A 239,480-nucleotide genomic window follows, 5' to 3' on the forward strand; every position below is an offset into this window, starting at 1 on the left:
AAGGATGAACAAGAGCAGATCAGTGGATGGCTCTTGCATGCTGAGTTGCTTCAGTCATGTCCAACTCCTTGCCACCCCATGGACTGTAGCCCGCCAGGCTCCTCTGTCCATAGGATTCTCCAGGCAAGAATACCGGAGTGGGTTGCCATTTCCTCCTCCAGGGGATCTTCCCAGGGATCGAACCTGTGTTTCTCATGTCTCCTGCATTGGCAGGTGGGTTCTTACCACTAGCGCCACCTGGGAAGCCCAGTGGATGGCTCAGTGGTAAAGAATCGGGCTGCCAATGCAGGAGACACAGGTTCAGTCCCTGGTCCAGGAAGATACCACATGCTTTGAAGCAACTAAGCCCATGTACCGCAACTACTGAGCCTGTGCCCTCGAGTCGGGGAACCGCAACTACTGAGCCCATGTGGCGCAAGTACTGAAGCCTGTGCACCCCAGAGCTCATGCTCTGCAAAAAAAGCCACCACAATGAGAAGCCTGCACTCTGCAACCAGAGAGTGGCCCCTGCTCCCAAAACTAGAGAAAAGCCCGCACAGTGACGAAGACCCAGCACAGCCTAAATAAATAAGTAAAAGAGTGACCAGGGGAGGAGGAAGATAACAGCATCCCAGGGAGGGTGGCAAGAGGAAAGAGGGCAAAGAAGCTGAGCACCTCTGTGACAGGATTGTGTCTGAAAAGGTGCCCTTGGAGCGGTGCCCTTGGAGCAGAGGCTGAAGAAAGCAAGGAAGCCATGAGGGAAGGGTGTTCCAGGCAAAGGGAGCACAAAGGCTCTGATGCAAATACCTGTCTGGCACCTTCTAGGAACAGCAAGAAAGGCAGTGTGCCCAGAGCAGAGGAAGCTGCTGAGAAACCTAGGAGATGAGATGGAGAGCTAGCTGGTGCACCTCACAGGGGCCTTCCAGGCCCTCAGACATTTTTTTATTTTTTAACACAGATTGAGATGAAGAGTCACGGAAGGGTTGGGAGAGAGTGCCTTGTTCAAGGCTCTCACAACGTGAACAGCAAGAGTGATATTCGCTCAGTCTTGTCCGACTCTTTGTGACCCCATGGACTGTAGGCCGCCAGGCTCCTCTGTCCATGGAATTCTCCAGGCAAGAATACTGGAGTGGGTAGCCATTCCCTCCACCAGAGCAAGAAGGCAGGGACTTTGTCTTGCTCCCTGCTAATGCCCAGCCCTGTAAGAGCACGAAGAGGGGGCAAGAATACACAGAAGAACTATACAAAAAAGATCTTCATGACCCAGATAACCACAATGGTGTGATCACTCACCTAGAGCCAGACATCCTGGAATGCGAAGTCAAGTGGGCCTTAGGAAGCATCACTACAAACAAAGCTAGTGGAGGCGATGGAATTCCAGTTGAGCTATTTCAAATCCTAAAAGACGATGCTGTGAAAGAGCTGCACTCAATATGCCAGCAAATTTGGAAAACTCAGCAGTGGCCACAGGACTGGAAAAGGTCAGTTTTCATTCCAATCCCAAAGAAAGGCAATGCCAAAGAATGCTCAAACTACCGCACAATCACACTCACCTCACACACTAGAAAAGTAATGCTCAAAACTGGCTTGGAGAATTTTCCAAGCCAGGCTTCAAGAATACATGGACTGTGAACTTCCAGATGTTCAAGCTGGATTTAGAAAAGGCAGAGGAATCAGAGATCAAATTGCCAACATCCACTGGATCATCAAAAAAGCAAGAAAGTTCCAGAAAAACATCTATTTCTGCTTTATTGACTATGCCAAAGCCTTTGACTGTGTGAATCACAACAAACTGTGGAAATTTCTTAAAGAAATGGGAATACCAGACCACCTGACCTGCCTCCTGAGAAATCTGTATGCAGGTCGAGAAGCAACAGTTAGAACTGGACATAGAATAACAGACTGGTTCCAAATCAGGAAAGGAGTACGTCAAGGCTGTATATTGTCACCCTGCTTATTCAACTTCTATGCAGAGTACATCATGTGAAATGCTGGGCTGGAGGAAGCACAAGCTGGAATCAAGATGGCCAGGAGAAATATCAATAACCTCAGATATGCAGATGACACCACCTTTTTGGCAGAAAGTGAAGAACTAAAGAGCCTCTTGATGAAAGTGAAAGAGGGAGAGTGAAAAAGTTGACTTAAAGCTCAACATTCAGAAAACGAAGATCATGGCATCTGGTCCCATCACTTCATGGAAAATAGATGAGGAAACAATGGAAACAGTGACAGACTTTATTCTTTGGGGCTCCAAAATCACTGCAGATGGTGAGTGCAGCCATGAAATTAAAAGACGCTTACTCCTTGGAAGAAAAGCTATGACCAACCTAGACAACTTATTAAAAAGCAGACACATTACTGTACCAACAAAGGTCCTTCTAGTCAAAGCTATGGTTTTTCCAGTAGTTATTCATGGATGTGAGAGTTGAACTATAAAAAAGCTGAGCGCTGAAAAATTGATGCTTTTGAACTGTGGTGTTGGAGAAGATTCTTGAGTACCTTGGACTGCAAGGAGAACAAACTAGTCAATCCTAAAGGAAATCAGTCCTGAATACTCATTGGAAGGACTGATGCTGAAGCTGAAATTCCAATCCTTTGGCCACCTGAGGTGAAGAATCCACTCATTGGAAAAGACTGAAGGCAGGAGGAGGCGAGGACGACAGAGGATGGGATGGTTGGATGGCATCACCATCCGGCATCACCATCCAACCATCCCATCGGTGATGGGATGGACATGAGCTTGAGTAGGATCCGGGAGTTGGTGATGGTCAGGGAAGCCTGGCGGGCTGCAGGTCCCTGGGGTCACAAAGAGTCGGACACGACTGAGCGACTGAACTGAACTGAACTGAACTGAAAGAGCACCAGGCCCTTGGTTCCATTCAGTTGAACAAGTGAATGAACGAAAGAATAAATTAATGAAATGAGGAAACGACTCAATGAATAATGTGAAACTGAATCCTCTGGGGATCTTTCATTCCACAGGTACACAGTGGAGGACCCGCCCGCCTCTCATCCTCCCTGCCCTCCCTTCCCCGCCGTTAGACTGAGGGTCCGGGCTGCGGCCGCCAGAGGGCGCAGAGAGGCGGCGTTTCCCGCACGGAAGGTTTTGCGTTAGGCACTGTATGGGGCGGGGCCTGCGGGCAGGCTCCACTCGGCTGGACCTGGTCAAGCGGAGGGCGGAACGCCGCGGCGGGGCTGAGGCTGTGCAGTGATACCCGGGGCAGTTTGGGCGGCGCACCGGGCGAAGATGGCGGCGGAGCGGCAGGACGCTCTGAGGGAGTTCGTGGCGGTGACGGGCGCCGAGGAGGATCGGGCCCGCTTCTTCCTGGAGTCGGCCGGCTGGGACCTGCAGGTAGCGCCGGGAGGGGGGCCGCGTCGGGCAGGTAGGATACTATGGGGAGCAGACACCTGGTGCCTCAAGCCTTCGGCGGCCGAAGCGCACAGTCATCCCGCCGGGCTGCGGCCCGACCCAGGCCTCAGCGTCCTGGGGCCGCTTGCCACGCGTCGCCAGCTCGTCCTGGGCGAGGGGAAACGCAGGCCAGCCCAGGCCCGGACTGACCTGGTCTGTCGGGCCTCGTTTTCCCTTTCTGCCTGGCTCTCGGGTAGGCGAGCCTTTGGGCACTGCCGCAGCCCGCGTGGAGACGGGGACCCTGGGGGCGTGGCTGCCGCGCCAAGTCTCAGCTGCAGCCCGGGCCGGACTGACCAGCTCCCGAGTGGAGCGGGGCGGCGGGGGCACGAGGTGCTCGTTCATTTCGATTTCCGCAGCCCCAGTCACACGCCCCCTCTGTACCTACATGCTGTGAGAAACTGGGTTGTGACGCAAAGTTGGATCCTATTCATCTTTATTGAGTAACTTCTCTGTAAAATGGGAGTCTTCTTGGAGCTTATCGTGTAATTCACTGGCAGGTATTAGCCATACATAAAATACTTACTGATTGAGAAGATTAAGATAAACTACACCAGGCAGGGATTTTGGTAAACTGTTGAATCCTCTGTGTCTAGAACAACACCTGACATGTAATAGGCACTCACTCAGTGATTAATTGTAGAAAGAATTGCATACATGTTTTTGGCCAACCTACATCTTCGATGGATGATGATGATTAATATTTATTGAGTGCCTAGCATGAGTTTTATGTATCTTAAGTTATTTGCAGTTCATGGGGTTGCAAAGAGTTGGACACGACTGAGCGACTGAACTGAACTGAACTGAACCATGAGCTTTATGTATCTTAAATTATTTAAGCATTGCACTTTGAAGCTGAGGTTTAGGGAAGTTAAGTAATTTGCTGAAAGCCTCACTAGCTACCAGGTGGAAGAAATGGCATTAGAACTCAGTTCTGTCTGATACCAGAGCCCAAGCTCTATTAAGCTCTGCCACCACGTGCCCTGGCACTTTACATACATGATTTGGTTTATCCTCGCCACACTGTGAAGTGAAGGAAACGTCTTCATTTGAGGAAATTGATGAATTGGAAGCTGAGAAGGCAAGTGATAGGCCCAAAGTCACACACCCAGGGATTAGGATGTGAACTGGGTCTGCTGACTTCACTATTTACATGCTTCACGAAAGCATAAAGTTAGGTAAAGCATCACAACTGCATAGACATACGGTGTAAAGCCCCTGTGCTGGGTGAAAATGCAAAGTGCAGCTTCTACTTGAAAGACCTAGAAGCTCCCAGTGTTACAGTTGGCAGGTCATCAGTCTCCGTCTCCTCATGCTGTTAGTGTGGGAGCATGCTCACGTATGTGACGTGACTTGCCCACGACTTGGACATAGACCCCCCTTGATACCAGTTCAGTGCATGTCACGTAGCACAGTGCATCCTGGCTGGCTTGCTGAAGTGTGTCCTGTAAAAGGCACGCTGCTTCCTACAGGCTGGTTGTGTCCCACAGCAGCTCCCTGTCTCCTGCAGTGTGGTGACCTTGAGGACAGGAGCCTTGTCTTGTCATCTCTGTAGACCTCATTGCGCTCTTACTTCATTGTGCAGCGTGTCAGTCGATAAGTTCTGTCTGACTCTGCGATCCCATGGACTGCAGCCGATAGCCCGCCAGGCTCCTCAGTCCATGAGATTCTCCAGGCAAGAATACTGGCGTGGATAGCCATTCCGTTCTCCAAGGGATCTTCCCTACCCAGGGATTGAACCCGGGTCTCCTGCAATGCAGGCAGATTCTTTATTGTCTGATCCACCAGGGAAGCAGTGATTAATAAATACCTATGCATTGAGTCCATGCATGAAACATCCAGTCACAAATGGCTAAAAGAGGTCCATATTCTTTCTGTATGTATAGAGCTAAGACATGACTGTGCATAAATGTTAATGGATCCTCTCATCCATTTTGCACAGTTGGTGAGATGGGTGTCCCCGTTGCACAGACTATGAAACAGCCTCAGAGAAAAAGTAAGAGTAGTCATCTGTAATGACCTCACAGTTTCCAACTCCTGGCTGTCACCTGAGAGCAGAGAGCAAGGGCCTGAGTGCCTGGGATCAGTCCTGGCTCCACTCTACCAACTGTGTAACCTCAGACAGTTTTCTTCCCACCACTTCTCTGTCAGCTACAAGATGAGATGACCATAGCACTAACTCCATAGGGTTCTGTAAGGATTAAATAAGTTAGCACAGATAGAGTTGCACGCAGAACAACGCAGCACATAAATAGTGTTCAGTAAATGTACACTGCTTCTACTAGATCACATTTCCTCATAAAGTGACATTGAGCAGTGTCTCCATCCCAGCTTTCCTTTTTGCCTTCTTTTTCCTTTAGTAGGTGGAATTTGTTTCAGGTGATATGAAAACAGTTGGGCCACTAATCTTTTGGTTTTATTTTCTATGGCTCACCAGATACAGACTGCCTTATAAGCGTGGGCCGTATTTTTGTGTCTTTGCTCCTTTGTGTTCAAAGGGAATATGTTAGAAGAAGGCCTGTTTAAGGATCCCATGTTACTGCCTGTCTGTTTCAGATCGCCCTAGCAAGCTTTTATGAGGATGGAGGGGATGAAGACATTGTGACCATTTCGCAGGCAACCCCCAGTTCAGTATCCAGAGGCACAGCCCCCAGGTAAGGGCCAACTTCAGTTACTGCTACATTGGTGTGCTTCCAGCAGTGGTGGACTTTCCTGATTTGACAGAGGGTTCAGGCCTGGGGACCTGGACTAGTGGGTTTGAGGGAGAAAGACTGACTGGTGGGTAGTAGTTTCTTGCAAGATATTCCTTTGGTGTGGAGGTGTGGGATTCTTAACTGAGTGTGCTTTATGATCCAGTCCTGGAGGAAACCACAGAACCAACTATTCAAATGTTTGGGGGGAGGTCTCTTATTTATGAAATGTGAGGAGTGGCTTCTCCATCTCTGAAAGTTTTTAAGTTGAAGCTGAAGTGCTTCCTTTCAGGGAGGCTGTAGACGTAAAAGATTAGGCCAGATGACTTTAAAAAGGCTCTTTAAATATTTCAGGATGCCTATTACCCTATTAAAAAGACTTAGAAAAACTAAACCTGTTAACCTGCTCTTTCCCAAATTGATTAGGGAGACCTTGTCTTATTTTGTGAAGCAGTGTTAACCTTTGTGATCTCATTTGCATCCCCTGTCCTGGCCGCCCTGACTCCAAGATCCTTAGAGCAGATCACTACTGTGATCTGCACATTGCAGTAATTATTGCAGGACTTCATGAGACAGGCTGGGCCTCTTCCTTTAAAGGTGTGTGAACCACATCTCCTTTCTCTGCTGAAGCCTTTTCTACTCTGGTGTATGTCCTCAATTAGTTTGAGTTTGCATTCAACTCCAGAACACATATATAGGGTTTCTTTGCTGGTGTGAAGTGATAAATTGTGTTTCTCTCTGAGGACATCTGAGATTTAAATTAGATTTCCCCTCTTTTAAGAAGGAACACTAATCCCAGCTGTCATTGTTTCCTTCACTTCTCTATTTCCAGAGGAGAGACATAGGCAGGACATCTTTCAGTTGTTCATAGATGCTAACCTGTGAGGTGTCATTGATGACACAGCAGGATGTTACTGTCTGGGACCTGGTTGGTAGGGTAAGGGCTCATCTGCAGCTGCTCATAGAGACAGCTGATTTCCTGCAGTGTCTTTCACAGGCACACCAGATTACTGTTGGGTGTTGGCACAGAAATAGAGAGGAGGAGAAATGGAAACCTAGCTTGTGATGTCAGTCACATGTTCATACCTGTCTTCTCTGGTAGACCCAAAGTCTAATCCAAACAGTGGTTTATTAGAGCCTGGGCTTGAAGCCTAACTGCCCACCTTCATACTAGAGCCTAGGCTAGGAGCCTGACCGTCCACCTTTATGTTAAAGCCTAGGCTGGGAGCCTGATCACCCACCTTCATGTTAGAGCCTGGGCTTGGAGCCTCACCACCCACATTCATGTTAGAGCCTAGGCCGGAAGCCTGACCGCCCACCTTCAAATCCCAGCTCACTGGAGAGCTTTGTGACCCTGAGCAGGTTACTCAACATCGCCAGTCCTTCAGTTTCATTACTTGTCAAATGGGAAGGATAGTAGTGCCTATTCACATGGGCAAATAAATGAGTTAATACAACATGGAACATGTTAACTGCTATTACTGTCATTTTAGTATTACCATTATTAGTATCCATTCTCACCTTCCCCATTCTTTTATTTGTTCCCTGTCTCATTCCACAAGTTCATATGTTAAGAAGAGTTAAAGAACCAAGGAAATAGAGTTTATTATTAAGACCAAGAGAAGTAAAAGACTTGCACACACATGCAGTTCTAAAGGTCTTACTTTGCTTTAGTTAAGCCTCAGACTTGGTACTGGGCTTAGGTGAAACCAAGGAAAAGGAAGAGGGCACGCACCATGTGTTACATCATTGTCCTTGTGCAGATGGTAAATGCTAATTGCATTCTCAGGAGAAGGTAGGCATGTGTTAGCACCCAAGAGGAACTCTGTATGGGGCCTGCCTTTCCCCTTTGACCTGACTGTTGCAGGACACTTAGCCTGATGCTGAGCTCTCCCCGCCCGCGACTGTCATCTTTTACTCTTTCACGTTGTCACTGCCTCCTTACACAGCACTCAGTTAGTAAGCTCCTAACATGGAGGCTAACCCCCTAGGAGGGATCTATGAAATGGATGTCAGAAGGTCCATAAATTACCTGAAATTGTACATAATAACTTGTATATATGTTGAACCTTTTCAGGCAAAAATATTCCTAGCTTTTTATCAGATACTCAGAGGGCTATGGGACATAAAAAGGTTAACCGTAGCTACAGGAGAAAGTCTGAACTCCTCAATAATAACAGTTATCATTTATTGAGCACTTACCAGCTGCCAGGCACTGGGTTAAGCTTTTACATCTACATCTTTTTAATGCTTTACTACAACCCTGTGAGGTGGCTACTGTTATTTTTCCCATTTCACAGATGAAAACACTGAAGCTGGGCTTCTTCCCAAGATCACACAGCTAGTCAAACAAGGATTTAAAAGCAGATCTGTTTCTGCTTCCAGCATTCAGCTCTCAGCCAGAATGATGTACTGCCTCTGCCTGTGGACATTCAGCATCCTCAGGAGTTTGCAGTGAACCTGCCATCCTCATCTTATCCCCCTTTTCCTCCTTTCTTAAATCTTTATTTCAACCAGCTGATTTGTTTGGTGTCTCAGTTCTGCCTTAGTTTTTGTGTCTTCTGCTTTTGTTTGAGCCTCTCATCTGACTCGACATGCCTAGTCTCTTGCTTCCTTTCCACCTGTGCAAATCCTTGGTGTCCTTTCATGTTTAGCTCCCTCCCCAGCTTCTCTACTAAGTATGTAATCCCCAAACCCAGAGGCAGCACAAACTCCATTCACAACCCATATCTGCATGCTACTCAATGACATCTCTCCTATGTTTTGAATTCTTCTGAGGATTACCAGAATATTTTCTCCCTGAGTAAATTGTAAGTTCCTAGAGGTGGAAGGGCTAGTATTTCAGAAGCACCCACCATCTGTCTGGCTCTGCCAGATACTCTTTCATACATTATCTTCTTTTACACCTCAGTAACCACTGTGGAAGTAGGCAGGGTGCTCACCATTTCACGGGTCTGGATGCTGAGTCTTAGTATGAGTAACACATTTGCCCTTACAGCAAATTCAAACCCAAACTCGTCTAAATCCAAAACTTCCGCTTCTGCTAACTACCTTCTTGTCCAGTATCTCCCACCCCTGTACCGAGCACAGGGTTGAGTAAGAGGAATGCTGTTATTTCTTCCTTTTTTTTCTTCTTTCATTCAATAAAACTGTACTTTCTTAAAATGCTAGGGACCACCGTTGTCTGATTCTCTAAAACTATAGTGTCTGATATGGTAGTCTCTAGCCTCAGGTAGCTGTTTAAATTAATTAAAATTAAATAAAATAAACATTCAGCTATTCATGCTCAGTTACTGAATTTTAAATGCTCAATAGCCCCATGTGACTAGTGGCTTCCATATTGGACAGTACAGATACAGCATTTCTGTCACTGCAGAAAATGTTACCTGACAGAGCACCTTTGTGCTGCTTCAGGGTGCCTGGAAGATAGAGTTCTGATCCTGAAAAGTTGAAATTTCTGAGACATTTTGCCAATTTGTGGAAGATACAAGACCCAGTATCCTTAAATTGGTGATGTCCCTAGGACATCTGTACTGTTAAGGTAACTCTCAGAACATTACTCCAGAACAGTGGTCCTCAGACTTGAGCGTGTGTCAGAATTACTTGGAGGACTCCTAAAACCAGATTACTAGATACTCCTTTTAGGGTTTCTGATTGAGGAGGTCTAGGGTAAGGGTGAAGGATTTGCATCTGTCTGAATTTCGAGGGTAAATGCTGATGCTCCTAGTTCAAGGACCAGCGGTTTGATAACTGCTGCTCAGGAGCAGCACTTGAAATGTGCCACACTGTCCACCAGCGCCCCAGCTGTTCACAGCAAGCCCGCCAAGTTGGTGCTGGTTGTTTCCATTTTCACATGAGAAAATGAAGACTTGGAGAATTTCAGTAGTATGCCCAAGATCCCAGAGTTGGAAGCTAAGCTGGGATCGAGAACTTTTGGGGAAAGAGGCCTATAGCCAGAGCAAGTGGTTTGCTCAAGCTGGTGGTGGTGGTGGTGTTCAGTCACCAAGTTGTGTCAACTCTTTGTGACCCCATGGACTGCAGCACACCTCTGTCCCTCACCTTCTTCCAGAGTTTGCCCAAGTTCGTGTCCCTTGAATCAGTGATGCCATCCAGCCATCTCATTCTCTGTCACCCTCTTCTCCTTCTACCTTCAGTCTTACCCAGCATCAGGGTCTTTTCCCTGTACACATGTGTATTTGAAGGTGTTTAACAATGGAGAGATAGAGAATTTTTATTTTTCCCATAGATGATAAGCTGAGCATCTGTAGAAAAATCCGTTGGGAAGAATAATGAGTGGAATTAGCTTTCCCAGGTGTTCAGTGATAGAGAATCCGCCTGCCAGTGCAGGAGGCCTGGGTTCGATCCCTCGATTGGGAAGATGCCCTGGAGAAGGAAATGGCAACCCACTTCAGTATTCTTTTCTGGGAAATCCCATGGACAGAGAAGCCTGGCAGGCTGTAGTCCAGGGGATGACAAAAGAGTCGGACACGACTTGGTGACTAAACAACAGGCCTTTAAGGCACTAGTACAGATCTTAATCACTTGCACCCTTTTAGGCCATATTGTGTAGAGCATGAAGGAATGCCCAGGAGGTTGCTCTCAGCTCACTCAGGCAGGAATGTATTTGCTACACAATTTGCTGTTTGTCCTCCTATGTCTGGTTGGTAGAGCCTCAGAAGGTATTCTGTCCTCTGATTGTCTCCCTGAAATAAATCTTTCTTCAAGACTGAATGGGAGTAAACAACTCGTTGGCCTCACTAAATTGCTATTACCCCCTTCCCCTTGTATTAAAGAGAAACAACTTTTTTCCCCATAAGAAATACAGAAAATGTTTTTATAAATTGTATGTCTCATGATCCTTGAAAAACTAAGATTGGTCCTTGAGGACAAATCTAAGCTAGGAAAAAAGTGGCAGTATAAGACAGCATCAGAGGAGGGGGTTAACCTTTCTCATAATGTGTTTAGTGGGCCCTCTCCACTGCACCCTGTACTCGACGAACCTACAGCAGAAGCAGACAGGGGCCTCTTCACGCACATATTTGTGTCATTTCTGTTGCTTGATTTGTCCTTTAATGTGTTGCTGTCTCTGGTTTCTGTGTGTGCCTGTACTGCTTTCCTATAATGCCCTGCTGGTCCCCTGTCCCCACCATCACCACCGTCCATCATCCAGGTGACTGATGGGCCTCTCGTTCATCAGCCCTAGGTCCAAATGCCGCATTTCTCTGCGAAGCTTTTCTTGATACCACCCCCAGCCCCACCTAGAACAGAAGACTGCTCTCACGTCCCATGTGCTTTCCTTTGTCACAGCCCCTATTGCACAGTATTTAATGGATGGTTTCCAGGCCAGAGTGCCACTAACCTGTCAGCAACTAAAGGGTAAGAACTGTGCCTGATAATTTTATAGACCTAGCGTCCAGTTCAGTGCCTTACACACAGGCATCCCCCCAATATTTAAAAATTATATGATGAAAATCACTATCCGGTAGTATGTTTTAAAGTAGTACAGTCCCTATCCGGTTCCTTCCTCTCCCCTAGGAGAGCTTAAATTGGATTCCACTTTACTTCTTGATATACTTCCTATTTATTCTTAGTTCTGGGTGACCTTGAATAAATAAATATCACATTGTTTAGCGTATAAACATGAGAGATAACCCTCTTCCACCTAGATCCTCTTCCTGCCCCACCGAAAAACCTAAACCTCAGTGTCTGCAACTTTTGGCAGTTGATGATGGGGGTTACCTTTTTTTAACTCCCCATGAAAATCACTGCAGATGGTGACTGCAGCCATGAAATTAAAAGACGCTTACTCCTTGGAAGAAAAGTTATGAGCAACCTAGATAGCATATTCAAAAGCAGAGACATTACTTTGCCGACTAAGGTCCGTCTAGTCAAGGCTATGGTTTTTCCAGTAGTCATGTATGGATGTGAGAGTTGGACTGTGAAGAAAGCTGAGCGCCAAAGAATTGATGCTTTTGAACTGTGGTGTTGGAGAAGACTCTTGAGAGTCCCTTGGACTGCAAGGAGATCCAACCAGTCTATTCTGAAGGAGATCAGCCCTGGGATTTCTTTGGAAGGAATGATGCTAAAGCTGAAACTCCAGTACTTTGGCCACCTCATGCGAAGACTTGACTCATTGGAAAAGACTGATGCTGGGAGGGATTGGGGGCAGGAGGAGAAGGGGACGACAGAGGATGAGATGGCTGGATGGCATCACTGACTCGATGGACGTGAGTCGGAGTGAACTCTGGGAGTTGGTGATGGACAGGGAGGCCTGGCGTGCTGCGATTCATGGGGTCGCAAAGAGCTGGACATGACTGAGTAACTGAACTGAACTGAACCGAGATCAATTTGCTCCTTTCTGTGTCTCCAGCGATAATAGGGTGACATCCTTCAGAGACCTCATTCATGACCAAGATGAAGACGAGGAGGAAGAGGAGGGTCAGAGGTGAGTCTTTGTTGGGGGCACAGTCCACAGGAAATTCTATGATAATTACCTTGAAGGGCTTAGAAGGATAAACCTGCTCTATTATCATTAACCATTAGTTGTGGGCTAGTCATACACATACTAGGAACAGTTTTCTACTCCCTGTAGCTTAGAAGTGATCCCTGTCTTCTTACCATTTTTTAATTTGAGGTTTGTTTTTTGTTGTTGTTTTTAATTTTTAAAATAATATGTATTTATTGAAGAATATTAGGGAAAAGGAAATAAATCTATAACGAAAAAAGCCATTCATAGTATCACAACCCGGAGGTAGCCAGGTATCAATACTTTTCAATACTTTTGGTGTATTTCCTTCCAGTTTTTCCTTAATTGAAAAAGTAATATAGTACATAATAAACAGGAAAATGGGCTTACAAATGTATATTCCCCTGTTATACAGAGTACTGTTTTTTGTTGGCTTGCTTTTAACCTTTAGGAATGTTATAATAAAACTGGTGTCCATTTTGGAAAATACAGCATAATGAAAAAAATATAACACTCACCCACCCTTTGGTTACTACAGTTAATATTTTGGCATATTTCTACTAAGTCTTGGTTCTGTGTATAAAGGTAGCCTGTTAATACTGTATTTTACATGATGAAGGTCAGATAAGTTTATTTCTTGCTTTTGTAGTATTAATGCTACACCTTGATATATAATGCTGCATATTTCTTTATGTCATTAAAATTCTTGATAAGTGTTTTCATTGACTATAATAATAGTCCATGATATGGAATGTTTGATGTTTAGATCATTTTCAGTTTTTTTAACACTGTAGATATCAATGCTGTGAACATCTCTGTGTATCAGGTTATATTAGTTTCTGGAAATGAAAATACCGGGTCAAGGCCATGAATATTTTTAAGGTATTTGATCATAGGTTCCTAGTTCATAAGCCAGGGCTTTGAGATCCCATAATAAGGACCTTATAGAACTTTACCTGGAATGAACAAGGATGAACTGGCTGCAGCCTCATTTTACAGGTTTTGGTTCTCCATGGAATCTGCCTGGGTCTGTCAAACATTCCTGAGGAACATTGTGTAATAACCATTATGGAAATGCAGTTACCTCATTGTGGTCAGTCTTTGGGAAGTGAGCTCAGAAATTGCATATGTTCTATTCTTTGTTTTCATCCGTGTAGTGACTTTTGCCTTACCTCAGCATTCTATTTAAATATACTCAAAGTTCAGGAATAAATGTTAATTTCAGTGTTTTAATGCCCCTTGGAAGACAGTGTCATCACATAAGTGAATGCCCAACTCTTAAATAACCTCTTCCTAGTTCTCCTGTCTGGTCACATCCTCCAGGTAGTGACCTTTTACTTCACATCTGGAGTTACCTCTTTGGTCCCTCAGCATTTCAGACCTAATGACACTGGTCCTCTTGTTCATGCCAAGGCCTAGGGTTTTGCCTCCATTCCCTGGGTAATGTCAAGACATAGAAGGCTGAGGCTAATTTTTATAGATTCTCGGTTCTCCCCACTGAGATGTGCTGTTGACTTAGCTGTGAATAGGAGTGAGAAGGAAGCAGCCAGCCAAAGCTATATGACTGCAGATTTTCAAACCCAGGTTAAAAAACTAAAGTGCTAACTTAATCTCAAGCTTTGCTTGGCCCATTACAAAGCAGATGTGGGTATCTTGGGGCTTATATTTGAGCTTTGCTGACCACCTCCAGTACCCGCTCTTATCATCCTCCTGGTGTGTGTCGCGAGAATTGGCAAGGCGAAGTGAGGCTTGGGTGAGCTCTCAGTGCGGTATCAAACCACCTTACATGTGTGCATTACTCTGTGCTTGTTCTTTTGCATACATCCGCTGATTTGAACCTCACGGCCCTGACTTAAGGAACAGGTAGGTAGGGCATGTGGTTCTTCCCTTCCATTTCAAAGAAGGAAAGTGAGGTATAGCTCAGTGCACTGGCTTGCCCAGATCACTCAGTGACAGAGCCAACAGTGGAACCTTATTGCTTGTACTAACCACGCCACTGCCACCATTAATCCGGAGCTGCTAGTGGTAGCTGCTTCTTACTGTGAACATAGTGATCATCTCCTGGAAAAGTGTTGGTGTTTAATTCCCAGAGCTAATATGCTGTTGTGCATGCCTGGAATGCCCTTTTCTGGTTTCTTTACCTGATAAACTCATCATCCTCAAGGTTTAGCCCAGAAAACACCCTTCTGGGAACCCTTGACTGTTCTCGATTCTGTATTCCCAGAGACCCCTTCCTTACCTTTTTTGTGGCTCACACTGCAGTATGCCTGCCTGCCTCTTTACATGTGTCTCCCCCTAGACAGTAAGTTCCATAAAAATGAGCATTGGTACCCTTTGCCTCATTGTGCCCAGCTCCTAGCCCAAAGCCTGACACATGCTCGGTTATGTTTTCTAAGCGTATTTGGTGTTAGATGTGTATTTTCTGTGCAGGTTTTATGCTGGGGGCTCAGAGAGAAGTGGACAGCAGATTGTTGGCCCTCCCAGGAAGAGAAGTCCCAACGAGCTGGTGGACGATCTCTTTAAAGGTGCCAAGGAGCATGGAGCTGTAGCTGTGGAACGAGTGACCAAGAGCCCTGGAGAGACCAGTAAACCAAGAGTGAGCATAGGGGGTTGATGTCTATGCCCATAGAACTGAGGTTCCAGAGCAGGGGGAAGGAGGCCTTCATCACCCAGTAGTTAGTGACTGAATTTGTTTTTGTTTTCCATTTGCTCACTTCCTCTTGTGCAGAAGAGCAGTGTAATTTCTCTTACCTTTTAACATGAAATCAAGATTTGGGGTAAAGTTTTCAAGCCTGTGGTCTAAATCAGGTTCTGCCAATTGTTTTGTTTGGCCTGATCAACTTGATTTAATGTCTCGCTTTATTTTTTAATTAAATCAGTAGCCATCTGTTTTACATAAAATCTGAATTTCTGCTTTCTTTGTGAAAATCAAAAAAGTATCTGGTGTTATCCTGCACTGAGATTCCAGCATGGTCGTGATTAACTAGATCTTAGTAGCAGCCATTCCCTTTAGCCAAGAAGCACTCTCTCCAGCCACACCTTCCCAGTTTTTACCCCAATCCTGACCCTGTAGCTCTGAGTTTGCTACTCAGAGAAGGCACACTTCCTAGTTAATAATCTTGAAATAACATTTTGTCTGAATAACCTGATCACTGTTGACCCACTACTTAGGTGTTTGTGAACTTGTCTTTTATAGCCATTTGCAGGCGGTGGCTACCGCCTTGGAGCGGCACCAGAGGAAGAGTCTGCCTACGTGGCAGGAGAAAGGAGGCGGCATTCTGGCCAAGATGTGAGTGTGCATCCATCTTCTTTTTTGTTTTGTTTTGTTTTGCATCCATCTTCTGTAGGGAAGCTCGTGGACTGTTTAATCACTTTGGGGGAGAAGTTAATCCCATGAATCAGCAGCCTCTGAAAGGGAAGAGGCAGCACATTTGCTGTGTCATCCATGAATGAAAAGGCTTACCTGAGAATCACAGACAGCTCTCATCTGGCTGGATGGTGGCAGGGGGAGCTGGATAAGTTGGGGTGGGCAGAGTGGATGGACAAATAAAGGAGTTTTCTGAGCGTTCCATGAGTCTCAGGCAGAGGGATAGTGATTCCAGGGTTCTCTGGTGGTGTGGACAAGGCTAAAGATCTTGGTCTTTAGACCCCCACCAGGGAGGCTTGAAACATACTTTTAAAACTTCTTCTTATTGTTATTCAGTCCTTTTTCCCCTGTGCATAGGAGGTCCCCCCTTCTCTACTAAGTGTAATAATGCTGTGAGTCAGTTTTGAAGTTTATGCCATGAACATTTTTATTTTATTGATTTACAGTGTTGTGTTAATTTCTTCTGAACAGCAAAGTGACTCAGCTATATATATTCTTTTTCAGTGCCATAATTGTTTTCATAAGACCTTGTGAACATTAGTCTCCATAATGCTTTTGTTTTTAATCATTTTGGGTTTTTTCCAAAACAAAGTCAAGCAAGAAGGAAATAAAAATTCTATCTACCAGCTGCTAATATGAGGCAGCAGCTGCTAATATGTTGTTCTTTAGCCCTCTAGACCCTTTTCTGTCGCTATGTACAGGGAGTTAACAAATTTTGTAGATATCATTTTTAATGACTGTAAAATAGTCCGTGTAAAATTTGCCATGCTAATGTAGTTGAGCACGAGCTGTGTGCCAAGCACGCTGGCAACCCTACAGATAAGGAAGCTACAGCTTCAATCAATTGAGTCATGTGCTCAGTGCCACTTAGTGAGTGAGTGGCAAGATCAAGACGCAGATCCTGGTCTGATTAAATCAAAGCCTATTCTCTTAACTCGTGCCATATCACCTTCTTACTTTACGTTAATACTTGTTTCATTGGTTGTTGATTGTTCTCCTTGTGCATGAGTATATATGTTTGTCTGTCTGTGTGTTTTAGTAATGACACAGTAAAATAGTAAAAAACTCACTAATTTGCAGGTTCACACTGGTGTGCTTGCCAGGTTCCTGACAATGTATGGACTGCTTACCTCCTGTTGTCATAGGTTCATGTAGTGTTGAAGCTCTGGAAGACTGGATTCAGCCTGGACAATGGTGAACTCAGAAGCTACCAAGACCCATCCAATGCCCAGTTTCTGGAGTCTATTCGCAGAGGGTGAGCAGAAAAACGCTTCTTCAGGTTCCATATCAGTGAGTGAGATGGCAGATGGGAAAGAAGAAACCAATTCAAATGTTTATTATTTAATAAATTTAAATTTTTAAGTAAATTTAGCACAATTGAGAAACAGATTCACAGATTTGCTTCTAAAACCCTGTGTATCTACTTTTCCACTTCGGGCCTAGGTCAGAGCCAAGTCACCAGATACGACTCTAGGCAGGCATGAGAGAAGGGGGCGGCCGACAGCCGCTAGAGCAGTCAGCTCCCCATGGAGGCCCATCAGTTGGAGATGAGAAGTTTCTCCTCCTTTTGTACCCATCACTGTCATTCCCATCCTGCTCTTTGTGGGCCCTAGCACTGCCTTTTCTCCCACAGAGAGGTGCCAGCAGAGCTGCGGAGGTTAGCTCACGGTGGGCAGGTGAACTTGGACATGGAGGACCATCGGGATGAGGACTTCGTGAAGCCCAAGGGAGCCTTCAAAGCCTTCACTGGCGAGGGTCAGAAACTGGGCAGGTAAGGAGCAGCACGGGTGGGGTGGAACTGTGTGGGTCACTCCTTTGGGGCCCAGCAGACCCTGTGCACAGCTCACTTGATGCAGCTCTTTACTGTTTATTGCAAAGTACTTCAGATTTTATCTTTATGGGAGGAAAAGTATGAGAACATAGGCTTTGGCGTTAACAAACCTAAGTCTAAATCTCTTCTTTGCTTTCTAGCCATATAACCTTAGACTGTACAGCCTCAGTTTTCTCAGCTTAAAGGGGCTAGTAAGGGTCCTTATCTCCTGACTATTGTTGGGAGGAGCACGTAGAGCATTGTCCCACAGTGATCAGTGAAGGTAACACGTCGCTGCTTGGACTCGATCATCTAGGATGCTCAGGGCAGAGAGCACCTCCTCAATGGCTCTAAGGCTGAAGCAGACACACGTATTCAGGTCACTTGAGGTGGGGATTCAGAGGGGTTAAGGAATCCTGCCAGCCTGCAGCAGCATCGTTCAGGATCCAGGGAAGCTCAAGGACATTGTTGCCCCTGTGCAGGCTGCTGCTCCAGTGTTAGGGGAGCTCTTATTTTTGTTTCTCTGCTAAACACTTCCTGACACTTACTTTGTCATTCCCTGTGACTCTTTTGCCTTGTGTCCTCTGCCATTATCTCTGTCTTGCATTCAAACCCCTCATATTAACAGGATCTGATTGATTGATAGTTCCTGTTACCTCTGATCAGCAGAGCTCATACCAGATCGTTGACGAACCCACAGACAGGCAGCCTTTTCTCAGGGACCCACTCAGCTTTGGCTGTGCATGGGGTCACTTGGTCAGTATTCTTCTGAGGGATCCGTGCACACAAGAGGCTTTCAGCGTGGTGACACACAGTACAGCCCGTCCTTTCCAGAGGGAAAGCTGAGGCTCCTGGACTCTAAGGGCTACCTTTAAGTGCTCCCTGCGGTACCACCAGGACTAGAGCCTGGTCTTCTGATTGGCACTCCTTCCTACACTTCTGCACAGCATGACCCTATTTCTGATCTAGCTCTGGCAGCTTTTGAGCTCGGTGCTGCCCTTGCTCACCTCACCATCATGTTCAGGAATCAGAGTGTGGTCTGCCAACAGCTGTGCTCTTTGCGATTCTGACTGGCCCTCTCCTCAAATCCTCTGCCTCCCTGCTGGCCATTCGTGCCTCGTCAGGAGCAAGGGTCATAGCTCTATTAGAGATAAGACTGCGGTTTACCAGGACCAAAATACTGAAGTCACCTTGCTCTCACCGCTTCATCTCCCACATTGGGGGCTGTGGGTTAGTCTGGGACAGCTGTTCTCAGAGTGATCCATCTGTGACTTCGCTGTCAGTTGTGGTAGACTTTGTGGAGCACCACTTAAATTTTTTTCCCATACATTATTGAAAATAAAGTGTGTTTATTTTTTAAAATAGAAAATACAGATAAAGAGTAAAAGCTATTCTTAAACCTAACAGCCAGATATATCCAGTTAGTATCTGACAGTGTGTGTGTACAAACAAATGGTTCTATGCTCTTCTGTTTTGCCTAGTCAGTGTAGTCTGGCTATTGTTCCAGATCAGTAAATGCCTTTCTACAATAGTTTTTTTAATGCTAACATAATTTTCTATCCTCTGTATGTGCCATAACTTAACTGGTGCCTGCTATTAAGTACTTATGTGATTATCAGTATTATGAACATTACAGTGGTTATCTAATAAAATCTTTATATACCCCTGATGTTGTACTGGAAGTAGTACAACAGGTAGCTCAAAAGATCTTCACATTGCCCTCCAAAACATGGTACCCTTCTTTCACCCACCAGTAGTTTTAAGGAAGGACTCAGAACACCTTGCAGTTTGGGTTTGTCTGGCTTCATGATATTAACCAAAAATGCTTCTGCTTTTGGAATGTCTTAACTGTATTGTGTGTACAGGACAATACGTCTCAAAAAATTAAGATATTTTAAGGAGACGTAGGATGAAGTGAAGTGTTAGTCACTCAGTCGTGTCTGATTCTTTGTGACCCCATAGACTGTAGCCTGCTAGGCTCCTCCATCCCTGGGATTTCCCAGGCAAGAATACTGGAGTGGGTAGCCACCCCCTTCTCCAGAGGATCTTCCCGATCCAGGGATGGAACCCTCGTCTCCGCGCACGTTGCAGGTGGATTCTTTACCGTCTAAGTCACGAGGGAAGCCCTGTTTTAAGATGGGACTACGTTGTTAGTGCAGACGATGAATCAACAGGGCTTGATAATCAGACATGATGCTTGTCAGCTAAATAAATGTTCATTGCCAGTTCCACTTTGATTTTCAGTTCTAGCTTTAGTTTTACCAATAAATTTTACTGTGCTTTCCATCGTTGTCTTACTAAATAAAATGATCAGGAAGCCAACTGTTTTAAGAAATTTTTCTCAAGTTTCCCTCAAAAATCGGTCAATCCTTGTTTTTTCTCCAATTACCTAGAAAAATAAAGTGAATAAATAGATTTTTCTCAGTTCAGAAATTTAAAAAAATCTTTCAGTTGCATGAATTTAGGTTTTGTTTTAGGTTTTGCATTTGTTTGTTTGGATGGGAACTATCTGAAGATTTGAGAAGCCTGCATTTGATTTCGAGTAGCAAACACCACGAGTGCACTTGGGATGGGGTGAGGGTGTCACTGCTGCTGGGTTGAGCTCGGCTGCTCACCGTGCTTGCTGCAGTGCTCATCTTTGTAAAACAGGTGACAGGGCCTCAAGACTCAGCATTGTGGCAGCAGAGCACCTTAGTGCCCAGTTTATTCCCACTACAAAGGAAATGAGCATTCATGTGGTTCAGCTTCTCTCTCGTTCAGGCCTTTCTGGCGGGCAGCAGCTTCAATGAGTACCTGTCGTACTTGGAACTGTTATAAACAGTTGAGGGCCAGGCTACTTAGAATCTAATTAGAGAGTTGACTTAATACTTTTAAAACTAATGAACAGAACAGAGTAGATCTTAAGCATTTACAGGTGCAACATTTAACTTTCTGTGATGGGTGTAATTTATCTGTGTGTCTCATCTTTTGAGTCCTACACGTTGTGAGGTCGATACATAGAAGAAGCTTTTCTCATAGCCAATAACTGTGGCCAGCGTTCTCTTCTGATCTCCACTCTATAATTCCAGATGTTTTATGTTCACAGAAAGTAAGTTCAGTTTTTAGTTCTTCCTTGCTGACTGTGTGCTCTGGGGCAACATTTCGTGGACTGTTCCATGAAATGATCTTCAGGAAGTTAACATGAAAAAAGAACATGGTGGTCAAATAAGTTTGCCTTCACTTCACAACCTCTCAAAGTGTTAGTCTTTCAATCATGTCTGACTCTTTGTGACCCCATGAACTGTAGCCTGCCAGGCTCCTCTGCCCATGGAATTCTCCAGGCAAGAATACTGGAGTGAGTTGCAGTTCCCTTCTCCAGGGGATCTTCTTGAACCAGGGATCGAACTCAGGTCTCCTGCATTGCAGGAGGTTTCTTTATGACCTCTTAAGACCTTTAATATGTTAGTGGCCTCTGACACTATTGGTATAATATGTGACATTTCCAGAACCTTCCTGTAGATAACTCAAGGGACTCAAGTCCCAGGGAACACACTTAGGAAAGCACTTTCAGTTGGATTTGCTAAGAAGACCCTTTTTAGGTTGTAAAGCTCAGAGGAAGAAGTGAGGTGGAGGAACTGATCAAATTAGAGGCTTTGGGGGAAGGCAAGAGGATTCTCATCTAATGGCCTCTATTCTCTGCAGAGGTCTAGGCCAGGACATCTGCTAAGAGAATAAGGATAACGCCTCCACACAGTTGTGGAGAATTGGGAATTTGTGTGCATTTTGTGTTTGTCCACCTCCCTGAGTATAACACCCCTTTAATTCTCACAATAGTCCTTGTTAAAGAATCTCGTTACTACTCTTGTTGAAACTCAAAGAGCATAAGTAACTAGCCCAATACCACCATAGCTAGGGGGTGAATTCAAACCCTGCTCCATCTCATTCTAAGATCTGAGCTCTCCACACTGCAGCAGGCACCATGTCCTGTTCATATTATATAATTAATCCCTGTCCCTGTAGTGCCAGGCACTTGGTTGGCTTTCCAGAAATCTGAACTGTCTCCAGATAGTTGACCAATGAGTACGAGATACCCACATGAGTGAGGCTGCGCTAGGGCAGGTAGGCCTGAGAATTCCATCAGAGGATAAGAATCTGGACTTGTCCTTGACATCCCAACAGTCACCTGCCAGGCTGTGTGACACCCACCTCAGTTGCAGACTTGGAGTACCCCCTTCCCATTCTGCCCTTAGCCTCTCACTGGGGCTAAAACTCATCCGCTTCTGTTGGGTCCTCCAGCGTCAGGTCCCAGTCTCTTCTAGCCCAGGCTTTCTTGCATACTGCTTTCTTCCCTTCAAGCTCTTGTTCAGTTGTGGACATCAGGGAAGAAGGGGGTTGGTAACTTGCCCAACTCCAGGAGTGAGGGAGCTGGCAGTAACCTGGGGGTTGAGGTGAATTCTGCTGGACCTCTAACTTCCATCAGAGCAGGGATTCTGTCTTGTCACTCCTTATGTCAGTAGCAGCAGACAGCACCAGACATAGCAAATGCTCAGTAAAAATCCTTGACAGGATTCCACTCCTGCCGGGGCTTTGTTTCTGTTCATGTCCTGATGCTATCTTCTCTCCTCAGCACTGCCCCCCAGGTATTGAATACCAGCTCTCCAGCACAGCAGGCAGAAAATGAAGCCAAAGCCAGCTCTTCCATCTCAATCGATGAGTCACAGCCTACCACAAACATCCAGATACGGCTTGCTGATGGTGGGAGGCTGGTGCAGAAGTTTAACCACAGCCACAGGTACCTTGCATTATGGGGCCTGGCTTATTCTAAGAGAGTCCCAGAAATTCCCACAGATAAGTGAGTAGAGGGAGCAGTTCTTCCCCCTAAACACCAGCAGACTCTCCAGGCTCTCTCCAGAGGAGGCAGTGGGGTAGGAAGCTGTGCACGTCTGAAGCCTTTGGTCCCCACTCTTCCATTAAGTGTAGCCAGTGACTGCTCCCTCTCCCTCGTGTGGGTCACAGATTCCTCAGATGGATTTGTTCTGAACTGTTTGTTCATAGAAAGTTTGATGCGAAAGCCCAAGAGTAGAACAGATGAAATCTGAACTGCTGTGGTTGATGGAGCGGGGAGGGGACAAAATGCGGCATCCCACTCATCCCACTGCTCAACCTCCCGACCCCCAGGAGGCCTCTGACAACCTCTAGGCTATGAAGGTCTCTGAAATCCGGACTTGGAGAATTCTAGAATACCTGTTCTATCTCAGCTCATCTGGGCCAGATCGAAACGAACTGCCTCCGCAACTTAAAGATGGGGAAGCCAAGGCACAGAGTGATGAAGGGATTAGCAGGAGAGGACTGTTGCCAGTAAAGATATTTGGCAAAACAACTCTTTTTTTCCCCTAGAATAGCAGTGTCTAAATTTCATCAGTCATAGGCCATATAAGTCAGGACCCACGTGGGGCCCAGGGAATGGCTTGCCTTGAGTGTTAACAGGCTTCATATGAGGTTAGTGTGGAGCAAGTGTATTGAGGATCATAGAAGAGGAATCAGGCAGAGAAGCCCCTGGGAGGAGGGACCAGATGTGAACAGAGAGCACAGCACGATGAAGAACTGAAGAGGGGACGTAGGAGAATGGGGGAAGGAGGCTGGTGTGTAATTAGGCGGGACTTGGGACTACAGTCAGGAGGTTGGTGTTTATAACAAGGAAGACAGGAGCAATTCTGAAGGATTTTAGAAGAGTGACATGAGCTCATGTGTTTCCAAATGAGCATTTTGGCCACTCTGTGGAGGATGGGGTGGAGGAAGGGACCTGGGGATGTGATGTGGCCTCCCTCTAGCCTGGGGGTGAGGGGTGGGAGTGGGCAGCAGGCAGCAGAGAACACCACTCACCCGCCTCCCTACTCCACCAGGATCAGCGACATCCGACTCTTCATCGTAGACGCCCGGCCGGCCATGGCTGCCACCAGCTTTGTCCTTATGACTACCTTCCCGAACAAAGAGCTGGCTGACGAGAACCAGACGCTGAAGGAAGCCAACCTGCTCAATGCCGTCATCGTGCAGCGGTTAACATAACTGCCAGGCCCAGCCAGCAGCCTCATCTCCCCCCGTGTCTCCCATGGCCAGCTGCCCTGTGGGGACCACCCTTCCACCCACTCCTGCACACCCTGCATCCAGTGCCACGTCTCCTCCGTAGCTCTGGGTTCTTAGATCTCAGTTGGACATTTGTTTTCTCCTTAGTTGCATTTCCTGGGTTTTTGTGATGATCAATGGACTTTAAAGAAAAAAATAAAAACAACCAAAAAAAAAAATTTGAAGGAGTATCACCAGCATGTTGTACAGTACGTTTCCCACTGAGGCAGGCTTTGATTACCATGAAATCGTATTTGTCTAGGGTGTGTGGAGGAGCCTTCCTTCCATCCTCTCTGTGTAAAAATTGCCTGTGGCACATAACACCCACCCAGAAGGTGTGACCCCTGCCACCCCTATGTAGGGAGGAAAGCGGGGAGACTTAAGAGAAAAAGGCTTTGTAGCACTCATTACATAAGAACAAATTTCTTGCCTGGATAAAACAAGAGTGCCCTGAAGTGTGAGGTCAGATTCAGAGGCACACAGTCCCTCTGCTCCTTTTACTCAAACCCTGGGAGGTGTATACTCCCCAGGCCTTGGCCAGTTGAGATTCTGACTACACCTCCTGCTTTGGCCCTTTCCTCCCTCATCATCCGGGCTGCCGTGTCATTGCTTTATTTCGTGGAGAGATCTGTCCCTCAGAGGTAGGGGAATCTTTTTACTGGGAAACAGCTTGTGCCAATTCAATGAGTTCAGAGTCAGGGTGTCTTGGCCTGAAAGAGAAACAATCAGCATATCACCGAGCTCCTGTTAATGTGTGGCAAAGCGCATGTTGAAGAGGTGGGTTCCCTATGCTTCAAGCTCCTTGTGCTGGCATTTGTAGGAGGCTCTTGCTGACTAAAGTTAGATGGCTTTGGTGTGCAGGCCCGAGTTCTGACTTGCACCAACTTAGGCAGTAGTCCCAGCCAGGCCAAGACCCTCCCCATATGAAGTGTGAGTCTGGGAGAGGAGGGCCACTGGGGTCTCGGATGGAAGCATTTCCACCCCGTTAAGTGAACTCCAGAATCAACACTGACTCAGAATCTCCTGGTTTCAAATCATAATGTGGCTCAGTCTGTTTCTAAGCAGTTATCACCAGTCACTTTCTCTTTTCTGCTTCACTCCCTGCAGTGAGCCAAGAGCTAACACTGCTGGTCCTCAGTGGTGGGGAGGCCCTGGGTTTCCAATCCAGACCTATCCTGAGAAAGAGCGTTGGTACTTCTGATCCCAGAGAGGCAGCTGGGGCAGGGCTGCAGGGTGTCCTGTAGGTGGAGAGAAAGGAAACCAAATGCTGGTCTGGCGAAACTGGAAATTATTGTTGCCTTGACCATTAAAAACCAAAATGAGGACTGGAGTTTTTGTACTTTCTAATGGGTTGCTCTGAAGAAGTATGACAGCAACCACAGTAAGTACTTCAGTGCCGCACAAGAATCCCATTATGCAGTGCCAAAACCTAAAGCCCAAGCCACACGGCTGGTAAGTGGTAAGGCCTGTCTGTCTGCAAGGCCTCTCTGCTCAAACACCATACTCCATACACATGTATTCCAGCCCTGTGTACATATATTCAACCCTCCCCTCTTCAGGGTTTCAGCTTATGTTAATTAGCACATGCCAGAACAGAGCATGAAAACAAAACCTGCATCGTCTAGAAGAGTCTACAAAGGCCCCTGGGTTTCCCCCCCGCCAGCCCTGGAATTGAGTGAGGCAGCTGACAGCTGTTGGCAGCCACCACAGTGCAGACCAGCTAGGTGTCTGGCCCTAGGTCAAAGGGACTGCCAACCACACAGCCGGGATCACACTAGTCCAGTTAAGGCCAGTAAGGAAGTTTTCAGCCCTAGTTGTTTGTTCCGGTGGCCCAGATGAAAAGGTTAATCCACCTGATAGACCTTCATGGGGAGATACTCAACAGCCATTGGTTCTGGGGTTTCTGAAGTCAGGGCAGTTGTTCTCAATTGAGGCATTTTGGATCATCCCCCAGATTGGCTGTTGAGTGGGGTATCCTCCTGGCATTAAATAGGTCTGTGTGCATGCTAAGTCACTTCAGTTGTGTCTGACTCTGTGACCCTGTGGACCATAGTCTGCCAGGTTCTGGGATTCTCTAGACAAGAACACTTGGGTGAGTTACCATGCCCTCGATCTTCCGGACCCAGGGATCGAACCTGCATCTCTAACATCTGCATTGGCAGGTGGGTTCTTTACCACTAGCACCACCTGTGAAGCCCTAAGTAGGTCTGGCCAAGGACATATTGCAACATACAGGATATGTCCTAATAGAAGGATATCCAAAGTTCATCACTGAGTGAAAAATGCAAGTTGTCATGATGATGCTGTAATGAGTGCATATTAAATTCATCTCTACTGTGGGACATGTGTGTTGTTCCTGTTTAATTTTGTGAACCACACTATGCTAAACAACCCTGCAAGTACAGTGTGGGGCACATCTGGTTGGCTCCCTCAGGAGATGGCTTTGAGTGGCGTTGAGAAAATGCCCTTCTGAGCTGCCCACAGAATAAAGTGTGCCCATCATTGGAAGGACTGAGGCTGAAGGTGAAGCTCCAATACTTTGGCCACCTGATGCAAAGAGCCAACTCATTGGAAAAAACCCTGATGCTGGGAAAGATTGAGGGCAAGAGGAGAAGGGGATGACATAGGATGAGATGGTTGGATGGCATCACTGACTCAATGGACATGAGTTTGAGCCAACTCCGGGAGATTGTGAAGGACAGGGAGGCCTGGTGTGCTGCAGTTCATGGGGTCACAGACTCAGACATGACTTAACGACTGAACAACAACAAATCCCAGCCAGGAACCCTTTAAAGTTGACTTTGAGTTCATTGGGGGAAGAAGTTGGTACAGAAATGTGAGTTCTTCTAACTGCATTTTAGGGGGGGACTGCTGCCAGAACTTCTCCCAGGGTCAAGTAAAAGGATACCTTCTTTCTTTAAAATGGACTTTGCTCCCTTGTTGAGGGCTGTGACCAAGTTCTCCCATCCCCCCATTCTACATCCACTCTCATCTCAGGCCAGGCCAAGGAAGCAGAGCAGCTAACACTGCGGACTTCTAGTGTCCAGCCTGGGTCCCAGTCTGAGCAAACTCCCATGCCATGTGCCTGCATCTCTCTCTCTCTCAGTGGCCTCATGCCTCACCTCACGTCCAGTCCCTAAGTAAGTCCTCCAGGTTCTACTGCAAATGCATCCCAAATCCAGCCACTTGTCTCCCTCCCCAGTGATCTCCAGGGCCCATTGTCCACCTCTCACATCAACAACTGCAGTGACTTCCTTTTGGTCACCGTGTTCTCCTTGCCCCTGACAGTCTGTTCACACAGTCTCCACATCCATTAAAGCCCACCACATCTTCCTTTAAAGCCCTCAGGAGCTCCCCACTACCCCTAGAAACTCATTACTAAAAGCCCGAAGAGCCCTATAGGACCTGGCCCCTACCTATCCTTCTGTCCTGCTTTATTCTTCTGACTTCTTCCGATGTGTCATATATTTTAATTCCCTTGTCTCTCCACTAGATTAAAAGCTCCCTGAAGCAGGGGGATTGTTTTCTTCACTCATGTATCCTGACAGCCTGATGGCACAGTGCGTGACACAGTAGATCCTCAACAAATAACTGGTTGGATGGACACGTGAAATGAAAATAAGACCTCCCAAGCAACTGCCTCCCAAAGCAGGTTGCTATTCAGCCACAGGGGGGCATCATTCTAAAGGGCAATCATAGCTTCAGGTTCTTTCAGTAAAGGCCATTAAGAGGGCAGAACAAAAAGCGCAGTGGGGTGGGGGGAGCATGGTGTGAAGGGAATGCCCCCAGCATTTCCCTGCCACCTGGGTTGGATTAGGAAGGTTATTAAGGGCCAATCACCTTCACAGTGAGCACCTGGGATCCTCAATGCCCAGCTTAGTTCTTTAGCTTCTACTGATGATACTAGCAGCCACCAGAATTTAAGCACTAATTTTGTGCCAGGTCTTATATGTACCTTACTTCATGTAGTTTGGTAACAACCTGAAGTTATCATAATTAGCCCATTTTGTGGAGGAAGGTTCTGAGGCCTAGCTCAGTGAAGGGATTTGGCTGCAGTCATATTCCAAGTAAAAGAACCAAGATTTGAATTCCCAGCCACCTGACTCCAAAGCTATGGCTCTGGACCATCAGGATCTACTGCTGTGAAAAATGCAGGCCCAGAGACAGCGAAGGGAGGAATGATGGACAGGCGGGGAGAGTGGCAGGGGAAATCAAGGAGGGCTCCTCAGAGGAGGGCACCCTTGAGCTGAGCTGTGAAGGATGACCAGGGGTTGGTTCACCAGCAAGGAGGTAAAGAGTTTTCCTCCTCTAGAGACAAACCCAAAGGATGTGTGAAGGTATGGGGCAGGTAGATCTGGTGTGACATTAGATGAGTTAACTAACCTCTGGGTTCTGGGAAGGAGCCAGTGCCAGAGACTGTATCTTGTCCCTTCTGAGGGACACTAAGTTCCCCTTTGGACCCATGGGCTGAGAGAAGGCTGAGGAAACCAAGAATGGACTCCAGAGCCCTGGGGCTAACCCCTTCCTCCTGATTCAACTCTCTCTCTGCTCTGCAGTCTTCCCATCTATAACATTGGCTCTCAGCAGAATTTCTGTATTGTAACAATTACTGTATTGCTAGGAACAAACCTGTGGACTCATGGGCCCCCAGATTAGCCAGTACTGTTGGTTTTGACAACAACTCTGCTTCCAGGGCAGGTTTGGGACACCTCAACTCCCCGAAGGTGATGGAGTTTATCCAAAGATTTCAAACTGATAAGATGGCAAGTCAGCTTGCAACCTCCCTCCCCAGGCCAGGGGTTTGTGCTTTTTTGGATGATTTTCAATCAGGAACTTGGTGGGCAAGGCCCCAGTCAGCAGAGACACCAAAGGTTCTTAGCAAGTGGGACCACTTGACCCCATGGAGATGGGACAGCTTTCCTTCCAGGCAGGCCAAACAGGTCCCCAAATCCCCAGTGGTGGTCATAATTCAAGAGAGATTCTGGCCCCATGTGAACATTCTCCGCTCACCAGCCAGATGACAGAGATCTAAAGTTGTAAGTGGTGGGGAAATTTGAGGTGAAGAGGGGTGAGAGTTATCCAAAGGCCAAAAAATTATCTAAACCAACCCCTGGAGCCCCAAGGGCACAGGTAGAAGTGAGCAAAAGACAAAGTACCAGTGTCCTGAGCTGGTCTTGGATTTGAATATTACCATGTTGGAGAAGGCTCTTGAGAGTCCCTTGGACTGCAAGGAGATCCAACCAGTCCATTCTGAAGATCAGCCCTGGGATTTCTTTGGAAGGAATGATGCTAAAGCTGAAGCTCCAGTACTTTGGCCACCTCATGCGAAGAGTTGACTCATTGGAAAAGACTCTGATGCTGGGAGGGATTGGGGGCAGGAGGAGAAGGGGACGACCGAGGATGAGGTGGCTGAATGGCATCACTGACTCGATGGATGTAAGTCTGAGTGAACTCCGGGAGTTGGTGGTGGACAGGGAGGCCTGGCGTGCTGTGATTCATGGGGTCGCAAAGAGTCTGACACGACTGAGCGACTGAACTGAACTGATACTCCTTACTGGCTCTATCCTCTCTCTGAGCCTTGATATCCTCATTGCTAACGGAAGACAATGATCACACCTGCCTCAGAAGGTTACTGTGAGAAATCAAATAACCTGTATGAAGCACACAGGCGTCAAGTGTTCGTTGTTACCTGAATCAGAGCAGAAACTAGATAAGCTGTGACCTCAGGCTTCCATTTGCTAACAGCACTCAGGTTCACAAGTGCTCCTGAGATCTTGAGCACAAGGAAATGGCATTTTCTAAAATTCAAGTCTCTTGCAGATTTAGGAGATTAAATAAGTGAGAGAAATCAAGCCCACGGTATCCATCAGTTAACAAGGGTTGGTAGGCACAGGCTCAGTGCCAGGCCCAAGGGTGCATGGTGGGGTTCCTTGAAGGTCACACCCCATGCACAGTCTTCAGGGGAGAGAGTCAGTCACTAAAGGACACAGAGGCAGGTGAGGGGCAAAGATGGACCCCAGGAGCTTGTCACAGGCAGACATGGCCTGTCAGGAAGCCAGAGAGCCTTTCTCGAGAGGACTTTGGAGCTGAGAGCTGGACGTTGTACAGTATTCATCCAAGTGGTAAGAGACCTGATGAAGAAAGTGCCAGGAAAAGGGAGCAGAAGGTGCAAAGGGCAGGAAGCCCCAAAGCATGTGGTTCATGCTAGGAGCCAAGTGAATCATGTACACTTGAATGAATGAATCTCTTTGAACCAGTCTTTGTACTATCAGATTCTAAATGAATTTTAACCAGATGGTTAAGTAAATTATGGCACATTCACACAGTGAATACAATGCAGTCATTTATAAGAAATGAATGCTTGTGCATGAAAATGGATGCTCTCCAAGATACCTGATAAGTGATTTCCAAGAATAGGGCTTACATGTGCCAGGCACTGTTCTTAGCACTGCACAAGTATTAACCCATGATCCTCACCCCAACCCCATTAGGGAGAGAAGAAAGGAAAACACGAAGTATAGGTTACAAAAAGCAGTTTATTAACGTTTACAGTGCACATCATGAAGGAGAAACTAAGTAAAAAGTAACTCAAAAATGGCAGGTTAGAATTCTAGTTTATATAGCGTCTTCAAAAAGGAACAATAAATCGGTAGAAAAACGACAGGAAAAAAGAAAGCTTTATAGCTTCCAAAGATGGCAGATTGTGGGAAGGTAAATACAGGGGGTTTGGAAACTAATAGAAGGTTTGTTTGTAGATTCCTCTGGTGTCATCTCTAGGTTGAAATGTCTGTCTCTAATAAAAGAATTTATATCCTGCCATTAGGGGTAGAAAAGTGGGAGGTTTTCTGGGTTTTCTGCTTCCTGTTTTCAGTATAAATAATTTTCATGTCAAAGAGGCACATTTTGGAATGACATACTGTGGTTTCCTTCACTTCCTCCCACATATAATAAATCTATATAAATATGTATTTGCTTGTATCTGTACAGACACCACAAATATGCTGGAAAGACACATCAAATGCTAACTGTGGTGGTCAGAAGGGTAAGAAGACTTGTATTATACTATCTGTTTTTTTTAACCTTAGAATTTTGAGCTGTGCACTTCCAGATGGACAAGCTGGATTTAGAAAAAGCAGAGGAACCAGAGATCAAATTGCCAACTTCCACTGGTTCATAGAAAAAGCAAAGGATTTAAAAAAAAAAACAACAACCCTGCTTCTTTGACTACACTGAAGACTTTGATTATGTGGATCACAACAAATTGGAAAATTCTGAAAGAGATGGAAATTCCAGACCATCTTACCTGTCTCCTGAGAAACTTGTATGCAGGACAAGGAGCAACAGTTAAAACTGGACATGGAACAACAGACTGGTTCCAAATTGGGAAAGGAGTACACCAAAGCTGTATACTGTCACCCTGCTTATTTAACTTCTATGCAGAGTACATCATGTGAAATGCAGGGCTGGATGAATCACAAGCTGGAATCAAGACTGCCAGGAGAAATATCAACAATCTCAGATATGCAGATGATATGACTTTAATGGAAGAAAGCAAAGAGGAACTAAAGAGCCTCTTGGTAAGGATGAAAGAGGGGAGTGAAGAAGTTGGCTTAAAATGGGATTCTCTGGTGGCTCAGATGGTAAAGAATCTGCCTGCAATGCAGGAGATCTGGCTTCTATTCCTGATTTGGGAAGAACCCTTGGAGAAAGGAATGGTTACCCACTTCAAGAGAATTCCATGGACAGAGGAGCCTAGTGGGCTATAGTCTGTGCAGCTGCAAAGAGTCGGACATGACTAAGGACTAGGAACTAAAGAGCTTCTTGATGAGGATGAAAGAGTTGGCCTAAAACTCAACATTAAAAAAAGCAAACATCATGGCATCTGGTCCCATCACTTCAAGGCAAATGAAGTGACAGATTTTATTTTCTCAGGCTCCCAAATCACTGCAGATGGTGATAGCAAGCACGAAATTAAAAGATGCTTGCTCCTAGAAAGAAAAGCTACAACAAACCTAAATAGTGTATTAAAAAGCAGAGACATCACTTTGCTAACGCAGGTCTGTGTAGTTAAAGTTATGGTTTTTCCAGTAGTCATGTACAGATGTGAGAGCTGAACTATAAAGAAGGTTGAGCACCAAAGAATTGATGCTTTTGAACAGTGGTGCTGGAGAAGACTCTAGAGAGTCCCTTGGACAGCAAGATCAAACCAGTCAATCCTAAAGGAAATCAACCCTGAATATATATTGGAGAACTGATGCTGAAGCTCCAATACTTTGGCCACCTAATGCAAAGAGCCGAGTCATTGAAAAAGACCCCGATGCTGGGAAAGACTGAAGTCAGGAGGACAAGGGCATGACAGAGGATGAGATGGTTGGATGGTATCACCATTTCAATGGACATGAGTTTGACCAAACTCTGGGAGATAGTGAAGAACAGGGAAGCCTGACGTGCTGCAGCCCATGGGGTGGCAAACAGTCGGACACAACTGAGTGACTGAACAACAACAGAGTCTTAACAGCACAGATCTCACAGAGATTACATTATGAATCTGCACTGTGAATTTCCCTTTGCCATACATTCAACAACTCTTATTTAAGCTTCTACTATGTGTCAGGCACTGTTCTGGAATCAAAGATCATTAAAGCCTTCCCAGCTGTTGGAGATCATCTAGACAAAGCCCTTGTCTTTACAGAAGCTCAGAGAGGGGGAAGAACTTACCCAAGTGACGCAGCAAGTCACTGGCAATGCCAAATCTAGAACCCAGGACTCCCTCCTCCCTGCCCACAGCTCTTCTCATGTCACCCTGGAAACTCTCATAGGGTTGTTGTGTTTCTTGTTCTCCGGGAAGGACTCTTTTTAGGGAAATGCTCTGTACTGGTGCCCTGACAACCTTGCACATATCCACCTAGACCATGTAGGCAAGGTTTGACTACAGCTGACCTAAGCCTTGGTGGAACTCCTGGGATCTGTGGGAACATGGGAAGTCAGGCAGTCTTGTGAGGAGCTGCCACAAGGTCAGTTCTGTCTTCAGGGGGACTGCTGTCATAGGGCATTTCTCATCTGCCACCCTGGTTTCAATGAGATGGGATTTCCATCCCCCTCTTTTTTATATATATTTATTTGGCTGTACCGGGTCTTAGTTGTGGCACACAGGATCTTCATTTTGTTGCAGCATGTGGGATCTAGTTCCCTCTCTAGGGATCAAATCCGGGCCCTCTGCGTTGGGAGTGTCGAGTCTTAGCCACTAGACCACCAGGAACGTCCCAAGACACCAACTTCTGCTTCATTTCAGCCTCTGTTAATTTGGTTTCTGTCACAGTTGAGTTCAGTTGCTCAGTCATGTCCGACTCTTTGCGACCCCATGCACGCCAGGCTTCCTTGTCCATCACCATCTCCTGGAACTTGCTCAAACTCATGTCCATTGAGTCAGTGATGCCATCCAACCATCTCATCCTCTGTTGTCCACTTCTCCTCCTGCTTTCAATCTTTCCTAGCATCAGGGTCTTTTTAATGAATCAGTTCTTTGGATCAGGTGGCCAAAGGATTGGAGCTTCAGCTTTAGCATCAGTCCTTCCAGGACTGACTTCCTTTAGGTTTCTGTCACAGACCATATCCTAAATAATGCAAAAATTGCCAAAGCAGTCACAGGCTCCCTGAGCTTCAAAGGAAAGGGGACATAGATGATAACAGTATTAAAGAACTTTGGGGTCATGTTTTTAACAGGAGCTGGTCAACCCCTTCAGAACTTGGCTAAACCTGGCTACCTCAGGGAAGCATGTCACCACAGTCCATGTTAAGTTACACATCTATGTCATATGTCCTTCAGAGGACAATGCCATGAGCCACCCTCTCAGTACTTAAGGATTTGAAACTTTACATTTATCTTTGTGGTTATTTGATTGGATCTCCCTCACGAGACCGTAAGTTCTCCGAGGTCAGGGACTGAGTCTGTCTCCTTTAACTACTGTTACCCCAGCATCTAACACAGCGCATGACATAGAGTAGGTGCTCAATAAGTATATGTATGTAAGTTATGAATGGATGAATGAATGAATGAATCCGGACAAGAGAGGGGCAGGTTTCCTGCAGCACAGTGTAAAGGCTGAAGACTCCTCCTCAACAGAAAAACAGAGCTCAGGATCGTGACCCACTGACTGGAATGCTAACATGAACGCACATCTGTGCGAACCTCTCACAACCATCCCTTTCACAGGATGAGTAGGTGTGGATTTAGTAGTCCCCCAGCTAGTAGCTGGCCGATCCCCAATTCTGACTCTCGCTTCTCATACGCGGAAACTGGATTAGCGATGCCTGCCCCGCTGGTAGCACGGAGAAAGGAACGGTGGGGGAAGCAGCCCGGCCCCTCTGAAAGACAGCATCCGGAGGCTTCGGGGCTTCCGGGTTTCCGGTTTCCCCGCCCCCCTCCCCCCACGGCCCCGCGGCCGGGGCTCCGGGGACGTGCGCGCCGTGTGGGGCGCGCACGCAGGGCGGGGCGTGCGGGGGCGCGCGCGTGCGCAGCCGTAGCGCGGAGGGTCGAGGCAGAGCCGCGGAATCGCCGCGAGATCCGGTCTCGGTCCACGCTGCCCGTCGCGCCGCCCGTCGGCCAACCCAGCGTCCGCCGCTACCGCAGCCATGGGAGTGCAGGTGGAGACCATCTCTCCCGGAGACGGTGAGTAGGCGCGCGCCCGGTACCCCCGGGCTGCCCCGGCCACCGCGCGCATCCGCTCACCTCGCGCGTCTGTCTGTCTCCTCAGGGCGCACCTTCCCGAAGCGTGGCCAGACCTGCGTGGTGCACTACACGGGTGAGTCGCAGGACCGGGGTAGGGGGCGCCTCGGGGGTCGGGGGGCAGCCGGCGCGGCCTGGGGGCAAAGGCCTGGGGCGTGGCGGCGGCAGGCCCGCGTGGCCCGAGGCCGAGGCCTGGATGGTGGCAGCGCCCCCGAGGGGGCAGCGTCGGGCCTGCCAAACCTCGGGCGGTCCGAGCCGGCGCGCGGGCCGGACTTTATTCCGCACTTCGAAAGCGGTTCTGTGTCAGAGATGCTGCCGTTCTGCCCACATCGCGGATGGGGAAACTGAGGCTTGGGGCGGCGAAGTCACTTGTCCAAGGTCACAAGCTCAGGATGGGCAGAGCTCTGGCCAGGGACCATCAGAGAGGATTTATAGCATTTCTGTGCCCGGTTTACACCCTATTCCCGCTTCCGCCCCACCCTTCGATGGAGATAAGAAGGGCGAGGTAATTCCTAGTCCGTGGGAACTCGGGCCGCGCTGTGGGTGGGGAGACATCCCGCTTTCTAAGTCTTTGCTCTGGCCCAGCCTGGCCTTGGAGAAATTAGATCTGCACCGTCCCTTTCCTTTTCTTAGTTTTGAGCCACTTTACAAATCCTGGCCTCAGTGGCGGTGATGGCCCGGGTTGACATATAATTTAGCCTCCCCAGTCCTTCTAAGAGTAGAGACTTAACCCCGTTCAAAAGATAAGGAAACTGAGGCCCAGTTAGGAAAACAAACAGTATTATAAGCCAAAGGAAGTATTAGACTCTCAACCAGAATTTTAACATGACAGTCATATTCCTTGAGACCATTTTTTACTCTATGCCCTTACAAGGTTCGCTTAGGTTGTACTTGGTAGGGAGGGGAGGGGGGAGGCTGAGCAGGCGGAGACTTAGCTGTAGTGGGTGCTGGTGATTGGTGTAGCCACAGTTGTTAATATGAACAACCTTCCCTCCCCTTCCTCCTTCCCTTTTTCCTCCTTCCCACCCTTTCCTCTGTTCCTCCTCCTCCTTCCTCTATGTCTCTCTGCTCCCCCACCCCCTCAAGTAGGCTGTAGGCAGTTCTGAACCTGCTGCTCGGGGATAAGCTCTTGCCTTTTCTCTCTCAGATCATGGGGGGAGCCCTCTGTGAGGGAAATGACTTTTCCTTGGGAAGGGAAAAAGGCAGCTAACATTCTCCTCTCTGGTGCCCTTTTATTTCTCTGGGTTTTTTATTCCTCTGGCCCTTCTCCCTGTGTAGAAAAGAGGGTGGGTGTATAGGGGGTTAGGGATAGAACTTTTAAAAAGGCTACCATAGGAGGAAGTATTGAAACCTATCTTGGTAGGGAACTATTTCATACCTACAAAAGAAACTGTAAAGTGGTTTTGATGTTTTAAATGGTTGTCTTTATAGACTGTGGTCAGCACCTGAGCCCGGGAGGTCTAGTGGAAGAGAACATGTCAGTTTGGTTGATTTTGATCTGTGAGATGAGAAGAGTAATAACCATTGCCTTTTACAGTGCTAGGTGAGTGGGCAGTTCATTCAGTTCCCACAGCCAACTGGGGCAGGGACTCAGAGAGGTGATGAGTTGCCTTCTCCCCCCTCTCCTCCCAGTTTCTAGTTACATTAGGTTAATTGGCTCCACCTGGCTCATTCCCAAGTCTGTGCCCCTTATCCTTGGCTCACCCATCTTCTGGTGCTGATGGCAGGACTGGACACCAGCATGTCAGCAGAACGAAGTTTCACTGTGCCTCTTGGTGAAGTGTCCCCACAACGCATGTCTGGAGGCTTTTCCTAAGAGAACAGATGGCTGTGGCACCCAGAACACCATCAGGGCTCCCAGTGCCTCTTCTCCAAGTCTGAGTTTTCCTTGAGGGTGGCACCCACCCACATGTTCCCAGAACAGCAGTGCGACCCTGGCATGCGTTAGGACAAAAGCTTTCTTTTTTATTTCAGTTTTGATAAGCCCTACAAAGACACCCTGGTGAGAAGCCAGCTCTGCCTCATGCTCACAGAATAGGCTGTTCTTGGGCAGGCTTCTTTGTTCCTGTGGGTCTTTGCCATCAGCCTCCCAGGAAGAACCTGTTTGAGACCTGTGGGGGCATGAGAGGAATGGGTAAGTGCTTTGAGATTTCATCTGTAGCAGTTGAGTGACTTAAAAGCCGCTTGGAACAGAATCCATCTTGAGGGAACATGGTGAAGAGTATCATAAAAATCTGAGGGTCCTCAAATACAAGAGAACCTCTCCTCACTGAACCTCGAGGAGAAGAAATTCTCATGATCCTCCTAGTTTTCATCTTGTTTTTCTCTACCCACCTATCAGTAGTCTCCTGTTAGGGCTGTTTCTCTGCTGCTCCCAAGTCATTGATGGTGGGCATCCCTGTGTGCCCACCTCCCACCCCTGCCCCCTGTTTCTCTGTCTTTTTTTGCATAGCTAGCTCAGACTACTTGGCTGTGTGGCTCCAGTGGTTACAGTTCCTAGGACGGAGAATCTGATTGACCCAGGTTCGGGTCATGTGAATTCTCTAGATCCAGTCTGCTCTGGCCAGGTAACTGCTGCTGCTGATTTAGGAGCAGCTTCAAAGGATCAGCGTTGGAAATAAGGAAGCCAAAATCTTCTCTTGGTCATCAGGAATATGATTAGCACAGGCTGGCTTTGACCACATGAATGTTCTAAATGCTCCTGGTGACTGCCAGTTGTATCCTGGATGCCACTCTCCAGGCTCCCTCTGGTAACTTCTATAGCCTCTAGCAGAGCACAGCATGAGCACGGCCTCAAAGAAAGGCCTATGCCACATCTACGTGATGTCAGAAGGGAAGGTGAAAACTGTACTGTCTTTAGCCAAGGCCCTCCTGGTAGCATGACAGGCAGGCATTGAGGTGAGAGGGAGGAAGTGGAAAGATAACCTAATAGGTACCTTGAGGATCAAGTGGATCCTCATGGCTCCCTCCTTGCCTCCAGTAGCTTCATCAACTTTATTATTGAGCTTGTCCTGACACATTGCTAAGCTTATGTCCCTTATACTCACATCAGCAGGCCACGTGCCTGCCATTGTTAGAGCAACCTCAAGTGGATTGAGGAATTCTTTTTTTATAGTTGACATCTTGTCCTTGGGATCAGATTTAACTTGTCTGTAGCCTGACTTCTGACTGAGAAAAACCAAGGATGCCTCGGCTTCATCACCTCAGGAGGTCCACTTGAAGGGACACTGCAGCTCCCCTCCCCACCTGCTGCTTTTCTTTAGCCTCTGTCTCCTCTCTCCTCCCTGCTTTATTCCACCCCCTCCCCTGCTGAGTGTTTCTTGGCTGGTGATCCGATGTCTGGAGGGTCTGGAGGAAGGCTCGCCCCCAGCAGAGACTGCTCAGATGGCTTCCCCCGATGTGTGCCGGCTTCAGGCAGGCAGACTGTAACTGTTTGGGCAGGGCCACAGCAGGACCCTTTTCCTTCCTACAGCCGATAATTATTGAGCAACAGAAACCAGCCAGGCACTGGGGACACAGCCAGTGAGCTGAACAAAGGCCTGGTCTGGTGGGGAAGCGACTAGCAGCATGAAGGTCTGACACATTGGGTGGTGAGGAGCTCTGTGGAGAGAGGTTAAAGCAGTGTGAGGGCCTGGGATGGAGCTTTACAGCTTGTAGTGAGGGTGGTTGGAAAAAACTTCTTACAAAATGACACTTAATATTGGTCCAAAGGAAGGTGGGAGTGACTGATGTGGCTGTCAAGAACAGTCTTCTAGGCAGAGAGAGGGGCTAGCACAGAGGCCCTGCGGCTGGAGCATGACTTGGTGTATTAGCTGGAGTGGATTGTGCGAGGGAGACGGTAGTAGATGAGGTAATGGTGGGGCTTGCTTTCTGAGATGGGAGTCACGAGCTGATCTGGATTTTAACAGAATCGCCTGCCTTCTAGCTACTGTGTGGACGCTGGAGTGTTGGTGGCAGTGCGGAAACAGGGCCCTCGTTGTGTCCTGGGTGTTTAGAGCGTGCCAAGGGCAGGTGTGCAGAAGTGGTACCACAAGGACAGTGATCCCCAAAGAAGATGTGGGTCCTTTACTGGGTTCAGATTTTAGCTTGGGCACGTGATCCACTTTTCTCAGCTTCCGTATGCCATCTATTAAAAATGGGAGAAACAGTGCCTGCTGTGAGGAGTTGCGGGGGGCAGTGCATCTGGGAGGGGCAGCAACAACAGTGATGCTGTAATTGCGCATTGTGTCACGAAAGGCCCCTGTGTCCCCAGCGCAAGGTGTCTTATCATCCCTCAGTTTAGTGTTGGCAGAGTGGCATAGGCTGAGACCCTTCCGTTTCACAGATGAGGAAATAAAAAAGATGAATCTGAGTGAAGGTTCATCTTAAAACAGGCCTCCGCATTGCCTGCAGAGTATTTTGCCTAAGAACACTGCAGCTCTTCTCTTTAATTTGGAGATGAAAGGAGTTTCAGTATTTGTTACTGATTCTTGGTGGGTGTAAGACGGTCAGGGTTGGGCTATACCAGCTCACTAGTGTGTGCCAGTTAAAGTGTCAGTCCTTTTACCTTCAAGTTTCCTTAGCATAATTGGATTGTAACATTTTGCAAATGGACCTTGCTATGGAAATGTTATTTTCCTTTTTCTGGGATTGTGATTACCAAAATACGGAATCACATGGATGCCAGCTTTCTTCTTCCACAGATGAGAACAGAAGAAGGCTCACTTGTCTTAAATAAACTAAAGATCTCATAGAATTATTGCATCTGTGTGCAACTGTTATTTGTAAAGTTGTCAGAATTAGAGAAAAATCAAAATAGAACAGTAATTACCCATGTGCCCACCACCTAGATTCCACGATGGCTGACATTTTGTCATGTTTGTCAGTTCGGTCTACTTACAGGTATATGTAAATAGATATAATCTATATTGAGTTTTTAGCTGAGCCATTAGAAGCTGCTGACATGATACTTTTTTTCTAAGTACTTGAGCATGCTATAAGAATGAGAGTATTCTCCCTATCCTAATTCTGGTCACATCTGAGAAAATTTTAAATGATTCAATAGTATCTAAAGCCAAATGCATATTGAAACGACCCCAGTTGTCTTCAGTGTTTTTCAACAGCGTAAAAAAAAAAAAAAGTTCAGTTGGAAATTATGTCTATAGTAAACATCCAGAAGAGTCTTCATATCTCACTGGTTTTCCAAAGAGAGCACTTATTGTTATAGAATACCCCCACATCTATCTCATTGTTTATTCCTGACTGTTGTATAACTCCTTCCACTATCTTGATTTCCTGTAAACTAGGAGTTGAAATGTCTAAACAGTTTCTGGTTAAAACATTTTAGTGTGAAGACTTCTAACATGATGCTGTGTACTTCATACTCGGCATACCATGGGGAACATCACTATTTGTGATCTTTTTTGTGATTATGCATTTTACCGTTTGAATTAACGGGGCCATTGTCAAAGGGCTTGGACATCCTGTGTGTGACCTGCTACTCACCAGCCTTTTACCTACTGATTTTTATATCAGTTGATGATTCTTACCTGAAAAAACTGTTCCATTGGCATTTAATTTACAAAATGGTAATTAAAAACTTTTTTTTCATATCTTCCACATTTATTAACTGCTCTTCGATAACCCAGGGTAAAGCTGAATTCTTTCCCTTTAATTATCAATTTTAAGATCAGGAATTGGTTTTACAGTCATCCTCCATGGCGACAAGTGACTCTCCCCATCTATTTATTTATTTATCTTTAGTATACTAGGGACTCATATTTTACTCGGGGCCTTAAAATCATTGCTATTCATTATTCTTTTTGATAACTCTTGTCCCAGATTTGGCCAGTAGGAGCCCCTTCAGGGGGGCTTCCTGGCTGGGTCAGCAGTAAAGAATCTGCCTGCAGTGCAGAAGACACAGGAGACGCGGGTTCGATCCCTGGGTCAAGAAGATCCCCTGGAGGAGGGCATGGAAACCCACTTCAGTATTCTTGTCACAAAAATCCCGTGAACGGTGGGCTGTAGCCCTTAGGGTCACAAAGGGTTGGACACGACTGAAGTGCCTGAGTGTGCATGCACACAGACCCTGCCTTTTTGACATGCTTCCACTGTTTTTAATCATTTCCTTGGTTTCACTGTTCTGTTCCTTGCATTAGTCGCCTCTCTCCCAAGAACTCTGGTTCCTTGCAATGGGTCTCAGACTTTTTTTATTGACAGCTTTATTGGATATAATTTATACAATAAAATTTTTAACTTGGACATGTTTGGTGATTTAAAACTGATTTTTGTAAAGTTCTGATTAGAGTATCCCCATGTCTGTCTCATTGTTTTCTCCTGGTTGTGTGTAACTCCTTCCACTACCTTGATTTTCTATAAAATAGTTGAAATGTTATAGATACAGTTCATTGTGTCTATAAACTAAGGCTCATTTGTCTGCCTTGGAATTTTCCCTAAAAACAGTATTGTCATCTACTGTTTTCCATGGAAAAGGCTGGAGGTGTTTTGAACAACTTAGGCATGTATTCCCTTGGGCCCCTTTAACTTTGGCCTGATAAATTCTAGTAGCACAAAGAGCAGGAGGAGGAAAGGGAAAGAAAAGGGGGGATAATCTGCTTCTGGCTGCTGCTGTCTCTGCTCTCTTTGTGTTTCCTTTTCCCTTCCCAGGAACTCAGGCCACCCTGGCCTGCATTCAGTTCCCCCAAACACATCAGCCTTTCCCCCGAGGAAGGCCTCTGGCCTGCCACACTGCCTCCATTTCTCGCCAGGGCAGGCTGCTCTTGCAGCTTAAATGACACCCCCTCGGTGGGCTCCCCTGACCCTTGGCTAAAGTGACACTTCAGATGTGTGCACACACTTAGGCCTCTATCTCTAACAAGGTGCCCATCAGGCAGTGTGTAGTTACATCTGCTCTTTCCCTAGGAGACTGCAGGCACCAGGAAGTCAGCCCCACAGGGCTGGTGGTCTCCAGGGTCTCTGCTTTGGTGCTTGGCATGGAGTAGGTACCCAGTGACTGTTTCAAGTGGTCAGTTAGGACTTGGCCTTAGACTTCAGCTGGAGTGTGGAAAGTCTGCATTCCTGTTCTGATTGGTATCATACTTCTATTAGGTCTTCTGCCCACTTTTTGATTGAGTTGTTTGTTCTGGTATTGAGCTGTATGAGCTCTTATATATTTTGGAGATTAATCCTGGAGTTTATCCCAGGGATGCAAAGATTCTTCATTATGCGCAAATCAATCAGTGTGATACACCAGATTAACAAAATTGAAAAATAAAAACCATATGATCATCTCAGTAGATGCAGAGAAAGCTATCAACAGAATTCCAACATTCATTTATGATAAAAAACAGAAAATCTGCATAGAAGGAACATACCTCGACATAGTAAAGGCCATATATGACAAACCCATAGCAAACATTATTCTCAATGGTAAGAAACTGAAAGCATTTCCTCTAAGATCAGGAGTAAGACAAGGGTGCCCACTCTAACCATTATTCAGTATAGTTTTGAAAGTCCTTGCCATGGCATTCAGAGAAGAAAAAGAAATAAAAGGAATCCAGATTGGAAAAGAAAAAGTAAAACTCACTATGTGCAGATGATGTGATACTATACATAGAAAACCCTAAAAATGCTACCAAAAAACCACTAGAGCTAATCATTGAATTTAGTAAAGTTGGACGATATAAAATTAATACACAGAAGTCCCTTACTTTTGTATATGGTAGCAATAAAAAATCAGAAATGAAGGAAACAATCCCATTCACCATTGCAACTAAATGAATAAAATACCTAGGAATAAACCTACCTAAAGAGACAACAGACCTGTATGCAGAAGACTGTAAGACACTGATGAAAGAAATCAAAGACTACAAACAAACAGATATGCCATGTTCTTGGATTGAATCAGTATTGTCAAAATGACTACACAGAGCAATCTACAAATTCAGTGCAGGCCCTATCAAATTACCAATTGTATTTTTCACAGAAGTATAAAAAATGCACAGTTTGTATGGAAACATAAAATACCCTGAATAACCAAAAGCAATCTTGAGAAAGAAAAATGGAACTAGAGGGATCAACCTTCCTGATTTCAGACTATACTACAAAACTACAGTTATCAAGACAGTATTGTACTTGCACAAAAACAGAAATGTAGACCAGTGGAACAAGATAGAAAGCCTGGGGATAAATCCCCACACCTATGGGCACCTTATTTTTGACAAAGGAGGCAAAAATATACAATAAAGAAAAAGCCTCTTCAATAAGCAGTGCTGGGAAAACTGGACAGCTGCATGTAAGAGAATGAAATTAGAACACTTCCTAACACCATACACAAAAATGAACTAAAAATGGATTAAAGACCTAAATGTAAGACCAGAAACTATATAAAACTCTTAGAGGAAAACATAGGCAAAACACACTGACATAAATCACAGCAAGATCCTCTATGACCCACCTCCTAGAGTAATGGAAATTTAAAAAAAAAAATGGACCTAATTAAACTTAAAAGCTTTTGCACAATGAAGGAAACTAATCAAGGTGAAAAGACAGCCATCAGAATGGGAGAAAATAGTAGTAAATGAAGCAACTGACAAAGGATTAATCTCTAAAATATACAAGCAGCTCAGGCAACTCAATACCAGGAAGACAAACCAACACTATCAAAAAGTGGGCAGAAGGCCTAAACAGATAGTTCTGCAAAGAAGACATACAGATGGCTAATAAACACATGAAAAGATGCTCAACATTGCTCATCATTAGAGAAATGCAAATCAAAACTACAGTGAGGTATCATCTCATACCTGTCAGAATGGCTATCATCGAAAAGTCTGTGAACAATAAATAGAGGATGTGGAGAAAAGGGAACCCTCTTGCACTGTTGGTGGGAATGTAAATTGATACTAGCTGTTTTGGAGAACAGTATGCAGATTCCTTAAAAAACTAATTGGTATTAAGTTGAAAGTAGAAGTTCTTTCTCCCTCTCGCAACTGTAAGTAGCAGGAACTTTATATAGTTTTGAAAGTTTGGGGTTTGGGATATTCTGTTTTGTTGTTTGGTTTAAGTTTTTTTTTTTATTGTTGGTTGGTGGTGTTCTAAAACTTTTCATATTTGGGGCCCTGCAAAATGTTTCTTGTGAAAACCACCTACAAAGATGCATCAGCTAATGAAAATCACATTGTGAATCATGAGCTTTTACTACAACATGTGGTGAGGCCATAGATTCATGCCTTCCTAAGTCATCTTCCCTTACCCAGTAGGGGGTATCTGGGAACTCTGCCTTCCATGAAGCAGAGTGCGCTAGAAGTGTTGTCTTTCCTGTTAAGTGAAATGACAACCCAAGGGTTCTCCAGAATCTGCAAATGCTAGCCCTGGGTCCTCCTCCCCCTTTTTTTTTTTTTTTAAGATTTTTATTTTCTTTTTAATGCATTATTTATGTATTTTTATTTTTTGGCTGCGTGCCATGCTGGATCTTTGCTGACTAGGGATTGAACCCAGGCCCTTGGCAGTGAGAGTCAGATCCTTAACCACTGGACCACCAGGGAATTCCCTGGCCTTGGGTCTTAACCACTGCTTCTGTGACATGGGCCAAGCGTCTGGAAACAGTCCAAGGGGCCTTTGCTTAGCAGCTGCTGCCCAGGTCTGCCTCTCCTGATTCCTTTTGAGCAAAAAATGAGCCCTCCATAACAGACAGGCAGCAGAAAGCCATGCTGTGAGCGGGATCCTGCCAGGAGAGGACCTGGAGACTTCCCCACTATCATGCATATGCTCTCTCTTTTTTTTAAAGCCCTCCTGTTCCCTCTCCAGGGATCTGAGTTTGATTCTTCCCCAAAGAACAGCTAAAACAGCTTGGGAGTAGACCCAGGTGAAGGTGATATCAACTGCATTGCAGCCAGGGGCCAATTTAACAGTCCCGCGCAGGCAGCCATGGCTTCCCTGGTGGCTCAGAGGTTAAAGCGTCTGCCTCCAATGCGGGAGACCTGGGTTCGATCCCTGGGTCGGGAAGATCCCCTGGAGAAGGAAATTGTCAACCCACTCCAGTATTCTTGTCTGGAGAATCCCATGGACTGAGGAGCCTGGTGGGCTGCAGTCCATGGGGTCACAAAGAGTCGGACACAACTAAGTGACTTGACTTGGCTTTACAAGCAGCCATAGCTTTTGCTCCTTCCGTGGCCTTGTGCTTTTAACTGGAGAGCCCGGAGTTTGCTGAGGAATTTAAAGGTGCTGAGTGTAAAAAACTGCCATTCTGGCTGGGATTACCCCTCAGATTGTTTTTATCACATAGGGAAGAGGTCCAAAGCCTTGTGGTTGTCCTGCTAGTTCTTAAAAATTGTGCAAATGAAGCAGATCCTAAAGTGCTCATGAGTGCCAGGGGTTGAGCTGAGTGCCTCAGGGACGTAGAACTGTTTGAGTCCAGGTCTGATCTCGAGCCATGTTCAGTTGGGAAAGACGAGAGCTAATTTTTGACGTCAAGAGTATGTAGCTATCCTAGACAATTTCTGGGTCGTGAGGTATAGATTTGTGTGTAATCAGAAATGGAATCAGTTCTTTAAATAGAAGGTTATGCTGGTGATCCAGGTTTTTGCTAAGAATGGCCTTCGGAGCTTAAAGAGTATCAGCTGTCGTGTCTGCACTGTAACCTCAGTTGCCTCCTCTCAGGAGAGAAATGTTTTCTCTAGGAAATTACAGCACTAACTTGGCAGGTGGCTTCGCTGTTCAAGGGCTCCTGGTTCTGGCACGGAGATGTCCAGAGTTAAAATGGGAGCAGCTGCTGAGGCTGACTTGCCTGCTTTACCTGCTGCTTCCCAAAACAGAGGAAGCACCTGCCATCCACTGCCTGGTTGGGTGTAGGAAGCAAGCATGTAGCATTTTAGTAAATCTCACTTTTTCCCCTTTCTCCTGTTTTTTAAAATAACAGTTTTATAGAGGCGTAATTGACATCCAGTAAATAAACTATTCATGTTTAATGTGTACAATTTCATAAGTTTCGATATGTTTCTTTGTTGCTCTTTGAAACCTCCCTCTTCTTCCCATCCCTGACAACCACTGCTAGGCAGCATAGGTTAGTCTGCCTTTTCTAAAGTTTTGTATAAATGGAATCATACCATGTGTACTGTTTTGTCTGGCTTTCGCTCAGCATAATTACTTTGAGGTTACATTGTTCCACGAGTCAGTAGTTCGTTCCTTTTTATTGCTGAATAATTTTCTATCATATGGATATATTTAATTACCTGTTTACCAGCTGGCAGATGTTTGGATTGTTCCAGTTATTGGTTATTACAAGTAGGTCTGCTATGAGCATTTGTGTATATGAGTATTTTTATATAGCCAAAAGCACCATTTCTCTTGGATAAACATCCAGGAGTAGAATGACCGGGTCAAATGGGCGGTGTGTGTTTCAACTGCCAGCTGTTTTCCAAAGTGGCTCTTCTGTTTTATATTCCCACCAGCAGCGTGTGGGGATTCCAGTTCCTCCGTATCCCTGCCAGTACATAATATGATGAGTCTTTTTAGTTGGATACATTCTAATCGATAGTAGTCATACCTCCTAGTGGTTTTAATTTGCGTTTTTTAATGATGACAGTGTTGAATATATTTTCATGTACTTATTTGCCATTTTTTATCCTTTTCAGTGAAGAATGGATTCATATTGTTTGCCCTTTTTTAACTGTTATTTTGCTGAGTTTTTTGAGGGTTCTTTTCATATTCTGGACACAAGTCTTTTATGAGAGATATGTCCCGTAAAGATTTTCTCCCAGTTTGTGGCTTGACTTTTCATTCTCTTAAAAGTATTCTTTAAAAGTGCAGAAGTTTTCATTTTTGATGAAGTTCATTTTGTCCTTTTATGGCGTGTGCTTTTTCACCTCATATCTAAGAAATTTTTGTGCGACTCACAGTCACAAAGATTATTTTCCTATGAGTTCATCTAGAAATTTTATAGGTTTAGTGTTTTTTTAGAGCTGATTTTTAGTTGACATTTGATTATGATGTGAAGTATAGGTCCAAGCTTTTACTTTTTGCCTTTGGATGTCCATTCAGTTCTTCTAAGCCCAGCATATTTTTCATTTCAGGCATTACGGTTTTCACCTCTGAAAGTTTGACTTCAGTCTTACCCTCCTCCTCTGCTCAGTCTAACCTCTGTGTCACTTCTGGGTTGTTTCAGTTGATTGACTAGTTGCATGTGGGTCATATTTTCCTGCGTCTTTGCATGCTTGGTAATCTTTGGATTGGTCATTGAAGAAGGCCATCTTGTCTCTCCTTGCTATTCTCTGGAACTCTGCATTCAGTTGGGTATACCTTTCCGTTTCTCCCTTGCTTTTTGCTTTTCTTCTTTCCTCAGCTATTTATAAAGCTGCCTTAGACAGCCACTTCAGTCCCATCACATCATGGCAGATAGAAGGGAAAAAGGTGGAAGCAGCGACAGATTTCCTCTTCTTGGGTTCAGATGGTGGCTGCAGCTGTGAAATTAGAAGACGATTGCTTCTTGGAAGAACTATGACCAACCTAAATAGTGTGTTAAAAAGCAAAGACATCACTTTGCCAGCAAAGGTTTTGTATAGTCAAGGCTACAGTAGCCTTGATGATCTTTTCAGTGGTTGCGTGTAGATGTGAGAGTTGAACCATAAAGAAGGCTGAATGCCGAAGAATTGATGCTTTTGAATTAGGCTGTTGGAGAAGACTCTTGAGAGTCCCTTGGACAGCAAGGAGATCAAACCAGTCAATCCTAAAGGAAACCAACCCTGAATATTCATTGGAAGGACTGATGCTGAAGCTCCAATCCTTTGGCCACCTGATGCAGTGAGCTGACTCACTGGAAAAGACTGCCTGATGCTGGGAAAGATTGAAGGCAGAAGGAGAAGAGAGCGACAGAGGATGAGATGGTTGGATGGCATCATCGAAGTAATGGACATGAACTTGGGCAAACTCCGGGAGATTGTGATGGACAGGGAGGCCTGGTGTGCTGCAGTCCATGGGGTTGCAAAGAGTTGAGCATGACTTGGCAACCGAACAACAACCATCTTTGAATGTTAGACATTGTAAATTTTACCTTTTGGGGTGCTGGATATTTTATTCCTAATAATCTTCTTGAGCTTTTTATGTGTAAACACTTGAGTTACTTGGAAGCAGTTTGATCCTCTGCAGTCTTGCTTTTATGATTTGTTAGGTGGGTCCTCCAGAGCAGCGCTCAGGTGGGGGCTGATTACTCCTCACTGCTGAGGCGGGATCTTCCCAGAGATCCTATGCCGTGCCTCATGAACCATGACGTTTTTCAGTTCAGCTGGTGGGAACCAGTACTGATCCCAGTCCTTTGTAGGCTCTGAGCACTGTTCCTTGTAAACCTTTTGGATGGGTTCTTTTCCAGGCCGTGAGTGGTGTCCTCAGGCCATGTGCATTGATTAGTACTGTGGTGAGTACTTATGGGGGACTCTGTAAATCTGGAGAGCTGCTTTTACAGTGCTTCCCCTCCCTGCTGTGTGTCCTGTAGACTCCGTTCTGTTCTCTTCCCTCGGAAACTCCCAAGGATATAAGCTGGGGGGACATCACAGCTCTCGCCTTGTTAGTTTTATTTCTCAGGGATCACAGGCTTTAATTGCAAAGTCCAGTGTCTTCATTGCTGTAACTGTAGTCTGGCCTCTTTTTGGTTTCATTCAGTTTCTTTTTCTTTTTTTCCTGTGGTTTGTCTGGTGTTGTTTTGTTTCAGTTTTTGGTTGATTAGATCGAAGGGTAAATCTGATCCTTTTCCTCCATCTTGGCCAAAACTATTAATAACTTTTGATAATCATAGTTTCTCTTATATTCTGCATTCAGTACTGACAAACCTAATTCCCACTCGAGAAAGCATCATATGCACATTCATTGCTGCTTCTTAATGGACATTGCTTCCTCTTTTGCATAACCTCCTTCAGCATCCTGCAAATTATAGCCTTGGAGTTGGTTTCCTCATTTGTTATAAGCAGTCTCTGGCAGATGGATGGAAAGGCTCCTGAAAAAGAGAAAGGATTCTGAGATGCCTAGCTTCTCGTTGCCTGCTCTCACCCTTGATGCTGAGTTCATTTAGGGTAGGATCAGTGGGTGAAGAGCTTAAAATGGGCTAGAGGGAACATCTATGGTGAGTATTATGGAGAGTGGAGATCTAGTTTTCTCCCAGTTTGTCATTTATAGAAAACTGTTTATTTATCATGTCTTTGATCAGATAGTGATTGTGTTCTGGTAAAGAGATGAGCTACATGTACACCCGAACTTGTTAGTTCTAGGGTGTTGAGTTCCTAGCTTTACAGTGTCTCAACAGGTCACTTTGTGTCCATCTTTGTGTCTCCCTTTCAGTCCTCAGCTCCCAGCTTCAGGCAGTATCATCACCCACTCTGCCCTAGGACATTTGTCCCTTCTCCTCCTCTGTTAGGACAGTAGTTCCTGTCCCCATGACTCCCCATTTTCCTATTTTGTCAAAATACAGAAAGTCTGGTGACTGTGATAAAGCTGGCAATTGATCTCTGCTTCCCCATTCCACCTACCAGTGTTGACACTGTTTTTTAGGTTGGAATTTCCCTCCACCTCTGAAAACATACAAATACAGCGGAATTCTGTGTTTTGCTGGGTCTTTAGAGGGTTGCTTAGAACCATAGTGGTTGCCCCGCCTCCACCTCCATATGAAATCAGTATTGTGTTAGTTATATGTCAACAACGGGCTGGACCCTTCCAGTCTGGGATGAAGGTGTGAGTGTTTTCAAGACCTCAGTGACAGCTATCACAATTGGCTGACACTGGCTTCTGGAGAAACCCATGTGCTGGTCTTTTGTGAGCAAGGAGTTGCAGGTATCTCTTGGTCTTTTGTCATGACACTCATCCCCTGGCATTTCCATCTCTGAAATGCCCCCTTTTAGTGGAAGTTTCCAGTATGGGTTGTCTGGCTTATGAGAAACTGGAATGGTAGAATGAAAATGGTTTTTGGATTTATAGCCTAGCTTTAATGCCTTACCACATTACTTCACTTCTCTCTGCCTCAGTTACTTCTTCTGTGAAGTGGGGACAGGAATCCTTTGCTGTGGGAAGGATTGAATAAGTTCATGTGTGTAAAGTACCTTGCCCAGTCTCTGACTCAGATTAGAAGCCCACAGTTCAACCAGAGTTTTTGGTGTCTTTTTCAATGCTCCTTCTCCAATACCAGCTAGTATCCTATAGTTCAGTTAAGTTCTGACACTACCCACTTTCTATAAGAGATGGGTGAATTGAAGGAGGAATATGGCTTGCACATAGAGTGACTGCGAGCTACTGTGTGTGCTTAAAGGGCCCACAGTTGCTCTCAGTCTGGGAGGAAATCCAGAGTGCTGGGAATTCCTGCCAGGAGTGTGTCTGCTTCCCCATTCTCCAGAACAAGGTAGATAGCCTGCCTCTGGTATCAACTTCCTGCTTTGAGTTGGGGAAGAACATTCACTAGCCTGGAATAGAGGGACTACCTCAGCTTCTCAGAGGCCCACTGAGGACACAGGAAATCCTAGGACACCCCGCCAGGTCTTCCAGTGCTGGCCTCTAGGACAGGCACTCTCCTGCTGGCTCTCACTTCCCTCATGTCATTCCTCCTCGTTACTCATGTTACAGCTGCCCTTTTCCACAGGGATGCTTGAAGATGGAAAGAAATTCGATTCCTCCCGGGACAGAAACAAGCCCTTCAAGTTTGTGCTGGGCAAGCAGGAGGTGATCCGAGGCTGGGAAGAAGGGGTTGCCCAGGTATGCTCTCTTTTGTTGTTGTTGTTGTTTTTTTAGTGTCTACTTCTTAAATTACGTTTATGCGTAGGAAAAATTTCATTGCTAGCTCCCTCACCCAAATAGCTCCTTTTATTAATGTTTTTTGTAGAATTTCTGTAAGTGCCCCCCTCACCCCTTCTTTTAGACACACACACACACACACACACACACACACACTGTTCTGCTCTTTTCTTTTGCACTTAATCAATCTCTGATACTTGATATACCAGGACATAAAAGAGAAGGAAGCTCTCCTCATAGAGCTTCATCGTGTAGGCAGATCTTGGAAGTATTGCAGGCTTGGTTTCAGGCCACCACAATAAAGCAAATCTTGCAGTAAAGTGAGTCACGTGGATGTTTTGGTTTCCCAGTGCATATTAAAATTATGTTTACACTATAGTTTATTAAGTGTGCAATAGCATTATGCCTAAAACACAATGGACAGATGTTCCTTGAGCAGTGCAGGGTAGGGACACCAAACCCCACCTCCCTGCCCCCTGAACAGTTAAAAATCCGTACATAACTTTCACAGCTGGTGCTCTGTGCCTGAAATTCCTCATCCAGGGACTCAGCCAACCATGGATCATGTAGTGTTCAGTGTTGAAAAACACTGACATGTAAGTGGACCCATGCAGTTCAAACCTATGTTGTTCAAGGATCAAATGTATGTGCCTTAATTAAAAAAATACTTTATTGCTAAAAAATGCTAACTAACATTTGAGCCTTCACCGAGTCATAATCTTTTTGTGGTAGCAAATCAAAGACCGCATATTGCTGTACAAATGTAGTGATGAAAAGGTTCAAAATACTGCATGAATTACCAAAACGTGACACACAGACATGAGGTGAGCAAATGCTGAGGGAAAAGGCACAGGTAAGCTTATTCCACCCAGGGTTGCCACAAACCTTCAATTTGTGAAAACATAGTGTCTGTGAAACACAGTAAAAGGAGCTTATGTCTGTATCCCCTTAGGTGAGTGTACTACAGTTTATTTGACCAGGACACTCTTGATGGCCATTTGGGTCATTCCCAGTATTTCAGTATTATAAACAACACTGCAGTGATTAATCTTGAATGGACTTTATTTTGCATTTGTGCAGGGGTTCCCACAGGCAGATTCTTGGAAGTAGACCAAGTGGTTCAGTAGCTGTGTGCACTGGATTTTGACATATTGCCATGTTGCCATCTGTAGGGATTACACTGAATTGCCACCAGTAGGCTATGAAGGTGCCTGCTCCTCCCAGCCCTTCCAGCACAGTGTGTTGTTAAAAACTTTTGGCTTCAGGACACAATGAGTGAAACCACTATCTTGGTGTGGTTCTAATTTGTATTTGTCTTATTATTGACCATGTTGTGTCAGACCACTTCTGAGAGGTCAGGCTCACGGAGAAAGTCATTTTGTTTGTCTTAAGTCTATTTCTTCACTTCTCCCCTCCCCATTTGTGTAAACAGCTTTTGTTCTGCCAACTCTATGAAATTCCCAGTAGACAATAAGGGATCCAGGGTTGCCAAATTTCAGTTGGATTTTATCCTTGCGCTAAGCCCAGGAATTTTTTTCTTGGCACTAACCAGGTAAAGGGATGTTTACTGTGGCCTACAACCCAGGGAGCTTTATAATCAGGCTCTGCCATGGTGGATAATTAGTCTATTTCCTCTCACCAAAGAGAAGTGGAGATTTAACCAATGTGGATAGAGGGATTTCTGTTTTTCTGTTTTTCAGAATACACTTTACATCCTCTATAAAATATCACTGATTTACCTCCAAATAAACTGCTTAAACTTTCAGAAACTGCTTTTCTTAGGTGTCTAGATCTTTGTTCCTTCCTGGCTGGGAGTCGGCAATAGAAAACGGAGAGGATCTTTGTGGCTTACTTCCTTTTGGAAACCTCTCCAACTGTACCTTTCTGTCCTGTCTCCCACCCCAGACGTCTGATAGGCTCTTGGCTCTGTAGCTCACCCCCATCTCCCATGCCAACCATTGTCCACCCCATGGCTCATCTTCTGTGGCTGTTCCAGCACTGGAACAATCATTGTGTTGTGTGTCCCAGGAGCCATCGCTGCCACTGAGCTGGTGTTATCAGCCTACTTCCCATCCCAGGCTAGGAAGGCCTGATGAAGTGTTAGGGGGATGCCCAGTCTCCCCCTGCAGCCAGGCTGCTTTGAGTCAGTCACAGTGGTGGTGCTTGTGGGAAGTCTGGGTGGTCTGAGACCTGCATAGAGCATGAACTCCTCCATATAATATTTCTTTAGGACATACATTAAAAGCACAGGAGGAAGGGTTGTCTTTCGCCCCTTCTCCTGTTCTTTTGATACTGTTCCAGTTTTCTGTGCTTATAGGTCTTCAGTCCTGGCACATGTACTATTTTGGCAACTTGCTTTTTTCATCTAACCATGTGTCCTGGACATCTTTCCATGTTAGTATAGTTAAGGCCACTGTTTTCTTTCTAGAGGCTAAGAAGAATGGTACAGCTGCACTGTGAAACCACACCCCTTGCAGTGGGCATTTGAGTTGCTAGCAGATTCTGGAAGTGGAATTGCTGGGTAAAAGGATATCATTGCTTTGAATTTTATTAGATTAAACCATATGCTTTCAACTGTCTTTGCCGCTTTGGTCCAGCATGTCCCAATTTCTGAAGGGTGCTGTAGGAAAGAAGCCTGTAGCTTTCTCTTGAGTCACCATCACTTGGACTGGGTCAGAGAGCCAGGCGTGCACACATGGAGAGGTACGCGTATAGTTGGAGAGGCATCCAAAGGAAAGGGAGCCACAGGGATCCTCTGTTTTGTACTGCCAACGTCTAGTCAGGCAGGAACAAAAATCTAGATCCTTGGGAAAGGCAGTTCCTGAAAGTTAAGCCGTTTGTTGCTGCTGCTGCTGCTAAGTCGCTTCAGTTGTGTCTGACTCTGCATGACCCCATAGACAGCAGCCCACCAGGCTCCCCCGTCCCTGGGAATCTCCAGGCAAGAACCCTGGAGTGGGTTGCCATTTCCTTCTCCAACACATGAAGGTGAAAAGTGAAAGTGAAGTCACTCAGTCGTGTCCAACTCTTAGTGAACCCATGGACTGTAGCCTACCAGGCTCCTCTGTCCATGGGATTTTCCAGGCAAGAGTACTGAAGTGGGTTGCCATTGCCTTCTCCGGTTAAGCCATTTATTTGGAGATAAATCAGTGATCTTTTACAAAGGATGTAGAGTAAAGCATATTCTGAAAAAGAGACAGAAATCCCTCTATCCACACTGGTTAAATCTCCAGTTCTATTTGGTGAGAGGAAATAGACATGGAGACTTAAAAGAGATAGGTAAAGAGTGGGGATAGAGCAGAGAACCTGCTCACTGTTCGGAAAATAGACATTTTGTATTTGATGAGAAAATGAAAAAGCTACAAATACGTTTTAAAAAGTGAAAATTTTCTTGCCATCCTCTGCTCTCCCCATAGAAAAATCTAGTGTTATTTGTGTTCTTCCAAAAATGTTTTCATGTTTATACAGGCAGGTACAACTATGTATAAATACTTTTCTTTTTTGTATAATTGGTAGCATGCTATTTTCATACAATTGGTACATGGTACTTGGTACCCCCAGAAAATCTTATTGCTTGTTTTACTTTTTCTACATTTCTGAGTATAAATATAGAGATTGCAGAAAAGTAGCCTGCCTTAAATATTACTTTCTGTGTGTTTTCTTCTAAAGTAAAGTTTTGTTCAAAGCACTCCTTTTGCAGTAGTATAGATGCTTCTAGTGACAAGCCACTGGAGGGCTTAGGTGGTGACATGTCTATAGTGTTGGCTGCCCAGAGTCGGATTAGTGGGACCAGGACAGAAGGATTGAGAGCCTGGTGATTCTGGGAGTCAAGAGGGATTTTTATCAGTTATCGAGTCCCTGGAGCCAGATGGAGGGCTCATCCAGCCTGTCTGCCTGCCTCCACGTCCTCACAAAGGGTGCCCAGTGCCCAGGCAGCCATGCAGTCACCAGAATGTCCTAGTCACACCATCCTGGCCAAGGAGCACCCAGTCAACAGCCCTGCTGCTTAAGGGAACAGCTGGGGAGTGCATCCAGCACTGCCATTCTTCCTTGTTCTTTTCACAGATGAGCGTGGGTCAGAGAGCCAAGCTGACTATCTCCCCAGACTATGCCTACGGTGCCACTGGGCACCCAGGCATCATCCCACCAAATGCCACTCTCATCTTTGACGTGGAACTTCTAAAACTGGAATGACAGGAGTGGCCTCCTCCCTGAGCTCCCCATTCTTGGGTAAGGAACTTAATACTAAAGAACCTTTCTCTAACTACCTTTGCTCCTCCCGAGTCATGCCCAGTGCTTGATGGGCATCAGAAAGAACCTTGATGCCTCGGGATGTTTTCCTTTATATTCTTCCTCCATCAACCATACTTTGAGTTTTGTTACAAGTTTATACCTTGGAAAGGGACGGCATGTGCTCTTGAAAGAACTCAGAGGGATGGAGCAGCTGATAGTAGCTGTTGAAGTGAAGTATTTTTATATGTAACTTATAAACTAAAACTGGGTTGGAAACTGGAAATACAGACCAAATTTTTAGTGCCAGCATTTCAGTTCTTTAGAAATAAGATTGGTGATGACTTTGCTTGCCCTGCTGAGTTTGTGCAGCTCCCTCATTCACACATCCTCTCACTGCCTGTTAGAAAGGTATGAATGGGACATTACCACCTGGGCCACCTGCCTCGGAGCAAGCCCAGGACACGCAAGGACAGTAGGCCAGCTTGTTATCAGTGGGTTTAAAGATGAGGCCCAGGATGCTTATGAAGTGTGAAGGATGTTCTCAGACAATCCCGGAGAGGATCTTAGGGACCTGAGTGAGCCTTTCTGTCCAACAAGTAAGGAGACTGGGGCCCAGAGAAAGAGGCCTTACTCAAGGTCACATCCAGACAGAGACAGATTAGGACAGAACCCTTTCCTGCTTCCCCTTCCTGGACTTGTTTTCCTTCCTCTTCCTTTATTTCTAGGTAAGCCAACTCAATATTCTAATAGCACTTACTTTTCATATGAGTAGTAGAATCATAAAACGTGTGAACACTGACATCTTTCCACATGACCTCATGCATGCATGCTAAGTCACTTCATTCGTGTCCAACTCTGCGACCCTATGGACCATAGCCCGCTAAGCTCCTCTGTCCGGGGGATTCTGTAGACAAGAATACTGGAGTGGGTTGCCGTGCCTTTCTCCTCCATGTGACCCCAGATCTCTGCATTTGCTCCCCTCGTGCTCCTGGAACCAGAAGGCCATAGCCAGGTGAAAACAGTAGTAAGTGGCTGCCAGCGTGTTATGGAGTACTTTGTCTTGAGGTAGAGGAGCTTTTTTTTTTTTTTTTTAAGCTATTTCCTCTCAGTGGTTTGATCCCTAAACACCTGGGTCATCCGTGCCTGGTCAGGTTTGAGGACTCCGGCTTTTTCACTTGTCATTCCTTCCAGGAGGAAACCCTGACACTTGATAGAGCTCGTCCCTGCCCTAGAATGCTGAGTCCTTTGAACATAAATGTATCAAAGGGAGCCCTGGCGTTATCCTGATTTGGGAATAGGCTTTCTGTAAATCTGGAAGGACAGGAAAGGGAAGGAGGGGAGAGAGGGCTGAATGGCTGTGATTCACCCTGGCCTCAACCTCCCCCCAAAACTGCCATAGAACAGTTCAGAGCTTCTTGCAAAGGTCTTGAGGGAAAGCTCAAGGGCAGACCCAAAAAGTCAGGTTCGAGTGAGTGAATGAAGACTAGATATTTTCTCAATCCGTTTGACACGAGGAAAAATCGGCTTAGGGCTGTGCATGTTAAAGTCTCTGGGAAGCTTTAAGACTCTTGATGCCCAGGCCACCCCCAGACCAGTTAACTGCTGTCACTGGATGTGGGGTCCAAGCCTTCAGGTGTTTTTAAAGCCCCCAGGTTGGAGACCCACTGATACTGGGGATCTGAATTGTCAGCCATATTGGTGGGCTCTGCCCCTCCTGCTGTCCTCAGCAACATAGATGTAACCTTAGGTTTAAAACCACCACTAAGGTGTACAGGAAGGAGGCTGCTCACCTGGGAACCTAGCCCGAGCCCAGCGGGTCCTTCCCAGCTGGAGCAGAGGGGTGAAGGCAGATCTGACCTCACAGCTGTTGGGGAAGGGACATGGTGTGGCAACAGCCTGTGGCGGTCCCTTCCCCACACAGAAAGCATTGAGCTGCTGGGACTTACGGGTTTTCTGTCCCCGACAGATGTGCCACAGAAGGATCTGGCGCCACCAGACGCACACAGCGAGTCCATGTGGAGCTCTTCCCGACGTTCCACTACACTCTTTGTATAAGCATCTTCCCAGACTGAATGTGTTCTGTCACCGGCTTTGCTCTTCCCCTTCTCCTCGTATGTGTGTTGACCTGAACTATATGCCATAAACCTCAAATTACTCAGTTTGTTTTTGTTTTGGGGTGAAGATTGAGTTTCAGTCCTTTGGATCTAGGTTTCCAATTAAGTATTAGTCAAGTATTAACAGCACAAGTAATGGGTTAACTTTAGACTAGGAATTGGTGTGGGGGGGGTGCAAGAATCTTTATTTTATTTTATTTTTTTGGATAAAAGTTTTATCTATTATATATTAAACGTTCTTGCTGCTGCGCTGCAAAGCCATAGCAGATTCGAGGCGCTTTTGAGGGCCGAATTACTCTCCAAGTTGAGAGATGTCCTCGGGTTGAATTGAAAGCCCTACCCAAAACTGCAGTGGGAAGAGGGAGAGCCTTTGCCTCCACTGCCCCACCCTCACCCTCCTCGTAGACCCTCTGCCTTTTGAAAGCAGATCGTTTTCACTGAGATGTTGGACATTGCAGATGTCTGTTCCCCAGGCCAGCAGGGACCTCTGAAACCTTCATGGCCTGGCCTTTTTTTTTTTCCATCCTGTGGTTTTTCTAATGGATATCCAGGATTTTTGTAATCGCATAGCTATCCAAGCTCTACTTCCTAAATTTTAAGAACTTTAATCGAAAGTTAAATTGAAGGTGCTGTTTGTAGACACTTAATACCCATGAAAGCCCAGCCATCATGACAAATCCTTGAGTGTTGTCTTAAGAAAATGATGCTGGTCATCACAGCTTCAGCATCTCCTGTTTTTTGATGCTCAGCTCCCCCTGCTGATCTCAGAGTTTCCTGGCTTCTCCTTGCCCCCTCTCACCCCTTTGCTGTCCTGTGTAGTGATTTGGTGAGAGAAATTGCTGCCTACTCCCCCAGCCTACCCCCACCCCCTGCACTACACATGAGTTTCAAGTTTTATTATTGCAATAAAAGTGCTTTATGCTGGCTTTTCTCAGCTCTGTGTGATGGTGATTACTTTCAGGCACCTTCCCCTGCCCTTTTATGCGAGAGAACGGGGTTGGGGGTATGACGGTGGGGGTGTAGTGTCGGAGGCTGTGTCTTAGCAGAACTGCAGCAGGAACATCCTGCCCCAGTGGTCTTTGGCGGGGGTGGGAGGGAGTGGGCAGTAGATTTGCATCTTCACCATGGAGTGAACTATGGAGGTGAGGCTGAGATGGTCAGGGAGCCTCCCCCTCGCCCATCATCAGACGTTCATTAAAAGTGAAGTCTAGGTAGAGCTCTGTGCTGGGTTTCCTGGGGTAGCCGAGAACTCAGGGATGTGCCAACAGGTGAGCTGAGCCACAACCCTTTTGGAGATGTGCTGCCAACAAATGGATGAAATGTTACAAAGGGGAGACTTGGGTTTTAAGCAGGTGTTCCTTGGTGAAGCCTGGTGTGGAGCTTTTTGTCAAGTTGCTTCCCTGGCCCTGCCTTATATATGCTAAGTAGTATTCCCCTCCTCCCCTATCATGGACATCAAAAATTATGGTGTCCCACTCCTTTCTAGACACCTTCCAAAACTTCCCTGGTTAAGAGCCTTTGATTTTAAATAGGTGGTTCAAGGACTTGCTTAATGATTTTTCAAATCCATCCAGCCATCCGTTTGTTTGCTAATCTGACCACACCACAGGGCTTACGGGAGTTTAGTTCCCCAACCAGGAATCAAACCTGGGCCCTTGGCAGAGAGAGAGCAGAGTCCTAAACACTGGCCTGCCAAAGAATTCCCACCCTTTATTAATTTAAATCACCAGAATATTATTTCAGGGTTATGTCTTCTATCCCCCATAGTTCTTTTATTTTTAAAAAAGCCAAACAACAAAAGGTTTTTATCGTGAACACCCATATACCCACCACCTAGATTCTACCATGAACATGTTACTGTACACCTATTTATCATTTATTTACTCACCTGTCCCTTTAGTCACGTTTCAGAATAAATGGCAAACATCACTGCAGTATCCCCTCGATATCATTAGGATTTAGTATTTGTTTACAAAATATAGAGTATCACTCAGAAAGTTCCCCTGTGCCCTTTCCTAGCCAGTCCCCATCCCACCCCCAGAGGCATCAATTGTTTAAATTTTTTCTACTAGAGTGTTGCCTGTTGCAGAGTTTAATTTCAGTATCATCTTAGGCTATATCTCCTTGTACTCAGACACATCGGGAAACTTTAGTTCTCATTGAACTTCAAGATGAAAGAAATCCTCTGGATCAGGGTCAGTTACCCGTGACAGGCAGAAAAACCATGGACGCCAAAGATGTCCACATTCTGATTCCCAGAGCTCATGAGTACCTTAAGTGGCAAAAGGGATTTTGCAGATGTGGTTACAGGAAGGACCTAGATGTGGGGAGATTGTCCTGTATTGTGTAGGAGAATTCAGTGTAATCACATGGGTCCTTAAATGAGTCAGAGATGTGAGAACAAAGACATCTGAAGATACTGCACTGCTGGCTTTGAAGATGTAGGCAGGGACCACAAGCTGAGAAATGGCCGTGGGCTCTAGGAGCTGGAAAAGGTGAGAAAATCCTCCCCAGGGCTTGAAGGAACCAACCCCACCAACAGTTGGTTTTAGTCCTGTGAGACCCATTTTGGACTTCTGACCTCTAGAGCAGTAAGATGATAAATCTGTGTTGTTATAAGCTAAATCTGTGTTATTTTAAGCCACTAAATTCGTGGCAGTTACAGTGGCAATTTGAGCATGAAAAAACTCACACAGGCTCTTTGTTTCTTTTAATGTATAGCAGAGAACAGAATAACAAGAAGTGAAGATTTTTTAAAAATCTCCCGAGATTCCACAGCTCTTAACAAATCAGGTTTCAGTTCTTTCCCCTCTGTTTCCCTAGGGAGTTGTCATTTTGAGTTTTAATTACAACCTAGCACAAATTTTGCATTCTGGTTTTTTTCCCTACTGAATGTTTTTGATCAGGAATATGTGTCCATGTTGCTACAAAGTCTTTGTAACTATTTTAAGAGGGCTGTAAATAAAATCAAATGACTATACTAAGTTTAACCACCTTGGAGTTTTTTTGTTTTTTTTATTTGGCCATGCCACACAGCTTGTGGGATCTTAGTTTCCCAGTTGACCAAGGATCAAACCTGGGCCCTTGTAGTGAAATTGCTGAGTTCTCATCACCAGTCTGCTGGGGAATTTCCCTTAACCATTTTGTTAAAGGATAAACTTTATTGGAAAGTAAAATCATGATTCAAGTATGAAATGAACATGTTAAAGATTGTAGTTGTTAATTAATTGGAGACTCAGTAAGATGTTTTAGTAATAAGCCAAGTAGGAATCCTGAAATGAATTTCTTTAATAGATACAAGACCGACAGAATTGGCCAGTATCCACAGAGCTAATTCACCATCAGTTAAATTCCACTGGATGAAATCTGCATTTCTCTGCACAAGAATCATCTTCACTGTCAATTTCCCTCAAGGTCAATCATTGTGAAGTGGCTTAAAGAGAATGGATGGTGGAGACAACCAAGAAAGGGATGGGGGTGGATGGGCAGATGGAACATCCAGTAACAAGAGGGAGGAAAGCTACTTCAAAGGCTTCCACCACGTTTCTTGACATCCTGTTGTTGGGTACTTCAGGTATTTCCAATGTTTTGCATTTATTAAAAAGTAATATGTCTTTTCAAACATGTAATTTTTTTCTTCCCTAAATACCTTGATTCTATAGGATAAAATAGTGGAAGGAGGGCCGTAGGGTCAAAAGAGATTATTATATGACATTCAGTTGGTGGGGTTAAGATGTATAAGCCTCCCACACACCAAAAACAGACCCCACCCATGTTGCACGGCAGAATGTGGGCTGTCACTTCCATGGTCTCCTTAAAACATGAGCACTTTCTTTTTCCAGACGCCCTCTCGCTCACCCTCTTTTCCCTCATGTTCCTTGGTTGGAAGTAGATCTGTGGAGAGTTGACCGGACTGGACCAGAGACGTATCACCCTTCCCCCAGTGCTGGCTCCCTCTGAGCCCCAGAACAGTATCCCGGATCTCTCACTAAACAAGCAAGACTTGGGTCTTGCCTGGTGGTCCAGTGGTTACGAATCCACCTTGCAATGCAGGGGATGCAGGTTCAATCCCTGGTCGGGGAGCCAAGATCCCACATGCCTCAGAGCAACTGAGCCCAGCACTCTGAAGCCCAGCCACCACAACTGGAGAGCTCAGTGCTCCTCAGTGAAGATCCATGTGCTGCCACGAAGACCCCATGCAGCCCAATAAAAACTGTCTATTAAAAATAATAAAGAAACACAAGCACCATAGGCCCAGCTGGAACTGGTTCATGTTGCCACTGACTTTCTTTTCCTTTTCCTTCCTTTTTGTTTTATTCTTGAGAAACGTGGTTATATTTACAGTCTTGAGATTCAGGAGAACTAATTCTGCTTCTGACCTTTGCCACAGGTTAGACACCGATCTACCCTGTTAATGAGTCTTTCCAATTGTTGAGTGGATTTGGGGTGGAATTTGGGGAGTGCATAGTAGGTCAGAGTGACCGAGTGAACTTTAAGATAACTTCTAACGCTAACAAAATTGTACTGATATAAAATTCGGTGATCACATGAGGAACTTCACAGTTTGTATGCGGCCTTGGCAGCCACACACCTCCTCTGCTCCCCAGTAAGCAGGATGACAGTGTGACTGCAAAAAAGAATTCCACCAGCCCCTACTTGTTCCAGGAAATGGCTGGCCACACACCCTCCACCCCTTCCTCTTTTGAAATGTCCCCAGAGTGCTTGCTTGGCCTGTTGCAGCTAACCAAGGATGGCCAAATGCATTGGAAGATCAGTTGCTCTCTCCTTCACGCCACAAACCTGCCCTATCAGAACGTTTTCCAATTGGAAACTACATTAGTATACATCTAGACAGCATATTAAAAGAGATCTTCACCGACAAAGATCAGTATAAAGATCTTTGTATAAATATAAAGATCAGAAAAAGATCAGCTGTGGTTTTTCCAGTAGTCGTGTATGTACGTGAGAGTTGGACCATGAAGAAGGCTGATCACTAAAGAACTGATGCTTTCCAACTGGTGCTGAGAGTTCCTTGGACAGCAAGGAGATCAAACCAGTCAATCCTGAAGGACAGCAACTGTGAATATTCATTGGAAGGACTGATGCTAAAGCTGCAGCTCCAATACTTGGGCCACCTGATGCTAAGAGCCAACTCATTGGAAAAGACTCTGATGCTGGGGAAGATTGAGGGCAGGAAGAGAAGCGGGCAACAGAGCCTGGAGATGGTTGGATGGCATCATCGACTCTGCACACGAGTTTGAGCAAACTCCGGGAGATAGTGAGGGATAGGGACGCCTGGTGTGCTGCAGTCCATGGGGTGGCAAAGAGTTGGACACGACTGAGCAACTGAACAACAGATCTCAGTTTTATGCAATAAAATGTACCCCCTGACACTTGAGCCCCTGCAGAAGCGAAGACGACGGCAGGAGTTCCCTTGCAGCAGGTTTCTAAATAAACAGGCTTTATTAAATTTGTCTTAAACTTAGATCTGTCTTTGACACATGTGGGATGTGTGTCTAAGAATTCTGCCCTCAGCATGCACCTGCTTCCTGGATAAATGTGGATTCACTTTGGTTGATACCCTTGGACTGAAGTGGGTTCTCAGGAACCACTGAGAAAGCAGAGTTTAGGGATTCCTGTTTAGCCCCCAATTAAATGCAATGAATTAATGAGGGACATCTGACACCAAAAATGCATTAAAATTAAAATGCCAAAGGCAGCACTCCCCTGGCTTCTGTCCAGAGTGGGTCTTACGAGTTTCCTGAGTTCCCCACGTGCATGGGACAGGTTGATTACGGACCATCAGGAGCTGGGCTTTGCAGCAGCTGCCCTGTACAGGAAAGCAGCTGTTGGCTTTTATTAGGAAGGTGGAACTATTTGCTATTGAGTGTGTAGTCCTTATTGGATCTGTCTGCCAGATACCACTGTAGTTTTTCCTAGAATTAATTTGAATTAATTTAGAATTAATTTGTGTATTTCTCAAAGTAGTGGATGCCCAAGATTTAGGGAAATGTTAGTTTAAAAGTGTTAGTTGCTCAGTTGTGTCCAGCTCTTTGTGATCCCATGGACTGTATCCCTGCTAGGCTCTTCTGTCCATGGGATTCTCCAGGCAAGAATACTGGAGTGGGTAGCCATTCCCTTCTCTAGGGGATCTTCCCGACCCAGAATTCGAACTTGGGTCTCCTGCATTGCAGGCAGATTCTTTACCATCTGAGCTGCCAGAAAAGCAAAATTCAGTTAACCACGGAGTAGAGTATGTTTATGGTATGTCATCGCTGTGGTCAGTGCTTTTCTAGGTGTTAGGAGTGAGTACAGGAGAAGGAAGAGAAAAGGTTCCACCTGCACCTCCACCTTGCATTCTACTGGAGACCCAAAACATGAACAAATCAACAGCATCAGGTGTCCAGAAGGTGACAGCAGTGAGGAGAGCAGCAGAGTAGCCAATTGAACGCTGGGAGGAAAACTGTTAGCATAATGGAACAGCAAGTACAAAGGCTCCGAGGCGTGGTGAATTAGGGATGCTGGGAAAACAGACCACATGGGGAGGGCAGAGGTGTGAGGGGCAGGGTATTAGCATTACATATAGCGAGCATGGTGATGGCATTGTAGATTTCAGCAGGGGAGTGATGTCTCTGGAAACTGGAAAATTGAAGGAGATCATGGTAGTTGGTCTCCCCAGATGACCCCCAGTGGTTCCTCTACTCCCCTTGAGTCTGGGCTGGCCTTGTGACTGTATCATTAGCAGGCAGTGGGATGGATATACTGAGACCAGAAACCCCAGGCCTTAAGAAGACTGCCATCTTCTACTGCCTTCCTCTTGGAAGCTCTGTGGAGGTGCCCTATTGGAGGAGAATTGAGCCCACAGTCACAGCTGGGGCACAGCCAACTGCCAGTCAGGTTGAGGAGCCACCTGGATGTTCATTCCATCCAGCTGAGCCCACAGATGCCCAGAGCCCCAGCAACATCACATACACTGAGGAACCACCTCACTCAGCTCAGGAAAACCAAAGAACTGTGAGATTTAATACACTGGTTTTGAAGTGGTTTATTTCACAGCAAAAGACAATTGAAATGGGGGTACGCAGGGAAGCATGCACCAAGGGGCTGGCTGTTGGGGTTAGGCCAGAGATGAGGCAAAGTGGGAAAGTGTTAGTCTCTCAGTCGTGTCTGACTTTTTGTGACTCCATGAACTGTAGCCCACCAGGCTCCTCTGTCCATGGAATTCTCCAGGCAAGAATATTGGAGTAATTCCCTTCTCCAGGGGATTTTCCCAATCCAGGGATCAAACCCAGGTCTCCTGCAGTGCAGGCAGATTCTTTACCATCTGAACCACCAGGGGTCTTGATCAGACTGGCAAAATGAGGATAGTAAGAAAGTGGTCAGGTCCAGGACATTGCACCAGCGTAGCTTTCAGGCAGAGCCGTGAGGGAGAGTCCCAGTAGAAAAGCAGCACTGTTCTGCCAGGCCCTCCTCACTCTAGCCCATGCATAGAGACAACTATTTCAAACTCCTAGCTCGCTCTTCTGCAGTTACCATCATGTTGCACCAGTCGATCCCATTGTTTTTTAGGGGATTTTTGTTTTCTTGCTTGTTTGTTTACAAAATAAGATTAAAGTAAATCTTTGGAAAGAACCTGCTTAATTAAGAAACAAAATCTCAAGAGATGTAAAGGAAATTAATAATAGATGTGAACACCTAAAAATGAAATAAAACTTCTGTATCATAATGCCATAAAGAAAAGAACCATAATGGAGAGAAATTCTTTGTACAAAATAGAAAAAAATCTTGTACTCTAAATATAGAAATAATTCTAAAGAAAAAAATTTAGTAGAAAATAACAAGCTACTCTTAAGAATTTTACATTACATTGCTATGCTTCAGCATGTCATTTTAGGATCTTAATCTTCTCATGTGGCCTCTTGTCCTCCAGCAGACACACCCAGGCTTCTTCACAGCAAATGGTCTCAGTTCCACCTTGCACTAAGGTGATCAGAGGGGACACCCCACCCTCCCCACCTCCCACTCCATGGCAGGGTGGAGGCCCTGTTGCTTTCCTTGCTCCGCATGAAGCCAAGGTAACAGAGGCAACACTCACCTCCTCACAGCCAGAGTGCTGGGGAGGGTTACGGAAAAGGAGGAGCTACAGCAAGAGATTCTTTTAATTTGTGTATGAAGTTGGCATACATTCAAGTGTCCTATGCATTAAACCCACTGAAATTAACATAGAAAAATCTCTGAGAACTGAACTATGATGTGGAATACTGCATGGCTTTAGATTGGCCTCTGGGTAGCACACTAGCAGGGCAGACCAAAATAGCACTGAATTTGGAACTAAATTGACATTCAAACACAAACCACAGAAGTGAGCCATAATGTGCATTCTGAACTGAAACAGGTTGAAGGCATACTAAAGTAGAAGGTTATTTTAAAGGAAACAGATTGTTGTAGCATAATACCCAAAAATCCAGGATAAAATCAAATATTACTAGATCTGAACTGGAATGAGAAAAGACAATCAACAGATCCCAATATCAAGATTTCATAGATGTTGAGATTATCTGACAAGGATTTTAAAGCAGTCATCATAAGAAAAAAAGGAAAGGGCAAAGGAAGGAAAGGATCAACAAGCAACCGTGAACACTCTTGAAATAGAGAAATAATTGATAAAATGTTTCAGCAAAGAAATAGAAAATATAAAGGAAAACCAAATGGAAATTTTAGAACTAAAGAATACAAAAATAAGAAACTCATTGGATGGACGCAGTGGCAGCATGGAGATGACAGAGGAAAGAGACAGTGAACTTGAAGTTGGGCCAATACAAACCGCGCAGCCCAAACAAGGAAACAGTAGGTGAGAAAAACAAACAACTCCAGGAGCCTATGGGACAGCACCAAGATACACTGATGTCCCTGGAGTCCCAGAAGGAGAGAAGAAGGAGTGCAGTGCAGAAAATACAGAGAAATAATAACTGGAAAATCCTCAAATTTGGTAAAAGGGCATAAATTTACTGACTTACGAAGCTGAGTGGACCCCAAACTAAGAAGACATAACAGTCCTAAGATAAGCTGAGTGAACCCCAAACTGAGAATACATAACAATCCTAAAATAGTATGCACTAAAAACCAAATTCTAGACAGTAAGATGGTGGACTATAAAGGAAGCCGAGTGCCAAGAATTGATGCTTTTGAACTGTGCTGTTGGAGAAAACTCTTGAGAGTTCCTTGGACTACAAAGAGATCCAACCAGTCCATCCTAAAGGAGATCAGTCCTGGGTGTTCACTGGAAGGTCTGATGTTGAAGCTGAAACTCCAGTAATTTGGCCACCTGATGTGAAGGGCTGACTCATTTGGAAAGACCCTGATGGTGGGAAAGATTGAGGGCAGGAGGAGAAGGGGACGATAGAGGATGAGATGGTTGGATGGCATCACCGACTCAATGGACATGAGTTTGGGTAGGCTCTGGGAGTTGGTTTTAGACAGGGAGGCCTGGGGTGCTGCAGCTCATGGGGTCACAAAGAGCCAGACACAACTGAGTGACTGAACTGAACTGAAGATGGTGGATTTCGGGGGCTGGGGCTCAGGATATTGGCAGATATTGGTCAAAGGGTACAAATATCCAGTTATAAGGTGAATAAGTTTGGGGATCTAAAGTATGGTGTTTAAGTTAACAATACTGTATTATGTTCTTGAAAATTGTTAAGAGAGTAGCTATTAAATGCTTTCATCACAAAAAAAGTGATGGTATGGAGATAACTAATGTAATAATTTTGCAATATGTAAGTGTATCAAATTAGCACGTTTTATACCTTAAACTTACCCAGTATGTCAACTCTATCTCAATAAACCTGGAAAAAATGCAAAGTGGAAAAAAACTAGAACAGAATAAGTACGAATTATGGCTTCCCTGGTGGCTCAGACGGTAAAGCATCTGCCTGCAATACGGGAGACCCAGGTTCGATTCCTGGGTTGGGAAGATCCCCTGGAGAAGGAAATGGCAATCCACTCCAGCACTCTTGCCTGGAAAATCCCATGGACGGAGGAGCCTGATAGGCTACAGTCCATGGGGTCGCAAAGAGTCGGACATGACTGAGCAACTTCACTTCACAAGGGACATTTAGGTGTGGGACATTTAGGTGTGGGACATTTGGCATACACATAATGAGAAAACCAGAAGAGAAAGAAGAGAGAAGAAATGACTTGTAAGGCATTGAAGTCATAATGACTTAAAAGTTTCCAAAATTAATGATAGACACCAAACCACAAATTCAAGAAGCTCAAGAAATACCAAGCCGGATAAATACCAAAAAATCAATGCCAAAGCATTTTATATTCAAACTGCAAGAAACCAAGGACAAAGAGAAAATCTTGAAAGAAGCCAAAGATGGGTATGGAGGGAAACACCTTACTTGTAGAGGAACAAGGATGAAAATTACATTGGGCTTTCTCATCAGAAACCAAGAAAGCAAGAAGAGAGTGGAGTGAGATATCCAAGTGTTGAAAGAAAATAACAACCAGCCTAAAATGTTGTATCCAGCAAAATTATCATTCAAAAATGAAGGAGAAATAAAGTCTTTCTCAGACAAACAAAAAACTGAAGGAGAAAGGAGCTAGAGATCAAATTACCAACATCCATTGGATCAAAGAAAAAGCAAGGGAATTCCAGAAAACCATCTATTTGCTTCATTGATTACGCTAAATCCTTTGTGTGGATCACAACGAACTGTGGAAATATTTTAAAGAGATGGGAATACCAGACCACCTTACCTGCCTCTTGAGAAACCTGTATCAGATCAAGCAGCAACAGAACAAGCAGAACGAGCAGTTAGAACTAGACATGGAACAATGAACTGGTTCCAAATTGGGAAGGGTACGTCAAGGCTGTATATTATCACATTGCTTATTTAACTTCTATGCAGAGTACATCATGCGAAATGCTGTGCTGGATAAAGCTCAAGCTGAAATCAAGATGGCTGGGAGAAATATCAATAACCTCAGATAGGCAGATGACCCCACCCTAATGGCAGAAAATAAAGAACTAAAGAGCCTCTTGATGAAGGTGAAAGAGGAGAGTGAAGATGCTGGCTTAATACTTATTACATTCAAAAAACGAAAATCATGGCGTCCAGTCTCATCACTTCATGGCAAATAGATGGGGGAAAAAAGGAAACAGTGACAGACTTTATTTTCCGGGGCTCCAGAATCACTGCAGATGGTGACTGCAGCTTGCTCCTTGGAAGGAAAGCTATGACCAACCTAGACAGCGTATTAAAAAGTAGAGACATCACTTTGCCAAAGGTCCATCTAGTCAAAGCTATGGTTTTTCCACTAGTCATGTACAGATGTGAGCGCTGGACCATAACGAAGACTGAGCACCAAAGAGCTGATGCTTTTGAACTATGGTGCTGGAGAAGACTCTTGAGAGTCCCTTGGACAGCAAGTTCAAGCCAGTCAATCCTAAAGGAAATCAATCCTGAATATTCATTGGAAGGACTGATACTGAAGCTGAAAACCCAATCCTCTGGCCACCTGATGTGAAGAGCTGACTCATTGGAAAAGACACATGCTGGGAAAGATTGAGGGCAGGAAGAAAGGGAGAGACTGGCATCAATGGACATGAGTTTGAACAAACTGCAGGAGATAGTGAAGGAAAGGGAAGCCTGGCTGCTGCAGTCCACAGGGTCACAAAGAGTTGGACATGACTGAGCGACTGAACAACAGACCTGCCTTGCAAGAAGTGTTAAAAGAAGTTCTTTAGAGAGAAGGTAAATAATATCAATTGGAAATTCAGATCAACATAAAGAAGGTATCTGAGAAGGAAGGAAGGTATCTGAGAAGGAAGAAATGAAGGTAAAATACACTCTTCATTGCTTGTATACCTACCTAATCTTAGAGATAATTCTTTGTCCAAAGTAATAATAGCAACAGTGAACAGGGTGATTCTAGCATATGAAAAGTGAATTGAATGGCAGCAATGTTATAAGGGATTGGAGGGAGGAATTGGGACCACTCCCAAAAGTGGACTTATAAACAAGTATCAAGTCATTAAGTTGTACACCTTCAGGTAATGTAATGTTATATCAATATGTCCATTGTCCGTCAATAAATAAAAATGTAAAAGAAAGCGGACTTGGGTTAGTTGTAGACATACTGCACACTCCAGAGCAGCAGTCCCCAACCTTTTTGGCACCTGGGACCGGTTTCATGGAAGACAGTTTTTCTGTGGACTGGGGTTGGTGGGGCAGTTTTGGGATGATTCAAGCGCATTGCATTTATTGTGCACTTTATTTCTATTATTACATCAATTCCACCTTAGATCCTGGAGGTCAGGGACCTCTGCTTTAGGGAAGCTGTTAACAACTTTTTAAAAGAAGCAATTGATATTCTGAGAAGAGAGAAGATGGAATCATGCAAAATTAAAACCAGTCACCGTCCACACTGTAGCATGTTCCAGGTCTACTGATAGCCAGGCAGCTGGAGCAGGGGAGGTAACAACGGGTGAGGCTGTGCCAACGTGGGTTTGACATCTAGAGAGATACCCAGGGATGCAGCAGGCACGCAGTGGCCACTTGCTTCTGCCGCCGGGCCTAGGCTCAGGTCCGGGAACACAGGGGAGGGATAACCCAGGCCCTGAAGCACAGAGAGGGGTGTGACACAAACAGGTTGTTATAATGAGTTAGGCCTGGGACTCACGGGCGATGGCTCCCTCCCTCCTTCCCTCATTCACCCCTCTCTGGGGATGCCCTGTGGTTAAATCTAGCAGTGATCATCAAAATGACACTTACCTGGAAATGAGTACAGAGAAGTGTCGAGGGTGGGCAGAGGGAGGCTTCCCAGTGTGGACTGTGAGAGGGGTATTTTCTGTAGAGAGTTGAGAAGCAGTAATGAAACCCCTGAAAGGCGCCTGCTTTTTATTATCACTCTGCGCTAGCCGTTCTAATCCAAGTCAGTGATTAACTCTCTCCTCCTGGTAAAAATCTTTTGCGAGTCTAGGTTCTAAATGGTCACTGTGGTTACTGTTAAGTTTTAATAACAGGCTATTAGCACAGTTTAAAACTACTTTTCCTGTAATAAACACCGTGTTCTACATGGAAGTTAATCCAGAGAACTTTATTATACACTTGGCTCCCCCCACACACCCAGACTCAACTACAGGCATTCGTTTCCAGTTTGGTAACAGTTTGTAACAGTTAAACTCAACTCCAGACACAGCTGGTGTGCCCTCCGGTGTTCCGCACACCCCTGAGTCCGAACAGCCAAGGTGACGAAGCAGTGACAGCGCTGCGCCCGGGAGAGGCAGCCACAGGGCCCGCCCGACCTCCAGCTGTCACTGCACGCGCAGATCACACTCCAGACTCACCGGGTTCACGCTTTGCTTATTTTTGCAAAAAGGAAAAAGACATTACTGTGACAGAAATATTACTTCATCACTTTTCCTCTTTTTGTACTGTAATACTATATTTGTTGGTTTGGTTTGTTGTTTTTCACTGCTACAATTACATATATGTGAAGTCCAATAAAGAAACTTTTCCCACTCTGAATTTCTTTTCTGGTCATTATTCTTATGATTTATTTCGTGATTATTAATGACAGTAATTATGCTGCAGAGGAGGGAGTAGTGAGAAAATCGCTAAGCGTAAGCCCTGGCTTTGCCCGAAACTTCACCTCGACTCCACAAGATGGGCTTCTGTAGCCCATTTTATAGATGAGGAAACTGAGGTTCAGAAAGGGAAGGGAAAAAGCCCAGGATTACATTAATAAGTGACAGGAAAGGGGTTCAAGTCCAAGGTTGGCCCAAGTCCAAAGTCCATGTCTGAAATGCCAGCAGGTATTAAGGCTTTGCCAGAGCAAGACACAGCAAACGTGGACATGAACTATGGTGGCTAGGGGGCTTCCTGCAGGACGTTGTGCCGGGATGGTCTCGGTGGAGGGCAGTGAAACCTGAGGAACTTGCGAGGAGACAGAGGAGGGGCTCTCGCCTGAGCCCTGCCGCTCCCTGGCCAGTATGGCCTTGGACAAGTCCCTGGGTCAAGGATTCCACAAATCAGGCTAAAACAGTGGTCTGGGCAGTGATTGTGGCTGGTGAGCGAATATGATCTTTCCCTACCCCGTTTAAGAACTGAACCCTCAAGTCCCCCTTGGCCCACAACCCCCCAAACCCTGCACCTCTGGGGTTAGGAGTCCAGCTGCTGGCTGGAGGTCTCTAGATGGCATTAGTTAGAAACATAAGCCTGGGTTCTGGACAGGCCTGGCTTTGAGTCCCAGATCCACCTTCTCAGATGAGTCACCTTGGACATGACTCCACTTGTCCCTGTTCTCAGTGTCCTAAACCATAAAGTTGGATCATTATATTGCTCTGAAAGAGTAGTTGTGAGAATGAAAAAAAACTTACTGGAAGATTCTGGTACCCAAAGTTCTAAGAGTATGACTGATTTTTTTTTTCCATTAAGTTTCCTAACCACCCTGTGAAGCTATTATTCTCATTTATAGATGTGGTAATGGAAGAACAGAGTGGTGGTGAACATTGCCCAAGGTCACACCCTTGTTCTGCTTGGCTTAGTGTCTATCCCACAGGAAATGTCTCAGTTACAATTGTAACTAGTTCTGACACATGGGTCCCACGCACGCATCTCCCTGTCTCTGGAATGAGGATGTGTCTGACAACTGATGTCCAAAGAACATGTCAGCCAGCAGGCGGAGGGGGCGTTAGGTGTCCTCACTGTCTCTGGCCAGTTCCTCAGATGGCTGAGATCAAGCCCGATGGAATTTTATCAGATTGAACCCCTAATTATCCCTTACAGTGGCTTCTAAAATGATGCCACATGGAAATAGAAGGTTATTGAATGTTCAGAAGGCTATCATCACCCAGGCAAAACAAGACTTGCCAAATTCATCCAAAGAATGTGAAGAACTTTAATCTTTGATCAAGTCACCAAAGTGACCATGATATGCAATTTCAGAAATAAAATACACTACTGGAAGTTTTTTAGAGGACACACCTGATATACCTTTTTCCCCAAAAAGTTATTAAATAGATACATTTTCTTTAGAAATCTTACAATTGATAACGTTATACAAAAAGTGGAAGTAACTCAGTTGTGTTTGACTCTTGGTGACCCCATAGACTGTAGCCCGCCAGGCTCCTCTATTCATGGGATTACCCAGGCGAGAATACTGGGTTGCCACAGTATCAAGTAAATCCAAAATGGTCGTGATTCTTCCCATTGTGAGCACCAAAAACCCACTTCAAACTTGCTTAAGTGAAAAAGGTACTTTATTGGCTCTTGGATGTAGAAAGCCTAAGAATAGGCAATTGGCTCCAGAATCACTGCAGATGGTGACTGCAGCCATGAAATTAAAAGACGCTTACTCCTTGGAAGAAAAGTTATGACCAACCTAGATAGTATTTTAAAAAGCAGAGACATTACTTTGCCGACTAAGGTCCGTCTAGTCAAGGCTATGATTTTTCTAGTGGTCATGCATGGATGTGAGAGTTGGACTGTGAAGAAAGCTGAGTGCCGAAGAATTGATGCTTTTGAACTGTGGTGTTGGAGAAGACTCTTGACAGTCCCTTGGACTGCAAGGAGATCCAACCAGTCCATTCTGAGGGAGATCAACCCTGGGATTTCTTTGGAAGGAATGATGCTAAAGCTGGAACTCCAGTACTTTGGCCACCTCATGCGAAGAGTTGACTCATTGGAAAAGACTCTGATGCTGGGAGGGATTGGGAGGAGAAGGGGACAACCGAGGATGAGATGGCTGGATGGCATCACTGGCTCAATGGACGTGAATCTGAGTGAACGCCAGGAGTTGGTGATGGGCAGGGAGGCCTGCGATTCATGGGGTTGCAAAGAGTCGGACACGACTGAGCGACTGAACTGAACTGAACAGCTGAACTGGGAGCCTTTTAGTGGCTCAGACAGTAAAGAATCTGCCTGCAATGCAGGAGAGCTGGGTTCGATCCCTGGGTTGGGAAGATCCCCTAGAGAAGGGAATGGCAACCCACTCCAGTATTCTTATCTGGAGAAATCCATGGACAGAGGAGCCTGGCGGGCTATAGTCCATGGAGTTGCAAAGAGTCAGACACAACTGAGCGACTAACACACACACACACACACACACACACACACACACACACCTGGCTCTGCCTCTCTGCAAAGGCTCCATTTCCAGCAGAGGCAGGACAGCTGCCAGCAACTCCAGCAGCCAACCTTCTCAGATTTGATGCTCTCATTCTTCTCAACATTTGGAATAAGTCCTAAGCCCAACTGCTGGTGACTGAAACGGGGCTACATGACTACCCTCTGGACAGTTCAGTGGAGGCTCAGGGGATGGAATGCAGGTCTGGGCCTGGCTTAGTCACTCTCGTCCCCTTGTAGTCAGGGGTAGTTTCAACTCCATCTACTGCCCGAGGCTGAGGTGGGGGAGGGGGCTTCCCCTGAAGAAAATCAGAGGTTGATGCCATAAGAAAAAGAAATGAATGCTGATGACCCCAAAATTATAACTGTCTTTGGAAAACAATAATTGGTGATGAAAGGAAGGTTCAGAGAAGTGACTTGTACCGGATCATCCTCCTGGCTGCTCAGGTGGCCTCAGAAGGGGAAAGTGCCATCGTCAGACCACCTGTCAAGAGTGGGAAGAGTCCCTGAAGGTCCCTGGTGTGGTGGGGCGGGGAAGCTGGAGGCCCAGAGCTGGAGAATGATTGGTCCAAGGTCATACAGCAGCCCCTGGAGGAGATAAAACCAGAACACAGAGCTTAGGTATCTTGGTCTCCCATCTAGTGGTCCCAGCTGATCTTGTGAGTACCCAAGGGGACTTTTGGATGGGGGTGTCCAGCTGGTTCATCATTCTTGGAGGAGAAGCTCCATCAGCCTCTTTGGGAAAGGACTTTCTCCCAGCAGATGTCATGGAGTGGCTTTGACAACCCCTGGCCTCATCCCTGCTGTACTGGGATCTCCGAGTCTGTCTCAGTTGGAAGGGAGTTGGGTGAGGGGCCCAAGATTCCCACAGGCCTTCCCCTTGATGCTGCCAATCTGATGCCTTAATCTTGTATAAAATAGAAGCCCCAGGCCAGCGCCTCCACCTGCTCCAGCTACCCTGCCTTCTGTGGATTCTGGAGCCACCGCTGCTAGCCAGGCTGGATCTTCCCATGTCTTTTTCTGCTCTGGGAAGGGCCACATCTTCACCCAACCACATCCTAAGAAACCGGCAGTGTTTCCTTATCTAGCGTTCAAAGCCAGGAACCCAGCAAGCACGAACCCACCAGCCCTGCTGTCTCTGGAATTCTCTGTGGTGGGGGGACTTGGATGCACTAGTCTGATTAGGGGTGGGAAGGAGGCTGGGTAAAGCTTCCTTTGCATAATAAGTGCATAATTTTATGCAGATGGTGCATCTTTTGGAGGTGATGGAGGGGCTTCTGATAGAGATTAGGAGGGGCTTAAGCACCTACTGAGCTTCCCTGGTAGCTCAGATGGTGAAGAATCTGCCTGCAGTGCAGGAGATCTGGGTTTGATCCCTGGGTTGGGAAGATCCCCTGGAGAAGGAAATGGCAGGATTCTTTCCAGGAGACCCTATGGACACAGGAGTCACTTGCCCATCCCTGATGTTATCACCAATTTAAATTTGAGGAACCAGGCCTACCTCAAGGACAGGGCACCTTTGGTAGAAATGGAAATCAGGTCTTTCAGATAGTGGGAAAGACGTGGGGTGGGGGTCTGGGAGCAAGGACATCTTCCCAGCTTGTTGGGACTTCCAACAAGGACAACTGAGGACTGTATTTATGACATAGAAAGCTTTAAGTGAAAAAAAGGAAATTTACAAGAAAATGTGTGTGCAAGGAGGTAGGGTGTGTGCGCGAATCAGGTTTATGGTGGTCGAGAGCATAGGATTTGGAGCCAGACCACTCAGGTTCAACTATTGCTTTCACCCCTTACTTAACCTTGGTTATTTTATTTAAACTCTCTGTGCCTCGATTTCTTCATCTGTGAAATGGGGACAGTAACAAAGTGAAGACTCCAGAAGATAACTCCACCTAAAGCAGTGAACGCAGGTCTGGCACACCTGAGTGCTCAGACGATGTTAATCTTGTTAGCCTCCTGCGCAGGGACCTCTTTCCTACAATCTTCAGCAGCCAGACTCCGGCCAGACCCCAGCTGGCCCCACCCTGGCTCCGGAAGCCAGCAGCCCTGCTGAGATTGCGGTCCATTGTTTCCTCCTTCCTGCTCAGCTTTGCAGCTCCGGCCAGGGCGCATCCGGGCTGGGGAACCCACCCTCGCACCATCCCCACTCCACCCCCGCTGACCCACTCCCAGTCAGTCCCAGTCAGGCCCCTCTCATTCAGAGTTGGAGCCCTGGACTGCTCCGAGGCCTCGGTCCAGCTTGCCCCAGTCTCCTCTCTAGAAAAATCAGAAATAGCAAAGGCACCTCTCAGGGCTGCCTGAGGGTCCAGTGAGATCATGCGTGCATGAGGCTGAGCTCCAGCTCTGGTGTCCCATCCAGAGTACAGCTGACCTCGCAAGTACTGTCAGTTTGGGGGGATGGCTGCTCCTGCCAAGGCGCAAGGGGCATCGGTTCAGTTGTAGTGTCTGGGCTGGAGTGGATTTCTTAAATCACGCTGCCTCTCCTCACCCCACCACTCAACCTCTTCCCTGGCACGAGGCAAAAAGTGGGTAAAAGGGCTGGACAGCTTTCCCAGGCTGGCAGCTGGAAGAGATGGGCTCTGGAGTCCTCGCATCCTGGCTCTGCCTCAGAATTGCTATGTGGTCTTGGGCAAGGCCTCCCCTTCTTTGTGCTCCCCTTTCCCTCCTCCCTGGCTGTACTGTGGCCATCTGGGTAATTGTGGGAAAGTTGATCCCCCCAGGACTCAGTTTATCTTATCTGCCAAATGGCCTGCGCACCTAGATTAACAAGGTGACTGCTGATCTCAGGAAGTTTCTTTCTTGTCTTTCTGCTGCCCTGCCCCCCATTTCTCTGCTCAGACAAGCCCACCACGCTGGGCTGGCCACGGGAGGCTTCCGGAATAGTACATCCAAGTCTTACCAGTGTGTCTCTTTGTGCTGGGCAGGACCAGGATCGGGTTTTTGATATGCTTTCTCTCTACCCTCAGCCCAGGAGGCAGAACGGGCCTCCCTGTCCACAAGTTGGCTTTGCCGCAACATGAACCACACAGGCAGCATGCTGAGTGGCCACTGAGAGTCCAGCAGTGAGCCTCCCGTCATCTGAGGGAGTTCGCGCAAGACGCGAGGCACGGGGATGAACCAAGGCTCACATCACATCATAGCTTCAAAGCCTCAGCCTATCCTCAGACACCCTCCTGTGGCCTTCGTGCCCCCACGGGGCCTCTCTGGCCATCACCTTCCTGCAGGCGGCTGCCGTCTTGCTGCCTTCTCTCTCTGCTCCCCTTCTTTTGCTCCCCCACCCTGTGGGCTGCAACAGAAACCCCTGAATCTTCTCTTCCTGTTATATGAACAATTGGTTTGTTCCCAGTTTCGACAGGGGCAGTTGGGCGGGGGGCTTGGATGCCCCCATGCTGTGCTGTGCTGTGCTTAGTCACTCAGTCATGGCCGACTCTCTGCGTCCCCATGAACCGTAGCCCACCAAGCTCCTCTGTTCATGGGGATTCTCCAGGCAAAAATACTGGAGTGGGTCGCCATGCCCTCCTCCAGGGGATCTTCCCAATCCAGGGACTGAACCCACCTCTCTCGCATTGCAGGCAGATTCTTCACTGTCTGAGTCACCAGAGAAGCCCATGAATATCGGAGTGGGTAGCCTATCCCTTCTCCAGGGGATCTTGGTGAGCCAGGAATAGAACCAGGGTCTCCTGCACTGCAGGCAGATTCTTTACCAGCTGAGCTACTAGGGAAGCCCGGATGCCCAATAATCTCCATTGATTCCCCCCAAATCATCCCAAATAGACAAGGTCACCCCCTATAGAAATCTTAGGGATATTTTGTGCTTTATAAACACAGTCTTAAAATAAGCCCCTTGCCTCCCCTAAGCCTCTCTTTGCCAACCTTCTGCACTCAAATTTGTCCACCCGAGCTCACCAAAAGGCTCAGTAGGGCAGAGGGTCTTCCACTGAAACGTATTTCCTTCCACGAAAAGCTGCTGGGAATATAAAAGGCACATTTCCCCATGTTACTTTTGTATTTTAATTACTCTTCACCATCACTGCTGTTTGAGAAGTATGGGTTTGATTCTGCAGAAGAGGAACCAGGCGGATTGGAAGGCCTATCTGGCCTGACAGCCCCAAGCTCGGGGTTGTCAGATGTCTTTCTTCTCTTCAGCACCTCCACGCCAGGTAGGTCCCTGCTGCTGGGCTCAGTGTGGCCCCACCCCCACATCCAGGACACAGAGGCTCCCTCTGCCCCTGCACAGGGGACCACAGCCGCCTGGTGACCCCCCAAACAGAGGCCTGAGGTGGTCCTCAGTGTCATTCTCCATGTTATTTCCCAGGCTCTGGCCTCCAGGCACGTGGGGAGATGGCACTTCCTGCCCCCTTGTGATCGAGTGGGGTCATCTCTCTAGCCCTGGCCAATGGGGTACATGCGACAGGAGCAGTCGCCAGGTGAAGACGCTCTTCCTCCATCGTGGCTTCTGCTAGCCTTTGAGCTGATGGCTTCCCCGTCGCCTGGGCCCTGGGGGAGGTGACCAGAGAGCCCCACCGGCTTTTGATGGATGTGCCGGTGCCGCTAAGACTTGGGTGGTTTGTTAGGCAGCGCGTGCGACCTCTCCTCCCTGGACTAGTGCATTTCTCCAGGAAGCAGAACCAAGGCGGAGCTGAGAAATGGGGTGGAGGATGCTCAGTCTGGAGACCTGTCTTGTGTTCTTTTATGAGATGGTTCATCAGGTGTGGCGGTGGAGCAGGCCGAGGAGAGGCTCAGGGAAACAAAGGTTCTACGCATGCGCAAGTCTAGAGACAGGAAACATACGTGCGATGCGTGGCAAAAACACAGGGCGGTCAGGAGCGGGAGGGGAGAAGGCTTAAGCCACAGCCTTTACTGGGGTTTCCAAGAAGAAGGCAAGGCAGGGCAAGGTGAACAGTTTGGGAAGGACTGGTCCCAATAGTTTCAGTGGGCTCTGGGCTGTAGGGGGATTTCCAGGTGCCGAATACCTGGCCCTGGGGTGATTAGGCAGAGGGATTTCGCCTATCAGAACGGGCTGATAGATATCTGGCTCTGAGTGTATGATGCCAAACGCGCAGGCTGGATACCTGCGGTGTCTCGGGCCCAGCGGGGACCGACTGAAGCTGAGCTGGCCCTTTGCTGGATCTTAGCACATCTTGACACGAGGGGCAAAGACTGCTTGTTGCCTACCCAGTACGCATGCTCCCCTTTTCCTTTGTAACAGAACTCCAATATTATCTTGTAATGCGCCCAGCCTTGCGTGCAACTGTGTGGCCATGTGACTAAGTCCTTGCTACCTAAGTACCTAAGTATGAAGTCCGCCTGGACTTCTTGGTGGGCTTCCTATAGGAGGTCACTCAGCTGGAGGTCCTTCTGCTTCTCCTTCCTGCTATTGCAGCTGCAGCCCCATCCGCGTTCTGAGTGGTGCAGGTGGTACACAGTGAGTGTGAAAATTGCGAAGACTGGGAAGATGTTTCAATAGCTAATGAAGATCATAAAACCTCCTATAAAAATCCACTGCCCGAGAAGATGGGCCACAATTCCCATGTGTTTTGTACCTGGCTAGCAAAGCCTTACTGTAAGGGCTCTAAGAGATATCTCTGGGTGGGCTGAAGGGACTGGGGACACTTTTCTGGCCCTGGAGGAGAGCATTTCTTTAGCAAAGTAAATCAAACAACTGGGGAAGTGGGGCTTTGGACATACATTCTAGGGCTCTCTTTACCTTCCTTCTCCTCCCCAAGTTGCACTAGGGCCCATGCACCTCCACCCCACAGCCTTCCCCAGAAGCTGGCTCTCTGCCAGGCAAAGGCAGCTGGCTCTCCAAGCTCTCTTCAGAAGGGAAGCCGAGCTTCCCCAGGAAATGGAGCAGAGAATTAGTAAGAGAAGACCAGTGTGGGGAGACCCTAGACCTCTCATGGCTGCTCTCTGAGCCAAATCCCTCCACTGACTTGGGTTCCCACCTATAAGATGGGATAATAATACCCTGCCTGCCTCCCTCCCAGGGATGTTGAGGGACCATCCTGCAGAGCTCAGAGGCATGCAGAAGGCAGGGGAATTACAAGTGTGCAATCTGGAGGTGTGGGGTTGGCCCTCTTACAGGAAGCGAAAAGCAGTGACCTACGTCTTGGTGATGGTCACCAGCCCTGGCTCAGGTCTAATGGACCCAGATCAACAGCGCTCATGCCTCCTGTGATCCTGGACCTGAGCTTTCTCATCAGTAAACTGGCATTATTTCTGTAGACAAGGATGGAAGCCTTAGATGCGAACCACTGGGCGCAGCACCTGGTCCACGGCAGCCCTCAGAACCGGTTGGGTCTTCGACCACCCACCCCTGGTCTTAGTGGACATGAGCATTCTTACCGGATGCCCTGTTTTCAAGCCGCCTTTGTGTCTGGTGAATGCCCCACCTAATGACACTGATGAGGGTGAAGGACAGGGAAGCCTGGCTGGCTGCATGCAGTCCATGGGGATGCAAAGAGTCGGACGTGACTGAGCAACTGAACGACAACAACGATACTTCCAACAGAGCACCCTTAATTTACCAGATGCTTTGCAGTGAGGGCTGGGCACACGACAAAGACTCCCCCCAGTCACGTGCCCTCAGTGCAAAACTTTGGGGGATCCATGACCCAGGGAGACAGGGGCACACAGACCCACTTTATCCATGCCCACAACCAGGGTCTGGAGCCACCAGGGACAGAGGTTCTGCAGGGACTGGCCAGGTCTGGAAGTCAGTGAGATGGGTTGCCATGTCAGTGTCCCGTGATCAGGGGCTGAGAGGTGATCTGGGCCATAAGACTTCCACGCTGGACTCTCTGACTGACTTAGAGGTGGTGGGCTCCCCAATAACCTTAAATAAGTTCCTTTCTTACTTAAGTAACCCACAGCCAGTTTCTATCGATGGGCGATCACAAACCCTGGCTGACTCCCCTCCTCAAGCCCAAATGCCAACACGTCCCCTACCCCCAAGTTGCCTGTGTGTGTTTAGATGCTCCTCCTGTGCCTCTGGGCAAGCAGCTTGGCTGCTGTGACCAACTTTCACCAGCAAAGGACCAAGTTAGACCCAGGGCCAGGCTAATGAGGCTGGCATAGCCGCCACAACCTGCAAGGGGAAAGCAGACAGATTCTAGGTTCAAATCCCAGTTCCACGGCTTACCACGTGTGATCATGGGCCCTCACCATGCCTGTCTGAGCCTCAGTTTACTTGTCACCAACACCCCAGTGGTCATGCTTTAGGGGTTTCAAGGAGGTAAGGGGTGGAAAGCCCCTAGCCCCATGCTTAGCACACTGTAGGCACTGGATCTGAGAAGAACCTGGGTTGGGAAGGAGTAAGACATTATCTCTCACGTTATAGATTGTGTCCCGGTCATTTGGAAAGGTGAGTCAAAGGCAGAGTAGGGTGCAGCAAGCCTGGTTGTTCCCTGGAATCTGTCTCTTTAACAAGTGTTCTCTACCCAGAGGTCTCTGTTGCAGGTGGCTGGGGTCAGTGCCCTTGGAGAAATACAGGATTCAAGGGGAAGATTAGAGGAAGCGAGGGCCCAGATGGTGGGGCCACCACAGTAGTGGGCCATCTGGGGACCTCAGCTTCCCACTTGCTGGCAGCTTATCCTGGGAGAAGCTCCAACCTGGATGGATGGTCCAGAAAGGATGCAAGTAATTTGTTTATTTGATCTCTGATTACATTTAAAGCAGTAATGGATACACTTTTTCTCACCTGGATAAAACAAAAATTCAATAATGTGGATATTATAATAATTCAAATTTAGCTGGCTCTTCCCACGGGTCCTGTGTCATTGCATACTTTGTGCTAATAAATACGAAGTGAAATCATTCTCACAGGTGAGGAAACCGAGGCCCAGAGAGGTGGAGTGACCTGCCCAAGCTCAGATGGCCTAAGCATAAAGATTTTAGCCCAGGCAGGCTGGGATTCCGCAGCCATACAATATGCTATGCCCCCTTTAGGATATCACTTTCAGGTATTTTTTGAGTGGTTGGTATTGTAAGGGGTCTCTGGCAGGTGCCTGTGCCCATGTTGGGGTCTCTGGCAGGAGCCTGTGCTTCCAAGCAAGGGGCTAAGTAGAACTAAATGGGGTGAAGCATGAGGGAGTCAGCCCTCTGGCTTTCAGCTCCCACCTGAGAAATCCATGACTCAGCTCTGTGGGGATGGGGAAGACTTCCGGAGCCCTGATGGCTCCATTCAGTTCACAGCCATGGCCTGTTCACACCCTCGGGCTGTGTGTGAACCTTGCCTTAGGCAAGGTGCTCCACCCTCCCCACCTGGGGGCTGCTGGGAACAACCTGAACCTGGGCTCTACCCCATACTCAGCAGAGCGTCCCGCATGCAGATGGAGTACTTCCTATTATCATTTAGCTGTACTGATGCAGCTGGGGTGACGTAACCCGCGTTTTCTACACCATCCCAGTTCTAGGCAGAGGGTAGAAGTGTGCACTTGGCACTTCTCTCTGCCCAGCAGCCATTCCCCCTTCTTCCATGAAAAAAAAAAAAAAACCACCCTGTTTTGACTTGAAGCAATTGACTTTTGTTTCAGTAACTTGTAGCTGGACTCCTTCCAAGAGGAAGTTGGAAACATGTTTATGGAGTGTCAGCTATGTCCTAAGCACTGCATATGATTCATTTAATTCCCATGACAAGCTGGTAAAGCAGGTACCACTGAAGCTCAGAGAGGTTTAGTAACTTGTGCAACGTCATAGATCTGAGACAGAGATCTGGTGCCCCAGCCCAGCCCATCATTTAAATGAGTTAGTCATTACATTTATATCTCTGATTGACTTTTCTAGGAGGGCATGCATTCAGTCAATAGATACTTACTGAGAGCCTATTATATGCCAGGCAGGGTGCTGGCCCTATGGATGAGAATCCCATAGACAAGTCCCTACTCTCAAGGAGTGCCTATTCCAGATGGCGCAGAGGTTTCATCTCACAGGCCAAATCCAGGTGGTATTAGCTACCTGCCACATTATTCTGAGAGAATTCTGAGCTGCCTCTGGGCTTAGCAACAAGGGGTGTTACTGGCTGTTTACTCAGGTCTGTGAAGGGTGCTGTTACAGAGTTTCTGAGTGCATGGTGCATATTGGATACCAATGGTTTAGATTTTTGAAGATGGTTATGCAAGTACATAACAAAGCAGAAACATATCCTGGTCGGAGCACAGCTTCTAGTTTTCATTTTGAAAATAGCCACTGTAGATCTAATAACTAAGCCCTACCCTCAAGGAACTTAGGCTCCAATTGGTGGCTAGCCACCCTGGTGGCTCAGATGGTAAAGAATGCATCTGCAATGTGGGATACCTGGGTTCAATCCCTAGGTTGAGAAGATCTCCTGGAGGAGGGCATGGCAGCCCACTCCAGTATTCTTGCCTGGAGAATTCCCATGGACAGAAGAGCCTGGCGGGCTACAGTCCATGGGGTCACAAAGAGTCAGATAGGACTGAGCGACCAAGCGTGCACATGCTTAAAATATAAAAAAATTTAAAAAGGACACATGAACAATACAAGATGATTACTATCAAAGAACAGAACGGAAGAGCACAGTCTGATCCAGAGCTCAGAAGCAAGACAGGCCACACGGATGGACGTGATCATGGAGCCTTCCTGGAAGAGGAGCTTGGAGTGAGGGCGGGCGGAAGGCATTCCAGGAGAAACAGCACCAAAGACAGAGGTAGGGAAGCTTGAGGTGAGAGTGGAGAGGCTTGCAGCCTGGCTGAGAAAGGAGTGCTGGGGCAACAAGGTTGAAATGGTAATGATGATGAGATGGGCCATGGAGTCTCAGTGTCAGGCCTGGGAATTTAGTCCTGATCCTGACCCTCCCTCTCTCCCTTCAGGTTGTTGTTCACTCAGTCGTGTCCGACTCTTTGTGACCCCATGGACTGCAGCACACCAGGCTTGCCCGTCCTTCCCCATCGCTTGGAGTTTGCTCAAACTCACGTTCATTGAGTTGGTGATGCCATCCAACCATTTCATCCTCTGACGTCTCCTTCTCCTCCTGCCTTCAATCTTTCCCAGCATCAGGGTCTTTTTCAATGAGTCGGCTCTTCGAATCAGGTGTCTAAAGTATTGGAGCTTCAGTTTCAGCATCAGTCCCTCCAGTGAATATGGGAGGGACTATATTCTGAAGACTTTGTAGCATGCTTCAAGGGCATGCTACAGAAAAGTATCAGTTCTTCTTGGTGACTGCAACTGGGGAGAAGTCAGAGCTGGAGGTGGCTAAAACAGCAGGGCACGGAGGGAGCACCCTGCATGTAGGTGGGGGTGAGTGGACATGGATCTTGTCCCAGATCTGTGTGGACAGACATGCTGTGTGACCACAGGCAAGTTCCTCACCCTTCTGGGCTGGTTTCTTCCTCTATCTTCTTGAAAAGCCTGCCCCTCCCCCACCTTTTTTGTTTCTTTGCGGTGCTGTGGGTTCTTAGTTTCGCACTAAGGATCGAATCCCTGCCTGCTGCAGTGGCAGCCTGCAGTCTTAACCACTGGACCGCCAGGGAAGTCATGAGAAAGCCCCTTTTAGACCCTGACTGAGTGAACTGAGATATATGTGGGGGGTGAGGGGGCGGGCAGGGGATGTCACATGGTTCAGTTAGGGTCTCTATTTGCTACTTTTTTTCGGACTTGAAGACCTTACCTAAGGTGGGTCCGTCACCCACGGTCTCCCACACACTTCAGGGCGGTATGGCTCAGCCCTTGTGTGTGTCCACACCTCAGCTTCAAGGGCATTTGTCTCACAGAAGGAAAAAAAGGACCTTAGAGCCACTCTGCAGCTGCGTCACTCAAGAGAGGGACTTTGCCTCTCACCCTGCTCCGCAGCATGGCAGGAGCCGCTGAGGTAATGGCTGTGAAGCACCCACGGTGGGGTCTCACGCCCTGCATCCTTGCTGTCGCTCCTGTTTCCTGCTCTGGTCTTCAGTGTGGGGCTCTTGGCTCTAAGCCCCTGAGGCTAGCAGTGTCTCCTCCACGGGCTGAACACTCTGTGGGCCCCAGCCAGGATCTGACGCCCCAGTGCCCCTCTGTCCAGGCTCCTCACAGGGACTGTGACGTGGGCCTGCCCGGCCTGCTGAGCCGCCCTGACGTTCACCCCGCCCTGGGCAGCTGCCCTGCGTCATTCCTCCCAGAACTGCCCAGCACACGGGGGCCGGCCCTCCCCAGGCACCAGGTGTGACGGTCACGTCTGTACCACCCAACCCACCAGGACCTCAGTTAAATTCTTCCCTGCTTTCTGTTTATTTTACACGATTATTTGAGGGGATGGTCAAATACATTAAATTTTTTCAAAATTTAAAAGGCACAAAAAGTGTGCTATTACAAAAAAAATCCCCTCCCATCTCAGCATTGAGCCCCTTAGTTCTCCTTCCTGGAGATAACTCATCTAAATTCCTTTTTAAAACAAATAACCTTAATTTGATCCCCCCTTACAAAAATCATAAACATGCAAAGTAAAAAATAACTTCAAAAGAAAACCCCATCACCCTGAAACAGACACAGAAATACAAAGCCTGTCCCCACAATCCCACCATCCGAATTTCCAGTGTTTTAGAATGTGACTACCCAGTTTTCCGTGCATATTTACTTTTTAAAAAATGAAAACCAAACATAAGAGGGATGTCATAATATTGATTTTTTCAATATATTGCCAGAACATTTCCTCATGGCTTAAAAAAAAATGAGACCATATTTTGTATTTTATTTATAAATATATATTAAAATTATAAATGTTATATATTTTTATAATTAAATTATATAACTATATACTATTTATTATGTTAAAATCTGGGATACTGTTGAGAGGATTACCAAATTTTTTGGTTTTGTTTTTGGTTCTTTAATAATTTTGCCTTTTCTGAGCTTGCACAGTTTGTGGTTGTAAGTCCATAGTACATTAAAGCTGTTTTGACTCATAAGAGAACAAACCCAAGGTTACCAGAAGGAAAGAATTCAGGGAGCAGGCAGCCAGGGAGCCCCAGTATTGACATGCACACACTGCTACATTTAAAATGGATAACCGACAACTACACACTGTACAGCGCAGGGAACTCTGCTCACTGCCACGTGGACTGGATAGGAGAGGAGCTGGGAAGAGAACAGACACACGTGTGTGTACAGCTGAGTCACTCCACTGTGCCCTCAAAGCCATCGCAACACTGTCAATTAGCTATACTCCAATACAAAATACAAAGGTAAAAAAATAAAAACCTTACAAAAGAAGCCAAAAGAAAAAAGAGAAAAAAGAAAGCTCTTTTCATCACTCATATACATGCACCATAAGATCTGGCCACTGATTTAGATGTAGGAAGTATAAAAGAAGTGGAGATCTTAGATGTGTCTAAGTTTTCTCATTTGTGTTACTAGGTGACTACTGATCACATTTACTAAAATAGGCAATGAAAAATGGAAGCAGTAATTTTGATGAGAAAAAAGTTATAAAACATATTTCAAACTCCTCTAAAACAATACTGATAAGAAAAACACACTTAATCCTTGTGTTTTTTCTTAATCACTATCTTTTTAGAACTTTGTGTTTATCTTTGTGTACTGATGTGGTGCCAAGAAAACAGACTCTGTATTACCAAATGTAACACAGGATGCCTCATTGCTTCTTTACATGACATTGATGGCTTTCTGATCTTCTAGATTTCCCTATTATAAGAAACACAGTGATGGGCCCTGAGACCCCACCCTACTTATTTTCTTATGACAAATCCCTAGAAGAGGAATTGCTAGGTTATGAGGTATGATCATTTTTAAAGACCCATCAAACTGCCTTCATGTTTAGAGGAACAGGTGTCCTATCCAAGTCTGATTTCCTCAAGGCCAAGAAGTCTGGTTCATACCCCTCCCCACAGGAGCTGTGAGCCCCTAGCCCCATTTCTACATCCAGACTAAGGCCAAAGCCCTCCTCTGAACCTGGTGACCTCAGGCAGGTTGACCCCAGCCGCAGGGACGTACTTGGGCCCATCCCAGGCCCAGGTGAGTCAGCTGACCAGTGAGCAGGAACCCAGCTGGGACAAGGGCCACCACCTTCCAGGGAGGGACCAGAGTCCGCCAGCAGTGGCTGGAGAAGGACGAGCAGCAGCACCTGACTACAGGTAAGAGCCGGGCGCAGGGCCCCTTGGCAGGGGGGTTGGAGGGGGCGAAGAGGACACCTGCTCTCACCTGTCTTCTTTCCCTGTTTCGACCTTTCTGGGACTTCCAAGCCTTTTCCTCTCAAGGTGCTTCTCTCTGGCAGTGAAATGTAAACTGGGGTTTCCTCTTTTGAGCCCAGCCCTGGGCCAGGTTCAAGGGTAGGTGATCTTTATCCAGACATCACTAGGGCTCCATCCAGCCTCCTTCTGACTGCCTGGGACAGTGATCACAGGGACGGGACCCATACTTTGTTCCTCGCAATGGGCCCCTGGAAAACCAAAGAGCAATCTCTGCAAGGAACTGAATGCAGGCTTCAGTTTCTGTTACTCACTTCTCTGCCTGAAGCTGTTTCCATCAACAAGCTCCTTACCAAGGAAGGAGAACCTGCTGGGGGCCTGGGCCAGTGGCCTGACCCAAGAACCGGTTTCCTCCTGTGGGGACTCCCACACAGTTGGGGAAACTGAATGAGGTCATGGATATAAGGAGCAGGCCTCACACAGCTAGCCTCAGAAAATGGGGCTTCAGACGGGGCTGCTACGTGCTGGGCAGGCACCGCACGGGCTGTTGTACATACGGTGGTCCAGACTACTAACAACTGTACCACCATCACCTCTAGCCTGGGCTCTCTGTTCACTCATGCTCCCTCTTCTATCTTCCAAATGAAAGTCTGACCATGTCATTCTGCTGCTCAAAATTCTCCAGTGGCTGGCTCCCATCTCACAAGAGTCTATGCCAAGCCCTCAGCATGACCCTCAGGCCGTAAGGGTTCTAGTCTCTCTCACCACCTCTCCAAGCTTCTGTCCTACTACTTCCCCTCTGAACAACTGACTTCAGTCTCACTGGTCAGACATTCCCTAAACAGAACAGGCACTCTCACCTTAGGGCCACTGCAGTGGCTGTACCCTAAGCTCACTGCTTTTCCTTCCCCATTTAGGCCACTTGTGGCCCCCACCCTCAGCAGTGAGCCTCTTCTGGACTTCCAGGCTCTATCCTCCACTCCCTATCACTTCCCTAATCACCTAGCTATCTAACACTGCAGACGCACTTATTTATCCAGCTAGGTGAATTTCAAAGGCGAGTTTTTCTTTTGTTCCCTGCCCTATTACCGGTACTTAGAACAGTACTGGGACTTAGGTGCTAAGGGAATGTACTGAATGAACAACAGCTAAGGATTACTGCATGCCCTTTATTGTGGTAGTACTTTCTGTACACATCTCAAGAATCTAACCTCCACAACAACTCTGTGATGCAAGTATTGTTATTCATATTACAAAGGAAGAAATGACATGCAGGAGGGACTTGTCTGTGCTTGCTCTCCAGCCAGAGCATGTCAGTCTGAACGCATCCTGCCTGCCTCCGAGGTCCTTGCTCTTGTTCTGCCTCTCCTGTGCCTGGGTTCAGAAGCATTCGCACTCCTTGAAAGAAGTTCACAGTTTTTCTTCAGCAGGCAGTACAGCCTGAGGGAGGGAGGGGGGTATAAGCTGGTGGCCTAGCAACAGCCTCTTCTTTTGCAACTCACCATCCCTGGGCTAATTTGGCCTTCCAGGAGCTATTCCTCTGACACTCTAACCCACGCTTCCCTCCTGCGCACTGTCTTCTAAAGGATGGATGAGTTGTCCACAGGAACAAGTGGGCGTCCCGTAGTGTCAGCTCTTTGGAACAAAGTGTTCTCATTTCAAAGCCCAAAGATGGGGGCTGGTGACCCCTTTTCAGCCTTGCTGGTCTCTGAAAACCTGATTGCTGCTCAGTTGTGGGAGTTGCTACCACTCAGAATACCACAAAGTACAGAAGCTCAGGGATGGAAATCGTGGAAAATGCAATGGAAGAACATTTCTCTGGGTGGGCTAGGTTAGATGGGTTCTTTCCTTTCACAGGAGCCAGTTAATTGTAGGAAATCACCAGCATCATATTGAGCAAGCTCTTCCACTGTCATTGCAGGAGCCAGCCTTTCCATCTACCTCACAGGGCACTGTTTTATCGCCCTTTCTAGGCCCAGGGCTTTTCTTCAAAGGTCTTTTTGGAACTTTTTGTCTTCCCCTTGGGTCTGCTTTCCGTTTCAAGAAACAGTTATTGGACCCCCTGCTGTGTGCCAGGGAGTGGGCACAACACTAGGGCTTCAGAAATGAGCAACATTTCTCACTAGAGAGGGAGACAGGCAGACAAATACAGAGTAGTGGAAATCCAACTCAGGAAATGCAGAACTTGCTCACAGCAGGAGCTTAAAAAACACTAGTGGAATGAATGATGAGATTAGTAGTGGAATGAGTATGAGATTCTATGGTTTAGAAAAGGGAGACTTGCTTATTTGTGTTTGGTTTGGGGAATTTGGGGGTAAAATGAATTCACCAGATGAACAAAGTGGTGGGGGCGGGGGAGACGTGAATGGCATTCAAGCGGGAACAGCACCTGTAAAAGCACAGAGGCATGAACTAGCAGGGTGAGTTACGGTCAACAGGAGTCTGGAATGAATGAAATGCAGGGTAAGTGCACAAGAGTGAGGTTATCAGGAGTCAGTGGAGAAGGTATCCGGAGTCAGGTCAGGGAGATGTGAACATCAAGTTGAAGTCGGAGATTTTACTCTGAGGGCAGGAGCCAAGGCTAACTCCCAGGTTTCCGGCTCCGACCATGGGGTGCATTTGGTGGGGTCACTGTAGAGAGGAAGCAAAGCTGGGAAAAATGAGTTTCAACCAGCGGGAGGTAGTAAAGATCTGGAAGGCGGCTGGACTCGGGTCTGGGCCTCCCATCCCTGGAGTAACATACTCCACTCTCCTCCTCTTCACAGTCCAGTCTGTGCTCCCTGGCTTCCTCCGGGAGGCCTTCCCCCTTGCCCCAGGCTTTTATCCTGCACCCCACAGACCCAACTGCCCGAATCTCTACCAACGAGCAAGTGGGTCGTTTTGCTGTGGGAAGTGATCTGCCAGGCCAAGCCCAAGACCCTCACCCTGAGCGGCAGGCCCTCATTCTCGGGTGAGATCCCAGGGTGAATCTTCCTGGGGCGGAGCACCAGGACGGGAAGTCAGGGCGGGACAAGAAACTTGGGAAGGTGACGTCTCAATGGGTGGGAAATACTCGGGGATCCAAGGTGCTTCCGAAACCCACGGGAGCGCTGGAGCTTCCTCTTCCTAAAGAGCAACAGGCAGCCCGGAGCGCAGGCGTGTCAACTTTGCCCTCCTCCCTCCCACAGCTGCCTCAGAACGGAATCCTATCAGTCAGGGGAGGGTTCAGCCGCACCCGCTCTCCTTCGAGAAGCCGTTAATGGACTAAGGCTCAGGGGCGTGAGGAGGCGTAGGGAAACATTAGAATTAAAAGCGCAATTTGATCCGCGTAGCTTCCACACCGGTAAGAGGCGATGCGGAGCCCGATCGAGCCTTTCCATCCCTTATTCTGCTGCTCTACCTGATTTTGTGTGTGTGTGTGGGTGCCAGCCACGAGCGCCTGAAAAAAGCAAGAGGCCGGAGGTACGCTGGGATCCCACCCGACCAACAACCCACAGAGGAGGCTGCCATTTTCCACCCACAACCGCGGAGCACCCTGGGAACGGCGTGTAGCCACGCGCAGCCCTGGATGAGACGCATGCGCTCTAGCCGCCTCAGAGCGCCCTAGCGGCCTGGCGGAGTCTTTGCTGTAACTCATAGCAACCAGGGGAGGTCGCCTCTCTTATTCCCAGCAGAGTTTGGAGCTACAGGAGGGTCAGAATGGGAGTATTTTGGAGATCTTTGATCAGCGATCGTTGGACAGATTAGGAAAGAGGCCCTAGGGACCTGTGGTGCTTTCCCCGGTCCCCCTGTTCACGGAGTTGTGTGCCTGGCTGCTTCCAAAAAGCAGGGAATTGAGGCTGAGGGAGGGGATAGGTTTGTTCAGAGCGGTTTTTCACCCCCACCTCCTTAGGAGGCATTGCTGTGAACAAAGCTAGTGTAGGTGATGGAATTCCAGCTGAACTATTTCAAATCCTAAAAGGTGATGCTGTTAAAGTGCTGCACTAATATGCCAGCAAATGTGGAAAAACTCAACAATGGCCACAGGACTGGAAAAGTTCAGTTTTCATTGCAATCCCAAAGAAGGGCAATATCAAAGAATGTTCAAACCACTGCACAGTTGCACTCATTTCATATGCTAGCACAGTAAGCTCAAAATCCTTCAACAGTATGTGAACTGAGAATTTCCAGATGTACAAGCTGGATTAAGAAAAGGCAGAGGAATTAAAAAGGAGGGACATCACTTTGCTGACAAAGGTCCGTCTAGTCAAAGCTATGGTTTTTCCAGTAGTGATGTACAGATGTGAGAGTTGGACCATAAAGAAGTCTGAGCACTGAAAAATTGACACTTTTGAACTGTGGTGCTAGAGAAGACTCTTGAGAGTCCCTTGGATAGCAGCGATCAAACCTGTCAATCCTAAAGGAAATCAACCCTGAATATTCATTGGAAGGACTGATGCTGAAGCTGACTACTTTGGCCACCTGATGCGAAGAGCTACTCATTGGAAAAGACCCTGATACTGGGAAAGACTGAGGGCAAGAGGAGAAGGGGCCGGCAGAGGATGAGATGGTTGGATGGCATCATCAACTCAATGGACATGCGTTTGAGCAAACTCTGGGAGATAGTGAAGGACAGGGAAGCCTGGCATGCTGCAGTCTGCACTAAGTCACTTCAGTCGTGTCCAACTCTTTGTGACCCTATGGACAGTATTCTGCCAGGCTCCTCTGTTCATGGGATTTCCCAGGCAAGAATACTGGAGTGGGTTGCTGTTTCCTTCTTCAGTGGGTCTTCCTGACCCAAGGATTGAACCCGTGTCTCTCACGCCTCCTGCATTGGCAAGCAGGTTCTTTACCACTAGCGCCACCTGGGAAGCCCTACACTACAGTCGATGGAGTTGCAAAGAGTCAGACGTGACCAAGTGACTGAACAGCAACAAGTTGGAAAAAAAAACCCCAAAACAGCATGTTGCCCTGTCTGCACTGTAAAGGAGAAATGAGGGCAATGAAAGTAGTTTATAATAAAAGAATATGCACTTCACTATGTAAAAGTTCAGACTGGGTTATACCGGGTCACACTTGTACTTAAATTGAGGAAGTTTGGATCTGTGTGCTCAGATGCTGAGTCGTGTCCTACTCTCTGGGACCCCATGGTGTAGCCCGCCAGGCTCCTCTGTCCATGGGTTTCCCCCAGCAAGAATACTGGAGCAGGTTGACATTTCCTCCTCCAGGAGATCTTCCCAACCCAGGGATCCAACCAGGATTGTTTGCTTGTAGGCAGTCTCCTGCACTGGCAGGCGGATTCTTTGCCACTAGGGCCACCTTGGATTTAATAGATAGTATTCAGCTGAATTTTGCCAAGGTTTATATTTGGCATCTTGAGTCAAGGCTTAAATGTATTTGTATACAGGCGTGGAGGGACTGTGACAGCGACAATTGCAGACACACACGAGTGTGTTCTGGTGACCTCCCCATGTTGTGGAGAATTGACAATTATTTTTCAAAATGGTGAACAAAACCAAGAATAACTTCCTCAGATAAGCTGGTGTATACATTTCTGGATGGCATATTATATATTAAAACCAGGTAAAGTTTCATTGTATTTGTATATAAAATGTTATACACAGGGGTTTTTTTTTGTTGCTTCCATGAAGGCTTGGTGGGATATTGGAAACTTGTGCGGGACAGTTTGTTGTGATGAGCTGTTCTGTGCATTACAAAAGGTCCTGGTCACTACTCTCTGCTTCCTAAACGCTAGTGTCCCCTCAGTCTTGTGACATCCAAGAATGCCCACACAAATTTCCAGTCTGTTTCTTGGAAAACCACTTATCTATTCAGTGAAATAGCAACTTTTGTCGGCATCTGTGTGCTGGGTGCTGTTTCAGGGGGGAGGCTTAGGATGATGAACAGGACACAGTCCCTGGCATTCTGAGCTGGAGTTCAGAATGAGAGGATACCCAGATAGTAATCATATAATATGATAAATAACTTGACAGTAGGCGCACTACGAGTCAGTTTGGGGACACAAAAAGACCTAGCCAACTAGCCAGGGGTCCCACGGCCTGAAAAAGCCAAGCAGAGAACTTGCATTTGAGCTGAGTCTTGAAAGGCTTGAAAGGCTATGCAGAGAAGAGTGGTCTGCCAAGCAGAGGGACCTGCATATCAAACAGGTCCAAGGTCACTGGCACATAATGGACACTCAAATAGTGTGAATGAGTAGATGGATAATTGAATGAGATATGCATATTTCCTGGCAGGAGCCATTCCCCACTATATTGTGAATTGCTAAAAGGCAGGGAAACACCTGCCTCTTGATTCCACCCAGATCCCTAACCTTGGTTGAGACCCAGAGAAGGTGGCAGTGGTGAAAGTGTCCCAGAGCCGGAGGACGGGTTGTGTGATCCCAGCCTGGAAAGGATCTCCAGGAAGTGGATCTCAGATTCTGCTCGCCCAGATGGTAGCTGCTACAGATATAAAAGCTCTGCTACTTCAGTGTTTGAAAAAGCAGGGCAGGGATGCCTCTTATTTTCACATCTGTAGCTCATGTGTGATCCAGGGTGGTATATTTGATGGGTGGTACCTTCTGAGGACTGTCCAAGTCTCCTGGAGTGTGTGCACAGAAGGGAAGACCACAGGCAAAGGGGCCTCTCCCCCTAGCTGATTTAAAGCAGGTCAGAGCCTGTCTCCCTCTCCCCATTGGACCATCCCTGTCTCCTTAAGATGGTCATTTCTGCCCCAAAGACCAGGTGAGGGCAAAGATCTGGAACTGCCTGCCCCCAGGAACCAAGCGGGCAGTGTGAGCCAGCTGGATGGGTACTTTGGGAAACAAGAGGTGTGTGCAACCTCATCTAAGGGCAGGCTGTGACTCCTGCCTGGCTGAGTGTTGATGTGTATGATTCCTGCTCTTGCATTGCCAAGTATTTTGTGTGTGTTTTTTTCCTGTACAAGATAGACGAGGAGAATTTTATATTTCCAGATTTTAAAATGTTGACACTAATTCAAATGAAAACAGAAAAAACAAGCCAGTGAAAGGTAAACAAAACCTGTTTGGGACCTCACATTCCTGGTTTCCATTCCTAGAAAGGTGCACGTTCATAGGACATTAGCGCTTTACCTTACAGGGAGAAACGTGGAAGCCCAGGCAGAATGCATTGCTTCTAGAAATACTGAGTTGACGTCCACGCTACGGGCTAGGGGTTCCACAATAAATTAGAAGGTCTAGTTTCTGCCCATTTGGAACTCCCAATAGGTAGATCAAGAGGCAACTTCGGAGCAGTGAATGATCAACAGACTAAGAACTGAGCTGGGAGAGGAGGCGAGTCTGTGGGCAGGGGAGCACAAATCAAGGCAAGTTTTCTGAAGAGCCCTCTGATACGGAACTTGAAAATAATTGGAAGTTAGCCAGTCGGGGAGCAGAGGGGGTAGAAATGTATGCCAGACAGAGGGCATAATAATACACGCAAAGTCCTGGGGACACGAGGAAGTTCAATTAATTCAAGGATCTAAAAGTAGCTCATTGTGGCTGAAGCTGAGGGTGGGGATTGGGAGAAAGACGTTTGGAAAGAAAGAAAGCGGGAGAATTAGGCGGGGGGTGCAAGCAAATGTCTATTGGGACTCAGGGCCAATGAGTACATCAGTCTTGATGTAAGAGATAACAGAGGCTGAGGGGGTCTGGGGTGTCCAGGAGTCGGCTGCGACTCAGATGTAGCCACTCAGCGGTGGTCCAGGGTTGCTAGAGTGTCCTGTTTTTTCAGGAGCAGCGTGAAGCTAGATTATTAAGTGCGGTGTGTCGAGTTCTGCATTTAAGCTTTTAACTTTGAATGTATAAAGTTCTTGGCAAAGTTAAACAACATCTGTTTGCATCTGGCCTGTGAGCCACTGGTTCCAGTCTCTGGAGGAATCGTAAAGGTCGTGTGGACTGAATTCTGAAAGTGGGGGAGCCACTGGGCGGGGGGGGGGGCGCTTTAATCAGGGGCATGGCGTTCCAGGCTCACACAGAAAGAACAGCAGTTGAGTTGACTCATTGGAGATGTTGTGGTTCCTGCAGAAGAGCGAGGAGATGGAGGAGGATGATGTGGGGACGGGCGGGGAGATGGAGGAGGACCGCATGAGGATTAGCAATGGGATGTGGGGGTGATAGGGTGTGATGGCAGACTAGAAGGGACGGCATGTGCACGGGGTCGTTGGGGAGGCTTAAAGTTGATACATGTCAAGGCAGCAGGTGCTGAGGAAGGACAAGGAAGAGTGATGGAGGCAGATGACCTTGACTCTGGGGATCACTCAGGGGAGATGCCCAGAGATTCTGGACCTGGCCCAGGAATGTGGGCCCAGTGCAGTGAATAGGACCCCCTGGATCGCCAGGAACTGCAGTTCAGGTGGGAAGACACACTGAGGACAACTGAAGAGCCCAGGACCAGAGGCTGGTCCGAAGTCTCTGCTGAGGGCAGGGCCCTGGGTGGGAGCAGTAGTGTCTGAGGAGCCAGGGTGGGAGGGTGGGGTAGGGGCTTCCAGCTGGTGAGGACTGGCCCAGCAAAGGCCTGTAGATGTGATGGAGCCAGTGTGTTAGTGGGTAAATGGAGAAAAATCCAGAAAGACAAACTGCTCCTTGCTCACATTTAATCTAGGGAGGAAATAAAGCTTTTCGGTGGGTAATTTCTTTGAATTCTTTGGGTACCTTGCTCCAAGGTCCTGCTGGTTCTCCCCTGACAGGTAGGAAGGTTTTTAGTAAATGTTTATGGTCCCCCATCATTTCTTTATCCCTCTGAACAATACTCTGCTGAGCATATAAACTCTGTTACAGTTTGTGTGCATGTTTTTAAGAGTTTCCATTGGCCTTTATCATGATCAAGATCAAGACTCACCAGTGAAGCCGGAAATGGCAGTAGGGGATCAAATGCCCAGAGATGGAGAGGGGTGGGCGGGGGCAGGGGAGGAATTCTAAAGTGCCTGCTGCCTTTCTGTTGTAATATGAAGTCCCCAACCTCTTGACACTGGACTGAGCCCCGAGCAGTTGTGGGAGGATGCTGCACAAACCCCTAATGCTGGCCGGGTATACAGTAGGTGCTCACTGTGCACCAACTGGACCAGGTTTAGGTCTTGAGCAATAAGATCTTGTAAGGCTGTCTGACCTTTGAAACATGGCAGGGAAGGACATGGTTCCCCAGTCCTGCTTTGCCTGGTTAGCATGTCCTGGGTGACCCCTGGGTCCAGGTTCTAAAGCCCAGAGTCAGCTGAACATGGTGGGGTGGGATTTTTCAGGAGTGGAGAACACGGGCTTGGGAACCAAACAGACTCTGGCTCAATCCCAGCTCTTCCATTTCTAAAATGGGGATAATGATATCTATTATATAACTGGTATAATATGTATTATATATTATTATATAATATATACATATATAATAATATAATATATAACAATATATGATTAATATAAAATATGTATTATATATAATCATGTAATAGTAGTGTAATAATAATACTACCCTTCCTGACTTCTTTCTCATCCTGACAGTGCTGGGTGGCACATGTCTGTGCCTCCTCTCATCCCTCAGCACCCCACTCTGTGCCCTGCAGGGTGTTCCAAGGAGCAGCCATGGCCACCCTGTACCCATCTCTGGAGGACCTGAAGGTGGACCAGGCCATGCAGGTAACCTGCCAGGCTGTTAGCCTGGGTGCCCTGATGGGGCTTTGGGATTACCCCAGGGTAGCTAAGGGAGGCTGGTCTTGGGTCAAGGCTGGAGGCCCTTGGGAGTTCCTTATTGGCCCCAAGGCATGCGGGTCCCCAGTGCAGGGGCTGCTGGCAGAGCAGGTGTTCAGAGGCCACGGCAGTGGGACCACATCAGGTGGGGAAGACGAGCAGCTGCAGACAGGCCTGTGTCTGGTGCCTGCTTAGTCCCAGTGCTTCCTCCACTCGGGTTCGCGCAGACCCCATGCTCTGGGCAAGCTTCCAGGGTAAATCCTGTGGCCGTGGTGTTTGGCCTACTCAGCCCCCAGAAGCCCTTTCCTCCTTCCATCCTACATGAGGTCCTAGGGGGTTTTGAGAACTGGGGGCTTTTTGACTGACAATTACCTTGGCCACCGCAGGTAGTAAATGAGCTGTGACATTCGGTGGGTTGCAGGTCCTTGGGAGAACCTCCCTCCTGAGGCATGGAGGTGTGCGAAGCCACATTTATTGAAAGGTTGGATACCCGCTCAGGCCACGAGCATACCTATTGCCCTGACCCCCAGCCTCAGGGAGCCCCAAGCTCCAAGGGCTCTGGGGTTCTGACCACAGCTGAGCGGCACTCCCCTTCCATCCCCAGGCCCAGGCCAGAGCTGTACCGAGGATGCCTGCCCTGCCAGTACGGGGGAAAGGGGACTTCCAGCCTCCAGGTGAGTGATGGGGATGGGGTGCTTTGAGCCGAGAGTGACTTCTGCTGGCCATTTCCAAGCGCCTGCCTCTCGCCTGCCACAGAGCCACAGGCACTGTGTACAGTTGTCCCCCTACTTTGAGGGGGACACTGAAAAGCTGTGACCTTGTGAGGGCCCCGATGGCCCTGACTTAGGGCCACCAAGGAAGGCTGTGTGAGGAGACCAGGATGTATGCGGTGGCCCTGGGGCTGCTCTGGCTATCTTGACTGGTCCTGTGGTAGCAAACTTGAGCTCAGGCCCAGCTCCTCTCCTTACCGTGCAGTTTCCCAGAGCTGCCTTTGAGTTGGCTGGTGCCAAACAAAGGTATCTGAGCTGAACACCAAAGTGATCCGTGAGGGGCTCTGTGTCCGAGGCTGCTCCTGGGGGAAGCAGACCACCCTAGGGGAGGACCCACATTGCCAGTGAGTGTTCCCAGGGCTGCAGAGCCGTCTCAATAATACACTGCATTCCTTGGAGTAAACACCCTCTCGGGCCCTTTTGTTTCTTAACAAAGATGAGTGACCACTTGGGAGCCAGGCAGGTGTGGCCAAGTTCATGGCCAGAATAACATCTTTCTCTTCTCCCCCTTCCCTTCCCTTCCCATCAGTTTTGTACCCTAACCTGGCAGAATTGGAAAACTATATGGGTCTTTCCCTCTCCAGCCAAGAAGTCCAGCAGAGCCTGCCTCAGACTCCAGAAGGTGCCAGTGTAGGTATTTGTCTCTCGCCTGATGCGGGCCCTCCTTCCTTGGTCTTGCATTTAAACAGATTTGTATCTCCTCTCAGCATGTATAGCATCCCTGAGGTTCTGTTTCTTGATGATATGTTTCCCTTTGAACCTTCATGAGAAGTGCCATGGGGTTTCATGGTTTCCTGCAGGCCTTGGGGCTAGAGGGCCACTGCCTGCCCTTTGACCTCTGACCTGCTGGCCTGAGCTTGCTGGATGAGAAGGGAGGACGTCAAACCTAGCCTGAGCCTGGGTGCTTCTAATGAGGGGCTGCCTGTGACTTGGGAGCAGCTGCATGGTTAGACAGAGCCTGTGAGGAGGAGCTTGTCAGCCCCCAGTCCCCAAATGAAATAATAATGCTTAACCCTTGTTCTCTATGACTTCAGGGAGCAAAAAAAAAAAAAAAATCATAACATAGAAATATTCACTCCTGAAAATGTATTCACTTATAGACTCAGTCCTGAAACTGTCTCCCCATCAGCTTCAACATTCCTGGTTGGTCCATTGTGCTGGTCCAGTGCAAATCGATTGCAAAGTGCAAATACTAATCTTGGTAAGGCTGTGGGATTTCATGAAATTGATAGAAGTGACGATGAGAGCTGCCACACTTACAAATGACTTCCCAGGAGAAATCAGCAAGGATGAGGACATGTAGGATCCTGAGCAAAGTTGGTGACACCCTGGAGTGGTTTTCCGAAGTGACGCCCTTGACAGTCATGTAGGCAAGCATACATAGGAAGCAAAGTAGGTCACATTGTCCAGTTTTAATCCACTTATTGATCTCTTTTTGGTCAATGCCCCAGACAACCTAAATTTGATGAAAAAAAAAATGACAGATAATGCACTTTCGTAATTAAAAATTTTAATTATTTTTAGTTTTTCTTTTTAAATAATCGGAGATTCAGTCAGGAAGTTGCCAAGACAGAGAAGTCCTCTGTACCCTTCAGCTAGTTTTCCCAATGGTTCCATTTTATGTAACTGTACTGTAATGTCAAAGCCAGGCATTTTCCATTGGTGCAGTGTGTCTAAGGTTCTGTGTCTTTTTATCACCTGCAGCCGCCAGCACAATCGAGATACAGAACTACATCACCACAAAAGTCTCCCTCGTGCCGCCCCTTTGTGATCATGCCCAGCCTCCCCTTCAGCATCCTCAGCCCCTTGGCAGTCACTAGCATGCTTTCATCCCTATAATTTTATCATTTCAGAAGGTTATGTAAGTGAAATCACATGGTGTGTGACCTTTTCCGATGGGCTCTTTCCACTCAGCATTGTGCCCTGGAGATCCTTCCAGGCTGTCGCCTGTTGCAACAGTTCATCCTTTTTCATTGCAGGATTGCGTGGCTATAGCTCAGTTTGTTTAACCTCTTGAGGGACATTTTGGTTGTTTCCAGTTTTTGTCTATTATAAACTAAGATATTACAGATGTTTGTATACAGATTTTTGTACAGACATAAGTTTTCATTTCTCTGGGATAGACGCCCAGGAGTGCAATTCCTAGGTAGTGTAATACATGTATGGCTAATTGTTTTTTGGAAAGAAACGGTCAGACGATTTTCAGAGTGGCTGTATTATTTTATTTTCCTGCCAACAATGCATGAGTGTTTTGTTGGCACATCTTTGCCAGCATTTGATATTATCACTATTTTAAATTTTACTCATGGTAGGTGTGTGGTGATGCCTTATCATGGTTTTTACTTGCACTTTCCTAATGGCTAGTGATGTTGAACATCTTTTCATGTGCTTATTTGCCAGCTGTATATTCTTTTTGGTAAAATGTTTCTTCATATATTTTGCTTATTTTCTAAATGGATTATTTTTTAAAGTCAACTTTCGAGACCTTATTCTAAAGTCCTTTGTCATTTGATTCGTAAATATTTTTCTCCCACTGTGTAACACCTCCTTTCATTGTATTAAAAGAGTTTTTTGGAGAACAAAAAGTTTTCAATTTTGATGAGGTTCAATTTATTGATTTTTCTCTTTGGGGATCATGCCTTGGTGTCCTAAGAAACTTGACTGAGCTCTAGGTTTCTGAAAAAATTTCCCTTTTACTTCTGAAACTCTTATAGTTTTTTGTTTAAATTTATGATTGAACTTGAGTTAATCTTTGCATAAGGCATGAGGTCACGATTCATATTTTGCCTGTGGCTGTTCAGTTGCTCCCATGCCATTTGTTGAAAAGGCTCTTCTGTCTTCACTAAATCGTTCTCACACCTCTGTTAAGAAGCAGTTGCCCCTACTTGTGTGAGGCTATTTCTGGATATTCTCTCTTCTGCTCCAAAGGTCTGTCTCTCCCCAGTACCACACTATCTTGATGACTGTAGCTACACAGAAAGTCTGGAAATCTGGTAGAGTGATTTCTCCTGTTTTTTTCTTTTTTGTCAGACTAGTTTTAGCTATTCTAGTTCCTTTGTGTTTTCATGTAAAGTTTAGATTAACCTTGCCTCTATCTACAAAACATACAGACTGTGATAGGAAATGCATTAAATATGTATATCAATTTGTGGACAGTTGACAGCTTCGTCTAGTTTTTCTGATCCATCAATACAAAATATTTCTTTATTTATTTAGACCTTTGATCAGGCTTCCCCAATAGCTCAGTTGGTAAAGAATCCGCCTGCAATCCGCCTGCAGGAGACCCCGGGTTGATCCCTGGGTCAGGAAGATCCGCTGGAGAAGGGAAAGGCTACCCACTCCAGTATTTGTGGGCTTCCCTTGTGGCTCAGCTGATAAGGAATCTGCCTGCAATGCGCGAGACCTGGGTTCAATCCCTGGGTTGGGAAGATCTCCTGGAGAAGGGAAAGGCTACTCACTCCAGTATTCTGGCCTGCAGAATTCATCCATGGGGTGAAAGGAGTTGGACACAGCTAAGTGACTTTCACTATCAAACTCACAATACACTATATTAAAAACAACAGTAATGAGTACTCAAAATTTATCTTTTTAATAACGTCACTATTTTCTACTAATATCTATCCTACTGAGGTTATTTCAGTTTTTATCTAAAGGTAGAAATATCATATGATGATGTGATGAGAATTCCATGGATTGTACATTCCATGGGGTTGCAAAGAGTCAGACACGACTGAGCGACTTTCATTTCAGTTCACTTCACTTCTTTGATCTCTATTATCAGTGTTTTGTCATTTCCAGCATACAATTCCTGTATATGTTTTATTAGCTCCACACCTAAGTATTTCTTTTTTTTTTTTAGCGATTGTAAGTGGTATTGTATTTTTAATTTCAGTTTCCACGTATTCATTGTTAGTATATAGAAGTACAATTGATTCTTTTGGTATGCATTGGTCTTGTGTCCTGTGACCTTGTTGAACTCACTTATGAGTTCTAGGAGTTGATCTGTAGATTCTTTGGAATTTTCTAGTAAAGCATCGTCTCATCTGAAAATAGGGACCATTTTATGTTTTCTTTTCCAATCTATATGTCTTTTATTTCCTGTCCTTGCCTTACTAATCTGGCTAGTTCTTCCATTACTGTATTTAACAGTAGTGGTGGGAGTGGACATCTTTGCCTTGTTCCAGATCTTTTGATGGGGGGAATAGTATTCACTCATCTTGATACTTTTGACAAATTTTTTTTCAAGGCAGAAATCAACTTGAGCTCCTTTACCCCCTCATTGTTCACGATTTTCTGTGAATCTTTTAAAGTGGATTTAAAAAGGTTCTTCTGACACCAAGTTGTCTTGGAAAATGAAGACCCTTTTTCTATAATACGCACCTGTCCTCCCGGCTCTATTTTCCTGGCTGTGTTTTTTTGGGGTGTGGACTTTGACGCCCCCTAGCGGCTTCATGGCGCCATGTGTCCTCTTGCTCGCAAGAGGTGTGTGTGTGGTCTGCGGTGGGCTGGAGCTCAGGGTCCACCCGGTTCTCTTTTGCCAATCCCTGTTCCCACGCTTGGACCCTTGAGGCACGAGGCCCCACGGCGCTGGCTGACCTCTTCTCCCCTGTGGTCTGCAGGCAGCGGTCTCGGGCCCATCGCCGGGCCAGGTGGTGGCGCCGGTGTCCGGGAACAGCCTGGGCGCACTGCGTGCGGAGATCAAGCCCGGGGTGCGCGAGATCCACCTATGCAAGGACGAGCGTGGCAAGACCGGGCTGCGGCTGCAGGCCATCGACAAGGTGGGGCTGGGGTCGGGCGGGAGGGGAGGGGCCCCGCGGAACGCAGAGAGAGATTGCGTGCTGGACTGCGCCTGCCTGCGGCCCGAGCTGCCCGGGGGAGCCAAGGTTCACCTGAGCCCTAGACAGGCTCGTCCTTTCCATCGCCTCCCATAAGGCGCTTGCTCTGGGCTTGCTCTGGGTTGTGCTAGGGACCCTCCACTTGCCCCTCCTGGGACTTCATGCCTCCTTGCTCCCCACTCACAGGGATCTGGCTTCTGGGAGGCTTTCTGAAGACAGTGTAAGGCGAAGGGTGTGGCGGGGTTGGTTCAGATGCCAGCATGAGAGGCCTTGTAGTCTAGTGACTGGGGATGCAACCACTAGTTGGAATTCCTGAAAGTGTTAGTTACTCAGCCACGTCCAGCTCTTTGTGACCTCATGTACTGTAGCCTGCCAGGCTCCTCTGTCTGTGGAATTCTCTAAGCAAGAATAGTGGAGTGGGTAGCCATGCCCTTCTCTAGAAGATCTTCCCAACCCAGGGATTGACCGAGCCTCCTGCATTGCAGGCAGATGCTTTATCATCTGAGATACTGGGAAAACTCCTGAATTCCTGACTCCGTTGCTTCCTAGCTGTGTGGCTCACTTCCTCACCAGGAAAATGGGGTACCCTGTATGTTGCTGTACAGAGCTGCAGTCCCAGGGCCCAGTAGGCTCTGAGAAGATCAGGAGGCAAACAGCAGCCCAGGAGGAGGCACCTGGGCTCAGGTTGGGCTGGGGGAACTGACTGGGGGGCTTGCCTCCTCCAGGGGCTCTTCGTGCAGCTGGTCCAGGCCAACACCCCTGCATCCTTGGTGGGGCTGCGCTTTGGGGACCAGATTCTGCAGATTGATGGACGTGACTGTGCTGGGTGGAGCACAGACAAAGCCCACCAGGTGGTGAAGAAGGCATCTGCCGAGAAGATTGTCATAGTCGTTCGGGACAGGTGAGCACCCGGGTCCCAGGAGCCTGTCTGTCTGCCCTTGGTTATGCCCCAGGCCCAGCTCACCATCCCTCCCTGCCAGGCCGTTCCAGCGGACCATCACCATGCACAAGGACAGCACAGGCCACGTCGGCTTCGTCATCAAGAAGGGGAAGATCATCTCTTTGGTCAAAGGGAGCTCTGCGGCCCGCAATGGGCTTCTCACCAACCACTATGTGTGTGAGGTGAATGGGCAAAACGTCATCGGGCTGAAGGTAAGCAAGGCGGAGCATGGCTCCATCCCAGGACCTCAGGGACTGGGTGATTGAGAGGTGGTGGGAAGGTTCGTGTCTGTGGGTGGGCTGCCGCCCCCACCCAGCTTCAGATCCTCATCCTAAGGCTGCTGCAGGGATTCAATGAGACAAAGGTACAAGTGCTCCGAGCACAGTGCAGACACTGAGTGCTCAGTAAATGCTCGGTGTTGTTACTTACTCATGAAGGCCAGAGGTGTGACAGCAAGTGGTGGTGGCGGTGATGACGTGTGTAAGGAAACAGGTGTCCGGGGCAGGGGTGAGGGGCTCCTGGCTGCATGGACTACTCTGTGTGATATTTCGGTTTGTATCCTGGATCATGTTCACTAATAGGAATATTTTAGGAAATGGCTCTTCAGAAGCCCATTGCCTACCTCTTTCCTCTCCCCAACAGTGTGTGTGTGTGGTGAGTTTTATCTTTAAATACAAGAAGGAGCAAATGGTCTGGGGCCAGTGCTGTGATGTAGACTAGGGGACAGGGTGGGTGCCTTCGGGGAATGGACCCCAGAAGAGGATGAGTCACATGGCTTCTGGTCCCTGGACAAATGAGAGCGGTTTATTCTGGTTGATGCCACCAGGACTGAAAGCGGTTCTTAATTCCAGTTGTGATTTAGAGTGAGGGTCCCCCCACTCCAGCATCCAGGGCTTTGGGGCTCGCAGGCAGGTGGAGGTGGCCTGGGGGGTCTTGCCATCTCATCCCACAGATGACACAGTCTTGTGAGCCACTCCCCCTCCCTCATAAGGGCCATCCCCAGGTCACTCTTGTCACACATCTTCTCCCCTGTGCCTGACGGTCTGGTCCCATCTGGCACATCTTCTCCCACTGATCCTGGCACAGCTAGGAAAACACACAGCCAAGTCGGGGGTCTATGTAAAGTCAAGGTCACGGTCTCCAGGTAAGGGCCAGAGGCTCGGCTCGTGCGTTAGCATTCAGCTTTGGGTTGTTCGGCACACTCTCTGTAGGTGCTTCTTGTGTCTTGTTCTCCCCACAATCTGAACGGCTTCTGCAGGCCTTTCTTTTTGCTGGTCAACAAGATTAAGAGGAAGAGGTACCCCACGGCCTCGGCTCAGGCTGACAGGAGCCCAGAGAAGAGGGTGGGTGGGTGTGCCTACTGTCCCCCCTTGTCCCCCCACTGCAGTGTGGTTCTCTTTCTGCTTTGAGGTCAGAATCCTGGTGTGACTGGGGCCCAGGAGACGGCATACACATGTGGTTGGTGGGATTCCCGGGGCTCTTTGGGGGAAGTCATGTCCGTGAGGCCTTTTGGTGTCAGGCCCACATAGGCCCTTGAGGTGAGGGTAGGAGAGGTCAGTCTGTTTTACTGAGAGAGCCTCAGATGGGAGGCCCACATTCTTGCTTGAGCTGGGGGCCTGCCACCCTCACTCAAGGGGCAACCTATTCCCTACCGTCATTGTCAGTGGTGGACTCCAGCAGGGCCACGCTGACCACTTCACAGAGGTGCCTCAGAGTTGCCCCTGGCCCCCAAGGTGACCGTTACTCACCTCTTCTCCAGGACAAAGAAGTCACAGAGATTCTGGCCACCGCCGGGAACGTCATCACCCTGACCATCATCCCCACCGTCATCTATGAGCACATGGTCAAAAAGTAAGGCTGCCCCCCTCCCCTCCTCCCTACCCCCTCCCCTCCTCCCTACCCCCTCCCCTCCCCACCTTCTGGCTGCCGGCTTCTGGTAACTTGGGGTGAGGCAAGGGAGGCACAGGTTTTGGGGGGAAAGGGGAGAAGGTGCTGCCAGTTTTGGCGACTGTCCTTGTTGCTGTATCTAGGTTGTCCTCGAACCTGCTCCACCATACCATGGACCACTCCATCCCTGACGTCTGAGGCCGCGGGACGGCAGCTCAACCCTGTCACCCTCCTGCCAGAAAGGGAATGTCCGTGCCTGCGGAGACCTGCTGCCTGGGGGCGGGGCCGTCTCGGGGGGCGGGGTCTTCTCAAGGGGGCGTGTTCCGGGCGGGGCGACATGGCATCCTGTGCGCCTGTTATTTACATACACTGGCCTTGTTGGAGTCTCAGCCACTCAACTGGGCTAAGGCCGGGACAGGGCCCACAGGCAGCCATTCTCTGTGCTGATTTAAATGCTCGTCACGTCGGCCGGCCAGCTAAACACTTTCTAAAGTTGCAGCTGGGTCCCTTTCAAATTTTTGCCTCTACCAGTAAAACAGTTCCGTGTTTTGAGAACAGAAATAGTTTTTTTTTTTTTTTTGGTAAGAATTGTTTCTTTTTCCTTTACTTGTTCTTTGTCACAAACTGTATAGTTTTAACCCTTCACGGGCTTTTGAATAAAGATTTGATTTTAAATAAAATCCCTTCCTCAGAAGTAATTGATATTCCAGAATCCTCAGTCCCATTACGCACCAGTGTTGGTTGTCTTTTAAGCAGTGGTGAGACCGAGGCCTTTTCTATGCATTGCCTCTGACAGCATGGCTTGGCTTGGCCTGGCCAGAGTCACATGCTGCCTGTTGGTGTGAGGCTGGGATGACTGGGTGGTGGTGGGGGACAGTGTGGGCTCTGGAAGGGGGCACCAGCCTTAGAACGCCCCCTGCTCAGTGACTCCAGCTGGCTTCTGCATCTGTAGGTGTGAAAATCACCTCAGGGGTGCTGGAGAGGATGGAATGGGTGCACTCTCAGGGCCCAACGGGGGTGCCAAGTGACCCCCAAGTGACGCATGGTAGAGCTGAGCCAGCTTGCAGCTCTCAGGTTCCCTCTACCTCAGGAAAGATATCTGCCCACTCAGCTCTTTCCAGGGTGTGAGTTTTGACTCCCATGTGGGCGGGGACAGCGTGAGCCCCCTTCATCCCCCTCACTGCCCCAAAAGACACAATATAAAGAAAACAGGCAATGGATCTGGTTGTGTTTTCATGCTTTAATCCAGAGCTGTTCTGCTGTAGGTACAACTCTGTCAGATCAAAAGGACAAAGGAGACAAAGTGAAGACCCCTCCCCACCTCCCACCCCCTTCCTGTATCCCCTGAATTCTCTGTCAAGGGCATGGCTGAATATAACAGTGCACTATGACTTGTTTATACTGACCCCTAGGTCACAGAGGGGTCATGAGTTCACTGGGCAGAGGCCCCTCCGTAGGCCTCCACCCCAGAACTTTGTCACTTGCCCCCTGTGCCGCCCCCACAAGGTGCTGCCAGGTACCCTGGTGCTACTGGTGACTGGGAACGGTGTTCATTGTAGAGCTAAGTTATCCCCTTGGGAGATATGTGGAATAAACTTCACTTGAGGCCAGCTCTCTGAGCAGAGTACTGCCCCTGACTCTGATTCCTGCTTGAGCCTGCACCAGGGGAGTAGCAGGGCCAACCCCAGCCTGGACCCCACAACTGAGGGGAAGCCAATTCTGGCAGCAGCGCTCCAAGGGACCAGCAGTTCCAAAAGGTGATTCCTGAGAACAGTGTTGCTCAGGATCTAATCAGCTCCAGCCAGAGGCTGGGGAGAGGAGGAGGCCCCAGAGATTTCTGCTCTAGATGCGGAGGGCAGGAGAGAAGGTCACAGCCCAACAGGAGGAGGTATTAAGCAGGGAGGAAAAGGGGAGCCTTGGAAGATGAGCACTCAGCGGGAGGCTCCGGGGCCCTGGCCTTGCCTCCAGCCCCACATTCTGGGCCCTGCAGTCTGGGCTTGGAGCCTGAGCCGGCGGGCCACTGCCTCTTACCGCCGGAGCTGCCCAGGCAGCTCTGCCCCTTTTGCATAGATGCGGGATCCCAAACACACACACGCACACAGGCACAAGCTGGAGCCTGGCCGACACGGTCCCAGCACCTGTCCCGGGCTTGGGCCGAAGAGTCGCCTCCTCCATTGACAAGAGACAAAGCCTGTCGAAGGTCCCACCAGCCCCACAAAAGAGAGGACCCGGAGTGGGCTGGGGGGCCTCTGACCAGGCAGGCAGGTCTCAGGCCAGAGCAAGAGTAGAGGGTGGCACCAGTTCCTCTCACCTTGTCCACATACCTGAGTCCACACTCTTCCCGAGGGGCTTGTTCAGAATTAGGGACAGAGTGGACCACGACCCTGGCCCTGAACACGTCCACCAAAACACAAGACACAGTAGGAAGGCCACAGACAGCAAGACGCAGACAGGAGCAGAGGGGCTACGCAGCTCGACTAGATTCCAGGGATGAAAAATATATAGATTTTATGTTGTCAAATATAGTCATACCTTTATTTTCTTGGCAAAGCTTTTGACTATTTCTAAGGAGACACTGCGCAGCTCCGTGAGTACACGGCACAAGGCGGGGTCCATGGCCAGTCTTAGCTTGGGTTTGGATGGGGGCTGTCCACTGCCCCTCCATGTCATGAGCCCAGGGTCCCGTGGGGCAGCCCAACCCTGCCCCCAGAGTTCAGGTTTGGTTCGGCTGGGATCAGGGGGAGCTCCACAAAGGATGGCAGGTCTGAGGCCTGGAGTGAGGACAGGGGGGCTTCAGAGATGCAAAGCACGTGGCTGAGGGGCTCTCCCCCAGCTGGTGGCTAGGCTGGCTGCCCATCCCCAGGGCATGCAGGCATCCCCCGCACCAGCGGAGGTACAGAGAGGAAGGGCAGAGTCCAGGTGACAGCTGCTGAAACAGCGGGGGTGGGCAAGCCACTTGGGCAGAACCAGAGTGGCCCCCTAGGCCAGAGGGCTGAGTAAGATACAGGGTCCCACCAATGCTCCCCACCCCTGCTCCAATGTAGGGCGTAAGTCTGAGGAGTGGGTGGGGTGAGTAGATAGGTATACGCCCTGAAGGGGAAGAGGAATGGGTTTACTCTGTAAAATAAGAATGCTAATAAAGTGTCAGCAGTTTTGCTGGGGGACCCAGACGTAGTCCCAGGGAAGGAGGGGGGCCCAGTGAACCTTTCCAGGTTGACTGGCCTTGGGCTGGAAGCCCTACTCCACTCCCACCTAGGAAACATCCCAGAGCACCCTGCTTTGGCCTGGACAGACATTACGGCTTCAGCACCTCATTTTGCCATTTATCCTGCTGAATATTCCTCCAGAGGCAGATGGGTGTAAGATTTAGGAAACTTCATCCTAGAAAGCAAGCAGCCACCTCACGGGAGATTCTGGGATGCATGAGAACCAAGCCCCAAAATGAACATAGTGCAAAGCAGAAGTTGGTCCTAAGGTCCCTGGAGAAACTTGGGCAAGCTCCAGGGGCTGGAGTGAAACCAGCTGGGGTTGCTGAGTCCAGCCCTGCCTCCCAGGCTGCAGGGCCTCATCTCAGAGGCTGGAGAAGCCCCCTTGAGCTGCCAGCCCCATCTCCTTCTCTGGTGCTGGCAGAGTCTCCAGATGGGAGCTGGGGCTCAGGCCAGTCTGGCTCTCACAGAAGAATGACCTGACACCCTCAGAAACTCCAAGAGGAAAAAGTGAGATGGGAAAGGTCTGAGATGAACAGACAGACAGGGGACCCATACTGTCTTCTGCCACCTGTTGCCCATCACTATCTTTCCTCCAGCCCGTGGCCTGATTGTGCTCCCAGATCCCAAGTGGGGAGAAAGAAGTCTGAAGAGGCTGGAGCTCAGCGCATGCCAAGTGGTTCCAGACCTTCTCTGAGCCCCAGTCCCCTGCCTGTACTTTGGGTCACAGCTGCCTCCATCTGAGGAGATAATACTGGCCCAGAAGCCTGGGCTGAGGGCAAGGGGTGGCTTGGGAGACAAGGCCTGGGGTACACAGGGAAACAGACAGGACCTGGGGGCGGGGGATGGGGAGGCTGGGCTGACAAGTCAAGGCTGGCCTCCCGGATCATCACACGGGAGACTTCCTGAGCAGCGGCTGCCCTGTGTGGGGGCCTGGGGGGCGGGGGGCTGGGGTGGGGGCCTCGCCACTGTCTCTCTCTGCAGTGTGTCTGATCAGCGGGCCTCCTGGCTCTTGGTCTCTCTTCCCTTCTCTCCTGTCGCAGTTTTCGGACACCTTCCCCCAACCTTCACTCCCAGCCTCTGATACGGTAATCATCCTGAAAAAGCCACCTCCAAACCCCAAACTAAAGAAATAAGATGATGCCCCAGGGGAAGGTGTGAGAGGGAGGGTGGCACCCCTACAATCGGTAGTTGGGCCGTGGGAGCCTCTGCCCGAGCCGGCCCTCCTCAGAGCTGGGAGCTGCCTCCAGCTGTCGTGCCAGCGGCGCTCGGGCCCTGATGGCTCAGCGAGCGGCAGCTGATCCTGCGGATGGAGTGCAAGGCCACGGTGCAGCAGCCCCGCAGCAGGGAGCTGATGTTGTAAATGGGCTGGCCCTGGCGCCGCTGGGAGCGGCAGAGCCAGGCCACCGTGGGCACGGCGGGCACCACCACAGCCAGCAGATCCACGATATAGTGGCGGCTCCAGTAGCTCTTGGGCTCCTTCTCGGCCGTGGCTGCCTCCTCCTCCTCTTCCACGGGGCATGCCACGCTCACTGACGGGCTGGGGTTTGGGTGGGCACCAGGGCGGTGTGGGGTGGGCCCCCAGGTGATGGGCTCTGGGGCCTCCGGCTCGTCCCCCACCGTCACCACCACTGCAGAGTTGGGGTCTCTGGGCCCCGGGGGGTGGGGATCTGGCTCCGGGCGCCTGTCCCCTGACTCGGGGACCATCCCACAGACCTGGGCCTGGGTCACTTTCTCCAGGATGGTGTCCAGGTCAGGCTGGGATGGCACGAAGTCCGTCTGGATGGCACGCTCCTGCATGCAGCTGGCCTGCACGCCAGCCTCCGTGCCACACAGCAGCTTCTCATAGGTGTTGCTGGCGGGGAAGCGGGGCCCCAGGCTGAAGGAACTGTGTAGAGACGAGGGTTCCTCGGGGCCGCAGTCCACCCCTGACGACAGCAGGCTGCTGGCCTCCAATGCCTCCGTCCGGCTCAGGGTGTCATCGTTGGCCGTGAAGCCGCTGTCGACCCCATCCTCGGCCGAGGTGCCAGGGTGGTCCCCAGGCGGGCGGTCACCGCAGACAGCGGGGTCGCTCAGCTTGGTGTAGGTGGAGCTGCGGGTGAGAGAGCGGGCCGGGGAGCCACCAGCCGACTCGGCCGCACCGTCCTCCTTGGCCAAGCCATTCTGGGCCACTTCCATGCTGTGCAGCAGCGTCTCCAGCTTCTTGTTCTGGATGTTGATGTCCACGAAGTACTTCTGCAGCCCCTTGTCCTTGTCGATCAGGTTGTTCTTGACGGTGTCGATGACCTGCTTGAGCTGCTTGATCTCCTTGCGGGCCTCCTTCAGGGCCAGCTGGGCCTCCACACGGTGGCACTCCTCCTCAATCCAGTCTTCCTGCATGCGCGACAGCTGCGTCTTCAGGTCATCAATCTCTGTGTCCCTGCGAGCGGATGAGACACCCGCACTCATCACCTGGCTGGGCGCTCCACTAAGGACAGGCAAGGAGGGGGGAGTCCCCAAGGACAAAAAGCACTAAAAACAAAGGACCGAGTCGATGCCTTCTTCCTCATCCTCTTTATTCCACCAGGGAAGCAGTGGGAGTGGGAGAGGGGTAAGGGGTCAGGACAGAGGAGCCTCCTCCTTGGGGGACAAGAAGCCACCGTCGCATTCCCACCCCCTAGAGCCGAAATGCCGACGACTGTCCACTTTGACATCCACTACCCAAAGAAGAGAGTCGATGATGAAGACCTCAGTTTAAAAATGCAATTTCTACAAAAACTTAGTACATCCATTTAAAACTCTTTAACATAAAACAACAAAAATGAAACCTAAAATCTCTGCTCTGCCCAGAGCGATGTGGCCTCCTACAAAAGCCGGTGGTGGAAATTTTCAGTGGAGGGTTATTTGACCAGAGACTCCGGGGAGAGGGCGACAAACCACTCCGTTTTTATGAGAGAAATTACTGCCGTGAACGTAGCTGATAATGTTACATCTTCCCTCTAGGGGAGGGTGAGAAGTGGTGGATGAGTCCGAGGAGCGTGATAAGAACAGAGGGCTGTCTTATCTGTGCCAGATGTGCCCTTCTTGTAAGTACTGTCGAGAGGAGAGGCCCAGAAGATTGCTGAAAAGGGCACAGAGCTACTCCCAAGAGGAGCGGCAAGAGCAGGCAACAGACTGTCAGAAGAGTCTCGGCCAGAAACTCTCAGGCTTTTAAAATCCCTGAGGCTTAGATGAATCTGGGGGGCAGTGCAGGGGAGGGAGGTGAAGTAGGAAATGATGCCATCTAGTCCAGAGGAAAAGCCGGGGTGAAACTCATCAGGATGAGCTAAAAGCAGTAAGAAAGGAGGAAAATCTTTCATGGAACTGAAATCAACCTGCATGCAGCCACTCGTCCCAAACCCTCCATTCACATAAATAAAATCCAAATGGCATGTCCGTCACTTTGGGGTTTATAAGGCCAGCAGAGTGACCAACCCAGATCCAGCATCGTGTTCTTTTCAAAGGCAGATTAGAAATTCAGGGTATGGGCCTAGGAATCTCACTCCACAAAACACTGAAAGGCCTGGGCCTGGGGGGCTGCAGGGGCCACAAGATCAGCAATGGCATCAGCTGGAAGGGGACAGAAGGGAAGGAAGGGCTGCCCAGCAGCGCACAGCTTGGCAATGGAGGTGGGGTGACAGCGGGCACCTGCAGGGGCTCAGAGCCCCCACAGGTGCGGAGAAGACTGTCCACTCCTCCTGCCTCGGGGTGGAGGGCTCACCCTAGGGTAATCCTGCTCACTGACGCTGAGCCCTGGGAGGAAGGGTGAGTTTGGAAGAAGGGACTGGGCGTGATCAGCTGGGCTGGGCCCACTCCTCCTTGGAGCTGGCAGGACACCAGAGCTGTGGCTTCCCAGCCCTGTCTCGGTCTCAGGTGGGCTGTGGGATGTTATATTTGAACTGGGTCTTAAAGGATAAATTTGCCGAGGAAGTGAGATGGGGGGAAAGGGCGTCTTGGAAGTGGGGATACAGGGTATGAAAGCACAGCGTGTAAATCCATCTTTGAGGAGCAGGCAGGCTACTGCGGGAATGAGAGCATCCCTGTTCGCAGCATGTGTGGAGGGCGACAATACAGTAAGCAGAGAATGGCCAAGTTGCTGCATGAGTCGTGGGTGGAGAGGCTGGGGAGCTGAGGTGCAGGCACATCCAAAGCAGGGCATCCTGCCCAAACCACACAGGGCAGGTGGCCTGCTCTGAGCCACAGGGCAGTCCTGGAAAGGCAGCAGGGAAATGAGCTGTCTGCTCCCTGAGGACATCAGAGCAAAGGGCCAAGCAGACCCAGGGCATCACTGAGAAGAAAATGGGAAATAGAAATCCTGGCTCTTGCAGACAAGGAGGCCCACAGAATGCCGCCTGTGACCTCCTCAAGTTCCAAACCACAACAAATACAGACTGAATGGGCTACTTGGCAGAGCTCTGGTCAAGAAAGATGTGGTCTGTCTTACTTATTTTATATATATGTGTGTGTGTGTGTGTGTGTGTGTGTGTGTGTGTGTGTATAATAGACACATTCACAGAGGGAGAAAGATTAGCAGCTGCCAAGGATGGGGTTCTTGGGGGAGAAATGGGGGCATGATTGCTACTGGGAACAGGGTTTCTTTCTGGAATGATGAAAACATTCTAGAATTAGATACTCTTGATGGTTGCACCATTCTGTGAACGTACTAAAAAACCACTGAATTGTTTACTTTAGATAAGTGAATTGTATAGTATGTGAATTATATCTCAATAAAATTGTCATATTAAAAAAAGAAAAGATGAAGGAAGGAGTCGTCATGGTGCCCTGATCCCCCAGTGCCCTGCACAGCACCTTGTCCAGCTCACAGTTAGCTGTGTATCTGAATCCATACAGTTTGGAGAAGATGGGTAGGTGATGCAAAGGTCAGAGGGCAGCCCTGAGGTTTCCATCATAAAGATGAAGCTGCCAGCCTGGAAAGGTGAAGGCTGGGAGGGTCAGGACTGGCCCTCAGGTCTGGAGAATGAGCTCAGACAGGCTCACAGGGTCTCTAGGAGACCCCTGGGCTGGGTGGGCGCTCAGAGAAAGGTTCCTCGCAATGGATGAGGAAGAAGGCACCTGGGCCTGAACAGTGGGTCAGGAGCCCCTGGTGACCCCCTGGGAGGAGGCCAAGGAGGGTTAACAGGTTGTTTCTCCTCCCACCCTGCTCTCCCCCGTGCCCCCCTCCGCGATGGGCAGGTCAGCTGAGAAGAATGCCCTGGGCTCCTACTCCCCAGGTAGAAAGAAGCCAGGGCACGAGAAGTTGCCAAAAGGGGCTGCCAGGCTCCGACCGAGAGAGCACTGCCTTGGAGTGAGAGGGGAGGCGAGGAGGCCAGGGAAACTTCTTTCAGTCTGGCTCTAAGCAGCCACCTGAACCTTCAAGGAGTAGCTGAGGGAGGGAAGGGACGGGTGGGGTTTTGCGGGAGAGAGGAGCCCCCAGCCACTCCTTCCTCCCAGAGATGCCGCGGGCCCTGGCCTCCCACTCACCGGTCCTGGAGCCGGTCCTGCGTGTCCTTCAGCCGGGCCTTCAGGTGCCGGATGCACACCTCCTTCTGCTGCAGGGGCGTCAAGTACTGCTCCGGGGTTGGGGGCTTGATTCCATGGTTGTCACTGCACAGCGTGTACTTCATGGAGCGCCTGCCAGGGGGCGCTCGTCAGCGGGGAGCGAGGAAGGGGCCTGGCCATGCGCTGTGCCAGGAGCGAGGGAGCCCCGCCTACCCATCCCTGTGCCCCGCCCACTCACCCTGGAGCCCCGCCCACTCACCCTGGAGCCCCGCCCACCCATCCTGGTGCCCAGCTCCCGCCGGGTGCCCGGCCCCCCATTCCTGCCTCCAGCGCCTTGCAGGCCAGGCCTTCCCCTGTGCCCCTGTGGGCACGAGAACACCCGGCCCTTCTGGAAGGTGGGTTTATTAAGGTTCTTCTGAGGGAAGAGCATAGCCTCGAGGTGGGGAGGTCAGGGCTTCTCTAGCTCGGGGTGGGGAGATACGTCACAGAGCATGTGGCAAGCTTGGTACCACCCAGGGCAATGCCATCTCTGTCAACCCCATCCCAGCGCTGCAGCCCATGGTTCAGTCTCCTATCCCACAAAACAAAGCTGAGGCAGGGAGAAGCCTCCCTCTCCATGTAATTATCCCGGGCCCTGCCTGGTGGGCAAGGACTTATCTGTTGTATATGTGAGTGACTCGGTGTGGAAATCTAATCACTGTACCGCAAGAACCATATGAGCTGGCTCTGTGTCGTCATCATCACCATCGCCTAAACATTCATTCTGTGTAAGGCAGGTACCGAAGTGGTAGCCTGTCTCCCTGGCACAAGGTGGGTGATAGTTAATATAAAATTAATAGTGTGTAAGTTTTCTTACTGTTCTACAACTGTGCTTTCAGAGGATCCCATTACCCTACAAGTAAGTATGCCTTTCTCTTGTAATTGGAGAAACTGCATATCAGCCTGTCATCACTGTAAGTGGTTTTTAGAAAAATGTAACAACGTTTCTCATACCATATTATGAATATGACTGTAATACTGTATGCCATAAAATTTTTATAACGATTCATTCGTTAGATAGACTAGGCTACCGTGAAGCAATCTTATTGCTGCTTCTTTGTTATCAATGTGTATTATTATCAATACATGCATCATTATACCTTAAGTAAATGAATTTCATTTTCACATGATCTTAAATACAGTGCTGTAAACATATTTTCTTGTGCTTATGATTTTCTTAAATTTTGTTTTCTCTAGTTTACTGTATTGTAAGCATATTGTTGATAGTGCATATAACACACCAAATATGTGCCAATCAACTGATTATGTTATAAAGGCTTCTGCTCAACAGTAGGCAGTGATGTTTTGGGGCAGCCAAATGTTATATGTAGATTTTCAACTGCACAAGGGGTCAGTGCCCCAACCCCCTTGTTGGACCAGGGTCAACTATTCTAGGATTCCAGCTCATGAACACATTCACACAAATGCAGGTGGATCCTTCCCATCTGCACATGCCCACTCACGTTCTAGAGGCACATGGGAGCCCAGATGTGCATCGACTGTTTGTAACATCGACTGTTCATAGCTGTACCCTGAGGTGGAGGCAGGCTGGACATGCACCACTCCCAGCAGCCACACTCCCCTGCATGGGGTGGTGCAGACGTGCATGTGTGGTGAGCACACCCAGGTCCCACCAGTGCCAAGGAGGAGGAATTCCCACCCAGAGGAGGCGGGAGGGCCAAGGTTTTCATCCAGGGGTGGGGAGCACCCCAATCCCACCAGCAGACCATGGCCTAGCCTCCTCAACTCACAGATTCCTGCCTTCTCCCCAACAGAACTCCCATTTTGCGTAGGTGGCCCTGCACTCAGAACCACTAACTCTCCCTGAAGCCAGTCAGTCACATCTGGCACCCACCAGCACAGTGTAGACAGAATTTACTGGGGAAAGTGTCCTGTCTCAGAAAACATGAGCCTGGCATAGAGGGGAGGGAGGGTTGACCTTTTGCCTTCTTCTTCCCTGGGAGTGGACCTGATGCCTGAAGGTGTCAGAGCCAGCTGTACACCAAGGATGGTGGAGGTGGGGTCCTCGACACTTTAGGGGGTCGCCCACCTCTGGCCCCTTGTTCTGAAAGCATCACCCCTAGTTTGTCTCAGCCACTGTCTTTGGTTACGTGCAGCGGAGTATGATCATATCCGTCTTACAGATGGGAAACTGAAGCTCAGAGAGAAAGGACCTGCTCAAGGTCACACGCCAGGGACTGTGTTGGAGTTGGGTATGGTTAGAACACCCACACCCCCCAGGCCCCAAGGCATTCAGGTTCCCGCTGGCTGGGAGGCAGGAGGGAGGGGCTGGTTACCTGGGCGTGGGGCTGCTGTCACTGCCCTTGCAGGAGCCTGAGTTGCTGCTGCTACTGAGAGAAGAGGTGCCGTAGGCATCCCGCACACTCACGGGTGGAGAGGTGCGCCTGGAGGCAGGGAGAAGAGGCAGGTGCTCGTTCTGGCTGGTGGGCAGCTGCGGACACTGGGCGAACACCGCCAGGCCGCTGCGGCCCAGAGGGCCCCCACTTTGGGGTCACCACCGGGGAGAGAAGCAGAGGGGAGGGTGGGGGGACAGAACAGACAGTGCAAATGAAGATGGAAAACCAGGATGCAGGTCCTCCTGGCTCCCCAGGACAGAGGCGGAGGCTGCGCAGGGCTGTGGGCCACGGGTGGGGCCCAGCTACCCCTAGCGAGGGTCGTCAACGTCCAGGGTCCCCCAAGCCCAGAGGGAAAGGGCCCTGCGTGAATTGAGATGGAGGTGGAGACCAACGGGCAGGCAGGCGTAGGGGCAGGAGGAGGGGCATATGTGGAGTCTGGGTGAGCCCAGGTGGAAGGCTACATGCTGTCTTTGTGAGGATGGAACAACAATATTAATGATGGGAAGGATCCAGTGGTTTAAGTCTTCAGAGAACCTTTCTATCCATGGTGTCATCTGAGCCCTTAAATAGTTCCTGAGGCAAGGGTCAGCAAGCCCATTTTAAAGATGGGAAAAATGGGGGCAATGACTTGCTTCAAGACAAGTAGGTGGTGGACTGGAGGCAGAGACCCCCTCCCCCAACTTTCAGAGGCCAAGGATCTGGGCAAGGGGGAGACTCACCTGCGGGATCCACCAGAGGCCCGTCTACTGCCTGGCAGGGACATGGCCATGAGGCTGCGGGTCCGGGTGAGGGGCGGGATGGGCGGTGTCCCCGGGGCTGAGGAGAGAGGGCGGGTTGGGGGGGCCGTGGGGAGGGCCGGGCCCGGCCACGTCATCCTCTCGCTGGGGCCGCTGCCCGGCATGGCTTCTCTCACCCTTCAGCAGGACACCCGGGACCAGGTGAGGGGCTGGCAGCCCAGGCTCTGCCCACGACTGCCTCCACCAGTGAATTTAGCAGGCTCCCACCACCCAACTTAAAATCACGATCGTCAGAGCCTCAGGATGGCCAGAAATCATCAGTCCAGCCCCGTGTCCTCAGTTGAGTGGATGGTGCCCCAGAAGAGCGAAGGCCTCCTGCCAGGTCACACTGACACTGGGGTAGGGCCTCCTGGTTGGCTCAACCCAGCACTGAGTCTGGCTGTGAGCCAGGGTCCCTGGACCCCTGACTCTCAGACCCCCACCCCTGTGCTGGTCAATCCACCCTCCTCCTTGGAGGGGACTGCAGGCTGGAGGACTCCTGGAGCATCACCAGGAAACCCAGATTAGGCTGGGCTAGTCTTGACGTCCTTCCCAGGGTGCCTGTTGGTGCGAGGCTTGGGGCTTCCCGTCTACAGGGGAGACAAGACAGACCAACACACCAGCATACATGTAGAAAGACGTATGGATACACATGAACGTGAAAAGGTACCGCATCCCTGCCATTCCAAGGCGTGCCGCACAGGACTCAGTGAACATGCTCAGGGGGCCTGTCCACAATGCAGAACATGCAGCCCTTGCCCGCCCCACCTCCACTGCCCACATGCTACACACAGGTATGCCTGTGCCCATCCATGCAAATGCGCATGCTCATTTTGGGATGCACGAGGAACTCAGGGCACAGGCTCAAAGCAAATGAGGAAGGAGACAGATGGGAGAAGAAGATACCCACCCCCCGCCCCGCCCGACACCTGTTCAGAGCATCACTGTAGGCTGGACCCAGTAGGAAGGGACCATGCCTGTGGAGATCCATCCTCGGCCCTCTTGATAAGTGGGTAGGGAGATTCAGATCTGGGCTCCTGCCCGAGGATCCCTAGGGCCCTTTCCTGGGTAGGGGCTTGGGTTCCGAGGGCAGCTCTACAGAGGTTTAAGGGAGGGAGAGGCCCCATGCTGGGCTGGTGTTGGCTGTTGTGGGAGGAGGCCTGCGCTGGGCTTCAGCCCAGAGCTCCTGAAGGCCAGGGCAGGGAATGGGCCTGGACTCTTTGCAGCCAACATGCTAGTTCTGTGCCAGCTCCAGAGACCCTAGTCCCCTCCTTCCACACTCAGAGCAGGGACTAAGGGCAGTCGCCTGGATTACAGGACTCGGCCGAGGACACCGTGCACTGGACCTTCCTCCATGCTGGGAGAGAAGCAGTTGCCAAGCCCTGCTCCACGCCAAGTCCCCGTGCTAACCACGTTACGTACATTACCCCATCGACTCCTCCCAACAATCCTATGAGGAAGTGCTGTGATTAGTCCCTTTGCAGATGAGGAATCTGAGAGGGAAGGGACTGCCTGAGTCCCTGCCCCAGTGTGGCAGGGCCAACACCTGAGCCAGGCCAACACCAGATGCTGAGAGGCTGGATCATGAAGCCCAGATGCCCTGCCCAGGGCACCACCCCTTCCCACATCAGGGCCTCTGAGGATCCCGGCCGCCCTGGCCAGTGGCGAGGCTGCCTCCTGAGCAGACAAAGGTGCTGCTGAGGTGGCCTGTTTCCTGGCTGGGACACAGACACGGTCTGTTCCCTGGAGGCCTGGACACAGCCAGCATTGTCTGCCCAGAGGTGTCAGGTGCCAGGTACAGGAGCCGCCGGCACCCTACCTGTTATCTGAGCTGCTCGACCTGGCTTGGCAATGCATCCCACCCACCATGCCTCAGCCACCCAGGCAGGGCCTCCTGGAACTGCAGGGCTGGCCCTCAGAGGAGGAACCGTGGGACAGGGGCTGGGGGGACAAGGGTGCTCCTCCATACTTGCCAGGAAGGCCACCAATGTCTTAGCACCTCCTAGGCACAGGAGGGCCTCAACCAGGAGCATGGGGGAGGGGCTGATTGTCCTTACTCATGGGTGGACAAGGGCTTCAGGGATCCTGTCTTTTTTTTTTTTAATTGGAGGATAAAGGCTTTACAATATTGGGTTGGTTTTTGCCATATAGCAAAGTGACTCAGCTATATGCACACATATATCGCCTCCCTTTTGAGCTTCCCTCCCCCCCTCCACCCCTCATTTTACCCCTCTAGATTGTCACAGAGCACAGAGCTGAGCTCCTTGTGCTATACAGCAGCTTCCCACTAGCTAGCTGTCTTATGGGAATGTATGTACGTCAGTGCTATGCTCCAGTTCATCTCCCCCTTGATCATCTGTCATTGACTGAGCTCTTCCGTCTGCTACCGGGTGACCATGCTGAGTGCTATTACGTGCCTTGGCCCATTATTCCAAATACAAATCATTCGAGGCAGGATCTATTATCACATTTGGGTCCAAGGTCACACAGCTGCATGTCCAATAGACCCTGGCCTCTAGCCCCAGTCAGCCTGGCTTCACCAGCCATTCTCCCATCATCACTTCTGGCTTTTGGGAGGATGCTGTGCCTTCAGGAGGACCTTCAGCAGAGGCAGGACTCAGAGCTGAGGCCAGGCCTCACTCTTCCACGCTAACTCTGGTGAGCGTTGCTAAGGAGCTCACAAAGCCTGGGTGGAGCTCTAGGCTCCAGTCCTGGGAGGCAGGCACCAGGCCTGCTTTGCCTTGGAGCTACGTGTGGCCTTGTACAATGAGGGCTTTGTCTCCATTCCTACCTTGCTTGGCAACCAATCCCACACCTCCCTCTTCTCTTGCTCCCTCTTCCTTCCTCTCTGGCCTGGGGAAGGAGGGGGGAAGGGGAAGGCATTTGTACCTGGATGGAGCCCGACAGTCTCCTGGGAGGCCAAAGACAGCCATTCATCCGGGACAGAGGTGGAAGTGGCATTTCCCCTGCTGGGATGAGACCTTGCAGGCTGGAGTCCCTCTGGGAGGGCAGAAGATACCCAGGCCCAAAGGGAGTCACCTCCCCAGGATCTAGCCCAGAAGTGTTGGGAGCACCCTGTGCTCTCTCAGGTCCTCCCTCCCCTCTGAGCCCCAGAGAGGAGGTAAGTTGCCAAGGCATTTGTTGCCATGCCAACTGCTTGGCCTGGAGTCCTGCAGGCCTATCCCCAGGTGGCCACTGGAATGGAAGGTGGAAAGGAAACCCCTAAATGTGGGGAACTGGGCTGACAGTCGCCCATCACCTCCACCTCAAGGTAAGCCCAGCCCCATTTTCCCATCCTGCCCACACCTTGGCAACCCCTTTCATCAGTCCCTCACACACCCAACAATGGGAGCTTGGGAGATGGAAAGAGTCGGAAATAGTCTAAGAGATCTGGGCTCAAATCCCAGCTCTGTTATCCTCTAGCTGCCTGCCTTGGGCAAGTCATGCCACTTCTCTGAGCCTCAGCTTCATCATCTGTAAGTATAACAGAAAGCTCCTCATATGGTTACTGTGAGGATGAGATGGGATAATTCATGCATGGGGGCTTAGCCCAGTGCCCGCCATACAATGAACACACAAAAATGGGAAATGCCAAGATTTGGGTAGTAGGTAACTGCAGTGCAATGTGAGCTTTGAAAGAGAAACATTCAAGGCATAATAGTGGCCTCAGGAAGGTCAGGGAAAGTCTTCCAAAGGAAATTTACACTGGGCCTTAAGGGGTTAACAGGGGTTCACCAGGCAGAGAAAGTGCATGGGAGGGCTGGAGAAGCCTGGGCAAAGGCAGTGAGTAGTTCAACAGAATAGCGTGGCTGCTTGGGGAAACTAGGGGACCTAGTGGAGGCAGGGAGGGGCACAGCGGGAGTGAGGCTGCAGAAGGAGGTGGGGCCAGACCACACAGTGCCACGAAAACCAGAATCTTGTCCTATGGGCAACAGGGAGCCATGGAAGGGCCTTAAAATGGGGATGGACATGATCAGATCTGCATTTTAGAAAGTCCTGCATAGGGGACCTTTGTGGACCATAGCTGGAAAGGAAGAAGAATTGAGGCAGAGAGACCGGTTAGGAGGTTATCAAAAAATTAGAAGGGTCTGGTTCAGGCATGGGCTTCCCAGGTGGCGCTAGTGGTAAAGAACCTGCCTATCAATGCAGGAGACAAGAGATGTGGGTTCAGTTTTTGAGTTGGGAAGACCCCTGGAGGAAGGCAAGGCAACCCACTCCGGTATTCTTGCCTGGAGAATCCAATGGACAGAGGATCCTGGTGGGTTATAGTCCATAGGGTCACAAAGAGTCAGACACAATTTAGCGTGAATGCAAGCAGGGCAGCCCAGGAACAATGGAGAAAAGGGCATGGGGTCTCCTGGAAATTCATCAGAGGCCCCCAGTTAAGTAAAACTTAGGGCATAACTCATTTTTTTTTTCTTTTTAGGTAAGAATTGGATTTATTTAGAGAGAAACACACTCCATAGACAGAGTGTAGGCCATCTCAGAAGGAGAGAACAGCCTAGGGCAAAACTCTTGACCATGGCATTCAAGGCCCTCTCGTCTCTACCCTGTCCAGCCAGCTCTCAGCTGCTTGCTGACCCCCGAGGAAAGCCCTGTTTGTTGCTCCCATGTCTTTGCAAAGGCTGTTTGCCGAGCCATTTGCTTTGTCCTCATGCATACACTGCACTTTGTGTTAGGGTCTGCCCTGCAGGCCTTTCCTCCTGGGACTCCACCGGTCACTTACTCTCTTGACCACTTAGCATGCCATGGCTTAGGTTGAAACTCAGGGGACACCACCCTCCGGGGAACTTCATAAAAATAAACACAATCAACACACAACTGTTAGTAACACAATGGGTTAAACAGGCACATATGATAGACCAAGTGGTTGGATTAGATGGTCTCCAAGACAGTTTTGGATCCAACATTCTCTGATTCTAGGGCTGTGAATGAAATGATGGAGTCCTAATTGACGCTTTCTTCCCTTTCAATGACTAGAACCCCTGGGTTTCAGTTTCTCCATCTGTAAAATTAGGAAGCTGCATTCTTCAAAGCGAGACATGATGGCATTTTACTCAATCAGTGAGTCACGGGGGAGAAACCAGGCACTTGGGTTAATCTAATATGCTAGCTAAGTGAAAGCCCCTGTATGTACCATAAATTATCCTCACCTCCCTCCAAAGAATTAGCCATCAATAAAAGAAGAAAGCTATCCAAAAATCCAAGGGAACAGAACAATCTGTGTCTGATGACTCAAGCCTCTCACAGCTGTGGAAAGCAAAGCAATGCAACCTACAGACCAGAACTTGGGCAAAATCCTCTCTCTGCCAAGACTACACCAGAAGGCAGAACATTCCACCTGTCAAGCTGCAGAGTGCCTGGTGCTCCTAGAACGCTAATGCAGAGAGAAGCAGCAGGTGGAAGACGGGCCTGGGAGTGTTCCAGCCACCCTCTCTGGATCTCCAGGTTAGTGCTCTGAGAGCTGCTTATGGCTGAGGGGTTTGGTAAACATCCCCTGGCTTCAAAATCTCATCACCCACTATGCTTTTCCACACTGTCAGCAAAAGCCAGGACCTTTCCTCCTGGACACAGAAAGGGAGGCGGTGGCAGTACATCTCCTGCTTGCTCCTTGTTTCCTACACAGGCTGCCCGCAGAGCTGGAGCCACAGATGCAGCCACTGGACTCCTTCTCACTGTGGCTACCCCAGCACAGCGCAGGGCAGACCCACAATCTGGCCACACGCTGCGAAGGCTCTCAAGGCAACCAGGATGGGAGTGAGGGCGGAGGCATCTGCTATGCTGGTAGTCTCTGGTGGTTACACTGAGATCCCAGAGCTTGGAGGGCATGGAGCCCAGTGGTCTTCAAAGCACCCAGAGAACTGGCCCCTGGGACTGCCAGGGGCTGTGGGCTCAGGCCTCTTTCCCCATTTCACCTGGAGAGGCCCCTCTTGTATCTGTTCTACCTATGGAAGGTCCAAAGTAAGACTACATTTTTGGGTTTTGCAGGTTAAACATCTATGCAATGTATATTTTGCATGATGAGATACTCCTTCATATCCACTAGGATGGCTCTAATAAAAAACACAGATAATAATAAACAGGGGGTGAGGATGCAGAGAAATTGAAACCCTTGGGTGTTGCTGGTGGGAATGTAAAACAGTATGGTATAGCTGCTGTGGAAAACAGGCTGGCAGTTCTTCAAGAAGTAAAACATTGAATTACCAAATGACCTAGCAATTCCACTGGTGGGTATTTACCCCAAAGAGTAGAAGATAGATGTTCAAACAAAAACTTACACAGGAGTGTCCATAGCAACACTGTTCACAACAGCCAGAAAGAGGAAATGACTCAAATCAATGGACAAAAAGTATGGTTTATACATATGGTGGAATATCATTTAATCAGAAGAAGGAGTGAAGTATTAATATATGCAACAACATGGATGAACCTTGACAGTGTTATGCTAAATGAAAGAAGCCAGACACCAAAAGCCACATACTGGATTTCATTTGTATGAAGTGTCCGGAACAGGCAAATCATAGAGATAGAGAGCAGATTAGTGGTTGCCAAGGGCTGGGGGGAAGGAGGAATAGGGAATGACTGCTAGTTGGCATGGAATTGATGAAAATGTTTTAGAATTAGAAAGTGGTGACAGATATACAACTTCATGACTATGCTAAATCCTCCGTATCATACATTTAAAAGTGTGGATTTTATGTTATGTAAGCTATATATCACGGAGAAGGCAATGGCACCCCACTCCAGTACTCTTGCCTGGAGAATCCCATGGACGGAGGAGCCTGGTTGGCTACAGTCCACAGGGTCGCTAAGAATTAGACACGACTGAGTGACTTCACTTTCATGCACTGGAGAAGGAAATGGCAACCCACTCCAGTGTTCTTGCCTGGAGAATCCCAGGGACAGAGGAGACTATTGGGCTGCCGTATATGGGGTCGCACAGAGTTGGACACGACTGATGAGACACAGCAGCAGCAGCTATATATCAATAAAAAATAAATATAATCTATATAATATTTATTTCAAATGAACTGGTATAAAATGACAGGCATGGTCCAAGAAGGGGAAGGGACCAGAAGCAGACCTCCTGTTCTACCTGACTTCAGGCTGCTGGGCCCAGGGCAGCCGCTGCCCTGGTGCCCCTGAAAGCCTGGAGGAGACAGGCGACTGAGGCTGACCTTTTGAAGGTTTGGAATATCCCCAACTCCATCTGATTCTCACAAATTTCCTGTGGAGGGAGGCCAGGTGGAGACTGATCCATGGACACCTGGGAAATCTGAAGCTGTAGAGCTTTTGAGATCATTCAAGGTCACACTTGGACGTCTAGGTCTCAAGCGCCTGCATTTATACTGCATCATGAAGGTCTCATAGTGCAAGAGATCTGGGACATGTATTGTTATGCTGCACGAAAAAGCAAAATTCTACTTTCCTGAGAGATCCTAAAATACTGTGGTGGAGATGTGGGGTTACATCCCCAAATCCTGTGCTCCTCATGCTTCCATAAAAAGAGGACATTGCAGGTGGAGAATAGGGAAGCCTCATACACTCTTGGTGACAGTGTAAAATGAGGCAGCCTCTGAGGAAAACAGTGTGGAAGTTCCTTAAAAAACTGAAAATAGAACTACCATATGATCTAGCAATTCCATTCCTGGGTATATATCCAGAAAAACCAGTAACTTGAAAAAACGTATGCACCCTAATGTTCAATAGCAGCACCATTTACAATAGCCAAGACATGAAAACAAGACAAGTGCCCATCAGCAGAAAATTAGATTAAGAAGGTATATGTGTATATATATGCACACACATAAAACGAATATTACTCGGCTGTAAAAAGAATGAATATTGCCATTTGCAACAGTGTGGATGGACCTAGAGAATATTATGCTTAGTGAATGTCAGACATAGAAGGACAAATATGTGATATCACTGATGTCTGCAATCTAAATACTAATACACATGAATCTATATACAAAACAGAAATATACTCACAGATATAGAAAACAGACTTGGAGTTACCGAAGGGCAGAGATAAAGGGAAGTGACAGATTGGAGGATGGGGTTAACAGACACAAACTACTGTATATAAAATAAATAAGTAACAAGGATATACTGAAAAGCAGTGATCCCCAACCTTTTCGTCACCAGAGACCAGTTTCATGGAAGACAATTTTTCCATGGACCAGTGTGGGGAGATGGTTTTCAGGACGATTCAAGCTCATTACATTTACTGTGTACTTTGTTTCTTTTATTATTAAATCAGCTCTGCCCCAGATTAGATCTGAGGCATTAGATCCTAGAGGCTGGGAACCCCTGCTGTCAAGCACAGGGAATTATACCCATTATCCTGTAATAACCTAGAATGGAATATAATTTGAAAAAATACTGAATCATTAAGCTGTATACCTGAAACTAACGCAGTAGTATAAATCAACTGTATTTTAAAGATGATAAAATAATACACTTCCTGAGACAAAAAAGTGGGACATCACAGAAACAGGAGGTTAGCAGAGCAAGAATGATTATTCAAAAAGAAATTCTTCATATGTCTTCTCCCTAACCAGCATAAGTCTTTCCACGTCCCTCCGAGAATTAGCCGTGTGGGCAAAGAAGCCCTCATTGAGAGGACCGTTGTGTTCAACTCTTCAAACAGCTATTGGCTGCACCCTGCTCTCTAGACCAAGTGCTATGTGAGCCCAGCACTGAGACCCTCAGTTCCCTAAGCCATATCACAGGGTCACTGTGACCTTGGGCCCTTGACATGTCTGAATCTCAGCTGCCACACGGGTTCAGTGGGAGCCACCCTCCTGACCTTGCCTGTCTCTTTAGGATCCAACCAAGGCAACGAATGCAGCAATGGAGGAGGTGCTTAGACAAACAGAAGACAGAATATTTCTTGCCATTGCTATGAATATCACTACCTTGAAGAGATCTTCTCTCCTTTTTCAGAGGTATTATTCTTTGCTTTATGTCAAGTCCCACAGGCACAGGGGGTGACTCTTGAAATTGCTGGCACCCTCTGCCAGGCCAACTGCCCTGGGCTGGCTCTCCAGGGTAATGCCTGCCAGGTCTCCTATATGGGGAGGGGCAGCAGGGGGCAACACTGGTTTCTATCCCTCCACCATCCAGTGTGCCAAGGCTGCCCCTCTGCAGACAGCCATGGGGAGGCCTGAGGGACAGAGGGGCCCTGGTGCAAGCCCCAGCTGGGCAGATGCCTGGCAAGTGGCTCCTGGCAGATGGAGGCCCTCCAGTGACCTTGGACACAGCATATGCTTCCCTGGGCTTCCTGGCTGATAGAGCTGTCAAGCCATCTCCTGGCTCCTTTCCCCCTGCCTCCTCTGCCTGAGGTTCCAGCTCTAAAGCCTCACAGGATGGGACCTCTGACTCCATGGATTCTCTCTTTTTCTTTTCAGGTCTCTGCCTTGGTTCTCAGGATCCTTGAGTCAGTGTCCACGCCTCTCCTAAGTTTAACCCAAGTACCTCCAGGGGCTAACATCCTCACAGAATTCTAGAATCCTGAGTAGACTTTGTCACAACCCCTCGTTTTACAGAGAGACACTGAAACCCAGGAAGAGCATGCAATTTGTTTAAAGTTACCCAGCAAATAGGGGATAGAGTTTGGGCTGAGAGTTCATCTCCTGGCTCCAGTGACAAAGCTTCTGCACTGCGGCCTCCACCCCCACCCCCATTTAAATCCAGGCAGAAGTTTGAATCCAAGCAGAATCCCACACCCACATTTGAATCCAGGCAGAAGCATCCTAAAAGATGATGTTGTTAAAATGCTGCACTCAATATGCCAGCAAATTTGGAAAACTCAGCAGTGGCCATAGGACTGGAAAAGGTCAGTTTTCATTCCAAACCCAAAGAAAGGCAGTGCCAAATAATGCTCAAACTATTGCACAATTGAACTCGTCTCACACGCTAGCAAAAGTAATGCTCAAAATTCTCCAAGCCAGCCTTCAACAGTACATGAACCGTGAACTTCCAGATGTTCAAGCTGGATTTAGAAAAGGCCAAGGAATCAGAGATCAAATTGCCAACATCTGCTGGATCATCGAAAAAGCAAGAAAGTTCCAGAAAAACAGCTATTTCTGCTTTATTGACTATGCCAAAGCCTTTGACTGTGTGGATCACAACAAACTATGGAACATTCTTCAAGAGATGGGAATACCAGAGCACCTTATTTTCCTCCTGAGAAATCTGTATGCAGGTCAAGAAGCAACAGTTAGAGCTGGACATGGAACAACAGTTTGGTTCCAAATTGGGAAAGGCTGTATATTGTCTGTATATTGTCACCCTGCTTATTTAACTTATATGCAGAGTACATCATGTGAAATGCTGGGCTAGATGAAACACAAGCTGGAATCAAATTGCCAGGAGAAATATCAATAACCTCAGATATGCAGATGACACCACCTTTATGGCAGAAAGCGAAGAAGAACTACAGAGCTTCTTGATGAAAATGAAAGAGGAGGGTGAAAAAGTTGGCTTAAAACTCAACATTCAGAAAACTAAGATCATGGCATCTGGTCCCATCACTTCATGGCAAATAGATGGGGAAACAATGGAAACAGTGACAGACTTTATTTTCTTGGGCTCCACAATTCTGAGGATGGTGATTGCAGCCCTGAAATTAAAGGACACTTGCTCCTTGGAAGAAAAGCTATGACCAGCCTAGACAGCATATTGAAAAGCAGAGATATTACTTTGCCAACAAAGGTCCGTCTAGTCAAAGTTATGGTTTTTCCAGTAGTCATATATGGATATGAGAGTATAAAGAAAGCTGAGCACCGAAGAACTGATGCTTTTGAACTGTGGTGTTCGAGAAGATTTTTGAGAGACTCTTGGACTGCAAGGAGATCAAACTAGTTAATCCTAAAGAAAATCAGTCCTGAATATTCATTGGAAGGACTGATGCTGAAGCTGAAACTCCAATACTTTGGCCACCTGATGCAAAGAAGTGACTCATTGGAAAAGACCCTGATGCTTGGAAAAATTGAAGGCAGGAAGAGAAGGGGACGACAGAGGAGATGGTTGGAGGGCATCACCGACTCAATGGACATGAGTTTGAGCAAGCTCCAGGAGTTGGTGATGGACAGGGAGGCCTGGCATGCTGCAGTCCATGGGGTTGCAAAGAGTTGGACATGACTGAGTGGCTGAACTGAGAAGTTTGATAAAATAAGAACAAAAGCTAGCTTTTTGAGTAAAGAAGTCATGGAAGGAAAGCCGAGGGTAAGACAGAAATCTCACCAACTTTAAGGCAGCTCACAAATGACACAGTAAAATATACACTGAAACTGAGGCCTGTGGAAGAAGGGAATACCCCAGCCTGACCACACATACAAACGTGTCGGCAATAATGAGGTTCAGGGTCCACTCTGAGCTTTCTGTCCACCAAAGCAAAAAGAGAAATTATGCCCAGTTTTCTTGTTCTTATAGTTAGGGGAGAGTGGGAAGCAAACTAATTCTTCAGCATAAATAAAGAGCTCCCTAAAATGATTGCTAAAAGAAACATTGCATGGGATTTGCTGTAGGGATAGAGGACTCCCCATTGTGAACCTAGGTGAACGAAGGTCCCAAGGTAAAGGAAAGACAGCTCTCTCAGAGCTCACCCAAGTTGCCCTGTGTGTTCTACGCTCTGCTGACATGAGATTGAAAGACCCATGGAACACAAAGACTAAAGGCTAAAAGGATGTACAGATATGATCTGATCTGCCCAGGACCACAGCCCCTTTCCATGGAGATAGCCCCACCCAACCTGAGATGAGAGAGCTTCTGTCTTTCCGTGTAGCCAAACCAGGGAACAACAGAAGCTCACACTGTGTCTTGCGTTTTTTCTCCCACCCTCTCTCCTGGCATTTCATGACAACCTGTCCAACGGCCATATTTTCTAAAACATAAAACCAACGACTTGCCAGAGGCCAGGATGTGAGGTGCAGGGCCAGGGGACAGGAGACTGAAGGTGGGCCAGCTGATTCCAATTGCACCAACCACTCTGGGCATGTTGCTTCTGTTGGAAGCCAAGTCTCATCTATCTTCCGGAGGCTCCTGGGGGCTTGGAGACACAGGCCCGGTTCACCCAACCATTTCTTGGCCCGGGGGCCATGCCAATCCTACATCAGCATCCTTCCCCTCTCCTCCCAGGCCCTCTTTCTTTCTCCAGCTGCCAGCTTCCCTGCCATCCTCGGCAGCTGACTCCTACCCAGCTGATTTCCAATGGCACGTCCATTCTCAAGCTGAATTCTCTTACCTTCACCAAGATCCAAGGCTTTTGACAGAGCCCAACATAGCTCACACTTTCTGAAAGAGGGTGGGTAATTGTAAACCCCTGTTCCTTAAAAACTTCCTACTCTGGAGAAGCTGTGTGTGTGTGTGTGTGTGTGTGTGTGTGTGTGTGTGTTAGTTGCTCAGTAGTGTCCGACTCTTTTGCGATCCTAGGGACTGTAGCTCGCCAGGCTCTTCTGTCCTTGGAATTCTCCAGGCAAGAATACTGGAGTAGGTTGCCATTTCCTTCTCCAGGGGATCTTCCCGACCCAGGGATGGAAGGCACATCTCTTACGTCTACTGTATTGTCAGGCGGACTCTTTACCATCTGAGCCACCTAGAATTCTTTTTTCCAAATTGATGAACCCTTGGGATTCTTCAATGAGTATTGGCTTCCAGGCAGCCAATATCTTTTGACTCAAATTGGAACACAGTTCTAGGTCTCTGGCATTGCAGGCAGATTCTCTACTGTCTGAGCCACCAGGGAAGCCCCAGAGAAGCTGCTCTACCCCTTAATTTAGCTAAAGCGAGCATTTACAAATGTTTTTAAGGGGAGATTCTGCAAACATCTACATCTATATTAAAATCCCTTTGTCTCAGAATGAGCTTTTCCCCTTTGCTAAGAGACTAATTAAACAGAAAGACATGACTTTGGGCTCAGATAATAAGTCTGGATCTGAATTCCAAACTGAACCATCCACTATCTTCATGACAGTGAGAATCCCACTTTATTTCTCTAAACCTCAGTCTCCTTATCTGTATAATGGAGCTAATTACAGTTGTGCACGAGTACAGTCACGATTAGCAATTATATGTGTGTAATTAGCTATTATATATGTGAAATGCCTAGCGAAGAAAGCACTTCATATGCAATATTTATTTATTCTCTAAACAGTCTTATTCTTGGGCTTCCCTGGTGGTCCAGTGGTTAAAAATCTGCTTTGCAATGCAGAGGACACATGTTCAACCCCTGATCCAGGAAGATCCCACAGGCCGGGGAGCAACTAAGCCTGTGTGCTGCAACTACTGAGCTGGTGCTCTGGACCCCACGAGTTGCAACTACTGAGCCCATGAGCAACACTAAAGCCTGTGCCCTGAACAAGAGAAACCACTGCAGTGGGAAGTCCATGCACCATGACAAAGAGTAGCCCCCACTCTTGGCAACTAGAGAAAGCCCAGGGGCAGCAACAAAGATCCACCACAGCCAAAAATACAATGAATAAATCTTAAGAAGTCTTATTCTTAATGTTATTCATGTGTGTTACATTTTTACCCCGCCTTAAAAACTTCCTCTGAAATATCATCACGGTTTGCGTTTCAGGGGGCCCTCTGTTTCTCCCCTTGCTTTCTTTCCTCTGTAGTCCTCAGCCACGGCTCAAATATTTACATATTTCGTTTATTGTCTCTAGAACACAAGCTCCAGGAAGGTAAGACTATTTGCCCACTTTGTTCTTAATATAGTTCCCAGCACCTAAATTAGCGCCTGGCACCCTGCATGCCCTCAAATATTTTCTGAATGAATTAGTGGTTCTGCATTCACTTGGATTGATGGCACTACCCAGGTAAAAGCAGGCTTCTGAGCAAGTCAAAATGGGGCAAAAAAAGTTGAGCCGTACTTAGTCTGTTTCTTTAGTCCTTTTCACACATGGTGTCCTATTTAGGTGGGCTTATCTCTCCTGCTAGATTTTTAAGCCTGGGTGTTTTTAAAAAATTTTATTTATTTTTTAATTGAAGAACAATTGCTTTGTAAGCCAGGGTTTTATCTATCTTCATATCTGTAGCATCTAGCAGCGCCTTGAGTGCAAACTCTTAAAACCTATACCTTACAGGAAGGCATGAAAGCAGCACAGTGGGAAAGCTGCTGTTTAACCAGTCTCTTAGGCGGCACTGTCCTGCATGCGCCACATTTATCCTGTCCATTCTTCCTTATACTACAGGGTATTCTCTCTTGTACCACCGAGGAAGCTCAGGCTCCAGAAATCAGCGAACTTGCATGAGGGCAGATGGCAAGTAGGTGGTAATGCTGACAGTAGAACTCAAACCGTTCCAGCTGCCCCTCCAAATTATTGGGCTGGCCAAAAAGTTCATTCAGGTCTTTCCAGAACATCTGCTGTAAAAACTCAAACGACCTTTTCGGCCAACCTAATACATCTCCCCACTCAGAAAATCCAATTCGCTGTGTCAACAATCCCAAATCCTAATAGCATCCCTCAGAGAAAAGTGAAAGAGATACATTACAGTGGATCCTCATTGTTTGGGGAGTCCATAGTTGTGAATTCACTTACTTGCTAAGCATTTATTTACAAGCCCTGTCAGTTGCCTGATGCCTGCATTCCCAGCTCAGGTGGAACAAGGCAACCTTCTTATTTCTTTTCTTTCTTTCTTTCAAAATAAAATCTGATAAAAAATTAGTGTTTCAAACTGGAGTCACCAGAAGTACCCAGTTATAAAATATACATACTTCACTTGGCTTGCTTCATTTCTTAAAAACAAATGTCTTTTTGTGGCTATTTAGAGCCATGTTTTAACAGTTTTGTGCTTTTTTTTTTGCAGGGTGACTTTGCTATTTAAAATGGCCTGAAAGTACAGAGCTGAAGTGCTGTCCACTGTTCCTAAGCTCAGGAAGGCTGTCAGGGGCCTTACAGAGAAGATAAGTGTCAGATAAGCTTCACTGAGGTTTGAGTTACAGGGTTGCTGGCACAAATTCAATGTGAATATATCAACAATGTATATTAAAGGCACTGTTTTAAAACAGAAACACAAATAAATAAAACAAGGTTTTATTGATCAGTTGATAAAAACGTAACAAGAGACCTCCAGCAACCTAACTCTGTTTTCCTTCAGGAACAGTGGTTTCGCACTAATTCAGGGTTCCCAGCTGGTTTATAGTGATAGAACATGACTATTGCAAATAAGAATTGACTGTTCTAAGCATAGGTGCCAAGGACACAGATTTGCACAAAACAGGTCGAGTTGTATTCATGTGCACACTAGTACACACATATAACTATGCTCATTTATGTGTGTGCAGTCCATGTACTCAACACTGCCATCAGCACCAGCACAAGCCAAGCGTTCCGAGGGGCTGAGGAATAAAGGCAGGAGCTCAGAGGGTAGAGCCAGATGCCCATGGATTCAAATCCCAGCTCAGAGGGGAGCTGTGTGCCTGCAGGCCAGTCACAATCAGGGCCAGTTTCCTTATGTGCACATGAGGTTAATCACTCACATGGTGAAGTGGGCCTGTGCACGTTAAGGTGCCAAGCACAAGGCCGAGCACACCACAAGCCACAGAGAGGAGAGGGTTTGGAGCAAGCAACAGGACAGGGCCTTTTAAGGCCCTTGTTATCTTTCCCCAGTAGTCATGTACAGATGTGATGGCTGGTCCATAAAGAAGGCTGAGCGCTGAAGAATTGACGCTTTCAAACTGTGATGCTGGAGAAGACTCTTGAGAGTCACTTGGCCAGCAAGGAGATCAAACCAGTCAATCCTAAAGGAAACCAAACCTGAATATTCATTGGAAGAACTGATGCTGAAGCTGAAGCTCTGATACTTTTTGGCCACCTAATGTGAAGAGCTGACTCATTGGAAAACACCCCGATGCTGGGAAAGGTTGAAGGCAAAAGGACAAAAGGGTGGCAGAGGATGAGATGGTTAGATAGCATCACCAACTCAGTGGACATGAATTTAAGCAAACTCCAGGAGATGGTGAAGGACAGGGGAGCCTGGCATGCTACAGTCCATGGAGTCCCAAAGAGTTGGACATGACTTAGTGACTGAATGGCAACAATAACAATCTATACAGGGCATGTGTGGGGGCCCAGGAATCAAACTTAGGGCCTCCTCCTTAGCACACTGGCCTCCTTGCTCTCACAGACCTGGGCTTCACTCTGCCCAGTGTTACTTCTAGGAACACCTGAGGCTAGGAGTCCAGGAACCAGAGGCTTGAGAAATGGAATATTTCATGTTATATCAGTAAACAAGGGTGTCATAGTCATCAGTGATGGTAGGTAGCCTTCCAAGCCACTGAGCCCTAAGGAAACTCAGGAAGGTGGAGGATACCTGCCACCTAGCAGCCATCAGACTGCAGCCACTCTCTACCATGAGCCCTGAGGAACTCAAGGTGTGAAAGCAGAATATTGGCCCCAGATAGCTGAAGTGCAAATCAAAAGAATGATGACTTCAGCACAGCCAAATATATAGAAAAAAAATATATATATATATGAACGATTTCAGTGAGCCCAGACTCTTGCATCTTCCCCAAAATAGAAAAGCACTAAATTCCTTAACCTGGGAAATTCAGCTTTTTTAATTAACAACAATCTTTTGATGTTCAGACTGCCTGTCCTTTGTTGCAAAACTTCTGTGTAATCTGGCTCCTTCCCTTGCCTCCTCAGAACCGTTGTCTCGGGGTAACTAGAGATGCTGTCTCTTGGGCTTGAAGTCCTAAAAATCCCCACCAGATGAAATATAACTCTCAACTTCTAGGTTGTGAACACTTTCTAAGCTGACAGGGTCAAAGCCAGAGGGTGGTCAGAGGCAGGAAAGTCCAGAGGTCCCAAACTGGCAGCCCACCGGCTATATCATGCAAATAGACCAGTTTGCTTTGGCCTGCATGTGTGTGTATTTTATTTTCAGTCAACATTTATAACTTGAAAGATTTCATACTTAAAAAACCTGGAGATTTCTAGCCTGTCTTAACCCCAAAGATCCTGTGGCTCTGTGCCTGCATTCCTGCAGGGCAGTGATGGACTGAGGCTGAAAAGTGGCTCCATTTGGTCAATTCTCATCTGCACTCTTGCTCTTTACCTGGGTTGTTTTTTTTTTTTTTTTTTTTTGGTTAGCTGTCTGGAGTTTGGAATCTCTAGTCTAGTCTGATCCCATTTTATAGGTAGAGGATGCGAGGTTGGGGGAAGGGGTGGCCCTTGCCCAAAGCCCCAGGATGAACAGATGGAGTTGAGACTCGAACCCTTGCAGTTCTGAACCCAGGGCACTGGACATACAGGGAAGTTGGGAACACGGAATGAGGGACTTGGGCTGAAGGGCAAATTCTGCTTAGGAGAAGTCTGCTGGGGCAGAAAGGTAAAGCAGAGACCAACAGCTCTGGCTGCAGTTAGCACAAAGTTCTCTCCTCCCCACCTGCTGGCAAACACCGCCTCCTGACTACATAAGCTAAACTCTTCTTGGCTGTGTTGACACAAGTCTCTCAGGTGTCCCTCTTCCTGACTTTTCTCTGGAGCACACAAACATCTTCATAATCACAGGGGCCCTTGAGGAGGCGTGCAGAGCAGGGGCTTTTCCTAGGGCAGAATCCATCTGGAAAACTTAATTCTCAGCAGAGGACTGATCATGGGCTTTAGCTTCCTCATCTGCAACATGGAGCTTCCATTGGGAATTTTAATCAGATAATGCTTGTGAAGAGTCCTGGCACACACTACCCAATGAGCAATAATTCCATTTCCTTATTTTATAAACCAAGGCCCAGAGACATAACTCATCCCAAGAAGGTCACAAATTAGCTACAACTGGATAATTTTTAAATGTTAAATATAGCTCTATTTATGAATATTGTTACTACAGCTATAGGGCTTTGCTGGTGGCTAAGATGGTAAAGAATCTGCCTGCAATGCGAGACACCCTGGTTTGATCCCTGGGTCAGGAAGATTCCCTGGAGAAGGGCAGGGCAATCCACTCCAGTATTCTTGCCTGGAGAATTCCATGGACAGAGGAGCCTGGTCGGCTACAGTTCATGAGGTTGCAAAGAGCTGGAGATGACTGAGGAACTAACACATTCCAACTATAAAAGTAGCATGCACCTTGAAAAAAAAAGAAAACCCTCCAGTTTTGCTTCTCAAAGATAAACCACTGATTAATTTTATTGTTGCTCCTTCTAGTTTTTTCTAAGCATAAAAGAAAAACTGTATTGGTTGGTGCGGGGGTTGTTATTTTTACACAGTTATAGCCATGGTAGCGGAGAAGGCAATGGCACCCCACTCTAGTGCTCTTGCCTGGAAAATCCCATGGGCAGAGGAGCCTGGTAGGCTGCAGTCCATGGGGTCATGAAAAGTTGGACACAACTGAGCGACTTCACTTTCACTTTTCACTTTCATGCATTGGAGAAGGAAATGGCAACCCACTCCAGTGTTCTTGCCTGGAGAATCCCAGGGACGGGGGAGCCTGGTAGGCTGCCGTCTATGGGGTTGCGCAGAGTCAGACACGACTGAAGCAACTTAGCAGCAGCAGCAGCAGCCCCAGCCATGATAGAGAGGCAACTTTGTATCTTTCAAAAATTTAACACAGTTTATGAATTGCCCATGATATGGCATTTTCTTTATAAAAAGTATTTTATGGGCTGTATAATAGTCATTTCATGGCTCCATCATGGTTATCCTTAACATCCCCTTTTGTTGAACATTTAGACTTTTTCACTCTCAAAAAGGATGCCACAGTAGGCATCTTCATGCATAAATGTTTTTCTCTATTTAGAATTATATCCTCAGGATGAATCCCCAGGAGATTTGTAGGGTTAAAGAGTATGAATACGCTGCCAACTGCTTTGCTAAAGGGTTGAGTTGCCAGTTGATTCTCCCCCCATAACATATGCACAGCAGCTGTATTTCCCCTCGATAAAACCACAGTCACTTAGTTTTGCCTCCTAAAAGGCAAGGAGTTCCAGTTCAAACACAAGAATTATCCAAGACAGTCTTTCTGCATCTCTGGTGATAAGTGTTCTCACACCCACGTGGCAAAGAGGGAAACTGAGGCCTCCTGGAGAGCCTGAGCTCAAAAGTGGCTTACCTCCATGCTCCCTCAAGCTTTCTCCCTCTCTTACTCACAGCCCTTCTTATCCGTGTGGCGGCTCTGGCAAGGCCATGTTGGCCAATGTTTACCGAGTGTCTATGTACACTGGGTTCACCCTGGTGGTCCCAGTAATCAGAGTGTGTGCCAGGGAGGGGCTGGGCAGAGGATGGAAAGTCTCTGCAGAACTCAGGAGCAGGTTTCTGCAGATGGATGCAGAGCTGTCTGTAGGGATCATTCCAGGTTGAGCACAGGAGGCAGGAGTCAATACTCCAGAGGCCTGCGGGAGGACAGCAGAGACAAGGGGCTGGGCATACCAGTCAGACAGTGTAGGGCCCAGAGGGAGCACAGGGGAGACTGGGTGCTGTTGGAGCACCTTTTGAGGCTACAGTAAAAAGTTATGAGCAGAGAAAGGACAAGCTCAGGTTTAGAGCATGGAAGGCAGCCCTGTACCATCCCTGCTGAGAGTGGGCTGGAAGAGATGAGGAGAGGCACCGGGAGACGGAAGATGGGAGAAAAGGAGAGGAAGTGAGAGAAGCAAAGATGGCTTTGAGAGAAATTTACGGGGAAGACAGGGCTTGGATGAGATGGGCAAACCAAAGAGAGGGAAAAACCGTGATGATGCCCAGGCCTCTCGATAGGTGAGGATGATGGGCACTCATCACTGTCCATCCAATGTTCCTCTCCCCTCTTCCCTTAATAACAGAACTCTATTTTTGTTCACGGGGAGCTATACACCCAGTTTAAAACATACAAGTGTCCAGAGTGGCAGTGGCAGTTCTGGCCTGTGCACTGTGAGCAGTAACATCCCGGCTAGAGTCAGGCTAGCTGTTGTTAAGCCTGTGAGGGCCAAAAGAGAAGTGGGCATCACGTCTTCAGTGGCTCAGAGTCTCCCAGGTGCCAGGAACAGGCTTGCGTTCAGAATCAAGGCCTAGCGGACACCAGCTGAAGGAAGTGAGGCAGCCAACCAGGTGATCAGGGCCTAAGAACCCCACATAGTCAATGCAGGCACCTGGGAATGGGCCCTGAGTGAGTGTCATCATCCATCTGTCCTGGGACACAGCCCAGCATGGGAGAGAGAGCATGGCACTGGGAACCTGGACACTCAGCTCTGCCACTGACTCACAGACCCAAGGGTGCCCCTCTCTTGAGCTGGTACCTCAGTGTCCCCATCTATAAATGGAGGAAACACCCCAACCTCATGGAGCTGTGTGACCACCTGGCCTCTGCCTTCCTTGTCAGCCTCGCCTCCCATCACACTTTCCCAAGCATCTTCACTCTCACTGATTTATCCTGTGGATTCACCACGCTCTGATATGTGCAGTGCCCTCCACCTAGAGCGCCCTTCCAAGCTTCTTCCACCTGTTTATCTTTCAAGTTGAATTCAAGCATAGATGCCTGTGTGTGGCTCCACAGAAGACAGAGTTCACAGCTCAGCCATGGTGGCTGAACTGTACCTCGGACTTTTGGAGCACTTGTTATACCAATAAGACACGGGCTGTTTATACACATCAGCTATGGATCACTATCTTCCATCTTTTGAGGGTTTCTAAGCCTACACATACACACACACACACACGCACGCACACACACACACACACGCAGCATGTATCTGCTGGAGAGCTGCAAAAGGGCACTGGCAGAAGAGATAATGACGTCCTGATCCAGGCTCCACATGCCCAGAGCAAAGCAGAGAAATTTGCCCTGCACTGTTCTAGTCCGTGCATCTCAAACCCGGCCTTCCTTAATGAATTCATGGCGCCTCCTCCTCTGACTCCCGAAAGCCTTTTGTGGCAACAGGTGGTGCTGACACACTCCTTGTCCTTGGAGTTGGGATGGTCAGGGAGAGAGCTCTGCACCAGCCTCTCACCCACAGGAAGGCACAGTTGTGCCCATAGAGCAGACAAAGGGAGGGAGGCGCAGAGAGGAGACCTGCCTCTCTGGGGTCACAGGAATCAAAGACATCAAGACCTCCAGCCTGGGCCCTCTTCTTCTAGAGATCAGAGGACTGTGTGGGCTCTGACACCACACCCCATGGTCTCAGGGACTCAGGCCCCATGTTTGCAAAACAAAGTTGTTGAGGTATGTGAACCTGAAGTACTTCTAGGTCTGTCCTGTGATTCCACATGCTACTAGAGAAGGATTGAATTCAGAGGCTAGAGTCTCCCAGGAAGCTAGTTTCTCTCTCTTACACACACACGTACACACACGCATTGAGTCTGAAACTCCCACAGGGCCCTCTGGGGCAAGACAGAGGTTGGGAGAAAATAGTTGCAAAATATATATTTGACGAGGAACTTGTATCAAGAATGCATACAGAACTCTTACAACTCAATAATAGTAAGACAGCCAAACGGTTAAATATTTAAAAGTTGGAAAATTTTTTGAACAAATAATTCACCAAAGAAGATATATGGATGGCAAATAAGAACATAAAAAGATGATCAATATCATTAGTCATTAGGAGAATGCAAATTAAACCCATAAGGAGAGAGCGCTATACACTTATTGGATGATTAATGATAAAAAGACTGATCATACTCAGTGCTTTGAGGATGTGGAGAAACCAGAACTCTCATACATGCTGCTGGGAATGTAAAATGGCACAACCACTTTGGAAACACTGGGACAGTTTTAACTGAAATATGTATTTACTAAGGGACCTAGCCATTCCACTTCACTCCTAGTTTACCCCAGAGAATAAGAAGGTATATCCACACAAAGACTTATACACAAATGTTCACAGCAGCTTTATTTGTAATAGCAAGAAACTAGAAAAAAAGCAAAATGTCCGTCAACAAATAAAGGGAAAAGCAAATCATGGTTTACCCTTACACACAGAGGAGTACTACCCAGAAGTAAGAAGGAATACACTATTGATAAACACAACAACTTGAATCTCTAAATAATCATGCCAGCTGAAAGAAGCCAGATCCTCTCCCCCAACCAAAAAAAGGATATGCTATATGGTTCCATTGATATAAAGTTATAGAAAATGCAAAGTAAGTGATAGTGACAGAAAGCAGATCAGTGGTTGCCTGGGGAGGGGAATGGAGAGGGAAGTATGAGAGGATGTGTTGATGGATGTGTTAATTAACTCAATGGTGGTGATGGTTTCATAGGTCGCATACCATGGCAAAAGTTACACTTCTAAGTAGGTGCAGCTTGATGTATACATCAAGAGCTGGAAGGAGGGGAAGGGGCCAGGGAAAGAGAAGAAGGCAGGGCAGCAGCAAGCAGGAGGGGTCTTTCTTGGAAGCCTGGCATATGCGCAGACATGGACACAGATGCACGGACGTACATGCACTGAGTATGAAACCACCACACAGCCTCTAGGGAAGTTCTAAGAATCTCTCAACTCAAGAGATTCCATCTGCAAAAAACATCAAGGCTGTTTGCCATTCGCTCATTACTTGTCCAGAGTACTTCCTGTATGCCTGGCTTGCACTGGGCCCTGGGGATTCAGAGACAAATCAAACACAGGCTTTGCTCTGGGCAGTTTACGCTACTGACCATGGTGTAGCCTTCCAAAAATTCAGCCTACACATTTAGCCTCATACCCTAAACATCCCAGCCGGGTTCTCTTCATAGGATGTGTGAGAACTCTTCTTCTTAGACATGATTTTGTTTCTAGCCTCGTCATCTCTTGGGAGAAAGCCTTCAATTAGCTCATAACTCCAGCAGATTTTTGTCCTTTATCTGTGCTAAGCAGACATCCAAGCCAAACCCCAACTGTTTCTCATAATTGACTAAGGAGATCTGAGTCAAAGTCGTCACAGAATCACAGAACTTAAGGACAGGAAAGAATGTGAAGATTTCCAAAGCCCAACGTCCTCTGATGCTGATTGAAGCACCATTTCTCTGAATAACATTCCTGTTCTACAGTCACCTAGACTCAGTTTGAATAGCTCCAGTGAGAGGGGAGCTCACTACCAACTGAAGATGTATCAGATCTTTGGAAAACTAGAGAAGTTACAAAGTTCTTTCCTTCTAACTGGGTGGAAGGGTACTAGCATTTATTAAGCACCTACTGTGTGCTAAACCCTGTGCTGCGGGCTTTACACACATGGGGTTTCTAATCTAGTTTAATTCTCTACCCAGCTTTGCTCCTATGAGGCTGGAATCATGACTATGAAGCCCATTTTTACTACTGAGGAAACAAAAGGGTCAGAGAAATCAAGTGACTTGCCCACAGTCACAAAGTAAGTCCATGTTCAAGACCAAGGTGGCAGTCCAAGCTTGTCCAGCTCCAAAGTCCATGCTCTCAGCTGACCACTCAGAGCGCAGGGCGAGGGATCTGATGCTGTCCAGGCTTGGATCCTGGGCTCCTCCACTGGAAGGCTGACCTCAGATTCCTCACAACAGCCATCTCCTGCTAGTCCTAACAACTCTGAGGCCCATCCTCTCCCAGGCATGAAGCCTACCCGCCCCATTTTTAGAAGGAAGCCACAAGCCAAGGAGTTGGCTCAAGTAGTCCTACAGTTCTAGGCCAGGCCCTGGGTACTGGGGGCTGCTCTCTCTAGCGCAGGAAATGGGAGGGCGTGGAGGGTCAGGTGCTCTCCGTCCTCTGAGCGCACAGAGCTAGGCCTAGTGACTAGGAGCCTGGGCTCTGGGAAGGAGCTGACGAATAGGGACTCCTGAAAGACAGCACATGAACTGGGCCTTGAGACAGATGGGAACATGGGGAGAGAGCAGTGGTGATGGGAAGGAAATTTCAGGATGAATTAAAGTAAAGGAGGTAGAAAGGGGCCCGTGGAGGGAATACTGCTGACTGGGATAGAATTTGACCAAGGGCCCCTTACGGACATTTCTGAAGCAGCAAAATACCCTTCTTTAGCTCTTAGGCTGGCTCATTCCAGTCAGCCCCTGGGTTGGTAATCTTGTTCGGAAGAGCCTAGCTAAGCGCTGAGGGGGGAGGAATGGATATGCACAGGCCCAAAGGAGCAGAAACAGGGAGAGAAAGAGAATGAAAAAGCAAAGGGAGAAAAAGGAATGGGGAGAAGCTGGGCTCAGGAATCGGTTATTTGGTAGCTCAGCCATATACAAAAGACAAGTTGCTTCAATTCCCTATGACTCGACTTCCTCTTTTATAATAATACTTTCCTCGAAGAGCGGTAGGAGGATGGGCCATGTCACAGATCCCTGTGCCTCTTATCATTCGCCGGGACAAGGGCTGGGACCCAGCGGGGAGAGAAGCAATTGAGGCCATAGAGAGGAGGCGCATTTGTGGGGCCATCTGCCATGTGCCAGGCCCTTTTGGCAGATCATCCTCTCCTCTCAGGCACGAATGATCGATCCCTCTTTGGTAAATGAGAACATGGCCCAGGGGTAGGGGCTAAGACAATTTGTCTGCGGTCCCAGGCTGACAAGCAGCAGAACTGGAGATGAGCCAGGCCTGACTCTGAAGCCAGAGCTCACCCTGAGCAGCAAGTAGCCCCTAGGAGGCCCAGGTCGGCTTCAGCTCTGTGGCCCAAATGAGAGGAGGGTGACCTTAGTCAGTGCCTTAGGCTTCACCTCACTGCAGAGGCCACATTTGGCACACCTATCTCCCCCAGGAGAGCTCAATGTCTGAAGTCTGCCACCTCTGAAAGGGAGGATGGAAGGAGGTGAGTGGTACAATGAAGAGAGGAGCAGTGGCTGGGAGGGAAGAGGACGACGTGGTGCCAAACTAGCCTCCTAATGAGGCTTTGGGAAAGACCCAGGATTCCCTGTGCCATTTCTACCATTTAAAAAAGCTCTGGAGAACAGGGGAGTGCCCTTCGCCAAGAGGTACTAACCCTACAGCCCAGCCTGACTGGTGGGCTCACCACCCTAGGACTTGCTCAGCTTACCTAGTCCTACTCCTCTCCCTTTTCCCAACCCTTCAGATCCTGCTCTAGTTCCTCCCACTAGGAAGCCTTCCCAGATCGCCCCAGCCTACGGTTACCCTTTCTCTAGGGGATGCCAGTAGCACTCAATGCTCGCATCACCTGTGACCAGTCCTATGCTAGAATTCCCGATCCTCTAGATTACAAGACTATTGAGCATCGTCATTCCAAATCCCATCACATTGCAAGAATTCCTTCTAGAACATCAAGACCTATGTGAGCAGTCTAGAGATGAGGAACTAGCTCTCAAAACATACTGCTTCATTGCTAGGTGGTTTTATCAGTTTAGCATGATTTTCCTTGAACTGAGCCTAAATTGTTCTCCCTAGCTGGCACCTGTAAGTGCTGATCTGGGGACTGCCCCTCAGGGCATGTGGAAGCCCAAGATCTCTCATGTGACTGAAATTTGAGTTTCTGCATACAACTATCTTCATACCCGATGACCACTATTCCATCCCAGCAGTGTGGGAAGCCATGCCTGGGTTGGGGTTCCAGCCCCACCACTTTCTGGTTACAGGAGTATGGCCAGTTCCTTCTTTCCACTGGTCTCAGCTTCCTCAATTATAAAAATGCCCCACCTTACCAGGTGGTACTGCCTCACCTGTTGAATGTGGTAGCTTTATTGCTTTATTCATTAACCACGTTTTTTGCAGCAATATGGCTTAGAAGAAAGAACATAGCTTTGATGCCAAACGGACCAGCATTCAGTGTAGGCTCTGCTACACAGTAGCTCTGAACAAAACTACTTCCCCTCTCTGAGCCCCAGTGTCCTCATCTATAAAATGAGGACAATATATGCTACGTGGGACTGAGTTGTTTTGCGTATTGTTTTTTCTAACAAGTGTCTTGGCCTTTCTTCTGGATCTGCCCAGTTTTGCAAGGTTACTATAAAGCAGCTACCCTTTTACTGAGCTCCAGTATGTGGCAGGCACAGTAAGTGTTTCAGATGAAGACTCCATTCAATCCCCATACCCACTCTCTAAAGCAGGTACTACAATCTAGCATCTAACACTCGGAAGGCACGCAATCCAACGGCAGCTGTTATTGATATTTCTATGAGCCAGGCTCCATGTATCATCCATATATCTTTATCAGCCTCAAAATCTCCCTGAGTGGGAGGGACTGAACATCAGTATCTGCTTATAGACCGGACACTGTACACACTGGCTGAATTAATGAATGGAAATATTTCTTTGCATTCCCCCACAGTGGCCCGGGTAAAGCCTGACCACGGTAGGTGCTTGATGAATATTTGATTAAGTGGAGCCACAAAAATGTGAACTGTCCTCAGTGGCTTTAGTCTGAATCCCAGAACGCCTTGAAAGCATGTCAGTGGGGTTCCTCCAGCTAATCAGGAGGTCCTCTCTGAGAACACTCCAGGCTTCCTTCACAATCAGATCCCAGCTTTTCCTTGGGGGTGGCTATGTGGCAGAGCTGTCAAAAAGAGACCATTTACTGTCTAGACCTCATCATAACCCAGGCAGAGGTGGTAGAACTAGCGTGGCTTCCAGAGAACAAGAAATACCCCTTCTGCTGAGGAGATACCAGCACCTCTCCTCACACCTGCTTCTCAAGGGTGGCTTTTCTGCCAGCTTCACTGGCCCTCAGTCAAATTCCCCCTTCTGAGGCTGCTGACCAAGCTTCCAGAGACCCTGTGGAAGGGAGGCTGGCAGGTGCCAGGGGGCTCAGACGGGTTTGGTAGCCTCAGTCTCTAGAGACTCCTTCCTGATAGTGCTGCCAGAAGCGAAGGGGCACAAATTGGGCCTTTGAAGCAGGCGGCCCAGAAGCAGAAGATCCAAGTGGCCAGAGCAATGTGCTCCCCTGTCTTGCAGAGAGGGAGGGCATCCCTGGTCCACATCTGCACTCTCAGCTTCATTTCTCTGTCCTCATCCTCAGCCAACAGCTATGAGTGCTACGTGTCTGGCATCTAACACTGCACATCAGGGAGCACAGACTGATGGCCTGACACAGACACACTTTAACGGGCGTATTTTAAAAGGCTGCCTAGTTGGCCACATTTTTTAAAAAAATCAAAAGATGTCACAAACATTCAGATTTCTGTCCTATTTTTTATTATTGTAATTATTTATTTTTTGGCCATGTAGCTTGTGGAATCTTAGTTCCCCGACCAGGGGTTGAATCCATGCCCCCTGCTGTGGAAGCATGTCCTAACCATGGGACAGCCAGGGAAATATCGGGGTTTCTTTCTTATAAATGAGAAGATCCGACAACATGTGACCCACATTCTTGCGTGGCAGGAGTGGCAGGCAGGCTAGCAGCTGCCTCTTTCAAGCAAATACTCTCCAATTTGCTATCATCCTCCAAGGCCCAACATGGACAACAGAGTTTGAGGCTCCTTCCTTTACATGTTTTATTATAGCATATGGACCTCCTCTAGTGACCATAGGAGGTAGATAGATAGCATCATGTCCCCATTTTACAGATGAGGAACCAGAGGCTCTAGAGGAAAAATTGGCCAGAATTTGAGCCCAAGCAGCCTGACTTCAGAGCCAAACTCAAGGACAGTGAGTGTGTGCAAAGTCACTCCAGTTGTGTCCGACTCTGTGTGACCCTATGGATTGTAGCCTGCCATGCTCCTCTGTTCATGGGATTCTCCAGGCAAGAACACTAGAGTGGATCCTCCTCCTCCAGGGCATCTTGCTGACACAGGGATTGGAACTGTGTCCACAATCTCTCCTGCACTGGCAGGTGGGTTCTTACTACTAGCACCACCTGGGAATCTCCCTGGTCACTGCAGAATATGGACAATGCAAAAAAGACTTTAAAAAAAAATTTATATTTATTTATTTGGTTGTACTGGGTCTTAGTTGTGGCATGTGAGATCCTGTTCCCTGACCAGGGATTGAACCCAGGCCCCTTGTATTGGGAGTTTGGAGTCTTAATCACTGGACCACTAGGGAAATCCCTGCAGTGAGTTTTTAAATAAAGCAAAATGCATTTGATTTGAAGGAATCATTTTTTCTTCCTGATTTTATATAGCCTTCTTACTTTGGGAATAAAGGTATTAAAATGTTCTTTTTCTCTATATATGACTGTAATAATAAATAGAGCGAGTGTTATTTGTCCTTATTCGGCAGAGTAAAAAGTTGGCCAACCTAGGATAGATTCTCAAATGTACTGATCTTTGAAATCTGTCTGAGGACCATTGCTCTGCTATACAGCCTTCCTGTCCAGAATGAAAGCATGTTTCTGCTACTCCTCATGGTTCAAAAACCCCCCACCTTGATCCGCATCTCATCCTATCTGTGAAGAGGTAGCTTTTGAACTGAGCCTTTCCCAAACCCTTTCCCTCCAGCAAACCCACAGAGCATGTATTCATACCTCTAGCTATATTTATCTCATACTTCCTCAGTTTACAGTTATCTGTATTCTATCCACTCTTATACCCCTTAAAGTGGTTCTAGAACAGAAGAAAGTGTTGCGGAATTGTTAACCAGTCAGTGCTTAAAGAGATCACCTCTGCCTATCATTTTGCAGGTGTGGAAAAGCAAAGAGCCTTGCCTCAGGCCACCCAGGGAGTCCTAGCAGAGCTGAGGTCAGTCTCCTGGCCCCTCGGCGCTTGCTCTTTCCACTGTACCAGGCTGCTTCCCAGATGTTCCCTTTTGGTTGGCTAGCACCTCAGTTCAGAGGTGCTAGCATATGACAAACACTTCATAAATACCTGTTCATCAAGCAGTACAAAGCAGCCTGGGAACACAGGCCTCCTCTCTCTAAGGGCCCTTTGCTTCACATCATCTGCATCAAACCTCTACTCGGTGTGAGCTGCTCATCAAATGAAGAAACAGCCCCTCAGGTCCCTAGTGACCTAGATGTAGAAAGATACCCTTATGGTTCAGAAATGCAGTCCCCATAAGGCCAGAGTCCTGACCCCAGCCTTGCTGAGTAATCTTGGGTAAATGCTTTCACCCCTCCAGGTGTCAGGTGCTCTGAACAGGTGGAATAATGACTTGAGAAAGAAGTCCCCGAGCCTACTGGATGGTTATAGGCACTAGACAGGCTTTCCAAGAGGCGCCTCAGAGTCCTGCTTCTAGAGGCCTCTGCTGACAGGGAGGGTTCCAGGCTCCCTGAGACAAATGGATGGTTCCTTTGGAACTGAGCCACAGAGTGAGTTGGGATGGTCCCTCAGATTGTGGCCATTTTTTGAGTTGCTGCAGTCAAGAGTCACAAACTCCTTGGAAACATCCTAATCTGGGTAGAACATTTATTATTATTACTATTACACACAAATTTAATGCAGAAAATGGCATCATTTCTCTAAAGTCTTCTTGAGAAGAGGAAGAGGCCATCCTTTTCTCCCTGTCCCATTACATTCATATCAGTGTTATCACAGCTCCTAGATGGTCCAACCATACCCACAGGCTTAGATATTTGTCTCCCTCTATTAGCTGTGAGCTTCTTGAAATTAGGGATCGCCTCTTACTCTTTTCTGTATCCTATGTGCTTGGTCTAGGGCCTGATAAATAAATAATAAGCAAAGGCTGATCCATGTTTAGCCAGACAAGGAAACCCCTCCACTCTTGTTCTGGGACAAGGCCGCATTTAGGCCCTTTAGAGTCATAGAGGCATCCAGCGCATTTAGGACATGCAGAGAGAAACTGGCTAACCCAAAGCCATGCTGTCAGTGAGAAGGCTCCGACTAAAAGCAGTTCTTTCAACTCTCAGATAAACTGTTTCTGGTTCTACCACAACTTAGCTGTGTAACTCTGGGCAAGATCCTTTGTCTTCCTGCCCTGGCTTCCTCACTTGTAAAATGGGTAAGATTAAAGTCTAAGCCTACATAATAGGATTATTTGAAGAGTAAGTGAACCTGCGTAAAACAGAGCACAGGACCTAGGAGGAGCTCCAAACGTGTGCCTGTCATGACTGTCATTCACTCCCAGCCATTCTCCTTGCTAAAGGGGCACTGGCCGCTCATCAGCAAAGCCGAGCTTGCACTGCAAGGATGACTTTACAGCACTAACTTACACACTCGTCAACCCAGCAAGTTCCCCCGCAACAGTCCCTTTGGGGAAATGCCTGATCTTTTGTCACGAATCCTTCACAGCTTTCCCTTCTCCAAAGCCCTAGGCACAGTTACAAGCGTACACACATCTGACAGTGACTAGAAGCGGAGGTAGCAAAACCTTTGCAAGAGCTCACCCTTTCGACTCAGATAGACCAGGTGTCAGATAACAGTTCTGCCACTTCGAGCTCTGTAGCCTTAGGAAAGTCACTCTCTCTAAGCCTCAGACTCTTCTACTTTCACATCAATATAATCTGTTACAAGGATTACCTGAAATAGGTAATGGTCTGCTATTCCATAAATAATATTCAGAGTAATAACAGTTGTCTAATTTTTATTTAACAAAATCCACTTGACAAAATGTCATAAGCAGAAACAAGCTTCAGGATCATGTCTTCTCATGTTATACCTGGGGAACTAGAGGTCCTGAGAGGAGCTATCATTGGCCCAAGGCCACTCAGTGCAGTGGTAGTAGAACAAGACCTGGGACCTGGGTCTCCTGATTTTTTGCTACTTGTCCATTTTGACTTGTTTGATTCTCCTTATCTGCTCCTTCCCCGAAATACAAGAAGAGGCTGGAATCACTCTCCTCCCATTTTTTTTCTCTTTATGCTCATCTTTCACCAGCCAGAACCACCTGTTTGTCAACATCATCACTCCCCAGGGCACATCTAGTTCCTGCAAGCCTGACTCAGGGAGAAGGTGAAACAACTGTTGGCCACTGGCAATAGCAATAGTAAGAGCAATAATAATGACAACCAACAATTGGCACAGTACTATACTTAACAATGCTTTTCCCTACACTGTCAACACACGCCCACAGTTTCTCTCTGACCTAGTTGGTTTAGGGACATAATTTCCTCAAAGTGTTATTCGACCCAACACTTACTGAGGACCTCCTTTACACCTAGCCATGGGCTAGAGGTTGAAGACAGAGAGAGAAAAAAGTCCAGGCCTCTGCCGGGAGGAGCTCACAAACTAATGGGGACGTAGTGGAGTTGGGGAAATAATTTCTTATGGCCCAAATGGTGCAGCAGCAAAATGCCCTGCACTACCCTTATGGGGAGCCTTCTTTATCATGCTGTCAAGAGCAGAAAGTATCTGTGGAATAAACTGCAATAAGAAAGGGTGAATGTAAGGCTGAACAGGACAGCAGGAGGGACAGTAAAGAATAGGAAATACAGACACCAAAGTCTTGACCTCCTTATCTCATGGAGATTCTAGTGAGAGACTCTTGGAGCACAAGGGAGCAGGAGTGGGATCCAGGTGAAAACAGGAAGGTTTGGTCTCTGCCTCCCTGTCAGCACATAAGATTTTGATGCTTCTGTTCCCTAAGGGACTCTGCTCTTTGATGCCAACATTTTCCAAACCCAGTGCTGGGCTACATGTGCCTCCTTAGGACCACTGTTTGCTGGAATGATGTCAGCATCCTTGCAGCAGAAATGTTTGTACCTCCTGCTTGTTTCCTAGGCCCCTCAGCCTGGCAGCCCAGCCCACTCCAGCACACATTATCCCCTGGCAGGGAACCATCTATAAGGATGTGGAAGAGACTGGCGGGGAGGTGAGAAAGCACAGAGCTAAGAGGAGCCACCCCTCCCCTCCTCCTCCAGTCTACCTCCCAAGTTCCACATCCCTGAGAACCTACTATGTGCCAGGTACAGGCAGTATTTTCAGTTCTTTCATATAGGTCTCATTCAGTCTTCACATCAACCCTCTGAGAAATTCTTCCCAGATTTACAGATGAAAAAACTAAAGCTTGGTAGAGGGAAGTAGCTTGACAAAGGTCATTCCAGTGATGGCATGAAGATGACAATACAGGACTGTCTGACGCCTCCAGTTCTGCAAGGCCCAACAGTCAATGCTTTCCTAGAGAAGTCCTGAGTTTAAAGAGATCAACTGAGGAAACCCCAATTATTTCATAGACCCAAGTTTAAATTCTAGATTGCTTTGAATAGAGATGTCCCCCTGACATGTAAGAGCTGCTTGAATGGCATATTAAAATCGTACAGACCATCTAATCCAACTCCTGCATTTAACAGACAAGCAGACAGACACCCACGCCTAAAGGATTTTAAGATGGCTACTTGGGGCCTCTGAGCAGACTAAGGGACATCAAGAACCCCAATCTCTGGCACCTTCCCTCCCTTTCCCTGCCTGCAGAGATCACCTTCCTTGGGGAAACAACTCTAGCCTATCCCACCTCCAGATGGACAGAGAGGGTGGAGGAAACAGGCCTCTTAATCAGACTGCAGGGGTGAGGGAGGGAATGTGGGACTTCCCTGGCTAGTTGGTGTTCCAACAGCCCAGCTCCCGGCTGAGGAGCAGAAGGAGAGATTATCACATCTCAAGGAAGCTCCAGGGAGACTGAGGCTCAGAGCTCCTACTCTAGGGGTCAGGGGCATTTTTTCCCAAATCTACCGCAGGGCCTTGATTCTTCTCAGGGGGGGGAATAAGGGAAGGAAGCAGTCATTGGCACTTGACCTTGGGCTGGGTTTGAGGTTCCATCCTCCCCCCACCCTCAGGTACCCTTGCTCCTTCCTCCTCCAAAAAGGAAAAAGGCTTAAATGTTTGCCAAATGCTGGAACAGGAAGACAAATAGAAACGGGGTGGTCCCTAAAATCCCCTAAAATCGCCCACTTCAGGCATCTTTTCTGCTGCTACCAGCATCCTCTAACTGGTGAATTTCAAGGTGGTGGCGGTGGTGGGGCGCTTAGAAGGGTGTAGGGAAATGAAGGGAGGGTAAGAATGAGTCACTGTTAACCCCTCCGCGGCTGGTGCCCTCTGAGGGATTCTACCGCAGCGAGCGGCCCCCGCCCGCAGCCCGCAGCGGTGCAGCACACGCGGCCCCCCTCCTGGCTCCGCCGAGGCCTCCTCACCTGAGTCCACTCGCCTTCCGCAGCCCCGCCGGCGGCTCTCACCGCTCCGGCCCGGCTTGGCGCAGCGCCTCTGCAGTCGCTGCTGCAGCTGCCTGGCCCAAATCAGCAACCTGCGGCGGTGGGGAAAACAGACAGACAGGGGCGGGTGAGCGTGGGCGGGGACCCGGGGCGGTCGAGTCCCCCCGCCGCTGACAGCTGGGCCGCCGCAGCCCGAAAAGCCGGGAGGGCTGGCTGACCGCTGGGCACTCTGGCCGCTCCCCCGCGCCTCCCCTTCCCCCACCCTCACTTGGCACTTTGGGCGCGGCGGCAGCGTTGGGGCGGTGGTCCCCGGAGGTCCCTGTCATCACCTGCGGAGGCTTCCATGGCTTCGGCTGCCCTGCCCAGGCCGCCGAACTGCTCTCCGGAGCCCCTGCTGGAGGCGGCTAGCTGGGTGCTCGCCGGGGCTGGGGCTGCCGGGAGGGAGGGAGGGACAGGGAGGGTGAGGTGGATGCAGGGGACCAGCCAGTCGGCGGCTCGCCGGCAGCTGCGTAAGCGCCCAGTCTTCACTTTCCTTCTTAAAGAGATAGTTAGCATCTTGCTCCAAGAGATTTCGGGAGCGGCGATGCCAGCATGCGCCGAATAGGGGTGGCCTCTCCCACTTCCACACCGGCCTGTACTTAGAGCCGGTGGTGGCACCTGGCCAGAGCATGTTGGCTCACTGACAGGTCGTGTGACCCTGGACGAGTCCTGTCACCTCTCTGGGGCTCAGTTTTCTCATCTGTGACATGGGATGTTGATACCAAACTCACTTCTTGTCACATGGTGGTCTTAAATAGTCATTTGATCCTAATTCGTTGAAGAATATTTTCACTCAAGTACCCCTGAGTATTTAATGCAAACAGTACTCAGACTACTTAGGAAAATGATAGTAAGAATCTTAAATATCTGAAAACAAAAAATGTTTTTCTTTGAGGTATTAAGATGGTGAATCATCAGAAAGATGGAAAGATAAAAACAATCACAACCTAAAATAAGTGTTCATTATACACCTTTCCCCTCTGTGTCTGTCTTCCATCTACTGTCATAGGGAAGAAGAGAAAAAACAAGTGGGAAAAGTCTAGAAAACGGGACTCTGCCTAGCCCTTCCACTTCTAGTGTGGATAACTAGTAACTTTAGATAAAGTTACTCACTCTCTGGGCCTGGATTCTTATCTGCTCTATGTGTGGGATGCTGGGTGCAGTGGGTAGGTGCTCCCTCCTTCAGAACCAGCCCTAACTATCTGATCAGTAACTCCTTTGCTCAAACCATCCCTCAGTTCTTCCAGTTGTTTAGTTGCTAAATCGTGTCCAGCTCTTTTGCAATCCCATGGACTATAGACCGCCAGGATCCTCTGTCCATGGGATTTTCCAGGCAAGAATACTGGTGCAGGTTGCCATTTCCTTCTTCAAGGGATCTTCCTGACCCAGACCTGTCTCCTACATTGGCAGGTGGATTCTTTACCAGTGAGCCACCAGGAAAGCCAGGCCTTTCTTGACCACCCTAAATAAAATAGTGACTCCCTCCTCCTTTACTTCCTCTGCCCTAGTTTTGCTGTATTTCACCACCATATTAAATTTTTACTATTTGTAGTCTTTCATTATTACCCCCACCAGAATGTACACTCCATGAAGGTGGGGACTTTGTTTTATCTCTTGCCATATTCCCATTGCTTAGATGATGCCTGACACATATCACATGCTCAATAAATATTGACTAGGTAAATGAAAGAGTAGGCACGCATTGTGCCAAGCCCTAGTTTCTATAGAACATGAAGTCAGATGTTATCCTAGTCTCTAAAATTCCTAAGTCCTTAAGTCTCTGTCTACTCTTGGCAAGGCTTAACTTGGTACCCTTCACCCTAAGCTGACTTTTCCAGAGAAGTATTTGTAAAGTGAATTCTCTGACTTCATATCATGACTCTGCAATACTGGCCTGGTAAGAAATAGTTAATATTTACAATATACTATATGTAATAAGAAATAATTGTTTTAAGTGAACTGTTACTTTTCAGTTAAATCTTTTTTTGTAGCTCTGATTTGTGGTAAATCCATTATTCTGTAACAATACATATAATTTTGCAAAAAATACCTATAAATTTTTTGGCATTGGTTATATTTTCCTCTCATTCATTTAAACTGAATTCTTCTATCAGATGGCCGTATTATATTATGCTTCGTGGAAAAATATGACAGAGCAATTGTAGTAAGAATAGGAAATTGTAGTCGAAAAGCCATGTGAATTAAGGCCTGCTGTCTAAAAAACAAAAACCTAATGCTAAATTAGCAAGTTAATTGATGAAACATTTTATCTGCTCTAAAGCCCACTTAAATAAGTGACTTACTTACACTTAAAGCAAAACCAAAGGAAGCCATGTAATTACTGTTTATCAGGAGATAATTTCTGAAATCCTCATTTAAAAATATTTTTTGTCTGTCCTCATGTTTTTTTCCTTGATACTTAGAAGACTACATTTTCCAGAAATATTCACAAGGAACTTCACCCCCCAAAAGGGAGAGGATCTCTATGCACGTTACTGTTCTCTGGGATGGTGTTAGCTAGCAAAGACTCCTCAGCAACATAAAGCATGTGATTGAGAAGAAGATAGCCAATGTTCAGTTACAATAGAAATTGTAAGCAATGAGGATTTTAAACACAAAATGAATTATTCAAAAGAAACTAGTAGTTTTGCTTTTTGTTTTGTACAAATTGAGAAATAAATTTGTTTACTTTCAAAAGCATTTCTGGTTCCAGTTCTTGGTAAGCACATTCCTCCCACTGAATGCCACAATAAACCTGAAGAAAATGCATGTAGCAGCATTTTCGAGGACTCTGAAAATACTAGCAGGCAAAATGGGGTAGAAGGATAGAATTTGACACACCACTGACTAGTTTACCAATTTTGCTTCCTCTGGTATCCCCTAGCCTGGTCTCAGTTCAGTTCAGTCCAGTTGCTCAGTCGTGTCCGACTCTTTGTGACCCCACGAATCACAGCACGCCAGGCCTCCCTGTCCACCACCAACTCCCAGAGTTCACTCAAACTCACGCCCATCGAGTCGGTGATGCCATCCAGCCATCTCATCCTCTGTCATCCCCTTTTCCTCCCGCCCCCAATCCCTTCCAGCATCAGAGTCTTTTCCAATGAGTCAACTCTTCGCATGAGGTGGCCAAAGTACTGGAGTTTCAGCTTTAGCATCATTCCTTCCAAAGAACACCCAGGACTGATCTCCTTTAGAATGGACTGGTTGGATCTCATTGCAGTCCAAGGGACTGTCAAGAGTCTTCTCCAACACCACAGTTCAAAAGCATCAATTCTTCGGCGCTCAGCTTTCTTCACAGTCCAACTCTCACATCCACACATGACCACTGGAAAAACCATGGCCTTGACTAAACGGACCTTTGTTGGCAAAGTTGTCTCTCTGCTTTTGAATATGCTATCTAGGCTGGTCATAACTTTCCTTCCGAGGAGTAACCGTCTTTAATTTCATCTCTGTAATCACCATCTGCAGTGATTTTGGAGCCCCCCAAAATAAAGTCTGACACTGTTTCCACTGTTTCCCCATCTATTTCCCATTAAGTGATGGGACCGGATGCCATGATCTTCGTTTTCTGAATGTTGAGCTTTAAGACAATTTTTTCACTCTCTTCTTTCACTTTCATCAAGAGGCTTTTTAGTTCCTCTTCACTTTCTCCCATATGGGTGGTGTCATCTTGATTCCAGCTTGTGCTTCTTCCAGCCTGGTCTCAAGGTAGCCCCAAATCTGGAATTGGGGAATCAACACAGGGAAAATGCCTGGTTCTGGCTTGAGGGTTAGGAAAAGAGACCCCTAGTGCTCAAGGTGAGTGAGGGCAATAATTTTACTTTTATTTTATAATCTTTTCTTCATTATCTCATGACCCAGTCCTAGAGAATCCTGCAGTGGTGGCTCTGACATCTGGGACCCATAGGTCTCTAAAACCCTGAGGGAGGAAGAACTTCTCCAGTCAGAGTAGCTGTGGGCCTGAGAGTGTGAGCCTCTGCTGGTATTTGTGTTGTGTCTCTTTCTGTTCCTCCCACCGTTTGGGTCCAGATGCAGGTGCAGCTGTGGGAAGAAGGCAGGAAAACAGAGCGGAGTAAATAAAGCTACAGTCTCCAGCCTTCTGGTGAACCCCAAAGAGGATGAACTAAATCATTATAAGGATAATAATTTAAAAAATGATAATTCTGGTTACTACTGAAAACTAAGAATAAAGAAAAATCTTGCAAGCAATCAGAGAAAAATGATGTGTTATTTACACAGGAATAATGATTTGAATAACTGTGAATTTCTCAACTGAAACCATGAAGAGCAGGAGAAAAATGGAACAAGAATTTTATATTGCTGAGAGAAAAGAGCAGTCAACCAGGATTCTACACACAGCAAAAATATCCATCAGGAATAAAAGTAAAAAACATTCTAAGATAAAGGTAAGATAAAAAATTTATCTTCACCAGACCTGCTGTAAAAGAACTGTGAAAGAAAATTCTTCAAACAGAAGGGAAATTATATTAGAAGGAAAGTTAGAACATCAGGAAGAAAAGGACAATAAGAATGATAAATATTTGGGTAAATTTAATAGACTATTCTCCTCTTGAATTCTTTAAAATATGTTTGACAGTTGAAAGCAAAAATCATAACACTGTCTAGTGGGTTTTCAATGTATATAGATGTAATGTATAAAACAATTATGATTACAATATAAGGTAGGAAGTCTAAAGGAACTTAAATGATACAAAGTTTCTATACTTCACTCAAGGTGGTAAAATATTGATTCTAAGCAGTGTGAAAATTTAAGAATTTAATTTTGAATCCTTAGAGTTACCATTTAAAAATATCTACAACAAAAGATATAGTAAAAAAAAAAAAACAGATAAATTATAATGGAATTCTAAAACAAAGTTCAGATATTCCAAAAGAAGGCAAGAAAGGAGGAAACAGAAGTGAGAAATAGAAGAAACAAATAGTAAACAAATAATACGATGGTAGATCTAAGTCCAAACATGTCAATAGTTACATTAAATGTAACTAAACAGAGATTATCAGGATGGACTTGAAAAGTGACTTAATTAGATGCTTTCCACAAGAAACTCACTTTAAAGAATGATATAGGTAGGCTAAAAGTAAAATATGGGGAAAGATACACTGTAATACTAAATCAAAGGAGAGCTGGAATGGCTTAATATAAGAAACTGCAGACTTCAAAGAAAATAAAATTACCAGAGACAAAGGACTCATTATACAAAAATAAAAGGGTTACTTCACCAGGAAGATATAATAATTGTAAATAATTATAGAAGAGCTTCAAAATATATGAAGCAAAACCTGTCAGAACTGCATACGGATGGCTAACAAACACATGAAAAGATGCTCAACATCACTCATTATCAGAGAAATGCAAATCAAAACCACAATGAGGTACCATTTCACACCAGTCAGAATGGCTGCAATCCAAAAGTCTACAAGCAATAAATGCTGGAGAGGGTGTGGAGAAAAGGGAACCCTCTTACAGTGTTGGTGGGAATGCAAACTAGTACAGCCACTATGGAGAACAGTGTGGAGATTCCTTAAAAAATTGCAAATAAAGAACTGCCTTATGAGCTAGGAATCCCACTGTTGGGCATACACACCGAGGAAACCAGAATTGAAAGAGACACAAGTACCCCAGTGTTCATCGCAGCACTGTTTATAGTAGCCAGGACATGGAAACAACCTAGATGTCCATCAGCAGATGAATGGATAAAAAAGCTGTGGTACATATACACAATGGAGTATTACTCAGCCATTAAAAAGAATACATTTGAATCAGTTCTAATGAGGTGGATGAAACTGGAGCCTATTATACAGAGTGAAGTAAGCCAGAAAGAAAAACACCAATATAATATACTAACACATATATATGGAATTTAGAAAGATGGTAATGATACCCTGTATGTGAGACAGCAAAAGAGACACAGACGTATAGAACGGACTTTTGGACTCTGTGGGAGAGGGAGAGGGTGGGATGATTTGGGAGAATGGCATTGAAACATGTATACTATCATGGAAGAAACGAATTGCCAGCCTATGTTCGATACAGGATACAGGATGCTTGGGGCTGGTGCACGGGGAAGATCCAGAGAGATGATATGGGGTGGGAGGCGGGAGGGGGGTTCAGGATTGGGAACTCATGTACACCCGTGGCTGATTCATGTCAATGTATGGCAAAACTAATACAGTATTGTAAAGCAAAATAAAGTAAAAATTAAAAAAAGAAAAAAAGAACTGCATGGAGAAACAGATTCACAATCATAGCTGCAGACACAAACACTCCTTTTTCTGTACTCAGTAGAACTAGTAGACAGAAAATAAGCTAGGATACGGAAGAACTGAAAAGTACTATTACAACTAGGTTCAACTGACATTTATAGAACACTCCACCTATCAACTACAGAACATATTGTTTTCAAGACAGACCCCATACTAGATCATAAAACAAACATAGATAAATTTAAAAGAATCAAAATCATTTAAAGCATGTTCTCAGACCATAATGAATAGAATAATTACATAAAGGTAACAGGAAATTCTCCCTTGAAAATTAAACAACATACTTCTAAATAATCCACAGGTTAAAGGGGAAGTTTCAAGGAAAATTAGAATATATTTTGAACTGAATAAAACTGAAAAAAAAGAACTTATCGAAATTAGTGCAATGCAACTTAAAGCAGTGCTTGGATGGAAACAAAGAGCATTAAATGTTCAAAGAAGGAAGGTCCCAAATCAATTAAGCTTCTACCTTAATAAAACTAAAAAACAAGAGAAAAATAAACCAAGCTGCAGGAAGGAAATAATAAATATCACAGTAGAAATCAATGAAATTGAAAAAAGAAAAGCAAAGGAGAAAGTCAATGAAACCAAAAGCTTTGAAAAGACCAATAAAATTAATATGTCCCTAATATGACTGAAAAGAAGAAAGAAGACAGAAATTAACAGTATCTAGAATGAAAGAGGGGTTATTACTATGGACCCTGCAGATATTAAAAGGATAATCAGGGAACACTCCAAAAAACTGTACACAATTTAGATGAAATGGAACAATTCTTTGGAAACCACAAACCAGGAAAACTCACCCAAAATGAAATAGACAACTGCATAGCCTTACAATTATTTAAAAAATTGAACTCATAGTTTAAAACCTTCTAAAATATAAATCTCCAGATCCAGATGGTTTCATGGGTTAATTCTACCAAACACTTAAAGAGGAAATAGTAAAAATTCTACATAGTCTTTTCACAGAAAAACAAAATCGGAAAAAACAATTTCCAAGTAATTTTTATGAGGTCAGTACCATACTGATCCCAAGATCAGAAAAAGACAGTACAAGAAAAGACAAATACAGACAAATATCCCTCATGAACACAGATGCAAACATCCTAAACAAAATGCTAACAAACCCATATGGAAAGATGCTCAACATCATTAGTTATTAGGAAAATGGAAGTCAAAACCATGAGATATTACTTAAAACTCACTAGGAGAGCTGTAATTAAAAAAGGGGGGGCAATAACAAGTACTGGTGAAAATATAGAGAAATTGGAACTCATACATTGTGGGTAGAAATGTAAAAAGGCACAGACATTTCGTAAAACAGTTTGATAATTCCTTTAACACTGCTGCTGCTGCTAAGTCGCTTCAGTCGTGTCTGACTCTGTGCGACCCCATAGACGGCAGCCCACCAGGCTCCTCTGTCCCTGAGATTCTCCAGGCAAGAATACTGGAGTGGGTTGCCATTTCCTTCTCCAATGCATGCATGCATGCTAAGTCGCTCCAGTCGTGTCTGACTCTGTGCGTCCCTATGGACAGCGGCCCACCAGGCTCCTCTGTCCACGGGATTCTCTAGGCAAGAATATTGGAGTGGGTTGCCATTTCCTTCTCCAAATTCCTCTAATAGTTAAGCATAAAATTATCATTTGACCTGGAAATTCTACTCCTACGTATATATCCAAGAAAGAGAAAACGTATACCAAAAAAATTATAACTTACAAACTCTTGTTCAGAGCAACATTACTCATAATAGTAAAAAATGGAAACAACAACAACAAAATGGAAACAAGCCACGTCTACCAACTGATGAATGGATAAACAAAATGCATATCCATATAACGGAATATTAATTTAGCCATTAAAAGGAATGAAGTACAGATACATTCTACAACATAGATAAACATTATGCTAAGTGAAAAAGGCCATATATTATATGACTAACAAAAAGTGGATTCGTTGTTGCCAAGAGTTGAGGGGAAGGAGGGATGAGGAGTCATTGCTTATTATGAGTACAGGATTGCTTTTTGGATGATGAAACTGTTGTAAAATTAGATAATGGTATTGGTTCCATAATACTGTGAATATACAAAAATTCAATACCTACTTATGATAAAAACAAACAAACACCTCTCAGCAAATTAGGAATAAAAAGGAATATCCTCAACCTGAAAAAACTACTGACACATGCCCAAACCCACCACTACCCCACCCTTACCCACACAACATACAAAACAAACTATACCTAACATCATATTTAATGGTGAATGTGCAAGAAGGAAGAGTTCCTTCTTGCACTGGGAATAGATTAGAAAGAAGGAGGTGAAACTGTCCCTATTTGCAGTCATGATAGTCTGTAAAAAATCCCAAGGAATCTACAAAAAACAAAGTTCTAAAAGTAGTTTGTGAGTTTAGCAAGGTCACAAGATGGCAAGGATACACAGAAGAACTATACAAAAAAGATCTTCACGACCCAGATAATCATGATGGTGTGATCACTCACCTAAAGCCAGACATCATGGAATGTGAAGTCAAGTGGGCCTTGGGAAGTATCACTGCAAACAAAACTAGTGGAGGTAATGGAATTCCAGTTGAGCTATTTCAAATCCTAAAAGATGATGCTGTGAAAATGATGCACTCAATATGTTAGCAAATCTGGAAAACTCAGCAGTGGCCACAGGACTGGAAAAGGTCAGTTTTCATTTCAATCTCCAAGAAAGGCAATGCCAAAGAATGCTCAAACTACTACACAATTGCGCTCATCTCACACACTAGTAAAGTAATGCTCAAAATTCTTCAAGCCAGCCTTCAGCAATACGTGAACCGTGAACTTCCAGATGTTCAAGCTGGTTTTAGAAAAGGCAGAGGAACCAGAGACCAAATTGCCAACATTTGCTGGATCATTGAAAAAGCAAGAGAGTTCCAGAAAAGCATCTATTTCTGCTTTATTGACTGTGCCAAAGCCTTTGACTGTGTGGATCACAATAAACTGTGGAAAATTCTTCAAGAGATGGGAATACCAGACCACCTGACCTGCCTCTTGAGAAACCTGTATGCAGGTCAGGAAGCAACAGTTAGAACTGGACATGGAACAACAGACCGGTTCCAAATAGGAAAAGGAGTATGTCAAGGCTGTATATTGTCACACTGCTCATCATGAGAAACGCTGGGCTATAAGAAGTACAAGCTGGAATCAAGATTTCTGGGAGAAATATCAATAACCTCAGATATGCAGATGACATCACCCTTATGGCAGAAAGCAAAGAACTAAAGAGCCTCTTGATGAAAGTGAAAGAGGAGACTGAAAAAGTTGCCTTAAAGCTCAACATTCAGAAAACTAAGATCATGGCATCCGGTCCCATCACTTCATGGCAAATAGATGGGGAAACAGTGGAAACAGTGGCTGACTTAATTTTTGGGGGCTCCAAAATCACTGCAGATGGTGACTGCAGCCATGAAATTAAAAGACGCTTACTCCTTGGAAGGAAAATTATGACCAACCTAGACAGCATATTAAAAAGCAGAGACATTACCTTGTCAACAAAGATCCATCTAGTCAAGGCTATGGTTTTTCCAGTGGTCATGTATGGATGTGAGAGTTGTACTATAAAGAAAGCTGAGTGCTGAAGAATTGATGCCTTCAAACTGTGGTGTTGGAAAAGACTCTTGAGAGTCCCTTGGACTGCAAGGAGATCCAGCCAGTCCATCCTAAAAGAGATCAGTCCTGGGTATTCATTGGAAGGACTGATGTTTGAAGCTGAAACTCCAATATTTTGGCCACCTAATGCGACAAGCTGACTCATTTGAAAAGACCCTAATGTTGGGAAAGATTGAGGGCATGAGGAGAAGGGGACGACAGAGGATGAGATGGTTGGATAGCATCACTGACTCAATGGACATGAGTTTGAGTGAACTCCAGGAGTTGGTGATGGACAGGGAGGCCTGGCGTGCTGTGGTTCATGGGGTCACAAACAGTCGGACATGACTGAGTGACTGAACTGTAACTGTAACAGGGTATAAAATTAACCTGCAAAAGTCAACTATATTAATGACAATATTATAAAGATGGAGAACAGGCTAAATGTCTTTAGGGGCTAGGGAGGAAAGTATGGAAGGAAGTGGCAGTAGCTACAAAAAAGTAACACAGGTGATTCCTGTGAAAGAACTGTTCTATTTCTTGACTGTGGTGGTGGTCACATGAAGCCACCTATGTAATACAGTTGCATAGAACTAAATACACACAGGGGGCTCAGATGGTAAAGCATCTGCCTGCAGTGCGGGAGACCCAGGTTTGATCCCTGGGTTGGGAAGATCCCCTAGAGAAGGAAATGGTCACCCACTCCAGTACTCTTGCCTGGAAAATTCCATGGACTGAGAAGTCTGGTGGGGAGTCCACCAGGAGTCCACGGGGTGGCAAAGAGTCGGACATGACTGAACAAACACATTCATTCTAAACACACACAAACAAATGAGTGCATGTAAAACTGGTGAGATATGAATAAGGTGAGTAGACTGTATCAATGTCAGTTTCCCTGATACTGTACTATAAATATGTGAGATGTTACCACTGGGGAAACTAGATGAAGGGTATACAGGATCCGTATTGTTTTTCACAAGTTCATGTGAACCTACAGTTATCTCAAAATAAAAAAGTAAACAAAAAGTCAACTGGAACTCACATACATTGCTAATAGGAATGCAAAAAGGTACATCTGGAAAATAATTTGTTAGTTTCTTATAAAGTTAAACATGCACTGGCCATACGACCCAGGCCTAGATATTTACCTTAGAAAATTAGAAACTTATATTCACACAAAAACTGTACACAGGTATATGCAGCAGCTCTATTTTTAATTGTTAAACAATATAAATGTCCTTCAGCGGGTAAATGGATACATAAAATGTGGTATATCCTGACAACAGACTACTACTTAACAATACATAGGATTGAACCCCTGATACATGCTATAATTTGTACTCATCTCAAAGACAGAATGCAAGAAGTCAGTCTGAAAAAAGGTTACTTACTATATAATTCCATTTGTATGACATTCTTAAAAAGTAAAACTATGGTCATGTAGAAGAGTAGTTACCAGGAGTTAGAATGGGGGAAGGGTGTGACTACGAAGGGTTAGTACAAGGGATTTTTTTGGTACCCTGGTTCTGATGGTGCTCACAGGAATCTATACCTGTAAAATTCATTAACTGTGCACTAAAATAAAAAAGTCGATCTTTCGTGTGTTAATTAAAAATTAAAGGAAATTTAAAAAAAGGCAATTTTGACATCTAAAACTTACAGTTAATACATTCACAGGGGCCATTTAGAATTTGGTCTGTAGCATAATTCCAGATACAGTAGTATGGAGCTCACAGAGCATTACATGAAAATCTCTTAACTCAAACTTCAACTAAGAAAGAAAAGCTTTGGTTTTAATGTCAAAAATGCTCAGTATACACCATATAAAGAACATTTATTTTAGTTATCTTTACTTGAATTATAGCTGAAAACATGTTGAATAAGCATCCGTTAATTTTTTCTAATGTTAGTTTTGCTGATACATAAATGATAGCCATAATAATCGTTAATAGTAAATAAACAGGTTGCATGGACTATAATTGGACTAAAGCCATATTATATTAGACTCATATAACTTGAGACTAAGAAAAATTTTATAACTCTTTGATTAAGATATTAGATTAAAAGCCAAGGCATTATATCAAACCAAGAGTGATATGCATTATAATCAAATAAAGTATTGTTGTGGAGAGATAAGAAAGTGTTAATTATTAATTACTAATATTTATTAATAATTAATAATTATTAAGTTATAAAATTTAAGTAAATAATCCACTTTATAAAAATCCTTGAATACACAAGGTATTTTTAAAATGTATCCTAAATGCAACATTCAAATCAAGGAAATGGTAAATGATATGCATTCAAGTCAACCAAGTTAAAAATATTACTTAGCTACAATTATTTCTGGAAGCATATAGGTTTCTAATTATGCCTATGATTATTCTGAACTTACAAAGAGGAAATATGAGCTCAACCTATCTATGAAATGGATCAGACCTTCAGCTGCTTCCAGACGGCTTCTGCATTAAACTGAACAATCTATACAGAAATTCCAATGATGACATAAATCTGCATGTTCTGGATTTCCTTCACATTTTATGGAACATTGGTCCCACTGTAGCTATAATATCTGCATAGGGAGCACTCTGGCTCAGCTCAATAGCCTGATGTTTTTTTAGGATAAGAAAGCTATAAAATTTGGCAGCAGTTTGTTTTCGGTCACTATTTCTGCAGAGCTTCATCAGACTAAAGTATTGCATTCCCATCTTGTTGGATTCCTGGGAAAACAATTATAAAAGAGGAAAGGGAAATAAGATCATTAGAAACAAAGCAGGCTGTGGATGTATAATGAACAATAAATATTGGTATTTTTGATAAGTGACTAAAATTCTTAAATGAAGAAATGCAAATGATTCATTAGGAAACATAAAAAAAATAGGTCATTGAGCACAGCTTGGTTCATTGAGAAAATACACGCAAAAGAACTCTAATGTGTTATACAAATTTCAGTGCGTTATACAAATGTTAGGTCTATTGATGTTAACATAAATGGCTCCTGGGAAAAGTGCAATTAATTGAGACTTGCAGGCAGAAAAAAGTCCACAGGACCTTGGGAATCTTCAAAAACAATGATTATCAGCCTGTCAGGCTTGTTTTATAGGTACCGCAGGGTGGAGTTAACTAAACAACTCTAGTGGTAAATGTAATGGCAGGGGAATATGACTAAATAAATATCTTCCAGTTTCTTTGCACAGATTAAAAAGACATTGGTTCACTATAGGACACCTGTGAATCTACTTGAAAAACTGACATGCAATAAAGTATTTAATTAGACTGCACTTGGAATCAGATTTCTAGAGAAGGAGTATTGTGTTTTAGTTAGAAATACTATGGTGAATACTGGCCAGTATCCCGGAGAATATTGTACTAATTTGGTAGCTGTGAAGCAATTTTTTAAAAAGACCATATACAAGGGTCTTTTTTTTTTTTTTTTTTTTTGCCAGTCCATAACATTTGACTGATGGCTCAGATGGTAAAGAATCTGCCTGTACTGCATGAGACACAGATTCAGTCCCTGGCTCTGGAAGATCCCCTGGAGAAGGGAATGACTACCCACTCCAGTATTCTTGCCTGGAGAATTTAATGGAGAGATGAGCCTGGTGGGCTACAGTCTATGGGGTCACAAAAAGTCGGACACAACTGAGCAACCAACACTAACTTTTAACAAACTGACAAGTTAAATATTTTATCATACTTTAATCTCAACCAAAGGAGTAGCATAGCACAGTGTCAGCAACCTTTGAGATGGCATGCCAAGCCTTCATTTATTCCCTCTCTTGAGGAGACAAGATGTGGTTTGGGTGGTTTTCCCCAGGGAGAGAGCAGGGACAGCCTCATAAATTTCAAGAACCCTTTTGAAAAACACCCTGCGAGGATTATTCTGTTTCCTCCAGGAGCTCCTCTAAAATGAAGGTAAAGAAATAAAGGAAGAAGAGAAATACAAAGTGGAAGAATTATCAGACTTAGAGAAAGCTGAAACCTACATGCCAGCAGAGAGGAGAATCAGCAAAAGGCAAGACAATTTGAGATACAGAACCTAGACCCTGCTTATGGAAAGCATTTTAGGAACTTATTAGGAGAACAAGAATTTCTGAGGAATGTAGTAACCTCTAGACTGAGATTAGTGAACTGCACCATCCAATGGATTTTCAGCCTCTAGCCAGCCCTGCTCACTTTTGACTGGCCAGACCCTATGACTCAAATTGGCATGTGCCAATTCCTTAATCAATCCTGTTCCTTCTATTTCTCATGACTAATAGGGATTTTACACAATTCAGTGGTTTTTGTATACCAATCAAAAAACTCACTTTAAACAACTCTAGTTTGTTTAAACTCTGAAATCAGGGGAGATTCTGCCAGCAACCAAGGACCTCTCAATTCAGTCCCAAATGGGTTTTTCCTCCAACTGCAACCCAAAGCTTCATATCTGTCTTCCCGTCCCTACAGAGTTTATTTGTGCCACTAAATGGGTAAATGTATATAGACAGAATTTTACTTTCCTTCTAGGCTCTCTAATTATTTAATGTATTTTACAGTGTCTACTATATCACATTGTTAAAGCCATTCATCAATTTATCTTTGCATTTCAAAAATCTGGACATAAGGCCAGCATATACTTATGCTCAGTATTTAATGGTAAAATTTGAGTGTAAGTACAATAAAACATGAAAAATGTGGAAAAAAGGAGCATTTCCAGCAGTGAAAACCTCCCTATGAGAACATGCCTCTTGCAAAGGATCTCCTTGATCCTTCCCCAAAAGAGGAGAAGAGGAAACATGAGAAGAAGGACGTGGTCCAGAGCCCAATTCCTACTCTATGGATGTGAAATGCCCAGGATACTATAAAATCACCACCAGCTCTAGCCATGCACAAACACTAGTAGTTTTGTGTGTCGGCTGCTCCTTGTTGTTGCCACCCTACAGGAATAAAAGCAAGGCTTACTGAAGGATGCTGCTTCAGACAGAAGTAGCACCAAAGAATCCAAAATCAAGATGAGTGGGAAACCATCCCAAGAAACACATTTGAACCAAACAGCAACAAAACCCCTAAATGAAAGAAAGCCTAGGAAAAGATCAGTGATTATAGGCAGCAGTATGTCATAAGCTGGAAATGAAGAGTGAAGTTAAAAACATGAGAATTCCTTAAAAGGTTACTTGGAAACAATTAGACCCTCAGGTTTACTCCACCACCTCACAGAACCAGGAGACCTTTAGTCCTGAACCCTAGCAGGAGGCAGAAAGTTGTCTTTCTGGAGATACCAACTATGAGGTATAGGAGGCACTGTGGAAGAGAAGTGTTACAAACTGGGGTGGGGGGTGGGGGGGTCAAGGGAAATTCTAATGTCTAAACAGTGAGACTGCCAGCTTCTCCCTTACTCCCTTTTGGTTCCTCAACCATGGACGTCATGCTTATATCTCCTAGACAGTAGATCTGACCATGCAAAAATAGACCATTCCAAGGAAAAAAATTCTATAGATAATGACATCTGTGTGCCTATGTATTGGCGGGGGTGGGGACACTCAAAATTATCTTGAAATGAAGACAAGAAGTCTATAAGCCCCACCCATGCTTATATAACCTCCAATCAGCTTTTTGGTGTCTCATTCTTAAATAAAAACCAAAGATCTATTAAACACTTGGATAAAATTTCTAATATCCAAGAGAATCACTAAGGAAACAGACAATGAGGGCAGTAGGAGAAAGCTATAATCTCTGAAAATTAAGAGAAGATACCATCCACAAAAAATGATTAGGATGCTATTGAGAGAAAACAGATCAGTGGTTGCTGGGGGCTGGGGGAGGGGGACCAGTGGGGGAGATGAGACAAGGGATTATCAAGAGACACAAGGAAACTTCTGGAGATTATAGATATGTTCACTATCTTGACTGTGGTGAGTTTCCATAAATATATCAAAATTTATCTAACTATATATTTTTAAATAGGTATGGTTTATTGTTATGTTAATCATACTTCAATAAAAAATGTAAATAAATAGATTGTGAAACTCACTCAGTAGTATCCAACTCTTTGTGACCTCAGGGACTATACAGTCCATGGAATTCTCAAAGCTAGAATACTAGAGTGGGTAGCTGTTCAGATGCTATAAAATAAAATAATTTAATAATAAAATTATTAATAAAAATAATTAATAATGAGAAAAAACTCCTGGAAAACAAAAAAAATCAATAAAAATGAGGATAAAGCTGAAGAAATCTTCTAGAGCAATAAAGAACTATGGACAGACATTCATGACATTGTACAGGGGTCAGGAATCAAGACCATCCCCAAGAAAAAGAAATGCAAAAAGGCAAAATGGTTTTCTGAGGAGGCCTTACAAATAGCTGTGAAAGAAGAGAAATGAAAGGCAAAGGAGAAAAGGAAGTATACACCCATTTGAATGCAGAGTTTCAAAGAACAGCAAGGAGAGATAAGAAAACTTCCTCAGTAATCAATAGAGGAAATAGAGGAAAACAATAGAATGGGAAAGACTAGAGATCTCTTCAAGAAAATTAGAGACACCAAGGGAACATTTCATGCAAAGATGGGCTCAATAATGGACAGAAATGGTATGGATCTAACAGAAGCAGAAGATATTAAGAAGAGATGGCAAGAATACACAGAAGAACTGTACAAAAAAGATCTTCACAACCCAGATAATCACGGTGGTATGATCACTCACCTAGAGCCAGACATCCTGGAATGCAAAGTCAAGTGGGTCTTAGGAAGCATCATTATGAGCAAAGCTAGTGGAGGTGATGGAATTCCAGTGGAGCTATTTCAAATCCTAAAAGATGATGCTGTGAAAGTGCTGCATTCAATACGCCAGCAAAGTTGGAAAACTCAGCAGTGGCCACAGGACTGGAAAAAGTCAGTTTTCATTCCAATCCCAAAGAAAGGCAATGCCAAAGAATGCTTAAACTACTGCACAATTGCACTCATCTCACACGCTAGCAAAGTAATGCTCAAAATTCTCCAAGTGAGGCTTCAACAGTATGTGAACCGTGAGCTTCCAGATGTTCAAGCTGGATTTAGAAGAGGCAGAGGAACCAGAGATCAAATTGCCAACATTTGCTGGATCATCAAAAAAGCAAGAGAGTTCCAGAAAAACCTCTACTTCTGCTTTATTGGCTAGCCAAAGCCCTTGACTGTGTGGATCACAACAAACTGAAAAATTCTTCAAGAGATGGGAATACCAGACCACCTGCCCTGCCTCCTGAGAAATCTGTATGCAGGTCAGGAAGCAACAGTTAGAACTGAACATGGAACAACAGACTGGTTCCAAATCAGGAAAGGAGTATGTCAAGGCTGTATATTGTCACTCTGCTTATTTAATTTATATGCAGAGTACATCATGAGAAAGCACCATGGGTGAAGCACCAGCTGGAATCAAGATTTCTGGGAGGAATATCAATAACCTCAGATATGCAGGTGACTACCCTTATGGCAGAAAGCAAAGAACTCAAGAGCCTCTTGATGAAAGTGAAAGTGGAGAGACAAAAAGTTGGCTTAAAGCTCAACATTCAGAAAACTAAGATCATGGCATCTGGTCCCATCACTTCATGGCAAATAGACAGGGAAACAATGAAAGACTTTATTTTCTTGGGCTCCAAAATCACTGCCATGGTGACTGCAGCCATGAAATTAAAAGACGCTTGCTCCTTGGAGGAAAAGTTATGACCAACCTAGACATCATATTAAAAAGCAGAGACATTACTTTGCCAATAAAGGTCCATCTAGTCAAAGCTATGTATGGTTTTTCCAGTAGTCATGTATGGATGTGAGAGTTGTGCTATAAACAAAGCTGAGCACTGAGGAACTGATGCTTTTGAACTGTGTTGTTGGAGAAGACTCTTGAGAGTCCCTTGGACTGCAAGGAGATTCAACCAGTCAATCCTAAAGGAAATCAGTCCTGAATATTCATTGGAAGGAGTGATGTTGAAGCTGAAACTCCAATACTTTGGCCACCTGATACGAAGAACTGACTCATTGGAAAAGACCCTGATGTTGGGAAAGATTGAGGGCAGGAGAAGGAGACAACAGAGGATGAGATGGTTGAATAGCATCACCAACTCAATGGACATGAGTCTGAGTAAACTCTGGGAGTTTGTGATGGACAGGGAAGCCTGGCGTGCTGCAGTCCTTGGGGTCGCAAACAGTCGGACACAACTGAGCGACTAAACTGACTGAAAAGAATAAAAAGATGAAACCAAGATAGGGGGAAAAAGATTTTTTAAAAAGTAAAGGTGCAATTCAGAATATCCAACATCTGACCCATAGGCAGTCCAATAAGGCAAAAATTCAAGAAATAAAAAAATGATAATCCAATTCAAGGACATGAACTCTCAGAATAAAGAATCTACTATATGCTTAGAACAATAAATGAAAACGACCTATACCAGAGCACATCATAATGAAATTTCAAGGTTCTAGGGATAAAGGAAAGATCTAAAAGCTTCCAGAGAGAAAATAAAGATCACCTACAAAGGACCACCAACCAAGCAGCATCTGACTTTTCCTTAACAACACAGATGCCTAGAAAAGTTACAAAGCCTTCAATATCTGAGAGGTATTATTTTCAAACTACGTTCAGATACATCCAATAAAGTTTATGGTAAAATAGAGACATTTTCAGACTTGTATGTAGGGTCTCTATCACCTATGCACTCTTTATTTCAAGAAATTATGACAGCATGTTGACCATCAAAAAAAAAAAATCAAGATAAAGATCAAAGCACCAAGAAACAGAGGAACATAAGAAAGAGACATAGGAATTCCCTTGTGGTAAAAGAATGTCCCAAGACAAAAACTGTGGAGTAACCAGTCCAAATTGGAACAAGAGTAGGATGAACTCTGGGAAGGATACTTTCAAAAGAAAAAAAGGAGCTGATGAATCAACTGATGTAGCTGATCATACTAAAAGCTGTTTTATTTTATTATCAGAGAGTTTAGAAAAAGAATTAAAGATGGGTATATAAACACTAAGCAAATGGGGAAAATGAGGTCATGATTAACTAAAAGAAAAACCTATAAAGTTGACAAGGAATGTGATTATGCTATGAAGGTTCAATTTAAAGTAATTTTTACATAGTGGTGGCAATTGATGGTTGTCCCTTAATATCTATTCTCTTCTTCTTCCATAGCAATAGAATTATTAGCTGGGTCCATGGTTATCAGATAAAAGGCTTCCCTGGTGGTGCAGAGGTTAAAGTGTCTGCCTGCAATGTGGGAGACCTGGGTTCGATCCCTGGGTTGGGAAGATCCCCTGGAAAAGGAAATGGCAAACCACTCCAGTATTCTTGCCTGGAGAATCTCATGGACAGAGGAGCTTAGTGGGCTACAGTCCACGGGTCACAAAAGTCGGACACGACTGAGCGACTTCACTCACTCACTCATGGTTACTAGATAAAGACTACATTTCCCAGCTAGATGTAGTGAAATTATTAAAAGTGCTGGTCAGTTAAATGTGAAATGTGATGCATATAATTTCTGGGATATATCCTTAAAGGAAACTTTGCTGCTGACTGGAATGCAAACATGGTGGATAGTTAGCCATTTGGGATCCTGAGAACAAAGAAAATGAGATAAAGGGCACCTGGCTGCTGACAACTTTGTGAGCATAGTTGCATTACCAGTTAGTACTTTATCTGAGAGAGAAATAAACTTATTTCTTTTTAAGCCACTGACATTTTGGTTCTGTGACAATCAAACCTGCATCATGATGATTGCAATTGTAACACTATAATGGCTGAATACTGTACTGAAGATAGACTGGGGTTGGGGAGATATAACTAAGTTAAATTTTCATTTTCTGTTGAAAGAAGTCAACAGATAAAATGTAAAGCTGAAATATTAGGAAAGAGGAGTAAGAACTTGTAATTAGAAGTATAGATACAAATCTAAAAGAAATAGTTCAGTTTCCTCTGGAAAGCAGAACTTAGGGATAAGGAAGGGATAGGACAAAGACTTCTGTGCTTCCCTTTCAGCCTTACAGCATAGTACTACTGAACTTTCAAAATTATATGCATGGATGGGGCTTCCCTAATGGTTCAGTGGTAAAAAATTCGCCTGCAGTGGTTTGATTCCTGGATCAAGAAGATTCCCTGGAGGTGGAAATGGCAACCTACTCCAATATTCTTACCTGGAAAAAAATCCTGTGGACAGAGGAGCCTGGCAGGCTACAGTCCATGGGGTTGCAAAGAGTCAGACATGACTGGGTGACTAAGCATGAATTATTTTGATAAAAACATGTTAAAATTTGAAATTATCTTTTTTGTTCTTAAATTGTTATAAATTTAATTACATATTGAGAATTAGTTGACAGCCTGCTAAATATAAGAATGAGACATAGCATAGATGTCTAAGGACATGCATATGGGTAAGAATTGATTACAGCATATGGGCACCAAAAACAAACTCATACTTAGCCCTGGGTATACAGCTTACAATAAATTTCACTATAGAGTAATTTGGCCTCAACAAGATCACAGTGAAAATGGTTTCATTTTTATTAATATCTAGAGGATTGAACTCAACTTTTTATTTATTTTTAAAACTAAAAACAGTGTTGATAAACCCTACCAAGTCTTACCTGCAAACTATGTAACATCTGAAGTATTCTTGAATTCCATCTTTCTGCCTCAATATTTTGTTCATTCCCCCATAACTCCTGTTTGAATAATTGATAAAATATTTCCTTTAATCAAAATTTATTGACTGTTTACTATCTGCCAGCCATAGTGTAGAAAGAAACACAAGACACACAACCGTAACATGGGGTCCTGCCAAATAAGGAGGTTATCGTCTGCAGTTGAGAGAATAAGACTAACAAACAGATACAGCTCAGTTTTTATAGGCTGATATCTATGCTCCCAGGCTATGTTCTGACAAGGGGCTCTAGAGTAGGAGATTCTGCATCTGTATTGGTGACGCATCCCAGGCATTGTGCCCTTACTTTTAAAGGTAAAGATGACCACTTTTGGCTAGGACTGTCCCAGCTCTGGTCAATCTGAACTCAGATAACAGGAGTAAACATAAAGCTAGAGAAGAAATGCATTATAAAGATCTTTATTTGAATTTATCTGGTGATATAAAGGTTCTAACAATAACTGATGTTTAGTGAGTTGTATCCAATTGGGTTAGGAACCTTTCAAATTTCAAGGGTGCCTTGTCCAAAAAAAGATCAACACACTGCCTTTCATGTTATGTGAATAGATCCAACTTTTCAATCTTCTTTTCAGTTTTAAGTCACTTGCAGAAACACCATAATATTTAAAAGTTGTAAACTTGAAATCCCTTCACAGGAACTCACTCTAAGTCTCCTTACCAACTAACAACTTATAAACTGAGAACAGAACTGAGCATAGGAAAGGTGCTGATAAGTCTAATGAAAAACGTCTAATAAAAAAAGGTGCTGATAAGTCTACAAAGGGTTTGGGGTGGGGGTGGGCGAGCAGCACAGATCTGACCTATTAATAGTTCATAATTTTTCCTATGTTATCTTTGTTATCATGCAACCTAACAGCTTCTGTGTTACCCTTATCACACCTCCATTGTTTGTCAAGCTTTCACGTATACCTCTGGAGTCCAGACACTTCCTAACAGTGCTTTCAATTTCATCGACTCCAAGATGACTTCAGAAAGCTTCAGAATATTCTATATGATATTTTAAATCATCTAAGGCTAAAGGGACTGCCAAGTCCCCATTCCTGCCAGCTACACTGGCTTCCTGGTTCTGCCTATACAGCATCCTTTCGTACATTCCAAAGACACTGATCTGAAAATATGGTCAATATTATTCTGAAGAGTTTTCTAAATTCTTCTAGGTAAAATTTATGTTTATTCCTTACTAGTTGATTCTGGGATAAATTAGTTCACCCAATTACCAATGTTTTATTTTATTGTTAAATACACAAAAGCTATTTTTCAAATGTGAAAAGTAATGGCCCAACTTCTTGTTACAGATCTATGAGAAGGCAGTTTCACCTATATTGTACAACTCAACTAACCAGGAAAAGCCTCAGAAAAATAGTCTGTGCACTTTGCTGAAGCCTGCCTACTTGATCTATCTGGATACCCTACAGCTGAGTCCACTGTGTGGAAAGCCTAGTTGATTATTAAAACAGTTGAACCTGTGATGTGTTATGGTTTTCTTGACCATATGTGAAAATAACCTGTGTCTAGAAGCAAAGAAGAACTGTACAAAAACAAACAAACAAACAAATGTAAAAAAAAAGAAGAACTGTACAAAAAAAGATCTTCAAGACTCAGATAATCATGATGCTGTGATCACTCACCTAGAGCTAGACATCCTGGAATGTGAAGTCAAGTGGGCCTTAGAAAGCATCACTATGAACAAAGCTAGTGGAGGTGATGGAATTTCAGTTGAGCTATTTCAGATCTTGAAAGATGATGCTGTGAAAGTGCTGCAGTCAATATGCCAGCAAATTTGGAAGACTCAGCAGTGGCCACAGGACTGGAAAAGGTCAGTTTTCATTCCAATCCCAAAGAAAGGCAATGCCAAGGAATGTTCAAACTACTGCACAATTGTGCTCATCTCACATGCTAGTAAAGTAATGCTCAAAATTTTCCAAGCCAGTCTTTAGCAATACATGAACCGTAAACTTCCAGATGTTCAAGCTGGTTTCAAAAAAGGCAGAGGAACAAGAGATCAAACTGCCAACATTTGCTGGATCATCAAAAAAAGCAAGAGAGTTCCAGAAAAACATCTATTTCTGCTTTATTGACTATGCCAAAGCCTTTGACTGTGTGGATCACAATAAACTGGAAAATTCTGAAAGAGATGGGAATATCAGACCATCTCACCTGTCTCTTGAGAAACCTGTATGCAGGTCAGGAAGCAACAGTTAGAAATGGACATGGAACAACAGACTGGTTCCAAATAGGAAAAGGAGTACGTCAAGGCTGTATATTGTCACCCTGCTTATTTAACTTATATGCAGAGTACATCATGAGAAACTCTGGGCTGGAAGAAGCACAAGCTGGAATCAAGATTTCTGGGAGAAATATCAATAACCTCAGATATGCAGATGACACCACCCTTAATGCAGAAAGTGAAGAGGAACTAAAAAGGCTCTTGATGAAAGTGAAGGAGAGTGAAAAAGTTGGCTTAAAGATCAACATTCAGAAAACTAAGATCATGGCATCTGGTCCCATCACTTCATGGCAAATAGATGGGGAAACAGTGGAAACAGTGTCAGACTTTATTTTGGGGGCTCCAAAATCACTGCAGATGGTGACTGCAGCTATGAAATTAAAAGACGCTTACTCCTTGGAAGGAAAGTGATGACCACCCTAGACATCATATTTAAAAGCAGAGACATTACTTTGCCAACAAAGGTCTGTCTAGCCAAGGCTATGGTTTTTCCAGTAGTCATGTATTGATGTGAGAGTTGGACGGTGAAGAAAGCTGAGCGCCGAAGAATTGATGCTTTTGAACTGTGGTGTTGGAGAAGACTCTTGACAGTCCCTTGGACTGCAAGAAGATCCAACCAGTCCATCCTAAAGGAGATCAATCCTGGGTGTTCACTGGAAGGACTGATGTTGAAGTTGAAACTCCAATACTTTGGCCACCTCATGCAAAGAGTTGACTCATTAGAAAAGACCCTAATTCTGGGAAGGATTAGGGGCAGGAGGAGAAGGGGACGACAAAGAATGAGATGGCTGGATGGCATCACTGACTGGATGTACATGGGTTTGGGTAGACTCCAGGTGTTGGTGATGGACAGGGAGGCCTGGCATGCTGTGATTCATGGGGTCGCAAAGAGTCGGACACGACTGAGTAACTGACCTGAACTGAACTGAGAAGCAAAAAGAAAGGTGAAAGTGACTCAGCTGTCTTCTGGCTCAGCTGTTTGGATGCTTCAGGTAAAATTTTCAGGTATTTATTCTGTCCTAGATTATCCAGAGAATTCAGTCATATGAAAAAAAACAATTTAATAGTCTTGGAACTCATTATACAGATAATTTATCTAAAAACAAACTAATATTAGGCATTACTAGGTGCTTCGATATTATTTACTAAGAAACTTTTTGTCAAAATTTATTACAATCTTAAAAATGCCTTCAGCACTGTGGGACAGGGATTATAGAAAGGTGACAGTAATCTCTGTGGAGTCAGGTGAGTCAGATATTAGCTCAGGCTTTGCTATTGACTTGTGGTCCTCTGTGCAGACCATTCCCTTTGAACCTTGTATTCCTTTAACCAAAGTTTATGCTTTAACCTTCAATTTCATTCTTATTTTGTTTCCACAAATGATGAACAGTTAAGAAATACAGTCAGGAATGGGAAATGGTCAGTAAAGACCATTCCCTTTTTCTGATGTCTAGAAGTCAGAACATTTTTTCATTTGAAAAATAAAATTTCAAATGTCTTAAGGCATACCCCATGATATACCTGTTTCTTTAGAGAGGTTTTAATAACTTTAAAAAATGACTATCAACATTTTAACCAGGACTACATTTGATAAGCATAAAAATCTCATATCTTTAAAAACATCACTTGAAATTTCAAAATAAATCAAAGAAAGAATAAAAGATCAAAGCAATTCTACATATGCTCTGTCAAGCTAATCATACACATCTTTGTTAAGATCACAAATTTAAACTGTAATTTTAGAAAGTAACATGACAGCTAAAAATAATTTTAAGGTAAATAAGGTGTTAACTATTTAGGAACAAAGTTTTAAAGAACATTCTCAAGACTATACATCTATTTACCAATTCTATTGGACAATTTTCAATTTCCTGTACCAAGATGGCATTCATTAAAGATGATTCCTCAGCAGCTGAAGATACCATTTCAACAATATCCTGCTAAAGCAAATTAGAGAAATAAAGGTAAGTCATCACAGTAGTAGTAGTCATCACAGAAACAATCTCATTTTGTTAAATGATTTAATCACATGGATGCTCATTTCTAAAACTAATTTAAAATACTATCTGCATTCTCAAAATATCATTTCTGAAATATCCCAGACTTAAATATTCCTGTTTTCTTTTTGCCTCCCACACATGAAGAACTTGCATGTTCTGCCCTCATTGCTTTTTTCCTCCTATATCTTATTCCTATATTCTATATTATATTTTACATTCTTATTCTTCCAATATCTTTTCCCCTCCTATTTCTGTCACTACCACAGACCTCATATCAAAAATCTCTGCTGCTGTGCATCTGAGACCATTTCTTTTGAAGCAGTCTGTCTTTGCCCTAGTCCCCTACCTTTATTTTCATGCCAGAACCAGGTAGCAGAGGAAGAACTGTAAGCAGAGGTAATGAGAATGGGACAAGTGATATTAATATCCCTTCCTAGGGCTATGACAGGATTCTCGTCACTGCTGCTGGAGCTGCCAACGGCAAGAGAAAAGAGAAACTGTGTCCACTGGAAGGGAAGTGGAAGAAGAGAAATTCTCCATTCCCATTTCTCCTTTCTCATCACTATAGAAACTGCTGGCCCCCTTTTCATCTTCAACCTGTCTCCAAGCTTCATTCCCCAACCGGGATCTATGATTGTGACTAAGTTAGAAGCTTCTTACAATAGAGCTTATTTGACGTTTCACTTTAGCTTTAAAAAATTTGCATGAGTATAATGGGTTGCATTTGATTCTTTAATATACATGCTTGAGGAGCCCTATCATGTTTTCCATTTTGATTTCTGTGAATATTCCACATTTTAGACAGCTTCAATTATGCAGTTAATTCACACAAAAATTGTTTGAATTTTTGAAAGATTTGAAAATGAATAATCAGAATCAACAGTTTTCTGTGTTCAAATTAACTGTGATCCCATTCCTGACTATATTTCTTATCTGTTCACCATTTCTGAAAGTAGAATAAGAATGGAATTGAAGGTTAAAGCATAAATTCAGGTAAAGGAAGAAAGAATATTCAAACTGAATTTTCAAATTATTTATTTATTAATTTTCAAATTATTTTGAAATCTCAATGGACATGAGTTTGAGCAATCTCTGGGAGTTGGTGATGGACAGGGAAGCTTGGAATGCTGCAGTCCGTGGGGTCGCAGAGTTGGACATGACTTAGCAACTGAACTGAACTGAACTGAAAGGAGCAAAAGGTTCAAAAGAACTAGTGCAACAATCTCTTTCCTTCACTCCAAGCACCAAAACTGGGAAAAACCAATTTTGTTAATCTGTTAAAAAATTAATAAACTAAACAAGCTTGCCTAATCATAATTTTCAGTACATGCATTCTAAGAAATGTCCAAGCCCAAATAAGGAAATTAGTAGTACTCACAACCCCGGATCTCAATACCTAGTATATGATCAAATATTTAGTAAAACATATTCTGTTTTAATACACTGTGAAATTGTCTTTCTTTCTAAGGGCATTCAGTTTCAACATGGATTGACTCTGAATCCCCTGAGTGGTTATCAAAATACAGTGAGGATGGAACAAACCAGAAAAGTACTGGTTTACTTTTATCTAGTGTGATATAATATTTACATTTGTAGAGTCAGTAAAGTGACATTTTGTAAAAAGGAAAAAAAAATTCCTTATTGTCAAATTCAGACTTAAACTGAAGAAAGTAGGGAAAACCACTAGACCATTCAGGTATGACATAAATCAAATCCCTTACAATTATACAGTGGAAGTGACAAAGAGATTCAAGGGATTAGATCTGATAGACAGACTGCCTGAAGAACTATGGACAGAGGTTTGTGACATTGTACAGGAGTCAGGGATCAAGACCATCCCCAAGAAAAAGAAATGCAAAAAGGCAAAATGGTTGTCTGAGGAGGCCTTGCAAATAGCTGTGAAAAGAAGAGAAATGAAAGGCAAAGGAGAAAAGGAAAGATACACCCATCTAAATGCAGAGTTCCAAAGAATAGCAAGGAGAGATAAGAAAGCCTTCCTCAGTGATCAATGCAAAGAAATAGAGGAAAACAATAGAATGGGAAAGACTAAAGGTCTCTTCCAGAAAATTAGAGACATCAAGGGAACGTTTCATGCAAAGATGGGCACAATAAAGGACAGAAATGGTATGGACCTAACAGAAGAAGTTATTAAGAAGAGGTGGCAAGAATACACAGAAGAACTATACCAAAAAGATGTTCATGACCAAGATAACCACAATGGTGTGATCACTCACCTAGGGCCAGACACCCTGGAATGCAAAGTCAAGTGGGTCTTAGGAAGCATCACTAAGAACAAAGCTAGTGGAGGTGATGGAATTCCAGTTGAGCTATTTCAAATTCTAAAAGAAGATGCTGTGAAAGTGTTGCACTCAATAGGCCAGCAAATTTGGAAAACCCGGCAGTGGCCACAGGACTGGAAAAAGGTCAGTTTTCATTCCAATCCCAAAGAAAGGCAATGCTAAAGAATATTCAATCTACCATGCAATTGCACTCATCTCACATGCTAGCAAAGTAATACTCAAAATTCTCCAAGCCAGGCCTCAACAGTATGTGAACTGAGAACTTCCAGGTGGTAAAGCTGGATTTAGAAGAGGCAGAGGAACCAGATATCAAATTGCCAGCATCCGATGGATCATCGAAAAAGCAGGAAAATATCAGAAAAACATCTACTTCTGCTTTATTGACTATGCCAAAGCCTTTGACTGTGTAGATCACAACAAACTGTGGAAAATTCTTCAAGAGATGGGAATACCAGACCATCTTACCTGCCTCCTGAAAAATCTGTACGCAGATCAAGAAGCAACAGCTAGAACTGGACATGGAACAGCAGACTGGTTCCAAACTCAGAAAAGTGTATATCAAGGCTGTATATTGTCACTCTGCTTATTTAACTTCTATGCATCATGTGAAATGCTGGGCTGGATGAAGCACAAGCTGGAATCAAGATTTCTGGGAGAAGTATCAATAACCTCAGATATGCAGATGACTCCACCCTTATGGCAGAAAGCAAAGACCTAAAGAGACTCTTGATGAAAGAGGAGAGTGAAAAGCTCGCTTAAAACTCAATACTCAGAAACGAAGATCATGACATCTGGTCCCATCACTTCATGGCAAATAGATGGGGAAACAAAACAGACTTTATTTTCTTGGGCTCCAAAATCACTGCCGATGGTGACTGCAGCCATGAAATTAAAAGATGCTTGCTCCTTGGAAGAAAAGCTATGACCAACCTAGATAGCATATTAACAAGCAGAGATATTACTTTGCCAACAAAGGTCTGTCTTTGTTGTTAAAGCTATGGTTTTTCCAGTAGTCATGTATAGATGTGAGAGTTGGACTATAAAGAAAGCTGAGCACTGAAGAATTGATGCTTTTTAACTGTGGTGTTGGGAAAAAACTCTTGAGGGTCCCTTGGACTGCAAGGAGATCCAACCAGTCAATCCTAAAGGAAATCAGTCCTGAATATTCATTGGAAGGACTGATGCTGAAGCTGAAACTCCATTACTTTGGCCACCTGATGTGAAGAACTGACTCGTTGGAAAAGACCCTGATGCTTGGAAAGACTGAAGGCCGGAGGAGAAGGGGACGACAGAGGATGAGATGGTTGGATGGCATCACCAACTCAATGGACATGAGTTTGAGCAAACTCTGGGAGTTGGTGATGGACAGGGAAGCCTGGCATGCTGCAGTCCATGGGGTGGCAGAGTTGGACATGACTGAATGACTGAACTGAACTGAAAGTGACATTGGGAAAATAATGGAAAGCACATTGTTTAAAACTATATTTTTAATAACTATGTTTTTCAAATAGAAATTAAATAATTTTATTGGTAATGGATCTTTAGATATTCTTTCAGATTCAAGACTGGGCTTCCCTGGTAGCTCAGCTGGTTAAGAATCCACCTGCAATGCAGGAGATCCCAGTTTGATTCTTGAGTCAGGAAGATCCCATGGAGAAGAGATAGACTACCCATTCCAGTCTTCTTGGGCTTGCCTGATGGCTCAGCTGGTAAAGAAGCTGCCTGCAATGTGAGAGATCTGGGTTTGATCCCTAGGTTGGGAAGATCCCCTAGAGAAGAGAATGGCTACCCACTCTAGTATTCTGACCTGGAGAATTCCATGGACTGTATAGTCAATGGGGTCTCAAAGAGTTGGACATGAATGAGTGACTTTCACTTTCCCTTCAGATTCAAGACCAAGGTAACTGGTGGATCTAACACATATTATTCAAGGAGGTAGGAGGGTGAATTTATGAATAGAAGGAAAACATAGGCATATTTCTTTGTAATAGGTGTATTGTCTAGAGTTTTTAAGGATTCCTTGATATATTGAATGTGAGGCCTCAGCATATGACCAGGTTCAGGTATAATAATTTATTCAGTGTACCATGCAAAATACTATTTCAGTATGAAACTACTTATCTTGTGATTTACTATAATATCTTAAACTTCTAGAAAAACTGTTTTGGATGGAAATTACATATTACCCTGTAGTACTGCTGCATACTAAGGAAGATATAGAATAACATAAGATGAAATATAAACTATAAATGTAAGAAGATATACCAGAGTTCCAATTTTCTTTCACTATATAAGTCAGGAAGATAATACTTTTATGATTCTCTTTGATTAACTTACATCAGAGTTAATGTTTTTATTGGTATCCTCATGAGAACTACATTTTGATCCATCAGTCACTTCCTTCCAAGTTCTAGGTTGACTCAACTCTTGCAGGAAATTTGGCTCTTTCATCACAGAGGTCTCTGAATTGTTAAGGAAGTAAAAAAGATTTCACCAAAGTATCTTTCAAACTTAAAACAGGAATATGGTTTTTACAAAAGAAAAGTTTTGATAGACAACTTAGAATCCATAAACTTAAGGATGCACAAGCTTTCTTGTAGCACCCCAAGTCTCACATATTTATTTTCCCTTTCCCCTCATTTGCCTCTTTATCACCTCTACTGCCATGTTCCACCAACTATCTCCTCCACGCTCGCTCCCACGCATTCAACTCGAAAGACAACATGGATAGCTCAAGCCCATCTTGGTATATTGTTCAGCAGATTTTAATGCCGCCAGAAAGCAGGAGTTCACTCACCACAATAATAAGTTGGTTTTATTATTCCTTTATAATAGTCACAATAATAATTATTAATGTTTCATGTCTTTTCTGGGGGATAGAAATGTCTATGTCTCAGGTTAACTGTATTGTTTAAATGCTATTCTTATCAAGTGATTTCTCAGGTTAATTGTCTTAAAGTGATATATTATCCTACTAGATATAAAAATTTTCTTTATCAAAGACTTGTGAGTACTGCCTATGAGGGTAGGGAAGGTGGGAAAGAGTGAGATTAAGAATAGCCCACATGGTATATATACTTCATCTTTTTAAGGTGGTTTGTTGGACAAAAATTAATCTGCACATAGAAAAATGCAATGCTGATTTAACAATTTCTTTTAAGTTCAAGTATTCTTCTAAGAGCATTTACATTTGGGAATATGGAATTAGGTCCCATCTTTATTTTGAAATGTAAAATCACATTTTTGTTTCTACAACATTCCCTTCAACACCAACAGAATTAGGATGTCTCACCTAATATGTTTTCACTTCCCATTTCTTCCCTTACTGACTCCTTCTGTATCAATTTTCTTCCAAGTTTAAAGCCAGAGGACACAAAGCATTTTGTAAACAACTGTAAAAATATACACTTTTTCTCATTTTTTGTACAAGTAAAGCAATTCAACAAAATACAAGTACATATGCTAAAAAGTAAAAGCTATAATTCATGTACATACATCAAGCAAATTAATTCAAAAGTAAGGGGGCATTTTTTCACAGGTTTAAATTGTTGCATATATGAATATAAATATGTATTTATTTATCACCAAACATTGCACCCATGTAGAAGTATGGAAACTGTTACCATTTTCAGTTCAGCATGAGTCAAATCCTGGGCAGCAGTTGACAGAAGTATATCTGCTCCTCCCTTTTGCTTCCACATCATCAATCTTTGGGTAGGAGGTGCAAGTTCCAAAACCATGAGTGTGTCCGTAAAGGAAGTAAGCTGTTTGTGCATAATTTTGCTACTGATCTCCTTGACTGGATCTATGAGCAATTTCCTGTTTTTGCCTTTTCTTTTTTCAGCAATATCTAAATATAAGAAATATGTACAAATGTGATAGGTTGTATAGCTCTGTAAAATGATATTCTAGGCACTGCATATCTAAGAAATGTCTAACACAATACACCCTACAGAGTTGCCTTGGTAAGAAAATCCCAGTAGAAAATTCTTTCTACTGAAAATTATCCTTTTAAGGTTTTTGCACAGCTAGTGTGTAAGTGGACAACTGAAAACTGCGGAGCAGGGAGCACATTGAGAGGGAAGTCATTCAGTTTTGAAGTTTCTTAAAATATCTAACAGGATAACTTTAAAAAAATTACCGATAGGTTAAATATTTACTTATTTATTTATTTTTCAGGATAACTTTTTAAAACATTAATTTGTATCTGTCCAGTGCATTTTATCCTCTCCCACTGAAATTCATATGTAAATTCCAAGTAGATAGCTAGGGTCATGGGATTTACTCCTTTAACTAATTTTGCCAGGTAAAAAGCAGAAGTCAAGCTTTTCCTTAGTGAAGATGCAACAATTGGGGGATGGTTAGATTTCTTGGAAAGGGTGGAATTCTGAGATCAGATGGAGCCAGAAGGAACCTGCTTGCTGATGTGTCTCAGTAAAATCCTAGGAATATGACAAGATTTCAAAGAGGCTGGCTGTGTGATGACCACAGAGACTATGCAGGCTGGGACACTGGGTATCACAAGGTGGAGTGGCTGATGACCAGAGGTTCCCTTCCACCTACTGCACCCCTCCCCAGAACTTGATACTACATGGTTCAGGGCAGATAGGGGAGCCATGCAGATTGAATTTCTTGCCAAACCAACAGGGATAGAGGCTTAGAATTGAATTCTGTAAAGAAAAAGTTAAATGCTATTCTTTGCATGCCTGAATTTATAAACTGAAATTTATATCAAAGATAATACTTAAAACTAGGATATGCTTAAAAGATCTAGGGATATATTTGATTCATATCCAGTGCCTCTATTTGGATCCTCTTACTCTGTCTTATTTTAAATTCATTTGCATGTTTATCTTCCCAGTCAGATTTTAAGCTTCTTAAAAGCAGGAACTATGTTGTCTTCAGTTCTGTGCTCAGAATAAATGGCTCAATAACTACTGGAACTGAACTCAGTTTAAAATTTTCCAGTTTCCCAAACTGGATAGATGGTTTGACCGGGACTGGATATAATAAAAGTATCATTGCAAACTTTCTTCACATTCTTCCCTTATTGCATTTATAAATGTTATTACTAGATTGACTACCTCCTACAACATTTTAAGAATTATCAAAATATCTCAGGGTAAATAAGATAGTGTGCCTCAAAGCTAAAAATAAAAACATGAATGATTCTGACCTGAAGTATCAATTGGGTCAAGGGTAAATTCTTCCTCTTCTTTTGATACTGTAGTTTCATCCTTTTTTTCATTTTCAGGTGAACATACACACTCTGGATTATCTGGTTCTACTCATCAACATTGCCATAAAAGGGTTTATTAAAAAAAATAATGATTATATTGCAAACTAGAAGAATATATGAGAATTAAAGTGAAAGATTAACTGTAGATTTATATTGCTAACTGGAACCACAGATGAAGTTTTAGAATCATGTATTTAATAGAGTTGAAGAGGTTCAGAGATTATATCGTCTGGGACCCACAGTGTGATATTAATCACCCACTTTTGCTCCTGTGACATCTAAGGCTAGGCTACAGTCATGGCAGAAGTAAAAACAGTGGTAGGAACCAAAACAAAGGACTGACATAAATTTAACAATATGTCTATTAAAAATTGTATTCTGTTAATGATTAGTTGACCCATAAAGAACTGTACACAACTAAATTTTTCTTGCCCATCTCTTTTTATATTTTAAACTTATACTACTGTGTTAGAAAGCAAATGCAACATCCAAAAGTGAAAAATCAAAATGGGGCTAATCATTTTTTACTTCTTAAGAAAAATCAGACTACAAAGACTTCAAATCATCTGAAGTACTTTCACAATCAGTTTCAAGTAGAAAATATCCCCATATTTGTGAATTCTATAAAACTGTATGTAGATCATCAAGCCATGTTAATATTAATGTGGTATTAATGTTAATAATAATGTTAATGTCAAACATTAATGATGCTTTTACTATGTAACATATTATTTTAATGATTCAAAAGCAGGATATTTTGCCAGAGTATTTAAATATGCTCTCATAAAAAATAAACCCAATCCTGATTAAACAATCATCATTGTACTTTTCTCAAAACTTAATTTTCTATGCTCTTTTATCTAAGTCATGCTAAGAGTTTGAGAGACAATTCTCTTTAATATCTTTCACTAAACTATACTGTTCCTTAAACCTAGAAGTTTTGAGGCTTAATTTGAATATTAATATCTATTCACTTTCTACACAAAAGAAAATTCCTACATACCCACTACAGTATTAGGAGACTCAGGAAGCAGGGAAATTTCTGTATTTAAATGCATTTCTTCTAACAGGATATTCTGATCATCTTGCAGTAGATTGTCTTGAAAACAAAATAAACACTTTTCTTATACAGAACTGAATCTGTCATTTGTTCACTAAAAACTTGATAACTTAGTTTGCAACAAGTTGTCAAGGAATATAAAAAAGAGTGAACCCTACTTAATTATATTTGATTGGTTATATGGATTACCATGGGGCTTCCCTGATGGCTCAAATGGTAAAGAATCCACCTGCCAATACAGGAGATGTGGGTTTGATCCCTGGATTGGGAAGCTCCCTTGGAGAAGGAAATGTTAACAAACTCCAGTATTCTTGCCCGGGAAATCCTATGGACAGAGGAGCCTGGTGGGCTATAGTCCATGGGGTCACAAAAGAGTCAGACATGACTGAGTGACTAAACAACAACCAGACTACAACATTTCATGCAATAGGACATAAAATTTTATATATTTAATTTCCTTTCCTTTATTAAAATGTATTTTAAGTGTTTAATATCAGAAAATATTTACTAAACTATCAAGATAGTAACCTTGTTACAAAGCCATGTTTAGACTTCAAATCAAGAAATAAAAGTTTTCAAACTCCTTTAGTAGAGATCTAAGGTAGAGCCACTGTTTTTCATAGTTTTCAAATTTCATATTTCAAATTTCAAGTTTGTCATAACCAGCCTTTTATTGTAGATTAGATAATTTAAAAAAGATTTGATATATAAAGGTCAATATCATTATAATTAGGTACATTTAGACTTCCCAGTTTTGTCTATCCTATTTCTATGATTACTTTACAGTAATATCATAATAAAACAATAATATAAAATGCTAGACAGACCCTTTAGAATAGCTGTCCCACAATTTTTGCTAAAGAAAATGTTTCTAGTATATAATCTAGTATATTTTGTGAGGAGTACACTAACCTCACTTCTTTCTCTCTAGAAACTAGAAATCTGTAAAAAGAAAAATAAGAACCTATATGATAAATGTATTTTACAACCTATATAATAAATGTGTCAAAGATGGCTACTTTGATCTAGCCTAAATGTTTAAATATACTATAGACTTTGAAAACTTAAATAAAAAATATTTTAATCTATATGACATAGAAGCATATCTGAAATTTTTCTTTGTTGGAATAAATCTTCTAGTTTGTTATAGTAATTTGACTGAAACAAATATCCAGTTTCTTTATGACCAGACAGCATACCAATCATTTCTCCTGCAGCTCCTTCATCTCCAAATCCATCTCCACTGCCACAGAACAGAGATTTTTCTCCAATGGGGCTTCCAGAACTATGTTCAAGTAAAAGACCACTGGAACTCAGCAATATGCTATCATCAAATAAGCTATGTCTTCTGAGAATTTCAGATTCCTCCCCTAAATAAATATATATCATTAATACTGAGTTAGTCATAGAAACAAAATTTTAGGGTTAGAAGCTAGAATTTAGATATCATCTTGTATAGCTTCTCTCATTTTATAGAGGAGAAAAATCAGATCTAAAAATTTACTTGAATTATTCAAAGACAAATAGATGGCCAGTAGGCACACAAAAAGATTCTGAACATCACTAATTATTAGAGAAATACAAATCAAAACTACAATGAGGTACCACCTCACATTGTCAGAATGGCTGTCATTAAAAAGTCAAGAAATACTTTCATTTGTAAAATGGATAGCTAATGAGAAGGTGTTGTATAACACAGGGAATCCAGCCTGGCACTCTGTGATGACCTATAGGAGTGGGATGAGGGTGGGGAGGGAGGCTCAAGATGGAGGGGATAAATGTATATTTTGCCTGATTTGTGTTGTTGTACGGGGACTTCCCTGGTGGCTCAGATGGTAAAGACTCTGCTTGCAATGCAGGACACCTGGGTTTGATCCCTGGGTCGGAAAGATCCTCTGGAGAGGGGAATGGCTACTCACTCCAGTATTCTGGCCTGGAGAATTCCATGGACTCTATAGTCCATGGGGTCACAAAGAGTCAGACATGACTGAGGAACTTTCACTTCACTTCACATCACCACCACCCCTTGCAGCCCTGGTGTCCTCATCTGTAAGTAGGTGTTTAGTGGCCTGAGACTCAGAGCTCAGATAATCAGACTTTCATTTCCAGCTGCCCTACCTTGGACAAGTGCTTCAACAACCATATCAACTTCCTAGAGGTGCTGTGGGGATGAAAGCAGACAGCTATTGTGGAGGTTCAGGGCAGTGCCCACACACTGTCAGCACCCTTCCAAAAGGCTCCCTGGAACTTCCCTGGTGATCTAGTAGCTAGAACTCCATGGACACAATGCAAGGGGCCTGGTTGGGCCATCCCTGATTGGGGAACTAAATACTGCATGCTGCAACTAAGACCCAGAGGGGCCAAATAAATATTTACAAAATGCTCCTTGGAACCCTGGTTCAGCCACTTACTAGCACCATGACATTGGGGAAAAATCACTTAAACCTCACTGTGCATAAAAATCTGTGCTTTGAGATTTGACAAACTCTTGGGAAGCATTTTCTGTCTCCTGCTGGTTGTGGATGCATTTTCCCTGCAAAAAGTTGTTAAGATGCTTGAAGAAGTGGTGGTTGGTTGGTGAGAGTTCAGGTGAATATGGAGGATGAGGCAAAACTTAATAAAGTTTTTGTTCAACTTTTGAAGTGTTGGTTGTGTGATATGTGGTCGGGCATTGTTGTGGAGAATAACTGGGTCCTTTCTGTTGACCAATGCCGGCTGTATGTGTTGAAGTTTTTGGTACATCTCGTCTTTTTACTGAGCATACTTCTCAGATGTAATGGTTTCACCAGGATACAGAAAGCTGTGGCAGCAGGCCACCAAACAGTGACCATGACCTTTTAATGGTGCAAGTTTGACTTTGGGAAGTGCTTTGGAGCTTCTTCTTGGTCCAACCACTGAGCTAGTCATTGTTGGTTGTCATATAAAATCCACTTTTCATCACATGTCACAATCTGATCGAGAAATGGTTCCTTGTTGCACAGACTAAGAGAAGATGACACTTCAAAATGATTATTTTTTTTTTTAATTTTCAGTCAGCTCATGAAGTACCAAGTTCATGAGGTACCCACTTACTGAGGTTTTCACCTTTCCAATTTGCTCCAAATGCTGAGTGACCATAGAACTGTCAATGTTGAGTTCTTTGGCAACTTTTCACATAGCTGTATGAGGATCGGCTTCAATGATTCTCTCAATTGTTGTTGTTCAAGTTGCTTAGTTGTGTCCAACTCTTTGTGACCCCATGGACTGCAGCATGGCCAGGCTCCCCTGTCCTTCACTATCTCCCAGAGTTTGCTCAAACTCATGTCCATTGAGTCGATGAAGCCATCCAACCATCTCATCCTCTGTTGTCCCCTTCTTCTCCTTCCCTCAATCTTTCCCCGCATCAGGGTCTTTTCCAATGAGTCGGCTCTTTGCATCAAGTGGCCAAAGTATTGGAGCTTCAGCTTCAGCATCCTCTCAATTGGTCACTGTCAACTTCCAATGGCCAGCTTCTATGCTCCCCATCTTCACCTCATCTCATCTTCTCTGCAAAACTTCTTGAACATCTCTGCACTGTACATTCATTAGCAGTTTATAGGCCAAACATGTTGTTGATGTTGTGAGTTGTCTCCACCGATTTACAACCCATTTTGAACTCAAATAAGAAAATTGCTCTAATTTGCTTTTTCTGTCTAACATCATTTCCCTAGTCTAAAACAAATATAAAATAAACAGCAAGTAATAAGTCATTAGCAAAAAAAAAAAAAAACACAAAGCAAGAAATGAGCATTAAAATGATATATAACATAACCACATTTATTTAAGAATGTATGCCAATGTCAAAAAGCAAAATTCAACAACACAAAACTGCAATTACTTTCACACCAACCTAATACTTAGCCATTAAAAAAGAACAAAATTATGCCATTTGCAGCAACATGAATGAAACTAGAGATTATCATACTAAGTGAAGTAAGTCAGAAAAAGAAAGACATACGCCATATGATATCATTTGTATGTGGAATCTAAAATATGGCTCAAATGAACCTACCTACAACACAAAAATAGACTCACAGATACAGAGATCAGACTTGTGGTTGCCAAGGAAAGAGAGCAGGAGAGGGACAGACTGGGAATTTGGGGTTGGTAGATGCAAACTATTACATTTAGAATGGATAAACAACAAAGTCTTACTGTACAGCACAGGGAACTACATCCAATCTCCTGGGGTTAAACCATAATGGAAAAGAATATTTAAAAAAAAAAAAAAGAAGGTATATATACGTGGGCTTCCAGGTGGCTCAGTGGTAAAGAATCCACCTGCAATGCAGGAGATGTAGGTTTGATCCATGCGTCAGGAAGATCCCCTGGAGAAGGAAATGGCAACCCACTCCAGCATTCTTGCCTGAGAAATCCCACAGACAGAGAAGCCTGGCAGGCTACAGTCCATGTGGGGTGGCAAAAGAGTCAGACACGACTTAGCGATTAAACAACAAAAATCTGTATGTGTAAAACTGAGTCACTTTGCTCCACAGCAGAGATTGGCACAACACTGTAAATCAACTATACTTCAATAAAAAAGAAAAACTTATTTGAATTATCCAAGTAATTTCATTCTGCTAATCAGCAAAGATCGGATTTCTAGTCTAATGCTTTTCCCAATACAATGAGGAAAAATTGCCAAAATACTAGGATTGAGTTTTTAGTGGTGGTACAGTTTAATAACTTCCCAGAAAATTATTATTGGCAGTAGAATTATTTATTCTACTTTAGAGGGGTCATATCCTGCTAGATCAAGTATTATTTCATATTATTTCAAGGACATTGGAGCTTCAGTTGCTTGTTAGTCCAAAATGCTGCTGCTGTTGCTAAGTCGCTTTAGTCGTGTCTGACTCTGTGTGACCCCAGGGACTGCAGCCCACCAGGCTCCTCCATCCATAGGATTTTCCAGGCAAGAGTACTGGAGTGGGGTGCCATTGCCTTCTCTGTAGTCCAAAATGAGGGTTTGGAAAATAAGGAGTATGTCTGCCTTCTGTATAATGGAAAAGTAGGTAGAACATTAAAGAATGGGCTTACAATATTGTTTAGTATTTATTGAACGACTAGGTATTAGGCAATATGCTAGGGGTTGGAGATACAGCCGTAAGAAAGACAAAACATGGTCAGCTGGGACTTCCCTGGTGGTCCAGTGGTTAAGAATTTTCCTGCCAATGCTGGGGACATGGGTTCAGTCCCTGGTATAGGAAGATCCCACATGCTGTGCAGCAACTAAGCCAAGCACCACAACTACTGAAGCCTGCACTCAGAGCCCGTGCTCCACAACAAGAGAAGCCATCACAATGAGAAGCCTGTTCACCTCAACGAAGAGTAGCCCCCGCTTGCTATAACTAGAGAAAGCGTGCATGGCAACAAAGACCCAGTGCAGCCAAAAATAAATAAATGAGTAAATGTGTGCACGTCCAGCTCTCTCCCATGAATCTGCAGCCCTCCAGATTCCTTTGTCCATGGGATTTTCATGACAAGAATACTGGAGGGGGTTGCCATGCCCTCCTCCCGGGGATCTTCCCAACCCAGGGAATAAACCCGATTCTCCTGCGTCTTCTGCATTGCAGCTGGATTCTTTACCGCTGAAATACTGGGGAAGCCCAAATAAGTAAATAAATCTTTAAAAAGAACACCTGGTAAGCTAACATAAACTGAGTGCTTATTATGTGCATTATAGTATGCAGTAGAGGATACTATTACAGTCCTCATTGTACAGACACGGAAACATCCACAGAAAGGTTTTATAACTTGCCCACAGCCATACCCTAATAAGTGATAGAGCCAGGATCTGAACCCAGCAAAGATAGTCTTCGTATCAGTGTTAGAATTCTGCCAAAATGGAGACTTATGACAGAAAATTCCTAAGACACTGACGGCAGCAGATAAAATGAACTCCCTGCTTCAAACAGACCTGCTTCCAGATTGACTATCAGTACATGTATATACTTTCCCTTTCTTGGGTTTGAGTCTCTTGGTCCAGAAGTCTGAACCTCAGAGATGAGAGTCTAGCAGTCTGAAATCCTAGAGGTTAGAGGTTGGTCCTCTCTTCCCTTCATCTAACAACCCACGTTAAAACTAATTGATAAAGAAAATCATGAAATATCACTGGAAGACCTACATCTCTTCTCGAAAGAAAGAGCTAAAAAAGGCAACTTTCACTGCACTGAACTAAAGATTTGCTCAATAAAAGAGATTAACTTTTCCAAAGAACTAAAAATATTGTTCTCATCTTCCAGGTACACCTTGATAGCCTCCAAACTAAAAATATTGTTCTCATCTTCCAGGTACACCTTGATAGCCTCCAAAAGAAAATTTGGTCTTGGTCAATACAACAATAACATTTATGAACAGTACTATATTCTGAGCACTGAGCATCATGAGAACCTGAGATTACACCAAAAAATTAAGGAAACAATCTTGGTTTCACTCTTATTTTATAATTCAGAATAGGATGAAATAATATTAACCATTTCTTAGAGGACATTAGGTTTGAGCTAGTGTTTGAAGGAGAAAAAAGTTCCTTATTGGCAGAAAGTACTGAAGGAGGAAATAAGGGAAATAACTCTATGATGTTGCTAGTAATATCCAAATTTTATGAATAGGGCAGTAAGGCTCAGATGAGCTAGGTGATCTGCCCAATATCACACAGCAAATCAACAGAGGAAGCTCAGATTCAAACCCAGGTCTGTCAGTCTACTCTGAAGATACTCTTCCCACCTTCTTGAACTGTATAGGAAGACAGAACTGAGAACAATTAAATTTTACTGGGTGACTGATAAGACATTTGCTTGACTGGAGCAAAAAGGTAAAATAAAGTTAATAGAATAAAGATGATGATAAACTGGTAGAGCGCCTTGAGGATAGGCAGAAGTGTCTATCAGTTAGTTATAGGGACCCAAGGCACTTAAGAGGAATGTGAAGTGAAAAAAAAGTGGAATTTAAGGACAATTGCTCTTGCACAGATGTATAAAATGTGGGAAGAGACTGAGAAACATGTCCAACTTTCTAAAAAAAAAAATTGACACTGGAATGAAGCTTATAGAAAGCATAGTTAAAAGTGATCCTAAAGTTTCAGGGCTGAAGAGCATTTACAGGGAAATGTACATAGACTGTCTTAGGCAGTAAGAACTATGATTAACTCCACCAGTGTGTTAGATTTCAAGGTTTGGGGTAACAGCCAGTAAGAGATGTGTGCTACTCAAAGTAGGGTCTGTGGACAGTGATGATCCACCACAGAGTAAATATACAAATTAGAGATAGATGTTTGCAAAGTTTTAATATAACGTCATAGAGTAATTTTATATATGCTGGATCTAATAACAAAAATGTGAGGCTTATATGTTGATTTAAAAATTTTTTAATTTTTCTAGTAATTCATTTTATTATATTTTTAAAAAGTATCACTCCATGACAGATCAGAAATTGACAAAGTATAAAGTTGGTCCTTTGCCGAAGCTCATTTGAGAAACACAGCCATAGATCATAAGAGTTATGGAAGAAGAGTCAGGATGAAAAGTGGAGGTTATGATGTAGCTCAAGCATTACTACCCTGACCACCCTCCTCCATCTAAGACAGGTTTAGGCCTTCCTTCTCCTATGTTCACTGCTTTGTGCATTAAGAAAATCAAAGATGACTATGACACAGACCTTACCCTCATGGAGTTTTCAGAATAATACAAACCAATATAATAAATGTCATGATATAAGTCAGAGAGTGGTAAATGCCACAAAAAAGAACAAATACTGTAAAGTTAAATTACACCATATAACTTCAATTTGAAAATACATTAAATAGTTTCTATTTCCCAATCAACGTATAGTGTGTATTTCCTCCTCATTCCCAAGGTATTTTAAAACCTTGTTATTGATATCATATTTAAAAGAAATATATTTAAAAGACTCTGTATGCAGCACACATGTAAAGCCTTGTGTACATGTTAACTGTAACAACTGTTTATTTGTATGTCTCTCTCCAAGCCTGAAGTTCCTTGAAGGCAGGAAGTATTTCTTTAAACTCTGTATTGCCCAGCCTGTGACAGTATCTGACATACAGTAGATATTCAATAAATGGTTGTACACTGAGAAGGGAAATATAGGTTGAGTCTGAGTCTTGGCATTTGACACCTATAGTAGAAAAAGGCAAAGAAACTCATTGCAGGGATTAAATCTATATATAAAAAATTCATTCTACAGATAGTTCTACTGGCATAGAAATAGCTTTGGCAGTGTTTTATGTATACAACAAAGATGAAAATATAACTGATTATGACTTGTAGTTTTAATTTCTCAAATATTCTCACCAAAGCTTCCAGCATGGAAAAGTAGATCATTGCCATAATCTTCTCTAAGTGTGATTTCTTCTGGTTTGCTTTGGTTCTGAATAGAGTATTCTGAAACATCAATAGCACTATGGAGAAATACAAGATTGAGGGAAACGTGAAGAGAACACAGTGATTCTGCATATACTGAAAAACAAACAAAATCCATTAAAAAACAGGTTTTATTACAAAAGTAAAGGAGAATTTGCTCAATAGTATTACTTATAAACATTAGTTTATTATACATGCATATCATCTTCAGGTTGTCAAATCCAACCAGCAATTCTCAATCCTTATTTTGCTCACCATAATCAACAGCATTTGAAATAGATGTTCACTCCCTTCCTCATGGAACACGTTCTCCTCTTGACCTCTGCAATAACTACTGACCTCTTCTACACTAGCGTATCTTGATTTTCTTCCTGCCTCATTAGTTGCTCCTTTTCCATTTCCTTTATTAGTTCTTCCTCATCTCCCAGGCTATTAACTAATAGGAATGACTCAGTGTTCAGTCTTTAAATCGCTCTCGTCCCCCCACTTTCTCTCCTTCCTTCCCCTCTCTTTAAAATCTACCCTAGTTCCTTTAGGGATCTCTTATGACTTATGGTTAAAGTTCCATCCACATATTGAGAGAGTCCTAGGCAGGTTGATAAGAAGTCCGGGTTCCCCGAGGAGGAGAAAGGGGTCTGAGGCTCTCAAGGAGTAGATAGGGGTTTGGAACTCTCAAGGAGGAGGAAAGGACAAACTTTTTTTCTCTACATTCCTTAGTCTTAGTCACATAAAATGTTTTTTTCTTTAAGCAGGGAACTGATGATTACACATCAACTCAGTTTAAACTCTGTACTAGGAATTATATCGGAGAAGGCAATGGCATCCCACTCCTGTACTCTCGCCTGGAAAATCCCATGGATGGAGGAGCCTGGTAGGCTGCAGTCCATGGGGTCGCTAAGAGTTGGACATGACTGAGCGATTTCCCTTTCACTTTTCACTTTCATGCATTGGAGAAGGAAATGGCAACCCACTCCAGCGTTCTTGCCTGGAGAATCCCAGGGACAGGGGAGCCTGGCAGGCTGCCGTCTATGGGGTCGCACAGAGTTGGACACAACTGAAGCGACTTAGCAGCAGCAGCAGGGATTATATAACGACAATGCATCCTGCTTGAGGACAGTTTTTCCTTCCTGAAAACCTTCTGACTAATCCTGATATCTTAAAATGTAAATTATGGAAGTGGGTCTAGTAGGATCTTTCTATTGTTAAATTCTAATCCCGTTATCCTAAAGTGTAAATTGTGGGAGTGGGTCTGGTAAAATTTTCACAAACTTGAGACATTCTTAGGATTTACTGTAATAACTAATTAAAAAGTATATAATTCCCTTGCTGAAGACTATTGAGTGGGGCATTCTCGGCCCCCTTCTGATGTCTATGTCAGAAAGTTTCTCTGTTCCTTTTCACTTTAATAAAACTCTGCTATACAAAAGCTCTTGAGTGATCAAACCTGGTCCCTGATCCCGGAAGTTAAATCTTCTTCGGAGATCATGAATCTGACACTGTTCACTGTAAGCTATCAATACTCATAACTCTCAAATTTATATATCCCATCAAATTTATATATCCCATCAAACATCTTTCCTGAATTTCAGACCCGCATAGTCAACTACCTACCTGCTCTCTTGGATGTGTAACAGTCCTCTCAAAACTTCTGTCCAAAACCTAATTTACTTTCCTTTTCCTTGCCCCTTTAAGCTTGCCATTCTCTAGTTATCCTAATTTTATTAAACGGATAACTCCATTCTCATGCCAGAAATCATATAGTCAACCTCACTTCTCTCTTTCTCTTAAAGCCATATCCAATTTTTAGCAAACACCATCTGGGTAAAATGAAGACTAAAAGCTGATCACAGAGACTGCCATCTCTCATCTAATCTCTTACTGCAATAATTTTTTCACACGCTCTCTGCTTCCTCCCTTTCCCCCTTATAGTAAGTAGCCAGAGGGAAGCATGTTGAAGTCAAGTCAGATCCAGTCACTTAATCTGTTCAAAACCCTCCTGTGCTCCCCATCTGAGTAAAAGTCCTTATTATAGCCTACAACACCCTCTGTCATCTGCACCCCAGCTAATTCTCTGACCTCATATCCTACCACTTGGGCCTTTCATTTACTCCACTCCAGACTCACTTGCCTCCTTGCTGTTCTTTGAACAGATCCAACACGCTCCGCCTTAGAGTTTTTTCATTTGATTCATGTGGAACTTTCTTCCCCACATTACTGAATAATTTGTTCCTTCATTTCTTTCAGCTTTCTGTTCAGAGCTTATCAGTAAAGCCTTTCTTGACCTTTCTGATACTTTATTTTCTATTTCTCTCCATAATGTTGATCGTCTCCTAGTATATTGTGTATTTACTTGTTTGTTTTATTATCTGTCTCTCCCCAGCTAAAACATGAGATTCATGTAACCAGGAACAGTGTTTTATTCATTGTTACCTCCTCAGTGCCTATAACAGTGCTTGGCATATGGAAGGCACTTAACAAATATTGAATGAATGACTGTACTGTTAATACTGCAAACTATATTCAGCAAACATGATACATTTTTGGTGTTCTACTTTGAAATTTCACACTAAATTTAAGTCTTTGTCAACTACATGAGTAATTCAGCTATTAACTATGTTCCATTTGTGTTAGTGAAATCTGAAAATGTAAATAATAACCAGGAAAATCAAACTGAAGGAAAAGAAATAAAATAATTTACTTCATAGTTTGGGTGTCAAAATCATGAAATTCTTCGGGCAATGTGATAGAACTGTATGCCGCTTCAAAACTCTCCTTTGGAAGGTCAACCAATCCTGAAAACGATTTAAAAAAAAATGAAACCAAAAAAACCCCACATTCAATAAACTAAATCTCTACTTTCTCTCACTGGACTGTTTAGTCTCCTAACTCATTTCCCTGTATCTGCTCCTACCCCTCTTCAGTTCATTCTCTACAAAACGGCCAGAGTGATATATTAAATATGTAATTAGGTCAGATCACCCTCAAAATGACTCAGTGACTTCCCTAGTGCACTTAAATAAAATTTAAATTTCTAAACAGGGCCCTGCACCCCTATAGGCATGATCTAATAACACTTTGCGTTACTCCACTCCAAACGTACTGGTCTTTTTGCTCTCTGAATGAGTCAAGCACTTTACTACAAGAGCTTTGTTCTTGCAGTTCCCTCTGCCCAGAATGCTATTCCTTTAGGGATGTCTTATATGGCTGGATACTTCTCATTCTTCAAGTCTAAGGTTAAATTCTATCTACTCAGAAATGCGTTTCCCAACTTGCCTAACTAAAATACATGTCTGTTATTTTCTGTGGTAGTACTCTTTATATTCCTTCATAGCACAATCTATAATTATTATAATAATTTAAAAAATATCTTTTTCATTATCTGATTTCCTCACTATGCCAAAAGGGACACTGTCTTGTCTTTGTACACCAGAACCTAACATAGTGTTTCACACAAAGTATGAGCTCAATAAATATTTATGGAATATATAAGTGAACCACGTTTGATATGATTATAACTCTATCTAGAGGTTCTACAAATATTTTAAATAAAGAAAAAAACAAACCTTGTCAATCTTGATTCACTAATACTAACTGAGGGAACACTATTTACATGGGACTGAGACAAGTACTATAAGTGATTCAAAAAATAAATATCACAAAGATATTGTCTTCAGGGAGCTTGCAGACTGGTGTGAGGCAAGTTCTGTACTTAAATAAACATATTACAAGGTGGAAAATGATGAAAGTCATAAAATTAAAATTAAATTAAAAGTTGAAGACATTCTATGTATGACACATATAAATCTCGAGCACTTTGGAATGCCTAGAGATTGTCTATAATATTTAATAAATAGTATGCTATTTAAGAGTCTTCAGAATTCTGAAAACAATGACAATTACTGATACCTAGGTTCTATCAATACATTATTTCTAATTTATCTCATAAAGGCAAAAACAGATGTGGCAAACAAAGAAACCCATTAAAACTGAATATCAGAGTTTCTTATACAACTGTGGTAGCTTTAATATATTTATTATACAACTGTGGTAGCTTTAAATATATTTCTTATGTAAATATGCAAGAACATTTCAAGTTTTTGAAAGTATAACCTCTTGCCGCAAACACAGTAAAAGAGCAAGGAAAATAATATAATTTGTTCTTAACCATGGAAACTAAGTTTCAGTCAAAAGGAAGTTTTCCATTCATTATACCCACCCTGGAATTATAGAGTATCAACAATTAATAGAGCCCACCCAAACTAAAAATGCAAAAGGGAAAAAAAACAAGTGAGACAAATCAGTATCGCACTTATACCTGGGCGAAATGTCATCTTCATTTTAAGCAAGGCTTCACTGCAATCTGCCAAAAGATATTTTGCCTTCCTATTATAGATTCGAACAACTCCCAAAAGAAGGTGTCCTGAAGTTCGCAGTGCAATTTTCACCTTTCAATAATTTTTAAAGTATTAGAATGTTAAAAATTAGATTTATAAACTCTGTTCTTAAAATTATAAAATCATAAGAATTTCTTCTCTTTAAAAAGCAGATATTTTGTATTCTTATTTAAAGTAAATCATTTAACTTTTACCTCACCTTGTAAAATGATTAACATTTTTATTCAGTGAAGATAATCTAATGTGGCATTTAAATGAAATATGCTATTGTTGATTTTATGAAAACAACATAAACTTTGCAGTCAGGCAGACTTGGGTTCAAGCCTTGGCTCAATTGCTGAGGCTAAGTCATTTAACCTTCCTGAACTTCAATTTACTAACAATGACTACAATTTATTATACACTTGTTTTGTGCCAGGAATTATCCTAAGAGCTTTTCATACATCAGTTTATTTGACAACAACCTCTATTTACAGAAGAAAAAACTGAGACTCTGATGTGATAAACAGCATGCCTAAGTAACAAAACTATTAAGCGATGGAGCAGGAATTAAATTTGACCAACTCAGAAGTTCATGCTCTTAAATACCACACTCACTGAGGTTAAGCAAACTTAAAAAAATTAAAGTCTAGCCCAGTGCCTGGCACATGGTAAGTTTTCAATATATAATTGAATATATTATATACTGAATATTATATATTGAATATATTGAATATATAATCCATAATTCATCCTCTTAAGAAGAAAAATACCTAACCAATACAAATATTAAAATAATATTTTAATGCAAATTCTAGTAACTTGTAACTGTTTTATAATGAATATAGTGCTTTGTTTAATGACGTTTTCACATATATTTTTATTTATACTCAATCCTCCTTTCCTTCTACTCTCCCTATTCATTCACTCATTATTTTTCTAAGAAATATTCACTTGGTACTTACTATGTATACAATATTTTGTTAGCGAATAAGAAGCAATCACAAAATAGTTATAAAGCATGGCCTTTATCCTTCAGGATCCAATCTATTTATGATAAACATATTAAAAAGTTAATTACCAACAGAAATCAATATATGTTTATTTTCAGATGATAAATGCTTAGGAATTTAAAAAAAAAGACCATTTGAGTAGTAAAACTTCCTAGGAAATACATTGCATGGTATAATGTCTTTTAATTCCTTTCCTCTCCACAAGTCAAAGTAAATACATCCGATAATTTTAATCAATAACATACCTTAGGAGAAAGAATTTTTTCAATGGTTATCTCTAGATTACATTCAAATACATGGGCCTTTGTGAGTTTCTTCTCCCAGTGAGCTGCAAGCCAGATTTTGGCCAATGGCCCTCGCTTACTCATAAGCACATGTGTGTAGAACATGTTGCCTGTATTCCTTAGTAATATTTAATGAACTAGAGAGAATACGAAAAGATATTTAAATTTGAATATAAAACACTTTTAGTGCTATTTTACAGTAAGAAAAACCATTTCTCATTAATTCTATAACATATTAACTTCTAATAGATTACTCAATTCAAATTACTTTCTTGTAAAAAGAAACTGCTTTAAAATACAAAACTATAAACTAATGACAGAACTCTATTAATAAACTGTGTATAGCACCTGGTTTAAGTGTATTCTGATCACTGAGCATTTCTTACATTTTACATATACTATATAAAGGATTTGAATTCTAAGATCTTGGCAGGCTACAGTCCATAGGGTTGCAAAGAGTCAAACAGGACTGAAGCAGCTTAGCAGCAGCAGCAGCATAATCAAATAACAGGCTTCCCAGGTGGCTCAAGTGATAAAGAACCCGCCTGCAATGCAGGAGGCATAAGAGATGTAGGTTCAATCCCTGGGTCAGGAAGATACCCTGGAGGAGAGCATGGCAACCCAGTCCAGTATTCTTGCCTGGAGAATCCCACAGACAGAGGAGCCTGGCAGGCTATAGTCCATGGAATCACAAAGAGTCGGACAAGCAACTTAGCACACACACGTGGTCAAATAAATAGAGAAGGAGGACTGGGGGGAAAAAAACAGGAAATGGAAACAGGGGGAAAACAACAGAATAACACAAAGTGGAAAAAACTAAGAAAAGCAAACACAGGTAACCACTTTTCTAAAACTTGAGTTTGGGAAGTGTCAGATCATTGATTTATATCCAGGTATTGAATTCCTTTGTTTTCTTTAAGATACTACGGTTTGCTCAATGATGTATTAATTTATGAAGTTAAAATAATGGGTATCCAAAGGACCATAAAGTAGAAAAATTAGGAAAACAAGAGACTATAGAAAAAGAATCAGAAGAACAAAAAAGAATCGGATTTGAATGTTTTGAAATAAGAATGGTAAAAGAAAACCTTCACTTAAAGGTAAAAAATTTATGCATATTTCTACACACTGTACTAGTCTCAGTAACATCATAAGGCTCCATTATTATCAAAGGAATGTCAGGACACCTTGAATGACTTACAAAGAATCAAGTTATTGCTTACATATAAGTAATCTTAACCTGCCACTAGAAAAGCACCCTTTTGCTTCTTACTTAAAGTTCCAATAAAAGGGAAAACTGAACCAAAATAAATACGAAAACAAAATCAGCCCCAGAATCAAAACCTTAGGTGATCAATGCCATTTTCACCGCAAGAATCAAATCACTGGACCAAAATAAATGTGATTATGCAATCTACCAAACCACATTTCTCAATGGGTGGGGTAAAGATTTTAATGTGTATGGCCTTTGTCTGCTTTGGCTCCACTGTCTTCCTTTTTAATCTGTGTGTTTGGTATCTTGGAACAAATTCCAGTTTGCCCTTTTCAATTGCTCCCACATGTATGATTATTTGTAAACTTTAAGAAAAAAATAAACCTGTGATTTAGTATTCCTGAGACACTGATTTTCTCGAGCCTCCAATCCCCCATCCCCCACAAAATCCACCCCTCCCCCCTCCCCGCCCCGGCCCAAATCCCTCACAAAAGTCCCAATGTCCTGAGAGTTATTTGTAGGTTGAATTGAGTTCATGCAACCTATAGCTAGGGAAAGAAAAGTGTTAGTCACTCAGTCGTGTCCGACTCTACGACTCCATGGACTGTAGCCCGCCAGGCTCCTCTGCCCATGGAATGTTCCAGGCAAGAACACTGGCATGGGTTGCCATTTCCTTCTCCAGGGGATCTTCCCGACGCAGGGATCGAATCCGGGTCTCCCGCATTGCAGGCAGATTCTTCACTGTCTCAGCGACCAGGGAAGCCCAACGTAAAGCGAAGGATAGTATTAAAACACGGTAGTAGAAGCCAGGGAATGGGCTTAATTCGTGGGAAAGGGTCCCTGGTGAGGAGTAAGGGCGGTGGGTGAAGGGGAGCTTTAGGGCAGGATGAAGGGGCAGAAAGTGGACGCTCGGGGGAGGTGGGGGAAGAGCCACGGGGGAGGGGGTGGGAGAGAGAAGGAAGGAGGGGAGAGGAACGAAAGGCGCTGGAGTTGGGTGGGGATTAGGGGTGTGAGGAAAAGACGAGCATCAAGGACACGGACGTCTAGGGCTTCCTCCACACAGATTCCTCAGAGTTGAAGGCCCGAGGCTCAGAGGGAGACACTGAGGCTGAGGGGTGACCGCAAGCGCCCGTTTCCTCTCCTCAGAGGGTCCCTCAGGACTCGCGCTAGTGAGGAGCGTGGCAAGGCCACTTGTGGGGATGAAGGTGGCCGTGACCCAGCCAGCCTCCAGTCCTCGGATCACACCCAGCGCCCTACTTCCAGCGCTGGGTCTGAGGCGGGAAGAGCCGAAGCAGGGCCTGGAGCAGGAGTCGCCGGGTCTGCGAGGTGGGTCCTAGACGCTCAGCTCCCAGATCGGGTAGGCTTCAGGGAGGGCGCGGCAAGGCGATGGGCGGGGCAGGGCAGCGGGTTGGGGCGGGGAAAGGGGCGGGGCCACTGAGTGACAAGGCCCCAAACTGGGGCGGGGAGAGGGGAGAGGCATCTGGGAACCGGGCGGGGCAGTGGGCAGGAGCAGACCTGGGGGCGGGGCGGCAGGAGTGGGCGGGGTTAATGCTCGGGCCGCAGGGAGTGGATGCGGCAAAGGACTGGGTAAGGGAGGGAACCCGGACCGGGGCGGGGAGGTAGCGGCAGGGCGTGAAGTTTTCCACCTGGGGCTTGCTCGTGGAGCTCACTGTTCAGGGACCTGGTCCCTACAGAATAATTGTGTTAGGTGGTAATGTCTAACTCCTCTGCCTGGCCTCTGAATGTCACTAGAATGGAGTTTTCCACTTATGAGCGAGGAGCTCCCTGGAGAAGTTATTTAATCTCTTTAACTTCAGTTTCTCTCACCTGTAAATTGGAAATGATAATGAAAGTACCTGTGCCATGGGATATTGTAAGAGATGAGTGAGATGAAGCATGTAAAGAGCCTAGCAATCATAAATGCTCAGTAAATATTCAGTTCAGTTCAGTTGCTCAGTCGTGTCTGACTCTTTTCGACCCATGGACTGCAGCACGCCAGGCCTCCGTGTCCATCACCAACTCTCGGAGTTTACTCAGACTCCTACCCATTGAGTCGGTGATGCCATCCAACCATCTCATCCTCTGTCCTCCCCTTCTCCTCCCGCCTTCAATCTTTCCCAGCATCAGGGTCTTTTCCAAGGAGTCAGTTCTTTGCATCAGGTGGCCAAAGTATTGGAGTTTAAGCTTCCGCATCAGTCCTTCCAATGAACATTCAGAACTGATTTCTTTTAGGATGGACTGGTTGGATCTCCTTGCAGTCCAAGGGACTCTCAAGAGTCTATTCCAACACCACAGTTCAAAAGAATCAAGTCTTCAGCGCTCAGCTTTCTTTATACTCCGTTGAGTCTGGCTCTACAAGCAGGGTTTCCGAAAGCGTGATGCAGGCGGGAGAATGAGAAATGACACAACAGTTCAGTGAAAGGTGAGGATCAGGGGACCAACACCGCTCCGAGGTGAAGGTGCTGAAACTGAATCCATGCCAGCTTTATTATACTCTCAGCCGTGAAGGAAGGAATGGTGCAGGGAGTTAAGCAATAATTCATGTGGCCTTCAGGGCCCAAGTGATCATTAACCTTTGGGTAAACAAGAAACAGTAATCAATAACAAATCAGTAACTAAGAATAATATTCTTATCTATAGATTTCCTCCAGATACGAAAAACACGTTGCTCTGAGAGGCCATTTGGGAAAAAGTCTGGGGTTGGTTTCCCGCCCCCAGGATCATATCTTGTTTTCAAGATTATGAACTGTTTCCTCTGGACTTGTTCCAAGAGTCCCATGGCTTAAAGCATCCAGTTTATCAATAATTATAAATTGCTTCTGTGGCCCTTGCCGGGGTCTGCTTTTCTTCGATTCTTTCTGTCTCCTACATCTCCCCCTTTTTGATTTTCCACAAGATGAAAAATGGTGAGAAACACTAGTTGCTGTTGTTGGTTTCATTGTCTCTTGATTGTTCTTCTCCAGACTATGCAGAAACACAAACATATAATTAATAGCATTCCCATAACCAGAGCAATTCCATATCCAAATGTTTTGATCTGTTTTAAGGGATTAAGAGAAGAAAGATTATCAGCAATTTATCAAGATAATCTGATCCAGTAATTACATCGAGATGCTTATTAAAAGCTTTTAATATATCTTGTTGTAAGTCTTGAATATCTACAGAAATATTACCATGGTTCAATAGGTGTTGTTTAACTTTATCCCAGTTGAATTGTGTCTTATAATATTTGTAAGCTGTTACACAAAAGGAAGTGTAGTTCCAATCACATTTTAGTCTCATCTGTTTTTGTAAACTGACCAGTTGATCTCCTAATAAAATAACAGACTGTTGAAGCTTGGCCACTTGGGAGGCCAACTCTCCATCAATTTTTTGTTGAGCAGTCCAAAGGACGTCTGCATCTCTACGCCATTCTTGTATAAAATGAACTGTTTCTATAGACTGATGAAGAGCCACTCTGGCTATGGCTACCGAAGCGGTAATAGCTATCTATAGTGCCTAAGATGGCAGCAATCAGCAATCCCAGAAAATGTTTAATATGTTTAAGATTTTACAATATTCCTTCAATAGCATATAATGTAGGGCTTTCTTGCCAAGGTCATTGTAAATCAACTGGAACCCATATGCCAGTTCTGGTTTTAAGAATATAAATACTTTGCCAACTTTCATTAAAAAGAATGGTGTTATTGATACATGTATAAAATGAACAATTAAGACATATTATTAATCCCAAATTGGGATCATATTTTGCTGGTCCAGTCATAAAAACAAAAGGAATTCTTACACAAGTTTGAATAGTGTGGGTAGAGTTTTTTGTAAAGCTAAAAGGTAGCTTTTGGGTCATTTAAAATATATTCAGTATGTCCTCCATTCCAAGTGATTAGTTTTTTTCTAAGCGATGGGTATGTTCCATATTTCATTATGAATAGGGTAATGATCTAAACGAGGCATGGAGGGGCAAATCCTGCCCGATGCCATATGAGGGATTGACTACCATAAGTAATGAGGGCCTTATTTTTACATACCCATGGGGAAGACACTTTAGATTCTTTAAGTTTAGGGGCTCCTCGGGGTCCTCAGTTGATAATGGAGCCTTCTGTAACATTTAATAATAAGTGACCTTCTGATCCCTTCCACTGTATCTAATTTTCAGTACCATGGCTAATTTCAGCAATACAATCAGGAAAATCAGGTGGATTCATCATGCTGGAAGTTTCCTCCTTTTCTAAAAAAGTAAGAGCAGTTAAGAGAAAGAAGGAAGTCTTATTATCATTTGATTCTTTGACAACTGACAGCCATTTTTGATATCCTGTTTCAAGGTATATACTTCCAAAACCAATACAAATAGGAGTGGTATCAGAGCCAACAGTATAATTTACCAACTGACAACCTTCTTCTTCCTTTTTAATAGGAAGATTTTAATCATATGGTCTGGGGAGCCAGGCAGAATCATTTACGAATAATGGGACTGGCGAATTTTCCAGAGTCACAGGTCTCATCAGGGGAGGATTAGGTATGTAAGTCCAATAGTGATGACTATCTATAGCTTGTGTACTTACCACCATGGTCAGCAAAGTGACCATAGCCAAGAACTGGTTGTCTGGTGTTTCTGGCAGTCTTCTTCTGTGTACCATCTTCTCTGCCTCCAGAGACAGTTTCTCTATCTGTCCCCAAGTTGGCAAAGATGCTTCTTGGGTTATTTTTGATAGAGATAGTGCAGGATTAAGGATCAGCAGTGACATGGCTCCAAGTGGGGGTTCAAACAGTGGGTCTATATCGAAGTAGGTCCTTTTCCTTCCAGGGCCAGATTTTTCATTTTGGGATCCACTGATGTTCAACTTCTTCTGTTAAAATAAGAGCATAACCTCGTCCTTGTTTAAGTAAAATTGCCTTTTCCAACTCTCATTTTTTTTCCATAAGACTTGTTGAGTTTGTTGTAAGGTTTCTTTTTTAGAAAGCAAATCATTAGCAGTTTGATTATTTGTCCAATATATTGTAGCTGCTGGTTCTGTATTGTCCCCTCTAATATCCAAAAAATTTAAAATAAAAAGAGCTATTGCTAATTTATCTTTTGAGGAATTAGGTCCTATTCCATACCTTTCTCTCCCTTTTAGTTTTTGTAAAGTGTTTTTTAATGTTCAGTGGACTCATTCAACTATAGCTTGTCCTGGTGGCTTATATGGAATTCCAGTGATGTGTTTAATAGACCGGTCTTCAAAAAATAATTTCAACGTGTGACTTGTACAAGCTAGGGCTTCCCTGGTGGCTCAGAGGTTAAAGTATCTGCCTATAATGTGGGAGATCTGGGTTTGATCCCTGGGTTGGGAAGATCCCCTGGAGAAGGAAATGGCAACCCACTCCAATATTCTTGCCTGAAGAATCCCATGTAGCCTGGTGCAGGGGGGCGCTCCGCAGAAAGACAGAGGCAGTGGAACTTCCCTCAGCACAAGCCAAGGGGTCCTGAGGAGAGGTGAGCCTGCTGTGCACCAACCCAGCCCCTCCCCAAGCGAGAGACAATCAGAGGCAACAGGGGTTCCATCTAAGCAGTTCCGCTTTGTTGCCACAAACTCTTGGTTTATATAGGCAAGCAAGGGGGTTTTTCGAGGGTTGGACCAATCACGTTAAATGTCAAATCTTAATATACCATAGTTGCACCAATCACATTAAAGGTCGTCATGCGCTTCATTGTAACAAGAGTCTATGGTGATCACATGCTGTCCACGTGCAGGGAACTCAAGAGAGCCAATCAAACGTTTTAACAAATAACTTAGGCCGCGCCCTCATCTCTTCCGCCAGGCGCCATCTTAGCTCTAAACCGCAAAGCTAGCCTTTCTTTTTCAAGGTTTCCCATTTAGGGCCCCACAGCCTGGTGGGCTACAGTCCATGGTGTTGCAAAGAGTCGGACATGACTGAGCGACTTCACTTTCACTTGTACAAGCTGGTCCATTGTCAGGTTTTTTATGTTTAGGGAGTCTCATGTAAGCAAAGCTTGTTTGAAGTGAGAGACCCACTGATTTGCAGTTTCTCCTGTATGATGTGATGCAAATATTCCAAAATAAGTGTCAATAGACCCATGGACTAGTCCAGCATTGCCAGATGTTGGAATGTGTGCTACATCAGTTTGCCAAATATCGTTGGGAAATAATCCCTGTGGGTTAACACCTTCAGGCAACGTCGGAGTAGAATTAACTTGTTGACAGGAAGGACAATGAGATAACAATATCTTTAGCTTGTTGACAACTCAATTGAAATTTGTTATAGTCCTTTAACTTTTAAGTGTGTTAGTTCATGAAATTGTGATGAGAAAGAAATGAAATGAGTTTAGTGTCAGTAGTATTGTTTCCCTCTGCTAAAGCTCCTGGAAGTTGTGAATGGGATCGAATATGAGTAATATAGAAAGGATTGTTTCTATAAAAAATAGCATTTTGTAATTGATTAAACAGTTTAATAGGCAGATTAGAGTTGGGTATTGTTACAGTCTCGGTTAAAGAAGTAACCTTGACAGCATATTGTGAGTCAGAAACAATGTTAACAGGTTCTTTAATATCCAATAATACAGCTTCTAACTCAGCCTGTTCTACAGAAGGATATTTAGATTGCCAAATCTTCAGTAGGACCAAAAGAACCTGTTTTGAGGTCCTTATTTGCATCAATAAAATAGGTGACAGCATTGTGAATAGGCTCAATTTTTTTTTTTTTTAGAGAGAATCAAAGCATGTCTTTTAAGAAAACTGATTAACTTAGAAGGGTAGTGGCAATCAATGTCGCCAATAAAATCAGAAAGAGCAATTTGCCATTCAATATTTTGAATATATAAATGTTCAGTTTGTATTTTAGAAAATGGTACTATTATAGTCTTTGGATCGTAACCCAACAATTGTTGAATGCGAGTTCTCCTGTTCAATATTAACTTGTTAACCACATCAACATAGGTAGTCAATAAACTTAGTTTGTTTATGATGCAAAAAGACCCATTCAATTATAGCTTCTGTTTGCCAGATTATTCCTGTGGGAGAATATGGAGTGGCCATAATTAAGGCTGTTATAGGTTGATTTAATTCTACCCTGGTCAATTGTTGCTTTTGAATTGCCTGATTAATTTGTTGTATTTCTATTTTGGCTTCATCGGTTAGAGACCGAGGACTTTTTAATTCATTATTTCCTTGTAATATATTAAATAGATTTTTAAAGGCATAATTAGGAATCCCTAAAGTTGGATGAAGCCAGTTAATATCACTTAATAATTTTTAAAAATTATTTAAAGGTTTTAATTGATCAATTCGAATCTGTGTTTTTTTGTGGAGATAGTGTTTCTATTTAATATACAACCCAAATATTGATAAGGAGCTTCAATTTGAACTTTATCTGCTGTAATAATTAATCCATACAATTATAAAATCTTTTGGGTTTCTAAAAATATTTGTTGACGAATTTTCTTATCAAAGTATGTTAATAAAATATCATCCATATAATGAATAATATAGGCTTGTGGATATTTTTCTCTAATTAAACATAAAGGCTGATTTACAAAGTGTTGACACAAGGTGGCGCTGTTCATCATTCCTTGTGGCAAAACAGTCCAGTGATATCGCTGACTAGGGCCTTTATTATTAATATGGAATAGTAAAAGCAAAAATTTGGAGCATCATTAGGATTTAATGGGATAGTGAAAAAACAATCTTTTAAATCAGTGATAATAATTTTCCATCACTTTGGAATCATAGCGGGAGAAAGGAGTCCAAGTTGTGATACTCTTATGGGTTCCGTAACAGCCATTGATTTTTCTTAAATCTGTAAGCATTCTCCATTTACCTGATTTCTTTTTAATCAGAGACCGGTGAATTCCAAGGGCCAGTCGTTTCTACTATATGTCCTAATTTTAATTGTTCTTCTACTAGCGTTTGTAAGGCTTCGATTTTTTCTTTTGATAAAGGCCACTGTTCCACCCATATAGGTTTATCTGAAAGCCGTTTTATTTTTAATGCAGTCTTTGGAACAGTGGCCCCTAGGCTAAATTTTGAGGAGTACTAGGGTGAAGTCCCATATTAGTCATAATTTGTTTTGTCTGAGACATTATGGGAGGTATTGTAACATAAGCTCCCCATTGCATAAGTAAATCACGGCCCATAAGTTAATAGGAATATCAGCGACCAATGGTCGAAGCATAACAGTTTGTTGATCGGGCCTCTGGCAACACACAGGGCATGCACTCTGAGCTATATTGCTCATTGTTCTTATTCCAGTAATAATTGTAAGGACTTGTTGTAACTGCCAGGATTGAGGCCAGTGTTTAGAGGCAATGATAGAAACATCTGCCCCTGTGTCCTCAAGTCCAGGGAATTGCCTTCCCATAATTTTTATTTCTAATTTTGGTCTTTCATCTGTAACAAAAGTTTGCCAAAATACTTGTTTTCCTGTACTTCCAAGTTCCTCTATTCTCTTTTTAGGAGAATTTAATTTTATATAAGGTAATAATAACAATTGAGCAATTTGACCTCCCTTCGATATTTGATAGGGAACATTGGGTTTTATTAGCATTATAAGTATTTCTCCTTCAAAATCTTCATCTATTATTCCTATTTGAACTTCGACCCCTTTAAAGTGAGATTGCTGCTTCTTATTATTTAACCTACAGTATTTTTAGGTTGGGGTCCCCAGATGTCAGTTGGTATTTTATATATTCCCATAGAGGGCATTACTACTAAATTTTCTAAGCCTGGTATGTCTAATGCTGCGCTCCCTGATGTTGCGGGGAGTAAGTCATGAACTGATTGTTTTCTTGAGGTTGAGCTGGGTAGGCAAAGGGAACTGCGTTCCAAGTGCCTGCATTGTTTTTGGGGCCCGGAGCCAGGTGCTGATTCCCGTTTCCTGACAAGGGAGTCCCATCTTTATGAAATTTTGACCTACATTGATTTGCCCAGTGATTTCCCTTATGGCATTTTTGGCATAATCCTGGAGTCTTGATATCATTTTTTGTCTTTTTTTAATTTCCTCCTTTACAGTCTTTTTTAATGTGTCCTAATTTTCCACATTGGTGACATCTCTTATCTGTCTTTTTATTAGCCTTAGACAATGCTTGAGCCAGAAGTTGCATTTTATATGGTTCTGACCCAATATCCTGGCAAACTTTTAAGATATTCTTCTAGGGGGGCACCCTGTGCTTTGTGAGGCTGAATCACCTTTTTTCATTCTGAGTTAGCATTGTCATAAGCAAGAACTTGCATCAGCAAATCTCTCAAACCAGGCCGTGACACTGTTTTGTTCAAATTTTGATGCAGCCTGGCAATAAAATCTACAAAATTTCTCCATTTGATTGTTTAATTTGGGTAAATGAAACCAAGGCTTGTCGGGGTGGATTTATTCTCTCCCAGGCTTTGAAACATATCATTCTCACTTGAGTAAGTAATTGATCATCAAATTATAACCGAGCTTGGGTGCCAAAATTTCCTCTGCTGCTGCTGTTGCTGCTGCTAAGTCCCTTCAGTCGTGTCTGACTCTTAGCGACCCCATGGACTGCAGTCCACCAGGCTCCTCTGTCCATGGGATTTTCCAGGCAAGAGTACTGGAGTTGGGTGCCATCGCCAAAATTTCCTCAGTTCAGTTCAGTTCAGTCACTCAGCCGTGTCCGACTCTTTGCGACCCCATGAATCGCAGCACGCCAGGCCTCCTTGTCCATCAACAACTCCCGGAGTTCACTCAGACTCACGTCCATCAAGTCAGTGATGCCATCCAGCCGTCTCATCCTCTGTTGTCCTCTTCTCCTGCCCCCAATCCCTCCCAGCATTAGAGTCTTTTCCAATGAGTCAACTCTTCGCATGAGGTGGCCAAAGTACTGGAGTTTCAGCTTTAGCATCATTCCTTCCAAAGAAATCCCGGGACTGATCTCTTTCAGAATGGACTGGTTGGGTCTCCTTGCAGTCCAAGGGACTCTCAAGAGTCTTCTCCAACACCACAGTTCAAAAGCATCAATTCTTTGGCGCTCAGCTTTCTTCACAGTCCAACTCTCACATCCATACATGACCACAGGAAAAACCATAGCCTCTGGTACCCATTAATTGATCAAGTGTTATATTAACTGGCTGGTTGGCTGTTGCATTTCTGTGAGCTTGTTGATTTGCCTCATCTTGCCACCCGGTCCTAAATTATAAAAATTCTGAGGTGGATAGGCAAGTTCTGGCTATCATTTCCCAGTCATAAGGAATTAACCAGTCAGCTTGTGAAAGTCCCTGAATTAGTCCCATGGTATAAGGAGAATTAGTTCCATATTGGGTACATGCCTGCTTTATCTCCCATATAGTTTTAGATGGTTTGGGGCTGTAATCATAATGCATTCCTCCTTGTCGGAACTGAGGATCTGGTGGGATCTGAGTTACAGCCACAGGGAGAACTAAAGCGTCTTCATCCCCCTGCAATTGTGCCATAGGAACCCCCTTTTGTAAAGGCGTCATTTTACTAGGCACAGTTATCTGTGGTTTAAAAGCAAATCCATCATCCCAAGGGGTTTCAGGATTGAACGGAGGAGGCTCAACCAGAGATGCAGTCGGACTAGAGAGCAAGATCTGTTCTTGACTTCTGTCATTCTTTCGGCTCTTATTTTTCGGTTTTATTGACTGCTTCTCTTCCTCATCACCAATGTTATCATATAAATTCATTTCCTCCATTTGTTCTTGTAATTGTTCTGTAGAATCCCCTGAATCCGAGTCTTCGGACTGCAGTGGTCCTAAAGCCGTGCTAATGAGATTCCCTACTGACCATACAGACAAAGGAATCTTTTCCCCGCGTGGGAAGGCACAGCGCAGGCAACGCGTAACTTCTTGCCATTCCTACCTCAAAGTCCCTCTGTCTGAAGCTAGCCAACAGCAATATTTTTCAGTGGCAGAAAACAATTCTTTAAAAGAGGATTGAGCTAATCTCAGCCTCCGAACTTTTTAACAAAGTTTTTAACACTTGCATACAGGCACTATGCTTAGAAGGATTTTGCCCCATTGTTACCCTGATTGACAAATCCGGAGGGGTGTGCTTACCAAGGTTGTTTCTCGTCCGCCAGAGCGGGCTGGATTTCCCTGCGATCTCCGCCGCTAGGAGCCTAGCCTCGAGGCTAGTTCCACTTTCAGGCCCCTGTTCAGTCCAGCTCGACAAGCAGGGTTTCCGAAAGCGTGATGCGGCGGGAGAATCAGAAACGAGACACAAGAGTTCAGTGAAAGGCGAGGATCAGGGGACCAACACAGTTCCAAGATGAAGGTGCCGAACAGGAATCCCTGCCAGCTTTGTTACACTCTCAGCCGTGAAGGAAGGAATGGTGCAGGGGGTTAAGCAGTAACTCATGTGGCCTTCAGGGCCAAAGAACAAAGTGATCATTAACCTTTGGGTAAACAAGAAACAGTAATCAATAACAAATTAGTAACTAAGACTAATATTCTTATTTGTAGATTTCCTCCAGATCTGGAAAAACACGTTACTCTGAGAGGCCATTTGGGAAACAGTCTGTGGTTGGTTTTCCACCCCCTGGATCGTATCTTGTTTTCAAGATTATGAACTGTTCCCTTTGGACTTGTTCCAAGAGTCCCATGGCTTAAAGCATCCAATTTATCAATAATTATAAATTCTTTCTGTGGCCCTGGCCTGGGCCTGCTTTTCTTCTATTCTTCCTGTCTCCTACAATAGTCCAACTCTCACATCCATACATGACCACTGGAAAAACCATAGCTTTGACTACACTGACCTTTGTTGGCAAAGTAATGTCTCTGCTTTTGAATATGCTGTCCAGGTTGGTCATAACTTTTCTTCCAAGAAGCAAGCGTCTTTTAATTTCATGGCTGCAGTCACCATCTGCAGTGATTTTGGAGCCCCCCAAAATAAAGTCTGCCACTATTTCCCCTGTTTCCCCATCTATTTGTCATGAAGTGATGAGACCATATGTCATGATCTTAGTTTTCTGAATGTTGAGTTTTAAGCCAGCTTTTTCACTCTCTTCTTTCACTTTCATCAAGAGGTTCTTTAGTTCTTCTTTGCTTTTTGCCATAAAGGTGGTGTCATCTGCATATCTGAGGTTATTGATATTTCTCCCGGCAATCTTGATTCCAGCTTATGCTTCTTCCAGTCCAGCATTTCTCATGAATATTAGACATCATTATTATTGCTAAAGAGATCATTCCCACTGACCTGTGCTTTAGGGACAGCAAACATTTTCCTACCTGGAATATTACAGCTTTCAATAACTAAAGCCAGCTGCTACAACATAAGAAAAACAAAAGAGCATAAGGATCCAAGGCTGGTTTCCTCCTTTGAATTTCCATAGGAAATACTGATAAATCTTGGAATAACAATAGCATTCAGTATATAGGTTATCTAAGGTCCCAGGTTCCTTGCTGATGGGTTGTCTCATTTACTCTTCAAACAACCTCAGTTCAGTTCAGTTGCTCAGTCATGTCTGACTCTTTGTGACCCCATGGACTGCAGCATGCCAGGCCTCCGTGTCCATTACCAACTCCCGGAGTTTACTCAAACTCCTGGCCATTGAGTCGGTGATGCCATCTCATCTTCTGTCATCCCCTTCTCCTTCCACCTTCAATCTTCCCCAGCATCAGGGTCTTTTCAAATGAGTCAGCTCTTCACATCAGGTGGCCGAAGTATTGGAGTTTCAGCTTCAGCATCAGTCCTTCCAATGAACATTCAGAACTGATTTCCTTTAGGATGGACTGGTTGGATCTCCTTGCAGTCCAAAGGACTCTCAAGAGTCTTCTCCAACACAACAGTTCAGAAGCATCAATTCTTCAGCGCTCAGCTTTCTTTATAGTCCAACTCCCACATCCATACACGACTACTGGAAAAACCATAGCTTTTACTAAATGGACCTTTGCCGGCAAAGTAATGTCTTTGCTTTTTAATGTGCCATCTAGGTTGGTCATAACTTTTCTTCCAAGGAGCAAGCGTCTTTTAATTTCATGGCTGTAATCACCATCTGCAGCGATGTTGGAGGCCCCCAAAATAAAGTCTGTCACTGTTTCTATTGTTTCCCCATCTATTTGCCACAAAGTGACGAGACCAGATGCCATGATCTTCGTTTTCTGAATGTTAAGTTTTGAGCCAACTTTTTCACTCTCCTCTTTCACGTTCATCAAAAGACTCTTTAGTCCTTCTTCGCTTTCTGCCATAAGGGTAGGGTCATCTGCATATCTGAGGTTATTGATATTTCTCCTGGCAATCTTGATTCCAGCTAGTGCTTTATCCAGTCCAGCATTTCTCATGATGTACTCTGCGTATAAGTTAAATAAGCAGAGTGACAATATACAGCCTTGACATACTCCTTTCCTGATTTGAAACCCGTTTGTTGTCCCATGTCCAGTTCTAACTGTTGCTTCTTGACCTGCATACAGATTTCTCAGGAGGCAGGTCAGGTGGTCTGGTATTCCCATCTCTTGAAGAATTTTCCAGTTTGTTGGGATCCACACAGTCAAAGGTTTTGGTATGGTCAATAAAGCAGAAGTAGATGTTTTTCTGGAACTCTCTTGCTTTTTCGATGATCCAACAGATGTTGGCAATTTGATCTCTGGTTCCTCTGCCTTTTCTAAATCCAGCTTGAACATCTGGAAGTTCATGGTTCACATACTGTTGAAGCCTCACTTGGAGAATTTTGAGCATTACTTTGCTAGTGTGTGAAAGTGAAAGTTGCTCAGTCATGTCCGCCTCTTCGCAACCCCATGGACTATATAGTCCATGGAATTCTCCAGGCCAGATAACTGGAGTAGATAGCCTTTCCCTTCTGTAAGGTATCTTCTCAACCCAGGGATCAAACCCAGGTCTCCCGCATTGCAGGTAGATTCTCGACCAGCTGAGCCACAAGGCAAGTTAGCATGTGAGATGAGTGCAATTGTGCGGTAGTTTGAGCATTCTTTGGCATTGCCTTTCTTTGGGATTGGAATGAAAACTGACTCTTTCTATTCCTGTGGCCACTGGTAAGTTTTCCAAATTTGCTGGCATACTGAGTGCAGCACTTTCATAGCATCATCTTTTAGGATTTGAAATAGCTCAATTGGAATTCCATCACCTCCACTAGCTTTGCTCATAGTGATGCTTCTAAGGCCTAGTTGACTTCACATTTCAGGATGTCTGGCTCTAGGTGAGTGATCACACCATCATGATTATCTGGGTCAGGAAGATCTTTTTTGTATAATTCTTCTGTGTATTCTTGCCACCTCTTCTTAATATCTTCTGCTTCTGTTAGGTCCATACCATTTCTGTCCTTTATTGTGCCCATCTTTGCATGAAAATTTCCTTGGTGTCTCTAACTTTCTGGAAGAGATCTCTAGTCTTTCCCATTCTATTGTTTTCCTCTATTTCTTTGCGTTGATCACTGAGGAAGGCTTTCTTATCTCTCCTTGCTATTCTTTGGAGCTCTGCCTTCAAATGGGTATATCTTTCCTTTTCTCCTTTGCCTTTCCCTTCTCTTCTTTCCATAGCTATTTGTAAGGCTTCCTCAGACAACCATTTTGCCTTTTTGCATTTCTTTTTCTTGGGGATGGTCTTGATCACTGCCTCCTGTATAATGTCATGAACCTCCATCCATAGTTCTTCAGGCACTCTGTCAGATCTAATCCCTTGAATTTATTTGTCACTTTCACTGTATAATTGTAAGGGATTTGATTTAGGTCATACCTGAATAGTCTAGTGGTTTTCCCTACTTTCTTCATTTCAGTCTGAATTTGACTATAAGGAGTTCATGATCTGAGCCACAGTCAGCTCCTGGTCTTGTTTTTGCTGACTGTATAGAGCTTCTCCATCTTTGGTTGCAAAGAATATAATCAGTCTCATTTCAGTGTTGACCATCTGGTGATGTCCATGTGTAGAGTCTTCTCTTGTGTTGCTGGAAGAGGGTGTTAACTATGACAGTGCACTCTCTTGGCAAAAGTCTATTAGCGTTTGCCCTGCTTCATTTTGTACTACAAGGCCAAATTTGCCTGTTACTCCAGGTATTTTTTGACTTCCTACTTTTGCATTCCAGTCTCCTATGATGAAAAGGACATTTTTGGGGGGTGTTAGTTCTAGAAGATCTTGATAGAACTGTTCAACTTCAGCTTCTTTGGCATTACTGGTAGGGGCATAGATTTGGATTACTGTGATATTGAATGGTTTGCCTTGAAAACGAACAGAGATCATTCTGTCATTTTTGAGATTGCACCCAAGTACTGCATTTCGGATTCTTTTGTTGACTATGAGGGCTACTCCATTTCTTTTAAGGGATTCTTACCCACAGTAGTAGATATAATGGTCATCTGAGTTAAATTCACTCATTCTATTCCATTTTAGTTCGCTGACTCTGGCCATCTCCTGTTTGACCACTTCCTATTTGCCTTGATTCATGGACCTAACATTCCAGGTTCCTATGCAATATTGTTCTTTACAGCATCGGACTTTACTTCCATCACCAGTCACATCCACAACTGGGTCTTGTTTTTGCTTTGGCTTCATCTCTTCATTCTTCCTGAGTTATTTCTCCACTGTTCTCCAGTAGCATATTGGGCACCTACCGACCTAGGGAATTCATCTTTCAGTGACTTATCTTTTTGCTTTTTCATACAGTTCATGGGGTTCTCAAGGCAAGAATACTGGAAGTGGTTTGCCATTCCCTTCTCCAGTAGACCAAGTTTTGTCAGAACTCTCCACCATGACCTGTCCATCTTGAGTGGCCCTACGCAGCATGGCTCATAGTTTCATTGAGTTAGACAAAGGTGTGGTCCATGTGATCAGATTGGTTAGTTTTCTGTGTTTGTGGTTTTCATCTGTCTGTCCTCTGATGGAGAAGGATAAGAGGCTTATGGAAGCTTCCTGATGGGAGAGACTGACTGAGGGGGAAACTGGGTCCTGTTCTGATGGGCGAGGCCATGCTAGGTAAATCTTTAATCCAATTATCTGTTGAAGGGTGGAGCTGTGTTCCCTCCCTGTTATTTGACCTGAGCCCTGAGCTCAAACTATGGTGGAGGTAATGAAGATAATCAGTGACCTCCTTCTAAAGGTCCCATGCAAGCACTGCTACACTCAGTGCCCCCAACCCTGCAGCAGGCCACTGCTGACCTGTACCTCTTCAAGAAACACTCACAGTTCTGTCTCAAATTCTGTGGGGTCTCTGGGTCCTGGTGTGCACAAGGTATGTTTGAGCCCTCTGAGCATCTCTGGCGGGTATGGAGTTTGATTTTAAATGTGATTTCGCCCCTCCTACCATCTTGCTGGGGCTTCTCCTTTGCCCTTGAACGTGGGGTATCTCCTTTTCCCTTGAATGTAGGGTATCACAAGGTAGTTAATAATTCCCCTCTTGTGATGAGGAAGTGGCCCGGAGAGGAGAAGCCACGGGTACAGGGTCACATAGTTGGGAATGGTTTCACTCCCTTTTTCCCACCTCAGGGAACCGCGTCACAGTGACCACTCAGGTAGGCCTCTGGGAGATGTCCTTGAGGCTAACTTCTTAATATCAATCCAAAATCAAGCCCATCTGGAGAAGGCAATGGCAACTCACTCCACTACTCTTGCCTGGAAAATCCCATGGATGGAGGAGCCTGGTGGGCTGCCATCTCTGGGGTCGCTAAGTTCGGACATGACTGAGCAACTTCACTTTCACTTTTCACTTCCACGCATTGGAGAAGGAAATGGCAACCCATGTCAGTGTTCTTGCCTGGAGAATCCCAGGGATGGGGGAGCCTGGTGGGCTGCCATCTCTGGGGTCGCACAGAGTCGGACATGACTGAAGTGACTTAGCAGCAGCAGCAATCAAGCCCATCACTTTACCTTCAAATAGGATTTTATTCATTCCTCACTGTCTCTACCCTCTCTACCACTTCCCTACTAGAGAAGCTGTAACAGCTTCCTCTGTCTCCCTCATGTCACTTGCCTCCTTTGAGCCCATTGCCCACACTGCAGCCAGAGCAGTCTCCCCTTTTAAAGCTCTTTAAGTCTTCCTGTTGCTCTTAGAATAAAACCAAACACCTTCCTGACAACTACAGGGTCCTGCATAGCTTCCCCCTTACTTATTATTCTAGCTTCATGTTCTATGAGTTGATTTATCCTGACCACAGTGAATCTTCAGTTTCAGGGTCCTTGCTTGCCTGGGCCCCTCCAAGGTCCTGGGAGAACATAGCAATATGTTCAGCAGGGTATATGTTTTTATAAACATTGCAGAAGTAAGATATTTAGCTATAATCCTTTAAGATCAGTGTCTTTCAGCTCTCCCTCTGTCATAATATATTGCTCCAATGCAGTACTGGAAGGGTGCAGCTAAGACAGAGCTGAGTTAGGTGTACATTAATTTAGATTCAGAGGTGTTACGGACTGAATGTCGTGTCCCCCGAAATTCATATGTTGAAATCCTAATCTCCAATGTGATAGTATTGAGAGATGGGACACTTGGGAGGTAATTAGGTCATGAGGGCTCCATGTTGATGGGTTAATAATGTGGGATTAGTTCCCTTATAAAGGAAACCTTTCAACCTTTCTGCCATGTGAGGACACAACGAGAAGGCAGCTGTCTATGGAATAGGAAACAGGTTCTCATCAGACACTAAGTCTGCTGGCAACTTGATCTGGACTTTCCAGCCTCCAGAACTGAGAGAAACAAATGTTTGTTGTTTAGCCACCCAGTTTGTGGCAGTTTGTTGTAGTGGCCCAAACAGACGAAGACAAGAACCATTTATATGATTCGCAGTCCCTTTCATCTGCAGTTGGGTCACTGCGGTCCATCCCAGTGTAGGAATGGCTTCCAAGAATACTCCTATCGTCCCCTGTGCCAACTCGCCCTGCACTGTGACAGGAAGGCGCAGGGCCACAGGTTATAGTAGTGCCCAGCATCAGGGGTGTGTACAGAATGGGTGAGGAAGAGATTTGAAACACACAGTACCAGAGCTAGTCTATAGAAAATTCTGTTGATCATCAGATGTATTAAACTATATGCAGAGGATTTGGTTCCTAGCAAAGCCTGGTTAGGAAATGGCAACCCACTCCAGGAGTCACTTGCTTCCCTTGGGCCCATTTAAGATCATTGTCTTTCAAATTTCCTTCTGTCATAATATATTGTGCCTGGGAATTCCATGTGCAGAGGAGCCCAGTGGGGGTCCCAAAGAGTCGGACATGACTAAGCAGACACGCATGCATGCAAAGTCCAGGCAGTATATCTGGCAGTGCAGCTTATACAATTATAAATGTCCTGCATGTTTTTTCCTCCTTTCTAATAGAAATGGAATGAGCTAAAAGATATCAAAGTCCTGTGTTTGTAGGAATATGGAGAACTGTAAACAGCAAGCATAATATGTCTATGAGGAAATGTGAGTGTTTCATAATCTCATTGTGTTGGGTTATGCCTCACTTAACATTTTTGTCCTAGCAGTGTCTTACAAATGAAGTGACCTGTAGATCATAACAAAAGTGGTAGAGTAGATCCTCCATATCCACAGGTTCTGCATCCATGGATTCAATCAACCTCAGCAAAATATTTGAAAAAAAATTCCAGAAATTTCCCAGCCATTCAGTGACAACTATTTACATAGCATTTACATTGTGTTAGATGTTATAAGTAATCTAGAGATTATTTAAAATATGGGTGTGTGTGAGTAGGTTATATGCAAATACTATGTCCTTTTACATAAAGGACCTGAGCATCTGTGGATTTTGGTATCTGCAGGGGAATAATTGCCCTGCAGATTGTTGTTCTTTAGTCGCTAAGTCGTGTCCAACTCTTTTGCTACCCCATGGACTGTACCTACTGGGCTCCTCTGTCCATGGGATTTCCCAGTGGGTTGCTATTTCCCCCGCAGATACCAAAGAGTATCTGTAATTCATTAAGAGGAATAGATACATTTCAAATCAAAGTAATGAATAGACTTGATTGTGCTAATCTAATTAATTAAAAGAAGAGAATTATAGGACTTCCTTAGTGGTACAGGGGATAGGAATCTGCCTCTGCCAGTGCAGGGGAAATGGGCTCAACCCCTGTCCGGGAAGATTCCGCATGGGTGAGACAAATTGCATGCCGAGAAGCAGCTAGGCCCGTGCGCCACAGCGACTGAGCCCACATACTGCAACCACTGAAGCTCATGTGCCTAAAACCTGTGCTCCACAAAAAGAGAAGCCACTGCAATGAGAAGGTTGCACACGGCCACAAACATTAGCCCCTGCTTGGCACAACTAGAGAAAGCCTGAGCACAGCAACAAAGACCCAGCGCAACCGATTAAAAAAAAAAAAAGTGAATTATAGAAATACTTGGGGAAAGATTTGGGGAAAGATTCAAATTTCTCACTTATTTGACATGAAATACTGACATGGATGAAGATAATGTGAAATTCATATTATGCCACCACATGGGGATGCTGACAATAAAACTAGTTAATGGACTGTCAACTCAAAAAGTATTTAAGCTTAGTCACTATAAAAAGACTTATGTCTGTGTTTCCATTGCTGCCTTGCAAATGGCAATACTATCTTTCTAGGTTCCATACACATGCGTTAATATGCAGCGTTTGACTCTCTTTCAGACTTACTTCACTCTCTGCAGTAGGTTCTAGGTTCATCTACCTCATTAGGACCAACTCAAATGCATTCATTTTTATAGCTGCAGAACAGCAGTGGAGACACAGACACAGAGAACAGATTTATGGACATAGTGTGGGAAGGAGAGGGTGAGACAAATTATAAGAATAGCATGAAAACATATACATGCCATATGTCAAATAGACAGCCACTGGGGATTTGCTGTGTGACACATGGAGCTTAACCCATGCTCCTGACAACCTAGAGAGGTGGAATGGGGTGGGAGATGGGAGGGAGGTTCAAGAGGGAGGGGACCTATGTATGCGCGTGTGCATGCAAGTTTTTTTCAGTCATGTCCAGCTCTTTGCAACCCTTATGGACTGTAGCCTGCCAGGCTTCTCCCTCCATGGGATTCTCTAGGCAAGAATACTGGAGTGGGCTGCCGTACACTCTTCCAGGGGATCTTCCTGACCCAGGGATGGACCTTCATCTCTTACTTGTCTCCTGCATTGGCAGCAGGTTCTCTGCCACTAGTGCCACCTGGGGCAGCCCCGACATATGTATACCTGTGGCCGATTCATGTTGATGTATGGCAGAAACCAGCACAATATTGTAAAGCAATTATCCTCCAATAAAAAAAAATTTTAAAGAGTTACAGCTCATGCATTAATGTTAAAGAAATTTAGAAGTTTTTTCTAATTTGACAATAATCCTAAGAACTTACATGGCATTAAGCTTTACAACTTAGAGAAAATTGTTAAAGCTACCCACCAAAAAACTTAATCTTATAAAGACTGGATTGTTGTCTTTATTTATAGAAATAAATCATTATCTTATGACTATATGGTCAAAGAATATATAGAAAAAAGTTACAGAGCTATATTATGGCAGCTAATTGATTAAAATATTATGCTATATTTCCAGAGCTTATGATTTTATAATTTGTGTCAGTTTTTAAAATTTCATCATTTGCTGTTATTTCTTCCATAGTTATAAAAGAAAAACCCCCCTCTTTAATGTAATGCTGCACTTATGACTTTTTATTCTTTTTCTTTACTCAAAGAATATCCTAAATTTTATAAGCTTCAGGCCATGTAAAACCTGTCTCTGTCCCTACCCAGACCTGTGTTCTTGCTCCCTGTGTGGTAGCCATATATTAAATCCTTTCTGTGCCCATTGCTTGGGAAAGCGCCTGGCACACCAGAAAACTACTTGTAGATAAATGAATGAAATTGGAATGCGAGCATGTCGACTGCAGGAAAACATGAATTTTATCCATTTAATTTTTTCCCTACATTCCCACATCCAGAACAGTGTCTGACACAGAGCAGATGCACCATAAGTATTTTTCTATTTTTTTAAAAAGTTATTTATTTATTAAAAAGTATTTCTTTCTTTATTTGGCTGTGCTGGGTCATGGCTGTGACACTTGGGATCTTCAGTTGTGGCATGTGGGATCTAGATCCCTGACCAGGGATTGAACCCCAGCCCCTGCATTGGGAGTGCTAAGTCTTAGCCACTGGACCACCAGGGAAGTCCTCTCAATTTACTTATTTTTAATTGAAGGATAATTGCTTTACAGTATTGTGTTGGTTTCTACCAAATACAGTAAGTATTCTTTTAAATTAGTCCAGACCTGTTACCCGTTTTATTGCAGATAATACTTCTTTTCATTGTCTCTGGTTATTCCATTTACAAAGCACTTCCCCAAGGTCTCCCACAGCTCTGACAGGTGTCATTTTCATTTCAGAGTTAAGGTTCAGAGGAGGAGAAGTAACCTGCCACAGGTCATTCAGTCAGCGGCAGAGCTGAACCTAGATCTCCGCGCCGGAAAGCCTCGGTGTCCCCTCCCAGTATAACCCGTTCCACAGTAAGAAAACAGTGAAGGCAGTCCCACCACGCAGAGCAGGCTGGTTAACCGAAGAGTTACTCCACATGGACACCAGGTGGCGCCCATCCACCGAGTAAGTCCTTTAGTCCTTGATAAGGAACGCAAAAAAACAAAACAAAACAAAACAAAGCAAAACAAAAAACAAAAAACGATCAGAAACCAAAGTTTGAACCACCAATTTCATTTGCTTTCAACTGCCCGGCTTTTCCTTCATTGACCACCCGCTCTTTGGGTCTCAGCTTCCTTTCTGTCAAATGGGAATATCAACAGGTACTTCCTAGCCAGGTGATATGCAATGGTGCCCATGCATAGCTCATGTTCAGTAAGCATGTGTCCTCGTTCTTCCGACAGGGCCCGTGGTAATCCCCGGCTGTACAAAATTCTTTTTAGCCGTGCACTTGGGCAGAGAATGGTTTCCAGTAGGAATGAGAAGGAAATTCCCTTTTGTTGATCCTCTACTGTGCTAGATGGAAAAGTGGCCCCTACATCCTAATCCCTGGAACCCATTAATGTTACTTTACATATCATATCTCCATTTTAGGAATGTAGGGCTTGGGTTTCAGTGGAACTAAGTGGCCCCAAATAACACATTGAGTAAATCTCAGATCTACCTTCTACCTGAGCAGAGCTCTGAGGGTGTCTTCGCCAAGGTGATTAATTTAAGGATCTTGAGATGAGGGATTATCCTGGATTATCAGGTGAGTGCTAAATGTAATCGCACATATCCTCAGTAAGGGGAAGGCAGAGAGAGATTGTTCACACACAGAGCAGAAGGCAGAGGTGTAGCTTCAAGCCCAAGAATGCCTGCAGCCACCAGAAGCCAGACAAGGTCGGGAACAGATTCTCCCCCAGAACTTCCACAGGGAGTGCAGTCTGGCACACATCTTGGTTTTGGTCCAGTGAAACAGGAGCGGGACTGTGACCAGGGGGCAGGGGAAGGGCAGAATTCCCATCTTATGAACTGGGTTCATGATTTGCTGGGAGTAAGAAAGGGGCTGCACTCCTGGGGGCACCCTGACTCTGGGTCTGCTCACCAACCATGGTGATTCCAGAGGGTGTTGTCTAAAGATGTCTTTGAGTTCCTTTCACACACACACACACACGCACACACACACACACACACACACACACAGACTGTCTTTCCTCAGACTCTGCCAGAAGGAGTGGCAGAGGAGAGGGGGACCCATGAACCCAAGATCTCTGCATCCTCTTTCCCACGGTACCCCTTCCTCCACTTCGTCTGATAGGAAGAGCACCATTGTGTTGTGGGTCAGAGTTCTGCTTAGGCAGAAGGTAGATCTGAGATTTACTCAATGTGTTACTTGGGGCCACTTAGTTCCACTGAAACCCAAGCCCTACGTTCCTAAAATGGAGATATAATATGACCCTTGCAGAGCTGCTGAGTGGGCTCAGGGCAACATCTTTACACTGTTTTATATGGTGCTGGTAGTCAGAGTAGATGACTGATAATGAAAATGAAGAGCTTACATGGCATATACACAGCCCTTATTAGAAGACAGGCATGGCTGTAAACATTTTACATGTGCTAGCTCACTTCCACAACAACCTCGGAAGGTAGGTATATTGTCATTCCCATTCTATACATGATGAAACTGAAGCACAGAGAATGTAATGACTTGCCCAAGGGCACATCATTAGTAAATGGAGAGCTGGGATTTGAGCGCTGGCAGTGAGGCTCCAGGCTGTACGGAGTCACTACACTGTCCTGAGCTAAAAAATGGTAGCTGTTATTATTCATTATAATAGCTCAGATTGATGTACCAGGACCATGCTGATTCACTGCATTTGCTCAATAGGTATGTGAGGTAATTAACTGTTGTGTCCACACTTTACAGAGGAGCAAATGGAGGCAAGAAAAGTTATGTTATTTGCTTAAGGGCATAGGACTAATATATAGCAGACCTGGGATTCAAATCCAGGCATGCTGGTCATGGCCCTTACTCAATTACTGCATTATACTTCCCATGTATTGACAATGATGATGAAGGGGAGGAGGTAGAAGAAGAGGCAGAGGAGAGAACAAACCTACCTTATACTAACCTGCTATGATGCGCTCAGATGTCAAAGGTTGAGCTGATCCAACAGATTCCCTTTCTATAGACTTCAATGTAGAGAAATAGCAGGACAGTGAAATTTTTAGCAATGGAAGTGGATAAACAAAAAAAGGCAGAAAGAAAACCAGAAAGTAAAGCCCAAACATAGTTAAAGGAAGCCAAAGCCAGGAAGTAGGACAGATGGCAGAACAGCCCCCGGCCCTGGGTTCTCAGCCTTCCCTTGAGGGTTTGGGGCTGGTGGACACTCAGTTCCCCAACCCCAACTCAGAGGCTCCTTTCAGCAGGCCTAGGTGAGCCTGGGTGTCCCCGTTCTTGGAGTGCACCCTAGGAGCTCCTGGGGGATGATGGAGACTGATGAGGACCCGCTCTGATGCAGTGAGGAAGCCAGTTGTTGAGAGAGAATAGAGGGTGTGTTTGTCACAGTGGTGCTTGCTAGACTGCCATCCACACCTCGCATTTCCCAGCCAACTCCCTCACCTGGCTGGGACACACCATGTGACTAATTCTAGCCAAGGGGCTATGGGCAAAAGGGATGCGTGTCACCACCTGGTTAAAATGTGGAAGAGACAGTGTGTGACTCTCCAAATGCATCTTCCCTGCTGTAGCATCTGATGACATTGCAGATGATGGCTGGGTCCCTGAGCATGAGCACCTTCCCTGACACACACACCCTGCCCCCCACCGGAGTGTAGGACATGTAGTGTGAGCCAGGGAGGGACCATGGTTGGGGTGAGATTTTGAGATCTCAAGGTTGGTTTGTCACAGCAGCAGAACTGAACACACCTCTTAGGAACACACTGAATGAAACACAGTAGTGTTGGAGCAACGCGCGAACTCTTGTAGACCCAGACCTACCCTTCACCTCCTAGAGTTCCTTCTGTTGGCTTCTGATGAGATTCTGCTTATCATTCTGCCTGGGTTTATAATAAGCCCCACCTAGTCCTTGCAGCTGGTATACCACACTGGAAACCTATCCAGTCTTACACGGAGTGGTGGCTTTAAAACACGTGTGCAAGTTTTTGATGCTCTTCCCATCAAGACATGGTCTAATTCTCTTCCCCTTGCATGTAAGCTGGGCTTGGTGCCTGGCTTCTCCTGCAAAGGATACAATGGACGTGACACTGTGTGACCGCCAAGGCTGGGTCATCAAGGCTATTCAGCTTCCTCTTGACTCTTCAGATGCTCGTTCTTGGCACCAGCCACTATGCTATGAGGTAGCCCAGGCCACATGGAGTGTTCAGGGGTAGGTGTTCCAGCTGACAGTCTCAGCTAAGATCAGGTAACAGCCCACATCCACTGCCAGACATGTGAATAAGCCTTTGGGATGAATCAAGCTGGACACCATATGACTGCAGCCACTTGAAGAGACCAAAAGCAAGAGCTCCCCACCTGAGCCCAGTCCATCCCCAGAACCATGGGAAGTGTGATTTATTGCAATGATGAATGGTTGTTGCAATAATAAAATGATGCTGTTTTCAGTTTGGGAGCATTTTGTTACACACCAGTATACAGCCAGAACACACTCTGCAAGATTTTCACACCTGGCCCAGGGCTGGATGCTAGTGGCAAGTAAAGACGAGCCTCTGATCCTTTCTGGTGAAATCACAGTGTGAGCCCTGAACTGCCTGTCCTGACAATAAATATCACATCTTGTACTGTGGTTCTGCTCCTAATTTTTTAGCTTCTGACCTTGTCAGTCCTTTTCCTGTCTGTGCCCCCTTCTCTCCTCACCCTTGGATGCGAGGCTTGGGTGTATAGTCCTGTTTTTGCTGCCTCAGCAGAGAAAACCCTAGATTTTCCTTCATGATCACGATCCCCAGGCTCTCTCTGGTGTGCACTGGCTGGCTTGGACAAACATGATCTGTAACCCTGCCCTCTGGGAACTCACACTGAGGATGTCATTTCCACTCCAATCCCCTTGTCCCCCAGCATCTGGGCTCAGTCTGAGTTTTTTCTGACCTGGGATCAGAAATTGAACATTGGTTCCAGAGGTGGGAATCTCAAAAACAACAAATACCCCAGGAGAGGGGAGGGTTTATCTTCCCAGATTAGTAGAGAGGGGATTGGCAGATGGTTTTGGTTTGAGGGCCCAGCTGTGGGAAGATGGGAGAGGCAAAAGGGGCTAATGGTTGGCATTGGGCATGGGAAGCAAATGTCATTGTTACTTTGAATGGTCAGGCAGATATTTCTCTTGATGATGGTTGCTAACAAGCTTGTCTATTTGTAATAGTCGTAGTTTCACAAATCAATTTGTGATTATACAGTAATAATAATGTTATCATTTATTAGCCTTTACAATGCCAAGTGCTGTGTAAGGTGGGTTATATGCATTCTATTATACAATTATGTATATTAATCCCATGAGCTAGATACTGTTTTTATCCCTCCTTTTATAAATGCGATAATTGAGTCTCAGAGAGGTTGAGTAACTCATCTAAGATCAAAAAGTAAGTAAATGGTGGAACTGGAAATAAACTCAGGTTAACAACTACGTAAGTAGGAACATGCAAGTTAAGGTCACAATGTAACATCATTTTGCACTCAGTATATTGGCAAAAATTAAGAAGATTGATAATACCAATTGTTGGCAAGAATATGGAGCAACAGGAGCCCTTGGACACAGCTTGTGGGAGTGTAAGCGAATGCCCCACTTTGGAAAATGCATTTCCTGTAAACTTGAGTATTCACATACCTCCAGTTCAACTCTTTGCTGTACAGGTATCTGTCACTTTTCTAAAGTTCACTTGACGCCATTTCACTTTTATGAGAGATCTACATTTGTAACTGTTTTTGTGAATTGAAAGAAAGCCCAAGTTGATTTTCACTTTTACAAAAATGAGTGAAAAGTGAAACTGATATTCAGTGTTTGATCTGGGGCGAGCTGTTACAGAGGCAGCAAACACCCTGGGGAGGGACAGCAGGGGGCAGGGGTGACTGAGGCCACCAAGCTCCTTCCCCAAGAATTTCCCCAGAAATTGCACTTCCCCAGAAACTGCACTCAGCATCTCTGCACCAGGCCACCATAGCTTTGGTCTGGCTTTGACCTGTGTCTGTGCTTTATCTCAGTTTATCTCATTTTGTGCTTCTGTTAGCAAGATCTGTCTTAAGGTAACTGTTTTTTCACTTTACACAGTTTCAGCTTGTGAGATGTTTCATAGGAACACTCTACTTTTGGATAGCGGGGGGGAAACCTGTATATCCTAGGGGCACTGTCTCAAAGCATCGGTAATGATGGCCCAAAGTTGAAAACTGTCAGTCAGAGACAGGCAGGAGACAGAAACCACCCTAGTTATTTTAACAGAGAGAATTTAATATAGAGAATTGCTAACCAAGTATAAAGTTGTTAACTGGATGACCAAAAGGTTATAAAAAGATCTCTAAGATAGAATGAAAGTAGCATTTGCAGGAAGCATCTACCATACCCAGGCCTGAAGGAACAAAGAGAAGAGGCTGAGATGATCAAAACAGAAGACGTGCAGTACTCCACTTCAGGTATCTGAGAAAGGAGGTGTGCTCAGCTGGGGCTCGAGTCTTGGAAAGAAGGGTGGGGCCAGGAGGGCAGGAACGCAGACTTCAGGGGAGGAGATTCTGGCTGGAGCTCTTGGCTCTGAAGTTGGGGTAAGTGCCCCATGGAGCTGAACCTAGAGAAGGGGTTGCTGACTGGTGCCACAGAAGGAATTGCTGCTGTGAGATGAAGGAGCATTGCTGGGTGATGCTCATGGGAGCAGGAAGGCCACCAGAGAAGCTAAAGAGCAGAGGGATGGAGAAGCAAGTCTTTTCTCCCTCCTGCAGCCCTGCGGTGTCCCTCTAGCTCACCCTGCTTATTGGCAAAGTCTAACCAGCTCCAGCCCCAGCATTACAGAGCAGGTAATTTTAAAATTTATTCATTTTTTAACTGTGGCAAAATAGAACATAAGATAAATATCATTTTAACCATTTTAAGGTGTATAGTGGCATCAAGTACAGTCATGCTGTTATACCACCATCACCATCATCCATCCACAGAACTTCTGCCATTTGGTAACACTGAAGCACGGCAACCCTTAAATGACTCCCTGCTCCCCAACTCCTGACAACCAGAACTACCTTCTGTCTCCATGAATTTGACTAGGTACCCCGTGTGAGTAGAATCACACTGTATTTGTCCTTTTGCGACTGGCTTATTTCACTTAGCATTATGTCTTCAAGTATCACCTGTGTTATAGCAGTGCTGAAATTCCTTCCATTTTAAGGCTGACTAATGTTCCATTGTATGTATGTGCCACGTTTCGTGTATGCATTCAGTCATTGATAGAGTACAATTTTTCGTACTATCAAATACTGTATAGAAACAACCCCAGGTTAGTCTGACTATAGACATTGTATATATAATACAACCCTCCCCCCACCCTTTGCCTCTTTATGCAATGGGTTTACTTTTTCAAAGCCATTAAGAACAATATCCTAACAACATGCCAGAAGATTTTCAAAAACAAAAAAAGACTGAGGATAATTGGACTTAACACCAGGACTTTATTTTCACCTGTTCCATTTTAAAGTCTTTCTTATAGGCAGGTATAATTTTTCAAAGTTATGACTCCATCCCATACAATTGAGGGTTCTGCCACATCATACATCTTGTTGCCTGCCAAACAGGGTTGGCGTTGCTAACCCTGAATGAGGGAAAAACAATTATTTTTCTTGATTTCTCTTCTTTGTTTCTTTGACCATCTGGACCATTTTGGTTGCAAATGAGGGGAACCCTACTCAAATTAGCTTAAGCAAAAACAAACTGGTGCCTGAGTTCATAGGTGGTAATGGTGGAATTTTCTGGGTTTTCGCTCTGGATAGACAACAGGAGTAACTCACAGAACTAGAGTCTGAAACCAGGGACTAAAGAGAGCCAGCACCCTTCTGGCCTGCCCGTCTCTTGAATGACCCTCTCTCCGCTTCTCTTTGATCAGCCTCTTTCTTTCCTAGTGCAGGCAGGTCTCTGTCACCTCACAGTAATCCTGGCCACTGGCAGCCCCAGCTTTGCAACTTCAGAAGAACAAGTATCAAGAGGGTAATGCCAGAGAAGGTTTGTGATTGGCTCTGTGGAGTCGCATGGGCCACCCATTGGGCCAATCATGTTGTTAGGGTGACGATGAACTGTAATTGGCCAAGCCTGGTCACATGCTGATCCCTATGGCCAGGGTGGTTGTAGGGCCTGTTGCTTTCAGATAAAGGGAAATAAAAGGCCTGAAAACAACCAGCAAGTCACTACATGGGGTTCTGTTTTTCGCCATGGCAACAGTGGATAAACACCCTGGCACACTGAGTTCTTTCTTTGTTTTAATAACCACCTTGTGAGAAATTCCCAAGAATAGGATTACAACCATGGTGCTGGCCGGAAGCCATATAACATGTTTCTGTTTCCCAAATGTATTCACATCTCTTATCTTATTTTTGAAATACTGCTAAGTGACAGGAGAGGAAAGAGTGACACAGAGAAACTGAGTGACAGTTCCAGGGACATAGAGTGAATGAGGGCATGGGTAAATCCAGAGCCTGGACTTCCTGACTCCCATTCCAGTGCTCTCTTTCAACAGCATCACTGTCAAAGTTTAGACTGGTTGGGGAGGGTTAAAGTCAAGGTCATCTTTGGCCTGTTAAGGGAGGGAACTTCGTCTGCTGTCTACCCCTTGAAGGAGATGGGCCAGGCGCCTGGAGGGAAAGGGTTGGCGGGCCCTGCCTTCAGAGCCTGCTCGAGCTCTGATGGGGGAGGTCCCGCCACTCGACCTGGCATCCTCCCAGGGGACACTCTCTGCGCGGAGCTCCTCCAGGACGCTGTGCAGGTGCCTCAGTGTAAGCAGGAGTCTCTGGTCTTGGTCCTGCATCTCAGCCTAGGAGAGAGAAGGAGCATGTGAGGCAGCGGCCAGAGCACTGGACATTTCCCGGAAAGATGTCTCCTTCACTGTCTAATTGGAGACAAGCCCACAGCCTCACAGAAGCCATGTTTTCACCGAAGCCTCCATTTCTTCATCTGCAAAGTGGAAAGGAAATTACTTGCCTTCCAAGGATCTCTCCCTTGTTTTAGCTCCCAGCAGGACTTTGGGGGCTTTATGATTCCAGAACTGGAGGAGGAGCACCAGACTTTCTTCCATGGTAGTTGTTGGTGCTACTGATTTGTTCTCTCAGCTGCGTAGGGTGACGGACATGCTTCCCTGACAGTCAGCTGGGGCTCCTTGGCTGGGTTACAGAGGGGAGTCCTGTGGAGTCATGCAAATTCCCAGTGACAGAGGTTAAAGCAGGCTTGACTGGGAACCTTACCAGTCAGGGACCAGTAAGTGCAGACTCAAAACTCATCTCTTGGCATCATGAGGAGGTGGGGGTTCATCTGGGCCTGGGAGGCCCCTCTACCTACAGGTCATTCCCCCTACCCCCACCTGTTCTTCCTCCTCATGGGTAGGAGAGAAGTACTTTATCAAATGAAAATCAGCACTTTGAGTTCAGATACTAAGCAGTCTTAATGTGGGGGCACAGTGTTTAGGGGAGCACAAGGAGGGAGCAGCACACAGCCTATAATAAGCTGTAGCTCCTGCCACTGGAGTCCCCTGGACCCATGAGGTTCCCTACTGGGCCAGCCCCTCCCACCAAGCTGGGACAGGGCTGGGTCCCAGCTGGTCTGTTGCCTGGCAACCCAGGCAGGTCATTTTTGGACAATCCTTTCTGTCCCTGCATCCCACCCTCCCCCCAGCCAGAAGTAGAAGCTCACGTTTTTTGTTTTATTTTTCAGTTTTTTAAGTTGTTGAATTGATCAGTCTCTTTTTAATGGACCTCTTCTTCCTCTTCAGGATGATAAATTCTCCCAGGGTTGAAACTGGCGTATTGAGATACAAACCTTGGGTGCCCTCTGGGGTTCCCCCAAACCATCTCCTTCTCTCTCTTGGCTAGTGTCCCCACATACTATGGGGGCATCCTTCTATTTTTGGACTTGGAAGAAACATCGCAAGGAGAGATGTAAGACCTGGCTTCTTGAGCAGTTACTGAGGGACCAGGTAACGCTGTTTATAAGTTCAGGAGAGTTAGTGATCCACAGCGTGGACATTTCAGACAGGAAATGGGAGACAGGAGTGAGTGGGGTGGATAAACTTCTCTCGGGCAGGGTGTAGATCCTCCTCCAGGCAGAGAATCCCACAGTGAGGAGAACCAGCTGCCAAGAGGGCTGCTGGCCTCTTTAGGACTTCTTTGTAAGTGGCATCCAGTTGAGTAAGACAAGGCATCTGCTGGAATAGTACTGGCCTTTGCCCCTGCACCTCTTCCCCTCACTCTCACCCCTCTGGGCTTGCACCTCCACATAAGCAGGAATGCTCCAGTGTTTGTGCAAGTGTCTGCTTTCTAGAAGGCCCCGGCTAAGACAGCTCTGTTGTACTCCATTTCCAGCTGAGCTGGGACTGTAAGAGCCAGAGTAGATGTGCCAAGCAAGCACGGAGTGAATTATACCATCTCCTCACCAAATTCTCACAATAACCCTTGTGATGTTAGTACGATTGTCATCCCCCTTTTACAACAAGGAGACTGAAGTTCAAAGCCATTTGCTAGAGGCCACAAGCCACAGAGCTGGGCACATACCAGACTCAGTGTAATTCTAAAACCCGTCTGGCAAGCGCTGCACCCAGAGCCTCCTATGTAGGCCACGACCTACTTATCCCAGCGCCTGGGGTGGCAACTGTGCACTGTGTGGCTCATCCCAGATGGGAGCCTGTGGGGCCCACACCCCAGCCTGCAGCTCTGCCCCGCCCAGGGGGCACCTGGGAGGTAGGAACAGGGGACCTCGGAAGACATGGGGTGACGGTGTAAGGTACAAAGAAGCACAAAGCCTTACCAGCTCCTTTCTCAGCCACTCCAGGGTCTGCCTGAGACTCGAGGTTGGCTCCTCTGTTGTTTTCATCTCAGCTCCTCGGGAGAAACCTTGATGCCGAACAGCTCTGCTTATGGTCCTGAGGGACCTTAGACTTGGACAGTCCGGCTCTCTTCTTCGGGCCAGGATCGGGGTCTGGCTAAGTCACTGAGGATGGAGTTAATGAGAGCAGGAAGTGGCTCACGTTGAAAAATGTAAAGTTTTTTTTTTTTTTTTAAAGGGCTTCAGTACTTTGAACAGAGCAAGGAGGGAGGGAGGAGGAGGGAGATCATTGAGCTACAGATGTCTCAGTGCCGGTGGGCTCCAGAATCCAAATCTGATGCCCACAGGCTCATGGAAGCTTTAAATGACAAAATTAATAATTATTGTGGAAATAGGTGTCCATACTTTTTGGCCATATTGTTTTCTGAGGGCCTGTTTTGTTCTGAATTATACATACATATGTATATATACACACACATACATATATATATATAGAGATAGATAGATAGATAAATAAAATCTCATTTGGAGGGGATACCACATCTGTGTCCCCGTCACCTTCCTCCCTCCCTTACCCATCTGTTGAGTCCATAGATAAGGGAAATGCTCATTTTCCAGAAGAAAGAAAGTCCCCTTTCTTCTGGATGCCCACAGACCCCATTTCTAGCAAATGAGATCAAAACAGAAATTTGCTGTTAGGAAAATGTTACCTACCTGATAAGGAAAAATGTCAATGGTGTTCCTCCTTTACTCTTAATTTCTTCTACTTCCTTCTGCCTTGAATGTGGATGCGATGCCTGGAGCTACAGTAGCCATCTTGCAACCCTTAGATAAAGGCTCAAAAAACTGTAGAGGCACTGAAATCACTCAGTCACAGAATCACCAGTAGCATCTGCCTGTTTTATGAGAAGAACTCCAATTTTTAACTGGGCAAACACAGTCCTAATGGATACCCGTGAAGTGGGTATTCTTTAATTTTCTCTTTCAACATATACTTATGAGTGCCTTCTGCTGCCGCAGCAGCTTAGTTGCTTCAGTCGTGTCTGACTCTGTGCGACCCCATGAACTGCAGCGTGCCAGACTCCTCTGTCCATGGGATTCTCTAGGCAAGAGTACTAGAGTGGGTTGCGTTCCCTTCTCCAGGGGATCTTCCTCATTCAGGGATTGAACCCAGGTCTCCTGCATTGCAGGAGCCACCAGGGAAGCCCTATTGAATGCCTACTGTGTGCCAAATTCTGCTGTAGGCAGATGGAGGAACAGAGCCCAAAATCAGAGAGAAAAAGGCTCTTCTTTCCTGGAGCTGACATCCTAATCAATGGAAACAACCAAGATCAAGTTAATATTATGATGCCAGTGAATAGGATCTATTCTCACACAGGCTTTAATTTTATTCTATCCACTTGAACTAGGAACTCCAAACTAAGAATTAACACAGTGATCACAGATAAGAAGCTGAGGTGACCAGAAAAACAAACTCAACCCATTTGGGAGGGAGTTGCCTTCAACCTGGGCTTCACGAGTTGTTCATAGATAAAGCCCCACTGAAGATGAACGCATAGTCCCAGATTACAAACACACAAGGAAATCATCCACCATAAGTGAGAGTCAGCAGGATTAGACCTCACTTCCCCAAGAATTTCAGATGAGATAACAAAACAGTATTTTGAAAAGAATTAAAACCATACAAAAGAATTTAAAAACCTAAGGAAAAAGACACTATTTAAGAAGGGGTATTAAAAAAAAAACTAAATAGAATTAATAGAAGTGAAAATTACGGGAACTGTTTATAAGTTAAAGAAAAATCCTGTTTATTTAAGTGTAGTTCCAAAGGATAGTTAGAGTGGGGGTACAGGACATAGGGAGGCAGACTGACACTCAGTAGGAGGAAAGGGTTGCTAAGAATTCTTCCAAGAAGTGGGCACTCAGTCAGTGGCACGTGAAAGCATAGCCCAGACAATCAAGGAAGCTGGAAAGGGGCTCCACTGGCTCTGAGATGAGACCTGAAGCATCCTTCCAAGTGTGACACCGACTGGGCAGGGAAGGGGGCCAGGCCACTGTATAAAAAACCAGGACACCTGGGTTCTAAGCCCGGGTCCTGTCAAATTTTCTTTGTGAGCTTGAGCCTCATAGTTTGCATTTTAAGCATAAGGGGGCTCAAAATAGTTTCAAAAATGAGTTGTAAGAAACATCACATTTCTCATACCCTGCAGTTTACAGCTTGAGATGCATTCTGACTGCCACACACAGAAAATTTTATGGGTAATTTCTCCTAGCTGAGCTGTTACTCTTTAGAACCCAAGAGGATACAAGAAACTCTTGTTTGCCACATTCGCACCCCTTCTGAACACAGACAGAGGCCAGAAATGATTGCTTCCAGGCAGGTCACCAGGCTTTGTGGCACTGGACCCTGTAATTATGGGACAGCTGCCTGGATTAGAAATGGGTGTCCCAAACCAAGGCATTTACCTGTGGACTGGACAGGAGGGAGATCCTTGGCTCATGGGTGATGGTGTAAAAGCAGTCATGTTCTGGGTGATGACCACATGATCCAATCAGGCCTCCTCTCAGAGAATTTGAATTTGATACACTAAGTAGGGTTGGGTTGTCTCACAAGAATATTATGTAACAAAACTCTCCAAAACTCCATACCTTGAAACAACACTTGTTTATTTTTGCTCTTGAGTTTGTGGTGTGGCTGGGGTGGGCTACACTGGGATTCAGATCTGCAGACCTGAGCCTGTGCCCTGGGTCCCTTGTCCTCCTCCTGGAATCATCAGGCTACTGGGGCAAGTCCTTCTCTTGGCAATGGCAGAAAATAAGAGAGCAGGTGGAATCGTGTGAGGCCTCTGAAGACTTAGGCTCTGAAAATCACACTGTCACTTTTGCTGTGTAAGCAAAGTGAGCCACACGGCCAAGCTCCAAATTAAGAGTATATTCCACCTATGAAGAGGTCGTGCCACATGTGTGGTAGAGTTAGGGAGGAATGGCGAAGTGGAGGTGGGATTCTCTTCCAGAAGGAAGTTAGTTCAGAAAAGGGGCCACAGGCCCCAAGGGGCCCAGTGAATTGGCAGCAGCAAGAGACCAGGGAGGACTAAAGAGACTTGAAGGGCAACTGAGGACAACCAACGTTTATTGATCTCTGAAACCAGACCAAACATCATGATGAGCCCTTGACAACACAACCTCATTTCATCCTCAGAACCTTATAACTGCCGTTTCCAAACTGAGTGCCAGGGCCCCCAGAGGCACTGCAGAAAGGTCAGAGACACTGTAAAATATTTTAAAAATTTGAGGGAAGCACAATAATATCTGTTGGATACTGGACAAACTACTATTATTAAGTTGTGTGAACCTAATGTAACAAACAATCGTTAGACATTTCTTTGGGCCTGGGGCACTGTGCAAAAATTACAGAGATGCCAATGATGCCGTGAGCTGAGAATGTTTGGGAACCTCTGCCTACGAGGTGAGTACCCTTGTTATCTGCATTTTATAGTTGATTAGAAAGTGAAAGTGAAGTCTCTCAGTCGTGTGTTATCTGTGTTTTATAGTTGATTTCTGCTAAGTCACTTCAGTCGTGTCCGACTCTGTGCGACCCCATAGACAGCAGCCCACCAGGCTCCCCCATCCCTGGGATTGTCCAGGCAAGAACACTGGAGTTGGTTGCCATTTCCTTCTTCAATGCATGAAAGTGAAAGTGAAAGTGAAGTCGCTCAGTCGTGTCCGACTCCTAGCGACCCCATGGACTGCAGCCTACCAGGCCCCTCCACCCATGGGATTCTCCAGGCAAGAGTACTGGAGTGGGGTACCATTGCCTTCTCCATTATAGTTGATTAAGAACCTATTATTAACCCCGTTTTACAGGTGAGGAAACTAAAGCTCAAAGAGGCATAGATTTTCCTAGGGTTACTCTGGCAAGTAGGCAACAGGGTTGGAATTAGAATTCTCCTTGATCTGTGTGGGAGGGTCTTGCCTGTTGTGTTGCAGGGGTGGAGAGTCAGTGGGGGCTCGGGTTAGGCATCTGCTGCCGTGCTGGGCAGCCCAGTGGGCTCTCTGCCCAACACAGGAATGGTGTTGATAAGAGTGCTTGGCAGTTAGAGCCTCTAATGCTCTGACTTTGACTTCTAATGCCAACATTAGAATTACCCTGGGAAGCCATGTCTTGTGGTTAACTTGTTTTGATGCACTTCCATTTATTTTTAATCCCTCTCTCATGCTCCTGGCTCAGAAGACATTTTATTTCATAGGCTTCAAAAGGCTTGGCACGTGGGGAGAAAAGGATATGGAGCCAGGAGGCCTAGAAAGGAAAGAACTTCAACTCCTCAACGAGGGAAAATGTCCTCACCAGTTATCAAAGCCAGAATGGCCATCCACACGTCATCCATGGGCAGCTGGTAACATGGCTTCCATGTGCCAGACCCTGCCCTGTACACCGGGAGCATAGCGGTGAGTAAGAAAGACCTCACATCTCGCCTCACAGGACTCATGATCCAGCTAGCAACAGAGTTCACTAGCAATCAAGTGGTTCAAAAGTCACACCACAAGCCTGGCATAGTTATGTGAATGAATGAATGAAAAAATGTGCAGATGAAGAAACCACGGCTCAAATGGAGATGTGAGTTACCCAAGCAAGTCAGCAGCTCGGGCAAAATTGCAGGTTGTTCCTCTGTATCCTTTCACACGTGGCAAAAGTCTATTCCTAGATGCCCTTGCAGGCAAGTGTGGTCAGATGATTAAGTCCTGGTCAGTGGGATATGAATGGAAATGATGTGTGCAATTTCTGGGCTGTGCTCTGTAAAGGAGGGAGGAGGGTTCCTGCCCCTCCCCCGTTCCTCCTTCTGCTAACTGGAATATAATCGCAAGGACTAGAGGTGGAGCAGCCATCTTGGACCATCAGGTGGAGGATGTCAGAGCAACAGCATAAAAAGAACCAGGGTCGCTAGTGACTGTGAAGCCACTGTGTCAGCATTAACCACTGTGAATACTTTTGCATGAAAGAGAAATGAGCTCTGTTTTTTTTGCAGGAATTATCATTTTGGGTCTCCTTATTATAGGAGTCAAACCAATATCCTAAAAATACAGCCGCAGAGCTAGCGAGAGAAAGCAGGTTCCTTGATTTTTCCTACTCAGGTCCTTTCTATATATTTCATTCTCTTCCAAGTGTTTTCTTGTTCGTGACCTGATCTGCTTCTCACAACAGCTCTGTGAAGTCCATAGCAGGGAGAGGATTTTCGTGACGCTCGCTAGGCAGACAGGGAACCCACGATGCAAGAGTAGTAGCTGAGACACATGGGCAGAGTTATTTCCATCTCTTCGACGGGGCAAGTGGGCTCAGTGATGTCACTGAGCTGTGCTTCTATGTCTGACTCCTAATCTAAGGCCCTATCCACCCTTGAGGTGGTCCGTCATTTATCCTGGGCGCCTTAGCCCTCATTCCCACTTTGTGAAATACAAATGAGGTGGAAGTTTAGCAGAGAGAAGCTTCCACATTGTGAAAGCCCTTTAACCCACCTTTCCTGCCACACAAGCACATGCCATTACAGCGGCCAGCAGGAGCATGGGGATGGAAGACCAGCTGACTTGAGGAGTCCCGACACCACCTCTTCCTCTGCGTTGTTTATCACCTTCCAGCAGGCCTTCCCTTCAAGCCTGACAGCAAGGCTGGTAATCCAAGCATTTGTCTTATGCCTGTGCCCTTATCTGTGTATTCACGGGTCCTGAACACACGCCCTGCACCTCTTGAGTCCTATAGCAAATGCTGCCAGGGCCCCACCATATCCCCCTGATATTCCTCTTCTCCATATGCCCAGGGCTTCCGACTGCAAAGCACATCTGACTCTCTGCTTAAGGAACATGCTTGACCTGGGCAGAGGACTGTTGTTATAGATAAATATCTTGCCTCCCTTGACTCCCGGGTGGAACAAGACTCAGTCCAGCAGGCAGCAGGACTGAGTCCCCAGCGTCAGCAGCAGCCATGTGCTCATCAGTGTTCCGGCAGTACACTGGAAGCCTTCCCTTCCATGTCTAACTCACCTACTCCTCTACTGTGCTTCCTGGACCACCTCCCAGATAGACCACTTGCCCTAAAATTCTTGTCTTGGGTTTGCTTCTCGGGGAACTCAACCTACGACAGGTCCCATCCATGTATGCCCTGTACACAGCCCTGTGTACCTCTTCTGTGTGTGAGCGTCCTGTATAGAATATATGAATATCCTAGCCCTCCTGCCGTGTACACAGGCCCCCTGTGTACATGTATCCTACACACACCTCTCACATGCCCAGGTACCCAGGTCACAGCTCTGTGTCCACTTATATCAGGGAAGCAAGGCATTTGATCCTGATGAGGTGGTGGAGACTGAGAAAGCAGCGTGGAATGGTGGGAAAAGTGTAATTTCTCGGGCCCAACTAGCTTTGAGTGTGACTCTGAGGCAAGCTGCCCAGTTGATTTGAACCCCAGTTCCCTCCTCCAGTGGATGAGTAGGAGGTAAAACTGAAAGTGGTGGGGAGAATAGGCATGCAGTCAGTCAGCCTTGGGACTTTGAGATCCTCAAGTCCATCTGGAAGTCAGAGGCCCTTGGTCTGGTTGTACTTCTGTTAATACTATCCCTCAGGGTGGCCACAGAGCACTCTCTTCTGTCTTTGGCACTCAGTTTTCTTAGACATAAAAAAGGGGATTGGGATTCCCCTGGCTTTTTAGCTATTAGGACTTGGTGCTTTCACCGTGGTGTCCTGGGTTCAGTCCCTGGACAGGGAACTAAGATCCTGCAAACCATGAGGTGCAACCAGAAAAAAAAAAGGGGGGGGGGGCCGGTCAGGGGGAATAACAACAGCTCAGGAATTTTGCACATGCTTTGAAAATTATGACAGAATTCAGAACTGTGGTTATCAACACTGAGTCGGGGTCTGGATTTGAACCCCAGAAACATCATAAACTGGTTGTGTGACCTTGGGCAAGTTATTAATCATTCTTGCCTCCACTTCCTCATCTTAAAATAGAGAAAATAATAGCACCAGTGATCCATGCCTCTCAGAATTCATACACTTATGTAGACCTCCCCACCCTTGACTCTGGGCTGGCCTGTGAGCTTCCCTAAAGCAACAGAATGCAGCAGACGTGACATTGTGCCAATTTCTATGATTAACATCTTATATTAGTATGATAAGTTTGTTACAATTAATGAGCTGATATTGATCTATTATTATTAGCTAAAGTCCATATTTTATTCAGATTTCCTTAGTATTTGCCTAATGCTCTTTTTTTCTGTTCCAGGATCTCATCCAGGACACCATATTATGTTTAGTCATCATACATCTTTAAGGCTCCTCTAGGCTGTAACAGTTTCGCAAGACTCTTTGTTTTTGATGACCTTGACAGTTTTGAGGCCAGGTACTTTGTAAAATGTCCCTCAGTTGGGATTTGTCTGATGTTTATCTCATGGTTAGACGGGGGTTATGAGTTTGAAGAGAGAGATCACAGAAGTAAATTGCCACTCTGATCACATCATATCCAGGATACCTACGATCAACATAATTTGACTGCTGAGGCTGACCTTGTTCACTTGGCCAAGGTAATCAGGTTTGTCAGTTTCTCCTTTTCAAAGTTATTTTCCACCCACACTTCCACATTGTACTCTCGGAAAGTCACTCTGCTCAGCCCACGTTTAAGGATTGGGGAGTTACGCACAGATATAGAGAACAAACTAGTGGTTACCAAGAGGGAGAGGGGCAATACAGGAGTAGAGGACTGGGAGATACAAACTTTTGTGTGTAAGATAGGCTACAAGGATGTACTGCACAAACTGAGGGAATATAGTCAATATTTCTTAATAACTATAAATGGAAAGTCATGTTTACAAATTTTATTTAAAAAATCTCTACACAGAATTCTTAAAAAAAGAATTGGGAGTTATATTGCTCTTCCTTGAGGATGGAGTATTTGGAATTCTTCATCAGATTTATCTTTCCCCCATTTTTGCATGTATCATATTTTAGGTTAAAATTCAGTATTACTTTATTTACTTATTTTTGATCAGATTTTTCCAAGTTTGGCTATTAGGAGCTGTTTCAGTCAACTCCTATGTCTTTTGACATACCCCCATCATTTTGTGTGTGTGTGTGTGTTGTTGGTTCCTTCTTTATTTTATGGCACTATTAGATGCTCCAGGCTTGTCTTGTATGTTTTCGGCTCCAGTCCTAGCATCAACCATTTTCCCCTGGTTCCCTTTATTGGAGAGTGGTATTAGAAACCAAGATTTGGGCAGTAGATGTGCTTGTTACTATGTAGTATCATGCAGCCAGGTCCTCTTAGCTGGTAGAGAAAGGAAATACAGTGCATACTAACTTGTGTGTATACACAATTACAGTTGTATATAAAATGTATCGTAAGTATGTAATCATCTGTATCAATATTATGCTAAACATGAATTTATACTAATATCTCCAACTCAAATCCATTACCATATGGATCATTGGAGGCTCCTCCTTGGGGTCATATTTTATCATTGCAATGTTGCCAGGTAACGTAGTGACATATGTTTATCTGTTTCTAAGGAAACAGAGCTAGACAGTTAACCAAAGGTCAAATTCTCACACAGAAGAGGAAAAGTTTTCGTTAACCCTTTATTCACATTGATCAATGACTCCCCACTGCTTTGGGGACAAAGAACCAACTGCTTGGCTTACAAGTATTTGCAGTGACCTGGCTTACTGATAGCCCAGCCTCATCTCCCATGTTGCTTATTGAGCCCTTCAGGGCAACCATCCTGTCCTCCATCAAGCCACCCCACTCCCTTCTACCCCAGAGCCTTTGCCCATGCCATTCCCTCTGCTGGGCCTCATTTCCTTGCTGTCTTTTACCTGGCTGACTCCTATTCATCTTTCCAGTCTCAGCTCAGCCCTCAATTCTGCAGGAGAAGCTGGAGCCATCCTGTCTCCCAAACAAGGTCAGCAACTTGCTGAAAGCTTGCAGAGTACCTTTTCTTTGTGGCAATGTTACCTTTGCTTATCCTTTCCTCCCACTAGAATAAGAACTTCTAGAAGGTAGGATGGGGATGGAGTCATGTTAAGGAGCTCAATAAATGTTCATTTTCTCCATTCTTTATTTGTTAAACGTTTATCAAAGGCCCCCTTTGTGTTGGCTCCTTTTCTAGCATCTGGGGATACAGCAAGAGGGAATAAGGCAAAGCCTCTGCCTCCTAACATTTATATTTTAGTGGTGATGACAATAAGGAAAGAAATAAGCAAATGTCAGAAGCTGATAAATGCTGTGGAGAAAAATTCAGAGTTAAGGAGTAAAGGGTGCTGGGGTATTGCTAATCTTAAAAAGATGCCGTGGGAAGTTGTCTCTGAGAAGGTGACATTTGAGCAAGATGTGAAGGATATGAGGGCACATTCTGGGGGGGGTCTCAGGAAGAAGAGTGTCCCAGGCAGAAGAAACAGCAAAGGCAAAGGCTGAGGAAGGGAACTGTGAGCACTTTATAGGGAGTACTTCATCTGGTCCCATTACCCTTCAGTTCAGTTCAGTTCACTTCAGTCGCTCAGTCATGCTTGATTCTTTGCGACCCTATGGATTGCAGCATGCCAGGCTTCCCTGTCCATCACCAATTTTCGGAGCTTGCTCAAACTCATGTCCATCGAGTCGGACATGGTGGGATGTTTTATAGGGAATATGTCATCTAATCCCATTACCCTTATTGAGTCCATTACACAGATGAGGAAATAGCTCCAAGAGGGCCCCCTTCACACAAGAGTGGTGGAGCTGGGATTCCCTTGGGAGCCTGGTGCCACAGACAGCTCTCTTCTGAAGTCTCCCAACAATTGGCCTTTTCTGGTGGCTCAGATGGTAAAGAATCTGCCTGCAATGCAGGAAACCCATGTTCAATCCCTGGGTCAGGAAGATTCCCTGGAGAAGGGAATAGCAACCACTCAGGTATTCTTGCCTGGAAAATCCCAAAGCTACCGTCCTTGGGGTCGCGAAGAGTCGGATTTGACTGAGCAACTAAACAACAACAGGCCAGGCCTCTGGAAGGCAGGAAGAGACTGAAGCCCTCCCACTCCTCCCAGCACTGGAAGTCCTGCCCAGGTCTCCATCATCCTAGCCTTAAAGGCCTGGGCACCTGGCTTCTGGGGCCACCTCTGCTGTCCTACTTGTCAAGGATGGCACAGGCCTTTGGAGCAGGACAGGTCCAGCTCTACCATGATGCGGCTGAGGACATAGGACCGTGCCTCTACTTCTGGACGGTTTACCTCTGCTGACCCCTCCAAAGCTCCTGGAGTCTGCATTTTCATGATCCCATTGGCAGAGGCGAACATGGAGGCTCAGAGAGGTGGGAGGATTCCACCTGAGGCCACCAGAGTGAGCTGGTCACAGAGACTTCCAGTAAGCCGGTGATCTTCAGCTCCAACTCTTCTCTGGGCTTGGCCTGGGCTCCCAAAGAGGGAGTGTCTCCTTAATTTTAGTGCACTAGGCATTTCACTTAATTGAAGTGAAGTGAAATTTAATTCACCTTAGTCTGAGCCCCAGAAGGAAAGAAACGGTGGAATATGTCCCACTACCACCTGTCCACCCACTGCCACGCTGGGCTCTGGGAGCGTCGGTCTGGGGCCCTGGCCTCCAGGACCTGCCAGTCTGAGGAAGGAGGCTGGCACTCAGTGAAAAGCACAACTCCCAGAGATAAGGACAATAATGCA

General features: G+C 45.2%; 6 protein-coding genes and 1 pseudogene across 29 annotated transcripts; 4 read left to right on the forward strand and 3 right to left on the reverse strand.

Moving 5' to 3' along the window:
- Positions 1-3,201: 3,201 nt before the first annotated feature.
- On the forward strand, positions 3,202-23,999 carry NSFL1C (NSFL1 cofactor). The gene is made up of 9 exons (XM_004014452.5): positions 3,202-3,331; positions 5,942-6,039; positions 12,446-12,520; positions 14,972-15,137; positions 15,738-15,830; positions 17,054-17,163; positions 17,542-17,679; positions 22,325-22,489; positions 23,601-23,999. The coding sequence occupies exons 1-9, from the start codon at positions 3,227-3,229 to the stop codon at positions 23,761-23,763; spliced, it is 1,113 nt and encodes a 370-aa protein (XP_004014501.1). The 5' UTR covers positions 3,202-3,226; the 3' UTR covers positions 23,764-23,999.
- Positions 24,000-34,360: 10,361 nt separating this feature from the next.
- On the forward strand, positions 34,361-70,169 carry FKBP1A (FKBP prolyl isomerase 1A). 2 transcript variants are annotated; one of them, XM_015099799.4, is made up of 5 exons: positions 34,361-34,489; positions 34,575-34,622; positions 50,136-50,248; positions 54,350-54,514; positions 59,926-70,169. In XM_015099799.4, exons 1-4 carry the CDS (start codon positions 34,453-34,455, stop codon positions 54,476-54,478), a joined length of 327 nt encoding a protein of 108 aa, XP_014955285.2. In that variant the 5' UTR covers positions 34,361-34,452; the 3' UTR covers positions 54,479-54,514; positions 59,926-70,169. The 2 variants fall into 2 exon arrangements, with proteins under 2 accessions (XP_014955285.2, XP_027832826.1); XM_027977025.2 differs by lacking the exon at positions 59,926-70,169 and adding an exon at positions 56,484-57,565.
- A 15,628-nt stretch (positions 70,170-85,797) lies between these two features.
- Positions 85,798-104,667, forward strand: SDCBP2 (syndecan binding protein 2). Of its 3 annotated transcripts, none has more exons than XM_060396983.1 (9): positions 85,798-91,444; positions 95,370-95,504; positions 96,160-96,229; positions 96,855-96,955; positions 100,945-101,103; positions 101,886-102,061; positions 102,141-102,312; positions 103,860-103,951; positions 104,131-104,667. In XM_060396983.1, exons 2-9 carry the CDS (start codon positions 95,451-95,453, stop codon positions 104,183-104,185), a joined length of 879 nt encoding a protein of 292 aa, XP_060252966.1. In that variant the 5' UTR covers positions 85,798-91,444; positions 95,370-95,450; the 3' UTR covers positions 104,186-104,667. The 3 variants fall into 3 exon arrangements, with proteins under 3 accessions (XP_060252966.1, XP_027832828.1, XP_027832830.1); XM_027977027.2 differs by having other exon boundaries at positions 85,798-85,849; XM_027977029.2 differs by having other exon boundaries at positions 85,798-85,849; positions 95,432-95,504.
- SNPH (syntaphilin) lies at positions 104,515-149,158 on the reverse strand. Of its 3 annotated transcripts, none has more exons than XM_042229944.2 (6): positions 149,055-149,158; positions 148,708-148,817; positions 115,826-115,922; positions 115,047-115,154; positions 112,693-112,842; positions 104,515-109,612 (listed from the first exon to the last, which is right to left on the reverse strand). In XM_042229944.2, the coding sequence occupies exons 3-6, from the start codon at positions 115,873-115,875 to the stop codon at positions 108,421-108,423; spliced, it is 1,500 nt and encodes a 499-aa protein (XP_042085878.1). In that variant the 5' UTR covers positions 115,876-115,922; positions 148,708-148,817; positions 149,055-149,158; the 3' UTR covers positions 104,515-108,420. The 3 variants fall into 3 exon arrangements, with proteins under 3 accessions (XP_042085878.1, XP_060252965.1, XP_027832831.1); XM_060396982.1 differs by having other exon boundaries at positions 115,047-115,253; XM_027977030.3 differs by lacking the exon at positions 149,055-149,158 and having other exon boundaries at positions 115,826-116,472; positions 148,708-148,840.
- A 10,719-nt stretch (positions 149,159-159,877) lies between these two features.
- On the reverse strand, positions 159,878-208,752 carry RAD21L1 (RAD21 cohesin complex component like 1). 19 transcript variants are annotated; one of them, XM_042229946.2, is made up of 15 exons: positions 208,476-208,752; positions 199,308-200,024; positions 196,200-196,375; positions 194,884-195,013; positions 193,267-193,360; positions 190,500-190,606; positions 183,375-183,545; positions 182,119-182,214; positions 181,053-181,160; positions 179,500-179,726; positions 179,169-179,268; positions 178,214-178,338; positions 173,421-173,516; positions 169,273-169,350; positions 159,878-161,400 (listed from the first exon to the last, which is right to left on the reverse strand). In XM_042229946.2, exons 3-15 carry the CDS (start codon positions 196,341-196,343, stop codon positions 161,212-161,214), a joined length of 1,665 nt encoding a protein of 554 aa, XP_042085880.1. In that variant the 5' UTR covers positions 196,344-196,375; positions 199,308-200,024; positions 208,476-208,752; the 3' UTR covers positions 159,878-161,211. The 19 variants fall into 19 exon arrangements, with proteins under 19 accessions (XP_042085880.1, XP_060252978.1, XP_042085879.1 ...); XM_060396995.1 differs by having other exon boundaries at positions 173,421-173,513; positions 199,279-200,024; XM_042229945.2 differs by having other exon boundaries at positions 199,279-200,024.
- LOC114117605 (small ribosomal subunit protein eS27-like) lies at positions 163,404-163,652 on the forward strand (annotated as a pseudogene).
- Positions 208,753-225,419: 16,667 nt separating the features above from the next.
- C13H20orf202 (chromosome 13 C20orf202 homolog) lies at positions 225,420-228,973 on the reverse strand. Its single transcript, XM_012188965.5, has 2 exons — positions 228,774-228,973; positions 225,420-226,791 (listed from the first exon to the last, which is right to left on the reverse strand). The coding sequence occupies exons 1-2, from the start codon at positions 228,837-228,839 to the stop codon at positions 226,558-226,560; spliced, it is 300 nt and encodes a 99-aa protein (XP_012044355.1). The 5' UTR covers positions 228,840-228,973; the 3' UTR covers positions 225,420-226,557.
- Between the last annotated feature and the right edge of the window lie 10,507 nt (positions 228,974-239,480).

The sequence above is a fragment of the Ovis aries genome, chromosome 13, assembly GCF_016772045.2.
Source record: "Ovis aries strain OAR_USU_Benz2616 breed Rambouillet chromosome 13, ARS-UI_Ramb_v3.0, whole genome shotgun sequence".
NCBI lineage: Eukaryota > Metazoa > Chordata > Mammalia > Artiodactyla > Bovidae > Ovis > Ovis aries.

Excerpts from the sequence above, each read along its gene's own strand:
- SNPH (XM_027977030.3), bottom strand. The coding sequence starts at position 116,007 with ATGCCGGGCAGCGGCCCCAGCGAGAGGATGACGTGGCCGGGCCCGGCC. Across the intron at positions 115,155-115,825 it reads GCCTCTGGTGGATCCCGCAG|GCGCACCTCTCCACCCGTGA; the intron begins GTGAGTCTCCCC and ends CCCTGCCTCCAG. Across the intron at positions 109,613-112,692 it reads CAGGACCGGCTCCAGGACCG|GGACACAGAGATTGATGACC; the intron begins GTGAGTGGGAGG and ends ATCCGCTCGCAG.
- RAD21L1 (XM_060396993.1), bottom strand. The coding sequence starts at position 196,343 with ATGTTCTACACACATGTGCTTATGAGTAAGCGAGGGCCATTGGCCAAA. Across the intron at positions 195,014-196,199 it reads AAAAAATTCTTTCTCCTAAG|GTGAAAATTGCACTGCGAAC; the intron begins GTATGTTATTGA and ends AATTATTGAAAG. Across the intron at positions 181,161-182,118 it reads GTCTCCTAATACTGTAGTGG|AACCAGATAATCCAGAGTGT; the intron begins GTATGTAGGAAT and ends GTTGATGAGTAG.
- C13H20orf202 (XM_012188965.5), bottom strand. The coding sequence starts at position 228,839 with ATGAAAACAACAGAGGAGCCAACCTCGAGTCTCAGGCAGACCCTGGAG. Across the intron at positions 226,792-228,773 it reads AGTGGCTGAGAAAGGAGCTG|GCTGAGATGCAGGACCAAGA; the intron begins GTAAGGCTTTGT and ends TCTCTCTCCTAG.
- FKBP1A (XM_015099799.4), top strand. The coding sequence starts at position 34,453 with ATGGGAGTGCAGGTGGAGACCATCTCTCCCGGAGACG. Across the intron at positions 34,490-34,574 it reads GACCATCTCTCCCGGAGACG|GGCGCACCTTCCCGAAGCGT; the intron begins GTGAGTAGGCGC and ends CTGTCTCCTCAG. Across the intron at positions 50,249-54,349 it reads GGGAAGAAGGGGTTGCCCAG|ATGAGCGTGGGTCAGAGAGC; the intron begins GTATGCTCTCTT and ends TTCTTTTCACAG.
- SDCBP2 (XM_060396983.1), top strand. The coding sequence starts at position 95,451 with ATGGCCACCCTGTACCCATCTCTGGAGGACCTGAAGGTGGACCAGGCC. Across the intron at positions 96,956-100,944 it reads AGACTCCAGAAGGTGCCAGT|GCAGCGGTCTCGGGCCCATC; the intron begins GTAGGTATTTGT and ends TGTGGTCTGCAG. Across the intron at positions 102,313-103,859 it reads AAAACGTCATCGGGCTGAAG|GACAAAGAAGTCACAGAGAT; the intron begins GTAAGCAAGGCG and ends CCTCTTCTCCAG.
- NSFL1C (XM_004014452.5), top strand. The coding sequence starts at position 3,227 with ATGGCGGCGGAGCGGCAGGACGCTCTGAGGGAGTTCGTGGCGGTGACG. Across the intron at positions 3,332-5,941 it reads CGGCCGGCTGGGACCTGCAG|ATCGCCCTAGCAAGCTTTTA; the intron begins GTAGCGCCGGGA and ends TGTCTGTTTCAG. Across the intron at positions 15,831-17,053 it reads GGCGGCATTCTGGCCAAGAT|GTTCATGTAGTGTTGAAGCT; the intron begins GTGAGTGTGCAT and ends CTGTTGTCATAG.